Below are 240,194 nucleotides of genomic sequence, written 5' to 3'. Positions count from 1 at the left end.
TCATTTTGAGGAGTAAGGTGCTTTTCTAATATATGTATTTCCCCACCTCACCCCACTTCTCTCTGCCTGTATGTACAGTGCCAAATTATAGTTAGAGCACTATTTCCAGTTTGGTTCAATTTTTGGCTTACATATAGGATTTATATACATACACTTAGATGTGAAGCATGATTTCAGATCTCAAATCAAGAATTGGTGTCCTTTTGAATTAAAGGTTATCAGTTAACAACTGACTATTAATTGCTTTTCCTTACACAACTATTTTACTTCTTAGTTCTTTAAGGAATTTTTGATTGTGAGAATCTAAACAGTTATAATTTATTTTAATCTTTTACCCAAGGATCTCTTAGAAGTGGAAATTTACTGGAATAGAAAATTAGGTGATCACTATTGACTTTACTGGCTTACTTATAAATTCTGTTACCTCCATAAATATCACTAGAGAAATAAGTACAAACTTTAGCATAAGAGGCATTTTTATCAGGAAGATAAAATAACTATGTTCAAATGAGACTTGTCAACTAGATTTTGAGGTACTAATGTGCATAGCACAGAGCTTATAACCAATAGTCATGCAAGTTTGAATATAAAGGACCTAAGAGAACACCTAGTTCAATTTTCTGTTAATTGCAGAATCTAAACTAGAACCCAGGTCTCCTTGGCTTTATCCAGTGCCCAGTGCCCTCTATTGTACCCAGTTGTTGGCAGTCCTATACTACCAAATGCTACTAATGTTATTATCTTGAAGATCTGTGCCTTAGGATGCTTGTGTATTCTGAAAACTTACCAAAACCAACTTAAAGATGTCAAATAAGTGGTGGGAGAGTTTCTGCTGAAGTGTAAAATGCTTACCTACTTATAAAATTTTTAACTGAAAATGTAACTATAAATTTAAGAAAACTGACTCTTTAAAAAATGTATTTCTCACAGCTCCAGATCCTACAAATCCAAAATCAAGGAGTGAGCATTTTTAATTTCTTCTAGTGCCTCTTTCCTTGGTTTGTAGATCTCTGCCTTCTCCAAGATCCATTTTATGCCTTTATGTGATTTTCCTGTGTGTCTCTGTCCTGATCTCTTGTAAGGACAATAGTCAGAATATATTAAGGCCCATCCAGATCTCATTTTAACTCCTTAAAGGCCAAGTTTCCAGTGTATTCAGATTTTGAGACACTGGGGATGAGACTTCAACATATGGATTGGGATGGGAAGGACACAAAACTGAATCAATACCCTGTTTAATAGAATATATTCAGGTCATCAGATACTGATTATGCCAACAGTTGAGCTAATGCTGGGAAAAACACAGAGTTAAGGACATGGTGACTTACCTTTTAAGAATGTGTAATGTAGTGGAAATATTGATAGCTTGAATTCCTGCTTTTTGGTAAGAAGCTACAAAGTGACTCATGAAGGCTCTGTCTTCCAGCAAGCATACATCTGGCTGAAATGATCCTACAGCTAGTATGGATATAGAAATATATACCCTGTAATAATTTTTATACTTTTTGCTCTTAGAAATAAGTCATTCCAAGACAGGCAGGTGGTGTACACCTGTAATCCCAGCTACTCACGATCTCTTCTGAGGCAGGAGCGCTGCAAGTTTGACACCAGCCTCAGCAACATAGTGAAGCCATAAGCAACTGTCTCAAAAAAATAAAAATAATGTAGCTCAGTGGTAAAGCACTCCTGGGTTTAATCCCCATTACAAAAAAAAACAAAAAAACAAAAACAAACCCAGAGCAGTGATTATTTCTAAGACAAATGCCATTACTTGAACAGTTAAAGAAATGGATCAAGGTAATTGGGCACAAACAAACTATGCCCTTTTTTGTGATGTGTTGAGATATTGGGGATTGGGCCCTCAAATACTCCCTGTGAACTACATCCCCAGAGCTTTTTTTATTTTGAGATAAGGTCTCAATAAAATTGCCCAGGCTGGCCTTGAACTTGTAATCTTCCTACCTCCGCTTCCCAAATAGCTGAGATTATAGGAATGCAGTACCACACCCACCTGTGCCCAATTTTTAATGCCCCAAATTTGTTACTGTATTCTTTATGAGTTTATTCAAATAATTTATGCTAAAGTGAGAAGATTCTAATAACAGCTTTGTGGAACTACTGCTTTCTTTCAGCTATTGGGTTTTAATGTAGAATTCCTAACTCTGCTAGATAGTAAAATTAACTAAAAAAGTTAATGATTCTAATGTTTCATAAAGATGCATTTCTTCTGTCTGTATGTTTGTTCAAAGAATATAGACAAGATAACAGGAAAAACTCAGTAGTTCTGTTGGAATAAATTGTCCTGTCCTCTATTAGATTGTGTAAGCACCTGTATCTTTGTTCTGTGCCTAAGGTTATGTAGTTTACGCTGAGTTCTTTTTTTTTTTTTTTTAATCTTTTTTTTTTAGTTGTAGGTGGACACAACATCTATCTATTTCTTTCTTTCTCTCCCTCCCTCCCCTTCCCTTCCCTTCCCTCCCTCCGTCCCTTCCTTCCTTCCTTCCTTCCTTCCTTCCTTCCTTCCTTCCTTCCTTCCTTCCTTCCTTCCTTCGGATTGAACCCAGTGCCTCACACATGCAAGGCAAGCACTCAATCACTGAGCTACAACCACAGCCCTACTGCTGAGTTCTTGATTGTGCGTAATACAAATGTCAAATTCTAACCTGTTAAGACATTGTGTTTAACCAAAAGAAAATTGGTATTAACTATACAAATGTTACAGTATACTTCAGGACAAAAGGCATTTTAGAAATAAAGGGATAATGGAAAACTAGTAATGTAAATGAACAATATCTGGTTAAAATGACATGTAAGAATCTCACAACTGTGATTGAACAAAGGAACTCATACACAATAATATGTAATGTATACTTTTATTTACATCAAATTCAGAAAAAGGATAGTAGTTACCTTTGAGTAGGACAATTGAGAAGGGGAGTTCTGTTGTCTGATTACTGGGTTATTAATCTTTGTACCAGTTACTCAAGAGTTTTTACTTTCTGATAAATTGAGTTTGTACACTTAGGATTTATGTATTTACATTTATGCTTTAACAGGATTTTGTGTGTGTGTGTGTGTGTGTGTGTGTGGTGCTAGGGATTGAACCACCCAGGGCCTTTTGCATGTGAAGCAAGTACTCTACCACTTGAGCTATATCCCCAGCCCTGTACTTTAATAGGATCTTAAGAAATGATTTGGAATCGATCAAGGGACTATAAACTTATCCCCATGCCTCTTAGAGAAAAGTAAGACCCTCTTAAAAAGAACCCAAACTACCCTGGCCTGAATTTCACTGTGAAACTCCTGGATGTGTGTGTAAGGGTAGCGTTTCTCTGACCATGGCAAACCTATAGGAAAAACATTTCACTGGCAAAAAACACCAGCCCAAGATTCATTCTTTTCTAGGGGCCTCAAAATAACAAACTCTATACTTTTTTTTAGTATTTTGTTTTAGTTGTAGTTGGACACAATACCTTCATTTTATTTTTTTAATGTGGTAACTGAGGATCGAACCCAGCGCACCGCACATGCTAGGTGAGCGTTCTGCCACTGAGCCACAACCCCAGCCCCTCAGACTCTAATTTTATCTTACCCTTTTCTTGTGTTAATTGATTCCACCTATATAATAAGAGAAATTTCCCAATATCATCTATTTGGTATCTTGAAGTACAATTTCTATAGCAAAGACAAGATAAATGTAATGTTTTGATTTTTTTTTCCTTTGTTAACTAATTATTTTGATTTCTATCATCCCCCACTTTTGAGGGGTGGACATCAGAGATTGAATCCAAGGGCACTTAACCACTAAGCACATCTTCAGCCTTTTTTTTTATTTTTTATTTTTTGCATTCTCCTTTTTTTTAAAGCATGTGTTGCTATGGAAAATTTTAGACATTTATAAAAGGAAAGACTAGTGTAATGAAGTTTTATTTCCATCATCCATATTCATTGGTTTACATTCTTTACCCCAATCACCTCTCACCTGGGAGAAGCAGGATATTTTTTGTAAGAAATAAAGCATCCAGCCAGGTACCACCATGGCTGGGTATAGTGGTGCTTGCCTGTAATCCCAGCATCTCTGGAAGCTGAAGGAGAAGGATTACAAATTCAAGACCAGCCTCAGCAACTTAGCAAGACATTGTCTCAAAAAAAGGACTGGGGTTGTGGCTCACTGGTAAAATCCCTGTTTTCAATCCTTAGCACCAAAAAAAAAAAAGAAAAGAAGAAATAAGACACCCATGCAGAGAACTACATGCAGCAAGTTATCTATACCTAAGGGTTTGCCATTTTCTTTCAGTTTTTAGAGCACCTGATGGCAGAAGCCCCAAATTCTTTACCATGGGGGTCCCCATCCTCTACTCCTGAAGCAAAACCACTGAGCCCAGATGTGTGCCACCGCCCCCAGCTGAAAATAAAATTTTTCAGCTGTTAACATAATTCTCATAAGTTGCTCAAGGACTCACTAAATTGCTAAGACTGGCCTAGAACTTATGACCTTCCTTCCTCAACCTCCAGAGTGGCCGACACCACAGGTGTGCGACACCACACCTGGCAAAAGATGGTCACATTTTGAGGTACTAAGAACAACCAGTAGGGTAACGAATAGATGATAGGGAATTTTAGCAAAATTGGCTCAGGTGCAATTATAGAGTTCTTTGTTGTGGCTTAATCTGAGTCTAAAGGCCTCAGAACCAGGGAAGCCAATGATGTAACTCAGAGGCCAAAGGCCTGCCAGAGAACCTGGGAAAGGAGATGCAAGTCCCAGTGTCCAAAGGCCCAAGAACTTGGGGTTTTGATGTCCAAGGGCATGAATAAAAGGTTGTCCTAGTTGTATGAGAAAGCCAATTTGCTTACCTCTGCCTTTTTGTTCTACCCAAGTGCCCACCCATACTGAAGGTGGGTCTTCACCTTTCAGCCCACAGACACACATCAATTTCTGAGAACACCTCAGACACACCCAGAAATAATGCTTTGTCAGCTGTTTCGGTTTCCTTTAATTGAGTCAGGTTGACAGCTAAAACTAATCATTAAAGACTTCATCATTTAAAGTCTGAGAGGACACAATTCATCCCATGCTATACCTTTTCCCCTTAGGAGTCCAAAACCCTTCTAAGAGAATTTTGAAGACCTTTAGAGCCAAACTCAGAAAAGCTGTTTGTCTCTTCATCTTACTGATTGGGGTCTGTGCTCTTTGTGTAGAGGAGGGGAAAATCAGAGAATTGAGACTCCAGAAATTTGTAAACAAAATTCATAAACTGTTACCATAATTCTCATTCAAAAACTAGTGAGCATGAGTTAGGAGTTTTACGTAATTCGGTACCAAAGGAACTAGTAGAAATGATAAAGCTGGGATAGAAAACTTAAAGATCTAGTGTTGCTGAAAGCTTGGTCTTTGTCCCGATGTCAATCCAATAATGAGGACCCAGTTTTGAGAAAAAGGAAAAAGGGTCCGGGTGTGGTGACGCACACCTATAATCCCAGTGGCTTGGGAGGCTGAAGCAGGAGGATTCTGAGTTTAAAACCAGCCTCAGCAATTTAACAAGCTGCTAAGCAACTCAATGAGACCCTATCTCTAAATACAAAGAAGGGTTGGGGATATGGCTCAGTGGTTATGCGCCCCTGAGTTCAATCCCTGGTAGTACCAAAAGAAAAGAAAGTTTTATTGCTTTGCTAGCAAAGGAGAAATACTGGAGACTCCTGTCCCAGAGACTATAATTCTGCCTATCGGCAGTAACAGGGGGCTTTTAAAGAATGATTCAAAGGCTGTATTCCACGTGTTCTTTGTTGTAATTCACTTGTTAATTTACAGAGAGTCATTTCTGAGATCTTCTGATCTCTCCAGAGTCTGGATTACTTGGTTCCTATGGTGGGTGTATACTCAAAGACCTATAAATATGCCTAGGATGGAGAAGAAAGGTAATTCTGTTTCCCCCGAGATAAGGGCATAGGAGGGAGAGAAGAAGAGAAAGAAATATATCCACTTAAAAAATAAGTTGCAGTGACAGAGCAGCAAGGTCTATATTCAAAGACTAAAGTAGACCACTGTTAGACCATTTTGCATGTAATCAATGGGGAAAGGAACTCAGAAAGATTTCTAACTTAGGTATAAAACCTGTGAGTCTGCAGCCAATTAAACCATGATATTTGGGGTTCTCTTCACTACTGAACATTTTTTAAAATGACACCCTTAATAGTTTGCTTACATTAGAGGACCTCTAACATTAGAGGACCATAAGTCACATTTCAGTTTTAGATACTTTGAATGAATAAATAAAATCCCCACTGAGGCTCACTAATACATATTTAGCCCTTCATCTTGAGTCTCCTTGAACAACTTTGCTAGCACTAGACTTTAAAGAAATGGTTCCAGGGGCTGGCGACAAAGTTCAGGGATAGAGTGCATCCCCAGCATATGCAAGGCTCTGGGTTCTATTCCCAGCACTGCAAACAAAACAAAAAACTGAAAATGATTTCCAGCATAAGGAATTCCCCCAAGCCCTCTCCCAGGAAAACTGATGAAAATTATAAAAACAACTGTCCAAAGTCTCTGGAAATAGTCCTAGGGTCAAACAGCATACAAAGAACCATTTATTCAGGAACATCTACAAAACTTTGGTAAGACAGACAAGGGTCTGTGTGTTTAACCAAGATAGCTCCCATCTGGGCCCCCAGGCAGACTGCTGCAGCCAAGAACATCCCCAAACACCATGAGGATTTTCTCCCGAGAAAGCACAACAACAGCTTTTCTCATCCTGCCTCCAACCATCTGTTATCTTACGCTAAATCCCAAGAGTGGTCAAGAGGAGGTAGGGGTTTCCTTCTTAAGCCTGGACCCCACTCGTGGAATGGAGGCTGTTCTTGGGCCTGGTTATCCAGAATATTGGGCCTCTGGTCTCTTGGCTTGTGAGGTGGTGGTTCAGTACCAACCAAAGCAAGCCCAGAGGACCCCAGCTAACAAGGACTGTTCTTGACCAAAGTAGCTAAGCTCCTCTAAACTGTTCTTGTGTTATGGGACCCATAATGGGCCTTGTCCTCAAAAGCTCTGTCTTAGCAAGATCCTAAATTAATTTAGAATATTCCCCACCCTTGATATGTGATTGTTCTCAATCACCCCCACCACACACTGTTGATATTTGATCACCTTGTTCTGCCCTCAGAAAGAATTTCTCCTACCTTTAATGTTTTCTCCACCTATCTACCACTCCCCAAACTGCTCCTTGCCTAAAAATCCCTACTTTTTCCTTTTGTATTTACAGTTGAGCCTCATCCTGCCTATTTCAATAGATTTGACACCTACTGGAATAGTCCTGAATAAAGTCTTTCTTGTTTTAGCAAGTTCAGAATAACTTTTTTCTTTTACAGCCCAGCCCCCAACCAAGAGCCCAGCTCCTAAAGCAGGAATATCACTCAGAAGTTTACTACTGTCCCCACTTCAGCTTCAGTGCCCAGTCTCAGAGACTGTGCCTCAGGTCTAATCTCAGCTCCTAATCTCTTTCAGAAGGAACTAATTTCATTGGCAACGAAGAGGGAGGTAGTTCAAGTCTAAAGGAACTCTCAAGGACAGTGGACATAAGATGGAAGGCAATATGGAAGAGAATTGTGATAGGCTAAACTGGAGATGATGCCTGATTTGTGGGAAGGAAAAGGGAATGAAATAGCGGGAAGGATCACACCTAGGGTCAGAACAAAAATCAAACACAGATCTCAAAAATAGTGCATCAGAAGATGCCAGAACTGGGCTGAAGGAATTGTAGAGCAATTTATGCTGTAGGGCACTGTTGAAAACAATAGAGCAAGCAGCTGAAAATAGTGTGGTTTAACAGCTGGGTGTGGTCAGGGAAGACCCGAAGTGAGCCCTATCAGAGTGACTAAGGGCATACCCAAAGCTGTGCCTCCAGAAGGAGCAACACTAGAGGCTGAACGTGTTGCAGGAATGGACTTCACTTCACCAATAATCCAGTCATTTATTAAATGAATAAACTTGCAAATAATAATAAGCCTGCAAAAAGGATACCAGAACCCAGAGTCACTGCGATGTATTTTCTAAAATGTCCAGTTTTCAACCAAAAATTCCAAGCTATATAGAGAAACATGACTGCATAACAGAACAGAAAAAAAAGAAAGAAAGAAAGAAAGAAAACCAGCAGCAAAAAGACAACAGAAATTACCTGTCAGATAGGCCATGAGATAGGAATCTAGGGATAAGGAGAATGAAAGACACTGAGTCTCAGAAGAGAAGTGCCCAGGAACCATTGGAATGCAAAACAAGCCACTCAAGAGCAACCCAGCCCTCACCCTTGGTGTCTATCCATGCCTGCAAAAAGTAACATGATATAAAGGAAATGCACAAATGCTAGAAAAACTGGAGTGGAACCCGATAACCCTGTCCTGACTCCACCTCTAATCCATCCCCTATCTTAGCCTCTATCCCTCTATAAATATTTATACCCCAGACCAAGGGATTGCTCCTCCCACCACCTCCCCTCTACCCTTGCTCCCTAGCCTGCATCCTCCTTTGAATGTGTCTGTTTTTGTCAGCTTTGGTGACCAAAAGACTTGACAAGAACAATTAGTGGAGGAAAAGTTTATTTGGGGGCTGATAGTTTCAGAGGTCTTGGTCCATGGATGGCCAGCTCCATTCCTCAGGGCTTGAGGCGGGGCAGAACACCATGGTGGAAGAGCATGGTGGAGGAAAGCATCTCAGGACAAGAAGCAGAGAGACTAAACTCAGCTCACAAAATAGAAACCCCAAAGGCACACCCACAATGACCCACCTCCTCCAGTCACAACCTACCTGCCTACAGTCTAGATTTAGTTACTCCCTGACAGGGGATTAATGCACTGATTAGGTTACGACTCTCATAACCCAATAATTTTACATCTAAACCTTCTTCCATTGTCTCAACATGTGAGCTTTTTAGATACTTTGTATCTAAACTGTGATCGTGTCTCTACTTTCCTATATAAATCTGTCTCTGACTGACATGTTAAAATTCTTTTCTCTCACATAAGTCAAGGACCCCACTTGTCCTGACTCAAGGTCCTTTTCTCCTTGAAATGAGAATAGATAATGATCAGACAATGAGTAATAGACCCCAAATAAGTTCTTACTCCTAGGTAAAGACAGCAACTTGAGGATAACTAGACACATAAATAGACCCCAACAAGGCCATTTTCAAATGTAAAGAACAGGAGTGGGCACATTCTAGCCAACTCCTTCACCTCTCAATGGAGCTGGAAAATGGAAGGTGGGGATGAACCCAAATGTATAGGAAGAATTAGAGCAAAGGCTAAAGGACAGAGCCAGTGACTTTGGTATTTTTCCAATACCTATTTAACTCAGAGTTTGACCAATGGCTTTGGTACTTTTTCAAAGTCTGTGTAACAGATTTTGATTAATGCTCATACTCCCCAAAACCATGTAAGCCCCTAATCTAGCATATCAAAATGGATTTTCCTGCTATGAGGTCCCTTCCTGCATTGCAGGAATTCTATCTCTTCTCTTCTCACTTAAATAAATCCTACTCCATTCACTCTTCCCTTCCACAATTGTCCTTGGATTTTATTCTCCAAATTTGAGAGATAGGAACCCAGAAGGAAATTGGCAAAGCAGGGAATTAAGTCTCTTCTCAAATCTCCGGTTTCATCCTCACACCTCTTCTGATGACAACCACATGTCAGGTTTATCAGAAAGGAAAAAAAAAATTTAAATAGCCTGTGAACATGTTCACAGAACTAAAGGAAGTCATGATGAAAGAAGTAATTGAAGAGGCAATGACGATGTTGCAGCAAATAGAGAATATCAATAACAAAAGTTACAAAAATGAGCTAAATGGAAAAGTAGAGTTGAAACACAACTGAAAAAATTCAATAGAGGGGTTCAACAGATTTGAACTGATGGAAGAATGATAGAGATTAGACAAGTTGAAGAACAGAGAGAAAAAAGAATGAAGAAATATGAATAGAACCTTACAAATGTGGAAAGCACATTAGCAAAAATTTTGAAAGTCAAAGACACGAAGTAAATTTTTTTATATTTTATTTATTTATTTTTGATCTTAAGAAGTAAATTTTTTTTTATTTTATTTTAAGAGAGAGAGAATTTTTTTAATATTTATTTTTTAGTTTTCAGCAGACACAACATCTTTATTTGTATGTGGTGCTGAGGATCGAACCCGGGCTGCACGTATGCCAGGCGAGCGCACTACCACTTGAGCCACATCCCCAGCCCCTTAAGAAGTAAGTTTTTAAGTAGCAAGAAAAAAATGACTTGTTACTTACAAAGAATTCCAATAAAATTAACAACTGACTTGGCAAAAACTATGACGGCCAGAAGGCAGTGGGATAAAATACTCTTAAGTATCAAAAGGAGGGCTGGAGATTTGTCTCAGAGGTAGATCTTTTGCTTAGCATGTGCAAGGTCCTGGGTTTTATCCCAGGTACCAAAAAAGAAAAAAAGAAAAGCCAAAGGAAATATTAACCAAGAATCCTACATATAGCAAAACTATTGTTCAAAATGAAGATGATATGGAGACTCACCCAGAAAATGAAATAATTTGATCTTGACAGACCTACCTTAGAAGAAACACTGAAGGAAACTCTTGAAGTTAAATGCGTGTGACCTCTTAGGAATACTAGGCAGCATTTCATCACTACCTTGGAGGCCATTATAAATCATAAAATCACCACCAACAAGCACAAAAATACAAAAGCACAGCACTTAGTAGGCCCCAAGAAGGACATTCATTTACAGTACGAGAGCTGAAACAAGAAGGCAGAGTGTTACCATGTTCAAGCTCATCTGGGCACATATATGTTGGGCAACTCAAATATTTTTGCCACTGGGTACATGTCATGAAGAATGTTGATTTGTGCATTAAAACTTTTTGTAAGTAGGAAAATTTACAAGTAAGGAATTGTGAATAATTAACGTTGGGGCTGGGGATGTGGCTCAAGTGATAGCGTGCTCACCTAGCATGCATGAGGCACTGGGTTCGATTCTCAGCACCACATAAAAATAAAATAAAGATGTTGTTTCCACCTAAAACTAAAAAATAAATATTTTTTAAAATAATAATAATTAATGTTGATTGTCAATATTAAATGTAAATGGATTAAATCACCCAATCAAAAGAAATGGCTTGCTAAGTAACCTGTACCTTGATTTAGACTAAAAAAAAAAAAAAAGTAGAATAAAAAATTTTAAAGGCAGAGCGACCTCCCTACCCCAGTTTCTAAGGGAAGCAGAAGTCTTCTCTGAGCTCTTGTCATAAAATAGGTAGTCATATATCTGGAGTAAGCATCTTTACTCTTCTGAAAACCTGAAGAAAGGAAACCTAGGGCTTACCCTTCTGATTTGAATTTATTTGCGTGCAGAATCAGAAAAACATGTATTGGCCAAACCTGAATTTGCAGTAACACTGAGGTTAGGAGGAAGAGATAAGGCTAGGCAGATAGGGAAATGGGCCCCTGGGCAACTTCCTAGGCAGTAGAGCACAAATAGTAGCTTCAGGTTTTTGCTAAGAAACTTACAAAATGGTTATTTATTTATTTGTTTGTTTATTTATTTATTTTTAGTTTTTGACTTTTTATTATTCAAAGAAGCTTCTGACTCTGCTTCCCTGTATTCAATCCCCAGTACTAGGGCAAAGAGAAAAATATGGCATCTAACAGTGATGATTTTTAAAATGTTAATAAGGATTACATGAACTAAACATTGCCATATTCCTAGGAATAAAAAGTGGTATAATTTTTCTGGAAAGCAACTTGGCAATATATGTCAAAAGCCGAAAATGTTTATCAGTACATTGAAATTAATGATAGAAAACTGGAAACAACTTTAAATGTCCTACAACTACTTCATCAGGCAATAAGAAGCTGAAAAATAAATTACATGTTTATAAAGGAAAACTTAAAAGAAGCCTTTAAAAAAAAGTTGCAAAAGAATATTTCTTGTCATGAAGAAATGTTTACCAGGATGTATATAGCTAAATGAAAAAAACTGATAAAGTCAATATGCATAGTATTATGTTTAAATTTTTGGTGGTGTGTTGTATATATAGAGAGAAAATATTAAACATAGCAGAATTATTGGTTAGTGCGTGAATATTCATCTCCATCTCTAACTGCAGACCCATATTATGTTCTCCCTTGTTGGCAGAATGTACTGCAGTATGCTCTGAAAAACTGACTCTTCAATTGTGTCTTCAATTTAAGGGGTAAATTTGATTCATCCAGTCCAGATATGGTGACCCATTTCCTCCTACTAGTGATTGGTTTAGGAATAGACAAATGATATATAGGAAAGTCTGGGAAAAGAAGGAACAATCTCTCTTCAGATGAATATTAAATATTGGGATGAAGTCTAGAATGGCAGCAGCTGTGTTGAATCTTGAAGGCAGAGAAGGGAGGTGGAGTCCCGGAATCCATACTCCCTTATCCCCTGCACTGGGGACTGAACCCAGAGCTTCACACATTCTAGGCAAGTACTCTACCACTAAATTATGTCCCCAGTCCTTTTTTAATTTTTGTTTTGGGACAAAACAGGTTAAACAAGCAAGTACATAATTTTCAGGGCACACACATTGCCTTTAATTTGTCTCTTTTCCTCACATTAGCTTCAGAGACTCACCCAGAGAACTGATTTGTCCAGGCTGGCCTCGAACTTGCCATTCTCCTGCCTCAGCCTCCTCAGTTGCCACTGAGGTATACACCACCCAGCTAAGACCTGAATTCTTTTTTTTTTGGGGGCGGGGAGTAGGAGGGGCATTACTGGGAAGCTGTAAAATAAATTATGTGTTTATAAAGGAAAACTTTATAAAAGAGGCACTTTACGAATGAGCTACGTCTCCAGCCCTTTTTAATTTTTGTTTTAATACAGGGCCTCATTAAATTGCTTAGGGCCTTGCTAAGTTGCTGAGGCTGGTCTTGAACTTGCAATCTTCCTACCTCAGTCTCCCAAGCCCCTGGGACCACTGTGCCCGGCTCATACCTGGCTTCTTGATGACTTCAGTGAAGTGCTGAATTAACCAATTTTGGAGTGACCCCTTTCTCACTCTTTTTAATGTGAGATAACAAAATGTCTCATTGTTTGAACTGTTCTGAGTTGAATTTTCCATTTCTGACAGTGAAAAGCATCCTAAATGATTCAGATATCTTTCTTTTTCTTTTCTTTTTTTTCTTCTTCTTCTTTTTTTTTTTTGGTACCAGGGATTGAACTCAGGAACATTTAACTATTGAGCCACATTCCCAGCCCTTTTTAGTTTTCATTTTGAGACAGGGTCTCATTAAATTCCTTGAGGGTTTGCTAAATTGCTGAGGCTGGCCTCAAACTTATAAATCCTCCTGCCACAACCTTCCAAGCCACTAGGATTGCAGGTATACGCCATCGCCTGTGGCTGATTCAGACATTTTTCAAGATGTTAACAGTGATTATCTCAAAATTATGAGATCATGGATTTTTGGGTGGGTGCTTTTCCACATTTTCCAGTTTTTTTCCATGTATAACTTTTTTAAGAGTTCACAAGAATTACCAAGTTCTTAAATGGAGCAATTGCGGCAATGAAATGCATAGGAGGGAGGAGTTAATAACCATAGAACCCGAAGCCTAGAAAACCCTGAATGTTCTGGGAAGAACAAATGCTTCATATTCTCTTTTACAATTTTTCAATTTGTATTTATAAGTAGCTCTGTTTTTAGGAGTCTGTCTCCTAGCCACTTAGCCTGGACTCCTTCTGGATGTTAATGCCTGACTAGATCTGTCAAAGGGTAGATCCTGGAGGCTGAGGGTGGAGCTCAATGGTAGAGTGCTTGCCTAACATATAGGAGGCCCTGGGTCTGAGCCCCAGCAACACACAAAAAGAAAAAAAAGAAAAAGAAAAAGAAAAAAAAGGGATCCTGGTAGCAGAAACTATCTTCATGGCCTAGAATCAGGGAACCCAAGGGGATCTAAGTAGATTCCATGGCTAGGAACAGGTCCATCCAATTGGTTTGGTCTTCACTTTAGTATCAAACTTTTCTGCTGTACAGGTTAAACAAGCGAGTACATAATTCTCAGGGCACACACATTGTCTTTAATTTGTCTCTTTTTGGGACTGGGGATGTGGCTCAAGTGGTAGCATGCTCTTCTGGCATGGGTGCGGCCCGGGTTCGATCCTCAGTGCCACATACAAAGATGTTGTGTCTACCTAAAATTAAAATGTAAATAAAATATTTTTAAAAATAAAAAAATAATAATTTGTTTCTTTTCCTCACATTAGCTTCAGAGACTCACCCAATGTGAATGGCACCAGCCAGCCCATTATTTTATCTAATGATTCTTACTATTAGATGGAAAAATCAAGACATTCAGCACCCATTTTACCCATTGCTAGGGTTATTCCACCTTCACTCCTGCATGAACTAGTGGTTTCAAAATCTCTAATTCGAAACAGAATATCGTAAATGCTTTTAGCCAAAAGTCACTAGTACCCAGTAACAGTGGCGTAAGCAATGAAGACATTTTTATTCAAATAAAGTCTGAGGTACCAAGGCAAGACATGATGCAGTGCCACGGTATTAAGAACTAACCTGGGCCAGTGTGGTGGCGCACTTCCCTGTAATCCCAGTGGCTTGGGAGGCCAAGACAGGAAGATTGTGAGTTCAAAGCCAGCCTTAGCAAAAGCAAGGCATTAAACAACTCAGTGAGACCCTGTCTCAAAAACAAAATACAAAATAGGGCTGGGGATGTGGCTCAGTGATTGAGTGCCCCTGGGTTCAATCCCTAGTACTAAAAAAAAAGAAGAAGAAATAAAGAAAGAAAAAAGAAAAAGAACTAACTCTTTTAGTAAACTCATGAGCACCACATATAAATAAGTTAAATAAAATCTACAACTAAAAAAAAGAACTAACCTCCTTCCATTGAGCCATTTCCACATCCTTAGCTTTTGGCTTATCCCCTCCTGACTGCAACAGGCTGCCCAATTCCTGACATACATGCACAATCAAGGCAAGAAAGAGGAAGAGGGAACATGGACAGTTATGTCTGCTCATGTCCACAGGAAAGCATAAGATACTCCTTATGAATCTGTTAGTCAGCTTTCTGTGACTGTAACAAATGCTTGAGATAAATCAACATAAAAAGAGGAAGGGCTTATTTTGACTCACAGTTGTGGAGGGTTCAGTCGGTGACTGAGTGACCCTGTTCCTTTCTGGGCCTGTGGTGAAGCAGCACATCGTGGAGGGGAGCCCGTGGTAGAGCAAAGCTGCTCATGTCATGGTGGCCAGGAAGTGAAAAGAAACGGCAAGGGGTTGGATAGACACGATCCCCATCCAGGGCATGCTCCCCACTTATGTAAGACCTCCCACTAAGCCCCACCTCTTGTTTGGGGAGACTTCTAGGTCCAACTGGTAGCAAATGTATTGACTGGAATTATGTGGTCACCCATCTGCAAAAGAGACCAGAAGACAAGAAGTTTTCCATCCTCTGTATTGGACATATAAAAGAGAGAAGGTGATTTGGAAAGGGTAGTAGGTCGGTCAGCTAAAAGGAACTGCCATAAGGAGTTACAGTCTGCAAAACGGACTGGAGTCCTTGCCTTGAAGTTGCTGAGCTCTGAAACCATCTACTCCCACACTCAGTCTGGACACAGGACCCAAACTGCATCTTACCGTTTAGATTAACATGACTTTGTGCTATTTCTTTGTCTTCATTAACATTACTTTTTTCAAAATTTAGACAGTCCACAGAGGGTGGAGGAGGTAATCAGGAATCATAAAGGGCTAGCCTCACACCCAGAGCCTGAGGTCTGAAAAGTCTTCACACTGAAACGTTGCTCTTCCTAAAGTCATCTTGGGGGCTGGGGATATAGCTCAGTGCTGAATGGGTCATGTGAAGCCCTAGTTCAATTCCCAGCACACACAAAAAAAAATCACAAAAAACTAAAGTCATCCTTCCCATAGAGACAAATAAGCCCCCCCGCCCCCTCACTCACCCAGCAAAGAGCACAAATTTAAATTAAATCGTGTGCTCCCAGCATGGAGGGGCTTTGCAGGCAGCTATCCCTTATCACCCTGCTGATGTCTTCATTCTCAGCACCATTTTTCCCCTTTAGAGAAGTTTTTCTTGACTCTTCTTTAGTCTACTTTGATAAGCATACAAGTCTCACATTTCCCCTATAAGAGTTAGTAGAAGGTTCAAGAGAACATAAACATCATGGCAAAAAAACAAAACAAAGCAATGGCAACATTCAAGAATAGATGTATTTTTAAGTGCATGTTTTGATACAATTAATATGCATTCATAATTATAATTTTCTAAAAAGTACACATTTTTAAATCTTCCTGATGTGATGTTAAAATGAGCCCTAGGCTGACAGGCTTGTCTTAAGTCCCAAAGTGTAGAAGGTGCAGCATTTTCCAAACCAACCCTGTCACCCTTGGTTCACATAGCCAGAGGGGTGGACAAGTCAGCAAATGTTTCTTGAGAGAAAAGACAAAATGGCATATGATGCCAGTTCTCTTCTTTAACCCCGAAGTCCCCAGTGTGCTTTTATAAATGTTTTCTTATGCAACTGACTCAAAGTTGTATCATCTAAACCCTTCTGGAAGCTTTTTCTGGCAAACGCTGAATATTAGGAAGAAAGAGTTTTTCACTGGAGTTTTGCAAAGGGAATTTTCCTCAACACAAGGAAAAGTGATAGCACGAGGTTTGCATGCAGCTGGGCTGGATGGGGTTGGATTTTGTTTTTCTTGGTCACCAACCTCAAAATCCTTGTCCTTTAGAGAATCATCAAGATGAGGGATTGAAAAGACATTTTAATATCCACTTGAAACATCCACAGATGTATTTGCATTACAAACATTGCAAGGAAGCACAAGGTTGGCATTTGAGCCTATATATTTCAGATTAAATGTCTTCCCAGCTTCAATTCTATATTCCAAATAAAACAAGCTCAATTAGCCTTTTTTGAAGTTAATGTTAGCCTAGTCCCAAAGTAGGGCAATAGTTTCTAAATTTAGCCCAGTGAATATTTCTTGGGCCACCCACAAATTTAGTATGGGACTGAAGAAATGTTTATACATTTGGCATTGGCATTCAGATATTCACAAAAGCAGGCAAATAAATCTGGGTGTTATCTCCTTGCCCCCCTCATTCCCTTGATGGTCTGCATTCAGTCCCTCAAAAACCCACTACAGACTCTAAACTTACTGATTCTTTATCCTCTTTCCCTTCTTTCCTTCCTGTGTTCAGGTTCTCATTTCCTACCTCCTCCGAGAATATGAGAGACTCACTTTCTCCATTATCTAGCATCCAGCTTCTAGCTGGCAACCAAATGCTCTCATTAAGAGGTGGGGCTGTAAGAAGGGATTAGGCCCTGTGGGGGCTCCTTCCTCAAAAGGCGTCCTTCTGTCACATGAGGATACAGCAAGAAGGCTCGCACCAGATGCCAGCACTTTGATCTTAGACTTTGTAGTCTCCAGAAGTGTGAGAAAATAAATTTCTGCTCCTAGGTGTTTCCCAGTCTTGAGTCTTCTGTTACAGCAACAAAAAACGGACTGTCAGTCATTTGCTGTCCATTCCTGCCTGCTCCCCGCCTCCTCTGCCTGAGCCTACCAGCCTTTCAAACAAGCTCAATCTCTTCCATCTTAAAGAGGTACCCCCAATGCTCCTTTGCCCACTTCTCATCTTCCCCTCTACAAACAAACTTTCAAAGAGAGTTGTCTTATTTCTTCACCTACATTCATTAAAGTACCCCCTTTGGGTTGCTGTTTTTTACATTGGGATTATTGAACCCAGGGGTGTTTAACCACTGACCCACATCTCCAGCCCCTTTTATATTTTATTTTGAGACAGGGTCTTGCTAAGTTGCTTAGGACCTTGCTAAATTGCTGAGGCTGGCCTCAAACTTGTGATCCTCCTGCCTCAGCCCCTGGAACCACTGGGATTACAGGTAGTGCACCAGTGGGATTACAGGCAGTGCACAACCAGCTAGTCCCTACTCATAGCAACTCAAAATAAAACAAAAACCTACAGTCCCTAAAAACAGAACACGCTTACTTTGTATTTTCAGTAGAAATCGTAGCCCAGATGGCATCAAACATGGAATCCCAGCAACACCCTTTGGCTGATCAATGTGTGCTGAGCACCGCCTGGGCCTGGTAGCTTGTTTTGAATGCTTTCTTCTCCTGCCTTCTCCACATGCCCATCCGACTCACATATTGCATTTGGATTTCTGTATTTCATTTCAGAAAAAATAAGTTCTTAAAATAAAACCAAAATATTTTATATGCTGTTTCCCAATCTGAGAATCAGATCTGCGCCCTTTCACCCACTTGGTTGAGAATCACTGAACTAAACAGTAAAACTGCAGAGAAATAATATTCCTTCCTTCTCGTAAGTGGACCATGGATCCAGCCAGTCTTTCTGCATCAGCAGCAGTGACATCGCCAGGAAGTATAGACAATTAGAATGCAAACACCGCCTTGCAATTAGAGCCTCCCAATGCCAGCTGACCTTTTTTCTCTCAGTGGAAATGTCACTGTCATGTTTCTCTTTTATTTGTGACTAAGAATGAATGTCGTCACCCACAATCTCTTTCTCCTCTGATTACCAGTCACTATATAAATAACACAATTGCAGGTAATTAAATTTCTGAAGACTGCAGGCCTATTTAAAGGGAGGCAATCCTTAGTTTAAGGAAGAGTACAGATAGTACCTAGGGAGTTCATGTACTGGGGGGAGGGTACCCAAGTATCTTTAGATTTTAAATAATTTCAAGATAATTCCTGGTTCTAGACTCAGGAAATCATTGGCCATTAATTCATTTAGCACACTTTAAAGTAGCTAAAGTACTGTGTAACTTCCTGTGGTCGCAAGGTCAAATAAGACAAGGCTCCTGAGCTCTAATTAGTGGAAGAAAGATAACTAATCAGACATGTTTTAGCATTATAGTTTATACACATGTGTGTGTGCAATCTATATAAAATATAATAGATATAATGGGCTTACAAAACACCAGAGCTCAATGGAAGGGGAAGGAGCCAGAGAAGAGTCTGGACAAGGTCTTGCGATCCCCCTGCTTCAGCCTCCTGAGTCTCTGGGATTACAAGCATGCACCACTGTGTCTAATTTGGACAGGGTTTTGGACAATGTATTAGAAGATTCTAGGTGATACTGTAATGGATGATTGTAAAACCCTCAGTTTACTACCAGTGAAAGTTCATTTCTGTTGGGTTAGGCTGCCATCCTCCACGTTTTTCTCTGTACCATCTAACATACGTGCCTCCAAAGTCTCCTCAGTAGAGAAGAGAGCAGTGGGTTTTTTATTTTATTTTTATTTTTGTGGTGCTAGGGATTGAATCCAAGGTCTTTGTGCATGCCAGGCAAGTACTCTACCACTGAGCTACATTCCTCACCCCTTTTAATGTTTATTTTGAGCTGGGCATGGTGGTGCATGCCTGTAATCCCAGCAATTTGGGAGGTGGAGGCAGGAGGATCAGAAGTTCGAGGCCAGCTTTGGCAAGTTAGTGAGAGCATCTCACTTATAGGACTGGGGATGTAGCTCAGGGGTGAAATGTCCCTGGCTTCAATCTCCAGTTTCATTTTACTCTTTTTTTTTTTTTTTTTAATTTTTTATTGTGGGTTGTTCAAAACATTACAAATTTCTTGACATATCATATTCCACACTTTGATTCTAGTGGGTTATGAACTCCCACCTTCACCCCATACACAGATTGCAGATTCTCATCAGTTACACATCCATTGATTTACAAATTGCCATACTAGTGTCTGTTGTGCTCCGCTGCCTTTCCCATCCTCCACCATCCCCCCTCCCCACCTCTCCCCTCCCCTCCCCTCCTCTCTCTCTACCCCCTCCACTGTATAACCCTGAGGGTCTCCTTCCATTACCGTGCAATTTACCTTCTCTCTCCCTTTCCCTCCCACCTCTCATCCCTGTTAAATGTTAATCTTCTTCTCCTGTTCTTCGTCCCTACTCTGTTCTTAGTTACTTTCCTTATATCAAAGAAGACATTTGGCATTTGTTTTTTAGGGATTGGCTAGCTTCACTTAGCATAATCTGCTCTAATGCCATCCATTTCCCTGTAAATTCTATGATTTTGTCATTTTTTAATGCAGAGTAATACTCCATTGTGTATAAATGCCACATTTTTTTTATCCATTCGTCTATTGAAGGGCATCTAGGTTGGTTCCACAGTCTTGCTATTGTGAACTGTGCTGCTATGAACATCGATGTAGCAGTGTCCCTGTAGCATGCTCTTTTTAGGTCTTTAGGGAATAGACCAAGAAGGGGAATAGCTGGGTCAAATGGTGGCTCCATTCCCAGCTTTCCAAGAAATCTCCATACTGCTTTCCAAATTGGCTGCACCAATCTGCAGTCCCACCAGCAATGTACAAGTGTACCCTTTTCCCCACATCCTCGCCAGCACTTGTTGTTGTTTGACTTCCTAATGGCTGCCAATCTTACTGGAGTGAGATGGTATCTTAGGGTGGTTTTGATTTGCATTTCTCTGACAGCTAGAGATGTTGAGCATTTTTTCATGTACTTGTTGATTGACTGTATGTCCTCCTCTGTGAAGTGTCTGTTCAGGTCCTTGGCCCATTTGTTGATTGGGTTGTTTGTTCTCTTATTGTCTAATTTTTTGAGTTCTTTGTATACTCTGGATATTAGGGCTCTATCTGAAGTGTGAGGAGTAAAGATTTGTTCCCAGGATGTAGGCTCCCTATTTACCTCTCTTATTGTTTCTTTTGCTGAGAAAAAACTTCTTAGTTTGAGTAAGTCCCATTTGTTGATTCTAGTTATTAACTTTTGTGCTATGGGTGTCCTATTGAGGAATTTGGAGCCCGACCCCACCGACTGTAGATCGTAGCCAACTTTTTCTTCTATCAGACGGCGCGTCTCTGATTTGATATCAAGTTCCTTGATCCATTTTGAATTCACTTTTGTGCATGGCGAGAGAAAGGGATTCAGTTTCATTTTGTTGCATATGGATTTCCAGTTTTCCCAGCACCATTTGTTGAAGATGCTATCCTTCCTCCATTGCATGCTTTTAGCCCCTTTATCAAATATAAGATAGTTGTAGTTTTGTGGATTGGTTTCTGTGTCCTCTATTCTGTACCATTGGTCCACACGCCTGTTTTGGTACCAGTACCATGCTGTTTTTGTTACTATTGCTCTGTAGTATAGTTTGAAGTCTGGTATCGCTATACCGCCTGATTCACACTTCTTGCTTAGCATTGTTTTTGCTATTCTGGGTCTTTTATTTTTCCATATGAATTTCATGATTGCTTTCTCTATTTCTACAAGAAATGCCATTGGGATTTTGATTGGCATTGCATTAAACCTATAGAGAACTTTTGGTAATATCGCCATTTTGATGATGTTAGTTCTGCCTATCCATGAACAGGGTATATTTTTCCATCTTCTAAGATCTTCTTCTATTTCTCTCTTTAGGGTTCTGTAGTTTTCATTGTATAAGTCTTTCACCTCTTTTGTTAGGTTGATTCCCAAGTATTTTATTTTTTTTGAAGATATTTTGAATGGAGTGGTTGTCCTCATTTCCATTTCAGAGGATTTGTCGCTGATATACAGGAATGCCTTTGATTTATGCGTGTTGATTTTAAATCCTGCCACTTTGCTGAATTCATTTATTAGCTCTAATAGTTTCTTTGTAGAGCCTTTTGGGTCTGCTAGATATAGAATCATATCATCTGCAAATAGTGATAATTTAATTTCTTCTTTTCCTATTTTTATGCCTTTAATTTCTTTCGTCTGTCTAATTGCTCTGGCCAGTGTTTCGAGAACTATGTTGAAGAGAAGTGGAGAGAGAGGGCATCCCTGTCTTGTTCCAGATTTTAGAGGGAATGCCTTCAGTTTTTCTCCATTCAGAATAATGCTAGCCTGAGGCTTAGCATAGATTGCTTTTACAATATTGAGGTATGTTCCTGTTATCCCTAGTTTTTCTAGAGTTTTGAACATAAAGGGATGCTGTACTTTGTCAAATGCTTTTTCCGCATCTATCGAGATGATCATATGGTTCTTATTTTTAAGTCTATTGATGTGGTGAATAACATTTATTGATTTCCGTATATTGAACCAGCCTTGCATCCCAGGGATGAATCCTACTTGATCATGGTGTACAATTTTTTTTATATGTTTTTGTATCCGATTCGCCAGAATTTTATTGAGGATTTTTGCATCTAGGTTCATTAGAGATATTGGTCTGTAGTTTTCTTTCTTTGAAGTGTCTTTGTCTGGTTTAGGTATCAGGGTGATGTTGGCCTCATAGAATGAATTTGGAAGTTCTCCCTCCTTTTCTATTTCCTGAAGTAGCTTGAAAAGTATTGGTATTAGTTCTTCTTTAAAGGTTTTGTAAAATTCTGCTGTATACCCATCGGGACCTGGGCTTTTCTTTTTTTTTTTTTTTTTTTTTTAAAATATTTATTTACTTTTCGGTGGACACAACATCTTTGTTTGTATGTGGTGCTGAGGATCGAACCCGGGCTGCACGCATGCCAGGCGAGCGCGCTACCACTTGAGCCACATCCCCAGCCCCTGGGCTTTTCTTAGTTGGTAGTCTTTTGATGGTTTCTTCTATCTCCTCAATTGATATTGGTCTGTTTAGGTTTTCTATATCCTCCTGACTCAATCTGGGCAGATCATATGACTTAAGAAATTTATCTATGCCTTCACTATCTTCTAATTTATTGGAGTATAAGGATTCAAAATAGTTTTTGATTATCTTCTGTATTTCTGAAGTGTCTGTTGTGATATTGCCTTTTTCATCCCGTATGCTAGTAATTTGAGTTCTCTCTCTTCTTCTCTTCACTAGCATCGCTAAGGGTCTGTCGATTTTGTTTATTTTTTCAAAGAACCAACTTTTAGTTTTGTCAATTTTTTCAATTGTTTCTTTTGTTTCGATTTCATTAATTTCAGCTCTGATTTTAATTATTTCTTGCCTTCTACTTCTTTTGCTGTTGTTTTGCTCTTCTTTTTCAAGGATTTTGAGATGAAGTATGAGATCATTTATTTGTTGGTTTTTTCTTTTTTTAAGGAATGAACTCCAAGCAATGAATTTTCCTCTTAGAACTGCTTTCAATGTGTCCCATAGATTCCGATATGTTGTGTCTGTGTTTTCATTTATCTCTAAGAATTTTTTAATTTCCTCCTTGATGTCTTCTATAACCCATTGATCATTCAGTAACCTATTGTTCATTCTCCAATTGATGTATGCTTTTTCCTTCCTTCTTTTATCGTTGATTTTCAGTTTCATTCCATTATGATCAGATAAGATGCATGGTAATATCTCTACTCCTTTATATTGTCTAAGAGTTGCCCTGTGACATAATATATGATCTATTTTTGAGAAGGATCCATGTGCTGCTGAGAAAAAAGTGTAACTGCTTGATGTTGGGTGGTATACTCTATATATGTCAATTAGGTCTAGGTTATTAATAGTGTTATTGAGTTCTATAGTTTCCTTATTCAACTTTTGTTTGGAAGATCTGTCCAGTGGCGAGAGAGGTGTGTTGAAGTCTCCCATGATTATGGTGTGGTGGTCTATTAGACTCTTGAACTTGAGAAGAGTTTGTTTGACGAACATAGCTGCACCATTGTTTGGGGCATAAATATTTATGATTGTTATGTCTTGTTGGTGTATGGTTCCCTTAAGCAGTATGTAGTGTCCCTCTTTATCTCTTTTGATTAACTTTGGCTTGAAATCTATTTTATTTGATATGAGTATGGACACGCCTGCTTGTTTCCGAAGTCCATATGAGTGATATGATTTTTCCCAACCTTTCACCTTCAGCCTATGTATGTCTTTTCCTATCAAATGCGTCTCCTGTAGGCAGCATATTGTTGGGTCTTGTTTTGTGATCCATTCTACTAGCCTGTGTCTTTTAATTGGTGAGTTTAAGCCATTAACATTTAGGGTTATTATTGAGATATGGGTTGTTCTTCCAGCCATATTTGTTTATTTCTGTTACTAAACATTGTTTGTTTTCCTCTTTGATTGTTTCCCCCCCCCCTTTACTGTCCTACCTCCCACTGTTGGTTTTCATTGTTATTTTCCATTTCCTCTTCCTGTAATACTTTGGCTAGGATGTTTTGAAGAGATGGTTTTCTAGCTGCGAATTCTTTAAACTTTTGTTTATCGTGGAAGGTTTTAATTTCATTCTCCATCCTGAAGCTTAATTTCGCTGGATACACAATTCTTGGTTGGAACCCATTATCTTTCAGTGTTTGAAATATGTTATTCCAGGATCTTCTAGCTTTCAGAGTCTGTGTTGAAAGATCAGCTGTTATCCTGATTGGCTTGCCCCTAAATGTAATCTGTTTCCTTTCTCTTGTAGCTTTTAAAATTCTCTCCTTATTCTGTATGTTGGGCATCTTCATTATAATGTGTCTAGGTGTGGATCTCTTATGATTTTGCACATTCGGCGTCCTGTAGGCTTCTAGGATTTGGGATTCTGTCTCATTCTTCAAGTCTGGGAAGTTTTCTTGTATTATTTCATTGAATAGACTGCTCATTCCTTTGGTTTGGAGCTCTGTACCTTCCTGTATCCCAATGACTCTTAAGTTTGGTCTCTTAATGTTATCCCATATTTCTTGGATGTTCTGCTCATGGTTTCTTAACAGTCTTGCTGAGCTGTCTATGTTCTTTTCCAGTTGAAATACTTTGTCTTCATTGTCTGATGTTCTATCTTCTAAGTGTTCTACTCTGTTGGTAGTATTCTCCATTGAGTTTTTAAGTTGGTTTATTGCTTCCTGCATTTCTAGGATTTCTGATTGCTTGTTTTTTATAACCTCTATCTCCCTGTATAGTTGATCCTTTGCTTCCTGGATTTGTTTGCGTAATTCGTTGTCGAAGTGATCTTTCATTGTCTGATTTTGCTGTTTAATGTCTTCCTTGATACTCCAGATCATCTGAAGCATGTATATCCTGAATTCTTTATCTGACATTCCATCTGCTGCAGCTGTTACCTCTTCTAAAGTTGCGTTGACCTGCATTGCTTGTGGTCCTTTCTTTCCTTGTCTTTTCATACTGCTTGCGTATCTTTCCTGCAGGTGCGGGCGGCGGCTCTGCTCTCTCCTTATTCCAATTGGGGTGTCGTGGCTACCACGCCGGCAGGTCACTGGGCCTGTTCTGGGAGCTGGTGGCGGCTCTGTTCTGCCCCTACTCCAATTGGGGTGACGTGTCTGTCGTACCAGCAGGCCACTGGGCCTGTCCTGCTGGTCGGTCGCAGATCTGCCCACCTTTCGGGCACGAGTGGAGGCTCTGCTTTGCCCCTACTCCAATTGGGGTGTCGTGACTACCCCGCCTGCAGGATGCTGGGTCTGTTCCTGGCAAGGGAGGCGACTCTGCTCTGTGACTACTCCAATTAGGGTGGTGTTTGTACCCCGCCGGCAGGCTCCTGGGCCTGATCCGCCGGTCTGTTGTAGGTCTGCCTACCTTGAAGGCGCGGGCGGCGGATCTGCCCTGCCCCTCCTACCACGCCTGCGGACCCCTGGGCCTGATCTGCAGGTTGATCACTGGTCTGCTCACCCTGCGGGCACGGGTGGCGGTTCCGCTCCACCCCCACTCCAATTGGGGTCACGTGACCACCACACCGGCAGGGCCTGATCCGGGCGTGGGATAAGGATCTGCTCTGCCCCTACTCGAGTTGGGGTGACGTGTGTACCACACTGGCAGGCCACTGGGCCTGACCCGCCAGGCTGTCACAGGTCTGTTTACCTTGCAAGCGCGAAGGGCGGCTCTGCCCTGCCCCTCCTACCACGCCCATGTACTACTGGGTCGTGGGTCTGCCCACCTGGCGGGTGTGGGTGGCGGCTCCGCTCCGCCCCCTCTCCAATTGGGGTCACGCGGTCACCACGCTGGCGAGCCGCTGGGCCTGCTCCGGGGGCTGGCGGCGGCCCGGCTCCTTCCCTCTGGCTCGAGTACAAATTGAGGAGACTCGGGTGACTGAGCCTCACCCCCCTTACCAGGAGACCAACTGCTTATGTCACCGCTGGTATTGATGAAGATCTGTCCTCCACCGCTTTCTGCTGACATCAGATCTCTGCCATGTTGGTATCCTATGCGAATGGCAGCATTTCGTTCCCCTTGCCAGGCAACCCAAGCAATGGGTGAGTCCTGACCTGCCCTCAGCAGGACCCGGACCGAGACGCAGTTTCCGCGGGCTCCTAGCCCCGGTCCAGGGAAGTTCCGGGAGCCGGAACTCGGCCGCTCCGTGCTCGGTGTAAGCTCCTATAAGTGTAGGCTCCAAGAAGCAGCCCCCGCGGGCTCTCATTTTACTCTTTATTTTGAGACAGGGTCTCACTAAGTTGCCAAGACTGGCCTTGAATTTTTTTATCCTCTTGCCTCAGCTTCCAAAGTAGCTGAGGTCACAGACACGGACCACTGTGTCCAGCAGTAGTGGTTCCTTTCTCCACTTTTTAAATACCTTGTCTGAGAAGTAGCACATGTCACTTTTGCTCAAGGTTCACCAACCCCAGCCTAACTTCTAGAGAGGCTGGGGAGGAGGGAAACAAGCAAATGTCTGATGAGCACCCCTCTACAGACAATAAGTTGGAATTCACCTCAAAACGGTTGGGGAGGGTGACCCAATATGCCAAGGAAGAGAAATAAGAGCTTGGGAGTCTTGGACAGCAGCAATGAAGAGATGGTGGGTAGGAGGCGAGGCAGCGGTTGGACCTCAGGGAACTGGGGTGGTGAGGACACCTAGAGCAATGCCACACCAAGAAATGAGGACTTCACCTTCTGGAACCACTACCAAGCATTGACAGAGATAGTTTTTTGTTGTGGCCCATTCTGTCCCCATTCTGACACAAGGCCCCTGTAGACCTTCAACAAGACTCATTTTGAGGTGTCCTTGATCTCTAGACACTGGCTGCCCCCACCCTCTTTATTTCTTTAAACTATATTGATTACATAGGCCACAGCCATTAGAGGACATGGAAGGCTGCTGGTGTGACCAGAATTGCAGTCTCTGGCCTGACAGTAGCCCTTTCTCAGGGCCAGACAGCCATGCACCTGGCCTGGAAGCTTACCTGGGCTTCTGAGGTCACAGCTGGTCCTCAGTGACAGGAAGGGAGAGGAGTCCTTGCAGGCATGGTGTCTGTCTGAATGTCCAGATGGCCAGCAAAGCTGAAACAGAGGGAGGTGTGTTACTGGTCTGGAACTGTACCCTCTTCACAAATGACCTTGGTACGCAAGGACCAGCTCAGATCCAGCAGCCAAGCAAGCCACTCTCACTGCAGCAGAAGGTGGATTGTTCCAGAGCAAACTCCAGCTGTCCTCCTCTATATTTTCAGAGCCTGGGGCAAGAGTAAACTAAGCATACCTTGTATTGAAAACTGCTCCTCTACAAATACAAGATTGAAAAATATGTGAAAACTCTGACTTTTGCATGACTAAAAGTTGGCAGGCTATTAAAGAAGATGGAATTTAATTATCATTGCACATGTCTGGGTGTTCTTTTGAGAAGAAGTTTGGATGGGTAAAAACATAAATTATTAACTATTACATGTGTGTTCCATAAAATTAGTTTTTCCTGTGTTCCTTACAGCAAAATTGTGTTGATGCAACTAAGGATTCTCACATGATTTGTGTTCTGTTGGCAGTAATCATCTAAAAACAGAGACTGGCGAACTTTTCCAATAAAGCTCCAGGTAGGAAGAGTTTTACATTTTCTGAGCCATGTGCTTTCTGTTAAACCCATTTGCCTCTGCCACCAGGACTTGAAAACATCCACAGACAAGATGTAAACAAATGAGCAGCATCAGAACTGTAGCCCATACCTGTAATCCCAGTTATTCAGGAGGCTGAAGCAGGAGGATGACAAGTTGTAAATCAGCCTAGGCAACTTAGTGAGACCCTGTCTCAAGGTAAAAAATAAATAAAGGTTGGGGAATGTAACTCAATGGTAAAGAACCCCTGAGGTCAATCCCCAACATCACCAAAACAGAAAGAAAATAAAAGAAAAAGAAAAGCAAAGGTGACTGACTAGATTTGGCTTTCAGGATTAAAAATAAAATGTGATGTACAAAATTTGCATATATTTTATAATATTGTAAATTAAAAATGATGATTGTTACCAAATATTCCTCAGCCTGTTCTAGAACATGAGTTGCAAATACTATGTAAAGATGTGAGTACCTCTAGAGCCACCAATTAGAATACAAAGAAAAAAACCAACAACAACAGCCATTCAACGGCTACCAGGAACCAATATTTTATCATGCCAGAATCTGTTTCATCTGTTCTGTGTCAGAGGAGGGTTGAATAATTTAATTAAACCTATCTTTTCTTTTTTATGTATTTTTACTTTTCCACTCCCCGCCCCCCCCACCCCCGCCACACACACTTTGAAGCATCTCTTTCTCTCTTTCTAATGTTGGCAGTGATTCAGTGAGACACTTCCCAGGCATTTGGAAGCCATCACTTTTTGCACTTTTAATTTTGAGAATGCAGGGCAAGAGACATGGAGCAGCATCTCCTGGGCCAGGGGGGCGTTGTGATATGGGTGGATGTTTACAGTGATGGAAGATGATAAGAACAGGACCTTGAGCGACAGGGTACACATGTGATTTTTTTTTTAATAGTTTTTACTCCCACTGTGTTGCAACTTATTTATTTTAGTTGTAGTTGGACCTAATACCTTTATTTTATTTATTTATTTTTATGTGGTGCTGAGGATCGAACCCAGGGCCTCGCACGTGCCAGGTGAGTGCTCTACCTCTGAGCCCCAGCCCCAGCCCTGAGTATATGATTTTTGATAAATTAATTTTTTATGTTTATGCCAAGTCTTTATTTTTTCTTTACGTTTTTTCCTATTAAAATGTGTTATTTTATATGTAAATACATTTATTTTTAAAAACTTTATTTTTTATTTATTTATTTTTTAAAGATAAAGTGAGAGAGAGAATTTTTTTTTAATATTTATTTTTTTAGTTTTTGGCGGACACAACATCTTTGTTTGTATGTGGTGCTGAGGACCGAACCCGGGCCGCACGCATGCCAGGCGAGCGCGCTACCGCTTGAGCCACATCCCCAGCCCCTATTTTTTATTTATTTTTTAAATGTGGTGCTAAGTATTGAACTCTGTGCCTCACATGTGCTAGGCAAGCGCTCTACCACTGAGCCACAACTTATAAAAATAAATAAAACAATTTATTTTTAAAAAATATGTTTGTAATAGGCCACTCAAAAAAGCAGAGTTCAGGGTTGGGTTCCTGCTGTCACCACTTAAGAACATTCTGGGTTAGAGACATATCCTAGAGCAAGCTCTTTGAGAACCTCCCGCCTAGGGCTAGGCACAAACAGGGTCTTCCATTTTTTCTTTCTTTTTTTTTTTTGTTTAGTGCTGGGGCTTGAACCCAGTGCTTCATACATGCTAGGCAAGCACTCTACCACTAAGCTCTAGTTTCTTCTCTATGTATCCATGACAAATAAGACACCTCCCTCCCCTAAAATTTCTTCGTATGGGGGCTGGGGTTGAGGCTCAGCAGTAAAAGCACCCAGCACTCACCTAGCATGTGTGAGGCCCTGGGTTCGATCCTCAGCACCACATATAAATAAATGAAATAAAGTTAATAAAAATAATTTTAAAAATTCTTCATGTGCAGTTATTTCAGAGAAAAGCTCTTTTCTTTTTGTCTTGTTTTCCCTCCTGGGTTCCTATTTCACTCACTGAAGACTGAAGGCCTCCTCCTTAATGGCATTTCCTGGGCAGAGCAGCTGAAAGGGTCTTTCCTTTTTCTGGGGCTCCATGGGCATTTGTTTGAGTCAGACAGGAATGATTCTGAGAAACTAGATTAACTTGGAAGGCATCGTCGTTCCTGTATGTTTGCTGAGGTTATAAATGCGCCTAATTTCAATGAGCCGTGAATCTCCTCGCCCAGTACCTTTCCTTTCACATGCGCTGGAGAGATCATGGGAGCTATCCCGGGGTGACATTAGGTGCAGAATTGATCTCCAGAAAGCCATTTAAAGTATATTCTGGAATAATCATGTGCTCAAACAGGGAAGATGCACTGTATTGAAATTAATAATGTACAATGTAATGGGTAGCCATTTAAGGATTTGTACTTGAATTATCCCCCCCCCCCAAAAAAAAAAAAACTTTTTTAGTGTATTTTTGGAGCTTACATATCGGGGCCTGGGGGAAAAGATCCACTTGATTCCACCCTGATCAGACTATCCCAGAGTGTTGTGTTCACTTTGGGGTACCCAGAATGATGTTTACATCATTTGGGTCTCTTAGCCAAGTCCTAGAATACCACATGGAGAAGGGGCTAAATATTTCCAACTCAAGTAAGTTATTCTTTGTAAAAATGCACCTTAGTTAAACTGGGATGGGAACGATTCTAAAGAGCCAGCAAGCTCACAGTTACTGTGAGATCTGCTGATTTGCTGCTCAGCACCCCTTTACCTGTCAGATAAAACATTACCCCAAATTTCCATCAGGAACTGCTTCTCCCCAGCTCAGTCTGAGGGTTTGAAGGAGGCTGCACCCATATGGGTTGAGCCCTGGTGGCTGTGGGTGAACTATTGGTCCTATTATGTAGTACGGTGGTATGCTTAGTTTAGCTGTGGGCCCTTGTCCCAGGGAGAGGTAGGCTCAAAGCTTTTGTGTCACTCTTTCTCTGTCCACTGGATTTGAAGCTGAGAGGATGTAAGAACCACTGCTCAGGCCATTTTATGGTCTGGAGAGGAGAACCTGGGAATGGAGTAAGCAGAGCTGGCAGGGAAGACTGGATTCTAGTGGCTTTGAGTCTCTGGTCAAGTCCAATCTGTCACTGAAACATTTGAATTGTGGGGGCCAATAAATCCCAGGTTTTCTTTCAATACTTCATTTCATGTTTTATATCACTTAAACCAAAATTCCCCTGAGCAGTGCCCAGAAGAGCGATGATGGAGAGGGATCCAGGAAAGAGGAACTTTGACAGCACCTGGCAAGAGTAGGCCTGTTTGGACAGGTGCAGGTGGCTTGATTTAAATAGCACATGACAACCTATGTTTGATGTGAGGATCTAAGCTTTGTAGCTTGTCATCCCAATATTGTGGCCAATATTAGCAAATTGTATTTATGAAGTAGCTACCATGATGCAAAAGAATAATTTGATTTTAAAATTACCTGTGGGTACTTAGGGTTTATTCTACAAACCTGCCAGAGAAAATCAAAGCATAAGAAGTCTTTTGAACTGGCTAATACGTGCTTCCTTTTCCATTACCCACTTTGGCACAGATTCAAAGTTTCTCACTCATATCCATTGTAAAACAAGTGTGTGAGCAAGTTGGTACAACGTGGGGCTGATCTGAGTCCTAGAGACAGTTCTGTGGGAGACAGTCACCTGGGGATATATCATCTGGGAAGCACCAAGCCTTTGAATGAACAGGAAATGAGACATGTAGGGCGATGACTAATCTCAAGCTTTTTTGCTCCAACCATGCACAGCTGAGATGCCAGCAACCCAGGACTGACAGTAACTGACTCCAATCCTTCCTTCCCTTAGTACACAGAACACTAGGTGCCCGGGAATTGGCTAGATACAGGGATAGCTAGTATATACGGCATACTCCATACCCTTGTGAAACTTACAGTCTAATGCAAAAACACACAAGAGGACCATTCAGAACAGGTAGTAAGTGCTAAATGTGACTGATGGCTCCTAGCAAAGAGAAAAAGAGGGAAGTGGGTAGAGAGTTTAGCAGGGAGCAGATCACAAAGGGTCTAGTGCGGCATGTCAGAGATGATGAAACTCAGGAGGTGGGTAAAAGGAGTCTTAGAAGGGATGTAGGATTAGGGGCTTAGCTCAATGGTATGGCACTTGCCTAGCCATGTGTCAGGTTCAATTCCCAGCACAGGATAAAATAAAGGTTGTGGGGAGCAGGGAATGCTTAGCAAAGATGTAACGGAGAGTTTATTTATCTGTTGGTTGACCCCCATCTCTATGAGAGCCCTCCCTGCCAGTTACATTGTAGGAGTGATGACTCCTCATTAATCACTCTGTGTCACTCATGTTTCTCTAATCTGCACTTGATCAAAGCTGGCCACTCAAGACCCTCTCCCAGGTCTACTCCTGGTGAAGGATAAACATATTAAGATGGTTAAAAAAGGCGCACACCTGTAATCCCAGCAACTCAGGAGGCTGAGGCAGGAGGATCAAAAGTTTGAGGCAAGTCACAGCAATTTAGTGAGACCCTGACTCAAAATAAAGAGTAAAAAGGGCTGGTAGAGCACCCTGGGTTCAATCCCCACTACCCGCCCCCCCAAAAAGGGCCCAAAAGACCAGTCTTGATCCTGTTTTTTAATGAACGATCTCCTACCAATCCCCTTTGGTCTGTACTGCTATAAATAAAGCAAGCTCAGGTTTTTTCTCTTTGCTAGGAGTCAGACCCATCAAGTCTGCTCCACATGTTACTGCCCCTGCTTTAAAAAAAAAAAAAAAAATGACTAGATTCTTCCAGGTATGTGGGCCTGCAATAGGAAATCTTATAGGCTACTGGTGATCATCTTTCAGCCAGGTGCAGGGGTGAAGCAGAGGAAAAAGAGGAAACCCAGGAGCTTACAGACAGATAAGAAAAAAGCAGATATAGCAGATACAATGGAAAAGTGATAGAACACAGCCCAAGTGGTGTCCCAATTCCAGACTGCAATCTGTCCTTGAGTCCTTTATTTATTTCCTTAGGTTTCATGAAAACCTCTAAAAGAATTATTCCTGGGGCTGGGGATGTGGCTCAAGTGGTAGCGCGCTCGCCTGGCATGCGTGCGGCCCGGGTTCGATCCTCAGTACCACATACAAACAAAGATGTTGTGCCCGCCGAAAACTAAAAAATAAATATTAAAAAAAAAAATCTCTCTCACTATCTCTCTCTCTCTGTCTCTCACTCTCTCTTAAAAAAAAAACAAAAAACGAATTATTCCTTTTGCTTAAGTTAGTTGAAATGGGTTCCCATTCTTGCAATTGAAAGATTATTAGCAGATTCATATATTAGACAAATCACTTAAAGTAATTCCGGCTTAAGAAGGATGATTGGAATACATGTTTTCCTGTCTCTCTTTCTAGTTCTTATGCAATAACAGAATATATAAAAATAAGATGCAGTTACATATCAAACAAGTGAAAATTGCAAAGTACTAGCCACATAAAAACTTGTACATGAATTTTCACAGCAGAATTATTTACTAGTACCAAAAAGTTGAAGCAACCCAAGTGTTCACCAACAAATGAAATAGATAAACAAAATGTGGCCTGTTCATACAATGGAATACGTAGAGAAGTTGGCCTTGCCCAAAGAGAAAGATCTAGTCTTTGTTGTTGACTTTTGGGAGTTAATTTCTGCACTCTTGGAACATTCTGCCCGACAAGGGAGTCTGTTTGCCTTGGGGACTTGGGTCAAACCTTAAATCATATTGTTAAGACTGAAAATTAAAACCACAATGAGATGCCCCTGCACACCCATCAGCATTGCTAAAATTAAAATGACTGACACAACCAAATGTTGACAAGGATGTGGAATGGCTGAAACTCTCATGCTTCAGTCACAAAAGTAGTAGAAATAACTTTGGAAGACTGGCAGTGCTCCTAAAGTTAGCCATATGTAAATCTCATGATCCTGGCTATTTACCCAACAATACCAAAAACCAAAAAGCCCAAAATATGTACAAGAATATTCATGGAAGCTATATTTGGGGTTAAAAGTTGACAATAGTCCACACATCCATCCACAACAGAATAGGTAGGGAAATTATTGCATATTCATGCAACAGAGTATTATGGATCAAAGAAGAAAATAAACTTCAACTCGTAAAAACATGGATAACTCTACTGGACATAATGCTGAGTTTAAAAAGTCACAAACAAGAAAGTAAATAGTGTATAATTTCTTTTATGAGAAATTCAAAAGCAGGCAAAACTAATCTAAAGCAATATAGGTCAGAACCTTGATTACTATTAGGGGACTGACTGGTAAAATATATGAGGTAGCTTTCTGGGAGCATGAAATGTTATGTATCTTGGCCCAGGCGGTGGGTATATGGTATGTATATATGTAAAAATTCATAGTTGCTATATACCAAGCATTGTGGCCCAAGCCTGTAATCCCAGCAACTCAGGAGGCTGAGGCAGGAGAATCAATAGTTCCAAGACCACCCTCAGCAACTTAGAGAGTCCTTGTATCAAAATAAAAAATTTAAAAAGGTTGGGGGTATAGCTCAGTGGTAAAACACCCCTGGGCTCAATCCCCAGTACTGGAAAAAAAATTATCTTCTCCAAGATGGGTCAAAGAAATTCTAATTTTCCCTGCCTTCAGTTAGACATAAAAGCTTTCTCTAACCTGCCTTCAATAGTAAGTCACAAGACCTTCCGCATTCCAGAGGGTCCCTGCACCATACCCGGAAGGAAGGAAGGCTGAAAAACTAAGCCGACAGGTTTTGCTGGGTTTCCCCACCCGTCTTTTAATAACCATGCCTGGGCAATGAAGTCTTCGTAAAAAACCAGAAGGACTGCATTCTAAGAGCTTCTAGACAGCTGACCATGTGGCGCTCACAGGAAGGAGAACAAGACCTACCACATCCTCGACTCCATGGGGACCCTTCCAGACCTCACCATATGCATCTCTTCATCTGGCTAGTTATTTATATCCCTTAAAATATCCTGTAAAATGAACTGCTAAATATAAGAATGGCATCTTGCTGAGTTTCTGTGAGCTTCTCTAGCTAATTTAATCAAACCTAGGAGCAGGTTATGGGAACCCCAAATTACAGTCAGTTGGGCAGAAGTTCCAGAGCCCAGACTTCCAGCTGCGTCTGAAGTGAAGTCCAGGTAGATAGTGTCAGAACTCTGAGGAGACTGGGTCCCAGCTGAATTGGGTTGGGGGACACCCAGCTAGTATCTGCAGCAGGACTGCTTGGTTGCTTGCTGGTGGGGAGAAAGCCCCAACACCTTTTGGGGTCACTTAAGTGCTCTGTGTGGTGAGTGTATAACGGGAGAAACCAAGTTTTCATTTGTGTTTTCTACTTAGTAAGTTATACCTCAATTTTTTAAAAAGTTATGAAAAAAAGTTTCAGAAGAAAGCAACACTGGATGGGGGCTGGGGTTGCTCAGAGATAGAGCGCTCGCCTAAGTTCATTCTGAACTTGGGTTTGATCCTCAGCACCACATTAAAAAAATAAATAAACAAATTGTGTCCATCTACAACTAAAAAAAAATTAAAAGAAAGTAACACTGGATGTCCAAACTACTGATTCCAAATGGACGAGACACTTGGCGCACGCCTGTAAACCCAGCAGCTCAGGAGGTGGAGGCAAGAGGATTGCGAGTTCAAAACCAGCCTCAGCAATTTATCAAGGCACTAAGCAACTATACCCGGCATCACTAGAAAAAAAAAAAAGTCACTAGTTTTGATTTTTTTTTTCCCTAAGTGAATATTTTAAATGAAACTTATTGCTTACCAAATAAGATGAGAATCATGATTCAAGAGGCTCCTGAGAAGATACTGGGGCCACAGCAAGTGATCACTGCCCCAGATTTGCTGTAGCAGCTATGAGGGAGGCCATAAGCCCCTCTGCTCCCTGCTTGCACCTCTCATGTCCTGCTTTACACAACCCTGAGACCCAGAACCACTGCAGACAATCTCCACTGATTCCAGAGAAAGCAGGAGAAATATGTCCAAACTACTGATTCCAAATGGACAAGACACTTATGTAGAAATAAGAACAATGGTAAATCACACAACTGAAGAAAACCAGTTCAGAGATGGAATCGCAGAACTCAACAAATAATTGAACAATCTCTTGACAACTTAGAAGTTATCACAACTATAGAAGTAAAATAAATAAATAAAGCTTTTTTTTTTTTTAAGCAGAATTCTTAGACACTGTAAGAATCATGATTGCTGATACAAAAGAATCTGTCAGATCTGAGGATATGGCTCAGTGGTAGAGTGCTTGCCTAGCATGCCCGAGGCCCTGGGGTCCATCCTCAGCAAAACACACACACATAGGAAAGAAAGGAAGAAAGGAGGAGGGAAAAGAAAGCAAGAAAAGAAAAACAAATCTTTTTACAGATGAATTGAAGAGCAGGATGGGTATAGATGAAGCTCAAATTTGTAAACAGGAAGTTCACTAAATTGAGTCAGGGCGGTTTCCCACATTCAGTAAATAAAGGCAAGAAAATGAAGTAAAAATATATATAGTAAGAGTCATGGAGGCTAGAGACAAATTGTTTTTTAAAGTTGCTTATCACAAGTCCCAGAAGGAATAAATAGAAAGATTTGAGAGAATAAAAATAACACGATGATTTTTTTAAATGTCTCTGTTCAAAGTCTCTAGTCTACATATTGAAAGGACCCAATGGGTGCTGAGCAAGAATAATGAAATACTGCAACCTCATGAAATTTCTGGATTCCTGTGATACACACACACAAAAAAAATCCCAGAAGCGGCAGGATGGAGAGACACATCTCTGGGAAAGGATTGATAACCAAATTAGCTTGCGATTCTCATCTGCAACAGTAATTTTTTTACTTTTATTTTTTTGGTACCAGGGATTGAAACAGGGGCATTTAACTACTGAGCCATATCTCCAGTCCTTTTTTATATTTTATTTACAGACAGGGTCTCGCTGAGTTACTTAGTGCCCTACTAGGTTGTTGAGACTAGACTTGCTAGGTTGTTGAGCTCACAATCCTGCTGCCTCAGCCTCCAAAGTTGCTGGGATTACAGGCCTGTGCCACCATGCCGGGCTTGCAACAGTAATTCTAGAAGACAAAGTTCTGGGAAAAATATTTTGAACCCTGGACCCCAGAATTCTGGACTCCATTAAATATCACTTCAATATTTTGAATCCAGAATTCTATACTTGGTTCATATACAGTTTAATTACGAGGGCAAAATCAACAGGTGCAAAGATTCAGAAAGTTTACCATCCAGGAACATTTTCTGTGAGAGAAACTCAAAGATGCTCCAAACTCAAAGATGAAGGAGGAAGTGGAAAGGAAAGAGGAAGACATATGCCTCAAAATTAGTGGTGCGCAAAGGACCCAGTAGAACCTGTAGCAAGTCCACTGCAAGATAACAGAATAAAGCATTTATGTTCTGAAGCTTTGGCAAGGTCAGGGATAGGACTCTTCACTGTCTGCTGGCCTTCATCAGTGAAGATCTAGAATGATCAGCTTTCTCAGCTGCTGGGCTTCCTCAGCAATTGTGCTGGTCATTGCTGATTCACTTCTGCAGCCTGGCTGGTTTCTCTTCAGGGCACTGGGTAGCTGTGAGGCTCCTTAGCAGATCCTGGGTCCGGAAGTGGGCTGTCAGTGGCTTCCTTGCAGGGTGTGGAGCAAACAGACCAACAGCTGAGGCTTCCTCGAGTGAGGCTGGTGATTCTGTATGTGTGTATGTGTTGGGGGGGGACTGGGTGATAGAGCCCATTTTCACTTGGTGTGACCTCCCCATCACCAGAGGTCAGGTAAACCCTACACTAGCTGCTCCCTAAATTTATCTATTGGGGTCTGAAATGTGCTCTCACAAATGTTCCCCAGGTGCTGCTGTGGAGGCTTGGAGTGTCGGAGCCCTGTACAGTGTGCCTGCCAGTGTTCCCTGAGGAGGAGGGCACCATTGTCAGAACAGGGAGCTGAGGGTGCCTGCCTGCTGTTCTGAGCTGTCCCTTCCCACTGGGATTTATTTTGCTCTTCTGAGAATGCTGGTGTTTTGGGTGGGTGCTAAGGTTTGTCACTTTGAAACTCATGTTGGACTTTAACTCCCCTTGTGAGGTGTTAGGAAGTTGGAAATTTAATCTAACTGGTGTTTCCAGGTGGGACCTTGGGGAGGTGGTTAGAATTAGAATCGAGTGGAGCCGCCATGATTTTTTTTTTTTTTTTATAATTTTAATATTTATTTTTTAGTATTTGGCGGACACAACATCTTTGTTTGTATGTGGTGCTGAGGATCGAACCCGGGCCGCACGCATGCCAGGCGAGCGCGCTACCGCTTGAGCCACATCCCCAGCCCCCGCCATGATTGAATAAGGGTGGCTTTGTAAGAAGAGAGAGGGAGACTACCACATACACACACACACACACACACACACATACACACACACGTGATGTGATGCCCATGCTACTTCAGGACTCTGCCAGCAAGAAGGCCTTCACCAGATGCAGGGCCTCGACCCTGATCAGAACCATGAGCCTAAATACATGTCTTTTCTTAATAATTTACTCACTCTATGGAATTGTGTTAAAAGGGACTAAGACAGTGGGCTACAAGTCAAATCAATTGATTGTAACACAGCCACACACTGCAGCCAAAGTCCACAAACTAATCACAGGGAAGTTGTTTTGTTTGGGTGTGTTTGTGGCGAGGGAGAGGCATGTTGGAGAAAATAGAGTAATCCTGCTCTTCCTCTGATGGCAACTGTGTCTGAGCGTTATTGAGGTCCCAGGAATGAGAAGTCTACCTTTATTACACAGAGGTGGCAGCAGGGGTATTTCTCCAGGGGGAAAGGTCCCTGTTGTCAACCTTTACAAATCTGATTTTATTCTGGGAGGGGTGGCGTGACTCCTTTCAAGGTGACCCTCTTGCTTTCCTCAGATGTTTTCTTCTAGGGATAAATGTATGTGGGGTGGGGCGGGCCGTTACAGAGGGACTGTTTCTTTCATGTTTCAAAAACATAAGGTTTTAGCCAATGTAATTCAAAAGCTTCAAACATGTGAACCATTCCTGTTAGCACCAACTTCAAGCAAGGAGTGGAACATCAGAAATACCAAGCTCATTGCAGTGGGATAGTCTCGCCACTCCCAACACCCATGTATAAACTATGCATGATTTACAAGCCTGCCACCCGCCTGCTGTTGGGGTAAACACTGGTCAGTGCCTAGGAAAGCTTGTGGTTCCTGGCGGAACTTGCTACCTCCCTTGTCTCCAATCTTTAGGGGAGGATCAAAGCAGGGTGACCTTGGTTGTAAAGTAAAAGAATGTACTCATAAACATCTGGATAAATCACCTGTGTAGTGGGCACACAACTTATCCTACATATTACCCCTGCTTGTGGATGTAGTGCAGCCCTGTATTGTATCCTGGCCGGCCAAAGCTGCGAAGGGCAGGAGTAATAAAATGTCCACACCCTCTCCATTGAGCCCTCCAAGCTCTTTCACTGGGATCAGAACACAGTGCACTGGGGCCTTTGCAGCCCTGGGGTTGAACAGCTTCTCAAACCAGTCTCTGGAAAAGGCAGGGCATCGTTTCTAGTCAGGAGTGGGTAACAAAGCAATGGACTTCTCCAAAAGGGACCCAGGGTATTTGGTACACAGACTCCCTACCTCCTTCTCCTTTGGCCTTATTGGAATGCACCAGGAAAACTCCAAATTTTATGTTGGATGCAGACGCTGTAGGGGAAGCTATGGAGAGAGTGGACCAGTGTTCAGAAGGAAGTTCTTCTGTTTGCCTGCCTGCTCCTTCCCATGCTGCTGGCTCCCACAGCCTAACTCAGGGTTCTTCTGGAATTCCATCCACTTTTATCTTAGGAATTGTGGGGTCCTGTGAATCTGATCCCATATGGATTTGTCAGGATCCAGAATTGATTTGGAAAGTTCTATATATTAGTGCCTGCTGATCAAACGATAATAAAAAATTAGTATGTAGATTTCTTTTTCTTTTTTTTTACTATTTTAACCTTTTTTTTTTTGTATTGAGGATTGAACCAAGGGGTGCTCAACTACTGAGCCACTCCCCAGCCCTTTTTTGTATTTTATTTAGAGACAGGGTCTCACTGAGTTGCTTAGCACCTTGCTATTTTTGAGGCTGGCTTTGAACTCAAGATTCTCCTGTCTCAGCCTCCCAAGCTGCTGGGATTACAGGCAAGCTCCACTGCATCGGCCCCAGCCCTTTTTAAATATTTTATTTAGAGACAGGGTCTCACTGAGTTGCTAAGTGCCTTGCTAAATTGTTGAGCCTGGCTTTGAATTTGCAATCCTCTTGCCACAGCTTCCTGAGCCGCTGGGATTACAGGTGTGCAACACCAGACCCAGCTATTTTAACCATTTTTAAATATACATTTCTATATCAGGTACATTCACATTGTAGTGTGACCATTCCTACTAACCATCCACAGAGCATTTTTCACCTTGCAGAACTAAAACTCTACACCCATTAGAGCAGAGTTCCTCCTGCCCTTGACTCCCTGGCAACCAGCATTCTACTTTCTGTCTTTATGGATTTCACTACTCTAAATATCTCATATTTATAGGATCATACAGTATTTCCCTTTTGTGATTGTACTCCTTAATTTAGCAAAATTTCTTCAAGGTGCCTCCATGTTGTAGCATGAGTCAGAATTTCCTTCCCTCTTAAGGCTGAATAATATCCCATTGTAGGTAAAAACCACATTTGCTTATCTGTTCATCTATCAATGGACCTAGGTTTACTTCTATATTTTGCCTATTGTGGATGACACTGTTATGAACATAGATGTACCAGTATCTGTTGTGAAAGAATGCTTTGATGGCATAGCAAGATGCATTAAACTAACCTGCAATATTTCTGAACCTTCGAGGACAGAGTTTGAAATAAACTGCCAATTCTACAACTCTCAAAAGCTTCCTTCCTGGGCCTCCAAGAGATCTGGAAGGGGTCTCTTTGGGAGATTCTCTTGACAACAAGTACCTGTTCTAGATCTTTAAGATTGCTTCAGATATTCAGTAATTTCAATATTTTAGGTGGGATTTAAGTATTTTATCTAACCATATGAAGGTTGTCTGATGAGTAAATTAGTATAAGAAAGCTTTTTTAAAAATGAAGTTTGAAAATTGGGGCTGGGGATGTGGCTCAAGCGGTAGCGCGCTCGCCTGGCATGCATGCGGCCAGGGTTCGATACTCAGCACCACATACAAAGATGTTGTGTCCGCTGAAAACTAAAAAAAAAAAATAAATAAATATTAAAATTCTCTCTCTCTCTCTCTCTCTCTCTCTCTCTCTCTCTCTCCACCCCCCCCCTTTAAAAAAAATGAAGTTGAAAATTATTTTTTTGGTACTAGGGATTGAACCCAGGGCCACTTAACAACTGAGCCACATTCCTAGCTCTCTTTTTTTTTATATTTTGAGACAGGGTTTCACTATATTGCTTAGGGCCTTACTAAGTTGCTACGGCTGGCCTTGAACTTCTGATCTTCCTGACTCAGCCTCCCAAGTCACTAGGATTATAGGCGTGCACCACCACACCTGGCAAAAATGATTTTTTAATGGTGTGAAAGTTAATAGTTTTTCTTGTGAGGCCAGGAAGCTGATATTTGTGTGGCTGAAGAAAGGACTGATTTTAGTAAACAATGTGTAGATAGGAGCAAAATAAAATGTTTGAATTAATAAACAGTTTACTTTGCATTTTCTTCAACAATTCTTACATGGTGCTTCTGAATTAAAATTTAAGCCGGGCATGGTGGTGCACACCTATAATCCCAGTGGTTGGGAGGTTGAGGCAGGAGGATGGATTGCAAGTTCAAAGCCAGCCTCAGCAAGTTAACAAGGCCGAAGCAAGGATGTAGCTGAGTGGTTAAGTTCAATCCCTGATACCAAACAAAAAAATTTTAAATATTATAATAAAATATGTACATTACATTAATATATACAAATAACAAATTGGAAGTGTGCATATGTATATATTTTAAGTTACACTATTTGTTTTTTAACCCTAACTCCCCCCACTATAGATTATTTTTGTGAAGGACATGAGACAAGCTAATTCAATGTATTCTTCAAAGATTTCTGGTCATTAATGGCATGTTTCCTTTTTAAAAACACTGTTGCATTTTAAAAAAAATTTTTTTTGTGTGTGTGTGTCCGAAAATAAAACAAAACTCTATTTCCTCACACTCGACACAGAATAATTGTGTGTCCAGATGCGTGCAAGCCACATCTACTTTTAATAGTTCACATACTATTAAAAGAAGAATTTTAGACCAATTAAGTTTAATTGAGCAAAGAACCAAGAATTGGGCAGCCCTCAGAACCAGAAGCGACTGAGAGCTCCAGGGCAGCCAGGGCTGGGTAACATTTATAGGAAGGAAAAGGGAAGTGAGGCGCAGGGACAGCTGGATTGGTTCCAGGTTGGTGGTTGCCTGTGTGATCGTGGCTTGAATGGTTGGCCACCTGCAAATGACTGACACTCAGCTGTGATCAGCTGAGACTCAATTATGTGTCTCAAAAGCAAATTCCTCAATGAGGTTTTCAGTTATTTACATCTAAATTAGGCTGCAGTATCCTATGTAGTAGGACTGGCTGGTTCAGAGGCTTCTAAAACCCAAACCTTGTTCTCCAGCAGACCCCAGTTGGGTGTCCTATTATTGAATTCAATTGTGACACTAGCTACTGGAGACAGACTGCCCACTAGCCTGTGTCCCCCAACTCAGATGACAATTTCAAGCCCCAAGCTGTGACCTGTACTTCTGCCTGGCAGCTACAAATTGGGTTTCCCATGTTCCCATTATGGGGTCATTGACTTGGTAGGTAGGATGGTTTACAGAACCCAGAAAACACTAATGTTTATTATAAAAGATATTGTGAAGAATACAGATGAATGGTCAGATGAAGAGACGCACAGGGGAAGGTATGGTCGGGAAGCAGAGCTTCCCTGTCCTCTCTGGGCATACCACCTCCCCAGCCCCTCCAACTAGTTTAGCCATCTACCCTACATTTACCAAATTTCTCTCTCTCTCTCTCTCTCTCTCTTTTTTTTTTTCTGTACCAGGGATTGAAACCAGAGATGCTTAATCACTGAGCCACATCCTCAGTCCTTATAATTTTTTTTTTTTTTAATTTGGGGCCGGGGTCTAGTTAAATTGCTGACACTGGCTTGAACTTCCAATCCTGCTGCCTCAGCCTCCCAAGGTGCGGGGATTATAGGTGTGGGCCACTACACCCAGTCTACCAAATGTCCTTGTTCAAGATTTTTTGTGAAGTTTAGAGCCCGGTACACTCTATAATCCTGGGGAGCCTGAGGCAGAAGGTTTGCAAGTTCCGGCCAGCCTGTGCAACTTTTATTTAAAAAAATAAAAAGGGCCAAGAGTGTAGCTCAGTGGCAAAGTACCCCTGGGTTCAATCCCCAGTACCAAGGGAAAAAAAAATGTTTTATGGAGCTTAACCTTCAGCCCCTCATTCCTGAAGGTTGGAGGGGAGGGCTGAACATTCAAACTCTTTAATCACTTGGTCTTTCTGGTGATGAGCCCCATCTTTGAGCTTTCTAGAGACCCCAAGTAAGTCATTTGTCACCTGCTCAATGGGTTTTTACACTATTAAAAGAATCAGATAAGGGTACACAGAGGACAGGAGCAAGACTGTATTTTCCTTTCTCCTTCCTTTCCCTTCCCTCCCTTCCTTCCTTCCCTGGGGACTGAACCCAGGGTGTTAAACCACTGATCCATATCTCCAACTCTTTTATATGTATGATTTTTATAAAAATTTTTATACACACACACACACACATATATGTATATATATATAAAATTTACTTTTAAGTTTTAGGTGGACACAATATCTTTATTTTATATTTATGTGGTGCTGAGGATTGAACCCAGTGCCTCCTGCATGCTAGAGGAGCACTCTACCACTAACCACAACCCAAGCCCCCTTTATTTTATATTTTGAGACAGCGTCTCGTTAGATTGCTTATGTTGCTGACGCTGCCCTCATACTTGCGACCCTCCTCTGGAATCACTGGGATTTTTTTTTTTTCATTTTATTTATTCATTTTCAATTTTTTTTAAGTTTTCACTGAATCTTTATTTATAAGTGGTGCTGAGAACTGAACCCAGTGTCTTACATATGCTGGGCAAGTGCTCTACCACTGCACTATGACCCCAGCCCCACTGGGATTGTTTTATAGGATGTTATTAAAGTAGACTTTATAGGTTGCTTCAGTGACTACTCTATGCACATTTCTGTCCCGCATCATTTGGAATTTGCTTCTTATCATCTGGAAGAGTTCCTAATATTATTTTCAGAACAGGACAAATGCTTACCCTGTCTCAGTGGCTTTGATTTCAGTGACCTTGTCTTCTCTGGCTCTAGTTCTTGGCATTTCTTCTGAGCACATCATCTCAGGAGGCTGAGCTGAATTCTCAAGCAGGGTTATCTTAACTCCATAGCCTTGAAAACTGGTCCACTTTTAAACTCCTCATTTTCATAAGATAAAGAACTAGTCTGGCTTTCTCACTGCCCCCCCCCCCCACACACACCTTGGCGAGAGATTTTACTCCTTTAAATTTAAGAGGTCCTATTTTTCATGGGACTCCCCCAACTGTTTCAATCTTATTAGCATAAACTCAGGTGTTATAAAAAGGAGTCATTATGAATAACAGAAGATACTCCCACACTAAGGAAACTCCCAGGATGTTAAGAGTTCTGAGATAGGAAGCTGGGACAAACAACAAATACTGTATGCACACAGTGTATCTTTCCCCATTTCAGCAGGATCAGGAAGGAAGGAGAAAGAACTTTCAGAACTGAAGATGCCATCTTGAAACCCAAACTTGTAATTCTATAATGAAGCATTAAAATCCAGATGTTGTGGAGGAAAGAACTCGCTACAGATTCTCTTTTAAAAGATGGTGTATTGGCCACTCTCTCCCAAAAAGAGAACAATTTTTCTCAGCAATAATCTCACTGCTCCAAGTTTACACTCCTTCAATATTGCTTTAATGTTTCTGACAAATACTTATAAGGAGATAATCTTTCATCTTGTGATTCAATGAACTTACCATTGGGTAAGAAGTACCCAATGGCAATGGTAAAGTGCCCTTGGGGTCAATCTCCAGCAACAACAACAAACAAACAGACAGAAAGCTCAGTGATGCTTTTGTCCTACTTTTCAAAAAAAATTTGTTTAAAAGCCAAAAAAGCCCATAAAAATAATTCAATCTAATATAGAATATAGAATATGTTTTGTGCTAAAGTGTAATTTAAAAAGTTAAAAACATGACTCATGCAAATACAAAATTAAAACCTGAGATTCTGTTCAACTAATTAATTAATGAGGAACTCAGTAAGATAGTGACTTCAAAGAAGAACTAGTAAGATATTAAGGTTCAAAGGAAAATCTGAAGTCGAGAATGATGAAATGGATGTGCTGGTAGATTCCAAACTGGTTAACCAGCTGATATGATATGTAGGACAAAAGAAGGAGGCACTCATATTTCTTCTGGAAAACATTCATCTTCATTGTTATAGATAAGAACTTTTTGTTTTATCATCAGTTTTCTACAAGTTAACTTCTACCCTTACAGAGTAGAAACAGAATTATTAGCAGCAAGCTGGAGAAGGTGCGAGCATTTCTGAATGGCTACTAGACAGTAACCGATGCAACACCCGGAAAGGACACTCAGTAATTTCTCTTGCCCATTCTCAAGTTTTGGAGAATTTTTCCTGACATCACTAATTTTAAAAAAGTAGGGGTTGGGGGTGTGGCTCAGTGGTAGAGCACTTGCCTGGCACATGTGAGGCACTGGGTTTGATCCTCAGCACTACATAAAAGCAAATAAATAAAATAAAGGTATTGTGTCCATCTACAACTAAAAAATATTTTGAAAATATATATACCTGCATAAATATTTGAATTTATTTTACAGAGGAGTATGTGGGAGATGGAGATATAGGTTGGTTAAGAAATGTCTCAAATAAATGGCAAATTTGTTGCAATATTTCATAATTTCAAAGTTCATGGTGAGCTGAGTTTAGCAAAAAAAAAAAAAAAAAAAAAAATGGCCTAAATAATTGCAAAACTCACACTGTCTATCTACTACTTTCCAAAGCAGGGCCCTATCTTTGTTGAACAAAAATAATTTGCAAGAAAGTCTGCTACAAAAGAGTCTAGAAGTTTATTTTTAACAATTTCTTTTTAAGGCTGCACAAGTTCAGCCCTTATATGGCTGTGTTCTCCTGTGGTTAAGATTTAAGGCAAGCTCATGGTAGAGAAAGCAAGTGTGGATATGGGTTGAAGTCGTGGGTGCTCTGGCACTTGGATGGCCCCATGGGCATTACAAGCTCAAAGCCTTCACTCCGGATTATCTTTCTTTTCCTGCAGCCTGCTCTACCCCAGCTGCATCTCTTTTTGATCTCAGTGGCTTCCACCACTATCCACCCCAGTTGTCCAAACCATAAATCTAAATGACATCTGTAATTTCTCTTTCCTTCTCTTTTCTGGACATTCTACTTAAATGTCTCTTTTCCGGACATAAAATCCAGTGGACTCCATTTTCTCTACTTCTTCACTCACTTGCCAATGCAGGACTCCAAAGCATGTCAACATGTCTTTTTTTTTTTTCTTTTTACCAGAGCTTTTCTTGAATTGCCTTAATTCCTGCAGCAGCTCTGGAGGGGACTGCCCCCAGGCCTCCAACCCCACAGTGCAGGCACAGAAAACCTTCTTGATAGAGTGACTCCCTGTTGTTACAGTTTCTCAGCAGCCTCCTTTACTTGGCTTATGTGGATTTGTTTACGGCTGCCGTTTAATGTCTCTTTCCAGATATCCGCTCCCCACACTAAGGAGACCCCCACTCCGTTTCTTTTTCTTTTTCTGGTACCACGGATTGAACCCAGAGGCACTTAATCATTGAGCCACATTCCTAGCCCTTTTTATATTTTGAGACAGCGTCTTGCTAAACTGTTGAGGCTGGCGTTGAACTTTTGATCCTCCTGCCTCAGCCTCCGGAGTCGCTGGGATCACAGGCGTACGCCACCATCCCCGGCACCACGACCCCATTTCTAGAACACACTGTCTGTCCCTGTCCCTTCACAGCACAGGTTTCTCGCCGCCAAGACGCCTTCCTCACGTCCATCTCATCCAGGCGGCTTATTTCCTTCCTCCCTAACGCCCCAGGCTGGACGTCCTCGGAGCAGCGGGAACTCCTGCCTGTCCTCGGGCCATCACAGCTGGGCTCTTTAGGTCCTGTCACCTGGTCACGTCTCTATCTCTGGGTGCCTGGGCCCCGCGGCTTCCCGCCCTCTCGCCTCTCCCTTGGAGCCGCAGCAACCTCATCCCAGCCCTTCCACGTCCTGGAAGAGTCCTTTCCCGGTGCCCCCCCCCCCCCTCGCCCCTCTCCTTTGGCCTCCCGGGGCGGGGGGCGCCTCCCTTTGTCCCTGTCGTGCACGCACCGCGGACGTTTCCTCCCTAGCACAGTCTGGGGCTCCCCTTTAAATGTCTGTCCCCCTTTCCCAAAGTAAAGGCCAGAGGGCCGGACCCTGTCCTGTGCCCCCGGGACCCAGGAGGTGCGCGACTGAAAACTCCGGCCAGCGTCCTCGGGCTCCCAGGCTCCACGGCCTCCCGGGGACCCCGAGGCGCCCTCCTCTTCCCCGCGCGGCGCCGGAAGCCACTGGGCCGGCCCCCTCCCCGCGGCACCCGCCGCCTTATCTCGGCGCTTCCAGGGCCGCAGGGGGAGTCGCGGGCGCGCCAGGAGGGACGCGGCGGCATGGGCCGGGGGCCCTGGGGCGCGGGTCGCCCGCCTGCCTGCTTGGTGCAGCTGCTGCTGCTGCTCTGCATGGCCCGCGGCACTACTGGAGCGCCGAGCGCCCCCGGTGAGTGTGGGCGGGCTCACGTGCGGCGCTGGGGCCCCCCAGCTGGGCGCTGGAGGACGCGTCCGCGTCTGGACGCTTCCCCGCCCCTGCGCCGGCCAGCGTGCCGCCGGGGCGTGGAGCGCAGGTGGAGCTTGCTCCAGCGTTTTGGAATCACGAAGGCGGAGCTGGAAGAGACACGAGGGGCGTCCCACGCCAGCTCTAGGCCGCCGGGGGAAGCGGTTTTGGAGGCGGCCTTACCGGCGCCCTAGGGAACCCGCCGCTGCCCCGGGGCGTGTGGCGAGGTGGGGGCTGGGCGCGATCGGGGAGCCGCACCCGGAGTAGGAGGGCCTGGGAGGGAGTTCCGCTGCACTGTGGGGCTTCCGGCCCTGCGGTGGCTTTTGCATGACAAATTCTTGACACCAAGCACTTGACTTTTTACTCTTTAATTTTTTCACCTTCCTGAAGAACTGGATGCTAAATTTGGTGAGGAAGTTTACTGGAAGACCGATCATTCATTCCTTGACTACAAGGTCCTTGAATAGCTTCTCCGCCCCAGATAGGAGTGTGCAGGGCTGGCCGCCTTTGAGCTCATAATCTGGAGGAGGCAGACAAGCAGGCAATTGGTGTTGTAGGTGTTGTTTTTCCTCCTCTGCAAAACACAACACCGAGCGTGGAGGGAGTTACTGTACCAGAGAGGATTCAGACAAGTAGGGGAGGAACTTAATGGAAGGCAGAAGGAGTGCTCTGAGAAGGGGTGGGTGGTCAGAAGATAGGAGAATCACGTCTAGTGGGGAGGGGAGCGGGGTGTGGACATCACGAATGCCCCATGAGCTGGGCCATTGAGGATTGGTAATATTGGATTTGGGAAAACGAGAAAAAGGCTAACTCTTAGCAGAGAGGGCAAACAGCTCTCTGCACATGTGTGAGTGAATTCCAGATGAGGGACAAGGGTAGGAAGCACACACAGAGGCACCCAGGATGGGGCCCGTGGTTCCCTTGGTCAGTAGCAGATAGATGGGAATGGGAATGGAAACAGACTGGATCTCACCAGGAGGCCAAGTACCTTGATTGGCAGACCTCTGCATTTGGAGTAGCTGTTCCTGGGTAGTGGGAAGCCACTGGGAGCCATTGTGGGTTTTTGTACAGGAAGTGATATGAAAAGTGTGTATAAGGACCACCCCCCCCCACACACATACACCTTTCCTTAATAACTACCAAACACTAAACTTGAAATGATGGGAATTTCCATGTAAGGAGACTTTGTGGCTCAGATTCCTGTCCCCTGAGTTCTCTTTGGGACATTTGCCTTCATTGGTGGGTGTTTGTCTTGATGGCTCAACTTTCTGGAGTGACTGTTTTTGTAATATCGGACCCTCTGGTGATCTTTCTTCCTTCCTTTCCGGACTTGGTCTCCCAAAGCAGTGCCCATGAAAGCTTGTAGAGACTTGGAACTCATTTCAGGATCTTCCTGTGAAGTCTCTAGCCTAGGAAATTGTCCGGCTTCCTGTTGAATTGCTAGGCTAAGATGGCTGGGTAGAGCCAGTAGGTACCCAAGGTCACCTGTAACTTTTTCTGTATGTGTGTGCTGGGGTTTGAACCTAGGCCATGCTAGACATGTGCTCTACCCCTGAGCTACACCCCAGTCCACCTGCAACTTCGTAAAGGCTGTGGGGTGAATTCCAGGAAATGGAAAGCAGGACTGCCTGATGGAGGCTCCTCTCTTTATGAAGCAAGCCTCCCTTCCTTTTGCAGTCTTGGAGAATCTGGTTTTATGTGTGACTGGTTTTTCGATAGTGGACAATATGGGGGAGAAAGCCTGGGGGCTTAGAGCTCACTGAGGCAGTTGTTAGGGTTTCTGGCCTGGCAGTTCTGAGGATGGAATCCATAGTAATGACAGCAAGAGCACTGGATGTGGGTGAGAAAGAGGGAGTGGCACTGGAAGAAGATGACACTAAGGTTTTGGGACTGGGTGACTTGGGTCTGTGGTTCTGTGGGAGGAGAAAAAAGACTGGGAAGAGAGATGATTGTTTTGAACATCCTAAATTTGGGGTGCTAATATGGATTTTGGACAGATGAAATCAATAGGGAGTCACAACTGGCCACTAGGTAGGTGCAAGTGGCATGCATAAGCTTGAAGGTCATTTGAAGCCTTGAGGTTGACCAGATTAAGAAGACCCTGGACAGGTTCTTGGGGAAGACCAAGTTTAGATGTGGATGTAAGGAGAGGAGAAGGAGCGGCAGCCAAGGTGGGTCAGGGTAGGTAAGGAGGACAGGACTCGCAGAGTATGGAGGAAACCAGAGCCGGGGAAGCCAGGGGCTGCAGACTCAGGAAGGGCTTTGGATTTGAGAGTCTGGCCAGCAGCAACCCAGAGCTAGCAGAGCAGAGCGGGTGAGAACCAGATGCAGAGGCACTAGAGTGAGGGCAGAGACTGCGGCTACAGGGCACTCTTCAAAAAAGGAAAAGGAAAAGGAGGGCACCATTTGATTGGGCTGGCCAGGTCAGGGTGGAGTAAAGCCAACTTAAGCATATTTTACACAGAGGAATTATTCAGTAGAGAGGGAGAGAAGTTGAAAATGCAGAAATCAATGAGATATTTAATGAAGACCAAGGAAAGCTTTACTCTAAGCAGGAGAGGTTTCTCTCTGGAAGAGGAAGGAAGGAGGAGGAGAATGGAAGAGAACTGCTGTTTCCTTCTCCTGAAACCATCTCCTCAGTGCTGTTCATATTTCAAAACCAGCCCAGTTGTCCTGGCTTCCGGGAGGCCCACCAGAGTTACCCACTTCTCTCTGCTACAGCAGAGATCCCATGCCGAGGCCTTGGGACCTTGATTAGGCTAAGAGCCTTGGGGGTCGGGCTTGTGGCTTGAGCTGGGAACGTGACTGGAAATAAAGATCACTCCAAGGAGTTCTCGTTCTCATGCAAAGAAAGCCTCTTCATGTAAAAGCTATTGATTCAGCGCTTGCTGTAGAAGGGAGTCAGCCAGGACACTTGCGTTTGGCAAAGTCTCAAAACCAGGCAAGGGGGCGGGAGAGTTTAAGAGACTTGAGGGAGGGCAGCAGGTGTGTCCAGCCTGCGGCGGCTGGAGGCTGCTGACTGGCAGCAGATATCCTGTGTGACTGTGAGGGGGACTTATTTGGCTTTCTCTGGTTGGTCCTAAGTTAGAAATGGGGGCAAAGATTACGGAAGCTGGCTATTATTGAGTAAGTCCATTTCAGGCGATTGCAACAGAGGTTGAGGTTTGAGTTCCTGGATGGATGGCTGCTGTGGGGGCCTGAGTTCTATTTTTATGTATGTCTGGCCATGGTCCATTTGTCTGTTCAGTCCCTCACATGAGCTGAATTACATTTAATTGGTATGGAGGATGTTTGGGGGATGGGGCTAGGCTGTGAGGAAAGTTCAAGAAACATAGTTGGGAAAGCAGTAGGGTGTTGGTGGTTGGGTGGGGATCCAGGCCCCAGAGGAATCCAGAGGTTAGGAATGGGTGAGGAGGGGTGGAACCAGTCTGTCCTGTTTCTTAACCTTTCTCTGGCATTGCTCTGAGTCTGGGAGTGGCTCTGGGACTTGTTGGGTCAGGCCTGGCTGGGGAAGGCCAGAGAGGACAGGCAGAGGCCTTGAGGAGCACGGGGGAGCAAAGGTAGACAGGGTCAGGGAAGTTGTCCTCTCTGTCTGAGGTGCCCCCTGTCCTCACTAATCATTCGTTCACTGGCTTGGTCTTCGCTCCTTCTCCGTGAATTACAGCAGCATATTTACTCCTCAGAGTGGAGGTGAGGGCACAGGAGGACAAATGGAGAGAGTGAATGGTTTTGGAGTGATTCAAAGTTGCTTTAAATAAGGGAGCAAGATCAGAATTGATGAAGCTCCCTACTGTGGCCCATGTTCCACCTCCAGGGACCTGGCCCTGGGCACATCTTCATCTTCTTTTTCAAATCTAAAACTGAGCTCCTTAGTGTCTGTGTGTCGGCAGCTCAAGGTAGCAGAGTCCTCTGTTGGACTCAGCCCTGCAGAGGGGAAAGGGAAATGAGAAGCAGGGATTTTTTTTTTTTTTTTTTTTTTTTAAGTGCACAGGGCTGGGGCTGTGCTCAGGGGTAGAGCTTGCCTAGCAGGTGTGAGGCACCGGGTTCAATCCTTAGCACTGCATAAAAATAAATAAATAAAATAATGAAGAAAAAAGAAAAAAGGTGCACAGCTGGCTTAAGAATGTCAGGAGTGAAGCAGCGTGGGAGAAGTGAGTGACCACAGGTCATGAACCTTGGGGTAGGGCCTGAAGTAATGGTTACATGTCTAGTAAGTTAACTCAAGACTCAGAGTTGAGATTGGGGCACTCTGGTGGGTTAATTTCTGGTCTGGAGGCCAGGTGTGGGGCCCACTGCTGGTTGATCTTGGTGACAAATGGAAGCTGCAGGTTCTGAAAACCACTGTACTCCAGGAAAGGTTCAGGGTTCTAGCAGGATGGTGTCAGTCCTGGGCCTGGTCAGGTGGGGGCATATGTGATTGTTGAATTGCTCTGTGGTGACATTGCTTGAGGGAGTAGCGCTGCCCTCCCTCTTGGCAGGGGGTGTTTAAAGCAGAGGCTACATTTTGTTTCTGTTTCTGTTTCTTTCTTTCTTTCTTTTTCCTGTCAAGGATGTTGGAGAGGAGAGACTATAAGTGTTCTCAGGTTCCTTCCATCTCTGGAATCTAGTGCACTTTCTTAAGAGCGATGCAATGTTATGCAATGTCATAGAAGACTTGGGAATGGCCTTTCTTCTTGAGTTTTGGGCCCCTTTGGCTTTCCCCTGAGGTTATTAGATGGTCCTACCTGTGTCCACAAGTTTGAGAGACAGAATCTCAGGCAGGTGGTGCAGTGGGTTGGTTTGGTCTCGCTGTGAATGACTGGGGGTTAGATGAGGACAGATATAAGTTCAGGCACTCCCATTGTGCTTTTACACACCCTTCTTCCCTTGAGTGTGAGCAGCATCTCTTCATCTTACTGTTAAAGTCCATCAGCTGATATCTCAGAAGTGCAGTTAAATGCTTGCTTGCATATTGAGGCAAAGAGGGAGGCGACAGCCCCAGCCCATCCTGAGATACAGGTTTTCTTAATTGCTGTGCAGAGGAGGGACAGGTGAGCAGGCTGAGAGGATGACAAAGCTGACCTTTAAATTGTGAGCCAGGTATTACCCAGGAGGCTGGGAGGATGTGGGGAAAGCAGGGAGTGATTATGTAAATTAGAATATTATGATTTCTATAATGAATGCTAGGGAATAGGTAGGCCTTTGTCCAAGCAAAGATATTGCATTGGATTTCTATGTCAAGAGTATCCATTGTGCTTCCATTAGCATAATTGGGAGCTGAGTAGCTAATATGGGAGTTAATACCTTCACTAACAGGGTTGTTGAGTTGAGTGGTGGTGTAACTATGCATAACATATTCTAATTGCCTTGTGTGTATTAACTTATTTACTCTTTAATTCTCACAAAAACTGTATGAAGTAGGTTTGGTATTTTTTGCATTTCACAGACTTAAAGGAAACTGAAGCATGGAGATTGTCAAGGTTACATGTCTAGTAAGTGGCAAGATGATAACTCCCATTTTCCTTGCCACTTTGCCACATACCAAGCTCTGCATCTTTTTTTTTAATTGGTAATGGATATTTATTTTAATTTATTTATATGTGGTGCTGAGAATCGAACCCAGTGCTTCACACTTGCTAGGCAAGTACCCTTCCACTGAGCCACATCCCCAGCTCCCAAGTCCTGCATCTTGTATGACTGTTTCTAGCAAAAATAACAGTCTATGGAAACAGGCATATGATTCATATAATTTGCATAGTGCTTTAGAAGTTTTTTCAGTGTTTCTATTTCTCATTTAATCTTTTTTTTTTTGTGTGTGTGTATGTGTGTGTGTGGTGCTGGGGATTGAACCCAGGGCCTTGTCCATGCGAGGCAAGAACCCTACCACCTGAGCTATATCCCCGGCCTTATTTCTCATTTAATTTTGACAACACCATTTCCTCCTTGAGGATTAAAGCTGGAGGGCTGACAGTTACCTAAGATCACATAACTGGGGAGCAAGAGAGACAACTCTAGTCTTGGTGAGACCTCTAAACCCCTCTCAGCCTTTCATCATTGGATGTGAATTGGGCTTGGCTGGCTTGGTCTCTGCAGAGCGGAGAGTGGGAGGGAACCTGGGGTGGTAGCGTAGCAGGAGGATAAGGTGATAGTTACAGAAAGTACTTGTCAGGCTTTTCTTCCTTTGAGATTTTGGAATCTCTTAACTTTCCTGTTTCTCTGCCAGGAATTCTAGGTGTCCCTGGGGGACCCCACCCTTCAGTTATGTGGCGGCTACCTCTCTGCTCTCAGGTACTGAGTCTGCTGATGACAGAGCTGACGTCATCTTTTTATTTTTTGCAGTCCTGGGGATTGACCCAGGGTCTTACACGTGCCTGGCAAGTCTTCTACCACTGAACTACACCCCACAGTCCTTTCTATTTTATTTCCAGATAGGGTCTTACTAAGTTGCCCAGGCTGGCCTTGAACTTGTGATCATCTTGCCTCAACCTCCCAATTGGGATCACAGGCATGTGCCACCACACTCAGCTAAAGTTGTGTTTGGCGTGGATGCAGTTACCCCTGACATAGCCCTCCTGCAGGCTGTAGCAGAGGCCTGGTGACCTTTCTGTTGGCCTGGAGAATCCCCTTCCCATGGCTTGTTCTCCCTGTCACATTGTTCCCGTAGCTATGCAGAGTGTCAGTCTAGACTGGTGGAAGACTTCTCTCATTATTGCCTCCCCCTAGCCTTCCAGAATTCTGGCTGATATCCTTGAGGTTGAGCTAGACTTACAGTGCTACTCATGGTGTGGTCCACCTGGGAGCTTCTTGGAAGGGCAGAGTCTCAGGCCCTACCTACACCCACCAAATCAGAGTCTCTGTGAATTATGTTTTTTTTTTTTTAATAATATGTTTTAGTTGTTGATGAACCTTTATTTTATTCATTTATTTATATGTGGTGCTGAGGGTCGAACCCAGGGCCTCACACGTGCTAGGCGAGTGCTCTACCGCTGAGCCACAACCCCAGTCCCCGAATTCTGTATTTTTAACAAGCCTCTCTTTTCAGGGTGACTGGCCATCTTGGTTTGTACTCAGACGAGGGGTTTCTAGGACACAGGACTTAGTATTAAAATGGGATGAATTGGTCACTCTTATCTCTTGGTGATTCTTAACTGAGCTTGAAGGTGTTGAACAAGGAATTCTGATGTGTGGTCAGAAGCAGTCGCCACAGTCTGTCCTTGGGTGGGAGTTGTGCTGCCTTCTTCTTTATTCAGTATAAAGTTTCTTTCTTCAGGAGACCATTTGGTCCCTCAAATCACCAGAATTCAGAGGACTATTCTACAAGGCCTTGCAAACTAGGGTCCTCCTGGCTGGATAATTAGCTTCACCTCCATCCCTACCCCAGCACTTTCTGTTCTACAGGTGGTCTGAGAAGCCTTCAGTTGTCTCGTCCTTTGTGCTGCTGTGGGGAACAAACATTTATTGAGCTTCATTGTGCGCTGTCAAATGGATACACGAAACTGTGTTTATCCATTCACATATTTTGTATCCTGGTTGAGGCAACTGTTTCATGGTTGTATACATTGTCAAACTCATTGAACTGTACACTTAAGCCAGGGTCCCTTTTCTTGTAGGTGTATAATGTACCAATAAAGTTATTTTAAAATGTAACTTTCTGTATTTTTTTATCATTGTGGTAAAACAGACATACCATGGTACCATTTACCATCTCAGAGGGTACAACCGAGCGGCATCAAGTACATTCACTTTGTCATGCAGCTGCCACCACCATCCATCCCTAGAACTTTTTCATCATACCAAACTGAAACTCCACACCCAAGATTTGAGGTTTTTAATAGGATTGCATTCTATCTACCCATTAAATTGGAGTGAATATTCATCATTGTGTGGTGGAGCACAACTGAAGATTTTGACTTGACCCAGTATATTATTAGTCTGTTTCAGTTGCTATTATGAAATACCTGAAGTGAGATACTTAGTAAAGAAGGGAAAGAAAGAAGGAAAGAAAAAAGAAGAAAAGAAGGAAGAAGTTTTATTTAATCTACAGTTTTAGAGGCCAGAAGGCTAAGAATGGGTGGCCCCTTTGGGTTTCCTCCAGTGAGGGCCTGATGGGAGCTGGCATCATGGTGTAAGCACCACTTGAGGGAGAGATCACTTGGCAAGACAGGAAACCACAGGGTGGAGTCGGCCTGACTTGCTCTTTTTAACTCCCATCTCTTGTGGAAAGTAAATGGGGTATCATGAGAACTAATTAATCCCTTGGGAGGGTGATGTTCCAAATGACCCAATTATTTCCCCCGATGCCCAACCTGTCAGAGGTTCCATGGCCTCTCACATTGCCACACTAGGGACCAGGCTTCCAACACAGGAACCCCTGGAGGACAACCTTAGACAGTATCCAAACCGTAGCACCCAAGAACCATTATTTAAAAAGAATTTCCAAAATTTTGGTTGTATTATGTGATTACAAATTGGTAGTGTCTATGAGTTTTATGTATTTTATTTCCCCTTCTTTCTTTTTGATTTTTTTTCCATGTCATCAGATGGGTAATGTGCTAATATGTCAAGGTTTCTCCCCTTATTTTAAAGTATAAAGACAAGGGGCTGGTGATATAGAGTGCTTGTCTTGCATGCCCAAGGCCCTAGGTTTGATCCCTGCCCACCAAAAAAAAAAAAAAAAGTCAAAGCTAAAGTATAAAGACACATTAATAGTTATTTTTTTTTAGTTTTTTGGCGGACACAACATCTTTGTATGTGGTGCTGAGGATTGAACCTGGGCTGCACGCATGCCAGGCGAGCGCACTACCGCTTGAGCCACATCCCCAGCCCATAAAGACACATTAAACTAGAATTTTCTGGAGTATATAAGTTTTATAGCAAGTATTAAACATTTCATTTTTGGATATCTTCTCTATCCTGAAAGTGATTTGAGAGAATGTTTTGTAGTTTTCCAAGTAGTTTCGTTTAGAGGATACTGGAATTATGTTTTGTAGCTTTATTATTTACTATTCTGTGGCGGGAAGATAATACCTTTAATTTTTTTTTTTACTTTTTGCATTTTTTTTCCTGGTCTGAGATATATTTTGTAAATATTCCATGGTTAATTTGGTATTAGTAATGATTAATTTGTTATTAGTTAGTAATGATTAATTTGTTTTATTTTTATGTTATCATTCATTAAAAAAAAAAAGAAGAAGAAGAAAAATAGGACGCAGAATATTTAGAAATCTCCTAGTGTCTGTTGGTTTGTGCCTGGAGCAGCCTGAGGGCTGGCCTGTATTGCCTGGTTAATAATGGGGCCAAGACACAGATAAAATTCCATGCTGGACTCTTCCTTAACTGGGCCACTTCTGAAATTACAGAGACACTGAGCTGAAACAGTATCCCCCATGGCCTCAGGTAGAAATTCTTGTTTGATCTTAGGCCATATATCACCATCTGGTAAATCTGGATGTTTTAGGAGTTTTAGCCTCAAACATTTCTGCTGTTTATCTAAGTAACTGGGGTGTGGTGATCCTGTGAGTAAATGGCTGTTATCTCCCTGACATCTTAAACACATTCCTTTTTTTTTTTTTTTGCCCCTAAAAGGAAAATGGATAGAGTAACAGGCAGCTGTGTTCCTCTCCCCTCGGTTTACTTTTTGAGTTGTAGCAAGTTGGATTTCAGATCCCTTTAGCCAGCCAGTCAATAAAAATACAGTGAGTGTCTATGCTGGGCCATAATAAGGTTTGGACAAAGGTCATAATTGCTGTCTTTGAGTGGCTCGTATAAAACCAAACTGGGAAGACAGAGCTGGGATCAGATATGACAAGAAATTAACGTGATTGATTTGGGAATGTGCAGGTGTTAGGTCAGCACAGAGGAGGAGACACTCCCTTTTTCTTACAAATGGAGGAATGGGGGAGACTGAGACAGAATGAGATCCCCAGGCTGGGTCTTGAAATTGGAGTAGGTGCCAGCTAGGTGTACAGGGAGGCAGGCATTCTAGGTGAAGGATTGTCAGGACCGTGGCATGGAAATCGGACAGTAGATGGTCTATTAGGAAAGATTGGCCTCTTCTGCCCAGAGAGTACCACATGTTTGGGATTTGTGAACCATGGAAGCAGGAAATGTCTGTCAGGAGTTAGGTGATTGACACATGGAGGAATCTGCCCGGTATTGGTGGGCAATAAGTCGCCCTTGAAGGTCTTTAAAGATGAGATTAGATCTATCCTGTTTATTTTGGAATTCAATCCTTGGTTCCCGCCAGGTGCAGTGGCTCATGCCTATATTCCTAGAGATTTGGGAGACTGAGGCAGGAGGACTGAAAGTTTGAAACCAACCTAAGCAATATAGGGAGAGTCTAAGCAACTTATGGAGACCCTGTCTCAAAATAATAATAATAATAATAATAATAATAATAATAATAATAATAATAATAATAATAATAAAGGACTGGGATGTAGTTCAGTAGTAAAGCTCCGCTGTGTTGAATCCCCAGTACCAGAGGGGGAGAGAGAGGGAGAAAATTTGGCATCTTAAAATATATTAACTAAATGTATCCCACCTTGAGCTTTCCTTTTTTTGAAATGTACAAATTATGATTCAGGTGTTGATGTCTGTGCCACTTGCCACGAACATGCTACTTGCCAGCAAAGAGAAGGGAAGAAGATCTGCATTTGTAACTATGGCTTTGTGGGCAATGGGATGACTACCTGTGTTGGTAAGTTCTGACTGGTGGGTTAGATTGAATCATTGAATCAAGAAATAGGATTCTCTAGTGTAAAAGAGTTGATGTCCTTGGGGGGAAAACATTTTGTTCACATGTTTTTATGATGTGAGATTTTATCTATTATAATAGATCTTTGTTTTAGTGTTTGATCTGTCCTTTTTCTGATGTTTTCCAGGAAGTATCCCTCCTGTTAGAGGTCATTGAACTTGACTCTGGAAACTTGACTCTTGACTCTCTGACCCAACCGAAATTTGAAATCTGTTTTAAGTTTTGAGTTAATTTAACAACTCAAGTGAATATTGCATTTCTAGATTTCTGTATTTTTAAAAAAATATATAAATATTTATGGTAATACCATGGGGGAAAAACAAACCATAATTTCCTATTGTGCTTTTTTGGTTAATTAGCAAAATAGTTAACTTGGTTTTGGTCTTATGTCTATCAAAATCCATCCTCTGAAATTTTTGTAGATGTGACCCTTTGGGGGACTTGGATGACTTGAATACAAAGTCTTTCAGATTGGAAGCATCTGAGATTATTTTTTTGCCTTGTGGCTTCCATAAGAAGCCACAACAGATGGACGATATCCAGATTTAAGTCCAATTCAGAGAGAGTTTCACAACAGTATTGTAATAGTAAATGTGACAATAATCACCTAGTTTCCTCTCTGCAACCTTGTCACATGCAGTAAAAATATTGATAATTTTGCCATGCAATTGTAGATAGACAATGTATTCAGCCTTGTGATATGTTTGTGTGTGTGTGTGTGTGTGTGTGTATGTATGTGTGTTTCATTTTTAAAGAAAAATAACAATCAGTCCTGCATTGAAAAAGTCATATTTCAAAAGCTGTGGTGCTATGCTGCTGGTCTCAGCTATTGGGAAGGCTGAAAGGAGCTGTCAGTTACCCATCATCACCCTCCTGCACCCTGAAGTTGCATCTTCTTTGACCCTTGCTTTTTAGGGTTCTACCCATGCAAGGTGTGGCTGCTTGGCAGTCTGGGGCTCCTGAGGGAATTTATCCTACTAACCTTCTTCACTCTGCAGACCCCTTGCTAGCAGAGACATGCAAAAATCAGAAATTTTTGTACCTGGAGTTGAGGAGCATGGATGAGCTTTCCTGCCCCCTTCTCTAGATGAATTCTCTCTCTTAAGGAGGCTGTACTCTCAATGTCCCTTTACTTTTAAACAATAGACACTTTTCTTAATGGAAGGAGGGGGCCTCATTAATGTATGTGGTACCTGTTCCCTAACACTGAATGCTGCACATCACAGTACTTGGTCAGCAGTTACAGGTGAGGTTATACATGTGTCAAAAGCACTATACCATGGTATTTAGCCAAGGGACTTCAGAATTCTGGAATCCTTTACCAACCCAGTGTCACCAAAACAGTGACATAGGACAAGAATCTCCTGTTTTATGAACAGCTGGACTTTTATCTGAAAGCACTGTGTACCTTTTTGATCCTTGGGCCAAACATCTCTAGTTTTACTAGCACTAGTTTTACCTGTGAATTGTGTTCCAGATTTCATTAAATTTTAAAATGGTAACACAAGAAGAAGTTAAAGAACCCAGATCTCTTGGAGGGCATTTTTGAGTTAGCAAGAATTGAATGCAAGTTGTGAGAGATTATGAAACAGATTCAAGAGAACCCATAGTGAAATCAAACACTAAAGAACAAAAAGCCAAACTACTAGTTTATGTTCAAGTTGATGAGCTCCCCCCTCCAAACAAACAAACAAATGAAAACCTAGCTGGACAGAACAGCTCTAAAAGGAACACAAGAAATTGGTTCCAGGAGTTCGCTTTGAAGATAGAGGCTGGAGCAGAGTTGACAAACTATGGCCCACGAGCCACATCTGACCTGCTGCTTGTTTTTGTAAATAGAATTTTATTGGAACACAGCATTGCTTATTAGTTTATCTATTTTTTATATCTGCTTCGGAGCTCTACAAGCATGGGTGAGTAGATGTAATAGAGATTGCGATAAAGTTTGCTGACCCCTGGGCGAGAAGACAGAGGTGGGATGGAGATTTACTTTCATTTTATTCTTTCAATTTTTAAATTGTTTAATGAAAAACTCACAGGGCAGGCATCTGTGACCTCACAGGCATCCACATTCCAGCCCCTCCTCACTGACGTTACTCACAGTCCCTATTAGCATGAGCTGTTCCTGACACAATCTTAGCCCTGTTCCGGGATGAGGTTTCAGTGCTGATACCATTGTGTTTCCTGGCAGCTCAGATGTTAAAAAATTTCCATTTCAATCATTGGATATAATATTTTTCTCCTGTGGCTTTCATGAAAAACCAAGAGAATGGCTGAGCTGAAAAAAATGGGATTCTGCTGGGTTTGTTTCCCCAAGCTGATGACATAACGACACCAACAGCGATAATCTTGTTGTTATTATGCTGAGAGTTGAACCTAGCATGCTAAGCACATGTGCATGCTAAGCACATGCTCTACCCCTTACTACATCTTCAGCCCTTGATTTGATTTGATTTTTTAAGTGTGAAAAAGTTTCAAAAGAGTCCCCTTCTCCCAATCTTCTTATAAGATGGATGCCCAGTTGGGCTTTGGGGTTTCTCTGCTGGTTTTTGGATACACCTGCTGCACAACCAAGAGAGTCCTGGGTCCTCTAATCTGGGAAGCATATGAAAGGAGAAGAGGTGTGAAACTAGATCAGTGAGCTTTGTCACGGCACAGCTACCCCCCGCCCCCACCCTGGGTTTGTAGAGAGACAGTCTGGGCTACTGAACGCTGTGTGGACGGTGGCCTTTCTGTGTGTTGTTTCCATGTATCAACAGATAAAAACGAGTGCCAGTTTGGAGCCATGGTGGTCTGTGGGAAACACACGTCTTGCCACAACACCCTGGGAGGCTTCTACTGCATTTGTCTGGAAGGATATCGAGCCACCAACAACAATGAGACCTTCATTCCCAATGATGGCACCTTCTGCACAGGTACTCAGGGGGCTGCGCTGTTGGCCACCTGGTGAGGCAGAACAGCATGTGGGCTGTGGAGGGGCGGGCGGAGGACCATCCCAGACTCAGTGTGACTTAAGGGAGGGAGTGTCCTTTATGAGTAATGATGGACTAAGTGTTAGTGATTATGAGGGAATCAATGTTAATTTTGTGAGGTGGGTTAATGGTGTGGGGGTAGATAGGATAATAATATTCTTATTTTGGGAGATGCATGCTGAAGTGTCCAGCGATGTTATTATGAAGTATCTAGTGTTATGATGCCTGTAAGATACTTTAAGTTGCAGAATCTGGAAAATCTCTTGAATTTTTGGTGGTGACAGGTGGTCTGTGGGAGTTATTGTAATATTATTTTTCTGGTTCTGTGTGTTGGAACACTTTTATTATGAACCCTGAGGCGGGACTCTCTGAGAGCTGTGCCAGCTGCAAATTCTTATAACTACAAATGGGGTGTCCTTGGGGTGGCTCTGGCACTCACCGGCTCTGAGCATACCACCCGTTAAGGACATGGGGATGGACTGAGCTGTGAGTTCACAGTGGGTCAGAACATTGTCCCTGTGATGTAGGCTGGCCTGCTGTAGGAACAAGCTGAGAGAGAGAGGTGTGCAACTTTTGGAATCACAATAGCTTTGTTGGTCAAATTTCTGGTCATCTGTTGGTTGCATGTAAAGGTGAAAAAAAAAAAGCAAAACTCCAAAAAGTTCAGTGGCTCTTCTATTATCTGAGCTCTATTCACAGCATGTTATAATAATATAGCTCTTTAGCTTTCTTTTTAAATTTTTATTAAAACAAAGAAAAACCACCTATATTCCAATTCATGAATAAAAATATTTGTGCCTGGTCCTGGGATATAGTAAAATACCAGAAAGACACAGATCCTAAGTTAAGGAACATATAGTTCATGAGGGGAGGTAGATATTAAATAAGGAAGCGCTGATAAATAAATTTGCATTGTACTTGACGAGTATTAATTTATTTTCATCATTTTGCTGTCTTTTTATTTCATATGTGGCATGTACCATGCATTATTTTCAGCTCACTGATGAATAAACTGTGAAGAAAGAATATTACTGTCATTCAGGCATCAGGAAGTGACAGGGAACACAGCTGGTGCAGAGGACATCTTGATTTTTCACTTGCCCCAGTGTCCACATTAAGCTGCTTCACCCTGACCCTCTGTGAACACGCCCCATGATGGGGACACATCGCTCAGGGACTGCCAGCCTCTTGTCACGCAGCCCTTAGGTTGGGCAGAACTCTTCCAGTTTCTTGCAACATGAATTCAACCTTCTCATGGTTCGGGAGGCTGGGAAGTCCAAAATCAAGACAAATTTTGTGTCTGATGAGGATCTCCTTCCTAGATGAGAATATTTTCGTTGTGTTCCCTGGCTCTCTGACTTTCTAAGAAAATCTTTGAACGGCCTTAAGAAGGAGAGGCAGAAAAGTACTCCTGGTCCTGAGATGGATCGCATAGACTTTGTGACTGCTGAAAAGCTCTGAGTTACTTCAAGGTTTTCAGGGAAAAGAAAGAGGGAGGAGGGAACATGCTTTGTTTCCCTCCTGCCAGCTTCTGATGCTCTGCTCCATTCTCCCTCTTGACCTGCACCAAGGCAAAACCCTCAGAGGATATGGCTGATTTATGAATGAATGCATTCTGAGTAAACGTATTATAATATCCTCTTGGTTTCAGATAGGAAATTACCAGCTACATGGTTGCAGAAGTCCAGTGTTGACAGATTAAATTAGGCATGTTAACAAGAAAAGATAGTGATTAATGGAAACCTTATAAGATGACAATCTAGGATTCAGTTCACTCATCACATGTTTCTCATGCAGTTCTTCCCTGACCAGGCTGGGCTAGTGAGAGGTGACAGGCAGACAGCTAATTTTACCCTCATAGGTGTTAGTCACCGGAAAGCAAAGGTGATGACTGGGATCCAGGGGGGACACTTATCTTGGCAACGAGGAAGGGAAATGTTCTGGAGGATGTGACACCTGAAATTGTGTTTTCAAGGCTATGGGAGTTTGCTGGGAAGACCTTTTATAACTGTTTATTTATTAGTATTGTTCCAAGGGATTTAGTCAACTTTTGAAAGTTAGGAAGAAGGAAGAGGAAGAAGAGGAGGGAGAAGAGGACTTGGGGGAAGGGGAGAGAGAAGGAAAGACAGAGGAGCAGGAAGAAGAAAATATTTTTTTGCAAAGGTCCAATAGGTGTCAGCCAAAAGAAGGAATCCTGATCCAGGATCTGCTGCTATTTGTTCTACTTTTTGCAATTATTTAGTGATCTTCCCCTTTAGGAAAATTGGGATATACTTCACATTCCACAAAATTCACCCTTTTTTAAAAAAATATTTATTTTTTTAGTTGTAGTTGGACATAATACCTTTATTTGTTTTTATGTGGTGCTGAGGATCGAACCTAGGGCCTCACGCTTGCTAGACAAGCGCTCTACCACTGAGCCACAACACCAGCCCAAATTCACCCTTTTGAAGTATACAATTCGGTGGTTTTGAGTTATGCTACTATCACTACTATTTCATTTTAGGTGTTTTCATCATCCCAAAATGAAACCCTGCATCCGTTGGCAGTCATTCCCATGGCATTTCTGGTTGAGGCCTCTGATTAGCCCACTGATGGGTGACTTTTCTTGTTGGTACTGAGTTTCTTTCAAAATCACATTTGCCAGGGAAACATTAGTGGAGCTCAGCAAATTTGGGGGTATTAGCCATTATCTGGTGTTTGCCTGGTTCCTAGATTCCGAAGAATCCTGCTGCCAGATGTTTGCTGTGATTCATAGAGTGACAGTCAAGCTTAAGAGCTGGTTGTGGGTAGCCCTCTTGGGAGGCCACCAAAAATAGACAAGGAATGAGTTGCAGGGGTTCTAGTAGGGAGATAATTCCAGCCAGTTCTGGAGAACCGGAAGATGTTCTGGCTCCAGAACTGAATGCCTCCTGGGAATCACGGAAGCTTTGTCATGAGGCACAGGAAGAAGCTCTGTGGCAATTCTGTGTGAGGGTGGTGTGCTGGGGTGGGCTAGAGAAATGAGACTGACGTAGGGGCGAGGCCTACGGCAGTCATCTCCCTACCAATAGGACTCTAAGGAGGCCAGGCTCTACAGCAAAACCTGCAAACTACAAACTAGCTTCTATGTGCCATTGAATTCTCCAGATCCTGCCGATGCGTCCCAACCTGATGGCAGCAGCAACCTTCTTCTCTTTTTTCTTTTTTGGTACCGAGGATTGAACTCAGGGGCGTTGGATCACTGAGCCACATCCCCAGCCCTATTTTGTATTTTATTTAGAGACAGGGTCTCCCTGAGTTGCTTAGTGCCTTGATTTTGCTAAGGCTGGCTTTGAACTCATGATCCTCTTGCTTTAGCCTCCCGAGCTGCTGGGATTACAGGAGCAACCTTCTTTTTCATAAGTTCATCTCTTGCAGCATTAGGGCCTGATGCTGTTGCTGCTGTGAAATGTAGCAGCACTAAGCCCTGGCTAAGAAAGGGGGTAAAGGCAGGAAAATAATTTAGGGAACACATGTTTGCCACTCATCAGTTCCCAGAACCTCCTGCTCAAAGCCTGGATCCTGTAGGTTTGCCTGTGTGAGGTCATTCCTAGACATTAGTCCTATCCCCTTGGAGATGAGGCTAGAGATCCCAGGGCAGGAGGCTTGTCCCCGACGTGAGCCATCACTTCAAGCTTTTCAGCTCTTGCTATTGTGGGTTCTGGAGCAGCCTGATGTGGCCTCAGACACAAACATGCGGGCCCGCTGAGACTCTGCTTGCTCTCTTTGGGGAATTGCCCAGTTAACTTGTAGCTGTCTTGAGGTTTCCCCCAGTGATTTCTCCAAATGGAACTTCCCTGCCACTCCTTTGTTTTAGCTGGATCTTCTCCACCCCCTCCCCTCTTCTTCCCCTCCCCCTTCCCCCTATCTTTTTCCTCTTCCTCTTCTTTTCTTGCTACTAGAGGTTGAGCTCAGAGTTGCTTTGCCATTGAGCCATATCCCCAGCCCTTTTTATTTGTTGAAGTAGGGTATCACTAAATTGCTTAGGGCCTTGCTAAGTTGTCGAGCCTTGCAATCCTCCTGCCTCAGCCTCCCAAGTCTCTGGGATTACAGGAGTGCACTTTTACACCTGGCTTTTTGGATTTTATTCTTAAAGAGTTGTGTTCTATTACTCTGGAAGAAGGAGGAAGCAAGGAAATATAAATCCAAGGGCAAGTACATTCCCTGGAGTGTGTTGCTTTCTCCTGTCCAGAGCTGTGTGGCTCCTTGACGTCTCCCTAGAGTCTTGCTGACTCTGCTTTAGACATGGGGCCATGATACTTCTCCAGCTCCCAGGAAGGAGAGAGAGGGCAAAGATTCTGGATCAAAGGAGATTGAAGCAAAATTCCATCCCCCGAAGTACCCGAGGTCCAGACCAAGACACCACTGCTCCTCTTTGGCGTGAGCAGGAAATGCCTGAGCGCCCCCTCCAGGTTAATGTCCCCCACATCTTACTCTTGCCTTCTGTTACTTGCTCAAGCTCCGGGATATCAATTTTCTGGGTTCCTTTCCAAGTCCCTCTTGAATATGGTGAAATATGTACACAGGGTTCTTTCCTAAGACTCCATTGGTGTAAGGACTCAGATTTATCCTCAAACTATCTACAAAACCGGTTTTCCTAAACAAATGATGAATATGGAGAAAACTGAAGAAATTGTTCAGCTTTTTCATGACCCCTGCATCTCTAAGCAGCCCCTTGCCTTACTTGACCTTATTTATTCTGATGTTTCACCGGCTGGAGTATTTTCTCAAAATTATTTTCAGAAAAGAAATGTCAGTGGTATAATTCTCGAGATCATTCATGTTCTAAAATGTCATTTCTTTTCTTAAATAGAGCATGATGTTTCATTCCCCTTTCCTTAGAACTATAAATACTACTCCACTGCCATGTAGCATTTAGTGTTTTAGACAAGAAGTCCCAGGTCAGAAGGGGTCTCCTCTTCATAGGTTACCATTCCTTTTTCTCAGAAGGTATATTTTTTCTCTTATTCTGTGGGGTTTGGAATGGCTCTAATTTTTTATTTATTTTTGCAATGATGGGGATTGTACCTGGGGCCTCACATGTGCCAGGCAAGTGTTCTACCACTGGGCTACACCACAGCCCCTTCATTTTAAGTAACAGCTTCATTGAGATATAATTTGCATGCCCTAAAATATACCCATTTAAAGTGAAAGTGAACAATTCAGTGGTGGTTAATATATTCACAGAATTACACAACCATTACCACCTATTTTAGATTTTTGTCTCCCCCAAAAGAAACCCCATGCCCATTGTCTCTCTGCTTCCCACTTCCCGCTGACCTAGACAACCACAGCTTCACTTTCTGTCTCTGTAGATTTGCATGTTCTGGAGACTTTCTGTGAACTGGATCAGGCAATATGTGGCCTGTGTGTTAGAGTGAGGTGTTGAAGTGGTTCATATATTTCTATCAAAGACTACCTTCCCTAGATGCCACACCTTTGTCTTTTCTAGCTCATGGTGGGGAAAAGAGGAGGGTAGGAGTCCTGCACTTAGGGTGTAGAAAAATTAGGGGTGGTCCCAAGGGATCCCAATCCTGGAGGTAGGGGTGAGAGCCCCAAAGGGAGGCAGCAGGTGTGGTCAGCCCGTAGCCTGCTGGCCACGTTCAAGATTTATTTTTCAGCCAGTGCCTTATGTCATCCTCAGGAGAATGACATGCCTGTTGCCTTAAAAGTCTATTTGGATTTGAAGCATAAGCTGAAGTTTTGTTTTTGTTTTTTCCCCTTTGAGACTAGTTTTTGTATATTCACTCCCTTCTCTTTGGTAATTCCTCTTAAGTGGATATTGAATATTTTGGATCCGTCTCCATAACGTTTGGCATTTGTTCTGTTATTTCTGTCTCACAATTTTTTTTTTCTATCTAATTTTGGAGAATTCCTCAAGTTGGGATTTGCAATATTTTTTTTCATCGGCAAGTAACCTATATTCAATGCTTCCACCGAGTTTTTATTTTTAGCATTCATATTTTGCTTAGTTTCTAAGATTAATTGTCTTCTCAGAGGTCCCCTTTTAAAATTGATGTGTTATTCTCTTAATCTCACTTATTTGGACTTTGCTGACTCTTATGTCAAGGGGTCTTGGTTATGTATTGCTGCACAGCCCACCGGCACCTGTGCTGTCCCATTCCACAGACTGGCAGGGTGCTTCTGCTTCATCTGCTGTGGTACATTTAGCCAGTGGCTGGGCTGAGCTGCAGGTAATAGCAGGGATAGCAGGCCTTGCCCACATGTCTAGGGCCTCCATGCTGACTAGAGGCCAGGGGACTTCGGTTATCTTTCGCATGGCCTCTATCTTCACATGGTGTCTCATTTTGGGGGCCCTTTTGAGTGGCCTTTCTCCCAAGCACAATAGCTTGGTCTTCCTTACAGAATGGCCACCAAATTCCAAGCGAAGGAAAGGGGAGGCTGCCATGCTTCTTCTTTGTTTTATTTATTTTTATGTAGTGCTAAGGATGGAACCTAGTGCCTCACACATGCCAGGCAAGCGCTCTACCACCGAGCTACAGCCCCAGCCCCCACTGCCACGCTTCTTATGAGCTGGGTCCAACAGTCTACTGTTACTTCTGCTCTGTTCTGCTGGGCAAAGCAAGTCTCGAGACCAACCTAAGAGGAGGGGGAACTGATTCCACTGTTTGTTTTTTTTTAAATTGAATCAGATTCTTGAGATATAGCATTCAAGGGGAGGAATTGTTGGTAGCTGTCTTTGGAGACCATTTTCCACAGATTTTCCCAAAGTTTGCTCCAGTGAAGGAACAGATAGGTTCATCAGAATAGGTAGCTTGAGTGAGCTCCTTCAGCAACTGAGTGAACTGCTGGCTCCCAAACAGGGATCAGTGTGACTGACAGGTGTGCACTGGACCAAGACCAAAGAGAGAGAGACTAGAGTGAATTTTTACAAGATTATATTAAACAAATTTATAAGGATTCTGAAGTAGTTTTCTTCTCTGTTTTGGGGTGCTAATCTGTCCTCTCTTTATTTAAAAAAATTTTTTTTAGTTGTAGTTGGACACAATACCTTTATTTTATTTATTCATTTTTGTGTGGTGCTGAGGATCAAACCTAGAGCCCCGCATGTGCTAGGTGAGCACTCTACTGCTGAGCCATGACCCCAGCCCCAATCTGTCCTTTTAAAATTTTTATTTATTTATTTATTTTTTAATTTATTTTTTATTTTTTATTTTTTAGTTTTTGGCGGATACAACATCTTTGTTTGTATGTGGTGCTGAGGATCGAACCCGGATTGCACGCATGCCAAGCGAGCGCGCTACCGCTTGAGCCACATCCCCAGCCCCTGTCCTTTTTTTATGAAATTATGGTGTTAGTAATTTTTTGGGGGGGATAAAAAAAGATCTTGCCTGGCAGAATAGAATATTGGCCATTTTATATCAGTCCTTCTGAAGTTACAGGTCTTTGAAATCCCAGAGCCTAGGTGCAACCAGACTTTCTTTATTCATGATGCTCCCTGTCCACTGCCCACCACTCACTCCTGTGGTTCTTGTAGGTGTCCTAGGAAGATTATCATTTCAATCAGGGAGCTTTTTTCTTCCTTCCTTTCTTTTCTTCTTCTTCATTCTCTGTCTTTTTTGGTACTGGGGGTTAAACCCAGGGGCACTTTAGCATTGAGATAAATCCCCAGGCCTTTATTATTATTATTATTATTATTATTATTATTATTATTATTGTTATTATTATACTTTGAGACAGTATTTCACTAAGTTGCTAAGGCTGGCCTCAAACTTGCAATCCTCCTGCCTCAGCCTCCACACTTGCTGGGATTACAGGTGTGTGCCACCACACCTAGTGGAATTCTTTAAGTTTTTAAGCTGTTCTGGGGGAAAAAACTCTGCTTACTCTACAGAGGTTTCTTCTCCAGCCTCTTAAATGCTATACAGTGTTTACCCTTGTATCTGCTGTCTTTGGCAATTGTTTTAGTCAGCTTTTCCACTGCTGAAAGATCTGACAAGAACAATTTTAGTAGAAGAAGTGTTTATTTGGGGGCTCACAGTTTCAGAGGTCTCAGTCCATAGAAGTCTGGCTCCATTCCTCAGGGCTTGAGGTGAGGCTGAACATCACGGTGGAAGAGTGTGGCAGAGGGAAGCAGCTCACATCATGATCAGGAAGCAGAGAGAGACTCTACTCACTGGATGCAAATATATACCCCACAGCCACACCCCCAATGAACCACTTCCTCTGGTTACCCCACCTACCTTCAGTTACCACTCAACTAATCCAATCGGGTGATTAATTCATTGAATGGATTAAGGGTCTTATAACCCAATCATTTCTTTTCTGAACCTCCTTGCATTGCCCCGCACATGAGCTTTTGGGGGACACCTCACATCCAATCCAAAATAGCAATCTTCAGTCAAATGGAGAAGACTCCAAGGAGCATATCTTGTTCTTCTTGAAGCTTATTTTAAGGCCTCTACTCTGGGGAAAATTAGTGAGCCCCTTCTTAATTACCCACTTCTACCTGCCACATCATCCTGTACTCAGGAACTGAGACGCTGTTTGTCAGTTGCTAGCATTTTTCACTCTTGTGCAAATTGTTTTAGATTTGGAGCTCCATGTTAGTATAAGGTTAGGACTATCTTTATTTATAGCAATTGAATGTGTTCTTTTTATTGGGTGTTAGGGAACTGGGGATGGTCATTGGTTTCTATTAATTTCCAGAACACACTTACAAGTAATTATTGAGCACTTCATGTTTTCAGTGCTTTATTATGTGAAGACTATATGAGAAGAACCCTTAAAGAGTAATAGAAAATTCATGATACAATTGCAAACACATGTCCATTTGTAAGGACAGATGGAAAAAGTGAGAAAACAGCTGTTACAGTGTCCCCCCCCCAACCCTCTTTTTTTTCTTTCTGTTTTTCTTTTTCCTGTATCTGGGGTGGGTCTGAAGACATAAATGAGTGTGAAGTTTCCGGCGTGTGCCGGCCTGGAGGACAGTGTGTCAACACTCCAGGGAGCTTCAAATGCTACTGTAAGGATGGATACTTGCCGAAGAATGGACCTGAGCCTTTCCACCCGGCCAGAGATGCCACGGTATGCACAGGTGGGTATTGCCAATGAATGCAGGCCCTTGAGGTGAGATCTGTGGTGTGACTCGCACATGCTGATGTTCCTAGGTCTGTGTTGAGGCTGTGGGTGGAGATAATCTGTTCCTTTGTACTTTTGTACAACCTATGAATTAAAGCAGATAGTGATCTGATCACCATAGAAGGGGCTGTGTTAAAAAAAGTTAAAACTAGCAAACAAGGTATTTTAGTAGTTAACAGATATTTGACATCAGTTGTGATGTTAGAGAGGAGTTTAGCCAATCTGGTAAAGACCTAGCATCTCAAAAGTGATGTTGAAAATTACAAAGGTACATATATTTTAAGGTATTTTGCAATTCAGTTTTTACTTCATGGGATTAGGTGTTCAATTTTTTTTTTTAAGTTGTAGATGGACACAATGCCTTTATTTATTTTTATGTGGTGCTGAGGATCAAACCCAGTGCCCACATGTGCTAGGTAAGCGCTCTACTGCTGAGCCACAACCCTGGCCCCAGACTAGGAGTTTTTTAAGTTAGTATAAATTAATGAGGACTGATCTCTAGATTATTTCATCTTTGTGCATGTATAGATGCTATTACCTAGGGAAGGACAGAAGATTGAATTAAGATGATCATTAGAAACATTAGAAACATGGCCAGAACTCATATGGAAAAAGCTGAGCACAGTGGCACAGGCCCCTGATCCCAGCGACTCAGGAGGCCGAGGCAGGAAGATCGAAAGTTCAAAGCAACCTAGCGAGGACCTAAGCAACTTGGTGAGACCCTGTCTCAAAATAAAAATAAAAATGACTGGGGATGTGGCTCAGTGGTTAAGTAGCCCTGTGTTTAATCCCTAGTACCAAAAAAAAAGTCAAATCAGTGTATCTAAAATAGGCATTGGGGTATGTGTGTGAGGAATGGGGTAAATGTGGAGCGAGATTGTGAATTTTAAAACTTTACATTCACATGGTAATGAATTTGTTTTCAGAAATAGACTGTGGCACCCCTCCTGATGTCCCACATGGCTACATCATAGGAAATTATACCTCTAGGCTGGGCAGCCAGGTCCGTTATGGTTGCAAAGAAGGATTTTTCAGTGTTCCGGAACATACAGTTTCAAACTGCACAGCCCTGGGCACGTGGGAGTCCCCAAAATTATATTGCCAAGGTGAGTTTTCAAAAAGTCCAGGATTTCAGTTATACCATTTTGAGATTGTTTCATATTTCTCTCTCAGTTCTACTTTGGGCTTGTAAATAAAGTAAGTCCAGTATGTCCCTGTTTGTTACTAGTAAGTTTTCAGTTGGTTCTCTTGGTACTTTAGGAATAGTGTCTTGTCAAGTGCAGATGATAATTCTATCTTCTAGCTTTCTGTATTTGTGAAAGTTATGTTTCTTTTCTCTCTCTCTCTCTTTTTTTTTGAGATATGTTTTTCTCTTGATGGGTCACTTGGCTAATGTTTTTAGGACGAAAACTTAAATAGTAGTGTTGACTTTGTTCTCTTCTTGTTCCTGACTTCCATGGAAATTGTTGGGGCGTTTCACCATTTGTTTTGTGATCTTGGCTTTTTGATGCTGTGTGTATCTACTTAGAACCTTGAGCCCATTACTGTTTTCAGCTCGTTTAATCCTTACAGAATCCCTGTGAGAAGATACTTTTATCACAATTTATAGATGAAAAGAGTCCTCTGAAAATGAATAATGTAATGGAGAGGCTAAGTGATTTGTTTAAAGCTGGATAACTAGTGGTAGAGACGAAATTTGTACCCAGAGATCCTAGTGTCACAGGTTGGGTTTTCAATCACTCTGTTACACTGAGTCTGTTTTTATGATGGTGGCTTTGTTGTTGTTATTTTGCTTTCTCTTTCTGTCACTAGCTACTACTATTTTAGTAGTTTGGGGCTGTATATAATCTCAGGGAAACTTTCATTCATTCTCATTTTAGTTAGAAATGAGTTACTTTGGGCTGGGGTGGTCGTCCAATGGTAGAGCTCTTGCCTAGCATGTGTGAGGCCCTGGGTTTGATTCTCAGCTCCACACATATTAATAAATAAATAAAGTTCCATTGGCAACTAAAATATATTTTTAAAAAATGAGTTACTGAAGGTGATTATATATTTATTTTCTTCTATTAAACAGTATTGTGAGGGTTGGGGTTGTGGCTCAGTGCTTGCCTAGCATGTGTGAGGCACTGGGTTTGATTCTCAGCTTTGCATATAAATAAATAAAATAAAGGCCTAAAAAACAAAAACCCAGTAATATGGTGGGTTTTAGTAGTCACCTTCCTGGTAATGATAGTACTAATTGCTATTATAAATTATCCTTGGTTTTAGGTGTGTTATTCCTTTAATCTGGGTTTTATTTGCTAAGTTGTACTTAGATTCTTCCACTCGTATTCACAAGCGTGATTGGTCTGTTTTCTTTTCCTCTGCCATTTTTGTTGTATTTGGTATCAGTGGTACTGAGAATTAAAAAAAAAAACAAACATGAAACTGTTTCTTTCTTTCTCTGTTCTCTGGAACTCTAAAATGGAATTTTTAAAGATTTGGGAAATTTCACTTGGGAAACAATCTGGACATCCCGTTTCAGAAGAGGTAGCTCTTGGAGTAGTTTCAAAACTTCCTATACTTGGCCGGGCACGGTGTCACAAGCCTGTAATCCCAGTGGCTCAGAAGGCTGTATCAGGAGGTTTGCAATTTCAAAGCGAGCTTCAGCAACTTATCAAGGCCCTAAGTGGCTTAGCAAGACCTTGTCTGAAAAAATAAATAAATAAATAAATAAAATACTGGGGATATAGCTTAGTGGTTAAGTGCCCCTGGGTTCAATCCTGGTTGATCATTAGTTATCAGGGAAGTACAAATCAAAACCACAATAAACAAACAAACAAAAACCAAAGCAAAACAAAACCTTAAACTTCCTATACTTACTGGTACGTTTAATTTTCTTAATTTTTTTCCTTTGGGATCATTGTTGGTAATTTATATAGGAAATCATCTATTTCCTCCGAATTTCAGATATATTTATAGAGAGAAGTGTAAGCACTCATAGTTCTAATATTCTGTAATTGTATCTGTTTGTAATTACTTATAGTAGTAAAATATTGGAAATAATTCCAAGTGCCTATTGATTGGAGATTGGTTAAATAAATGATAGTATATCCATAATATGGAATATAGCCAATAAAAGTTATGTTATAAAATATTATTAACACACAAATATTAATAGTTTGAGTTATACTCTATTAATACTATGATTTTGATTTTGAAAAAATTTCTATATACAGATATACTTAGAAAAAGATTTAGAGAACTATTCATCATATTGGTAATGGTGATATTTTCTTTTCTTTTTTTAACATTTATTTTTTAGTTGTAGTTGGACTCAATATCTTTGTTTATTTATTTTCATGTGGTGCTGAGGATCAAACCCAGGTGCTGCAGTCTGGCTGGGCACAATCAGGAGCCACTTGTCAAAAGAAACTAACTTTATTTTTAGAACCACACCCACCAAACAAAACAGCCTCTCAGGAAAAACCCTCAGAGCCCAACTGCCACCACCGGCTTCCCACAAGCCTCTCTCTCCAACACAAGCCTTTCTCCACCTCCCACAATCCTCCTGCTCTTGAGGCCAAGTGGCTGGGTCACGTGGGCGGAGCCAAAAAAGTCGCCCAATGAGCAGCTCCGTGGTCTGAAAGGGCAGGGAAACAGCCCAATGAGCATCACCGCAGAGGAGCCAATCAGCTAGATGTTGCTGGGGCCGCTGTGAGCCAATCATCAGCCGGCAGCTGGAAGTTTGCTGGCAGCTGGAAGTTTGCTGGGGCCCCTTCGGCTGTGGCTCTCAACACCCAGGGCCTCACATGTGCTAGGCGAGTGCTCTACCACTGAGCCACAACCCCAGCCCAAGGGTGATATTTTCACTGGGAGATTCTAGATAATTTTTAAAATTTTTTTTATGTAATTTCTGTATTGAAGGAATTTTTATATACTAGACAAAGTAATAAAACAGTTTCCCTTTTGGAGAAAAGGAAAAAAAAAACAATTTTCACTGAATTCATTGCATAGCTAAGAAATAGTCATGTGCATGGCAAGTTAGTCCTCTGGATATTCTGAGTTGCCATTCAGGTTCTTAAACATATTCTATAGTTAATTATCATCCTCAAGGTTAAGGAATTTTAAAGGTACATTTTAATTTTGAGCTTTCAATGATTCAGATCAAATGAAGACCTTAGATTAAATGTGCTATAACAACAAAGGGGACAATGAACAGGGTAAAGAGAATCTACAGAATGGGAAAAATATTTGCAAACTATTCATTTGACAAGGGGTTAATATTTAGAATATATAAGGAACAAAAAAAATTGAATTAAAAATGGTCAAATGATCTGAACAGACCTTTCTCAAAGGATAATATACAGGTAGTCAATAAATATATGAAATAATGCCTAACGTCATTAGTTATCAGGGAAGTACAAATCAAAACCACAGCGATGTCTCATTTTACCCCAGTTAGACTAGCTATTATCAGAAAGACAAAAACAAAACAAAAAAATTTGAATGAGTATGAGGAAGATGGGGAACTTTTGATGGGACTAAAATTAGTGTAGTCATTATGAAAAACAGTAAGGAGGTTCCTCAAAAACTAAAAATGGTACTGTCATATTATCTAGTTTTCCTACTAATGGGTACATATGCAAAGAAAATGAAGTCAGCACACAAAAGAGATACCTGCATACCTCTGTTTATTGCAGCACCATCCACAATAGCCAAGATATGGAATCAATCCAGGTGTCCATCAACAGATGAATGGGTAAAGAAAATGTAATATATATACACAATGGAGTATTATTCTGTGATGAAAAAGAATGAAATCCTGTCATTTGTAGTAACATGGAACCAACTGGAAGACATTATATTGAGTGAAATAAGCCAGACACAGAAAGACAAATACTGTATGATCTCACTTGTATGTGGAATCTAAAAAAAGTTGATGTCATAGGACTGGAAATTAAAATAGTGGTCACTAGAGCTTGGAAGGATAGGAGGGAAAGGAAATGGAGGTAAGATAACAGGTACCAAAGTTTAGTTAGGTAGGAAAAATAAGTTCTTTATGCACAAGAGGATGACTGTAGTTGACAACAATTGTTTATATATTTTATAATGAACTAGAAAAGAAGAACTTCCATCACAAAGAGGGGATAAATGCTTAAGATGGAAATACTAGTTACTCTGATGTGGCCTTTACACATTGTATACATGTATCAGTTTTATCACACTGCAATTCATATATATGTACAATTATTATGAGTCAATTAAAATAAATAAAATAGACTATAATACACATCAAAGAGCCCTCTAATAACTTATATAGGAAAATCCTTGTAAAATAACTTATTACTTTGAAAATCAGTAGTCATTTGGATGGAGAATGCAGAGTTAATTTAGAGGCGAGTGCTTGCTCCATTCCCCCAGGAATGGATATTTTAAAATCATGCTTCTGTTTCCCTCCTCTATTACCTGTTCCCTTGCGTGCTGACACCCTCCTCCTCCTCCTCCCCCGTCACCACATGGCCTGGGCTTCTCACTGCCTCTTGTCTGCTCCTCTTGGAGCACACACACACACCCCTTCTAATTTACGCTTCAGCCTTCTTTGGGGCTCCAGAATCTGGGCCATGTGCCAGTTGACACTGTATTTTTAGCTCAGTGTTATGAAGCCACAGGAATTGGGAATTTCACAAAACACACTTACAAACTGTGAACTCGGTTGCTGCTGAGGAGCAGCAGGCTTGTGAAAGGGACAGCTGTGACACAGAGCACAGCTTTTGTGTCTGATGACGGGCTTTCCCATCAGAGAAGGCACAGTTGGTGGACCATGATGTTTGCCTTCTCCCAGATCATTGTGTCCCTGAAGGCTCTGCCGCCTTGGGTAGGGGTGCCTGGAACATGGGGCCCCATCCTACCAGGCCTCAGAGATGCAGCTGGAAGAGAATCTTGGAAACTTCCAGTGGGGCCACAGGGGCCCCACTTCCTGTTTGGGTAGGAATGTATTGAAATGCCAGTCAGACATTTCCATTAACTCTCTGGGAAAGGTGGAATTTCTAGCTTTCATTTCCTATTTTCCTATTGTTATTATTTTCTAAAAAATTTTCAGAAAATATGCTAGTTGACAGTGGCAGTTTAAAAGAACTTATATTTTTGAATTTCAACCAAGCCAGGAGCAAGGGGAGGGAATCACTTTAACTGTTATTGTTACAGAGCTGATGCCTTCTGAGAAATTGAGGCAGAGCGAAGACCTCCCCCCCCCACTTCACACCTCCATTCTTGTGATCAAGTCAGAAATATTTCATACATGTTGCTCAGAATAACAGGAATGAGTTTACTGAAGGGATAGTCACTAGGAAAGGGGACACTCTCAAGGGAGAGAGTAGGTCCTCTCAGAAAAGAGAGGGACAATATGCCTGTCCTTTATTCCATTTTTATTGGGGATCCCAGAGAAGTTTCCAGAGAGTCCTGCCCAGGTCCATCTCTTGACTGACAGTAAGATGCATCAGATTTTCAAGTACCCACTGCCATGGCAACTCTGGGTCACTTTGGCCCCTGCTGACAGGTTCTAATTGAATTCTTAACCATATGTTCTTACAGATTTTATGGTTAGGAGGAACTATCCTTATCTCCTAGAGTTTCAGGATCTGGTCACAAAAGTCTCCCCCTTCAGGGTAACTTGGGTTCCTCTTATCAACATTATTTCGGGCCTGCATTTCTCTTGCAGATAGGTAGTTTGCTGAGGAATGTGACATATCCTGTCTACTTAGGCTGGGCAGGGCTGCAGGTAAATTGCTTCTTAGAAAAGAAAGTATGCACAGTGGGCCCATTTTGTAGGATTATTTTCTTAGCCTCGTGTTCCCACCGTCCTCATCTGTCTCTCTTATCATTATTATCAACAACAAATCCAGAGTTCAGATCTAATGCTCTCTATGGTAGAAACTGGGCTAAGAAAGTGTAGAGTCTGTCAGAAAGTCAAGGGTCACATGTTTCCTCTCATATGCAGAAGCTAGAGTAAAATAAGGGGAAAAATGGGGTGTGGGGTCCGGAGAGCGGATCCCAGAAATAGAAAGAGATTGGTGGAGTAGAGGAAAGGGACCGAAGGGGAGGGAGGAGGGAAAGGAAAAGGAGGAATCGCAGAAGGGTATTGACCAAATTAAGCTATGTACACAGATGGATATTCCACAGTGAATTTCACCTTTATGCACATCTATAAAGCACCAATTAAAAAACAATAAATACACAGAAGGAAGATCAGTAGAGTAGGGGGAGGGAAGAGAGGGAGGTAAAGAAAGTAGCACTGGGGACTGAAGTGGAGCAGATTATATTCTATGCATGTAAGATGACGTCCACATGAACTCTACCTTTGGGTATAACTATAATGTGCTGATAAAAACATTAAAAAAAGAAAACCTAGAGTCTGAGAGGGGACAAAGACAGGTATAGCATTATCTATTAGATGGGGTGGGATCCCAGTATTCTGTGGGAAGATGTGTGAATGACCAAGAGAGGTCAGGTGGGGAAGTGGGTGGTTACGTGGAACAGGCATCTGTGCTCTTTCTGTTGAGCATGGAGGAGTTTGCCCACACAGAAGAGTCTAGTGAGGACTGGTTGTGGTGTTGGTGGGCCAACTGCAGGGCTCTGGGAGCATCTGTCTTTATATATGCTCGCTTTCCTTACAGTGCCTGACGATCCTTTTGGGCTGGTAATTTTTATTGTCAGTGTTCTGATACTAAACAGTCCCTTTAAGAATCCATTTATGATGGGGCCTGGTGGTATGCACCTGTAAGCCCAGCAACTTGGGTGACTGAAGCAGGAAGATGGCAATTTTGAGGCTAGCCTGGGCAACTTAGCAAGGCCCTATCTTAAAAAAAAAAATCCACTTCTCAGCTCGCACTCCAGCCTGCTCTTCACATAGCAGCAAGAATGAACGTCTTGAAATGTACTTAAAACTCCACTGAAGTATTAAAATGGCCATGTATTGAGAGCTAAGCCCAAACTGCTAAATGTCGCCTTGTAAGACGAGAAAGGTTTGGCCCTTTGGCTTCTGTCTAGGTCAAATCCCCCGTTATTCTCCCCCAGCCAACATGTCAAACTTGTCAACTGCAGGGGCTTTGCACATGCTTGTCTCTCTTTTTGAAATACTCATCTCCCTGCTTTAAATTTTTAAAAAATCTTGATAAAAATATATATACTATAAAGTTTACCATTTCAACACTTGTTAAGTGCACAACTCCGTGGCATTAATTTCATATACAATGAACACAAACACCATCCATCTCCAGAACTCCTTCATCATCCCAAACAGAAACCCTGTACTCAGGGGTGGGGGCTGTGGCTCAGTGGTAGACTGCTTGCCTAGCACATGTGAGGCTCAGGGTTCGATCTTCAGCACCACATAAAAACAAACAAATGTATTAAAAAAAAGAAAAGAAATGCTGTACCCAGTAAACAGTAATAGCTTTCCATTTCCCTGTCCCTGCAGCCTCTTGTAACCTCTCTTCTGTTTTCTGAATCTAAGAATTTGCCTATTCTAGGTACTTCATATTGTGTGGTACAATATTTGTCTTTTAATGTCTTCTTTCACTTAGCATAATATTTCTAAGGTTCAGCCATGTTGCAGTGTGTAGCAGAACTTTATCTCTTCAAATCTGAATAATATTCCGTTGTCTTTATACACACATCTTGTTTATCCGTTCATCGGTTGATGGAGCCTTCCTATAAGCCAGCACCATCTTGTCTTTCAAGTTTCAGCTTAAATGTCACCTCTGACATTATTGTGTCTTCATACCAATATGTTCCTATATTATTTATGATTCTCATGGCTTTTGTCAGTCTCCCCTGCTAGACTATAAATCTGGGAGCTCAGCAACCAGGTGGGATTCTTCCACAGGGTCTCTCTAGCACCTGGCCAGTGTGTGGCCTATGGAGCCCTGGATCCCCTCAAAAGGTGCCACAGACCATGGCAGGCATTGTGGGATTGGCCAGGCCTTGTGGAGACCGTGGCCTCCTGTTTCGTTTTATCCTCAAGCTCCATGTCCTTTCCTGATTCTGTGTCTTCTTCCTTTGTCTTCTGGACCTTCCTGCTTGCTTCTCTCACTTGGCATGGCATCTCTGCTTTGATCAAGCAGGAGCAGAGAGGCCTCGGCGCTGACTCCTGGCTTCCCCTGCTTGTGCATGTGGCCCCCAGAGACCCAGCACTGTGGCTGATTACAGAGGCAGAGCTTCTCCCTTCAGTTGGTCAACAAGGATGGGACAGGATTGTTAATGTCCACTGATAGCAGAGTCTGGTTCTGTAGAGGTGGCCAGCATCTGAAGATGAATGAGGTTAATAGGTTGGATTTATTTCCCATTTCACAGAGGAGTTTACCTTAGGCCACTAGCTGTGTACCAAGATGAGAACCCAAAGCACTTTTCCCAAGTGCAGATTCTGTGTGAGCCCTGGAGATGGAAGGCCATGATGAAGAAGCTGGAGGCCCTAGAAAGAGAGATACTGGGACAAGGATTCCTTTACGTGCAGCATAGTCTAGGACTCACCCTGAAGGGTGTTGATGGTACTCAATCAACTCTTCATCTTTCTTAGTCGAACCAGATCTCATCTTTGCAAAGTTCAGAAGGGTCTGAAAAAATTTGCACATAAATTGGAAAATGCATTCAGGTAAAGGGGTGGCAGGTAAGTGTCATTGCACACTGCCTCTGAATCTCTGAATTTTTAGTAATGAAGTAGGAAGGATTTTTTTTTTTTTTTTTTTTTTTTTTTTTTGAGATGGGGACACTCTATCTCCCAGGCTGATCCCAAACTCCTGGGCTCAAACCATCTTCCTGCCTCAGCCTCCCTAGAGGCTGGGACTATGGTGTGTGTCACTATTCCTGGCCCTGGAAAGGATTCTGAGACCACATCTGAACTTAGCATAGAAGAATGCTGTGGTTGATTCATGGTGTCCACCGTGGGTGACAGAGGATGGAGTGGCAGCAAGCCCATCTTGTGTTTAACACCTTTGTTTCAGGTGATGGGAGGTTTTGTTCATTTGAAATCACGTCTTCTGGTACCTCGTTATATACTGATCTTTTAAAGCACTTTAATAAATTATATTGACTTGGTGCTTTAAAAATCAATTTTAAACCATATCGACTTATTCACAGTATAGTTTATAAAACTGTATTGACTTACTTGCTGCATGCGACAAATCTCTTGGGTGACCCTTTTGCTAAGCAGATGTCATCAACATGTGTCTCTGTGTTTGGATTCACTGGATGGGGCACAGTGACTGAGGACATTGGTTGTAAGACCACCAGAATGGGAAACAAGAGCGTTAGAGTCAGGAAAACCTGTATGAGTTTTGGCTGAGCCACTTGCTAGTTGTGTAACTGCCTCTAAAACTCTCTCAACTTCTTTCCTTCTGGAAGGAATAAAATGTGTTTCATCCTTTGGTTCTTATGAAGCTTTAATGAGAGAATAAGTGTAAAGCCCTGGGCACTGGGCCCAACTCAGAGTAGCTGCTGGATCAGTGTTGCTATGATAAACAAGTGGGGAGTGGCAGGTGTGTTTTTAATAAAAATTTAAGATCTGTTCAAAAGGTCCTGTCATTAAGTGGGAGGGTCTGAAATTCTTCAGCTTTCACTTTACCTTATACATTTAAGTTCAGATATTCCATGTACAACTAGAACATTAAAATGAATGGTTCCAATGTTCTTGTTTGAAAAAAGAAACATTCATATGCAGCTCAAAGCTCAAAAGATCACCTCAACAGATTCTTGTAGGGAACACGCTGGTAACCCCTCGCCCTTCCTCATGTTTTCGCCTTTACCCACCTCCTCTGCAGGTTCTGAAATGTTCAGGTTCTAGCTGTTTCCTCACTAGACATTATTTATTGACAGTGTTGTGATGTGAAAGGGAAATTTTCCTCCAAATGAGCTCTCTCTACGAGTCCGATTTGAAGACAATGCATTGTTAGTCAAGGATAAAACTTAAGTAAGATTTTGGTTTATAAAATACATCAAAAATAATTTTTTTTTTATCCTTCTACTGCCTTGAGTACAAGTGGACTTTTTGGTCCTAATGAGCTCATTAGCTGAGAGCAGCTAATAAGCTGCTGTAGACAATGAACTTCATAGCATACTATAACCCCTTTTTCCTTTGGTGGTTACAAAATTCAACTTGCCACATATTGAGAAGTTACAGTCCAACCTCCAACATTAATTTTATATATGAAATATACAAACTTATACACATATATGTACTTTATATGACATATACAAATTTAGTCCCAAATTACTCTGGAATGAGGGTCTAATTATGTGTAGCTAAATTCAGAACGTGCTTTAAGATATATGACACTTTTTTACAGTTTTCAGCCCAATTCTTTTTTTTTAAATTATAGCATTATAGTTATTCATACTAGTTGGGTTCTTTTGACAAAATCATACATGCATGGAATTTGATTTCAACCCCTGCTCCCCCTGCTTTCCCTTCTCTCCTTCCTCCTCTTATTTTCTTCCCTGTATTCTACTGATTTTCCTTTCACTGGTTTACTTATTTATTTATTTAAAAAATTTTTTTAGTTATAGATGGACACGATACCTTTATTTATTTATTTATTTTTATGTGATGCTGAGAATTGAACCCAGTGCCTCACACATGGTAGGCAAGTGCTCTACCACTGAGCCACAACCCCAGCCCCACTTATTTATTTATTTATTTTAAAATTTAAAAAAAATATTTATTTTTTAGTTGTAGGTGGACACAATACGCTTATTTTATGTGATGCTGAGAATCGAACCCAGGGCCTCACACGCGCTAGGCAAGTGCTCTACCACTGAGCCACAACCCCAGTCCCCCCACTTATTTTTTTTTGATTGGTACTTTCTACATGTACTAAAGGTAAAATTCCCTGGAGCATATTTATATATGCATATAATGTGATTTTGTTAAATTCATTCCATCTTTCCACATTTCCTTCCATTTCCTGCTCCTTCTCCCTCCCTCTTGATCTCCTTCTTCTACTCCACTGATCTTCCCCATTTATGGTATCCGACCCCACCTCTTTCTTTCCCTTATTTTGCTCTGGCTTCCACATATGAGAGAAAACATTTGACCCTTGGTTATCAGAGTCTGCCAGCCCAATTTTTGGGTCATCTTACAGGGAACATCACAAGATGAGTGTCTTCAGTCACTCACATGACTGCCGGTGGCATTTTAATAATATGGGATACAGGCACAGCCCATTTAGTGAGGATGCTTTCACAAACGAAGCAATGAGGAAAGTACAGGTATGGTACTGGATTATCTGATTTGGAGTCTGAGTGAGTGTTGATTCTGGTGTTAATCTGACTCGACCACTTGGCCCTTTACAAACATCTACATTCTGCTGGTTTCCTGATGACAGGTAGACTTTGGATTTGATTCTGAGGCATGATAGACACTTATTCCTATTGTTGGGTAAAGATGAAAACTTGACTTTCATGTGATTTTGTTCAGTTTTTGCTCTTGTTTCTGTTCTTCTGAAGAACTTTACATCTTGTGATTTTTTTATTTTTCTGGGAAGATTTGAGGATGGATCGACATCAAGAAGTGGAATAGCTTTATTATTCATTCCCCTGGCAGTTGGCCAAATGTCTGCCCCAATTTATAGGCGTTATTGGTCAGTTTTCTTTCTTAGCTTGCTATTTATTGATCTCTAAACAGTCTTAGATGAAGCCTCCTATTGCTGCGTTATTTCTGTCATCAGTCAATGTTATTGTGCTGATGTTCATAATAAACAGCAGCCAGTGTAGTGACATTTGTGACACAGTCAGTTGTTGATTAGATGCCATAAATTGCCTAAACCTTTCATCTATCGGAGTAGATGAAATGAAAATATTCCAGAAGGATTATTTTCTTGGGTAGCGTATTAAAGCTAGCAGAGTGGATACTCTCTTTATCTTCAAGATAGGAGATAAACATTATGTGATACATTTGGTCCTCGAAACTTTGACAACCCATTTTCCCCCCAGGGAGACCTATTTTGAAGTTGACTCTTTGAATAAAATCATAGATAATGGGAGAGTAAGGAAAAATTCCCAGCCATGCTTATAATTAGTTGACTGTATTCCTGATGCAGATTCAAACCCTGTTACTTAATAATATAATTAGCCAGAGAAACATGTAGCTTTAATGAACACCTCTATGCATATGCCATGCAAATTTGTGCTGCTTATTTTTTCTTTGCTTTGCATATAAACTGTTTTATTTATAATTTCATTTCCTTGTAACATGGGGGAGTTTCACGTAGAATTATATTTTTTATTAACTACTGTGGCCTCTGTTGGATTGACTTATGTTTCCTAATAGGAATCAGCTACTTTCCAATTGGTCTGTGTAGAAGTGGTAGTGGCTACCATCTCTTTTAAGCACAGTGGGAGTGTCTGTGTTAGAGCCATGTTCCAGGCCGGACCCTCATATCATGGTTTTAAATCTCAGTGCCAGAAAGATTTTATGGGATCATACAACTACAGGGGGAGTCTGATTCCAGAAGCTCTCCTGCTCTGGGAAAGTTTTCAGAGACAACAGTGGGTAGGGGGAGTTGTCATGGAACCCTTCTAGACTAGATCTAATGTTCCTGCCTGCTACCTTTGCTCTACAGGTGTTAGCTAACCTAAAGTTCAGCCCTACTTGGGGCATACAACGGACCCTTTCATTGTGAGGCTGCCCAGATTGAATGGACCTGGATTTCAGGGTCCCACAAACCACAGTTTGAATATTAACTCTTTTACTAGTGTTATGACTTTTGAATGTGTCATAAGCTCCGTAGGGCCTCTGTCTTCATATCTGTAAACTACTTGAGGAAAAAAAACCCTATTTCCCAAATTTTCTCTGGGAAATAAAACAAGATAGTATATATCTAGCAGGCTTCTTTGAGTGTAATAAGATTTCAGTAAGTGCTATTGTTTTTAAAATCACTGAGGCTTGAGCAGGTTTCCTACAATTCCCTGGTACAAGGCTGATGCTAAGTTTTTGTGGGTCTCCTTCTCAGCTACTTGGTGTTGGTAGGTGTGAGTTACCTCTGCTGGATAACAGACACAGAAGTAATGTCTGTCTTGTTATTTATACTTGTAATTTAGTGATATCTGTTTCCTTTCCTAAGGGGCTATTATCATATCAAAGTCGCACTTATTGCAACTTGAATAATGATAAAGTCGTAGCAAGCTATCAACAAATAACTGTGCACTGAGTTTTTACTATGTAAAACGTTGTTTTAAGTAGGCATTCTGGGGTACAAGAATTATAAGCAAAGTTTCTGTGTTTTAGGAACTGTCCATATATTTGGGAAGACATAATATTCATAAAACACTAAATCCTCAAGGTAGGAAATAAAGGCCAAATGAAGAGCATAGATAATCTTTGTGTAAATAAATAAAATGATATTTACTTATTGTATCTTCAAGTACAGATGGTACTTATTTTTTTCCACATTTTTTTTGTTGGTGCAGCATCATTATAATGATGGGATTTGTTATTACATATCCATACATGCACACAACATAACAGTATAATTTGGCCAGTATCACTCCTCAACATAGATAATACACTTATTCTTGATTCCACCCCCTCCCTGACCTTCACATCCAGTTCACCAGTTCTGCTTCTGGAATACATCTCAAATCGATTATTTTCTTTCCATCTCCATCACCATCTTGGAAGTCTATGTGCATCATCATCTCTGTTTGACTATTGCTATGGACCCTGACTGATCTCTCTCTTTCTTTTCTTTTATCTTGTTTCATTTTGTCATTCAATACTAGGGATTGAACCCAGGACCTCACACATGTTAGGAAAGTGCTGTACCACTGAGCTACATCCCAATATCTCTCTCCTTTTACTCCTGTTCTTTCTTCATACTTTCTATACCTGCTAGTCCAAGTGTTCTTTCAAGAACCTAAGTCAGATCATTTCGTTCCTTTGCTCAAAACTCTCCCAGAGAATTCTGTTGATTTTAAAATAAGATCCAGCCAGGCTTTTCCCCCCAAACTGACAGGGCTGTTTGGCTCAGCTTTTCTCTCCACCTTCATCTCATGCTCCTCTCTCTCTTACTAGGCTCCAGTCACTTTGCCCTTTTCGGAACAGAGCAAGAGCTGTCTCTGTCTCTGTCTCTCTTTCTCTCTCAGGGTCTTTGGATTGGATACTTCATTGGATTGACATGTTCTCTGGTCCTAAACATGACTGGATCATTCTCGACCTTCAGATCTTAACTCAGATGCTACCTCTTCAAAGAGATCAAAGCATTTCCAGTCACTCTATTTGAAAAGTCTTTCCTATCCTCTCACTTTATCTTCCTATGTAACTTTTACCACAATCTGAAATTATCTTCCTGATTTACTCTTTTGTCTCTTGACTCTTTCCCTAAGTTCCATGAGGGCAGTGATCTTGTCCATTTTGTTCACTGGGATAGTGACTGGCACGTACTAGTTTCTTGATAAGTACGTGAGTAAGGGAACAAATTAGCATGGACCACAAAAGGTTAGAGGACTTTAAGCCATGACTCTGTTAGTCATGGAGGACGTTAGGCATTGAGAAGGGTTTTGCCAGGTCTACGGGAGAAGGAGTGCATGGGGAAGAGAAAGAGAGTGAGCCCAGGTGGAGGGAAATGAACTGAGGTGGGAGGGCAGATACCGTAGGGTTTCAGAGATGGAGCAGCTCTTGATTCCACTATTGGGCACCCATAACTGCTTATGTGACTTTGGGTGTCATTGGACCATTTGAGCCATCTTCACCTGTAAAAGTTAAGGGGAAAACAGTCCTTACTATGAAGGGTTATACGTGAATAGTAATGATATATACTTGGGGTTCTTTGGAATACACATAATGATAATTGGTAGTCATTCCTACTAGTATTTAATTCAGATTGGAAGTTTGTAGAAATGTGGATGCCAAGACTTTAACTCAGTTCTACTGAATCAGAAGAGTTCTGAGTAGGGGTAGGGTAGAATTTCAATTCAAGTACTTATCCTAAGTTCCCTAGGTGTACAGCTGTTGTTTAGAACTGTGTGTTTAATCCAGGGTGGGCTGGGATTCTCTCTAAACATCTCTTGCTATGGGACTGTCCAACTTGACTAACTCTGTGATGGGAATTCAGAGTCACAAGTTCAGGGCCCCACAGGGCCATCTCCTTTAGCTTCTCAGCTTAGTTCCTGGAGATCAAGTCAATGATTTTTTACTAATCTGATGATTTTTAAAAGAAAAATATTTTTGCTACTATATAAAAAAATTCTTGTAGTCACAACTAAAGTCATTGTACCTTCCATTATTTTTGGACACGTCCAAGATGGAAGCCAGGCTGATTGGCTTTCACACTCTCATTCTTTTAGGCTCTATCGTTCTTCCCTAATGCAACTACCTGTTGCTGGGATACCTCCACAGTCTCTCCACTGAGCTCTTTAGGATTCCAGCTTCAGGCTACACACACCTACATAAACCTATACTATGGCATTCTTCATAATGTCCACTCTGCTTCCTGCGGTAACTGAACCCTGGCTTAAACTAGAAGATGTTTTGGATGTCAACAATGACTGGGCAGTCTCATAAATTATTAACCACCTGCCTGCTTGGCTTATGTACACACAAATAAACTCATGTCTTGGAATGTTTGGGGCCAGTAGTAAATATGTACAAAGTTTGATGTGGGAAAACATCAAGAAAGCAGGGGGTCCTGTGTCTGGTAAATATGTGTGAAAAGAGAACAAACCCTGCGAGCAAACACGGGATGAGAGAGTAGACAGAACTGGAGATTTATGAAATGACTGCCACATCCTGGTCCCGTAACTGCTCGTGACTTCAGTTTCTATCAACTGGAAACTAGCCTCCTTTTCTTTTAATCTCAGCCAAAAGACTGGTCAAGTGAGTTGGGCTGTTGTATTGAGGGTTATTATTTTTTTCTCTTTTCTTTTTTTTTTGGGATAACGACAGTGCCAACAGATGAGACCTTGATCTGGGAAAATCCCTTTAGGGAAATAACTGAGGTTCTGGAACAGACCAACCAAGCATCCGTAATGAGACAGAGGAGAGCAATTCCACTAAAATCACTAACTCTGAATCAAGGCTTCAGAGAAGCCACCTGTTCCTAAGGCCAAGCATGGTTGATGGAGAGGCAGGGACATATTTTATCACTTTCTCTATTTGGAATGCTTCTGTTTTAAAAGCCTGGAAGTCAGGAGTGCTTTGTTTTCTTGGCTCTTTCTATAAATTGAGGAGAAAACAAAAAATCAGAATGAACGCCATAAGTTTTTTCCCCTTCTGTTTTCAGGCCTAACGGAGACTATTGGTTACATTTGGAACCATTACTACCTTTTACATTATATTTATATTCTTTCTTGAGTAGCATTGTATCCACTAGCTCCCTACAATTGCACAACATGAGAAAATTAGCATGCTTTTCTCCTTCCCTACATCTCATTGCTCAGGTTTTATTGAGATAGTTTGGAAGTTTATTTCCAAGTTGTTATTTTTTACATTGCTTGGCCTTTAGTTCTAAAATACTTTACTAATAGTTACATCAAGCTCTATGATTGCAATTTAAATGATTCTGGAAACTTATTTGTACATCTTGCTGATTTCATAGTTCATTAGTATTTCTTCTAAGACGTGTCTGCCTTCACCCCTTTCTTAGGTTATTTTTTAAAAAATATTTTTTTAGTTGTAATTGGTCACAATACCTTTATTTTATTTTTTTTATGTGGTGCTGAGTTGAACCCAGTGTCTCGCATGTGCTAGGTGAGCGCTTTACTGCTGAGCCACAACCCTAGCCCCTCTTAGGTTATTTGTTCCAATTCATTTTCTTGTTGGACTAGAGGATTTTTTTTTGTTGTTGTTGTTACCAAAAATTGAAACCAGCAGTGCTTAACCACTGAGCCATATCCCCAGTCCTATTTGGTATTTTATTTAGAGATAGGGTCTTGCTAAGTTGCTTAGGCCTCATTAAGTTGCTTTGAACTTGGGATCCTCATGCCTTGGCCTCCCTAGGCACTGGGATTACAGGCATGTGCCACCAAGCCTGACTGGACTATAGTTATTTTTGACATTTTAAAAAAGAATGACACACATTTGGATTTTTAAAAATTCTAAAATGTCAGAAAATGATTTTATTATGCTCTTGTGTAAAGTATAGTTTGGTTGGGTCTAAAATGGTAGTATCATAATCTTTCTTCTTCAGATAGTTCTCTGTAAATAGTCCCTTGACTATTAGTAGATAGAGGTGTAGAAAAGAAATTTTATGTCAATTTTATAATTCTATCTCCCTCTTTGCTAATTTTTTTTTCTCTGAAAGGTTCATATGAATTGAATGTTTAGAAGATAAATGCTTTCTCCATTACTTTGCCTTAAAAAGTTCAGAGATTTCTTACATATTTCATTTAATATTCAGTTGGCAAGAGTTGCTACAATTGCATTATCATCTACTCAGAAGTTAATGACCTAAAGATACATAGTAAAAGGTTCTAGACAATTTAATATTTAAAGAACCCTATGATGTATTATTTCATAGACTGAGGAATTCTTTATAAGTAAATAATCTTATAATTTGACCATTCTCTAGGTGTGCATGTTTTGAAAATTTCAGACATACCTATTTGCTGTATTTCTTGACAACTGTATTTTATAAACCTACAATTATTTGATAGTTAGGATTTTCTTTTCCCAGGTGTGTGACCTTTATGATTATTAAATGTGTATTTCCAAAATGCTGATTTAGGATTAGAAGTTGGGGCTCATCACTAGTGACGTTTTGTTTCCCTTTGCAGAGATCGACTGTGGCAGCCCTCCGGAAGTGCGGAATGCCATCTTGGTGGAGAATCACAGGTCCAGCCTGGGTGGTGTAGCTCATTATGTCTGTCAAGAGGGCTTTGAGAGCCCTGGAGGAAAGATCACTTCTGTTTGCACATCGAAAGGCACTTGGAGAGAAAGTACTTTCACCTGTACAGGTAGAGATTCCATTCTGCTGGACTCCTGTTATCTGGGAACAGAACAGCCAGGGGGAACAGGGAATGTAAAATGTGAGGCCTGATTACAGCCTCACTCCCTACTGTGCCTGGTTCTGCCATTTACCCCGGTGGCTGCCTGGCTTTACATTTGTCAGCCAAATCCTGAAGATTTACAAGTTGGATTGGGAAGATAAATTGGATAGAAGATTTTATGCATCTCTTTTGAAATACCTTAAATCACTATGATTCCTGTCTCCTTGGCTTTGTGGGCTAAGAAATTTTACACCATGAGCCATTTTCTCAGAGGGACATACTCCCAACTTAGCATATGTTGGCATGGTAGCTTTTCAGAGAAGAGATGACATGATGGGAAACAGGCTTAAAATTTTTTTCTTTTATTAATTGTGGTAAAGATACAAAATTACCATCTTAACTATATTTAAGTGTATAATTCAGTAGTGTCATGCATATTCACATTATTGAACACTAATTGCCAGCATTTTAAATTTATCTTTCAAAACTGAAACTTTATGCTCATTACAGTTCCCCAGGCCTCCCTTGGCACCCTGCCATCCCACTATCTGTCTCTTATGGATTTGATTACTTTGGGTGTCTTATGGCATTTTCTATTTGAGACTGGCTTATTTCACTTAACATGATATTTTCAAGGTACATCTATGTTGTATAGCCATGTTGAGAGCCACAGCCAAAGGGGCCCCAGCAAACTTCCAGCTGCCAGCAAACTTCCAGCTGCTGGCTGATGATTGGCTCACAGCAGCCCCAGCAACATCTAGCTGATTGGCTCCTCGGCCCCAGCAACATCTAGCTGATTGGCTCCTCTGCAGTGATGCTCATTGGACTGTTTCCCTGCCCTTTCAGACCACGGAGCTGCTCATTGGGGGACTTTTTTGGCTCCGCCCACGTGACCCAGCCAATCGGCCTCAAGAGCAGGAGGATTGTGGGAGGTGGGGAGAAGCTTGTGTGGGAGAGAGAGGCTTGGGGAAAGCTGGTGGTGGCAGTTGAGGCTCTGAGGGTTTTTCCTGAGAGACTATTTTGTTTGTCGTGTGTGGTTCTAAAAATAAAGTTAGTTTCTTTTGACAAGTGGCTCCTGATTGTGCCCAGCCAGACTGCGGCATAGCCACACATCAGAATTTCTTTCCTTTTAAAGGCAGAATAATATTCCATTGTATGTATGTATATACATTTTATTTATTCATCTGTCAATGGACGCTTGGGTTGCTTCTGCTTTTTGGCTATTGTGAACAATGCTGCTATGAACATGGGTGTACAAATATATCTTTTAGATCTTGCTTTTAGTTATTTTGGATACATGTCCAAAAGTGGAATTGCTGGTAAAAAGGAGTTTTGAGATTTCTTTTCAAATTCCAGCATTGGCATCTATTAGGTGTGTGTCACTAGGCAAGGCATTCTGTATCACAGGGTGGCCAGTACGTCACCAGGGAGTTCTTGCTTGCTTGGAGGGATAAGCCTCCTAAGAAATTAAAGTCTAAAATAAATTAGTGAAGAACAAAAGACAAAATCAGAAAGATAGTTTCAAAAAGTTGGAGCCCCTGATAGGTCCAGTCCACACAGGAGCTGGAGCTAGGCAATTAGCTTTTTAAGGAGGTAAACAAACAGCAGGGATAATGTTATAGGGGCGGAGTCTTGCTTTGTGACATCTTTCAGTCAGCAGGTTGATTGGCATTTTGTAGGTCATACCCATCTCAGAGGGGCTGTGTGGCTACAGCAGGTCACCCCATCTCTGGTGCTGTGTGGGACCTTTGGCAGAGCTTGAATAGGGCTACAATGTGTCTGGGCAGTCTTACACAGAGGAAATGTCCACTGGAAGTTCCCAGACACCAGATTCTCCTATTCATTAGGCTTCGATGTGCGATAGTCCACACACAACCCACGATGGCTCTCAACAATTAAGAGCCCCAGTTTCCTCATCTATAAAAGGGACAACATTAAAAAAGTGTGCCCATCCTTTTTCAAAGAGTGCTAAGAGGGAATCCAATGAGATAATCTATGGGGGCATTTTGAAAAGTTCAAAGCACCATGCACATGCCAGTCTTTTTCTGAATTATGAGCTTTGTGTGAAGATCTTCTCATGAATCAGAAGTGTGTACCCCTACATTCTTCAATTTACCCTCAGTCCCCAAGAGACAAAGTGGGTAAAGGCAGTCATTCTTACCATTTGTGATGGTTGGTCAGGGAGTGTGACAAAAAGTTGTCACATAGTCTTCAGTGGCTCTTGGAATATATTTCTGCATTGCAACTTGGTTAGTTCCGAAGACAGGTCTCTAAGGAGTGAAATCTCAAGATGGCTTTGGTTTGGGTCTCTGGATTGATTAGCAGCAGAATTGTGATAGAGAGTCTTGCCAAAAATTTCCATGGGAAAGTCTAGTCAGAGCAAGTAAAACTTGTAGACTTCTGGTGATTATTTATCCATAGAGTGATTGTTCCTAATTTCGGGGATAGGAATTTGATGCAATCATCCATTCACTCAATAGACATCTTTAGTATGCGTTATGTATGTGGTTCTTTAGGAGGTACTACCCTCTAGGAATTTACGGGGCAATAGGGGAAACAGACCCCCCACCAAAAAAAAAAAAAATGCATGCACACATGTACAGGTAATATTTTGCAAAGAAATTCAAGACCTCTGGAGTCCTTGGGTAGAGCATCCTTGGAATAGCTGCAAAGTGCAGCTTTGCTTCTTGGGACCTGTGTGAAATTTCTACGTTCAATTCTGCCTTGAAATTTCTATGTTCAGTCATCTCCATCATCAATGCAAAACGATACAGGCCATACACTGAAATCTTAGAAACAAAAAGGATAAGAATCCTAAGACAGAGCTCAACCTTTGAGACAGGTCTCATTGACTCACCAGAGAAGCAAGGGCAAACGTGTAATGAACATCAGGTTATTCCAGGGTCTCAGTCTAACTCTTTGAGAAAATGGAGAAGAACTGGTGCTGGACTAGACTGATGGTCATGCCAACCTTTCGTTGAATCTCTAGCAGCATCTCTGAGCGTTATTTGGAGGAAACAAGGCAGCTGCCTCCTGACAGTATTCCTAGCACCCAGAGTGTCTCATGGAGTCTCTGGATAAGAGAGCTGGGTATAGCTTTTGGACCATCAGCCATTTGCTTCATGGCCCCAGCTTCTCTGCCTCTGCCATTCAGAACTCAGTGAGGCCCAAGAATGAGTCACTACATGAAAAAACAGTGGATCTGCATGGGGCATAGTAAGCTATTAATTAGCTCATCCTTGCGGAGCACTTTGAAGAACAAACATGTTATGTAACTGCTAATTATAATTACCATCCTCAGCCTGCCTGCCACCTTTCACAAAGCCGGTGGCTCCAGCTGCAGCTGTTTCTGTGGGCCCGTGCTAGCTCTGATCTAAGGGGAAAGAAAGGCCTTCTCCCTGTGAGCTGAGAGCTTCCTGTGACGAGGCCTCTGTGCCTTCAGACTGGATTGGCAGCTAAATTCAATTTCCACAGATAAAGGGAATGATTTACATGCTGATTAATTCATGGTGCAGTGTAGATGATCTCTGGGTGGGTAGGTAGGAGAGGTTTCTAGAAATGTAGTGAGATGCTGATTACCGTGGCTCTTGCCTAGCGGCCCCTTCTTTCTTCTTTCCCCTGCCTTTCACCCATGTCTTTACCCTGCTTCCCGCCCATCCCGCCTCCCTCTGTGCATTTTGTGTTTGCCTTCCTCAGTGTTCACTTTTGGCTCCCCACTCCCACCTTCCCATACTTGTCTCTCTCCTATACTTGAGTGTCGAGTTCTAAACTGAGTGGAATAATTTATCTTCATTTTATATGGATTTTTAAAAATCACCTGAAAAAGATTTTTGGAGCCCTTGTTCCTTAGGATTAGCCGCCCAGATCCGTAATGTGTTTTTAATGGAGTGTGAACTCTAACTAGGTGGTGGGACTTTTTTCTCGGCCAGTTTGGACTGGAAACTCCAGACAGCTGGGAATTAGGCAGCCACGTTAGTGTCTGGAAAATCCCCAGCTTGATGTCAGTGAGTCGGTTTACCTCAGGATCAAAGAGGCTGATTCATTCTTGATAAGGCTGTCCCTGACTTCCATTCTGCATAGGTCATTTGGTTTTTTTGTTTAGAGCCTGAGTTAATAATTACAAGGTTGACGCTACTCACTCCATGCTCTCAAGAGAGTGATGTCTCCCCTGGAACACAGACTGTTCCTCTGCCAGGATCCCCTCTGTGGCCCCTAACCTGCTCTGGGTGCTTCTGCCAAGGCTGACAGACCTTTGTTGGCCTTTGTTCTTTCTGTTTGGTTGTTGACCCTCCTCTCTAGCCCAGGGAACGCTCACCTGCAACCTTGCACATTTCAGATGGAAAAGAAAGGTCAGCTGGAATAAATGGGGATGTGCCTATAAGTAGCCACATGGCTGATTGTGTCTGACTATGTGAAGAGTGTTTGGACCATCAAACATTATTGGCATTGCTGACTGAGCACCAGCTCACATGCCTGGGGCTCTCCTGGGGGCCTTAATGCTTGATTTTGTTTCATCCTCAGACAAACCCTGTGAAGTATTCGTTTGGTTTCACAGATGAGTAATCTGAGACTCATAAAGGGTCAGGCAGTTTTCACAGGGTTATTCAATAACCAGCAAATGGTCAAGGATTTGAACTCAGGTCTATAAACCCTGAAAGCCCGCTCTCTTTCTCTTTCCTATACTTGGGTCTCCCAAGCTTGAATTATTTTCATACCATCCTGATCATGTTTTCCATAGTAAGACCATCATTTACTTGATAGGTTTGACTTTTAAATACATTTGTGTGTGTGTATTTTTTTTTTCTTTTTGAGATGGGGTCTGGCTGTGTTGCCCAGACTGGTCTTGAGCTCACTTGGATAATGTCTCCTCCTACTTTAGCCTCCCGAGTAGCTGGGATTGCAGTTACGTACCATCACATCCAGCAAAAGAACTTATATTTTAAACTTAAATGTGTAGGTAAAGGGTACTTTCTGGTGTTTGTGATGTCATGTGTTTGATGAATGAGGTATATTTTCTCTAGTATTCATGAAAATCAATACATAGTGAACATATAAAAATTTATTCATGTGCCACCAAAAATCATTCTAGAGTGTGTGTAATGCATTTCTGGAAAACCCTACTGTAAGCCATGCTACGTCTACTCTTTTTATCTAACTTTAAATTAAGACTCAAAGAAAAGACACGATAAGACATGTATGGCCAAACAGGCATTTATTCGAGGTAATCACCTTGGAAAATTGTACCCTGATTTCAGTGTTGTTGCCATTATCAAAATGCATTGGATTCTCTGTGTGGGGATGGCCTTTGGAAGTGGTCTGTGAGTCATATTAGAAGATCACCATATTACCTTTACAATCAGGTACTGTTTCAACTAGAGATGGCACTGAACTTGACCATCTTTTTGAGTCATGTGAATTCTGAATGACCAATTAGTATTTCCAAAAATAAAGAAAAAAGAATATAGAATGGAATCCCTGACTTTCCAGGGGGACTTCTGAAAGAGTGGTCGATGCCCACCATCTCTGTGTCCTCCTCTCCTCTTCTCAGTTTACTGAAGGGACACAAGGGCATCCAGGAAACCCACTTCTCTCTTCAAGGTTCCTAATGACCACCTAACTGCCAAATCCATGTTCTAGTTTCAGTCCTTGTTCCTCTTAACCTTTCCAGAACTTTTGTATTGTTGATTATCCACCCATCCATTCATCTATTCATTCACCCAACCAGAAGACATATATTTTTTGATTGTCTATGTCTAAGGAAGGTGCTAGGGTCAGGGGATGGAGAGCTAAGCATGGTCTTGTCATTATAAAGCCTCGCTCAGGAGCGATAGACATTTAAAAAAATGAACTACATTATAATTTAGTTACAAATGTGATAAGTACCACACACAGAGCAATATTAGACTCTAACAGAATATCAAAATACTTATTTTATGTAGGTGCATTGTATGTTTATACACCCCCTCCCCAAACACAAGAGTAAAGAAAAACCAAAGTGCATATTTGTTCACCCTTTGAGGCTTCATTTCCCCCAATTCCATGAGGGTTCCATTGGAGGCTGTAAGGGCCTTCATTTTTCAAGCCATTGAGACCTGAATGTCTTCCAGGTGGACAGGCCTGCTCTACCTGCCTCTACCCAAGGTCAAACCTCAGATCTGGTCATGACACTGTGGGCACGCCAGCAGGGGAGAAAGCCATAGGTAAAGGGACAGAGAGGTAGAGCTTGCCTCCAAGACTGTGACAACCTGTCTCAGGTTGGGATGAGGAGGTTGTGGGGTGGGAAGGGAGATACCCTCAAGGGAGAGACACTCCTTCATCCTCTCTCTCCTCCACTTCCTGGACACCGCTTTTGCATGGCCAGCCCCTTCATCTCTTCTGCATTGCCCTTTCTCCCCTGGCTCCCTTGGGTCTTGGTGTTTGTTTGCTACTCTCCTCTCTGGATTGCCTCGATGTCCCACCTGCACCTCTGCCTTCAGCTACCACCTGCAGACCCCCAGCTCTTGAGACTGAACAGTCAGCAGCTACCTCAGATTTAGCACGTCCTCACCAGGGCCCCTTCCTCTCTTTCTCACAGGCCCAGTCTGCCCCCTCTTCTATTTCTTAGGAGAGCAGTAAAAGGAGGTCCATTCAGATGCTCGAGCTTAAGACTGGCCGGCAGCCTAGCCTCCCCGCTCTTCCTTCTTTCTCACCTCCTATTGATTCTCATTCAGAATTGCCTCTTGTTTTTGTAATAAGTGCCCTCCTTCCATCTCTTGACCTCTTGGCCGAGCAGCTTCAAAGTCAAGGCTCTTAGCTGTGATGTCTGAGACATCTAATTAAGAATCTTGACTCGCCTGCTTCCTAGCTTTAGGACCTTTGGCCGGTTACTTAACATCCCTAAACCTCAGGTCTATAAAATGGCACAACAATGTCTAGCTCATGGGGTTGCTTCGAAAATTGAAATACTTTGCATAGTATCTGGTTCATAGTAATACTCGATGTATATTCTCTGTTCCGGTTTTTAACTATTGCTTCTTTTGACTGCTGAGAATGTGAGATCAAGTCTATCAAGAGCTATCTGTGATGTATGGGAATCACTGAGTAAATAGCATTATATTCCTTCTCTGTGACCTCCAGTTCTTCTGTGCTCTAGTGCTTCCTTCAAAATGCACTCGAGTCATCTAAGAAACATATGTTCCTGTCATTCTCCTGCTTTTAGCTCTCTATTGCTCAGAGAAGTGAGTCTGCACTTAACTTGGCAAGCAACGTCTTCCCAGAGTGATCCTGTGCTCCCTGGGCAGCCTCTCTTCCCATCTTTCCTCCTCCTCAGTTATGTGACCTCCCTTTCTCACTCTGAATATGCCATGCCCTTTTGCTGTGCCAGGCTTCAGACTTGCTATTTCATCTTCTCATTAGGGTCATGAGTTCCAGGAGGCTCGTCTCCCAGGTCCTCCACTGAGAGTTGATTTCCTTTTTCTCTACGCCTGTGTTACTTGTGTGCAGCTTTGTAATAATACTTCTGAGTTGCAACTTACCTACTTTTGTGTTTTCTTCCTCCATGAGGCACTGTGATCCTCAAGGGAAGGACTGGTGTTTAGGTCATTGTTCACAGTCCAGTGGTTGGCATGGTAGGATGCTGCACATTTGGTGGCCATTTTGTTAGTGGTGAATAGTGAATGAAGAGCCCTAGAGGCAGTTCCAAAGGAGACTTCCAGAAATGTTTTTATTAGTACTATAGGAATAAGGGCAAATCTCCTCAAGTGTTCTCCTTTAAAGGGGGAACATTAATATAGAGGTTTAGTATCTGACATGTTTGTAAAGAGGTGTTTCCAACTGATTTATAGATGCATGAAGAGAAACTCCATTCAATTTTGTTAAACTGCTCCTTAGGATGAAGTATCTGACATCTCTACGATCATATCTGGGTCCCGTCTGTGCAGAGTGTGGCACAGGTGGAGGCAGATGGCGTCTTTGAGATGTCATCTTCAGTTGTCATAATGGATGAACAAAAAGGAAGGACAAGGAAGAAAACTCCTTCCTTGTCTCTGTGTGGGTGACCAAGGGACCCAAAGTGAGAAGGAAATTTGCTTTACTGGCAACTCAGAGAGAAGGTGAGGGGTGAGATACTTTCTTTTCCTTCTAGATCAGGTGGTGATTAGCATTAGAGGGTTTTGAGGAAGCACAGTTAAAGTTTAGGGCTCTGGGGTTTTGAAGGGCAGCAGAGAGGAAGGAGCCAGGAACATTTAGGGCTTGTTCAGGCTGACAAAAGACTGGTGCCAACATGATCTTTATGTTACCCACAGAGGTGAACTGATAAGGTCATTGTATCCTTATGTTACCCATCTCCATAACTGGAATATTTCTTTGATTTTACATAATCTGTGTTTTGGGGAGAAACACTTATGTAGAGACCCAGGAATTCTTTAGACAGCTATTAGTCAGCTTTCTGTCACTGTGACAAAACACCTGAGAAAATCAACTTAAAGAAAGGTTTATTTAGGTTCATAGTTTTAGAGGCTTCAATCCATGATCATGTGACTTTGCTGTTTGTGGGGAACCTGTGGTAAGGCTGTACATCATGGAGGGGAGCATGGTGAAGCAAACCTGCTCACCTCATGGTGGCCAGTAAGTCGGAGGGGAGAGAGTGGGAGGCGGATAAATGAGAGGTTGGGGTGGGCAGAGAAAGGAAGGTGGTCTGGGAACAAAATAAATTCTTTAAGGCCACATCCTGCTTCCTCTAACTAGGCCCCATGTTCTGAAGTTTCCACCACCTCCCAATAGTGCCACCAGCTGGGGACCAAGCCAAGATACATGAGTCTTTGGGAGATGTTCCAGAACCCAACTCTAACAACCATACGTGATCCTTTGGTATCTCTGTAGGAGTTTGCCTGTTATCATTTCTCTCAGACTCCATTTATTCTCATTAACCCATGAACAGATAATGTGGAGCATAGAATCCAGGTAGTGCTGGGATGGAATTATTCAGTAGAGATATAAAATAGTTAACGGGCAGAGAGATCACTAGACTCGGGCAATCCACACTGGGCACTGGTTCTGAGCATGGGAAAAATGAATTGACCCTATACATGCCAGAGGTTCAGGCTTTCTTTGGAGACTGAGAAGAAATTTACTAGAAGGAAGGAATAAGAGCCGAGTGAAGGGTTAATTTTTTTGGAATGAAGAATTACCTTTCTCACTCTTCAAGATTGGGATCTTGCCTTAGTTTCCTGGAAAACAAAGCCAGAGGTAGAGGGCTGATATTTATTATGTAATTGGAAATACAGCCCAAGGGACCAGGAGTGTAGACTGAGAAGATAAGAAAGGGTAAGAAGGAGAGCCAACGGTAAGGTTGCCTTATGGTTCTGCCTAAGAACAGTTGAGTCCTTAGGGTTCTCTCTGTATAAGAAAGATGACATCATGTACAGTAGTGATAGTTTTGCTTATCTTCAGGAACTTTGATTTTAAAGAAATGAAAATTTGGATGTCCCTTAACCCCTATCCGAACTACTTCCTAGGTCATTGGTTGACCCGGTCCACTGGAAACTGTTCCTTCAGAGAACCAGTTCCCTAATATGTTTCCCCACATTGCCAGATTTGTTAGATGGAAAATTTTCAGAGTACTTAAGAGAAGCAGAACCCAAAGAAATCATGGCTTCTTAATAGACCAGGATTACTTGGCTCCAGTTGAAGGAGTCCTAGGAGTAACCAGAACCTTGTGTAGAATTCATTTTAGTTCACCCCAAGGTGCTCCTAAGGATCGGTGGTGACTGTCATTGCCCCCTGTGAATGGTTCCACCACTCAGTTGGGATGAGCAAGTGGAAGTGGATCTGACCTGTGCAGGTGTAGGGGAGACTCCGGTCAGGACAGCTCTGGGCCTTGTTCCATCCTACCTGAGTGGAACGACAGTGGCATCCAGTGGCCCGTGGGACTAATCGCAGGTTGGAACTCTTCTCCATCCTCAAGCAGGAATCTTCTCCTGGGCCAGACTCATTCCTGATGAAGAGAAGTTGGGTGACCGGTCTGGGGTGGCTTAGATCGCTGATACGGGATCAGAGTCAGAGCCTGAATGGTGATGGGCAGACATACTAGCTGGACGGATAAACTATCTACAACTAGGATTTTCCTGAAATCTGTTGATGCGTTTTTTGAGTTGACTCTCTTTTTCTATTCTAGAAAAACCCACAGAGATTAATGAAGTGTCAGTGTTTAATAACACTTGTGTGAGGTGGCAAACAAGCTCAGGAAGAGTAAATTCCAAGATCGTGTACGTGGTAAGTTAAATGATCATTTTCCTGCTACGGCAGGAACAGTAACCCAGGGAAATATGACTCAGAAGGACTTGGTTCTGTAAGAACATCTCAGTCTAATTGCTTTCCAATCCCATTGCCATTTTTAAAAGGTGACTGGAATTTTTAAGATATCTCGATTGTTTTGTTATTTTGTACTTTAGGTTTGATCTGTTTGTCATTCAACAGGATGTAAACATGGGGGCTGCTTTTATAGTTGGTGTCATCCTTATTGCTGTTTCCAAGCACTCGGGTTCTCTCTCCAGAGCAAGCCTGGAAACATCTGCTGAGTTGGTGACAGAATGCAGCCAGCGGCCCTGGGGTTTGTGACTTCCTCCCTTTACCAGTGATTATTTGCAGGCAGCGTGGCACTCCCTAGACAGATTCCTCATTTATGTTGCTTCTTAGGGTTTATTGATTACTGGACTGATCGGACCTCATCATCAGAGACCTGATGGCCGAGGTTGACCATTTGTCCTCCCTGCTTGAGTCTTAGTTGATCAGACCAGCGTCCTAGTGGGGTCTCTTGTCTTTTCCTCTCTCTCAAAGATACACATAAAAGGGCAACGGCTGGACCCTGTGGGATCAGTTCATGAGGAGATAGTCAACTTGACTACAGACAGCAGGACCCCAGAAACGTGCCTTGACCTGTACCAAGGCACCAACTACACCGTGAGCATTTCCACAGCCCCTCCCAGGCGCTCTGTGCCTGCCATCCTTGGTTTCCAGACAGCTGGTAGGTGGAGGCGAAGTCTCATTTCCTCTAGAAAAATGCTAAGTGTAGGGTGCTGGGAATGTGCTTTAGCATGTACTGGGCAGGAGAGTTTCTGTTGGTTTTCTGAGATGTGTGTGTGTGTTTGTGTGTGTGTGTGTGTGTGTGTGTGTATAGTTACTTCAGGGGTCAGAGCTAGAACAGGTCTAGTAGGAAGATTCCTATTCAGTTTCTACAGAGTTGAAAAGTGAAGGCAGCCATAAGATATCACTGTTAGCAGAAGAGAGGAGTAGACCAAAGGGAGCTTTCAGAAGTGAGTATAAACTTCACTGCACATACTTGTCACATGGATTTTTTTAAAAACAGCACTGTGACAATTACAGTAAGCTTTTTTTTTTTTTTAAAGAATTCTTAATATTAAGACAGGTTTATAACATACCTTGAGAAACCATTGGTATCATTTATTATTTTGGGGAAGTTAACTAGCTGTTTGATGTCCCACTTAAGAAAATCTACCTCGGAATAAGAAGCTATGCTCCATTTGTGTACAATATGTCAAAATGCATTCTACTGTAAAATCAATCAATCAATCAATCCCTACAAACTCATTAAAAAAAAACTACCTCAACCCTCAGATATTGCTAGGTACTGGGAGGTGACATTGAAAGTCTGTCAACCTAAATAATGTAACAGCAACTATGAAATCACATAAGCTAGACCTCTCAATATCTATAGAGAAATAAAATAAAATAATTTCTTTTTAAGTAAATAATAGGAAAGATATCATAAAATTAATATGTATCTAGAGAAACTAAAAAATTAATGAACTGCAATGAATTTACAGGGATGTCTTTAAAAGGTCATCACAGGACTTGAAACTTACCTGTCACTGTGAGTCAGAGTAAGAGTTGGCTGTTCAGTCAGCTTGTTTACAGATATCTGATTACCTCTTCAAGTGACTTTCGCTGGGGAAAACATGGTTTTTGGGGTCAGATAGACCTGATTTTGCATCTTAACTCTGCAACCATTGAAGAACAAGCACAATTATAGCTGAGTTATTTAATGTCTTTGGACTGCTTTCCTCTGTCTGAAATTTTAAATGGAATTGGATTAAATGTGTAAGTTCATCTAGTGAGAATTAGCATTTATACTGGGGCGTCCCAGCTGGGAGAAAGGTATGTCTCTATCGTCATTCAACATTTCCCATCTTTCTCTGTTTATGTCTGTTCTATAAATTTGTCGTTCTCTGCCCTTCAGTCCTGCACATTCCATTGTTTGATTCCCTTTGGTTAAAGTTGGACACATTTGCTCATAAAAGTTTCACCTCGTTAAGAAAATGTTTCTTTGACAGCTTTGTCAGTTTTTCCCAAGATTTTTGGTCAGTTTATGTTTCCTAGATTTTCTTGAGTCCATTTCCATAATTTTAATTTTCTTTCAAAATGTCCATTCAGGCTGGGCGCGGTGGCGCCATGCCTGTAATCCCAGTGCCTCCAGAGGCCGAGGCAGGAGGATCGTGAATTCCAAGCCAGTCTTAGCACCTTAGCGAGGTTGTAATCAATTTAGTGAGACCATAAGCAATGTAGTGAGACCCTGTCTCAAAATAAAAATATAAAAAGTTCTGGGGCTGGGGCTGGGATTGTAGCTCAGTGGTAGAGCGCTTGCCTTGCAAGTATGAGGGTTTGATCCTCAGCACCCCATGAAAATAAAAAAATAAAGGTAAGATGTCCATCTACAACTAAAATATTAAAAACAAAAAGACTGGGGATGTGACTTAGTTACCAGTTACCACCCCCCCACACACACACAAAAAAAATGTTCATTTGGTAGAGATTTTTAAATATATTGGCAGAATGGCATATGGAATATTTGTTTACAACTCCTTTGGGGCTATAGGTTATATAATTCCAGGTTACACTGATTCTTAATTTTTTTCTCTCTCTTTAAAAGTTGATTTTCTTGGGTTGTCTTGTTACACTTTTCTTTTCTGGAAGAAAATTGTCTTTTCCTTTTCAAATTTGTTAATTTCTCTTACCTTGATTATTTTCATCTCCGTGCTTCCCTTAAGTTGATTATATTGTTCTATTTCTAAATTCTTGAGTTGAATACATAATTCAATTTACCCCCATTCTTTCCTATTTGATGATAAAAGTCCTTAATATTTTTTTCTCCTTTCTGGATTTGAGCTTTTGCAGAATCCCTGAGGCATTGATTCATATTCTGTTTATCCTTATTTTCAAAGCTTGATGTAATTGTTATTCTGATTTTCCTTTTGGTTGAAGAATTATTTATGAGAATGTTAATATATATTCTCTTTACCCTTACTTTCAAAGCATTATATAATTGCTATTTTGATTTTTCTCCTTTGATTGAAGAATTAATTATAATTATGTCATACAAGTGGTAGTTTTTTCCCTTTTTAATTTTTACACTTCATTGTTAATTTCTAGTTTTATTACATTTTGATATGCTTTGGGGGATTGATTGACATTTTCTTGGGCCTCACTATTTGGCCAAGTTTTGTCATTTCAGTAGTTGCTGGTTGATAAAGTGGAGGGTGGAGTAAGATCCAGTTTTATGTCAACCTTATTAATAAGGTTATTCAGGACTTCTGTTTTTGTTTTTTTCTTACACGGCCATTTTTCTCAGTTTCTCTTAGAGATTCTAATTGATTTGTTGCACAATATTGATGTTATGATATTTGTGTTTGTGACCTACCTTAATTACAGATTCTTTCACTAGTAGCAAATGGCTCATGGATCACATTGATATAGCTGAACTCTAGGAGTTAGCACATGCTGGGAATCTTTCCAGAAAAGCTTTTGTTTGAGTCGATCAGTTAATTCGCATTATTGTTACTTGTGACCTGATTTCCTTTTCTTCTATCATCTTATTTTTCTTTTCTTTTTTTTAATTATTATTTTCTTTTTTAAGGCTACCTTTTTATGTGTTGTTTTCTTTTTTGCTACACAAATTTCTTTTTCAATGAGTCAGGTAGTACAAATTTTTGCTTCTACTTTACAATTGACCACACTTTTAAGAACACCCTAATTGGGTGCATATTTCTGATTACTAATGTTAAGACTGAAAAAATTATTAACTTCTCCCTGAAGGAGACAGGGAAGTCAGCCTCTCTGTTTGCTTTTATTCCTTCCCCTCTCCCTTTTGTTGTAATTATTTTTTTGGTCTATTATGGCATTTTATTTTCAGCTTCTTAGTCTATATTGACTTATAGCAATACTTACAGCAGTTATCTAAGCTTAGGTATGTGGGGTTTTTTTTAATATTTATTTTTTAGTTGTAGTGGGACACAATATCTTCATTTATTTATTTTTATATGGTGAATGAACCCAGGGCCTTGCCTGTGCTAGGAGAGCGCTCTACCTCTGAGCCACAATCCCAGCCCCTAGGTATGTATTTTAATAGTTTCAGTGCTTACTGCCAATCTTTTAATGCCACTTTTTTTTTTGTATTTTTCCTCTATTTTTATATATCTATCTGAACGGTGATTTTTGTCTTTTCCTCACTGAGGGAATAGGATACTTTCAGAGCCCATAATTATCTGAGAATGTTGTTTTTGTTGTTGTTGCCTTTGCATGTGAATAAGGCCTGATTGAAGATAAAATTCTCCAGACATAAACCTTTGTTTTCAGAATTCTGAAAGCAGTTCACATTGGCTTTGGGAATTTAAAGCTTTGAAAAGGAAGCTTTTTATTTTTCCTGGTGCTAAGGATGAAACCCAGGGCCTTGTACATGCTAAGCGTGAGCTCTGCTACTGAGCTACATTCCCAGTCTCTCTGTCTTTTTTTTTAATCCTATGTAAGCAATCTGATCTTCAGTTTGGATATCATAATTAGCAGTACATTAGCAGTAAAATTCAAGACATTAATTGTTTATGCATGCACCTGGTAAGTGTTTATTGACTACTTATTTTGTGTCTGACATCGTTGTAGGCACTGGGAGTTCCATAGGGAAGAGACAGGAATCTCTTTCCTCATGAAATGTTAGTCTATGGGGAACATAAATGTTCATATATATATATTTTTTTTTACTGAGTTTTCCTACTACCCTGTAAGATTTTTTAATCTTAATTTTGGCTTATCCATATACTAGGAACATTTTCTTTCATTTAATTTCTGATTATCGTTTGTTTTTTTAAGTTTTGTTTTCGGCTCTTCCAGCTAACTATGTGGAATTTCTGTCTGTCCACATTGGTTTCCCATTTCCTCCTTTGTAACGTCTGTTGTTTTTCCTCTGCCTTCCGGGAATATGCAGCAAGCTTGTTTTCTCTATACATTTGTATACTCAGTGCATTTATGGATTGGCAGGTCTCATCATTGCCATTTCTAATGCACTTTGAATTCTGTTGTCGCACTTTCATTTCTTCTTTTTTTTTCCTTGGTCTCATCTTGTTCCCTTTTTATTTCTGCCTCTTTCAACTAGTTTTTCCTCTGCTGTCATATTCTTTTTCTGTGTCATCCTTTTCTCTTGTTGAAATCCATTTTTAAATGTTTTAACGGAAAGTACAAAATGGTTGCTGCCTAATTTTATCATCACTTTCCTTATTTTTTTCCCCAGAAGTATGTTCACTCTTTGCCCCCCTAAACATGATTTTCCCTCCTTCCCTGTCCTCAGTAGAATCATTTCATAGTACTCCCCACCTTTAAAAAAATTTTTTTTTTGCAGGGGGAGTGGCTTCTAGATTACTCCTCTGGGGAAGATGAAAGTTCTGTCTAGGTCTGATATTTCCCTCATAATAAGATGGATGGCATTCCTTTTGATCTCACCTTTTCCTGGATAATATTAATGTGCTTATCTCGGATCTCCTCCTGAAGAATTCACTGTTGGTTGGGTGAGCCAGCCTCCTTTGGGGAGCAGCAGCATGAAAGCCCACAGCCAGAGCTTTAATCTGAGCAACTTGCTATCTTAATTGGTAAACTGTTGGCCTTGGGCCAGCTCCGCATTGCCTGGCTTCATTATGGTGCTATAATCACTGAGGCAGGAAGAAGGCCCATCTCTTTTGTCAACCCTGGCTTTCTGTCAGTGGAACCTGCAGGTCCCCAGGGCTCTGCTTGGAATTTCTTCCTTGTTACTGATCTCCAGTGTGCTAAGGAATTATTACTAGCAATAATAATAGTAGTCTATGTACTTTTTTTGCCCTGACTGCCTATCTGAATTGTCTAGTAAACTTAAAATATATATATATATATATATATATATATATATATATATATATATATATATATATATATTTGTCCAATTGCTACCCTTACATATGAGGACTGGCCTTTCTTCCCAACTTGAATGCAAATTTTGACCCATTTTTACTTATTCTCAGTCATTTCTGTTAGGAGTGGGTGTGGGAAGTGGAAACCTTTCTTCATGCTTCCATCTTCCCCTGAATTCAGACTGTAATGGCTGTATAATGTGAGCATCATCCTGAGTGGGAGCTCTGCAGACAGAACTGCTTACGTACTGTTTGTGCACAGACTTTATGTGGTATTTTTTTTACGTACGAACATATATTTCTTTCATATATACATCTGGTATCCTTCAAAATCATATGCATACATGTGGCTATTTTTTCTCTGTTGTCCTTATGAAATCTTTAAAAGAAAAGTTGTGAAGGTAAGGGAGCGCATATATGATAGGTCTTCAAATTCTTTCTCATAACCAAATTTATATATTTTTCAGTAATAGGAATATTTTCTCTCAGCTGATTGCCTGTTGCTGAGTATGTTGGTGATATTGAAAATATTGTGGACAGTCCCTATTTTGACTAGGATAACTTATTGTTATCATTGATACCTCTTTAGGTGGCAGAGATTCCCCATGTGAAAAATACATATTAAAGGTAGCTATAAAATAGTTTCTGCCTAATAGACATTTCAACTTTTTCTTGGGGGCTGGCAATGAAGTTCGGGTGAGAGTATGTGTGAGGCCCTGGGTTTGATCCCCAGAACCACAAAACAAAAATTAAAAAAAATAAAAACCAAACATATTTTTCTCATTGACAGAAAATATAGAGACTTGTGTACTAGGAAATTTGCTTTTCTTAAAAATTACCATGTTACTCCTGGACTCTCTGTGAGTTCTTTAGTTTGTTATAAGAAACCTGTATTTTTTTTTCTACATTAATAAATTAATACATTGGAGGAATGGATTCAACTGCCAGAGGGGTGGAATGACTTTTTCTGAACAATGGTTGAACAAGTCTGCCTTCTGATTATTTTATGGCCTTTGGGGAACACAGCTGAGTAGCTCTTGATATACCGACTTCTCTGAGAACAAGTACTTCCTGTCAGGTTATCTACTCTGGTCATTTCCTAGGTTGAAAAGCACCTGCCCTGAGACTTTGAATCCAGGGTCTTTGATTTTTATTTACCGTTTTCCTCATTCTCAGACTTTCTGGCTACTTACTTGTCTGCTTATCTTCATGACATTTTACTCTGGAGTATCCAAGTGATCCGATTAACTTTCTAAAAAGGGCACAGCTTTATTAATTTACAGTGATATTTAAATATTTCATTTGATTCTCTCAACAGCCTATGATATAAGAAAGCAAGCTGGATTATTGGATTTCACCAATGAGAAACAGGTTCAGAAGGGTTCAGGGACTTGGATTTTCATACAACTAGGAAGTTGTAGAGCCAGGACTTGAAGCTAAGCATGCTGATGCCAGAGTGAATGGCCTTCCTGGTTTTATACGCCCTCCCAGCTCTCTGAAGGTGTTGGAGTCTCACCTGTCCTTAGCCATGATATGTTTTGCTAAAATGATGCAACCTTTCCCTGTGTTCTCTCTTGTCTTTTAGAAGATGATCTCTTGGAAGATGATGGAATTTTCAATATTTCAATATTTAATGAAACTTGTTTGAAATTGAACAGGCATTCTAGGAAAGTTGGATCAGAAAGAATGTACCAAGTAAGAAGATCTCTTATGCTATCTGTCAAAGAATGGTCTTAGAAATGTGGGTGACCTCCAAGTGATGATCCATACTATTGGAATAAAATTTTAGACAGTTTGTGCTTTTTCTTTTTAGAGATGGATATGAGATGGATGGGAGGGACTGAATTGAAAGAAAGACACTGTATTTAGTGACTTATTATTTCCCCTGCCTGAATATTTCACACTCTTATTTTATTGCATTTAAAAATTACAGGTTATTTTACTGTCAAATTCATATTTGGACAAGGATATTTAAGGAACTCGTTGCATGATTATTGGACCTCATTTAACTTGATTTTTTTAAACAACATAAGTCAAATTATAAGTTGATTCAGACAGGAATTAAGCTTTACTTTTCTATCATTTTTAGTGACTAGCAAATCATCTGGCAGAGAGTAGTAAGTATTAAGTTAAAGTTAAGTATTTATTCTATAATGATTACTCCAAGAATATCATCTATTAGGATCTGGAAGTTCCAATTCAAACAAAAATGTAAATAAACAGGCAACTACATCATGGTATAATGAGGACTTTGATAAAAAAATAAAGAATGAAATGGGAGATTTGTGTGTGTGTGTGTGTGTGTGTGTATGCACACGTGTGTCTCTAGGAAAAATTTTTTAGCAAGAAGCAAAGACTATGCTGAGTCATAAAAAAATGAACAGGAATTAGACAGTTACAAGAACTGGGGTGAGGGTGAAGAGGGTGCTGTGGTGAGTCGAGTAGCATATTGGGTAATAGAGAAAGCAAAGGGCGTTAAGAAGAAATGAGACAAAAGTCTAAGCAGTGGCCCCATGTGAGAAGCCCTGTATGCTGTGCTTCTGTATTTGAATTTTATTTTTATGTCTATGCAAAGAATTTTAAAATGGCAAGTGAAACATTCAAATTTCCACATTAGAAAGAACCCTGAACCTAGAAACATATTCTAGCACCCAAATAACTTAATATATGATGAAAGTGATTTTTTTCTTTTCAAATCAGTTGAGAAAGCAAAGTTTATTAAATGAATGGACTGGGACCATTAACCAACTACTTGGTTAAGAAAATAAATGACTTTTATCAAAGTGACTGAAGAGTAAAAATTTTTAAAAAAATATTTTGTTTTAGTTGTAGTTGGACACAATATCTTTATTTTTATGTGGTGCTGAAGAACGAACCCAGTGCCTCACATGTGCTAGTTGAGCGCTCTATCGCTGAGCCACAAACCCAGCCCTTGAAAAGTAAAATTTTTTCAAGATTGTTTTTAATGTGTTAGACAAAGATTAACTTATGTAATATGTGAAACAGTCTAAGTCCAAAGGAAAAAAGTAAACATTCAAAAGCAATTTGCACAAGACAATATACTTATTGTCCAAACACACATAAACACATGTTATATGTCACCAGTAATGGTCCAGAAGGGTTCTGTGAGATCTTGGGGGAGCAGCTCTGAGGATGACCTAGTCTAGGGGTTGGCCATGGATATGGGTGACTGAAGTGGAGTGGAGGAAGTTCATAGCATCAAGTTCAAGGAACTCTGAGGCCACATTTTGATGGCTTATCTATGAGGACACTTAAGTTATTTAGGAGAATTCAAGGAGTTGGGGGAGAGAGGAATCCTTATGAACCAAGGGTCAAGGTCTTAGATGACCTGGAAGACTGATGGGTAAGAGAGTGATTGACAGGGATGGGGAGGGGTGAAGGGTAGGATAGCCAGGAATATTGGCATCAATGCCAACACTAAACCCATGGTCTCCACCAGATAAAATGCACTGGTTGATCCGGGGCCAATCATCTGACTTCTGGGATCTTCCCCTGTAACTCTCTGTATCTGTTGCTTGAGTGGTGGTGGGTCGAGTGTGATTGGTTAGCAGTATGTGTGGTGACTCTGTGGATGAAAAGCTTTTCACTAGAGCTCTAATGGGAAGGAGCAGCTGAAGTCCCATTGTACAGTTACTGCAAAATCTGAGGTAGTCCTGAAAAAGTTTAAGTACTGTGGACTGTGAAGCTCATCTATGGATTCCTTACAGTGAAAAGAAAGCAAAAGACTTTTGCCCAGTAGCTCCAGTGCAGTCCTTTTCACTTGAGTGGGCATCAAGGGATTTTATTATTCTGCAATGTATTTATTCATCCAAGATTTGTCTGTCTGTCATGCAATTTAGTCGTAGTCTTATACCTTGTTGAGAGAGAAATTCAATGGGTAAGGTAAGATAACTCTAGTAAGTACATTCCCAGTTTAGCTCACTGTAGTATTAAAAATAATTCTCAATAGGTAAAGATAAATGAAACTTTCATGTTTTGTCTCCATTTTGCTTATAGTCTAGACATCTGCAAGCCAACAGAAAATTTAATGCAGCGCTTTCTTTTATTCTCATGGCAGTTTAAAGTTCTGGGTCAAAGATGGTATCTGGATAACTTTTATCATGCAACATCTTTTAACCTCACAACGAAGGAACGAGTTCTGGAAGTGTGTTTGGATTTGTACCCGGCAACCCAGTATACAGTGAATATCACCCTCCTGAGCTCTCCTGAGCAGCACTCAGTACAGATAATGATAACAACTGCACCAACAGGTAGGTGGAGATGACTTCCTGTTTTTGTACCTCAGGACAAGGTAAATATGTAAATTGATCTGTACAGTGTTGGGGAGCTTGGAGGTGGGGGTCAGGAGACTTGTGTTCTAGTTCTAACAAGCTACCAGCTTTGGCTGGGGTTCAGGATACCTTAACCCTACCACTTAGCCCTTTCCCCACAGGGTTCTGGCTTATAGAGGAACAGACTACTTTATCCAGGGATCCCTGGTAGTCCTCGATTGAGAATTCTGTAAAGCCTTTTATGACTCACCCTAACTTTAAGATGATCCTCACCTCAGGGGTGTATAACTAGAACCAACCTCCAGGAGATAAAAATGTGAGCTTACTGTGCCTGGCACCAGCAGAACCAAGAGGCTCCCTTATTGGGCCATAAGTGAGCACATTTACTCAACATAGATAGAGAGCCTGAAGGTCAGACACCTTGGAAACTTCTTTTGTGGCCCTTTGAGGAAGCTGCTTGGAGGCCGGCTGTGTTAACTGCACAGCTCCCCCTAGTGGGACAAAGAATCTCTACCATTTCTCCTGTTCTTGAATCTTGGGGTATAACAAATAAATTTCCAGGTAGCCACAAGAGCCTGTCCCTTTGAAGGAAAACAGCAGTATAGTGCAGGGCCAGCTCTGATCCTGAATCCTTCTCTCATATTTGCCACAGCTCTGGATGGCTTTCGGGTGGACAGTTTGGTCTTTGCACTCAGAAGACTCTGAAAGGCATGAGACACGAATGTTCTCCATGGGGGTCTCATGTGTTAGTAAGCAGAGTTGTCTGAGTAGCTTATTAAGATACTGGTTCCCAGGATCCATTACAGAAGTTCTGATTCAGCAGGTCTGGGGTGGGCACCCCCAATTTTCATTTCTAGCAAGCTTCCAGACCTTGCTGAGACTGCTAGCCCACATTTTGAGCAACATTGAACTAACCACATAGATCTTAGCTCCTTCTGGGCAATTTAAAGGCCTTCATGGGCAGGAACATGATGAAAAAAAAGAAAAAAAAGGCAGGGGGAAAAGTGGTAGTTAAATAATTCTACCTGCTCATGTATAAGAGGCCTGCATGTTATAACTGTGTTGCCTGATTGATGAAGTTTTCCTGATAGTCAGATATGTACCTCATCAGTTCCTGCATTCCAGCTGCAGAGACCGAGAGTCCCCAATTCTTCCCAGGGTGTTCCACTCTCCCGTGGCATCTCTTGTCCTTACATTCCACATACTGGTCAGAATATCCACATTTTTACAGGGAGAAACTGAGTCTTAACCCTCCTTTCACTGAGGTTACACAGGATGAACAGACAGACAGATGAGAAGTAAAGCATCCGCTTCATTGATCTGGGAGAGTTCTCAAGAACTACCCCAATACAGATTTCAGGTAAAAGCTACATTGGAGAAGGAGGAGGTTTAAGTACATGGGCAATTGAATCTGCAAGGGAGCCTTGGCTAGGTTTCCCACCCAGCCTTAGGCTGAACAACAGAGAGAGGGACAGTGGGCAGACTGTTATTTCCTGGAGACTGGAGATACATGCAGTGCCCCTTGTACTTGGGCAAAGGCAAGTTCTAGAGAGCAAGAGTCTGTGTCTTGTTTGGGCAGTGATTTGTGATATATGGACTCTACCCACTGATAGCCTCTTATCAGTCAGCTTACATATTTACTGTTCCTTCCTTGAGGTTTAATGAGTAGGGAATTTTCCTTTCCTTTATGGAAATGAGAAGACAGGTTAAGTAAGCGACCTTGAGCACACTGGAGCAAGGTAATTGACCTCTGTGATGTGGAGGTTGGACAGGAAGGATCCATTTTAGTCCCAGGAGTCTATGTTAGGAAAGCAATTCAAATTATTTTTAGGTTCCTTCAATTCATTTCTTTCAACATCCAGACTTCTTGATTGATCTGTTTACTGTATTTATTTCATTTATCAAATGTTGTATTCTTATTGTAACATACTATTTATTCATGTACTAAAACATCAATCTTTTATTATTTATATGTCAAACACTGTTTTACAGTTTCTTTTAATTTTGATAAACAATACTTTTGATATAAATCATTTAGATTTCTTTCTTTTTTTAAAATATTTATTCTTAAGTTTTAGATGGACACAATATCCTTATTTTACATTTATATGGTGCTGAGGATCGAACCCAGTGTCTTATGCATGCTAGGAAAGCACTCCACCACTAAGTCACAACCCCAGCCCCAATCATTTAGTTTTCTATGTAATCAAATCTACTAATCTTTTCCTTTGTGATTTATTACATTAATATTAAATGTGTAATTTTTAAAAATAAAAGAATAATTAAATCCCATCTACTTATAAGAAAAACTTTAAGTGACTCGTATGAGTATATAACATAAAAGATAATAGGTTATAAGTCTAAGCTAAAGAAAAAAAGGTAAAAAATGGCAGGAACATAAAAGAAGTAAGAACAAGGTTAAGAATAATTTATATCCTTATAACCCATTTGCTTGTTCATTGGTGGTTCACATATTTGGATGTAAGCTTTCTACCGGTCTGGTCAGAAAGAGAGCTGCTACCTTGTCCATAATGTTATAACATGGCAGTGTTTTTCACAAGTATATATATTTTTCCTAACACGAAGATCAGATAGGCGTTTCTGATTTCAGGGGGTCTCATAAATAGGACGATGCATGAACAGCATTTTGTGAGGGGTTTATATGTCTGATTTCTATGTTGCCTGCCCACATAGCTCATTATATTATGGGAAAGCACAGTTCAGCATGGGTGTTCAAGGAAAGATGCGCTGGGAATGCCTGCCCCCTACAGATCCGGCTTGACCCAGGACCAGGTCCAGGGCTTTTAGACTACTGGAGGGTATGATTGGAAGCCATTTCTTTCAATCAGTGTTCCCTAAATATTGTTTCTCTTAATTGAGATTTGAAGTTGAGTCATTCTGTTCCCTCTCACAATCCCCAGGGAGCATTATTCTGTGTGGCACAAGAATACAAGAACTTGAGCTTGAGTAGAAGGCTACCTGCTTGTGTTGGAAGGTTGAGCCCAGGGCATTATCTTCCAGTGAATGGATGATTGAGCCCCCCAAATTCGTCTCCATATAATAATGTAGTCACATAATTTTAGCTTGAAAAATTTCATAGTGGTTCTAACCAGATACCAAATTTGTCTAAAGAAGAGTTTTTAAAAAATAACAAACTCCCAGTCTCTGACAGTGTTCTATCTTCTTGTTCTTTCTAAGATAAACTGCTCCCAAAATGTACATCGAGGATAACCAAAATGATAACTGCTATTTATAGAGCAGAAATAAAAATAGTAACTTTGCTTTCAGAATAGTGGATTTATAGCCATTCTTTCTGATAATATTTAGATTGCAAAGCCAACTCTCTATTTAGACTATTTCTAATTAGGGATTTTAGAACCTTATCATTTATATATAAAACCATGTTTGTTTTTTAGCTCCTTTTAGCAAAGGTTTGCATGCAATTAGATATTTCTAAAATAATTTTCATAAATTAAAAAAAAATGAAAAGAGAGAACATAATACTTTTCCAAGGGAATAAAGCCCTAGAAATCCCACACTCTTTTCATTTTTTTTGATTGACACATATTTGTACAAATTTATGAACTACAATTTGATGTTTTGATCCATGTAATAATTGAGTAATGATTGATCCACCTGGGGTAATTAATATATCTATCACCTTAAAATTTTATTATGTCTTTAGGTTGAGTACATTTAGAATTCTCTTTTCTAGCTATTTTGAGGTATTTAATGCATTTTAATTATATTCATCCTGCTGTGCTGGAGAACACCAGAACTTATTTCTTCTAACTATAATAAAATATGGATTATTTCATGAATTTTCATGTCACTCTTATACAGCAGCTGTGCTAATATTCTCTATTATTCCAACTGTAGCATATGTGCTGCCAAAGTAAGCACAACCATAATTTTTTTTTGAGGGGGGAGTACCAGGGATTTAATCCAGGAGTGCTTTTCTATGATCTACATCCCCAGCCCTTTTTATTTTTATTTTGAGTCAGGGTCTCATTAAGTCCTAGGGTCTTGCTAAGTTGCGGAGGCTATCCTTGAACTTGCTACCCTCCTGCCTCAGTCTCCCAAATTGCTGAGATCATAGGTGTCTGCCACCACTCCTGGCATAATCATAACTCTTTTTTTTTTCTTTCCAGTACTGGGGTTTGAACCCAGAGCCTCATGTATACCAGGCAAACCTTTACCACAATGTCCCTGGCCCCACAATCATAACTCTTAAAGTGGATTTATGATACAGGGTTTCTAATAAATGTGCAGTTTAAGATCGATGTTGACCTGAAAAATCTTTCCTGGTGACTGATTTCTGTGCTCATTATCCAGGTTCAAACAATAGATAATAAAGACCATCAATAATTTAACATTGTTTTTGATATTTTTCCATAAATTGAAAGATGGTATACCAGTAATCTGTGATGAAAGAGTCACATCTGCAGTCTACTTGTTTCTCTTAGGACCCATTAGCTTGAGAAAAATCGTACCTGCAATTGGTCAAGACAGAAATTGGCATTTTAAAAATATTATCTTTACTCATAAAGATGAATAAGTTATTTAGAATTGGAGCCCTCCACTAAATGGTCCTAACTGCTGTGAAGGCAACAAGTTCATCTCATTCTTAATCATCTGTATAAACACGAGGCTCCAAGACTGAACATGCATCTCAGTGTTTTTTCCCTCACAAACTCACGCTGAAACTTAATTCCCAACTTAAGTCCCATCTTAATGGTGTTTGGTGGTGGGACCTTTGAGAATAATTAGGAATACAAGAGATCATAAGGGTGGGGAGCCCATGATTAGATTAGTGGCTTTATAAGAGGAGGAAGAGAGACCCAGTTAGCATGCTTGCTGTATCTCATTTTGTGATGCCATTGATCTCCATACCATGACCACAGGAAGGCCCTCACCAGATGCTCAGCAGATGCAGTGCCATGCTTCAGAACCCCGAGTCGAGTAAACCCTCTTTTCCTTAGGAATTATCTAGCTTATGTTAGTCAGCTATAGCAACAGAAAACAGACAAATTCAATAGCCATTAATGCAATGCAGAGGAACCGTAACTATAAGATATTCTTTTAAAATTTCACTTGTAACTTTTAAATTTTATTGTAATTTCAAAAAATTTCCATTTTCACTTGCATGAACTCTATCCCTCTTACTCTTGTTCTCTCTCCCTTAAATATATCCCATTTGGTTGTGGTGCATTGTTCCTTATGTGGTGTTGAAAATTCTCTTCAGTAATATTTTTTAAAAAGTATTTTTTTAGTTGTCAATGGACCTTTATTTTATTTATTTATATGTGGTGCTGAGAATCGAACCCAGTGCCTCATACATGCTAGGCAAGTGCTTTACCACTGAGCCACAACCCCAGGTCCTCTTTAGTAATAAATAAATAAATAAATATATTATATATTTGTATTTTTGCACTAATATTCATAAATAATGTTGGTCTAAAATTTTCTCTTTTTTTGGTGCTATCTTTATCAGATTTAAAGATCAATATTTTCCTTGCTTCTTAATAATAATTTGAAAGGCTTTCTTTATTGGTTATGCCCTGGGACAATTCATGTTTCATTTGGTCTATCCAAATTAATGAATGGTTTGGTAGAATTCATCAAATTTTATGCAGTAATCTGGGCATGGGGCACCTTTTATGGAAACTGGTCTTTTTTTTTTTTGTAGTTGTAGATGGACAGAATGCCTTTATTTTATTTGTTCATTTTTATGTGGTGCTAAGGATCAAACCCAGTACCTCACACATTCAAGGCAAGTGCTCTGCCACTGAGCTATAGCCCCAGCCCTGTTTAAACTTTTTGAATGGGGTCCATTTTGGTAAATTGGATTTTCCTAAGAATTACCTGTTTCATCTAAATTTTAAAACTTATTTGCATAGTGGCCTACAAAGTGGTTCTGTTTAACTGTTTGGATTTTCTTCTTTCTTGAAGATTATCTTTCCTTGTATTTTTATTTTCTTTCTTTTTTTTCTGGATTAAATTAGCTAGTGGTCTATTTTGTTAATACAGTTGTCCCTTAGTATCCATAGGGGATTTGTTCCAGCACTCCACTGATACCAAGATCTGAAGATGCTGAAGTCTTTTATGGAAAATGTGTAGATTTGCATATAACCTACCCACAGCCTCCTGTATATTTTAAGTCTTCTCTAGCTTAACAATATAACACCTAACATAATGCAAGTTCTGTGAAAATAGTTTTGTACTATATTGTTTAGGGAACAAAGACAAGAACAAAAGTCTGAATATGTTCAGTACTGACCTAATTTTCCCCCCCAAATAGTTTTGATCCCAGGTTGGTTGAATCCATGGATTTGGAGTCCATGGTTACAAAGGCCTGACTGTCCAAGAGTTAGGTTAGTTAATTGGATCTCCTCTCTTTTTCTCTCTGCTCTTTCAACATTAGGAATTAGCAAACTACGGCCTGTAGGCCAAATCAGGTCTTTTGCCTTTTTCCATAAAAGCAGTTTTATTGGAACAAAGGCACAGTTGAGTAGTTGTGACAGACTGGTCTGGCCTTGAAAGCCAAATATATTTAATTATCTGGTCTACTATAGGAAAAAAAATCTTGATTCTTGTTTTATGTCATTAATTTCTACTTTCATAATTATTATATTCTTTTTTTTTTCTTTTTAAAGTACCAGGGATTGAAGTCAGGGGGGTTTAACCACTGAGCCACATACCCTGCCCCCCCCCCCCCCCCCGGGGTGGGGGGCACCTTTTTTATATTTTATATAGAGACAGGGTCTCTCTGAATTGCTTAGGGACTCACTAAGTTGCTGAAGTTGGCTTTGAACTCACCATTCTCCTGTCTCAGCCTCTTGAGCCACTGGGATTACAGGTGTATGCCATTTTATCTGACTACAATTATTATATTCTTTCTTAAACTGCTGTTTTTGTTTGCTTTATAAAGGTGATTGCAGTATATCTTCATTGTGAATTGTGGCTTTTAGCATTAAAATGGGTCCTTTGTTTTATTTAATGATTTCAGGTTAAATTGTGCTTTGTCTTGCATCAGGATTACAACTCAGTTGCAGGATTGCAACTTTCTTATGGTTTCTGTTTGTCTTGATAAATTGTTGCCATTGCTTTCATCCTTAGCCTTTCTGAATCTCTTCATTCTAGGTATCCCTCTTATCTATAGCTTAATGTTGTATCTTCCATTGTAAGACAAATTGAAAATCTTTTAAACCTTTAAATTAGTAAATTAAACCCATTTTTAGTTACTACTGATAGACTGATATGTTTGGCCTCAACTCTGTTCTATTACTTTATATTATAATTACTGTGTGTATTATGTTACAGTTCTTATATTTCTTTTTCTGTGGCTTCTTTGTTGTTTTGTATTTGTGCCATTTTAAAATGCCCTGTCTGTTTTTTAAAATAAACTTCGGGACACTGAAATAGGCCAGGAGAGATTATTGGATAAAAAGTATTATACTATTTATTTATCTCCCAGCCTACAAAAAAAAAAAAAAAAAAAAAAAGACAAAAAAATGAACAAAACAGAACAAAACACCTATCTCTTGTTATATCATTTAACTTTAAAAAAAAATTAATTAATTTATTTTAATTAGATATATATGACAGAATGCATTTTGATTCATTGTACACAACGTTTCATTTCTCTGGTTGTACACGGTGTAGCATCACACTCTATGTGCAGTCATACATATACCTAGAGTAATGATGTCCACCTCATTCCAGCATCTTTCCTGTCCCCACACCCCCTTTAACTTTTTAAACATCTGGATTGCCAGTTTTTTTTTTTTTTTGGTGTGTGTGTGTGTGTGTGTGTGTGTCCGGGGAAGGTTGGAGAGTGGTACTAGAGATTGAGCTTGGGGGTGCTCTATCACTGAGCCACACCCTCAGCCCCTTAAATTTTTTTTTTTTTTTTGGATATAGGGTCTCACTAAATTGTCCAGGCTGGCCTCAAACTGTGCTTCTCTTGCCTTAGCCTCCTCAAGTTGATGGGATTATAGGCAAGTGATGCCCAGCTGATTTGCCAGGTTTTTTTTTTTTTTTTAATATTTCTTTTTAGTTGTAGATGGACCCAATATATTTATTTATTTATTTATTTTATGGGTGCTGAGGATCAAACCCAGTGCCTTATGCGTGCAAGGCAAGTGCTCTACCACTGAGCTACAATCCCAGCTCATGATTTGCTGGTTTTAATGGCATATTTAACTCTCATTTGTTGCTCTTATGACATTCAATTAGTTTATTCTACTTCCATTTTCTGCTGTCCCTTCTCTGTTTTCCAGTTGCATCAATATCAGAACATATACCATTTATATATTATTCCTCCACCCTGCCCTATCTTTATTTTAGTCTAAGAGTCATAGTTCATTGTATCTAATGTTTACCATCATTCCTTTTACTGAAATTCCTCAGTTATTTCTTGGATGAAGATCATCTAGAAACTTCTCAGGAGTATTGCCTGAGTTCTCTCATGTTTAGACAGTTCTCTGTTGCCTTAATGTTGCTGAAAGCTCAGTTCTTGCCCCAGTGCCAATCCAATGATGAGGACATGGTTTCCAGAGAAAAGAAAAAGAAGATTTATTGCTTTGCTAGCAAAGGAGAAACACAGGGTGCTCCTGTCCCAAAGGCTGTGATTCTGCCCATCAGCAAGAATGGGGTGGTAGGGGGGTGTTTAAACAGGTGATTCAGAAAAAATGAGATTAGGGAGGAGAGATCAGGGAAAATCAGGAAAAGGTTAGAGAAAAGAAGACCAGGGAGGAGAAGATCAGGAAGAGGAAGGTTGGGAAAAAGAAAAGAAAAAAAAATAAAAAGTGAAGTTTCAAAGCCACAAGGGATATAGTCAAAGCATCAAGGGAACCCAGGCTTGAGGCTAGAAAGATAGTGTAGCTGGATGTAAAAATCCTAGTTCCCATGTACTTGGTTTGAGTTTTTTTTTTAAATGTTCAGATTTTCCTTCTTGCTTTTTATGTAGCTTTTGAGAAATCAGACGAAGGTTGATTTTTTTTTTTGTCTTTGGATTTTTGTTTATTTATTTCTTTGAGTGGAGCTCCTGAGGATTTTTAACCTAGTTTTACTTAGAAAGGTTTTAGGGATGATTATTCCGGATCTGCTTTCTTAGGTATCTGGTGTCCCCTTTTATAATTTACTTTTCGGTCTTATTTTTGTAAAGTTATCTTGAATTATATTTTAAATATTAATTCTGTTTCAATGTTTCTTATTCTTCAGAGACTTTAATTATACATATGTTGGATCTTTGTGTATAGTTCATTTCAATCACTTTATTATTTTTTTTAGTTGTTTTAATTTCATGTTTTTTTAATTGTTTTTTTCTGTATTTCTTAAATGTCCTTTATTCAGTTTCCTTGTAATCTTTTTTTTAAGGCATCAAAAAATTTAGTTTTTATTTCTGACCTGAGTTCTCTTTTCCTTTCATTTCTTTCCTGAATTTAGTCATTTCTGTTCCATTTCCTTTTGCTTTGTGTCCATTTCTTCTTAGTTTTTAATTTTCTGACTAAAGGTATTTCTTTCATACCCTCAGATGCTTATTGGCAGATGTTTATTTTGTTATAGATTGTCCCCCCTAGTTCTGTGGGTTTTAAAAAGTGTAGAGCTTTTCACAAGCTGAGAGGTTTTGAGTCTGATTTTGGGTCTGTAAAGGAAGACTGCTTTTGTCTATTGCCTCTGGGCAGAATTGGTGGTTTAGGTGACTAACAGGATTTCTGGGTTAAGACTGCCCTCTTCTGTCATCGAGGAAAGTACAGCTTCTTTTTTTTTTTTTTTTTTTTTTTTTTAAAGAGAGAGAGAATTTTTTTAATGTTTATTTTTTAGTTTTTAGCAGACACAACATCTTTGTTTGTATGTGGTGCTGAGGATCGAACCTGGGCTGCACGCATGCCAGGCGAGCGCGCTACCACTTGAGCCACATCCCAGCCCCAAGGAAAGTACAGCTTCTTTAAAGGGTTTGTTGTTTTGTTTTGGGGTAAGGTTGGGGGTGCATTGTGTATTCATGTAGCTTTGGGTTCTCTTTTTACCTTATAGGGTCTTGCAGTGACCTTTGCTTCTTTCTCCATCGCCACTTGGTCTCCAGAGACACATAGTCCTTTCTTCTTGCCCTTTTTTCTACAAAAGCAATGACTTTCTCAAAATGCTACCTGATGACCATTGACTTTTTTCCATTTCTCTGTACTCAGAGTATAGGGTAGGACTCTCTTCTAGATTAAATGCACTTTAAGGGCCGAAATTGTCTTATTCAAGTACCTTTATTCCATTGGGTTAATACAATATCAGTTGCTTAGCTTCCCTCTTTTTAAATTTTTTTGTAGTTGTAGATGGACAGCATGTCTTTATTTTATTTGTTTATTTATATGTGGTGCTGAGGATCGAACCCAGTATCTCACACATGCGGGGCATGTGTGCTCTACTACTGAGCTACAATCCCTGCCTTTTGCTTTCCTCTTACTGCTCATTGTTTGCATTTAAACAGTGAGGAATGCTGTGACTGCCACTGTCCTAGACACTGGGAACACAAAGATTAGTTCAATGGAGACGATAGACAAGGGTCAGTAATACAATGCATAGGCCAAGTGTGATGATGCATACCCACAGTCCCAAGTGACTTGGGAGGTTGAGGCAGGAGGATCCCAATTTGAGGCCAGCCTCAGCAAATTGGCAAGGCCCTGAGTAACTTAGTGAGACCCTGTCTCAAAAAAAAAAAAAAAAAAAATTAAGAACCAGGGATGTAGCTCAGTGGTAAAGTACCCCTGGGTTCAGTTCAGTACAAAAATAATAATGATAATAACAATAATACAATGCATAAAGTGGTATTTGCAGGATACTTCAGGGGCAGAGAGGAAGTAATGACTGAATTTGTTCAGAGTTACTCTCCCACAAAATGAAGCAGAAACAAAGTGCCAAATAATTTGATTAACCAGGAGCCCAATTTTCTCTGAGACTTTCTTGCAGGTTTGTTTTTTCAACTTTAGGGTTAGCCCAGTGGGTGGGGGAGGTAGAGAAAGAGTGGCCACTGCAAGTGAGCCAGTGAAGGATGAGAGACAAGGGCATTTAAAGGGTTTTTATAGCAAAAGATCCGAAAGCAGGAGGAAAAGACTCAGAATCCTGGGTCCACGATACCTGTGGTTCAGACTGTAAAGCCCCTTGAATGGAGGAAGGTGACCTGGAGTGAGAATGTCATTCCCCAATCAAGAAGCGGAGGGACATCTCTGAGGAAGCACCACAGACCCACCACTACTGTCAAGTTACGTGTTAAATGCAGTCATTATATGTTGAACCATTCTTCATCTTGCTTTTTTTTAAAAAAATTTAATTTTTGGCTTTACAATATTCTAAGGACATACTTTCATACCAATTCATGTAATGTCATGTAGTTCTTTTTGAGGGAAGCATAGTATTCCATTGTATGAAGGTACACTAATTTATTAACTTCACTGTGGAAGGATATTTGCGCTTTTTTCCCCTTAAAGTTTTTTGTTAACAACGAAGCTGTTAATATGGATGAATATATTATGTTTCGTTGATTCTCAGGTGCTCATCTTTTCACATTTTGATAGGAAATCTTACAATTGTTGTAGAGTCAGGTGACTTTCATGAATATAATTGTCATCGCCCATGTATGTACTGTACTGGTCATAGCTACCTAATGCGCCATAATATCTATTTAGTTATGGAGTTTTGTGGTTCTGTTTATTACTTGTGTTCAATTGCCCATTACAACTTTTTTGTTGTTTGGTAGGAGGGATTAAACCCAGGGGCGCTTAACCACTGAGCCACATCCCCAGCCCTCTTTATATTTCATTTAGAGGCAGGGTCTTGTTAAGTTGCTTAGGGCCTCATGAAGCTACTGAGGCTGGCTTTGAACTTGCAATCTTCCTGCCTCAGCCTCCCAAGCTGCTGGGTTTACAGGTGTGCTCCACTGTGCCTGGTACAACTTTTTTCAGAAAAGATTATACTATGATTTGACATTGAGACAGAAAGTTATCATGTCTGTAGAAAACAATAGCAAGGTGTAAGATCAAGTGTCAGCACCAGAATAGCTACGGTGGCTTTTGGAAGAAGATCTGGGAATCCAAACCTGGGGCCTCTGTCTTGCTAGGCAGATGCTCTACCATTGAGCTACTTCCAAAGCCTAGTAGGGTACCTTTTAAAGAAACACTGCCTCATCAAGACTGTGAAAGGCACACAGGATGCTGTGTGGAAAAATATAGACACTAGTAACTCAATTAAAAAGTGATTGGTTGGGGCGTGGTGGTGCACGCCTGTAATCCTAGAGGCTTGGGGGGCTGAGGCAGGAGAATTGTGAGTTCAAAGCCAGCCTCAGCAACTTATTGAGGCCCTAAGCAACTCAGTGAGACCCTATCTCTAAATAAAATATAAAAAAAGTCTGGGGAGGTGATTCAATTGTTAAGTGCCCCTGGGTTCAATTCCTGGTACTAAGGAAAAAAAAGTGTTTGAGAAGTGTTAGATACAGAATATGAAGACATTTTCAGAATGTCTCAATCAACTTTTATTACATTTTTGTTTTAGGATACGTGATAAAAATTTAGTGTCCACATGGGTCTAAAAAACTCTTTCAACCAATATAAAATAATTCTATGAGATAAAAAATTATTGTGTGACATAGTCTCTGTGGCAGAATTTTTTCTTTCTTAATAATTCATAAGATATTGGTGTTATCATATAAGATTTAATGAAATATGCTGTACCTTTGCATCCTTGGGGAGTGTATTTCTATAAAATTAAGCCTTGGGAGTGAAACTGCCAAGAGAAGGATTCTCATAAATTCCTTTCTGCAAAGATTACATCAGCCTACACACACCCCAATGGTGTATAAAGGCCAGTTCCCTTTACCAACCTTTACAAACACCGATATGGTCATTTTTAATGTTTGAGAGTCTAATAAAAACACATTTCATTTTGTTTTAATATATAACTCTTTGACTATTTAAAGGCCTATCTGTTATAGTTCTCCTATGAATCACTTATTCTACTTCATGCCCATTGTTTTAAGATTTTGTCACTGGTATTTTTTCTTCATCATAGATTCTCTAGCTATCAGGACAATTGACTTTTCAATATGTTAACTCCCCCACCTTGTCCCATGGTTTGTTATTTGTCTTTCAAAATTGGTTATATATATTATATATGTATATATATATATATATATATATATATATATATACACACACACACATATATGCATATATGTACATACACACATTTCTTTTTGCTGTAGAGAAAATTTAAGACTTTTTTTTTAAACAGTGGAAATTCAGTAAGAATTCTGAGATATGTAGCCTTTTTTTTTGAGAAAGAGAGAGAGAGAGAGAGAGAGAATTTTAATATTTGTTTTTTAGTTTTCGGCGGACACAACATCTTTGTTTGTATGTGGTGCTGAGGATAGAGCCCGGGCCGCACGAATGCCAGACGAGTGTGCTACCGCTTGAGCCACATCCCCAGCCTCTTTAAGACTTTATTTAGTGAAATTTTAAAACATAGGTTTTTTTCTTATTATTTTTTCCTTCCCAAGATTATTGAACTATTCTTCCTGCCCTTTTGTAGTATATTCTTATACTTAAAAGTTGGATCCAGGCCAATGTTATTAGCTCTCAAGTCCTTTTCTCAATTGACTTCTGTTATCTAAGTAATTATTTCATTATAGATAAATAAGAATTTTTTTTTAAATTTCAAAATAAATGTCTGAGTTGACTTTCATAATTTCACAAGGGATATTCATTTTATATAAGTCTTTAACGTCTTTTATTGTTTGAGGCTTTCTTTTTTTTTTTTCCCAATACATTTGCTAGGAATAACCATGTTCAAATGTTTTTAATCTACTTGTGCAACACTATTTAGTTTCTTACAGAAATTGTTCATACATAATGATCATCACATTTTCTGAATTAAGGCCATGTTTAGGTGCTAGGGGAGCTCACCTTTTACCGTACAGAAGGTTGAGAAAACATCGTAGATGTAAATGCAGACAAGACCTTACAGTGGAGATGTAGTAATCATTATGGGTGATGGAAAAGGAGTCCAATTCATAGTCCAAAAACTTTAAATGTATTCTTAAGGGTCGATTTTAATGAATATTTTACCCACAATAACTGCCTATTTTGTTATAATAAAGTATATATATATATATATGTATATATATATATATATATATATATATATATAAAACTTTCTTTAACTAAACAGTAACTATGGGAATTATTTTCTTTACATAGTTGCGCACACATACAAACATGTATATTTAAAATATATCTTTCTTTTGCCACCTAATCCTAACTTTTTGTTTGGCTTTTAAATTAAATATAAATTGATCAAACTTATCTTCCTTAGTCATGGGAACTGAAAGCAGGAGTACAGTGGTTGTGAGGAGAAGCCTCTAGGAAAATTAGACTGTAAGTAAAAGTATGAGCATGTTCTCCTCTTGTACAGAAGTTTGCAAAAGGTTCCCAGGGGAAGGGGGTGTTTGTTTTTGTTTTGTCATTTTTCTTGTCATTGGGTTGGATTTTGGTCCTCTGCCTTTCCTTCCAGTTCTCCTCCTTTTATGAATAAGAAAACAGGCAAAACCCCTAATCTATGTGTGAGTTTTCTCCTCAGACACCTTTCATCCTATGTAGCTGCTCTGCACTAGAGCTGCCCAGATCGTCATGGTGAGCAATTTCAAGACATATTAGTGAAAGGTAGAAATCACTTCAGAAATCAATTTCTCTGGTCCTTTTTCTTATTAATATCATTTGGTTTCCCATTGCTCTTTGGAGTTGTTTATTAAAATATGAGGTTTTTGACAACCTCCTCATTAGAATTTCTTGAATGGGTACGAGTTTGTAAAGAAGTAGCCACACTATCCATTCCATATATGAGAAAGAGGAGAACAGCTAATAAAACTTTATTGTAAAATCTGCAAAAAACACCCCAAAAGTTTGATCCAGCTGGAATCCTTTTAGCTATGTTCCAACTTATTTCCCCACTGAAGTGTCATTCTTATATATTCCCACAAAGAGTTAGATCTATTTTTGGATTCTACTCCATTGATCTATTATTTCCTTTGCTTGTATAACACAATGTTTAATCACTCTAGCATTCCCCATGGGGGGGGGGTGGTATCACTGGGGGTAGGGGGCAGAATCACCCACAAAGAGGCAAAAATTGCTTCTTGAGGGGTAAAGGAAATTTGTTTTGTGTGCGTGAAGTCTAGGTTAATGTGCAGTGCCTAGGGGACATACAGCATGTCTGTGGTATTACAGTTTTACAGGGGATGAGAAGAGCAATCAGGAAAAAACAAAACAAAACATTCTCAGAAGGTCCCCTGTAGGGGCCAAAACAAAAGAGAGTAGAGCAACACTGCGCAGGTTTAATAGTAGGTACATATGGGTGTCTGGTTACCTTCCCTCTCAATAGTTTTCTTTCTAGTTTTTTTCCTCTTGATTTTTTTCATTAATCTTCTCAAAGAAACTTAGCAGTCTTGTTTTGCTGTTTGTTGAGTGTGTCACACTGGTTTCTGCTTTAGGGACTTTGCCCTGCGGTTCTCTCTCCCTGACCTCTCCTCTTCCTCCTCCTCCTCCTCCTGGAGGGAGGGAGACCATGGTGACTCACTCACTCCTATCTGTCACCTCCACAGAGGGCCTTCCCCAGCCATCCTGTGTCTCCTGCTCCCTGCATCTCTTCACAGCCTTTACCAGTGCACAAAATTCCACATATGATATTAATACATGTATAAAACTTTTGACTTAGTTTTTGCCTCCTTTGCTAGAATGAATCCTATCAAGGCAGGGACTTTCTTTTCTCATCACTTAGATATTCAGCCCCTAGAGCACGTCTGGCACACAGTAAGAACTTCTAAAATATTCAGTGAATGAATGAATCCCCAGAAGGCCCACTGTCATTGCCTGTGGAAATATTTTACATTTGATGAATTGATAGAGAGTTGATATTTTTTCGTTTTTAAGTCTTTCCATTCAAGGACATGGCATTTCTCTCTGTATTATTTTCTTTTATGTCCTTTAGAAACATTAAAAAAAAAAAAAAGTAAAACCTTCATGTTTGTTTTTGACATTGCTAGTTCTATTTATTTCTAACTATTTGAAGTTTATGGCGACTTCTCTTGAATGGAGATCTTTTAATTCTTCTGTTGTATTTTGTTATGTATATTAGTTTCCTGTTGCTGGTTTGACAAATTAGTGCAAACTTAGTGGATTAAAACAACACATATTGACTGTCTTATAGTTTTGGAGGTCAGAAGTCTGGAGTCAGTCTCTGGATACTGGGATGGTGTTCACAGGCCTGTGTTCCTTTTAGGGCTCCAGGGGAGAAGCCTTTTCCTTTGTGCTTCCGGTTTCCAGGGTCTGCCTGCATTCCTGACTTGTAGCCCTGACTTCCATCTTTAAATTTCAGCAGGTGAACCTCTTCTTTGTCCTAACCTTCCTGTGAGGATCCCTGAAATTACCTTGAGCCTATCTGGCTAATCCAAGGTAACCTCCATATCTTAATCATCTCTACCAATCCTTCTGCCACATAAAGGAACAAATTTATAGGTTCCAGGGACTGGGGATTCATCATTCAGAATTCCATACTTGTTTTTGTAGGTATGTAGAAAATGATTTGGTTTTGTATATTTCTTTGAGTGGGGTGTACTTGCCAAACTCCTGTTATTTTGTATTTGTTTTTCAATTATTTTCAAACGATTCCATGTTTGGTTTCCAGTGATTCTCTTAGACTTACTGGCAGTGACATCATTTGTCCCTTTGTTTTTGGTATTTGTGGCTCAGTTTTCTTGCTACTTTTTCTACATTGCCTGGAATCTCCTGACTAATGCTAGATAACATCTGAGACCAGGCATCCTTGAATTGTTTTTTCTCATTTTCTTTCTTTCTTTTTCTTTTTTTTTAATGGAATAAGGCTAAACAAGAGAAAGTTCTGTCCTTTAAGGTCCAGGTTTATTCTTTGGTAATTAAACCTTATATCAAATGTGCATACTAGGGATGATTTCTTTATCACATATTCTAACTTACATTGTTCTTAACTGTATAAGAAATTGCTTCATTATTTTACCACTGAGTATGGAAATTTCTAATAAACATTATTAAATTAAGGAGTTTTTATCAAATCAAGTCCAAGTTAATTGAGATTTTAAATCAGGAATGTATTAACCCTTATGATTATAAAAGTAACCATATGGTTTCTTTTAGCTTATTAATAGCTTTTCCAATAATGTTCCTTTTGTATTCTGGGAATAAGTCTTCCTTGGTCATGGAACATTGTTCTTTGAAAGGACTGCTGACTTCCCTTTGCTCATATTTTGTTTTGGATTTTTGTGTGTATATTGACAAGTGAGTCTGGCATAGTGAGTTCAGTGATTGTGCTATTCTGTACCTCTTGGGCATTGTGAATGATCTAGTCATATTGAATGAATTGGGAAACTTTCCACTTCTTGTATTATCTGAAACTGTTTAAATAATATTGATAATAATAGTATTAATAATATTAAACATTATGTGTTTGAATGTTTCCAAAACACGGGGGCTCATGGACCACCACTCATTTCTACAACCATCTTTTATACCCAGCAGTGGTTTCATTGCCCTGGATCGTCTATACTTCCTCACCTGCTCTGCCCTGGAACACTTTAAATATAGTTGTGACCTGGGCAATAGGTTTTCTCTGTGCAGAACTGCTCAATGCACAGATAGGGAGTCACATCTACCAACTTAGCTTCATTAATAGAAACCTGTCAGGCCAGAGAGGTATACAGTATAGCCTTGCCTCCCATGGAACTTACTTTTAAGTGGTTTGGATATTGTATTTATTAAGCATTAATCATCTCAGTGTTCCTATGAAACTTCCTAGCAGGTCTGCTATATTATTTCTAGTTTAGGGGCAGAGATCATTGTTAACAGAAGTAACCTCTGATATCAGTTTGGAATAGGTAGTCTTTGTTTAAAAAAACTTGAGAAAGTCGATAAATGTAATTCATCACTTCAATAGACTTAAAGATAAGAACCACATGATCATCTCAAAAGATGCAGAAAAAGCATTTGACAAAATATAACACTCCTTCATGTTCAAAACACTAGAAAAAATAGGGATAACAGGAACATATCTCAAAATTGTAAAAGCTATTTATGCTAAGCCCCAGGTCAGCATCATTCTAAATGGAGAAAAATTGAAAGCATTCCCTCTAAGAACTGGAACAAGATAGGGATGCCCTCTTTCATCATTTCTATTGAAACACTAGCCAGAGCAATTAGACAGATGAAAGAAATTAAAGGGATACAGATAGGAAAAGAAGAACTCAAATTAGCACTATTTGCCAATGATATGATTCTATACCTAGAAGACCCAAAAAATTCCACCAGAAAACTTCTAGAACTAATAAATGAATTCAGCAAAGTAGCAGGATACAAAACCAACACCAATAAATCAAAGGAATTTCTATATATCAGTGACAAATCCTCTGAAAGGGAAATGAGGAAAACTAACCTATCTACAATAGCCCAAACAAAATAAAATACTTGGGAATCAACCTAACACAAGAGGTGAAAGACCTCTACAATGAAAACTACAGAAAGCTAAAGAAAGAAGTAAAGAAGGCTTTAGAAGATGGAAAGATCTCCCTTGTTCTTGGATAGGCAGAATTAATATTATCAAAATGACCTTACTACCAAAGCATTATACAGATTTAATGCAATTTAAATCAAAATCCCAATGACATCCCTCACAGAAATAGAAAAAGCAGTCAAGAAATTCATCTGGAAAAATAAGAGACCCAGAATAACTAAAGCAATCCTTAGCAGGAAGAGTGAAGCAAGTAGCATTACTATACCAGACCTTAAACTGTACTACAGAGCTATAGTAACAAAAACAGCCTGGTATTGTCACCAAAATAGACTGGTAGACCAATAGTACAGAATAGAGGACACAGAGACTAACCCAAATAACTACAGTTATCTTATATTACATAAAGGTGCCAAAAACATATACTGGAGAAAAGATAGCCTCTTCAACAAATGGTGCTGGGAAAACTGGAAACCCTTATGCAGCAAAATGAAATTAAACCCCTATCTCTCACCATGCACAAAGCTCAACTCAAAGTGGATCAAGGACCTAGGAATTAAACCATAGACCCTGTGTTTAATAGAAAATAAAAGTAGGCTCAAATCTCCATCATATTGGAGTAGGCCCCAACTTCTTTAATAAGACTCCTATAGCACAAGAATTAAAATCAAGAATTAATAAATGGGATGGATTCAAACTAAAAAGCTTCTTCTCAGCAAAAGAAACAATCAGTGAATAGAGAGCCTACAGCTTGGGAGAAAATTTTTACCCCTCATGCATCAGATAGGGCACTAATCTCTAGGGTATATAAAGAACTCAAAAAGCGAAGCACCAAAACAAACAAACAAACAAACAAAAAACCCCAAAACAAAACAAAACAACACAAAAAAAACAACAAATAACCCAATCAATAAATGGGCCAAGGACATGAACAGACACTTCTCAGAAGAGGACATATAATCAATCAACAAATATATGAAAAAATGTTCAACATCTCTAGCAATTAGAGAAATTCAAATACAAACTACTCTAAGATTTTATCTCACTCCAGTCAGAATGGCAGCTATTAAGAATACAAACAACAATAAATGTTGGCGAGGATATGGGGGAAAAGGCACACTCTTACAGTGCTGGTGGGATTGCAAAATGGTGCCAGCAGTATGGTGATTCCTTGGAAAACTGGGAATGGAACCACCTTTTGACCCAGCTATCCCACTCCTCCATGTATACCCGAAGGACTTAAAAACAGCGTACTGCAGGGACACAGCCACATCAATGTTTATAGCAGCACAGTTCACAATAGCTAAACTGTGGAGCCAACCTAGATGTTCTTCAGTGGATGAATGGATAAAGAAAATGTGGCATATATACACAATGGAATATTACTCAGCAATAAAAGAGAATAAAACCATGGCTTTTGCAGATAAATGGATGGAGTTGGAGAATGTAATGCTAAGTGCAGTTAGCCAATCCCAAAAAACCAAATGCTGAATGTTTTCTCTGATATATAAGGAGGCTGATTCATAGTGGGATTGGGGGTGGAGCATGGGAATATTAGATGAATTCTAGATAGGGCAAAGGGGTGGGAGGGGAATGAAGGAGGCATGGGGGTAGAAAAGACAGTGGAATGAGATGGACATCATTATCCTAAGTACATGTATGAAGACACAAATGGTGTGAATATACTGTATACAACCAGAGATATGAAAAATTGTGCTCTATATGTATAATATGAATTGTAATGCAATCTGCTGTCATATATAACAAATTAGAATTTTTAAAAATGGCAAAAAGCAAACAAAACAACAATAACAAAAAAAATTTGAAGAGTGTGCCGCTACAATAAACTGTACCAAATTTGGACTAAGCTGTATGTTGATTGCCATGAAACTGAGCAGAAGCCAGGAAGTCCTTCTATGATCATAAGAGAGGTGGAAGCCTAAATCAAGAGAACTGCCCTTTCATCATGAAAAGCCCAACTGCCCCAAATACTGTGTTTTCAATTCCTCAAGGAGCAATTCTCTGCTTAGATGTACCTCTCATCTCAAGATTTCAAACTGATGCTTATTTGAATAAATAAAGATGTCCAAAACCCAGGACAGTAAGTTGTAATTTAAACTTAGTAAACCAAGGGAATTTGCAGTGAATAGAGCTATTTTCTCTAATTGGTTATCTTCAGATCTTAACTCTTTTATCAGGACTGATTTACCTAAATATAAAAGTAGTGTCTCTTGAATATTTCTACCACTAATTTATAAATTAAAATACTGTTGAATCCATCCTATGCAAATGTTTATTCTTGGAAAATGCTTCAATTAAAAAGTTAGTATTTTTTTTTTGTATAGGGTGTAAACTGATTTCTCTCACCTTTCCACTTGCAGAAAAACAGATCATCAGTAATATTTCAGTATTTAATGAAACCTGTTTGAGATGGAGAAGTTTGAAGACAGATGATGCAGAAGAGATGTATTTAGTAAGTTACTGAATGTTACTTGTTTATAGATGCTTGTCCTGTAAACCTAAAAACTACTTCTATAGCTTCCATCATCAATAGAAGTAGTTGCATCAAGAAGCAAGAAAACAGCACTTCTCCCGAAAGGCAGAAACCCTTGCAGGATGGTTCGAAAAATAATGTGCTTCTCTGTCCATACATCCTGGTGTAGATGCTCAGGCAGTGACTGTCCTTGAAAAGCATCCAGTTGTGTCTATTCAAACCAGTGTGTCTGAGCAGAATCTAGATGCATTGCCTGGAGACTCAGAGGGAACCTTTGAAGCTAGACATGGTAGTGAGTAAGAACCTGAGAAACCATGGGATAAGCTGCTACTAGAAGAAATTAGGAAGAAAAAGGTCCTTTGGCCTACGTGCTTGGATACCACTGGAAAGTGTAGGGTCACCATAAAGGGGTGAGCAGAGGAGAAAATTTTCTCTTGAGTTTTACCTGCTAGGTGTATCTTAAGTCAGGTTCTGCTTAGTTCAGATTCTTAATTTGATTTCCAGGAAAATGTTTTTGGCCTTGCTCTTGTTTTACCAACAGGCTTCCGTGTTAGGCATGCACACTAGATATGTGAGGCCAAGAAACAGCAAGTTGCCAGCACTGAGGCTTCAGTCTTGTGCATTTTTATTTAAATACTGATGTATAATCCTCATATTGTAAGCACAATATATACAGTATTGCAGCTTTACTGTTTGCTTACTATTACATTTTATGTTTTGAAGAAGCACAGTTGGGAGGGTGGGAGAGGAAGGAAGCTCATGCCAGATATCAGGTATCAAGGCACCCAGAGCCTTTCAATCCAGCAGTTTACCCGGTGAACTTTTTTTATGTTTTAGTTTCACATTTGGGGCCAGAGATGGTATCAGAAGGAATTTTCTCAGGAAATGATCTTTAATACCACTACCAGCAGCCAAGCTCCTGAGATGTGCCTGGACCTGTATCCGGGTACCAACTACAATGTCAGCCTCTGGGCTTTGTCTTCAGAACTTCCTGTGGTCATCTCCCTGACAACCCAGATAGCAGGTAAATCTTGAATAACAGCATTTGGATTAACCAAGTCACCATAGAGTTGTTGATAGGCCTAGGTAAAGAGGAACACTGTAGTGTACAATGAATCAAAATGCATTCTGCTGTCATATATACTTAATTAAAATAAATAAATAAACAAATTTAAAAAAAGGAGGAACACTGTTGCTTTCTCTCATTATACAGTGAACAGAGAGAGGGGGGGGAGAGGGAGGAAGAAGGACATGGACTTGGAGAGAGATGTTAAGCAGCTTGAAACTGTTGACCACATGTTTTATTTCCTAAAAATCTATTTCAAACAAAATGTTAGTGTGATTTAAATCCAGGTAGTGTATTCATGAGTATTGGTTAAATTATATGGGGAATGTTTAAAATATGTCCTACTAAAGATTTCCTGTTACTCTTTCTTAGTAACATATTCAGTTGGAATTCTGCTGCAAGCACCTTAAGAGTAGGTTACTATCAGGGGAGAGTGATCAGCAGTGTCACCATAGACACCTAGTAAATTAACTTTCTTTTCATTTTCTCTACTGTCTTTAAATCTGTGAATCCTGCTTCCCTGCTGCCAAAGCGGTTACTAAGATTATTAGCCCGTTTCTCCCTCCCTCCATTTCTTTCTTTCTTCCTTTCTTTCCTTCTTTGTACTACGGGGGATTGAACATAGGGTCTCACACATGCCTGGCAAGCTCTCTATCACTGAGCTGCATCCCAAGACTATTAAAAAAAAAGTCACTAAGTTGCCTTGTCTGGCTTTGAACTTGGGATCCTCCTACCTCAGCCTCCTGAGTACCAGGCTAAGTATTAGCTTCTTGCTTCTTGTCTCACTGAGAAATTAGAAGTCATCAGGTGAGGACTTTCCAGTTCAAATCTCCCATTCCTACCTGTCACCCATATATTTTGCCTTCCCTCCTGTCTCTGGTCCTATCTAAAGCTCCCATTCCCTCCGCTAGGTGTTGGATCCCATCCGTTCTTGTCTAGTCGTCCCTTCCCCCAGTATAGAAGTATTCCCAGCACAGCCAACTATCTCCTTTATTAAAGAAAATAATGGAACAAGTCCACACACTCCCACAGAGCCCATGTTCCCCTCCAACTGTTCTGCCTTCTCAACCTCCCTTTGTATTAAAATTCCCTAAAGGAATATCTGGTTTATGGGCTCTGCATCCTTATCTCCTGTTCTCCTTTCACTCACCCCACTTGGGAGGCATCTGACTTACTGCTTTACAGAAAGGGTCTCCATTCAGCCTCCATCTTGCCAGCTCCAGTGGGTAATTTTGTTCTCTGATTTTCTCTATGGTATTTGATGCTTCTTCTCAAGACATCTTTCCCCTTGCTTTTGGGTTCTTCTGTTTAACTGGCGATACCTTCTCATCTACTTTGATAAGCTCATCTGCTTTTATTGATCCCTCTTTGGCTTCCTCCTCTTCCCTTTTCTTCACTATCTACTCTTCTTAGGTGATCACCACCAATCTCAGAGCTGTAATGACTCCATGCTGATGATCTCCAAATATGTATTTCTAGTCTCAACCTCTTCTGGGCCCCAAACTCATATATCCCCCCATCTTCTACACATACCCTGTTGAACACCTAACAGGTAAATCAAACAAGTTTTTGATTTCTCGCCTTTTCCCTTACCCCTAAATCTGTTTTCCACCTAGACTTCTCTACCTGGGTTATTGACATTCATCCAGTTGACTGGTAAGACCAAAAAAAAAAAAAAAAAAAAAAAAAAAGGAGAACTAATTGACTGTATTCCACTCCCAAATTTCTAATCTATTGGAAAGCCTATTGGTTTGCTGTTCAAAATGTATTCTGCATGAAGCCATGTATCTTCTCCTTTGCCTTTGCCACTAGCATCCTGATCCAGCAACAACCAGCTGCAGTTGTTTCCTGTTTTCCTCTTTCACTCTTGCCTGTTCCACTCCACCCCGACACAGTCTTCATCTTCACCGTACCTTTAAAAAGATTGCTCATCAGCCACAGCGTGCTTTTAAATATAAGTACTAGACTATGTCAGCGCCGCTGCAAACCTTCCAGTGAGTTTTCATTAAAGGTAGAATAGAAGCCAAGTTCCTTAGCATGGAGCATGTGAACTGGCCCCTGCCTACCTCATTGAATTCCTCTCCCCTGCTTTCCTCCTCTCTCATCAAGCATCAGCTCTCTCCCTGGCCTTCTTGATAGTCCCTGAATAGGTCACACTTATTTTGCATCCAGGCTCTTGAATGTTTTCATTTGCTATGTCAGCGCTTCCTGGGACACAATCATGCAGGTATCTTAGTCAAACACCATCACTCTTGCCTTTGTCCATTTTGTGTTGCTAAACCTGGACATCACAGACTGGATCATTTGTAAAAGAATACAGCATTAGTTAGCTTGTGGGTTTGAGTGCTGCTAAGTCCAAGAGCCCAGGGCCAGCATCTGCTCAGATCTGGTGAGGGCCTTTCTGCTGGGTCTGGACATGAAAGAGCAGCAAGGCAGAGCAGAGTGACCCGGTGGGAGCTTGCTGTTATTTGAAGCCACTCCCTCCAGAGCCCATCAGTCCTAGAATGATTAATCTGTTCGTCAGGGCAGAGCTCTCTTGACCCACTCACCTCAAAGATCCTGCCTCTCAAATACCATTCACATATGATTTTGGGAGTAGGTTTCTAAGACATGAAAACTGGGGGACACATTCAAACCATGGAGAGAAGCCTCTTCAAAAGTATCCTCCTCAACGTCCACTCTATTATTCTCCATTCATTTACCCTGCCTACATTTTTTTCAAAGAACTTGTTTTCTGAGAAAAATTTGGTTTGCTTATTTTCTTTCTCTCCTACTAAAATAGCACTCTTCAAGGCAAAGGTTTTGTCTGTGTTTTTTTTTTTTTAATTGAATGAACAGCTTATAAGGACAGTACTGATAGACCACAACAAATACTTTTTTGAACAGTGGCCTCATGATTTTGTGGGTGGGTGGTATTGGTGTTGGGGACCTTCCTGGTCAGTCAATAAATATTTTACACCAAAAAAGAATTCATTACAGTTTGGGCTGGAGGGACAAGTAGTATTCCATCTGGCTATTCCTTCCCAAGGTGACTTATTAAAATGAATAGCTATTTAGTCTCCTACTCTTTTGTTCTTGTCATATTTGGGTAGACTACTTTTCTGATTTGAATTAATATTTCATACTTTTTGAGTAAGAGGTAGGGGCTTCCTCTTGATGAGACACATTTCTACCTTGTTTTGTAGACTAAACATAGCTCTAGTCACTCAAGCTCCCAGTGTCTGCATTCAAGGCCACCAGGGGACGCTGTTGAGCTGCTCAAGTTCATTGAGACCAGGAGGCTGCTCAAGGTCTTTGAGATTGTGACTGTTTCCTAACTTGGAGAATTCGCCATTTTTAAAAAAGCATAAAAATTCAAGTTGTTAAGACTTTATTAAAGAGTTTAAAAGAACCCTCTTTCATTTTATAAAAGGGGCAAGAAAGATCCTCATGTGTTGATGTAAAGAGATACTCCTCCTCCTCACCTAACATGCATGTGGCTTTATTTCAGTAAAATCATGAACTTTTGAATCTTACCAGAAATGTTAGTTAAGGATTTGGGTTTGGAAATGCACCGGCTGATTTCCCAGAAGAAAAGCGAGTGGAATTTCCCTTCTGTGTATCTTCCATTAAACTCAGTCTTACAGATGGGAACAGGATGAAAGCAAATGCTTTAAATATATTGCTGACCTCAGAGGAGAGTGAAAGTTGTAGGAATGTTGAGGGACAGAGGCAAGTGTTTCAGTGAACTGGGAAGAGGGTGCTGGAGAGGGGGTGGGGAGGTGGCGGTTCTGTCCCAGTGTTCCTGGCTGGTTGCTAATGTGCTGGCTTGGGTGGCCATGGAACTGAGTTCTTCAGAGTATTCCCAGCATTCATATCCCTTTAGGGCAGGGTAGAGAACAAACTTTCATCCTTGATATAAACCCCAAAGAGTATGAAGAGCTTTCATGAATTGATTATACTATTTTCTGGCATAGTCTAAAAGCTTGTAGGCAAACTTTTCTTTTCATAAGGAAAGAAGGTAACTGGAGAGGAGAAAGGGAGGGTGGTGTTGGGGCAGGGGTGGGGAGGGAGGAAGAAAACAATGTGATGTGTGTGTAAATGTGTACTACACAAACGTCGTGGTCACTTGAGGTCAAATGAGTATGTGGAATGGAGAATGCTGGAGGTAAAAAGGGAAGAAGAGACGGAAAGGAAATTATCCCATCTCTATGCTCAGTACCGGGGCTGGCAGCTTGCGTGGGGCCTTTCTCATCTCTAATTGCATTCATAACAAGAAGAGAAGGGAGAGTGCTTTTCAGATGGTTAGGAAAACACAGGTATGTCTCAAGCATCATCGGACTGTCACTTTGTCAGCCAGGGTTGCCTTGCTTCTCCCTGCCTCCTCTCTTTCTGCTGGGTGTCCCTGGGGAGAACGGTGCAGGACTGGTTCTCTTGATTTCTTCTGCTGTAGGCTTTCCTTTCATGGTTGGCTACTCACAAGTCATCTAAAGACATCCTTAGGGCCTTGGTGAGATCCCTGTGCCCTGTAGCTGGTTCCAGGACCTCACAGGCATTCCTGGGGGGGCTGAAGCTGCATCAGGGGTCCATAGAGGTTGGCCTTCACCCCAGTTGTTTCCTTTCCAAGCCTTTTGTGGTTAAAGGCTCTTTGGTATCTGGAGACCTAACACTGGGTCAGGCCAGGAGTGGCTCATAATCCCCTCCAAACTTCTATGATCCACGCATTTCTCCCATTTCTAGAAATTTCCTGACTACTTTCTAATCCCAGGTCCCCAGGTAAATGGCTGTGTGTGGATTGTATCCTCTCACTAAAGCCATCTGAACCCCAGTCAGTCATCACTGAGATGGGTGATCCACCATAGAGGGAAATGGACTGGCTGGGTCATTTCCTTATATTAACTTTAGCTTTTAAAAAATATGTATAAAAAGCTTCCTTAGATCAGAAACCTAAAAACTGGAGTTTGTGTTGGGGGTAGGAGCCAGGGAGGGTCATGCTGAGATTTAACAACCTAACTCAGCAAATATTTATTGATGACCATGAAGTCAACTTTCATGATTTCATTGACTGGGAAGACCTGTCTGACCTTGATATAGCTGATGACTCATGGTGGAAGGTCCCATTTCTTTTGTTCTATCAATTTCAATTTTTCTTCCTTTGGGTTGTATGATATATCTGGAGAGGTGCTTGAGGTTTAGGGAAAAACTATCTTGGTGACTTCAATTTTCTTCCTGCTTTTTATTATAGAAAATTCAGAAAAGTAGATGATACCAGTTTCTCAGACAGCAGAATTATATTTCAATTCAGCTCCTGTACTTACATGCAATTGATGGTATAAACTTGGGATCTTTGCTTAATTTTGGTAGATAAAATTTTCTTTTTTGTTCATTTTTAATAATTTGCCAATATTAATAATGTTCATCTTATTTTTACTGCCTTAAGTTTATTTACTCCTTAATTTTCTTCCTTTTTGGGATTATTTTTAATAGTTTGCCTATATTAACAAAATTAATCTTTTATTATACATAGTACAAATTGTTCTCCAATATTTTCTTATGCTTCTTAATAGTTTTGCTTTTTGCATTTAAAATGTAGGCCCATTTGGAATTCATTTGGATGTGTTACATGAGCCTAAACTTACTTGCTAATATTTTCCCCAACTTTGATAAGCAAGTTCCCTATTACCTTTCACAATACTGGCCATGTCATACAGTATTTTCTCCATTTCTTTGGTCTCTTTCTGGGCTGCCTAGTACCTTCCATTGCTTTGCCTCTCTGCTGTTTACCTTACTATTTCAATTATTGTAATTTTATAACATATTTAATATTTTCTCCTTATTCTTCAAAGTTTTCTTATATGGTGACCTTGGATTTTCTTTTGTCATTTGCTGTTATGGAGAATTGAAATCGTTGACGCATAGAAATGGTATGCCTTCTGGTTGTCATATGCTCAGGGTAAAAGAACTACATTTTCTAGCCTAGTCATGACCCATTTCTTGCCTGAGGTCTTGCCTGAGTCAAGTCACAAGGTTCCGGGAAAGGACTGCAGATTTGCCCGGGGACAGCAGCTTGGGAGACAAGGAACAGCACCTTGGGAAACAGAAGAAGAAGTCAAGGTCATTTCACTTCAGATTGTGGCTGAGAACCAGTTTACTGAGGTTTAAGCTTCTACATTCAAGAGAAAAATATATAAACCGGGCAAGGCTTCAGGAAGCAGGGCAGAAAGAAGCCTAGAGATCCCAAGTTGATTGAATCAACCAGGTGACAATGGCACCTTTAAAAGTATGAGAACCACATGGGACTGGAAAAGGGCAGTGTGGCTTGGAGCAAGCAGGGGATGTCCTGAGCGGCCTGGACCTGCCTTCTCCCCACTGAGCGAGCATTTTTGTTCTGTTACTGAGGATAGCAAAAAACTAAGTGGGTTTCAGAGGGTTAGTCAAAAGATTAGAGAAACTAGAAATATTTATTTTGGAGAAGAACAACCGAATAATCTAAAAGAGCCTAAGGGTTCTCACACAGAAGAATGACAGTTCATCTCTGTCTTTGTCACAACAAAGCATCAAAAATGACACAATGGCGGAAAGGCCTGAGGGCAGTAATTCTCAGATTGGAGGGGTGCATTGTCCTGGTCAGGCGTCCTTCTTCCCTGGGGCACTGTTGCAGGAACCTAGCCAGGTTTTCCTCAGGTGTGTCATGGAATCTCTTCTGGGCACCTCTTCAAAGTAACATAGACCTTCAACAAGGGTGTTATGTGAGGCCTTGCCCTTAAGCTGGGGCTGTTCCAGGTGATGCTCCAGGGTCCCTGGCAGTCCTGCAGGTTTATGAAAAACAGGATCTGTGGATCTGTGTCACCAATCTGGGTGACTTTGGAAGAAATTCTAGATTTAACCCTGTTTCATAGAAACTATAGGGTTCTCTCACTTACACCTGGCTGTTCCCTGGCCACCCTCCGCCCTCCTCTTTTCTTTTATCTGGTGTCCCCGGCAGCCATGCCCACTCCTACTTAAGAGATGACTCCAAATCTCTCCCATAGAATTTGCTTCTAGGCCTGGAGCTGGGTTTCCAGACGCTTCTGGAACATTCCACATGCACTCCATCTAGGCAGGTCCATAAGTGAGCTGCTCCCATCTTCCCTCCAGACCTGGCGAAGGGCATCGTTACCTGCTAGGTGACAAAACCCAAATCCAGGTTTCTCCCCTTGCTCCTCTCCTAGTACATTGTGTTCCTCCTCTCCCCAAGGAGCCCTTCTGTCTGTCCCCTCTCTGCTCTCAGTGCCATTGCTTGCCTCAGACCTCAAGCATTCCTCATCTAGATTAGGGGATGACCCATCTTCTGTTCTTTTTCTAGTCATCCTCCAAATAGCTCTTTAAATCATATTTCTGACATATGAATCTGTCAAAAATCTTTAAGTGACTTATTATTTCCAGGTCCTCAGATCTGACCTACACCTACCCTCTCTAACCTTATCATCTGCCTCTTTGCCGCCAGAACTCATCCTGTCAGTCATGAGCTCCATGTAGTTCAATCACTGCCCACCCCTACCCCACGCCTCTGCATGAATGTATTTCTGTATTTGATGGGCTCATCCTCCTGTCCTTGGTCAGGTGGGTGTTTCTCTGCACTGCAGAGCACCCTGCATCTAACTTTATCGTAGCTCTAAGTGCTCCTGTTTGCAAAACTGTCCCCACTATTAGGCTCTGAGCTCCTAGAGAGCAGAAAGTCTGTCTTCCCTGGCTGTCTCCCCTAGCCTAGCATGGAGCCTATTGCATCAGGTAGCCGAAAAGTGTCTGTTGATGTAGGAATAACACATGCCATAGGGCTTCAAAAACTGAGAAGGTTCAGATAGGCCTAAGTTTATTATAATTTAGGATCTGACGGTTTCGACCCCCAAACTATTTTCTAATCCAGTAAATAGAGTCTTGAGTGTCTATTTGGCTTCCTAATCTTAAATTTCACTGTAGCAGGGTTCAGGGTTTGGGGGAGGGCAGCAGCAGGGAGACATTCATGTGTGTATTTTTCTTTTTCTCTTTCCCACCATGTCCCCCTTTCTCCCTTCTACTGAGTTGATGCAGGGGTAGAATCTAAAGAAGTTGATGGCTTAGTATAGGGTCTAATTCTTAGTGTAGGGCTCTTCTTCCTGCTGTCCTCACTGTGTCTGCCACCAGAGGGTCCGGGGATGTTCCTGGGATTCATAGCATTCTTTTCACACAGATGCTTAAGAATCACTTCCATCTGGCCCAGTGCCAGGGTTCCCTCAAGCGCACAGCTGTGCGATCTGCCCTTCAGCAGACCATCAGGATGCTGGGTGCATTCTATAATTAGTTAGGGCTTTGGGGGTTGCAAGGGATGGAAATCCAATTCAAACCAGTTTGAGTATGTGGAATTCGTTAAATCAAAACTAGGAAGAACACAAGTGGATCTTGCTTAGAGCACAACGAGATCCAGCCACAAGTGGTCCTCCAGAGCCCTGTGGCTCTCTCTGTCAGCCCATCTGCCTGCTTTCTGCTGAGCTCTTTCTGGGATAGGCATCATATTTCTAGCTCATAGCTATAATTCAAGAGGAAAAATAAGGCCCTATAATCTCTTAAATGAATTGCTCCCTGACCAGTCCTGTCATTGGGGCATGGCATCCATGACTATCAAAGTCTAGTCCAGAGGGGGTTTGGGACACTGTGACAGCCCCTTAAGAACCATATGGAGGGAGAGGGCTGTTCTCCATAGAAAAAGGGACACTGAACACACAATCAACAGAGTATATAAGATTTGAAAAGATAACATATATAGACTTGGAGAATCTCAGACATAAGTGTCCCATCTTCTGGGAGTTTTGCAATTGCAGGTTTATAGCTTTCCTCAGTCTCTTCCAGGCTTGGTTTCTTTCAGCCCCCTGTTCATTCTGCAGAATCCTCTCCAGCCCTGATTTAGGGATCCTGCCTCTCCTTCTGGCTTATGTTTCCACTGGGGGACCCCTTACTATATTAAATACCTCATTTACAGTGGCCTGAATGACATTTCCCTTGTGCCAGAGCTGGGAAAGAGCTGAATTATAGCTTTCCTTTCTGGGGTCATTCCCAAGTGATTTTTTCCACTCACCTCTTCCCTTTGAACTTGTGCTAATTAAGAGATCCTTGGGGTTTCCTATCCCTAGGCCTCTCAACCTCTGTTCCTTATAGTCTCCGGCTAGAGAAGGCACAGGGGCTTCTTATTTGTCAAGAATTTGTTTTATTTATGTGGTGCTGAGGATCAAACCCAGAGCCTCACATGTGCTAGGCAAGCGCTCTACCACTGAGCCACAACCCCAGTCCCCATGTGTCAGGAATTTGTGGTTCTAGGTTTCTATTCCTGGGCCATTATTGAATCTCAGGCAAAGTGAACAAAAGCATTGTCCTCACATGGCAATGTGACAAAATTGACTTTGGAGTCAAATTAACCTGGGTTCTATGCAGCGCTGTATTCAGTGCTGTGTCTCAAGCACTGAGTTTCGTTTTTTTCTTATTGATCAAATAAAGGTGATGGTCACTTGGGCTGCTGTGAGGACTTGAAAGAGCAGGGGCAAAATGCCTAGCACAGTATCAGCACCCAGTAGTTGTAACTCCAGTGAATTTTGAAAATGGCCAGCATACACCGAGGGCTTCTGTGTTACAGGCTCTGTTCTATTCTCTGTGTGTGTGCTGAATAGTGAACTATAATTGTTAATTATCATTAATAGACTCATGAGTTTCCTCAACATGCTTATGAGTTGGGGGTCATTTCTACTCCCATTTTATAGATGAGGCAGTTGGAGGCATGTGTTAGAACCAGCATACTAACTCAGAGCCCCTGGTCTTACCCACAACACGACAGTGTTTATTTCTGCATCTTACCTGGAGTCCAGCCCCTCTGATGTGAGCCACACTGGACAGACCTGTGACTCCACACTGATTGTAGCAAATGGATTATTCCCCTGGAGTTAACATGTTTCTAAAGTCTTTGCAGATTCAGTGTATAAAAGTAATAAGTGGATTTATTAGTTCGCTCAAAGGTGAGGAAACCCTGCTAGATCCATTTGGTGGAACCAAACATTCAAGTCACCCCAAGGTGAATGAGAAAGGTGTAGAGTAGAGAATGAGTTCAAATCCTAGCTGTGCTACACTGTGTGTGCTGTTGGACAAAAATTTCGCTTCTCCATGAATCTGTAACCTTAATTATAAGATGAGATTTTGGAAAGTAAGAATCATACTTGTTCTACCTGCAAGTTTAGGAAAATTGAGAAACATACACAAGAGTAAGGTAAGGATCCAGTTATCACTTTGGTTGCTGCTGAAACTGGCTTGGGCCCAGGGCTAAAAGAAAGCTTCCTGAACTTCCTCTCACATCTGAACCTTGCAACCCAGCTGTGGGGAAGCTGAATCTGTAGGCCATGTGCAGACCTGGCTTCAGACCTGTCTGGACTCAGGGTTTGCCTGGTGCACTAGTTATGGGAACAGGAGGTGGGGACATCTGCCCTGTGTTCAGGCTGCCCCCATCCCACAAAAGAAAAAGAAGAAGAAAAAATGTGGGGCATGTGGCCACAACAGGCAAACTCTAGCTCTCCCACAAATCAAATATACAGAAGGGCAGCTGGGAGCTCTTTTCCAATTAGTTGAGAGGAAAGAAGTTTGTAGTGCACAGGCAAAGGTAGGAATACCAAGAGAGGGAGAAGATGACTGCTTCCATAAATACCATCCACTTGATAGCAATGGAGAGATTAAATGAGGTGAGGCATATACAGGACATATCTAGTATATGGTTAATGCCTAGTATATCGTCACCATGGCACACGCAGGCAGACTGGCAGCTGATGCATTGGTGCTGTGAATGTAACTCCTAGTGAGATGTTGGAACATTGGTATCAGCGAGCCATAATATTTCTCTCCCAGGGAAAAACCTATTTGGGAAATCTGGTTGAAGGGGAGGACAAAATAAGAACAGATAGCTCTGTTATTTTAAAGGATCTAGAAGTCTGATATGTTGGTTTTTCCCACTGTATTAGTCCATTTTCTATTGCTATAACAAAATACCCAGGACTAGGTACTTTGTATAAAAAAAGAGGTTTATTTAGTTCACAGTTCTAGAGAATGAAAGTCCAAGATGAAACTGCCCCATCAGTTTTTCCTGTGTTAAGGTCCTCATGGCAGACAGCATCCATAATATGGTGCTTGTGGAAGAGGCCACATGGTGAGGCAGGAGGCAGAGATGGGATGGGTCCAGTCTTCGTCTTAGGATAACCCACTCTCTTGGGAACTGACTTCATGAGATCAGTGTCAATCCCTTCCCTCCACAGTGACCTAATTACCTTCACTAGACCCCACCTCTTAGAGGTTCTACTACATCTCATGTCAGCACACTGGGGACCAGGCTTTCAACACATGAATCTGTTGGGGACACACTGAAACCATATCCAAATCATAGCACCCACCGAACAAGGATCTGCTCACTAAGCAAATGGTAATGCCCATAGTGTCCATCCTGTCAGCGATGGAGCGTGCTCATCACTCTTAAAAAAAATTGCATATATATATATATATATATATATATATATATATATATATATATACATTTTAACCCTTTTTAAGTATACAGTTTACCAGAACTAAATATATCCACAGTGTTGTGCAACCATCACTACTGTTTCCGAAACTTTTCATCACCCCAGACAGAACCTCTGGTCACTGAGCAAGAAGTTCCCACTTGCAAACTCTCATTGATTAATGTCTTTATGAAATTTGTCTATTCTAGAAATTGTTCTATTCTAGGAATTTCATAAAAGTGGAGACATGTACTATTGTCCTTTTGCCTCTGGTCATTTCCCTGAGCATCATGTTTTCAAGCTTTATCCATGTCATAGGATGCATCAGAATAAGCTGATCACTTTTTAAATTAAAACTTTAACGGCTTCCATGAGGACCACTTTGTGCTTTTTCCTTGTTCTGATCGTATCTCTTTCCTTCTTTTCAACATTTTTAGAGCCTCCACTTCCAGAAGTAGAGTTTTTCATGGTGCATGGAGGGCCTCTGCCGCGCCTCAGACTGAGGAAAGTCAAAGATAAAAATGGACCTATCAGGTCAGTAGTTGTCTTTTGTCTTTGGGGGTTGTTCAGGGAATCCCATAGAGTGTTCCGGAAGCCCTGGTTTGGGTGAGAAGACTCTGTCAGTAGACTGGAGTCATTGGGGCCATGCAATGTTTTGCTTCCCTGGGCACAGACTGGCATTTAGTCTGAAAGAGCCCTCCAGATAGGCTGACCCTTGAACTCATGATCCTCCTGCCTCAGCCTCCTGAGTCACCGGGATTACAGGTATATGGTATCACCCCAGCAAGAGAGAGATTTTAAGTGACCAGGCTCAAACACTTGGGCAGCTTAGCTCCACATATTAAGCTTTGGCTGGCCATATCAGGCACTGCCCTTTGTACTCACATCCTGTAGTGCATCCTTTAGTGACAGTGGGTCAGGAGCATCCTTTCATTTGCCAGAGACAGAACATGTTTGTCTTTATGTAAGACTGTGTCGTGAAAAGGTCATTTGGGTAATTTTTTTTTTTATCTATTTTTGAATTGAGTTATGGGTAAATACTGTGTAGTTAATGACTACTGCTAAATTCCAGATGTAATTAGGATGGCATTAATTGACTTCTGTTGGAAGACTACATTGTGTTCAATTTTGCATTTTATTTGCAAAGGTCAAGTTAGGATAGAGAGGAAGATTAGGTTGGCCTGGAGAGAGGAGCAGCTTGCCCACAGTACCAGGTCGAGATGACAATGTGTGCGGCTTGACCCATGTAACTTCATGTCTCTCTTGACTCTTCAGTCTAGTGACCCCTCAGTGCCAGCAAGGTAAAAATAAATATGAGATACTGTAAATTTATGAAAAAGAAAGTCTGGAGATATTATCTGTGGGTCCATTTATAATGAAACTTAGAGCTTTCCTGCTTCTATATTAATTTAAGTTCAGGGTCTTTCCAGGATGGACATTGCATAAATGTTGCTGTTTTTTGATTCCTGACAAGTTACTGGAAGGCACTGTAATTCTGTTGCTGCAAGGAAGGCAGAACTTATGACATCACTGGCTGAGTGAATTTGCAAGAGTTAATGTGACTTCAGCCAAATAATTACGTAAAGCAAAAAGAAAAGCCAAATGACCATTTACCCTTGTGGCTCTGGGTTGGGCAGGGCTTCCAAAACAGGAAGTGGAGGTCTGTGAGTCATTCAGGGGAGGGTGGTGGTGAGACACAGGGGAGAAGTTCTTCCATAAGGGTTGGGTTTCAGGCCACCACAACTGCTTCCCTGATGTCATCAGGGCCCATTACTATCAGGCCAGTGGGCTGATTTCCTCAACCTGACCACCTGCTTTGAGCTGGGGCTAGCACTTTTGCAAGGCCTGAGTCTTCTTGGTGCATTGTTTGGGAGCAGTGGGACTTGGGGTACATAGTGGAGCAAGGACCCTGGTACCAAATCCCCCTTGTTGAATTTGCTGATCTTAGGCCAAAGATTCGTTCTGTAGCTAGGCTCCCTTAGTTCTACTGTCTTCACTTTTGCCAGGTTATAGGAATCACCTGACTGGGCTGGTTTATTAGCAATAGGAATTCCCAGCTCTTCTGGAGGTTTCGATTTAGTAGGTCTGGGATGAAGTCTGAGTATTTGTATAATCCTCAAGCTGAGTGGGGAGCTGCTTCCTGTCCTGTGAATGATGCCTTTAGTAGGCAATGTACAAAACCAAATGGGTGCAGGTGAGACTTGAACTTGTACATGACCACCACCACCTGCACGGAAAGATGCGAGGGATGTGAAGATGTGCGTATGGACAGCGTGGTGCAGCCTCGTTTCCTTTCTCACTTGCAGCCATGATTCATAGGGATGATTTCAGATCTCCGGGAAATTTGTTATTAGAGGGGTTGCCTGTAGGAGTGGATGCTCAGCAAATGTTTACTGGTGGTGGAGATGACTACTACTTACTGCCCTGCAGGTTTTATTTTGTTTCTTTTGTAGAAAGCCCTTTGTTGAAAGTGAGCCCAGACTTTGTGGAAATCAGAGCCGTGAGGACACCTAAAATATTTTTGAACCTGATGGGTGGCTGGAGACTTTCCAAATACAACACCTGCTGCTAGGGAGGGCTCCCTCTTCTTTTCTTTTCTTTTTAAAGTATTTATTTATTTATTTAGTTGTAGTTGGACATAATACCTTTATTTATTTATATGTAGTGCTGAGGATCGAACCCTGGGCCCCGCACGTGCTAGGCGAGCGCTCTACCACTGAGCCACAATCCCAGCCTGGCTCCCTCTTCTTAATTTAGTGATCCATGAACTTTTAGGAAGCGGGAGATGTCACTAGGAATATGGAGAGGGAAATGCAGATTTGGTGGTAAAATAGAATTATGTGGCTTAAACGAGTTTTGGAAATTACACTAATTACATTTGGTGATGATACAGTCTCTTCCTCTTTACTGAAAGTTCAGCTCATGAAACATTAATGGGGGCTGATCATAGCCAAAGAAATGTGCAAGGATTTACAAGGATACAAGAGTAAGGTGTTCAAATCCCTGCTCTTGCGTCTGATCAAGGAAGCAGATGTTCAAACATGTACCGCACCAGAGGCGGGAGAGAAGCACAGAGTAGATGGAAATGGAAAGGATTGTGTGACTCACCCGTGGTGCATTTTTATGTTCTATTTCCTTCCTGGTAGGTTTTCTATGTGGTGGGATAAATAATAACAAAATACATGACACAATGATCCCTGACTGTTAGCGTGTCTCTGTGTGCACACTTAGGGAACAGTTTTAGAATGCAAAAATGTCATTTTTACCTTTCTTCCCATTTTGAGACCTTATGAGCCTAGATTAACTCATGGTGACTTTGCACTCCTGGCTTCTTGTTTATTTCACATGAACTTTGGTATCAGCCTGTGAACTGTAGGGAATATAAATCACATGAGTTCTGTTTTAAGTTGCCACATGATTGTCTGGAGCCTTTGCTCAGACTTAGGACATTAACTGTTTTGGGCAGTTGGCCTCCATGTGATTGCTAAACCCTTTCTACTGCTGTTCTTTACTTGCCCATGTGAAAAATCACTGATTAGATCAACTTTATGGCAGACACGGCAGGGCAGTTGTACATGCCAAAGACTTCTCCCAGCTAAAGAAGATGTCCTTGGCTGGAGCTTGGAGAGGTTATCAGCCAGTGTTATCTGGCATTCGCACTCAAGGTCAATTTGGTGCTCCACAACTGTTTGAGCCCTCAGATAGTAAATCCCATGTGGGCCAGAGCTTTTTCTTTTCTGGCATTGTGTCCCCAGTGCCTTGAAAAGTACTTCATCTTATAGTAGGATTTCAATGTATATGAATGAATGAATGCATGAGTCCTCCAGGCAAGGGTCCAATAGGTGAGTTTTATAAAATGCACATCTGATCAAGGCACTCCAGTGTAATGAGTCCCTGCCAATTTCTCTGCTTTCTTTTTCCTTCCAGTACTTATCAGGTGGTGGTGCTTCCTCTGGCTCTCCAAAACACATTTTCTTGTGATTCCGAAGGTGCTACCTTGTTCTTTAACAATACCTCTGATGCTAATGGATATGTGGCTGCAGAACTGCTGGCCAGAGATGTTGCAGATGATACCATGGATATTTCTATTGGAGACAGGCTATACTATGGCAAATATTATAATGCACCCTTGAAAATAGGGAACGATTACTGCATTATATTACGAATCACAAGTGAATGGAATAAGGTATAGTTCTTTAAAAAATCTCTTGTTAACTCTAAATGTTCTTCTTCATATGAAGTTTACTTGGTTGAATACGTGTCTTCCCAGTATTTGAGATGTATAGTCCATGTAATGACCACTGAAATGCACCAGGAGGATTACATTGCATTCGAGACCTTGATGGATGTACAATTGGGTTGATCTGGCTTGGTTATTCCTAAGCTTCATGAATAACTGCATTCTATTGCCTTGCTGACATCTGAGAAGTCGGGAGGACCATCTAGATCTCTCTGTCAACTTCCCCATACCGCTCCTGTGTTGCTACCTCCACTCATCCTGCAAAGAAGGAGGGAGGGGCAGTTAAGCACAGCCCTGCCCCACTTTATCCTTACCCTTGTTTCCTTGGCTATAGAGTGGGCCCCACTCTCCCGTCCCCTGTCCTCAGGAAGGCTCTGCTCTTCCAGCAGTGTTTCTGTCACGAGACAGAGAAGTAAATATTCATTAGATAATTAGTAAATGTAAGGGGCTGGACTAGCAGAATAGCAAGAACTATTCAGTATCAGTCAGGGACAGAGGATCTGGAAGGACCTAGAGACCCTAAGCTTGGTGTAAATGCACATGGGTTAGTAGTGGAAACTAAACAAAGTTATATTAATGCTAGTGAAACATCTCTTGACTGGTAAATTTGAGGCCAAAATATGTAGCCATCTCAAGTGTAAGGTTTAATACATATTTAAAACAGAGACACTTTATTAAATTCTAGATAGAATACAAGTCTAATGTGCAATGGACAAGATATTAAACCAATGGTTACTTTTAAGACTATGTCCAACTAGCAAAGAAATCTGGGGGTACCTTGATCCATTTTGAGTTACTTTTTGCGTATGGTATTAGATAAGGATCCAACCGATTATTATTATTATTTTTTGCTATGGATATCCAGTTTTCCCACACGACTTATTAAAAAGGCTGTCTTTTTACCAGTGAATGTTCTTGACACTCTTGTCAAAAAACATTTGGCAGAGGGCTGAGATTGTGGCTCAGACGTAGAATGCTTGCCTAGCATGTATGAGGCACTGGGTTCAATCCTCAGCACCACATAAAGTAAAATAAAGACATTGCGTTCACTTATAACTAAAAAAAAATCATTTGGCATATATGTAAATATTCATTTCTGAGCTCTGTATTCTGATCCATACATCTGTCTTTATGCTAGTATCACAGTGTTTTTTTGTTTGTTTGTTTGTTTGCTTTGGGTTTTTTTGGTACTGGAGATTTAACCCAAGAACACACTGAGTCACATCCCCAGCCCTTTTTGTTTTATATTTTGAGACAAGGTCTTGCTAAGTTACTTAGGGCCTCACTAAGTTGCTGAGGCTGGCTTTGAACTTGCACTCCTCCTGCCTCAGTCTCCCAGGCCCCTGGGATTACAGGCATATGCCACCACATGGAGCAATATCACACTGTCCTGATTACTGTAGCTTTACAGTGCATTTTGAAATCTCCCATTTTGTTTTTTCTTCTATGGATTTGTTTTAAAAAGTAGCATCACTATACTTTTAGTCACTGAGGCAGAAAACTAGGAGTAATTCTTCTTTCTCCTTCTTACCTCTTGTCCAGTCTCTCATGACATCACATCAGTCTATCACCTCTGTCACCTGAACGCTGCTTGAAATCGTGCAGTCTTCTCCTTTTCCACCAGCATTGTTCAGCCGTTGTCTTCTCTGTACATCTCTTTTCTAACTCACATTTCCTGCCTCTTATTTCTACTCATCTCTGTGCCCCACACTGCTGTCAAGACGAGTGCTAAAATGCACATCTGATCAAGGCTCTCAATGTAAAGAGCTCTCCTCTTCCACCCATTTCTTTGCTTGAACATTTTTTACTTCCCTAGTAACTAGCTTGCTATTTGCAGTTCCTTTGCTTCTCCAGTGTCTTGAAATACATCCTTCTCTACTTATTCTTGTCCTTCCTTCCTAACTTTGTACTTAGCCTCAAGGTGAAATTTAATCACATTCAAAACCTTACAACTGTTTTCAGCTTTTCCAAGAAAATTTTCAGTTTAAATATATTTTTAAAATATTCTAATAAAATGAAAACAAGAATGCCAGCCGTTGACACTTGAATCTCCTAAAGAGGTTGGAGGACTCCTTCTCTAACTCCTGCTGTTCACCTTCCTCTGGGGTCTATCATGTTAGAGTTTTATCATACTCAGTAATCCCAGCAGTCCTGATTGACAAATATGCACTAATAATGATGAAGAGAAGGGAAGGCATTCCATTCCAGTGGTTTGTAGGTTTCTTCTACCATGGATGAGTTTCCATGTGTGTTCCTGTGGCTTTCTTCCTTGTTCTTGAATACATTTTGGGTAACTGATGTTGCCATGTGTCATTCAGACAGGCGAGGAATTATTATGTATCAGGACTTGTCATAACCTTGCTTATAACATGCATCACTAGTTCTGCTGAACTTGGCTGTGACCTCAGAATCCTCAACATAGTTCTTCAAGGCAGTTAAAACCAGGAGCTTTGAGCTGGTGGCGAAATGAAGCTCTTGTCATTCTCGTGTTTACAGTAGCATGTCCTTCCTGAGATCTTTTGGAAACCTATTGAAGTGATCTTCTGGATTACTTCTGTGCCTGCTACCCATATTAGTCCCCTGAACAATGGTGATATATGGCTGAATCATAAAGTAGAAAAGCTAGACGGGACTCTAGAGATCTTCCAGTTCAAATTGAGATATAAAAAAGCTGAGGGTCCAAAGGTTTCAGCCTCCCAGCTCTGTTGTTTAAACAGACACTATGTGCCACCTAGTTAAATGTGCTACTTTGTTTTTTGCTTACAGATGAGAAGATACTCCTGTGCAGTTTGGGCTCAGGTGAAAGGTAAAACCATTTTCTGCCTATGAACGCTGTCCTGATTTTTTCCCTATTCAATTTGTAGCATCAAGTTTATGTTAAGATCTCTTTTTAAATTGTCACAGATGACAGAAACCCAGCTCCTACTATCTTAAGCAAAAAACCACAATTGAAAAGAATGCTGTGTGTGTGGGGCAGTTTATAGCATTGTAAAAAGAGCTCTAAGCCCAGGCCTCCAGGGACACCATGAGTGGGGCTCCTCCTTTCTTTCTGCCTCTTGTCCCTGATCTCCATGTCAGTGGTCTTAGTTTTCCCCACTGTAGGAGAGATGGGTCCCTGCTGCCCCAGCTGAACAACTTCAGTGAGAACGGAAAGGTTTTTAATTCAGGGAGGGTGTCTATCTGTTGGATAAGTCACTGTTGATAGAAGATAGGGAGCTATGATTGGCTTTTCTTGTGTTTTGTGTTTACTCCTGTGGCTTCTTGGGGGCAGAGCAATGTGATCCGTAGCTCTGTTTGGGTTGTACTAAGACAGGGATGAAATTCCCACCTAGAAAAGGGGCACAAGGGGCTGGGGTTGTGGCTCAGTGGCAGAGCGCTCGCCTAACATGTGTGAGGCCCTGGGTTTGATCCTCAGCACCACATAAAAATAAATAAATAAAGTAAAGGCATTGTGTCCAACTACAACTAAAAAATAAATATTTAGGGAATAAAAGGGGGCACAAGAAAAAACATGTTTACAGACCAAAACAATAGCTACAGCTGTCTCTTAACTACTACTGTTTGTGTGGCATGTGCACATATACATTTACACTCACATACCACATAATGACATTTTGGTCAAAATGGTCCACATATACAATGGTGGTCCCATAAGCTTTTATCACCTGAGATAGCATAACCATCTTAGTCTGTGCAAACGTATTCTAGGATGCTTGTATAATAGCGGTATCACCTAGTGGTGCATTTCTCATAATGTATCTCTGTCAATATGCCATGCATCATTGTAATATTAAGAAAAATGTCCTCTATTAACAGAATGGAACTATCCCACCTACCATAAAAAAACAATGGAACCCTAGGGGAATACAACTCAAAGGCTGGTTATGCATCCAGTTCCAAGACCAGGAATCTTGGAGATGATATTTTCTTTTTGATCAGATCCAGATGTGCTTCTCATGATCCACTTAATCATCTGTGATTAAATGGAAAGTTTAACCATTCTCAAATAGCAGTGTATAACACGATAGGGAAAACTGGGTAACCACAATACATACTCTCACTTAGAAAGGAGGAAACGATAAAGCAATATGTAGTGGTTGGGGGCCATGACAGTGGCCCACCTCCTGCTGGACAGGTAAAGCAGGCATCTCCTGCCATGGTAGCAGAATGGGACACTTGGTCAGTTTGGCTACCTTAGGGTCTGCTTGATGGGAGAGTGCCCCTTGTCCATTTCCTCCCGAACCTTCCTAAGGGATGCAGTGGGAAGGGTCTCTGCTAGGCTGGGTGCTGTACAGCTTTAGCCTTCTGCACATTGGCAGAGTTACCGGGGAAGGGAGGCAGATTGCCTCAGGGACTGAGCAATTGCAGGTTTCCTGTTTGCCAGGCTCGGGACTTCCCAGGCAGTACATCTCTTTAAAACCACCAGGCAGCGGGCCAGTGGATTTGATTCCCAGGAATTCCATTAGTTTGTAGTTAAAACCAGAAATCTTGACAAGTTTATGACCTTGGAATCTGGACCTTTTCCTCATGGTTTATGAGTCCTCACAACAGGCTAAAGAATTCTGCCCTCAGCCCACAGTATCAGTTTAACCCCTTGTGGCCTGTCCCCTGCCTCAGAGCAGCATAATCCTTTTGCTTTCAGGAGGATTTGAAAAGATGGCACTTTTCAGTGGTGTCTGTTATCCTGTAGGTCGAGTGTATTTTTCAGGAAATGTTTAGGAGGGGCCCAGGGAATTAGGCTTCCTTCATTGGTCTGCTCCCCCACTCCCCAATCTTATTTTCCTTAAAAAAAAAATCTCTGCTCAAACTTCAACAAAAATGAAGGTGTTGGCTCGTGAGCTGGGCAAGGTGAATCCAAGACTGCTGGGCAAGCAGTCTTGGATTGCTGGCTGCTGGCAGTGTGGGACACTATATTAAGATGACTGTTTTTCTGTTTGTATGAAGATGGGCCAACCTCCCTTTCCTGCAGGTATTTAATGCAGGACACAGGAAGCAGTCACACATTCCAACTTTTGGAAAAACTGCTGTCAGTCCATTCCCTGAAATTCTAGGGATGGGAATAAAATTAGTGTGGCTTTTTAGAAATAAGAGTCAGGTGGGGGCATGCAGGCTGAGAAAGAGGGAAATTCTGAGCTCTTCTGAAGGAAGATGAGAAGGAGGCTCTGCCAGCCATCTACAGGATGAAGGCTTGGGCTGTGCGTGAAGGCCATGCGCACAGTGTGTGGATTGAGAGAATGAGGAGTGGTCACAGAAACAATAGCTTCCAGAATCCACTCAGCAACTGTTTGATATGATTGGAAAACATTCAAACTGGGTAGAAGAAATAACCAGAGAGCTGCTGTAGGCATTCGGCTGTGGGTTAGCTAATGGGAAGGATTTCACTGTGAGAATATCCAAGTGGCTTTTGGCAATGCCCTTTTCTCCTCAACTTAAGAACTAATATTGAAAGAGAATTTGATCCTTTGAATTCAAACCACTGGAAAGCTCTAGAAGGTAATAGAAAACCCACTGTTATGTTGAACTTCTAAAGGCAATTCTAGTATGTATTTATCTATGTATAAAATTCACATGTGTGTGTACTGTTCTCTGGAAGTGTTTTTCAAAAAATTTTGGAGACTTTCATAAAGTAGTTTGGAGAGAAGTGGGATCCAAATTAGTGCCGAAAATGTTCCAATTCACCTGTGTCAACCCTTAGCCCCATTCTGGCCTTTTACCCAGTGACAGGTTATATAATTTACTTTTTATATATTGCCACTAAAAGAACTTTGAGATGATTACCAGGGAGTAGTTCATCCAATAGCAAATACAGAGACCTGGGCTTCCTTGCTTGAGTCAGCCAAGGGTCTTTGAAATGATATTTAACTTGGCTAGTCCTCAGTTGCCTCTGTCTGGGCCTTTGAAATCCCTTCTAGCCACAAAGGCTTTGGTTTCTTGAGTCATGGAGATGATAATAAGGTGTAATCAGGGAGCATTCTCCATCACAGGCATGAAGTCCTCTGAGTCATTAGTGACCACTCCTCATTCTCCCAATCCACACGCTGCGTGCATGGCCTTCTCACACAGCCCAAGCCTCCATCCTGTAGATGGCTGCCAAAGCCTCCTTGCTCATCTTCCATCAGAAGAGCTCAGAATTTCCCTCTTCCTCCAGCCTGCATGCCCCCACCTGACTCATATTTCTAAACAGCAGCACTAGTTTTATTGTTTCCTCTGATAATTATTCTCTGGCCCTCCATTAATTTTTAGCCTGGCTTCTGAGACCTCTCAGTCTGATATCAGCGTTTTCTCTAATTGCTTCTCTCATTCTCCATCCAGACTGACCTTCTGCTGTTTTCTGGATATGGCTCAAGAGTTCTCTCCTTAATGTCTTTGCTTGCATGGTGCCTTGATGAATTCCACCTGGATTGCCCTATACCCTGTCTGTGACTCTTCTTATTACAGTCCCACTTCTCTTCAAGCTTAAAACCAAAAGGCATCTCCTTCCTGAAGCTTTTTGAGTTTCCTCAACAGGAGAAGATCTCCCTCTCTCCTTCTCTTTAGCCATTCTGGTATACCTTAGAGCAACTGGTGAGCTCTTCTTTTCTTAATAATTTCAAACCCTTCAGGGAGAGCATTTGAAGAGCTGGGACACTGTGGCACGGGTTTGGTTCTCAGAACGTACTGAATTAGAGTCAGTGGTTACTGGGGATCCTGCAGTTTTATGGGAAGTGAAGCATAGTAAGTGCAATACTTATTAAACAAGCCAGAGAAGATTCGCATCAAGATATAAGAGTCTATGTGTACACATGTAGAGTTGGCTCACTGGACCTGCAGGTTCCACATCATGGATTCAAACCACTGCAGATAAAAAAATATTTGGGGAACAAAATTACATCTGTAACTGAACATGTAGAGACTTTTCCCCTTGTCATTATTCTATACAAACTATACATTATAAGAACTATTTGCACAGCATGTACATTTAGGTATTATAAATAATCTAGAGATGATTTAAAGTATATGGGAGGTTGTGCATGGATCACATGCAATTACTGCACCATTTTAGATAAGGGACTTGAGCATCTGTGGATTTTGGTATTCTCAAGGGGTCCTGGAACCAATCCCCTGCAGATACTGAGAGACAACTGTATATACTGTTTATGTAGACACACACACACACACACACACACACACAGAGAGAGAGAGAGAGAGAGAGAGAGAGAGAGAGAGAGAGAGAGAGAGACTAATTTTAAGCCTTCACAGTTGTGGCAGTCAGAATTTTAAGGTAGCTCCCTAGAATTCTTGGACCCTGCTGTATACCCACCTTCTCTCAGTTATTCATTTACATTCTTCTACATGTTGCTGATGAGGTATTTTGAAGAAGTAATTAAAGTCCCCAGTAGGGAGATTATCCCAATGGGGCCGACTGGTCACATGAGCCCTTTAAATCTGAGTGCAGAGGTCAGAGACAGGGGAAGTTAGAGATTCAGAGGGTAAGATGGATTTGACACAGAGACATTGTCCTGCTATCTTTGAAGTCAGAGAGGGTCATGTGGCAAGGAATGCAAGTGGCCTGTAAAAGCTGAGAGTGCCTCACCACCCACCCCAGCTGACAGCCAATGAGAAAATGGGGACCTCAGTCCTCCAAATGCAAGGAACTGAACTTAGCTGATGTCCTGAATGAATTTGGAAGCTGACACTTCCCCAGAACCTCCAGAAAGGAAATGAAACCCCCTGATACCTTGATTTCAGCCTTCCAAAAGTCCCACCTCGGAACAGAGAAGCAGTTACAGTGTGCCTGAACTTTCAAACCACAGGATTGTGAGCTAATAAATGAGTTATTGCTCCCTAAATGTCTGGTAATTTAAGCTGCAATAAAAAATGAATGCAGACAGCAGTATTGCTGACTTACTAAGCACTGCTTACTTATGTCTAAATTGGTTTTCTCCTTTGATCTCCTTTGCTGTGTCCCGCGGTACAGGAAATTGAAGGGAAAAGACCCTAAAATACAAAGAAAAATTGAACACACTAATGGTGCTAATTATTTGTCCTAGTTGGTCAACAGAATTGCTGCTTTTGATAAATGTCCAGGCCTGTGTAAATTTGTGGGAAAAAAGAAATGTCCTCACCCACTGGAAGTCCTCAAGTTATCACAAATTCTGAGAGTAGGATTAAGTCCTTTCTTTTTTTTTTTAATTTTTAAATTTCTTTTTTATTAAGTCCTTTCTAACTTACTCTTCAGTACCTGTGATGTTTCCACCAGTGGAAGAACTAAAATAAGCCGAAATGGTGAAGTATAGTTCTAATGGATTTGCTTTCTCCAAGAAGGAGTAATCAATCTGGGACATATTGCATGAGTCACTCACTTGGGTTTCTAAAATAATATTCTACAGGTGATTCAAAAGAAAAATGAGCCTGATTCCATGGCATGAGACCATGGAAGGGAGGGTCACCCCAGTGTGGCAAAGCTATGAAAAAACAATTCAAATTGGCCTGTTGCAAATTTTTTTTTAGTAAGGAATTCGTGGAGTGAGTCCCTAAAGAAGCCTGTGTGACTACACAAACAAGTGTTCTTGCAGATTTTTAGAGTGCTAAGCAATGGAGACAAAAACGACATACAACCAAGAACTGTCCCACCAGCAAGAATCATACTGGGAGCCAAAATCTAAATCATGTTATGCAAAATATATAAAGGTCATTTTTTTCTATATTTATATCTAGAGTAAGGAATAGTTGTTTTTATGACTTAGGATAAATCCTGCTGAGGGATGGTCAAGAGGAACCTGACTTTCATCCTGTTGGTTTGTGGGAGGATATTTGAAAGCAAGGGAAGATCTAACTGCTGTACATAGATTAAAGTCTCCTAATGTAGATGATGCACATTCTAGCAGGCTCATGCAACTTTCAAATGGGATGAATAAACCATTGCAGTGATCTTGGAGAAATCTGGAAGAAGAGGAGAGATGTAACAAGATTAGAGATAAGCAAAGAACAAGAATCTCTGTACAAAGAAGGAGCCACCAAAAATATAGATGATGATAACTTGAAGTCAAGGCTGGGTCAGGTCTTCAAGGGAGAGCTGACTTTCTGGGAGAGGCAACAGCAGTCTCCTCCGCAAGGCAGCATGCGAGTTCCGAGAGATGAGGCTGGGTCATTCTCCTTCTTGCATGGAGTTCCTCACTGATCAGGGGAATATGGCAGGCATATGTATTTTGACTTCAGCAAACACTTAACAACCCCATTGGGGATGGTGTGGGGACATGGGGTCATATATAGGTATAGGGACAAACTGAATGACTGCAGATTTGGCCATCGATTCCTTAATAGTTAATAGTTATCAAATCCAGGAATATGCATGACTTGGATCTCGAAATCATCGTCAGTTCAATATTTTCATCAATCAAAAGTTAGAAATATATGGAATAAAAAGTATAAAGGAAAAAAATAGGAGGTTTGGGATGTAGCTTAATGGTAGAGCACTTGCCTAGGGTGCATAATGCCCAGCACCACAAAAAAATAAAATCAAAATTTAAAAACGTGTGAAAGCTATGACAAAAACTGGGTAGATTGAATGAAACATGTAGAGCAGGAAAGTACCAGCTCCCCCATTGCACACCCTCCATATCCAATGCTATATTTTCTCTTAAAACAACAAATCAAGCCCAGTTCAGTGATGCATGCCTGTAATTCCAGTGATTTGGGAGAATGAGCAGGAGGATCACAAGTTTGAGGCCAGCCTGAATAACTTTGTGAGATGCTATCTCAGAAAAATGGTATCTCAGTTTTTTTCTTTACCTTTTCATTACTTGCAAGAGAGCATTTAACCAAAGGTTTATTGATGTTGTGATCATGTTTTATGTATGATTTACTTTTTCATATAATTTGCTTATTTTACTATTGGAGTATTTGTGTTTTCCTTTTTAGTTTGTAATTCTCTTTATGTATTAACCTCTTGACTATAATCCCAGATATTTTGCCCAGTTTGCCATTTATCTTTTAATTTTGCTTATGGTAAGTTTTGGTAAATGAAGTGTATACCTTTTAATGTGGTTAAATCTCTCCTTCTCTTTAAGGCTCATGCATTAATAGGTATACTTTGAAAATTCTTACACAGTTTAATATTATATAAATATTTGCCAACATTTTCTAACTCAGATTTCAATTCAAGTTTTTAATCCTTTTGGATCTTATTTTGGTATAAGGTATAAATTCTAATGATCAAAATTTCTTTATTCTAAATGGTTAATGAACATTCTCCACACTAATTATGAATAATTTATCATTACTCATTGATTTGCAATAGTAACAAAACAATAGTTACAACAATAATTAATAATATAACTTTGGTTTTTGCTTTCTCTGTGCTAGGCACTATTCTAACATGTATTACCTCATTTATTTCTCTGGTGGATATTTTGTTGTCATTTCTATGTCATTATAACGTTCTTCAGTATGGAAACTGAGACACAAAATGGCTGAATAACTTGCCCAAAGTCACACTGTGAGGTATGATGTTCAGAAAAAATTTGGACAATCTGACTTCAGTATTCCATCTTTGCAATGATTTGATATAGTTGACTTTGTTTCTAGGTGTTCTTTTTTTGTTCCAGTGTATTCATTTCTATGCTGGTTGTATTAGTCAGCTTTTTGTTGCTATGACAAAATACTGGAAGAAATGAACTTCAAGGAGGAAAGACTTATTTTGCCTGACAGTTTCAGTGGTTTCAGTCCATGACTAAATACCTCCTTTATTTCTGGGCCTATGGTGAGGCAGAACATCATAGCAGGGAGGTTATGATGGAGTATAGCCGCACACCTCATGGTGGCCAGAAAGGGGGGATATACATACATACATACATACACACACACACACATACATATATCTCATACATACATATGTGTATGATATATATATGTGTGTGTATATATATATACATACATATATGTATATGTGTGTGTGTGTGTGTGTGTGTATATATATATATATATATATATATATATATATAGAGAGAGAGAGAGAGAGAGAGAGAGAGAGAGAGAGAGAGAGAGAAGGAGGGGCCATAGATAAGATATACCCTTCAAAGGCACATCCCCAGTGACCTACTTCCTCCAGCTGGGACCTACCTCCTAATAGCCCATTCAGTTATGAACTAATTCATTGATGAGGTCAGTACTCTCATGATCCGATCACTTTCTAAAAGTCCCACCTCTGAACATTGCTGCTCTGGGCACCAACCCTTAACACATCAATCATCAGGGGATATTCTGGATCTAAACCCTAACAATGTTTTTTTTTGGTAGGGGGACTGAATCCAGTGGTCTTAACCACTGAGCTACATCACCAGCCCTTTGTATTTTTTTAGAAACAGGTTCTCTCTGGTTGCTTAGGGCCTTGCTAAGTTGCTGAGGCTGATTTTGAACTCATCATCTTCCTGCATCAGGCCCTTGAGCAGCTGGGATTACAGGAGTGTGCTGCTACACCCAGCCCTAACCCCACTGCATATTGCACTTGGACTCTTTTTTTTTTTTTTTGGTAGTGGGGATTGAACCCAGGGATGCTATTCCACTGAACTACATCCTCAATTCTTTTTATTTTGAGACAGGATGTTGCCAGGTTGCTTAGGGCTTCACTAAGTTGCTGAGGCTGGCCTCAAGTTTGTAATCCTCCTGTCTCAGCCTTCTCAGTTGCTGGGATTATAGGCATATACCATGGCGCCTGTCTGTACTGCCTTCATATCTGGTAATTCCAGTCATTTTCCTAATTTCTAATTTAATCACTGTTCTTCCTTCCTTTTTACAATCTAGCTTCTAAAAGTGGCAAGGTCTTTTTCTTCTGAATACTAAAAGCAACCAGACAGTGTAGTCCATGTTTTTCTAGAAAGTCTCTGACAATACTTTTGGAGGCAGTAGGTTTTGTAAGACTCTTTAGCAAGAGGTGAGTTCTATGCTTGCTCTTGCTGGTGCAGGTACCTTACAGAGTTTATAGTAGAATCAAACTGCTCTTAACCCAGCTGTAGAGATAAGAATTGTGTTTAACCACTCCCTGCCTTATCTATAAAAAGGGACTAATAATAGTATCCAGTGTAAAATGAGGTTAGAAGGCTGTCTACATGATTTAACATTTGTGAGAAGCTTAGAACAGTGTCTGGCACATAGTAGGTACTAAATAAATGTTTGAAAATTCAACCAGAGTTTTCACTGTGGTCTGGGACATGAAGCTCTGATTCAGTCACTTGGCCCAAATATGCAACTCAAATGTGGGTGTTTTAGAGTTTGAAACCAGTAATCTCCTTGGAGTTGGCATGTAATGTTCCCCAAATAGAATGAATGTCTTTCAAAATGCTTTTATATCAATTTTTCTTATTTTATCCACACAGCAACTTTCTGAGCAGAGTGGAGTGGTATTATCCTTGTTGAGGTATAGGGAAAATGACATGTTAAATATCTTCTATTTAACACAAGATATTTTTCTGCTCTCTTTGACCACTGGAGCTAACATTTTTGGTCCAAAAATTCAGATGATGTCAGAATGACTTCTTCCTCCATACAAAGGATAACTGTGCATAAAAATTTATCCAGTGTAATTCTCCTGAGAGAGGTCTGATACAAAGTGTAGAATTTATATGCTCACTAGATCAGCCTTTTTCTCCCTTGTCACTTTAATATAGTCTATTTTACACTTGATTTTCAGAAATGCCTTGAAATTGTGGTTTCCCAAAGCCCTACGTCTGCAGGACCATTTCAGGGGCCACAAAGCCATGGTGGGGCATTCTTGGGATTCTTCCTTAAAGGGGGCCCGACTCTGGATTGTGCCCCTCCTGGGAGGGCTGTGATGTGCTGCGGGCTCAGTGTGTGGTTTTATCCCACAGATTCGTCACTCACACTGCAGCAGATGGTGGGTGTTGGACTGGGCTCCATAGCTTTTGTGATCCTTCTTGCATTCCTCTCCTTCTCAGCAGTGTGGTATGTGGGACTGTCGTTTTTGAGAAATGAGTGGAATGGAGGGGAGGGTGAGGTGGGAGTCATGCAGAACAGCTGGGGATGAGGAGGGTCAGAGGGGATGTGGGTGGAGGTTGTCCCGGGCTCAGCAGAGCAGTCATTGGGTGAAAGGTATGACCTACCCTGTAGCTCACAGAGTGGGGTGGCCGGCCTGCCTTGAAGCTGCTTTCCCCCACCTCCCCTGAGGGTGTGTGTGTGTGTGTGTGTGTGTGTGTGGTGCATGCAGAGATGCACAGTGGGAAAACCAAAGGGTGTTCATTATTTGTCTCTTCTCTTTTTTTCCTCCATATCTAGATTGCAGATGGGTGCTCCATGGAATCGATGCCCTGCTGCTGGGGCAGATGTTCTAACTGCTTCTCAGGTGTCTGCATGAAGGCCCTGTGTGGCTTCCACCCAGACGGGTGTGTGGACCTGCACCTTTCTCCATTCCTGGATTCACTATGGTGGCTATCTCTGTGGAATCCCCCAAAGGGAGAAAACTCAGGAACTGTTGACGTCTCTCCTGCTTCAGGACCAGTTCTGTGTCTTATGAACTTGAGACCCCTGATGTCCAATGCCATATTGATCACAGGCTACAGCTCATGAGAGTCTGGTCTGAGTGATGCCTGTGAGTCAGCTTCTATAGACACTGGATGCAAGAGAGTCTCTGTACTCTCCTTTACAGCATCGCTTAATTAATTCAGAACAGATATATGTATATATATTTTTACAATATGTAATGAAATAGGGCTTACATTTGGGCTAGAATTTGACTTTACAAAGGAGGTCATTGAGAGGGATGGAGAATATTGACATGGGCATATGTTTCAAGCATTGAAGAATCAGTCCTTTTTCCAATTAATTGATATATACTAACTACAAAATATACAGCCTCTCAAATCCAGGAAGTTCCCTGCAATATCTGACAGTTAGCATTTCTTTGATACAATTCCAGTTTGTCCTGTATGTGCTCAAAAGTAATATCTACATGCCAGTGAAAATATTCTGTAATTTAGGTTATTTTCCCCTAGTTAATTTTTTTTTTAATTACAGAGCATTTCATAAACATGCCTCCCTTTAGAGTCTGGATCTGGTGGTAGTGTAGTAAGAACAGGTTGATGCACTATCAAGCCCTTGGCCAGCAGAGTCCAGGAATGGAGGGGACAGCAGGTAATGTGCCTTATCTACAGCCTCAGTAGCCATGACAGTTACTGTGTCGTGGACCACGAAACATTACATATTAGCAGTCCTAGACTTATTGGGAGGGTGCTGAATTTACAGATGGAGCATAGTAAATTTGATTTTTAAAGTTTTAATCAATATTCTTTAGCTTTCTTCATTGAGTTATCAGGTAACTCAACTCCAAGGCTCAGTAAGAAATGAGTGAAGAAGAAATAGAGGCTTGTGGATTCTCCCTCCCTTGCTATTCCTGGAGAATGAACAGCATGGATGACAGTTACATTGCACAATCACAGGGTGGACCATACAGAATTGTGTCTCTGGAATTGTGCTCCATTTTGGTCCTGAGGAAAAGGGACAGTCTTTCTAATATAGAGGCTGGGGTGTCCTCTGCAGAATTGGTGGGTAAATCTGAGTGGTTTGGTGTTATGGTTTGGGTATGGTTGGTCCCCACCAAAATTCATGTTGAAATGTGATTGCCATTTGTGGTGGTGTTGGAAGGGATGAGATCTTTAAGAGCTGATTAGATCGTTAAGAGGGATTAATGACTTGCTTTCAGGATTGAGTTTTCACTCTTGTGAGACTGGATTAGTTACTATGAGAGTAGATTGTTATAAAGTGAGGCCACACCTCGTATTTTGTCTCTTCCTGCATACTCCCACTTACCCTTCCATGGGTACCACCATGCTTTAATGCAGCAGGAGGCCCTCACCTGAAACCAAGCAGATGCCGGGACCATGCTCTTGGATTTGTCAGTCTCCAGAATCATGATCCAACATAAACCTTTCTATTCTTTATAAATCACCCAGTCTCAGGTATATGGTGATAGTAAGAGAAAACAGACTAAGACACCTGGGCTTGTGAGCAGATGAGGAGACAATAGGAATAGGCAGAAATTGTCCATAAAAGCTGCTCCATAGTATGGCAGAAGAGGGAAAAGTGTTCCACTCAATTGTGAAAAGACAGAGAGTTGGAGATAATATTCTGATACTTGGATATTCAATGTCAGCTGCTAGCCCCTGGCCCCTGGCCCCTGCCAGTATTAGGCAGTATTAGGAAAAATTCATCTGTGTCCTGTGAGGTACTGCCCCAGACTCCAACGTAAGATCAATGTTTAAAACCCTGTCCCCTTCATCTAAGGTGAATTATAGAGTAGAACTCCCAAATAGCTTTCTACTTTTGATTTTTAGTGCAACCATTCAAACTTGCACTATTTTTGCTGCTTCCAATCTCAATTTGTAATCATTACAAGTTACTGTGGTTAGTGTAGGGCAGGGCCTTGATGAGAAAGGGTTTTTCTCAGAGGCCATCTCTATCAAAAGACAGAATCTGAGCCCGTACTCTCTTCCTTGCTTTGTTTATTACCAGGTCTGTAAATTTGTCTGGTAGCTTTACAATAATACTTTTGTTGTTTTTTTACATGGGTTCTTAAAGGGGAGAGTGCAGGGTCCTTTGAGCAGGTAGCACCCTGTGGACTGAGGCATTGAACCTGGCTTGAGAGTCAGCTAGGTCCTGAGGTGTCCACAACTGTCCACAACAGTGGGAAGGGGAACACATGAGCCCATGAGTGTGGGGAGCCACCCGTTGCCCCAGGCTGAGCTTGCTCCCCCTGCCTGGAATGATGGGGGTACTGGTCTAGCACGCATGCAAAAGCTGTGCAGGGCAAGTGGCCTCGGAGCCTCCTTCAAGCCCTACGTGAGCGTTACCTAATGGGGATGGGCAGCCCCTTGAAACCTGATTCCCTTGCCTTGTTTGGGTGGAATTTTCTGGAATGTCTTTTCCCCAATAAATTGAAGGTTTCTGGTGTGCTTGCTGTCTTGCTTCTTCCAGCGCTGGAGCTGACCCTTGGGGTCACCGAGCCGAGCCATCCTGCCTTAGAAACATATTCGTGTGCTGCGTGGTTTCTTCACCGTTTTCTTAGTTATTGATACAGCCAGCTCTTTGAACCCAGTTCATATCGCCAGTCTGGCCAGCTGGTGATACATGAGCTCCCTTCTAGATCAGGACTCAAAACTATAGGGTTGCCCAGGCATGGGGATGTGCCCGGGCTGATTTCTTTTGTGTCCATAGTTTCTGTTTCTATCAACGGTACAAAAGGCACTTCCTCATGGTCTTTCATTCCATCCTCACAATGGTTCTGTGTGGTAGGAAGGTTGGGGTTGTTGGTCCCCGTTTAAGAATGGGGAAATAGGTTCAGACAGATCCATGACTTGAGTTGTAGGCCAGGTCTAGTTTTCTTTCTTGGCATTTGCGGGCCCTTGAATTAGCTACTGAACTAATATTTATACAGACTTTTTGGATCTGAGGGTTGTCAGACCTTTAAATTTCCAAACAATATGCACCTTGGTGTTGAGGCTTTCTGCTCCTGATAGCGTAAATGGGCATCAATTTATATATTTAAACTATTTCCTTTATATATAGCATATGTGTCTTTTATAACTATCTTTTCACTGTAAGTTACCTTCACCCATCACTTCTAGAAGGCACAACGAACAACCAAGCAGGTTAACAGTTTTTTCTGTGATCTAAGACCCAGGATTGCAGCTGAGGGCTTGAGACCAGAACAGCAATAATGATTTCAAAGTTCCACATTACTATGGAATAAAGTTACTTATTTGTTTATTTTTGAAACAGGGTCTTGCTGTGCTGCCCAGGCTGGTCTTTAACTTGTGAGCTCAAGTTGTCCTCCTGCCTCAATTTCCAGAGTAACTGGGGCTAGAGCCATGTGCCACCATATCTAGCTCTAAAGTTAATATTTAAAATTGATTTTAAAGGAAGTAAAAAGAAATTCTCAGTGTTCCTTTATTATTGCTAATCTTACATTCTGATTTTCTAAGAAATTTTTTTCTGTCCTATTCAAAGAGAAAATCTCTGGTCAAATCAGGTTTTCAGGACCTCTCATCTATCACACTCTCCTGGGTTAAAGCCGAGGCCTGCTTCTGGAGGGAAGGATGTGACCTTTTTGTTCTCAACTGTATGGGCTGATGCCACAGTGAAGCAAATCGATGACCAAAGCAGGGTGTGTTTTTGTTGCAATTAATGAATCACTTTGGTGGTGGTGGTGTGTCTCTTTATCTGTACCTCTGGGCATGACTTGGTGTTACCAGGATGGAGTTAAACTGTGTGTGGTTGTCTAACATTCTGCCTTTGCTGGTCAACATTTTCTGGACACATTTTCACATCCATCATGATGGCATTACAAATTGGTACCATGGTTTATTTAATCACACTCTATTGTACATTTAGTTTTTCCAGTTGTTTACTGTCCTTATACAAGTCTGTTTACATGTGTGTAATTATCACTTAGGCTGAATTCCTAGAGGTCAAATTGTTGGGATGGAAACTTTGTATATGTTATGTTGGGTTGCTCACTGCTGGAGAGATTGTTGCCCATTCACGCTATCAGGAGCAGAAAGCCTCAACACCAAGGTGCATTGTTCTTCTTGATTAATTTGTTAGGTAAAAATGATGTTTTAATTTTGGGGGGCATTTTTTCTGAAAATTTTGCATATTGATTTGCCATTTAAAATTCTTTGTGAAAGTGCCTTCTTTCTTAGTACTGTACTTGGCCTGGTTATCTTTTAAGATTTGAAAAAATTCAATATCATTGTGATTTTAATTCTCATCTGTCATATTTTGTAAACAATTGTTCTAGTTTTATTTCTGGAGAGTTTAACCCTTTCCCCCCCCTAAATAACCTTGTTATGTTATGAATTGTTACAAAAAAACTTTTAAAATTTGTATAGTTAATTTTTTTTCCTTATATATTTTGCTTTTGGTGCTATGGTTAGAAGGACATTTCAGTCTCAAAGTAACAAATATAATCTAGCATTTTTTTTAAACACATAAATCTTAAGTCTATCTGAAATTTATTTTAGTATAGGTGTGGGGTTTCTGGGGTTGGGGCTGGGGTGTCTTTTTGTTGTTGTTGCTAAGTGGTTTAGCCAGCTGTCCTTTTAATATGCATTGACCATTTCGCCTCCCGTGTCTTGAAACCATATACAAATATCTATTTTTGAGTTTCCTTGTTTGTTTTACTGACCTACTTCTGTGCCAATACTACCTGCTATAACTTTAAAATATTTTTTTATATATTAAGTAAAAGTAAGTTACTATTTTTCTAATAATTATCAGTATTTTAAGCTTGTATTACATATTTATTCATGTATACTTATTGCTATATAAGTTAAAGAATTTAGTCAAGTTTCCTAAGTCTTATTTTTTGGGGGAGGATGTGTTAAATACCCAGAACATGATATGTGTCTCCATGTAAAGTTTTCCTTTGTGTTCCTGCCTGTATTTCAGTTTTCAATGCACAAAGTCATTCATGCATATGTTTTGTTGGATATGTCTAGATTTATATTTTATATATATATAAAACATATATTTATATAAAATATAAATAAGTAATATAATTTATATATAAATATATTTTTATATCTGAAGGATATATAAATATATATTTATATATTTTTATTATTTATTTATTTATTATTATGTCTAGTTTCTATTTTGTTTTCCCTCAGCCCCTGCTCCTGGAGAGTGCATGCCACAGCCTCTTCCTGCTGCTATGAGTTGGGTCTTCTGCTTGGGCAGTCTGCTTTCTTTGGGAAAAGTCACATCAAGATGACTTCTCCATCCAAGTGGAGGATTGCCTGGCCATTATGGGTAGCTCTAGCTGCCGACTGCCACCCATTGGACCCATTGTCCAGTTGGTGGGTAGGTCACATGCTTCTTGTTTTGCCCTGCCGCTGGGATGACAGCCTCAGCCTCTTGACTCTTGGGTTTCTTATTCTTGGAACCAGATACAGGCCACTTGTCCTCTGAAACCTTAGAGGACACAAGCTTAATTCTCTGAGTGGAGGTCCTGATGTTCCCCTTTCTGGGTGTGTGCTGGGGAAGACCCTCTCGCCTCTACCATTAGCATAAGATGCAAATGCTCAGCACACCAACAGCTTTCTCTGAAAAAACTTCTTTTCCCCTTTTCCATTTAAACCACTTTATATGCCTGAGAAGTATTATGCTGAGGGTCAGAAGACAACCTCGAAATCCTCATTTTAGAATATGGTGGTTCTTGCAACTGATTATTTTTCTTTTCTTAGTTTTTTTTTTTTTTTTTTTTTGTCAAACCAATGCAAACAAGTCCAACTGGAGATCAAAGGATATGAAAATACACTTCAGAGAATAAGAAATGTACTTGATTCCTAATCCTAAAAAATGATGCTCAGCTTTACTTTAAAGAGAAATGCAAGTTATACAATGTGTCAAATGCATTATACTGTCATGTACAACTGATTAGAACAAATTTTTAAAATATAAAAAAGGAAAATGCAAATTAGTGAGATATTTTCTCAATTATCAAATTTGGAGAAACCTAGGTTTGATAACACATACCTTTTTGAGATGGTGGGGAAACAGGTATTCAAACATTGGAAGCACAAAGTGGTAAAGCTCTATGAAAGGAAATATTTATATAATTTCAGAAGTTTTGGTCCTTTACTCTAGAAGTCTCCCTTCTGCGATTTATCCTTTGGACTCACCTTCATATGTTCAAAATGACACCTGTACAAGGAAAATGCAAATTAGTAAAAACTTTGTACAGGTGTCATTTTGAACATATGAAGTTGAGTCCAAAGAATTATGATAACTTGGAAACACCTGAAATGCTCTCAGGAAGAAATACAAAGTGGAATACTATGCAGTTGTAGAATGAAAAGGAATGAGGAAGAACTATGAATTGATACAGAGATGATCTTTAAGATACATTGTTTTGATGAGAAAATCAAGATGCATAACAGTAATGATATGCATCTTTTGTGTAAAAAAAGAGGATGAATGGAAGTATTTATTCAATTTTACATAAATACATATTTATTCAATTTTGTATAAACACTAGAATAATAATGAAAAATTAATGCAAATGGTTATAAGTAGGATAAGGGAAAATAGGACAGAGGTATGGTGAGAGTAAGGCTCTTCAGGGTCTATCCTTTATTTAAACATGTAAGTATGTTGCTATTCAAAAACAAAATTTCATTAGGTAAAATTATCATCTTTAATATTCTATAATACATAGGATGAACTGAAATTTGATGGGTACTGCTTTATTCCTTCTTAGTCTGAACCCATGGCACAAGATTTGGATAAGATTAGTTTAGTTCTTCATTCCAGAATCAGTGGAATGATCAGAGCTGCCTTTAGGATTTCTGGAAACCCTGTGAGGAGATAGAGGTAGGTGTTTTGCATTCTTATGATCAACTTTAGAGACTAGTTTCTGCTTCCTAGGATTCAGGTCAGCTGCGGGATCAATCTCTTCTTGTGTGGTTCTCATTCTACCTGCACAGTCCCATCTGTAGAATGAAGCTCCTTTTCTTGTTTCTTCTCAAAATCTCACTAAGGACTCTTTGCATTTAAATTATGTGAATGGGAAACATTTTCATTTCCAGCTGATACCATAGCACACACATTGTCACAGACTTAGTAGCATAGAATCACACAATTTATTACGGTTCTGGAAGTCGAAAGTTTCACTGGGCTAAAGTGGAGGTGCTGGCAGGACTCCACTCCTCCTGGAAGCTCTGGGGTGGATGCATTTCTTTGCCTTTTCCAGCTTCTAGAGGCTGAGGGCTTTCCTTGGCTGAGGACCTTTCCTCCATCTCCAAAGTCAATGGCCTGGCATCTTTATGTCTCTCACTCTGACACTCCTACCCCCTTTTCACTCCTAAGGATCCTGGAAAACCCTGGATGATCTCCTCGTCTCAGGTTCTCACATGTACAACATTCCTGTTGCCAAAAAAGATAAAATATTCACCAATTCCAAAGGATTAGAATGAGGACATTTTGGGGGGACCTTTATTCTGCCTACTACAGAGTATTATATGTCAAGAATAAAAACAATTTTAAGGTGAATGTTAGCTGTCCTCATCCCTCAAGGTTTTCTTTCTCTTCTGTTATGGTTTAGCTGTGAGGTGTCCCCCAAAAGCTCATATGTGAGACAATGTGAGAGTGTTTAGAGGGGAAGTGATTGGGTTACGGGAGCCTTAACCTAATCAGTGAATTAATCCCCTGATAGGGATTACCTGAGTGGTAACTGTAGACTGGTAGGGTGTGGCTGGAGGAGGTGGGTCCTGGGGGGCGTGCCTTTGGGGTATATATTTTGTATCTGGGGAGTGGCGCGCTCTCTGCTTCCTGGTGTGATGTCTTGAGCCACTTTCCTCCACCATACTCTTCTGCCATGATGTTCAGCCTCACCTTGAGCCCTGAGGAATGAAGCTGGCTGTCTATGGACTGAGACCTCTTAAACCATGAGCCCCGGAATCAACTTTTCCTCCTTTAAAATTCTTGTCATGTCTTTTGGTCTCAGCAGTGAAAAAGCTCATCCAAACAACCTTCTTTCTGCCTTCCATCTTCATTCTTCTTTATTGTACCTCTAAATTCCTGGGATGCAGAAAGATTTAGCTAGAAATCCTAAGCATCCACCTTTATCCAAGTAATTTATCAAACCATTTTTTCAACAAAAATAGTTTCCTTCTTAAGAATAACTTGGTTTCTGGGTTTTAATTTAAACCCTCTGGAACTTCTAGGAATTTCCCAAAGTTGCTATTTATTGAGTGTATTGTTTTCTTGATGCCTAGTGAGATTCAGATTTCTTAAAGTATTTTTATGCATTTTGGTAATGAGATTTTTAGGGAAAAACTAGAAAGTCGGTGAAATATTTGTTAGAAAATTAAGAGAAAAAGAACATTTGCTTATAACAATGCATTAAATTTCTCTTGTTGTGTAATAAATTACTAAAATTAGTGGCTTAAGATGACATACGTTTATTATCTCCTAGTTTTGTGAGTAAGGAATTCAGTCCTGGTTAGGTTGTGGCCCCCGCTCAGGGGATCACAATTTGCAATCAGGATATTGCCTGGGCTTCATCTTCTTCTGGATGGTTAATTATGGAAGACTTCCCTTCCATGAGTATTCAGGTTTGTTATGGTTTGAACCTGAATGATCCCTAAAAACTCATGGGTTAGGCCGCAACAATGTTCACAGGTGAAAAATGGGACTATAAGGACTCTGACCTCATGGGTGTATTGATCCATTTGATGGACTAATAATTTGAATGAATTACTGGGTAGTAGTTTTAGGCAGGTGGGGCAGAGGTGGAGGAAGTAAGTCACTGGGGGCACATCCTGGAAGGCTTTATTTTCTTTCGAGCTCCTTCCTCTTTTTCTCTCTCCCCTACCTGGCTGCCATGAACCGAGTAGCTTTCCTCTGCTGGGCCCTTCCACCATGATGTTTCTGCTGTGGAGCAAGCCAACCATGAGCCTGTGAGCCTATAAACAAGGCTTTCCTGCTCTAAGTTGTTCTTGTCAGGTATTTTGGCTACAGTGATGAAAAGCTAACAGAAGGTTGTTGGCAGAATTCTTTTCCTTGTGCTTGTACAGCTGGGGCTCCCAACATTTTGCTGGCTATAAACTGGAGGCTGTTCTCACGTCCTTGATGCCACCACAGTTCCCAGAATCCATCTGCAGGTGGGCTTCCTTAATACCACTGCCTTACTCATCAGGTACTCAAGAAGAATCGCTGACTGTAGGGAGGGCCTGGTCCCCTTCTAAAAGGTTTCATCTGAGTAAATCAGGCCCAACTGGATCCAGGATAATTTCCCGTTGATCTCACTAAAAATCAGTTAATTTATCACCTTAATCACATTTGCACAAACTCTTCATCTTTGCCATTTTCTATTGATTAGAAGCAAATCACATTCAAGAGAAAGTGATTACACACAGGCTGTGGACACCAGGGGGCCAGGAATTGTGAAGGTCATCTTAGAATTCTGCTTACGGGTTGCTGAAGAGAAAATTAATTATAAACTTTAAATGCTACTATGATATTTCTTGGGTACTTTGGGCAGATTTGCTTGACTTTATAGCAAAAGCCTGGGACATAATTATGTTGTTTTTTCTTCCTAAGGAGAAATGCCAAAGCTGAAAGGAGAGAATGGCCAATGGCCATTACCTTCTGGGTCTCTAAAGTGACTTTTTCATCTTTGACCAGATACATTCATGTGAATGTCACAGTGGTTCAGGGAAGGAAAAGGACACCCAATTCTTTGGGTCCATGTTTGTGTGTCCTATCCCCTACTCTTTAAGTTAGCAGGATTCAGGATCTTTGAGTTTGGCCTGCCTGTCTCTGCTGAACTGAGGAGAGCTTAGCATGTAGACCTGAAGTGTTGTCTCTGCCATTGTCCTTGGGAGTGGCCATCTGGAGTGTTGGTGGACTTGGCAAGTAGGGCCAGATTCAAAGCTTTCAGAGGGTTAGTGAGAACCCAGGCACCAGTGCTGGAGAGCACAAAGGCCCTCCTTAGCTCCCAGCACCCTTCCTAGCCAAGGTCTTCCCAGTAGTTGTGTACAGGGAAGATAGACTGGGACTGTGGGTGGGGAAGGTAAGCACCAATAGCTTTTGGCTATGGTGACTTCCTCTGTCCAAGAGCACTCTGCCTTCCTGTGAAGAGCAGGCCTAAAGAATTGAAAGGGGGCTCAGTTCCAAGGACCAGAGGGAACGTGAGTTGTCTTGGGATGATCACCTGGCTTGAAATGTCACAAACACCAGAATTGGTGAGCCACAGAGAGCTCCAGTGCCCTGATGATTTGCACCAGCCTTTCTACCATGCTGCTTTCTACCTAAAAGAAATGGCAGTACCCACAAAAGGACTGTCATTATGGAATCTAGGAAGGAGAAGCCAGAGGACAGTGTCTGGACAGTGCTATTCCTGCATTTGACAAGGAAGATGGTGCCCAGGTCCTGGCTAGAGAATGTAAATGCCCATGATGCATGTAGCTTTATAAAGGAGAGGGTATATAAGGTGTCAGATTCAAAGATTCCAACCTAAGTCCCTGCTACTTGCTTCCAAGGACACAAAGAAGCTTTCTGAATCTAACTTGGCTTCCTGCAATCTACACTCTTGCACATTCTTACTGGATTTCTTGTGGAAAATGAACACAGAGTTATGTGGCCTGAATGTCCATCTGAGTTTCGTACACCTAAAATAATTCCCTGGATTAAACAGACTGGCAGAACCTCAAAGCCCCCAAAGGACCAGACTGCATCCTGACCTCTAGAAACCCGTCTTATGTATCTTTCTGTAATCCATCTCTAGCACCAGTCACATTCTTTCACTTTCTCTCATCTCTGCAGCCAATCCACTGGTTTCCTCTCCTCCAACCCACAGGTTGCTCCCACCCTATCTCAGACCCCTGTAGTCTTCTATAAAGATGCCACTCAGAGAGGGTTGGAGCTGAATGCAAAGCTGGACCCCATACTGGAGATCTGGCTGCAAGAGCATGTGACTATCAATGAGACCAAGGCTTGTCAGTGGGTCAGATAAAAGAAACATAAATCTCCATCTGGAGGGAAAGAGGCAGTCTGCCTTTGGTGGGAGTGACACATACTGCAGAAAGCCTTGGGCCATTGATCATGAGCTTTGGAGGGCTGCTGATGTGTGTTGGAGGGCTGACTGTTTGCCTTGGAGGGCTAACTGTGTTTATTCTACACTTGGCTTGCGACGATGGTCTGCATTGATCACACTGCATACTTAGCTTTCTAAGGCTGACCAGACAGGTCAGGGTCCTCAATCCCTGTCTGCAACTGGGTTGCCAACCTACCTACCTCAGTTAACTTTCTCAGGTCATTGCCCTTAATTCCTGGGGCAAGTCATCACCAGTTTTCTGAAAAGATATGGTTGGCATTCCTTCTAATCTGCTGCTGCATGTTAGTCTGAATTTGGGGAAACTCTGATAAATATTTTTATATTGTTTTACCACATTTACTACATAGACATCTGCTTTGCATGATTTCTTGCTTGGTCAACCACTGTGCTGCTTTCTGGCAAAATGGAACAAAAATAAATACCTTGAACTGAACAATAGGAAAGAGAACTTATTTTGAATAGGTACTTTCCAAGTGAAATGAGAACCTGAGACTGAGCCTAAAGGAGATAATGCTTAGCTAAACTAAACTTTTAAATGTTTTCCAGTTGAAAAGCACCAAAATTCTCTGATCTCAGTGAATTCTCAATCTAGTCCAGAGGAGATTCCTCAGGAACCCCATTATGAGGTGGTGAAGGTCACTATAGTCAAACAATTGTTTTTTTATAAGATACCTACTGAATACTTATAGTGAAAGGAAATTTGCTTTTAAAAAATATTTATTTTTTAGTTATAGTTGGACACAATGTCTTTATTTTTTTAAATTTTTATATGGTGCTGAGGATCGAACCCAGGGCATCGCAAGTGCTAGGCGAGTACTCTACCACTGAGCCACAATCCCAACCCCGGAAATTTGCTTTTTAATCATCCAGAACACAAAGAGGTGGGATTTGATGTGCAGTAAAAGAAATCATAATTTATTTTGAATTCTATTGTATTTTGGTAATGCTCTAAGCTCCGTATTTATGCCATGTACTCTGAGACCAAAGTGTATAGATTTAAAATTTTTTTTCCCCAGGAATAAGCTTATTGAATAATCATAGGTTTTTCATCTTTTCTTTTTTGTTCAAATGACTTAGAATTAATCATTGGGAGCAAACTAAATGGGAAAGTTTACCACACAGAAGAATTACATGTCAGTCCCTTTTTTTCTTTTCAAACTGCTAGGAAACTGAATGTGCTTGTCCTGATAGCTTGTGGTTGCTGAGTCTATACCTGAGCTTCCTAGTAGAGTCCACCTTGTCACTTGGAGAAGTACTTTGCTGCCAGTCTTCCTTTATACTGCCAGGAATATTTTCTTTTTAAATTGATTTTTTTAAAAAAATTCTTGTGGTGCTATGGATGGAACCCAGGGCCACATGCAAACTAGGCAAGTGCTCTACCACTGAGCTACACTCCCAGCCTTATCCTGCCAAGTGTAAAACCTTGGTGGCAACTTCAAATTCAGGGGGAAAGTGGGTTATTAGAGAAGTGTGAAAATAAATGTCTAACCACTTTGGAAAAACTGGTTTGCAATAAATACAATTGACGAACAGCGAGTAAGCTCCATAAAATTCTTGCACATCAATAAGTAAAACTGTACTATCTTCCTGCTGGAGAAAAAGTGATCATATAATTCACAGCAATCTATTGATATTTTCCTTGGAAGCTGTATTTTTCCTAGTTTTATTGAGGTAGGATTGACAAATAGAACTAGTATATATTTAGGGTATTCAATGAGCTGATTTGAGACATATATTCATGAAGAAATGATTACTAAATCAAGCTAACATATACATCACCCATCACCTCACAGAGGTTATGAAAAATAGTTACCTCTTTTTTTTTAAATGTGTGGTGAGAATACTGAAGATCTAATCTCATAGTAAACTTCAAGAAAACACTGCATTATGACTAATATCTCTAGTTACCATATGGTACACAGAGCTCTAGAATGTATTCATTTTATAACTGGAAGTTTCTGATCTTTGATCAACATCTTCCTATTTCTCCCACTCCCTGACCCCTGGCAACCACCTTTCCTCCCTGTTTCTCTGAGTTCAGCTCTTTTAGAATCTACATACAAGTGAGATAATGCATAATGCAGTGCATCCCACTCTGTGTCTAGCTTATTTTACTTAGCATAATGTCCTCCAGGTTAATCAATGTTGGAAGGCAGGGTTTCCTTCCTTTTTTTTAAGGTTTTAATATTTCAGCGCATGTGTGTATGTGTGTGTGCACCTGTGTGAGTATCTGACGTCACCCATTTGTCTGTTGATGGGCACTAGGGTCATTTCCATGTCTTGCCTGTTATGAATAGTGCTGCGATGAACATGGGAGCGCAGATGTCTCTTTGACATACTGATTTCCTTTCCTTTGAACATGTACCAAGAAGTAGGGCTGCTGGTTTGTGCTTAGTTCTATTTTAAATTTTTTTAGGGAACTTCCATAATGTTTTCCATAATGAATTCACTAAATTTACATTCTAACCAACAGCGAAAAAGGCTTCTCTTTTTTCTGTCAATGTCAATCTTTGCCAATGCTTCTTTTGGGGGTTTTGGATAATAGCCATCCTGACAGGTGTGAGGAGACATCTCATCATGATTCTGATTTGCATTTCCCTGATGATTAGTGATGTCAAATACTATTTCATTTACCAACTGGTAATTTGTATGTCTTTTATGAAAAAAAAATAAAAATCTATTGATCTTTTTCCAATTTAAAAAAAAAATCAAGTTTTTTTTCTTATGTATAATATTTTGGATATTAACCCAGTGGAATATATGGTTTGCATATATTTTCTTCCACTCTGTAGGTGGCCTTTCATTTTGTTTGTTATACAGAAACTTTTTAGTTTGTTGTAGTCCTATTTGTTCATTTTTGCTTCTGTTCCATGTGTTTTGGGCATCATAGCTGTGTTTTAATATTTCTTCCACCCGCGAAAGTGAAGCAACAAACTGAGTGTCGTGCTGCTTTCCTGTAATCCCAGCGTCTGGGGAGGTTGAGTCAGTAGGATCACAAGTTCAAAGCCAACCTCACAACTTAGCAAAGCCCTAAGCAACTCTGTGAGACCCTTTCTCTAAGTAAAAAATATAAAAAAGGCTGGGGATGTGGCTCAGTGGTTAAGCACCCCTGGGTTCAATCCCTGGTACCAAAAAAAAAAAAGACGCAACAAATGAAAAACATGAGGACACTAGAGTAGAAAGCCCTGTAGAAATCAGATGGCTGACCAAAGTTTTTACTATTTATGTCCTTTTTTACATATGTATGTCCTTTTAATAGGAGTGGTGGCACATGCATATAATCCCAGCCACTGAGAAGCCACTTGCAGGAAGAACTCAAGTTCCAGAGCAGCCTGGGCAATTTAACAAGATCTGTCTTAAAAAAAAAAAAAAAGCTGGTGATGTGGCTTAGAGGTACAGCACTTGCCCAGCATTTCTTAGGCCCTGAGTTCAATCCCTGGTACTGCAAACAAAGCAATAACCAACAGATATGATTTTCATCCTGTTAACACTCATGTATCTTCAAGACTTCTATTAATATATAGATATGTATATTTTATTGCCTGATATTCCTGTTCTTTACTTGATGGTTTCCAATTAACCACACCTCTATGAGCCCTGTTTCTTAAACCCTAAGGATGATTAGATGCATGTCCTACAGACACATACATACTCTATTGGAAACTTCCCAGTACAATTCCCAAAGAATGAGACTAGAAGTGTAAAATTTAGTCCTTTCTGTTTTAATTTCACATTTATTATTAGCAAACTGGACTCTTGAATGACTGAAGTTGGGGCATTTTTTCCTTTAATTCTAACCCTGAATTTCCCGTGATTGAGGAATCCGTCCCTCCTTTATTTCACAACCCCCATCAATGTCCTACTCAGCTCCTCTGGTGAGGGAGTTGTTATGTATGCAGTGGTTCAGAGTAACAAGCATAACAGAGAATAACATAGTAGAGAATAACAAGAATAACAGAGAATAGGCACAGAGGCCAGCAAAGCCAACACAGGTGGGGTCTGAATTGAACTTAAGGATTAGTAGGGTTTTGTGTTAGGCAAAGAACAGGAGGGAAATTCCAAGAATTGCCTCTGTGCTGAGCCCACATGCACTAGAACATAAACAAAGAAATGTGGGGGAGAACCAGCTGCAATATCTGTCACTCCGCTGCTGGCCAGGGTTGTTTTGACTGATCTGGCTGGCTAGGTGGGTGTCCCCCTCCTCCCTCACAGCTCCATGTGCGTCCCCTTCCAAAGCTTTGCAATCAGAGGATGACCTTCCCCATAGAGGAGGAGTGTTCTTAGGTCAAAGATATAGGAGTAGCTGCGCTCTCCTGCTGGAACCTCCAAATAAGCTCTCAAGAATGTGAACAAAGGCATTGAAACTGCAAGAAAAATCATTTTAACTATTGAAGTAGAGGGACCGGAGAGGGAATATCTAATAAGGGAGATGTGGTGGAAGTAAAAATAAACAATTTGATGGTGCACTGGGTTGACTGAGTGTTGGAATAGTGCAAGGAAATAGGTAAAAGAAGGGGAAGATTTGCTTATTAAGTCTTTCAAAGTAACATTTAAAAAGAGAACATCTAGACCAGTTGTGACTCTAATGTAACAAGGATTTAGAGGCCACTTTGCTCTGAATCAGTTACTCTGGATTTTAGGAACAACAGGTTTGATTGAAAAACATCTTGTGATGATTCAAAACTAGCCCCACCCATCCCCAACTGTAACAGCAACTTTTTTACAGCTACCAACAATGTCCTGTCCTACCTGACGGATCCTGAGATAATGAGCAACCACATCACGGTGTGACCAGGACTGCTTGACTGCACATGCTTCTGGTCCCCCAGGTCTTCATAATCTGGGAGCTCATGCCAGTACCCTCAAAGACAGGACTGGAAACACTGGTCCCCTTGTCTTCCTGGTATAGCTATACTGATTAAAATTCCTTTCCTGCTTTTCACCATTATTTTTTCCATTTGTTTTTTTGGGGTGAAATGCCAGACCTGATTTGCTGGAATCCTGAGAGTTGGGCCTAGGACTCTGGCCTAGGACTCTAGTAACATAATGAGATTTAGTCTCCCCCAAATATTAAATATTCATCTAAATTATATTTGTTACTTTAAGTAGTTATTATGAAAGACTAAACACTTATTCCAGTGGTACTATTTTGTATTGAAAATAAAAATCTTGCCAAATGTGGTGGGCATGCCTGTAATCCCAGTGGCTTGGAATGTTGAGGCAGGTGGATTGAGAGTTCAAAGCCAGCCACAGCAATTTAGTGAGACCATAAGCAATTTAGCAAGAACTTGTCTTTAAACAAAAGGTTAAAAAGGCTGGGGATGTGGCTCAGTGGTGAGGCACCCTTGGGTTTAATTCCTGGTACCAAAAAAAAAAAAAAAAAAAATCTTCAGAAGTCCCCTTTGGTAATTGCCTTTAGAATATGTTTATGAACTATGAAAGAGCATCAGTCTTATCAACTAAGTTTTCTCTGTCTCTATTTCTATATATGAAAACATATGTATATCTAAAATATATATGTTATTAAAACTTAGCCAGTTATACATTTCTTTTATAAACTGGAGTATGTGGCAAATAGCTTTTGCCTAAAAAAAAAAAGAAAAAAAAAAACTGAAAAGAATGCTATTTGGGGACTCAGAATACAAAAGATGGAAGAGAGAAAGAGAAAGAAGGGAAAAAAAAGAGAGCTGTTGAGGCTCTGATAGGATTCTAACATTTTGAGCAGCCCTAGCATAGGAGCCAATGTTGAGTCTCCATAGGAGACTGTTGGCAAAGAGCCCATATTCCATGTAGATCTGCGTTCTGGGGATGTTTTGTCATTGTGGCCAGAAAAGTTGTTTTGTAAGATTTTCTGGTCCACTGTGGTGTCTGGCTGTTGTCCTCTGATGCAGTCACTCATAATCAGAACCTCTCCCTAAATTGTCCACAAAGACCCAACCATAGTGTGGAGGGAAGGGTGAATTTCCTAATACCATCAAATCCCAAGACAGACAAATTAGTAGCAGAATCTAAAGTGGACTGGACTTCACCATATAGCATATTCTGGCTTTGTTTCACAAAAACAGTGCCCGGGCCAGGCATAGTGGTCCACGCCTGTAATCCCAGTGACTCGGGAGGCTGAGGCAGAATTGCAAGTTCAAGGCTAGCCTCGGAAATTTAGTGAGACCATGTCTCAAAATATATATATATATATATATATATATATTTTTTTTTTTTTTTTAAATAAGGATTGAGGATGTAGCTCAGTGCAAGAGCACCCCTGGCTTCAATCCCCAGTACCAAAAAACACCACCACTATCACCTAGGGCCCTTTTGCAAAGGAAGGAAAATCCTTTCCTATGATCAGAAAATAGGCAACCATGCTTCTCTATACACTGATTGAACTCTGGGGTACAGACAGAACATGTCCCCTCCATGACCATATTCAAGGGGCCTATGATTTGTGCAGTATCTATGTGTTAATTGGCAAGAATCCTTCTTTCTTTGCTCTAGAATAGTTTAAACAGGATCTCTAGTTTTCAAATTGTGTCAGCCCAGGATTGCTTAATGCTCCTTGTGATGGTGAAGTAAGCTTTGCCTCCAGACACCATCCCAATCTGATAAAAGATGATGGAGAAGACATGGTGTGTTTGTTAAGGCAATATCTCTTGCAACACCATATGGAGTCAGTGGCTTCCAAGGGGGAGTGTTTTTTATTTTTCCGGAGTTTTCCCATGCCCATCATGCCTATTGATGGGACCCTTTGGAATTATTCCATGTAGGAATTGTATCATATCACCATGCTTATGCACTAAAGATTTGAGTTAGATCATGGGACTCTTGGTTGGTTTCAAATGACACTATATACAGTTGACTTAATCAGAAAGTGTAGTATAATGTTGGGAGCTTTGTTAGCTATAGAACAAAGTCACTTTCTTAATTTTCAGTTCTTTCTTTCCTTTTGAAAAGGGGATCTTGCTATGTTGCTCAGGCTAGTCAAACTCCTGGGCTCAAGCAATTCTGATTTAGCCTCCCAAGTAGTTGGGATTACAGGTGGGTGCCACCATACCCAGATATTTTCAGTACTTTATGTTCATTTCTTTTCTGTTGGCACAGTGTTTGGAGTTAACATGAATTTCTATCATTTTTTTAATAAGCCTTCACATATTTTTCTTTTCTGTTGGCACAGTGTTTGGTGTTAACATGAATTTCTATCATTTTTTTAATAAGCCTTCACATATTTTTCCATAGTCCATGAGCAAATAATTTAAACAATCACTTGGGAAATGTAAGAACTTAAAATATTTTTAAAATATCCCTATCAGATACTCTATAGTTTATTAAAATAAACCATAAAGTCACAATAATTAAATTGGTACTGCTAATGAAACAAATTAAAGTCCAGAAACATATCCAGAGCAAACTCTGGTGTCAATGTTTTTATGGAGGCCTAAATTTTGGCCCCAGTCAGGTGTGGTGGCATATGCTTTTAATCCCAGCAACTCAGAAAGCTGAGGCAGAAGGATCACAAGTTTGAGGCCAGCCTCGGCAATTTGGCAAGGCCCTAAGCAACTTAGAGAGAGCCTGTCTCAAAATAAAAAATAAAAAGGGTTGGGGATGTGGTTCAAGGGTAAAGCATTTCAGAGTTCAATACCGAGTACCAAAAATATAAAATAAAATAATAAATTTTGGTTCCACTGTGGGCATGGGGAGGCTACATAGGAGGAGACTTAGATTAAGCAGAAGACCCTAAATTGTGTTTAAGTTATTGCAAATTACTAACAACCCTCAACCCTAGTTCTTGGCAGAAACTAATATCCATTCTTTCTGGATGAAAGCATCTTCAATTTAGGTATTTAGAATACCCACTGATTATTATGAACTAATTTTCAAAGATCATCAAATATTCAAGGAAAAAAGTTACTATGACTGAGATATAGCTGAATCTACAATTATGTGGAGTCTCCAGGGATTTCACATATTGAATTATTAGACACAGGATATAAAAGAACTATGCATGGAACATTTATAGAACACTTATTTTACATAACATAAACCAGAGATCATTTACTATGACTGGGATGTTTAAAAATAACTAAATTGAAATATCTCCCAGATATACTTCTTGCTGAGAGCCATAGCTAAGTAGGTACGACACATGGCAATTTCCTTGTCAGCCTACCCCATGTTGCTTAGAGGAAGGACTCTCCATTGTGGACCCAGGTCATTTGCAGTGACTTTGCATGAAAGGTGACCTTGCTCAAGGACCAGGGCGGTTCCAGGTTTAAGGTGATTCCTGCTGGGAATAGGGCGTATCCTGCTGCCTCAGGCGCCTTGAGTTCCCGTTGAGTTCTCACGGGATTCAGAGAGTATTTGGGATTCAGAGCCTGGTGGAGAGTGTGGATTTTGCCCAGAACGTGCTTGTAGAGTGCCGGTGTGAGTTCGGGAATAAAAAATTGCTGTTTGAATCTACAAGGCTGTGAGTGGCTCGTGATTTTGTGCCCAGCCAGACTGCGGCACTTCTAAGTGAAAAATATTAATTAATAACATGTAGTATGCTAATTTTGTATAAGAAAGAGAATAGGAACACATATATGTGATATGCTAATTTTTTTGTAAGAAAAAGAGAATAAGAACATATATATGTGTTTACCTTCATATAGAAACACTGAAAGAATACATAAGAAGCTTACAGAAATGATTCACCTCTAGAAAGTAGATGATGGAGTAGGAATAGAACTCAATGTGTACCTTTTAATATCAATTTGATTTTTGAATTATGTGGCTTTAATTTTTAAAAACTAAAATAAAAACAGAGTCAAATAGAATTTTTAGAGATGGAACACATACTTTTTTTTAAAAAGTGGATGAACTAAAAAGGATATTAGGTACAAATGAAGAGAGAATTAGCCAACCAGGAAGACAGAGCTAAAGAAGTTTCTCAGAATGAAGCACAGACAGAAAAGGTTTTGAAAAATATAAAAGAGAGATTCAGATGTGGAGGATAGAATGTATGAAAGTGTGAAATGCATATAATAAGAATATTAAAAAGAGGGAGAATAGATTAAGAACATATTTATGAAGATATATTTGAAAGATATTTTAGATTTAGGTGTTCATTTGTTTTTACATAATACAAACAATTGATTTTCTTTTTCATTGTATACAAATGTAGTACAACTTTTCATTTCTCTGGTTGTACATGATGTAGAGTTGCACCATTTATACAATCATATATGCACCTACGGTTATGACGTTCATCTCATTCTACCATCTTACCTAGCTCCATGCCCCCTCCCTTATGGATCAGCATCCACTTACCAGAGAGAACATTTGGCCTTTGGGTTTTTTTTTGGATTGGCTTACTTTGCTTAGCATGATATTCTCCAACTCCATACATTTACCTGTAAATGCCATAATTTTATTCTCTTTTAATGCTGAGTAATATTCCATTGTGTATATATGCCAGTTTCTTTATCCAATCATCTATTGAAGGGTATCTAGTTTGGTTCCACAGTTTAGCTATTGTGAATTCAGCTGCTATGAACATTGATGTGGCTGCATCTACTATAGTATGCTGATTTTAAGCCCTCTGGGTATAGACCAAGGAGTGGGATAGCTGGGTCGAATAGTAGTTCTAGTCCCAGTTTTCTAAGGAATCTCGATACTGCTTTCCAGAGTGGTTATACCAATTTGCAGTGCCACCAGCAATGTACGAGTGTGCCTTTTCCCCTAAGATTTAGGTGTTAATAAAGTCCTGTGTACACCTCTACTGTAGTGGCACCCCTTTTTCCACAGAAAAGTCTTAACTGGGTTTCTCCAGAAATCTTCACCATGGCTGATTTTAGGACTGTCAGCAAAACAAAAAACCCAATAGTTTGTACCATGTTTACTCAGTGTATTCTCAGGTTATTTTTTTTTTTTCTTATTGGAGAAAGATAAGAGAGAGAGGGAGGAGTCCTATTTTGAAGGAGAGAGTTTCCAAGATTAAGGAACAGAATCAAGAATTAAGATTCTGAACAGTACAGCTCTAAGTGAAAGCATGTGTATTTTATTAATGCCAAAGCTTTCTACTGTTTTCTTACATAACAGATAATGACAGGACATTTCTCTGGGTCTCTTAGACAATTTAAATCAAATATAACTACATAATGATTCTGACCTATTGAATGCTTACGTGTGCTAGGCCTGGAGTTAAGTACTTTATAAACAACCCATGTGGTAGGTATTTATTTCTCTTCCTCCTTCCTCCCCCCCCCCCCACCACCTTCCTACTTCTCCTTCTCTATTTTAAAGTTGACAGAACGGAGGTTTAGAGAGGTTAAGTCATCATCCAAGTTTACTTCCCAAGGCTTAGGAGGGTTGGGATTCTAACCCAGGGCTTCATGCTCTAAATCCTGAGCTTGGAAATTCTTAGTGTATCCAAATCTGCATCAATGCAGAAAGTGATCTTAATATTAGAGGTGTCTCTGGGTGATAAACCTAACTTCCTGTTCTAAGGTTAAGAGATCACAAAAGAGACTGACCCCTGGGAGTAAAAAGGAAACACTAGATCATGTTTCATTTTGCTCCTCAAATGTCAGCAGTGACACCCTTGTGTTCTACTTTCCAAATTTCAGTATGATTCATTTTTTTTTCCTGGTCAACATATTTCAGTCTTGCCAACTTTGATTTTAGGGTGGGTGTGAATAGGTATTTGTTGTAGGTGTTTCTATATCAAAATAGTTTGTAGGAGAGTTAATTTTTAAATGTCTTTTAGTCATTGGTTTAAGCAGTATTCTAGCCACTAAGAGAGCTGAGGAATAAAGGAGTTTCCTAGGGGAAAACTACTGAATGAATGAGTCCTTTCTTCCTTAGAGTAATTAAATTCTCACATTCAACTCAATATTGGAAATAGCTTCACTTTCATTTCTTGTGATATTCACCCTCCCCCCGTTCCCCCTCTCCCCAGTGCCCTCTAGCAGGCCAGAAAATACCCTAATTCAAAGTATTAATGCATTTTTATTAAAGCACATCCTGAGTAAACCGGCTTGCAGAGAACATGCTGTCACATGAAGACATCTGGGTTTCCTGTCCCTACTATTTCTTTACACTAGAACTTGTCAAGGTTCACATGTCCTGGTTTCAGAAAATATCATCAACAGATTTAAAAGCCCCAGAACAGTGGTTTTCAGCTTTTGCTACACAACAGAATCACCTGGGAAACTTAAAAATACCAAATGCTTGTGTCTCATGTGCGAAGATCCTGGTTTAATTGGTTTGGAGTGTCAGCCAGGTATTGTGATTAAAAAAATAAAAATAACTGGGTGATTCTAATGTGAGCATGGTTCAGAAACCACTTCCCCGGCCCCAGAGTGCAAGTTTAACCACTTTACTGTTTTGGACAAAACAAAAGGAAATAGGTACATGCTAGGCAAAACTTTCTTTACTGCCTTGGTTTTTGGGGATCAATATTCCTGGGATGCCTCGGAATGCAGTGATAGTATCTTCCACCGGCCTCTTCTCCCCGTGTCTGCTTCTAAATCATGTTTGCCAGAGAAAGAAGTAACGTCCATTGTTTGTATCTGTGGGGAGGGTGTCATTGATTTTATTGTTTTAAAATCCAGCACCTAGTGTTGAATTGAGACAATGAAAAACCTCAACAGCAAAACACATTATATAGAGCCTGTGACTAAGTAACACCATTTTATGATAGTCACATAATTTTGGTAGCATTGGGAAGAGAACATGCAGGCATATAAATCTTTGGGAGCATGGTGATCTTCCGTTGTCAGTCTCTTTCCATTGGCTCCTATATCTTGGACCACGAAGGTACAAATCTTCCCTGGGATTTACAACATTTTCCTTTTTCTGCTTCCCAATCACAATTCACCATACCACCTTCTTCCATTCTGTCACTGCCAAACTCTTCAAGAGAACAATTTGTATGTCTTGTCATTCCCAGTCATCCTCAGATCTAGCTGCCACACCTGTATCTCCCTGGAAACTCTTCTTTCAAAGGTGACCAATGATCTACTACTACCTACTGACCAAATCAAATAGGTTCTTTTTCATCATTTTCCTTGACCTTTACTTATTAAACACCATTTAAAACTCTATGGAGCAAAAATAATACAAACAATATGCCCTTCACGTGAGAATACACGCATTAGATCAAAGAAACATACTTGAGTCCAAAAATAAGCTTGGGTCCATGTAGGTCATTAATAGTGATAAAAGTAGACATTAAGTTGGAAAAGAATCACCTCATTACTTGTGCTGGCATTGTGAAGACACTTCACATACAAAAAGTAGATCTCAGATGAATCAAAGATTCAAATATAGTAACATTAAAAGATTTAGAAGAGGATAGGCATAAACTTGGGAAAGGGGAAAATTCTTAAGCTAATCAGCAAACTCAGAATTTGTAAGGGAAATGCAGATACAGTTGTCTACATTAACTTTTTTGTGTATAATGAAAAATGGCAAAATGAAAATGATGACAAACTAGAAAGATGTTAGTAACACATATATAGACATTAAATGTCCTTAACATATAAAGAGTACAAATTGGTAGAGAAAAGCCAAGAAACTCGATTAAAAAATGGGCAATGGACATGTTAGACAATTTATAGAAAAGGAAATACAATTGGCCAATAAACATGGAAAACAGTAATATGAATTAAAACATTAATGAAATACCACGTTTTTTTTCTTGGTACTGGGGATTGAATCCAGGGGAGCACCTCTGAGCTACATCCCCCAGTCCTTTTTATTTTAATTTTTTATTTTTGAAACAGGGTCTTGCTAAGTTACCCAGGCTGGCTTTGAACTTGCCATCTTCCTGCCTCAGCCTCCCAAGTCACTGGGATTACAGGCAGGCACCACCATGCCTGCTGAAATACCATCTTTCATTTAATGGATTGGCAAAATGTCAAAGAGCTCTGATGATGTGGTGGGAATATGAATAATGTTCTAGTCTTTGGGAATGTAATCTCCACTGTATCTGTTAAAACTAAAATTGTACTTATCTTTGGCCTCAAAATTTCTGTCTTGGTAATCAACCATCAATAAAATGATAGCATCACTATGTAAGTGTGTATGCACAAGGATTTTGCTGTACCTGTGATTGACTTCAAGGTCAGAGGGGAAGGGCAGAGGCCTGTCACTTAAGTTGGGGCTGGACCCAGGGACAAATCTCATAGACAACGACCCTTTTCTGAATTGGTCCTCAGTTTGTCCTTTATCACTCAGCTCCTCTTTGCCTTGCTTCTCTTTCTCTTATTGCATGTTTGATTTGTTGGTAGGAATACTTTATTATACTTTTATTATACTGTCAGCATTTTCCTGCAGTTTTTAAATTTATATATATTGGTGTCATATTATTTGATACGTAAAAGATAACAGTTATTATATATCAATTACAAATTATGTGCCTTTTTCAAGTTGAATTCTTTTCCTTGAATTCAACTTTATCTACAATTCCACTCTATTTAATTTGCATTTGCCTCATATTTCTGTGTCCATCTTTTTACTATTCTGTAAGCTCTATTTAGGATTTCTTCTATGATTATTTTCAAGCATTTTTCAGGCTACATCCTCAATTTGTCAGCAATGAGACTTCACTAAGGGAATTTGCTTTCTTTGTTTAATAAGAGGAGTTTAGACAACTTGCTCCCCAGCTAGAGAGAGGACTTTAGACACTATGATTCTGGGTGGATCCTGTATGTTCCATGGTCCCTCTTTGTACTCCAAGGATGTTTCTTATTAACCCATGGATGGAAGGAGGGCAGGAAATTAGGCTATTTAGTCACATGCTCTCTTATTCCAGGGAGAACCATCTCTATTGCTATTGTCTGGGTCTCCCCCCACCAGTAACTGGTCTAGTAGACTTGTAGCTCTGCTAAGGAGCCAGGAAAAGACAGGCGTGAAGAGCATGACCTCTGGGTTTCTCCATCAAGGAGAGGTTTGCTCCTCGACATCATCACTTACTAGTTGCCTTGGATAATTTACCTTGGATAATTTACTTAACATACTTAGCTTCCTCATCTGAAAAAAAAAAGATGTCAATTGTATCATTCCAAGGATGGTTTTGAGGATTAAATTACATAATCCATATTTCTACTTTCTCCCTTTCATTAAAGAGTCTGAAAAGGTGAACCCTCAAGTTCCTCACCTCCTTTGCTGTCTGTGCAGATGGAAGATACAGTTCTAGACCATTAGCCTGAAGTGAGGCCCATGAAGGGAGCTTCTGGTATAACCTTCACTTTGCTGTAAATGGTATAATTGCCATGGTGACCTCGCCTTTCCCTCTCTTCCTGTCTTGAAATCTGATGTGTCATGGGAGCAGAGGTGTCTCTGAAGAAGGGTTGGAGGGACTCCTGGAGAGAAGAGAGAACTCCACTCGGGACCAATGGGGTTCTTGGCATACATGGAGGAAAAGAATTTCAGCATGTGCCAGTCAGAGGCATAGACAGAGATTTATTTGGGAAAGCAGAGGCACATTCAAGAGAGAGTGGGCCATCTACAAAGGCAGAAACAGAAACTGTTAGTGTTGAGGTGTTAATACTTACAGAGGGACAGTTGCTAGTGGCTGTACTAGAGGAGGAGTCAGGGAGAAGTTATGCAATTTCATGCCAGTTTCACCCTGTGCTTTAGCAGTGTCCTCGTGTTACTTTTTGCAGCCAAGGGCATGGGCCAAGGCCGTGGGCAGAAAGCACAGGTCGACGGCATGGGCCAAGGGTCCAGGCTGGTTTTCCAGGAGCTGTAACTGTTCATGGGTGCTTTCTCCCTTTCCATGGTTCATGGGCATTGTCTCTATTTCAATGGTTATGGGTGCTTCCTTTGAGATTCAGTGTATCTCAGTGTATCTCCCTTCCCTGTATCCCAAATTCCTGTCTCAGATGTGTGATAGCCATCTTGAGCTTCAGGATCATTTCATCAAGTTTTTTTTTTTTTTTAAAAAAAAAACTAAGTCAGTGAAGCCAAAATTCTTCATAACAGCTCTGAGGAGTGATGAAATTTCTTATAAAATGACCTTTCTCTAGAACTGTGGGGGAAATTAGGCAAATACTGGACAAACTCCTGAGACTGTTTCATTTGTTCATTTATGAACAAGGTTTGGTTGAATCTTCCCTCTATACTATATATGTGGATTAAAAAAAAATGATCTCATTGTCAAAAGTTGAAGAGTACACAGATAAGGAGAGGGAGATCAATCTGGATTATGGTTTCTGTTTTCCACCAAAGAGAACAACAGCTGTCAAGTCTGGGTGTAAACACCTGCCTCTGTGGATGCTACTATAGCAATTTCCCAGCACTAATTGTTCACATTTTCTAGGCTCAAGTGTCAACACTACCCTCTGAGAATAACTTCCTATCTCAAATTGCCTTGTGTAGGGACTTCTTTTCCAGTAAGCCTGGCCACCCTACTGGGAGCATGTGGCTGCAGAAACCATGCTTGAACCCAGTCATGTCACCAAAGGGACCTGAGATAGGCCACGGATACAAGGACCATGTGAATAACAGGCACCGGTGAGCCCAGACTTTGAGGTCAGCAGAGATGAGGGATAGAAGATTTTTATGAGCAGCGTGGCATTTGACTTCCCAATCTTAGAATTACTACTGAAGTTCCACAAAGTTTAAGCAAAAGGGAAACTGGCTTTTGTGGCAGAAGTAAAAATTGCCTGGAAGGTTTTCTCTGATGACAGAATAGTAGGAGTCCTTCTGTGGTGGGCAGTTGGCAAGGTCCAGTGGCTGGTCAAAGGGATTAGTAAAGTTGCTTATAAGCCAAGTTCATGAGTCAACCTCACAGGAGCCTGGTGTACCGAGGAAGGCTCAGTTGCATACTTCCCTTCTTTGTCACTGTAACTGAGACCTCCCTTCAGAGGTTTTCTGAGGAAACAAAACCAGAACTCACTGAGGTAGAGAGGAACAGATTGAACTCTTAAGCTTAGAATGTTGAGGTCTGAAGTTGCTCTGGGGCTAGATAGCTCTGATCCCAGGCAGGATAATTTATTGAGCTGTTTGTTTTCTTTGTGCATTATCCAGCATTCCAAGCAGGTGGCTAGGTCTTTGCTGCAAGGTCCAAAGAAGTAGTAGTGGAGACCACCTCCCTTCCTGACATTGCCCCTCTCAATCCTGAGGGATTTGAGGATACTGTGTTAGGGAAGGGACTTATGGAGTGGCTTTGGAAGGGTAGAGTTCTCTTATTACAGAGAGCTGAGATTGTTTCTGGAGGGAAGGAATGGACATCCATATTTTTTCCACATTTTTATTGGTGCTTTATAGTTGTCCATAATGGCAGAATTTATTATTGTATATGAACAAGGTTTGGAAACTCATTATCCATATGTAGAAGAATGAGACTAGATTCTTATCTATCACCCTGCACAAAAAAGTCAACTCAAAAGGATCATACATGCACACAATATAAATATAATTTGGACAACATCATTCCCCAGTATTTCCCCTTTCCCTCCTCTCCTTCCCCACTCCACCTCTGGGTGCCTTTCCTTTACTAATCTCCCTTCAATTTTCATAAGATCCTCCCTTTCTTTTCCTTTTTCCTCTCTATCTTCTACGTATAAGAGAAAATATATGACTCTTGACCTTAACCTTCTGAGTTTGGCTTATTTTGCTTAACATATTCTCAAATTCCCTAAATGACATAATCTCTTCTTTATGGCTGAATAAAACTTCATTGTGTGTATATGCCACATTTTCCTCGTCCATTCATCCATTGATGGATACCTAGGCTGGGTTCCATAAGTTTGATTATTGTGAATTGTGCTGCTATAAATATGGGTATACATGTATTGCTATAGTATGCTGACTTTAATAAATACCAAGGAAGGGGATAGCTGGGTCATATGGTGGTTCTGTTCCTAGTCTTTTGAGGAACCTCCATACTGATTTACATAGTGGCTGTATTAATTTACAATCCCACAAACAGTATAAAATTGTTCCTTTTTATCCACATCCTCTCCAGCATTTATTATTATTTGTATTCTTCATGGTTGCCATTCTTATTGAGTAATGAAATCTCAGTGCACTTTTGAATGGCACTTCCCTAAGTGCTAATGATGTTTAACATTTTTTATATATGTGTTAGCCATTTGTATTTCTCCTGTTTAGTTCATTTGCCAATTTATTGATCGGGTTATTTTGTTTTTTGGTGTTAAATTTTTTGAGTTCTTTCTACATTCTGGATATTAATCCTCCGTCAGAAGATTGGCTAGCAAAGATTTTCTACCATTCTGTAGGCCCTCTCTTCACATTCTTAATTATTTCCTTTGCTGTTCAAGAGCTTTTTGATTTCATGCCATCGCATTTATTAATTCTTGGCATTGTTTCCTGAGCTTTAGGGATCCTATTGAGAAAATTGTTTCTGTGCCTGTATGTTGGAGTGTTCACCTTATGTTTTCTTCTAGGAGTTGAATAGTTTCTGGTCTAATTACAAAGTCTTTAATCCTTTTGAGTTGGCTTTTTGTGCAGGATGATAGATAAGAATCTAGTCTCATTCTTCTACATATGGATAACCAGTTTCCCTAGCATCACTTATTAAATAGTCTGTATTTTCTCCATTGTGTGTTTTTGGCATTTTATCAAGGATCCTATGACTATTCTGTGGGTTTGTCTTTGTGATTTCTATTCTGTAATGTTGGTCTATGTGTCTGTTTTTATACTACTACAATGTAGTTTTTGTTACTATAGCTCTGTAGTATAATTTGAAGTCATTTATTGTGATGCCCCTAGCATTACTTTTTTTGGAGGGGGTACAGGGATTGAACTCAGAGGTACTCAACCACTGAGCCATATCCCCAGCCCTATTTTGTATTTTATTTAGAGACAGGGTCTCACTGAATTGCTTTGCACCTCACTTTTGCTGAGGCTGGCTTTGAATTCATGATCCTCCTGCCTCAGCCTCCTGAGCTGCTGGGATTACAGGTATGTGCCACCACAACCAGCTAAGCATTACTTTTTTGGCTAGAATTACTTTGGCTGTTCTGTAATTTTCCTATACTCCAAAAGTGATTCAGCCAAGGAAGAAATCAGAAAAATTTTCCCATTCACAATAACCTCAAAAAATTAAATACTTGGGAATTAATCTAACTAAGGAGGTAAAAGAGCTTTACAATGAAAATTATAGAACACTGAAGAAAGAAATTGAAGAAGACCTTAGAAGATGGAAAGATATCCCATGTTCTTGGATAGGCAGAATTAGTATTGTCAAAATGACCATACTACCAAAAGTAATATATAGATTCAATGCAATCCCCATCAAAATGCAAATGACATTCACAGAATTAGAGAAAAACAATTTTTTAAATTCATTCAGAAAAGAGCCAGAATAGCCAAAGCAATACTAACCAAGAAAAGCAAAACAGGAGGCATCACAATACCTGATCTGAAATTATACTACATAGCTGGAATAATAAAACAGCATGGCACTGGCATCAAAATAGACATGAAGACCAATGGAGCAGAATAGAAGACAGAGATGAGACCACATATATAGAGCATCTGATATTTGACAAAGGTACCAAAAATATATCTCGGGAGACTGAGGCAGGAGGATCGAGAATTCAAAAGCCTTTTAAACAAATGATACTGGGAAACTGGATAGCTATATATAGAAAAAGGAAATTAGACTCCTCTCTTACATCCTTTACAAAACTCAAATCAAAATGGATCAAAGACTTAGGAATTAGACCAGAAATTTTACAACTACTAGAAGAAAACATGGGATCAACACTCTATCATATAGGTGCTCACACCAACATCCTTAATGAGACCCCCAAAGTGCAAGAAATAAAACCAAGAATCAATAAGTGGGGTGCCATCAAGCTATAAAAAGATTTTGCACAGCCAAGAAAATGATTGAGCATTAGGAGAGAGTCTACAGAATGGGAGAAAATTGTAGCCAATTACTTCTCCCATCAGGGATTAATATCTATTATATACAAAAAACTTAAAAACCTAACACCAAAAGCAAAACAAAGAACAAACAAATAACCCAATCAATAAATGGGCAAAATAACTAAACAGAAACTTTCCAAAAGAAGAAACATAAATAGACAACAAATATATGAAAAAGTGTTCAATATCTCTAGCAATCAGGGAAATGCAAATCAAAACTACACTAAGATTTCATCTCACTTCTGTCAGAAGGGCAATGATTAAGAATATGAACAATAATAAATGCTAGTGAGGTTGTGGAGGAAAAGATATTTGTACATTGTTGGTACAACTGTGGACTAGTATAACCACTCTGGAAAGCAATATGGAAATTCCTCAAAAAACTAAGGATGAACCATCATATGACCCATCTATCTCACTCCTGGGTATTTTCTCAAAAGATAAAATCAGCATACTACAGCAATATGGTCACCTCAATGTTTAGCACAATTCACAATAGCTAAATTATGGAACTAGCTCGGATGCCTGTGCTTAGATAAATGGATTAAGAAATTGTAAAGTGTGCGCCTGCACACACACACACACACACACACACACAAAATGGAGTTCTACTCACCATAAAAAAGAATGAAATTATGGCATTTGCCAGTAAACACATGGAAATGAAGAACATCATGTTAAGTAAAATAAGTCAAGCTCAAAGGTCATATATTTTCTCTTGTATGAAGAAGCTAGAGAAAACTAAAAGGGAGAGGGAATAATAGGATAATATAAAGAACCAATCAAACATAAATTAATAGACAAGTGAAAGGAAGCCAAATCGAATAGGGGAAGAAGAATGGGAGAGGGGAGGGTGAATGGGAGGGAAAAGTGGGAGGAAAATGGGGAAATCATGAGTTTAAATTAATATGGATGCATGTTATGAATTTGTCAGGATGGACACAACTACTACGTGTAATTAAAAAGCTCCAATTGAAAGAAAGTAAAAAGAAAGAAAGATTGATTGCTTTGGCTATTCTGGGTTTTTTATTCTTGCAGATGAAATTTAGAACTGTTTTTTTTTCTAGTTCTGTCAAGCATGTTATTGGCATTTTGATGGGGATTACATTAAATATGTTTATCATTTTTGGTAGGATAGCCATTTTAACAATATTAATTCTGCCTATCCATGAACATGGGAGTCTTTCCAGCTTGTGTTTTCTTCAATGTTTTATAGTTTTCATTGTAGAGGTCTTTCACCTCCTTGGGTAGACTTATTCCTAGATATTTTATTTTATGATTATTGTGAATGGAAATATTTTCTTTTCTTTCTTTTTTTTAGAGAGAGAGAGAGAGAGAGAGAATCTTTAATCTTTGGTGGACACAACATCTCCATTTTTATGTGGTGCTGAGGATCAAACCCAGCACCCAGCACATGCCAGGCGAGCGCCCCACTGCTTGAGCCACATCCCCAGCCCATTGGAAATATTTTCTGATTTTTTTTCTCCACAGATTATTGGTGCATAGGAAAGCTATTGATTTTTGTATGTTGATTTTGTAATCTGCTACTTTGTTAAACTTATTAGCTCTAGCAGTCTTCTGGTGGAGTTTTCTGGATCTTCTAAGTATAGAATCATAACAGCTGGTAATTTGGCTTCTTTTTTTTTCCTGTTTTTATTCTTTTTATTTCATTATCTTCCCTAATTTCTCTGGCTAGGTTTTCTAGTACTACATTGAATAGTAGTGGTAAGAGTGGACATGCTTATCTTGTTCTAAATTTTAAAGGATTCTTTAATTTTTTTCCCATTCACTATGATGTTGTCTTTGTGTTTGATATATATAGTCTTTATAATGTTCAGGTAAGTTTCTTCTTTCCCTAGTTTCTTCAGTGTTTTTGTCATGAATGGGTGCTGAAATGTTGAAGCCTTTCTCTGCATGTGTTGAGATTACTGATTTTTCCCCTTAATTCTTTCTATTCATGTGGTGAATGACATTTGATGCACATATGTCAAAACATTGTTGCAATCCTGTGATAAAACCAACTTGATCACGATGTAAAATCTTTTGTTGAATATGATTTGCTAATATTTCACTAAGGATTTTTGCATGTAAATTATTCAGGGATAATGGTCTGTAGTTTACATTACTTGATGTTTCCTTATGTGGTTTTGGTCTAAGCATGATATTGGCTTCATAGAATGAATTTTGTAAGTGTTCCATCCCTATTTCATGTAATATTTTAAGGAGTTATTTATTTAGTTTATTAGTTATTTAGTTATTCTTTAAAGGTCTGGTAGACTTCAGCTGAGAATCCATCTGGTCCTGGACTTTTCTTAGTTGGAAGGCTTTGTATTATTGTTTCTATCTCATTACTAGTTATCTGTCTGCTTAGGTTTTCTGTGGCCTCCTCATTCAATTTTGACAGGTTGTATATATCTAGAAATGTATCGATTTCTATTAGGTTTTCCAATTTATTGGAGTATAAATTTTCAAAATAGTCTAATGATCCTCTGGGATGTCTGTGGTAATTTCTCCTTTTTCATTTAATTTTTATTAATTTGGGTCTTCTCTCTCTTTCTCTCTCTCTCTCTCTCTCTCTCTCTCTCTCTCTCTCTCTCTCTCTCAGTTAGTTTGGCTTATCTATCTTGTTTATCTTTTCAAAGAACCAACTCTTCATTTAATTGATCCTTTGTATTTTTTTATTCTCTATTTAATTGATTTTGGCTCTGATCTTATTTATTCACTTCTACTGGTTTTGAAATTGATTGGTACTTGTTTATCAAGGACCTTGAGATGCAGCATTAGGTTGTTTACTTGGGATGTTTCTGATTTTTTTATATAGGCAGTCGAAGTCATGCATTCCTCTTAGAACCACATTGATAGTGTCCCAGAGGTTGTATCACTATTCTCATTTGATTCTAAGAATTTTACAATATCTTCTATCACCCTTTGATCATTCAAAAATGTGTTGTTTAATCTCCTTTTGTTTAGATAGTTTCTGTAGGGTCTTTAGAAAATTGATTTCTAATTTCATTCCATTGTGATCAGATAAGATGCAAAGAATTATATGGGTTTTTTAAATACTCACTAAGACTTGCTTTGTGGGTCAAAATATGGTCTATTTTGGAGAGGGTTCCATGAAAAGCTCAGAAGAATATATTTGGCTATTATTGGATAAAATAATCTATAGATGTCTGTTAAGCTAGTAAAAAACTTCTAAAACCTAAAATATATTCTAAATCAAATGGACTTATGTCTGAATGACCTATCTATTGATGAGAATTGTGTTGAAATAACCCACTATCATTGTACTGGAGTCCAACTGAGGCTTTAGTTCAAGTAGTGTGTATTTTATGTAATTAGGTGCACCAACATTTAAGGCATAGAGATCTACTATTGTTATCTCTTCTTGTTGGATTGTTCCCTTTACCAGGATGAAGTCACCTTCTTTCTCTTGGGTTTAATTTTGGCTTCAAGTATACTTTGTTCTATATGAGAGTAACTATTCCTGCTTGTTTTGGAGCTCCATTTTCATGGTATATAAATTTATGTCCTTTCATTTTCAGCCTATGGATTTCTTTGTCTGTAATTTGAGTATCTTGTAAACAACATATAGCGAGGTCTTGTTTTTAAATCCATTCTGAGATCATTTACATTCAATGTTAGTATAGAGAGATGATTATTAATTCCTGCCATTTTGATTTATTTTTTATCTTTAATTTGGTCCTGTTTCTCATTTGCTTAATTACTTTTCAAATGTTATCTGCCCATTTGTGAGATCTGGAAATTGACTGTGATTTCTTCTATATCGAGTATTTCTTTAAGTATTTTCTGTAGGTCAGCTTAGTAGCTATGAATTCTTTTAATTTCTGCTTATCTTGGATGGTTTTTATTTCTTATGTGATTCTGAAGGATTACTTACCTGGATATAGCAATCTTGGTTGACTTTTTTTTTTTTTTTTCAGGGCTATTCCAAGCCCTCTTGGAGTTTATGCTGAGAAATCAAAAATAATTCTATTTGGCTTATCTCTAAATTGACTTGACACTTTTCTCTCAAGGCTTTTAAAATTCTATCCTTATTCCATATATAAATCATTTTAATTATAATGTGTCATGGAGAGGTTCTTTTTTTGATCTTGTCTATCTGGGGTTCTGAATGATTCCTGTATCTGGATGTCCATCTCATTCTCAATGTTTGGGAATTTTTCTGTTATGATTTCCCTGAAGAGATTATCCATGCCATTGGCTTGCATCTCATAACACTCTTCAATTCCAATAACTCTTAAATTTTGTCTTTTATTGTTGTTCCAGCATATTTTTGCATATTTGGTCATGGCTACTTATTTTCTTTTATTTTAATGTAGTCTGTTCAAGTCTGATCACTTTGTATTCCAGCTCTGAGATTCTGTTTTCAGCACAGCCTATTCTATCAGAGACAGTCAACTGCATTTTTTTAACTTATTGCATCATTATTTATAATTGTTTTTTTTATATATTTCTGTTTCCTTATTGAATTTCTCATTCATTTCCTATACTGACTTGTTTAATTCATTCAGTAGTTTTTCTGTGTTCTCTTGCAATTCATTGATCATTTTTGTAATTATAATTTTGAATTCTTTATCTGGTATTTAATCCACTTCAATATCTTTGGAGTCAGCTGCAAGTGAAATATGAACTTTAGGAAGTGTCATGTTACCTTGTGTTTTTTTTTTTTTTTCATGTTTCCTGTATTCTTGTGTTGGGTTTTATGCATGTGATGGGATGGATTTCTCTTCCACTCTTATGCATAGACCTTTTTAGGGCATATCCTTCTTTCGCCAAAACGTCCTAGAATGTTCTAGATTGAGACTCCTTGTAAGTATTGTATCCACAGTATTTATGTTAATCCTCTTTCTTTTTGCTGTAGGAGTGTATATCCCTTTGAGTGGACCTGGGGGCCCCACATTGCTGTTTCTACTAGGGGCCCAAATGTTAGTTTGGGGGTTTTGTCTCTTCTATTCTTGGTATTAAAGTATTGCTAATGCTTGAGTGTGTTTAATTCTCCTGGCTCCATACACAAATTAATCAGCACAGGAAGAAAACACACAGACAGACAGACAGACAGGCAGACACACACACACACACACACACACACGAAAAAAAAATGAAAGAAATTGTCTCCACTGAGGTGTTCTAAACTGTAGACACTGCCTATGCCCAGCTGTCCTTCTTTCTATTTCTTCTTGGGTTATGAACCAAGAAAGAGAAAGAGAGAGAGCATGATCAAGGGCTGGGGATCGTTATCTACTTCCTCTTTTTGTGTGCTCACTGAACTGGCAGCTGGAGTGGCCTAAAACTGAGGCTGGTTGAAAAACCTTTCAACTTCTTTTCTCACCAGAATAAGGTAGGATGGAATGGAAAGTACCATTTATTGAAGTTTTGTCCAGACAGACCAGATGGATACACTCCAAGGGTGGGGCTACTGCAAAGTTCTAAGATAATTTCAGAAGCTGTGGCTTAGCTCCAGTCAGGCCTTAGGGACTTTGTTGGTTTGTGTCGGTTCTGGAGAGATTAGATCAACATACCCCTAGGGCCAGGCAGACACCAATTTCAGAAGCCCCCAGAGATTTTACTTGTGGGACAGAGGAGCCAACCCTCCATGGGTCTCACACACTCTGTTACCCACAAATACAGCCTTCCCAGGTTTAGTCCCTGAGTGTGCTCCTGACCACCTGTTCAGTTTCCTCACCCTCCTCAGCTTGTCAGATGGACCATCATATTCAAAGGGAAAGTAAAATGCAATCCCCTGTATATTTCTGACTCGAATCCCTCTATAACCTTCTCTGTGCCTGTTTCATTCATGTTTTGCTAGGAGTACCCTAGGCCACACAGTAGGTGCAATATTTGCTATGATCTCCCAGGTTCCCACAGCAGCAAGATGGCCTCCTCAAGTTGGCTCCTTCTTCAGTTCTCTTCCTTCCAATTGAGAAACACAGAGCACTCTTCAAATGGTAGTTTGTTGTGCAGGCTCTGGATAAGTTAGGTCCAGGCTGCTTTTCTGATCTACAGGTTTTTCATATTTGTCCACTGTGTTTCTCTCTCTGTTTGTGGCATCCCTCTCCTCTGTGGTGAACTAAGCCACAGTCACTGCCAAAACCAGTGCATTGAATTCAAAGTACTCTTTCTTGTACTTTGTTCAAGGCACCCAAGTTTCTGAGTATTTAAGAGACTCTGACCGAAATTCTCTAAAATTCAGTGAATTTCACTGAATTTCAGAGAAATTCAGTGAATTCCCTCTTTATCTACCTTGCTAAGAAGCAGTACTCCCACTGCTTGAATCCTGAACCATGGAGCAACTGGAAATGTGGCCTTCTTCTAATCCTCCATCTTGAATCTTCCATCCACAGTTTTTGTAAATAATTGACTTTGTGGTCCATCCTCCTCAGAATCTCAGAAAGATGACAGGGACTCCTTGGGCAATAACTGTGTGTTGAGACAAAAAAGTTCTCCCTTGACTCCAGAAACTGAGGCTCTCAGTGCTGACAGATGTTTCCTTAGGGAAACCAGAACACTCAACTTCAAGAATTTAGGCCTGTAGGCATCTTGGTGGAAATCATGTAGTTAACCATGGAAACCATGCTGACTCATAAGTCATACCTAGATGGATATTTTTTTTTCTATATGACCTATGAGCTGAGAATGATGACCTTTTCTTTGGTGCAAAGTATTGAACCTAGGGCTTCACACATGCTAGGCAAGTGCTTTACCTCCAAGCTACATCCCAGCCCTACATTTTAAAAATGTTTAACAAAAACGTATAATAATATTTTATAACATATGTGATTATCTGAAACTCAAATTTCAGTATCCATCAACAAAGTCTTCTTGGAACACAGTCAAGTTCATTCATTTACCTTTTGTTGATGGCTGCTTTCAAGCAACAATGGCAGAGTTGAGTAGCAGGGACAGAGAGACTCCTGGCCTGCAAAGACAAAAATATTTACTCTCAGTTCTTTACAGATAGTACAAACAAGTGCACTGACTCTTGTAACTATGGCAATTATATTAGGAGAGAGATAAGGCCCTGGCTTTGCAAAAACCACTTGGCCACATACATTTCTTTCTTCTTCTGAGGATTGTGACTAGTTCTGAGAATTAACACCATTCTTCTCTGCCATCCCCAACTCTTCCCCTGTATAATCACAACATAATCATATCATAGCTGAGGTGGCAATGCCAAAGAAGATAGGAGGGGAGAGTTTCAATGGGATTGGGTAGGATTATAAATACTGAAGTCATGGCACAGGCCTGGACAGGCCTCAGACTGAGAAGCATGGGCAGAATGGATGAAGGTTCCAGGTGGTGCTGCATGCCTCACATCCCTATGGTCTCTTTCCCCAAATATTTCTGAGTGCTCTGTGCTTTGGCCTATGACATCCAGTCACCAGTGCCACAGCTGATAATTTAACTTTTGCAAGAGGAGATGTGACAATGTCCTCTCTGTTCCTGCTTGGCCCTTACTTTTTTGTAATCTCACTGGAAATGGAGCCAACTCTCCTGGAGAGGCCAAGCAAATCTCAGGATATACCTCCTACAGGGACAGGGGAATTTATGATTCACAAACCTCCAGATTTATTTATTTTTTAAAACAGAAATATTGTTTGTATTTCCCGTGCGTTAGGCTCTGTGCACTTTGATCACTTCCTCCATCTACCCAGTTGGCTCCCCTCTCTAAGCCTGTTCCATCTGATGGATGGCACCCTGTCAGAAGGGCTGGGATCAGAATTTGGGAGTCAGGAATCTTGTTTTCTGGCTCTTGTTTTAATCCTGCTTTTCTGCTCATTAATGTCCCTTTTACACAGTGAGAGATTCTCAGAAGAGGTTTTGTCTATCCCTCGGACAGCTGTGAGAAAGTCTCTGAGGGAAGTGTCAACAAGAGCCAGTCTGGCTCTGCACCAATTGCTTCTCTAAAACCACTTATGGAAAGTCATTTTGATGTGAGAACAGACTGTTATAGGGAAGAGGCTGATGTTGTCCTGGAGCCCCAGCCTGCACCGTCCACCTGCCATTTTCTTCTCCCTCCACAGTCTCTATCAGGAGTTTCCCCACTTTCAGATATGTTTGACAGACTGTATTCTCGGTGGTCTCTGCAGTTTCTCATGGTTGGTGCAGGTCCACCTTTGAAGATCTCTGTACTGGATCTTGCTCTGCTTTCTGAGGGTACAATATGTGGTTATCCTCTTTCCCACCTCTTAGTAGCTCCTCTATGGAAAACTTCCTCTCAGCAGGAAAATGTGCTCTTTTCTTTCACATACAAAAACAAGCGTAGGAAAAAAACAAAACAGCCTTCCTTCATGCACTTCTTTAAATACGACTTACTCTCTCTACTTTCATTTATAGTCAAAGCTCATGAAAGTGTTGATTACTGCAGGGTCTCCACCCCCTCACTTCCCTAGTCCACCTGCAATCTACAGCAATTGGGTTTCTAACTGAAGCAGCTCACTGCAAGAACTACTCTGATGAAGCTTGCTTCTTGTTTGTTCTCATGTTTTCCTTTGGCCTCTGGGATATTGCACAATCCTGGATTTTTCTCTATCTCTCTGGCCAATTTTTTTTAGTCTCCTTTATCAATACTTCCTCTATTCAGACTCTTGTGTTGAAATTCCTCAGAGCTCTGTCTCATCCTATACTCATTCCTCAAGAAACAGCAAATAATTCCTTGGTTATAAATACTACCAGAGAGCTGCTTCTTTTTAATTTTTTAATAACTTTATTTTTTTATTTATTTATTTATGATGTGGTGCTGAGGATCAAGCCCAGTGTCTCACATGTGCTAGGCAAGCGTTCTACCACTGAGCCACAATCCCAGCCCATAGAGAGCTTATTCTTTACAACAAAATGTCTCCCTCATAATTTTGGAGTTGTTGACTCTGGTGCATCAGGCCTGGTTGGGTCAGGAAAGGTTCCTGGAAAAGAGAAATTGGGCTTTCAAGTCATAGGAACCACTAAGGCAGTTCAGGGATCTTTCCTGGAATGAGAAAAATCACTTACTGGGGACCATCTGACAGAGAGGTTCTGCTCTGGGATTCTTGATTGATTAGCCCGGGGCCTCACAAACCAGAACCTCAGATGGGCTCATTTTGGCTCTTGAAAGTCATTATTGGTATATTTCCACTTACATGAAATATCCAGAATAGGCAAATCTCTGTAGGCAGAAGGTCTATTAGTGGTTACCAGGATCTAGCTGGGAAGGGAAATGGGGAGTGAAGCTTAGGAGGTATGCAGTTTCTTTTGGGGTTGCTGAAAATGTTCTGTAACTAGATAATGGTGTGGTTACCCAACATTGTAAAGGTACTACATGTCGATAATGGTGAAAAAAAGCATCTGGTATTTGTCTCAGAAGAGGAACTAACTCTGAACCAAACCTCCTAAATAGAACTTCAGGGTGTTCAAGGTCAGCTAGGATTAGTAGATAAGAAGCTTCAACCTGAGAATGATGAAAATCTCTTTCCCCAAGCACAGTGCACAGAATGTGCTATTTTGCAAGACAACTAGAGGATCTCTAAACTACGAGAATGAGCAACACGCAGCAGGTGTGTGGTGTGATGGTACAAAAGCAAGTTTAAAGTTGTATTCCGAACCTTTTTTCCTTTCAAATCATTATTTCTATGACAAGGTCAGATTGATGTTTTGGTGGTGCTTTCTGGTGGCCTGGGGAAGGAATATGATTTGAAATATTTTAAGAGACTGGGGAAGGAATATGATTTGAAATATTTAAAGTCTTGAGCTGGCAGGGCTCTGTCTGTCACCTTTTGGAGAAGCCTAGAATGGCCCTTGGCAAGTGACGTGAGTGAAACCTGCCCTGGGCTGGTGCTTTACAGAGGTCATCTCTTTGTATCTCTCAGAACAACCCTAGGAGGGGACACCTTCAGGCCAGGGTGTGAACCAGGTACTTGCCCCTCCACTGTGTGCTAGACCTGATGAAGCTGTGAGCCCATGTGAGTCCTTGAATCAGGGAGGGACTCGCAGGTAAGGGGGCTGCTGGTGTCCCTGTGGTTCTATGGCTGCTGAGCCAGCATTCATGATTACATTTCTCTGACTGGGCCTCCAATCTGGTGTGACACTCATCTTATCTGGAACCTTGACGTGTCTCTGTCCTGCTGATAACAAAATGTGAGAAAACTACACCGCCAAGGGAAACTTCTAGAGTTTGCTTGCTTGTCAATTTCCCCCTCACTTCACTTCCTGACTTGTAAACAGGCGTAATAGAAAGCAGGTGACTAGGGTGTACGATAATCAGAGAACTCTGCTGGGCTCAGCATATCCTGTTATTGTTGTTATTGAGTCCTCCTTTGTCCAATTTTCCCTCCTTTTCCTGGGACTGTGGTTGCATGCGGGATGATTGGATTTGTGGGGGTAAAAATTTAAACTTTTCACTGAGGGAGTGAGCAAGGTGTAATTGGGAGAACATGATCCTTGGAACCAGCAGTGGATTCAAATTTTACTTCTAACACCAAACTTCAGTTTCCCATCTTTACCAACTTTATTTTTATCTTTACAAAAACAAAAATAAAGAACTCAGTCATTTTTGAGGCCTACTGTTAGACCAAGACGCAAGAAAAGACCACTGACTCCAATTAAAATCAAATTAAAGCAAGCTTATTATTTCGACCGGCCGGGCTGCCTCTCCCACCCCAAACCGTGGGAACAAGACAGCACCCCAGCTTTCCTGCAGCCCAGCTTTATAGCCCAGAAAGTTACACAAAGGGCGGTTACAGATAACAGAACTCTGACGAGCATCACACGAATGGTAGTTTACATTGTTTTGCTGGCCCCAACATCAGAATTTATGAGGATCATTAGAGCCTCAGAGAGGGTCGTTGTCTGGCCAGGGAAGGCCAATATTTATGAGGTGTCACTAAAGTTTCAGAGAGGGCTGCTATCTGGTCAGAGAGCCAGGCATGGGTGAGTTCAAGGCAGGGCAGGCATTCCAAGCAGGTTCAGAATTTGCAGTAATTTATAGTAAAGCCGAAATTATCTTTTCATGGCTTTGTGGCGAGATGGCTCCCAATTTTAAGAAAAGATCAGGTTGGGTCTACCACTACATGCAACAATGGGAAAAGACTCCACATTTTATGGTGCTCTGGGTGAATAGAATGGGATTCACGTGGTCATTTACTGGAAATATGGGGTTCAATTGGAAAGGGGGAGGCAGGCATCTGCTTCTCACTGAACAAAGCAGGAGGATTTTATGACTCTGCTTTCCTTTCCTCTTTTCCAAAGCTGCCTCCTGGCCTACCATCCTCAGCCTGGGCATTCATTGGCAGATTTTGCCCCTTTCCTGGGATTATATAGGTTTTGCCCCAGTGTTTCCCTATCTCCTGCACCAAGGCTGATGGTACCAGTCGCCTGTATTATGTAGATGGTACCCAGACTTGGAAAAAGCGATAAAGTACCTAGTTTGTTCCCAGTGTAATTAATATCCTGAATTTGGTCCTTTCTCCTTTGGGGTGAACTTTTCCTTGAAGTGCCCTGACCTCTCCATATTTTCCTCCTCACATACATCCATTCTTAACCCTCAGCTTCTAGAAAGTATGTAAGTCAGGCCATCTTTCTCCAGGGATAGCCTCAGTCCTGCAGTGTTGGGATATTGTAGCCCCAGAAATGCCCAGAAGCAGATAGCCAGGGAGCGAGTCCATAGATGATTCCTTGCTTTCACTTATGAATTGGAATAAAGTTGACTTGTTACCTGGATTACTATTTCTCCCTTTCTTTTATTCTATAGAAGAAATAACACACAGAATAATGATACCAGGTAGCCTATATTAAGTGTAGGATGTATTTTTAATACTTTCCTAATATATGTAATAACTATATTAACAACAACTACATTATGAGAAACAATTACTATCTCATTCTTACAAATAAAGAATCAGACATTGAAAGGTAAACTAGTTCATCCAAGGTCATATAACTAGTTAGTGGTAAGCCATTCAAACTCAGGGAATTTAATTCCACATCCTGGGCTTTTAACATTGTACTAAAGCAGAATAGAGTATATGAAAAGACTTTTGGTGTGAAGGGTGAAGGTCCCAATTTTGTGTTTGGACTCAGATGTGAATAGTTACTGGGATGCAATCAGGATCTTTTGAATGATATTACATTTCTATAATCAGAGTTTATTGGTCAGAATATATATTGGTGTAACCATCTTTGGAAAATATGATTTGCTCAAACCTTTTTGAAGATGTTATAAAAATAGCTTTATATAAAATACTAGGCTTTACCATACTAATAAAAAAGAAAGTAAATTTTATCCACAAAAATTTTTCCTCATTTTGTGTTCTGTTTATATCCTCAGAAACTCACTTATCTCTTATGCCTGTGATTCCAGCTACTCTGGAGGCTGAGGCAGGGGAATTGCAAGTTCAAGGCCAGCATGGGCAATGTAGTTGGATCCTGTTCAAAATAAAATTGTAAAAAGGACTGAGAATGTAGCACAGTGCTTGTCTACCATGTACAAGGAATTCCAGTATCTCAAAAATAAAAAATTTCTAGGATTGGGGTAGCCCCAAAAGCTATAGTCCTTATATGTTGAGAAATAAGAAAGACTACATAAATATCTTTTGCTTTCAAACTTACATCTTCTCCTAGATAAAGGATGTATTCCAATCCCTTACCTGGGACTAAAAATCCAGAGAAGGAGGGCTGGGGTTGTGGCTCAGTGGTAGATGCTCGCCTAGCATGCATGTGGCACTGGGTTTGATCCTCAGCACCACATAATTGTAAAATAAAGATATTGTGTCCACCTAAAACTAAAAAATAAATATTTTTTAAAAATACTGAGAAGGAGAAAATTAGTTTTAATCCTAAGATTCAGAAAGAGAAGCCAAACTCTTTTGGGTATCCCCCTCTTTGGGCAGGGTAGCAGTGATGAATGAGCATGACATTATAGTTATCCCCAGACTGTCTCAGAGTCTATTGGACTGAGCCAGGGCTCCCTGCATGTAACTGACAGCATCTCTCACTATTACTGCCAGGAAGCCTGCCAGGAAGCCTGCCAAAAGCATTCCTGGTGGCATTCCTGAGCCACCTATAAACTCTTCTTACAGCACACACTCTGTTGTGACATGACAGGAGCAAAGGGGGGTGCTCCAAGTTTCCTTCTCCCCACTGAGGGAGACAAAAAACTCCCTGCTTACTGGAGAAACAGATTACCTACCTGGCATGAAATTTGAAACATGAAACTTACGCTACTGTTAGAAAAAAAAAATCAGTTCTAACCACAAAGATAATGAAAGTACATTTGAAAGCATAATACAGTGTGGTTGAAAGAACAGAACAGTAATATTAGTCAATGTTATTGTGCACTTAGTACAGTGTATTTTATTTAATTTTCATAATGAGCCCTTTAAACTGGGTGGTGTTATTTTCTCTCTCTCTCTCTCTCTCTTTTTTTTTTTTTGGACAGGGAAACTGAGGCTTTGAAGTTTAAAATAACTTGTCCATAGTTGCACAGCTGGCCAGAGGTGAAGCTGGAATTCAAATCCTGTCTAACTCTAGATTCACTTTCTTAAACACCATGCAGTTGCTTCTCGGCCCTCTAAGGCTACTGTTTGCTCCTCTGAAGCCTGGTTGAGTGGTATCACCCACTGGCTAGCCATGCAAACTAGGGTCATCGTGGACGAGGCTTCTTAATCTCCCTCATGTTCCCTGTTTAGCATGTTGATGGCGACTCTGCCACATGCCAGGTAGCATGGATATAATGGAAGGAAGAGTAAAGATTCCTGCCCACGTTAAGCTAATCAGGGTCTTCTCTGGGGTTTTGGAACCAGAGAGAGTCCATATCCATTTTCTCTTGGTACAGAAACAAGGAGAGGAAAGTCCAGGGATCCTCAGGCAGCCGTGTTTACTGTTATGTGGAAAATTCAGAGAGAAGTAAGAAAGAACTCAAAGAATCAGAAGTGAGAGATGAAGAGAGGAGATGGCAGCATCTGAAATTCTGTTTCCAGCTGTTCCTAGGTTAACTGGGCCCTGCTCTCAATGTGTTTGTTAGGGAGAAAGTGGACATTATCAAAAGACTAAGAAAAGTTGGGTTTAGGCTTCCGGCAACCAAACCATTCTTGAGCCATACAAACCAAAATAAAAAGGCATTCATACTCTCACCACAAGAGAATCATCATGGTGCATGTTCTTAGCAGTACCACTGAGGACACTGCGCGATCACAGAGTCTCTCAAGGGCCTCCATAGCCATGCCTCTATCCACCTGGCTATTTTTTAAATATTTATTTATTATTATTATTTTTAGTTTTCGGCGGACACAACATCTTTCTTTGTACGTGGTGCTGAGGATCGAACCTGGGCCGCACGCATGCCAGGCAAGCGCTCTACCGCTTGAGCCACATCCCCAGCACTCCACCTGACTATTAATTCATCCAAACACTCACTTTTGATCCATGTTGGATCAATCAGAAACCTTCTTAAAATTTTACGTTTGGGCTATAGACAGAACCTCGATGGGAACCATTTCATCAAAGAAATAGAGCAAGAAATCCTCAAATCCATCTCTTGAGAAGGATCTTGGCATTGTTCTTGTTCCTTATCCAACCATATCTTTAAAGAACAATTCTTCCTTCAGTTTCATAATTTTTCTAATAAATTCATCCTCTTTTTTTTATTAAGTTAGGCTGGGTCAACTTTAGTTTCTTGTAAACAAAAGAGCTAACTCTTAAATTCTTTCAGAATCTGCAGATAGAATATATAATATCATAATATAGTATATGATGAAAATAGAATCATACTCTATAAGCTATTTTGTAATATATATGAACATTTCTCAATAACAAATATTATTTTCTTAATTAATTTTAATAATATAATGTGTAATATTGTTTATGTAGCCTGCTTCTTAATTTTGATCATTTGGGGAGTCTTCTCTATTAAAAAATTTTCTAGTCCCTTCCTAGAATAAGTTCTTGAAGTCACATTATTGAACAAATTAAATGCAATTTTAAAGACTTTTAATTTATATTGTCTAGTTTCTTCAGGAAATTTGTCCTAATTTACATTTTCATCCTTGGTGAAGGGAAATAGTTTCCTTACATGATTGACAACATTGTAATTATTTGTATCTTTGTATCTGGCAAACAAACTGATACCCCTTTCTTTTAATTTGCACTTGTTCAATAACTGCTAAAATTAAATCTTTTTTTTCAGCCTAAGCTCATGGCCACTTGTATAACTTCAGTTATAAAATTCATGTTTTTGTGTATTTTTATGTTGGAATTTTATTTTTCAATTTTTATTTTTAAATTTGTATATTTTCAAGATACAGCTGGTGTCCGAAAAAATATTTGTGCTATAAATATTTTCATAATTTTTTATTTACTCTGTTATTGTTCTTATTGTTGCTTTACAGAAAATGCTTACTTTTATATAACCTTTATTCTTACTGATATCTGTGGTTTCTAATTTTATGTTATGCTTCTATAGGTGTTTCACATGCACAGATCGTATGAATATTTACATATTCTACTATGATTTTTTTTTACATTTAAATCTTTATTTTATCTGAATGCATTTTGGTGTAAAGTATCAATTTTGTCCTCCATTTGGTTGGTCAGCTTATGGTTTTTCCCAAATGGTTAACCACATCATTTTTAGAACAATCCCTCCTTCCTTCATTGGCCTAAGCTACACTATACTATGGTCTGCTTCAGGAATTTCCATCTCCTATGCAGTCTCCCTCCCAATTTGCTACTAATGACACCAACTTCAACTCTCCTTTTGCATTCCTTCCTAGAGAAAATGCATTCCATGAAGCATTAGTGACCAGTGTTATTTGACTAAGTATTTGGTAGGAGAGTCAGAGGAATTCTGTACCAAAGTCCAAATACCTCACATATGAAAGTACATGGACTCAACAGCCCCTAGTCTCACTTGGTCTGAGTTGTCTACTTAAGGTCCTCACCGGCTCTATGCTTGCCCACACGAGTCTGAGTCCCAGTAGGACTTTCAAATACTTGTTTCATAATCAAAGGTCAGTTCTCCAGTTCTCTGCCCCCACTCAAGCTTCATACGCCCTCTTGCCCAAAGGCCTTGGTGGTCAAGAAATATAGATCTGTGAAGGCAAGAGGGGCAGTCTCATGTTGCCCTCACTTGCATTCTTGAGAGATTACTGTCTCTGGAGTCATGCTCTCCCACCATGGCCATGACAACTGGACCTTCTGACTTCCAGCAGGCCTTTAGGCTCACAGCAGCCCACTTATTGGTAGCTCCACATGTGTCTGCACAGACAGGATATGACTGTTGCATTTGAAAGCTTGATGTTATGACCACTCTAGACCAGATTTGAGGCAGGCATTGCCCTATCTCCAAATGAACAGTGAACCTCCCTCTTTCCTGAGCTACCATCATTTCAAGTATCACTCTTCGCAAAATTTTTCCAAGTTACTATGTTTCCTCCTAAAATTTCGGTGAGCTAAGTAGTGACGATCTTTAATTTACAGGAGGAATAAAATCACAAGTTATACAACTAAAATTTAGAAATGGTGCAACTAGATGAGAAGTTTAACTCACGAGCCTGGTGCTAGCCAGTTTAATTTTTCCCCCCCATGAAACGTGTATCATTCTCCCTTGACCTGCTCCACTCCCCCATTTTCTTCTCCTACAATAAAGTCCTTCGTTCACTATTTTTCCAGGTCAAACTCTGGGCTCTCTGCCCTCTAGTTTCCACCTTCTCCAAGCTTATTTTTCAATTAGTCTTTCTTACAGTCTAAGAGTGGGGCTGGAGTTGAACTTGAAAAGAGACAAGGTCACAGCCACTTGAAAGGAAGGGGCAAGTGCCCTGAGCTTTGCAGAGTAACCTGAACTTTTTGCATTTTTAAGTAGAGAAAGAGGTCAAACAGCCCTGCCAAACCTGAAGAGTTGGCCAATGGCCTTGTTCTAAGAGCCTTAGGGCTGCTGGGTGCAGAAGGGAGCTTTGGGGGAATGGGGTTAGTAAGGAGCTTGGTAGAGTGAAAATAGTGAATTTTCATATTCACTAGCACTCAACAGTTTACAGCATTTGTTAATGATTTCTGAATATTTGCATCTGTAACTATCCTTTTAAAATTCACAGTGAATGTAGTTATTTGTGTTGCCTTATTTTTAAAAAATTAGGTTTATGAGAGATTCTGCTTTCTAATTGGTTTTCGTTTTCCCAAAGAAATCGCTCCTAGATGGATTTCTCTGTTCTGGCCAGTTTTGTTTCCTAATTAATTAGTTTCTACCTTTGTTTTTATGATTTTGATCTTGATTTGGATTTAATTAGGGCGAATTTTGTTTAAATTCCTATCACTAAATGTTAACACATCATTAGTCTTTATTTAGTAATAAAACACTATTAAATGGCAGCATTCCATTGGTATTGACAGGTTGTATCTGCTAAATAATTTGCAATAGTTATTTCCATTTTTTTTTTAAGATGGAGGGAGAAGTGTTTTCTGATCTTGAATTGGTAGATGTTAGGAGTCAAGATGGAATTTCTGTGACACTTGTTAATAATGGCTAAGGATGGGAAGGCAGAAATGCATAAGTCATCCTCATCTAGTCACCCTATAATTTGCCCTACAGGTTTCTGCAGATCTGTATATGAGAAACTTTAATCAAATGGGACTCAAAGTTATCATTTATTCATAGCTGAGCCAATTTATAATCATGGTTAGTGAGACACTCTGGGGAAGCTAGACCAGGGCCTAGAATTTGAGGTCATGTCTAAACAGAGGCTCTGCTCTAAATCTTGGGACCAAATAGTCATACATCATACAGTAAGAGCTGGCTGGGCTCTAAGAGATTGTCTGATTATCACCAGGTGGCATCATGAGTCCCCAGCACACAGAGCTGCAAAAGAAAGGCCAAGTGAGCAGGGCAGCTATCAGACCATCTGGCTTGAGAGAAGAGTGTGAGGCAGGTGCAGGGTAGGCAGGGAAGCCTGTCGCATGGGGAGGGCGGAGCCAATAAGAGTTCCCCTTCCTTAATAGGACAGGTTTTATCTTTTATGATTAGTGTCTGCTTATGCTTTGTGGTCTGAAAATATGATCTGAGAAAGTTCTATGTTTCAGAACTTATTAAAGTTTTTGTTGTTTTGGGGGTGTTTTGCTGTGACTATCATAAAAGAAATGATATTTACATATATTTAACACATTTATTAATTCAAGATTATATGGAATATTTAAAAGTTTTACAAAGTTTTTGGTTTTTTTTTCAAAAAAATCTTATTTCAATTATATTTTTCCTTTCTTCCTTCCTTCTTCCTTTCCCTTCTGCTCCTTTCCCCCCCCTCAATTCTGTCTCTTTTTTCCATATAAACTATATTTTCTCCCCATCCAATTTGGAGAGCACATGTCTTCTTTCCAATTCCACTAAGTTACATTTCCTTAAAAAATGGAATATGTCAATAATCAATTTTAACAAAATTAACATTAATTATTTCCCATGTAATATAACAGTCTTCTCGCCTACATTTTGATCTTTAAAAATATAATAAGAGGACCCAGACCCAGATAATTGTCATTATATCTTTACATAGTACAAATGTAAATATATATAATTATTATATGTATTATTTTATAATTTTTCATACTTATGCCAGGTTTTTTTTTTTTTTGTTTTTGTTTTGTATTTTTGGTACTGGGATTGAATACCCAGGAGCACTTTCTACTGAGTTACATCCTCAGTCCTTTTTATTTTTTGAGACAGAGTCTTGCCAAATTGCTAAGGTTTTTTTCTAAATTACTGAGTCTGGCTTCACACTTGCAATCCTTCTGCCTCAGCCTTCTCTAGTTGCTGGGATTACAGACACGTGCCACTATGCTGGCTCTTATATCAGTTTTATTAGTTCCTTCTTCAAATAATAGAGAAGTTCTAGGAGTTACAAGAAGATTAACTAATTTTAGCTCCAGCCAAGAGGGATATGTGACTTACATCTTTTAAAATTTATTGAAACTTTTATTGTCCAGAATATGGTCTGATTTAGTAAATGTGTTATTTGCACTTGAAAGGATGTGGGTCTACTGTGGTGAGAGGGCATGTTCTATGACTTTTAATTAGGACAAATTGGTTGCTAGTATTCAAGTCTTCTATATTTTCTCTAACTATAATTGTAGATTTGTCTATTTCTCATTCTAGTCTGATCAGTTTTTGCTTCACATGTTTAGAATTTTTATGTCCTCTTTGTAAATTAACCCCTTTATCGTTATAAAATAATGATGGAATTGTTATTATGATAATATTTTTTGTTCTGAAATCTACTTTACTTCATATTAATATAGCCATTCCAGCTTCCTTTGGTTAGTTCTAGACTGGTACATTTTTTCCTGCTTTTTTACTTTAAACCTATTTGTGTCTTTATATTTAAACCATATATATTTGGGTCTTACTTTTTTCTTTTACCAATCTGGCAATCTATTACTTTAAATTGGAATGTTTAGGCCATTTACATTTAACGTAACCAAGGATATAGATGGGTTTACACATACCATCTTGCTATTTGTTTTCCATGAGCCCCATCTGTTCTTCAGTCTCTTTTCCTGCCTCCTGTTGGAATAATTGAGTTGTTGTTGTTGAGTTTTTGTTTTTTTTTCCCCCCCCCGAACTGGGGATTGAAATCAGGGACACTCAGCCACTGAGCCACATCTCCAGCCCTATTTTGTATTTTATTTAGAGATGGGTTCTCACTGAGTTGCTTAACGTTTCACCATTGCTGAGGCTGGCTTTGAACTTTCAATCCTCCTGTTTCAGCCCCTCAAGCTGTTGGAATTACAGGCATGCACCACTGTGCCCAGCTAACTGAGCATTTTTAAAATACTTTTTCCTTCTTTATGAGTATATAATCTAAACCTTTTTAATTTGTGCTCCCAGTAGTTGATTTTGAATTTATAGCTTTAATGTATTGATGTAATATTATATGACTTCATGTATAGTATAAGAACCTTGCAATAGTAATCTTGTATTTCTCTTCTCCTGAACTTTGCCCATTGGTTGTTGTCTTATAGTTTACTTCTATATTTATTATAAGCCATAGCATATTATTGTTATTTTTTGACTTAAAAAATAAATTACTCTTAAAAGATATTTAAAAATAAGGAACAAAGTGTCTCATTTTGATATTATTGCCCATATTATTGTGATGAAGTAGAAAAATACCTTTTTTAAAATTGAAGAGGAATTCACAATACTTTCTTAATGCACACATTGCAGACTTAGTAGTCTTACTAATATCTATGGAGGAACAGTAGTACTTTATTTTGGTTTATAGAATTATTGAATTATAGAATTATTTTGGTTTATGGAATTATTGAATTATAATTTACATAAAAATTCACTAATTTGCCATAAGATCACGAATTAGAAATACAATATACATGTCAATAATTCTTAATAAATGTGTACAGTGCTATTATTACCATAATCCAATTTTAGAACTTTCTCATTTCCAAAATTTCTTTGCAGCCTGTTGGACCTTCTAAGAAAATGCCTGTCCTAGTTCACATTCCCCCCATCAGTCCACAAGGGCCCTGTTTCTTTTGTCATGTTTTATTTTTGGCTATTCTTGTTATTATGAAACAAACAGAAGAGAAGTACCTGATGCACAGCGAGCACTCGCTCCTCCAACTCGTGTTATATGCAGGGTGCGTGAGATGAGAGCAGGGGGAAGAGGCTCTATCTGAACCTCAAGCAGATGGTAATACTGCTTTGGGGTTTTTGGAAAGATGAGAACACTGCAGTCTCCTTTCCTTGTGGTGCTTCCGTGGGCCTGAATGGAAGTGAAGAAAGAAACAGGACACTGGCTGATTCAGGACATTAAAAAAAAAAAAAAAGCAGTATGAAATGACATCATGCATTTTCTTTCTTGGCTTTTTTTTTTTTTTTTTTTTTTAAATTCCTGGATGGCTTTCCTACTAAATTTGCAAAAGCAATTTTGTGATTTATTTGATTATATGAGTGAGTCTGAAAAAGAGAAAACATGCAATGCTGGTAACCACAGCACCTTCCTGCTCTCTGGTTGTACCAACCCATGGCATACATCTCAGGAGAACTGAGGTAGCATGAAGTGGTCTGAAGAACTCTGTGATAGCAGCTGGATTTGGTTTGAGGGATGGCTTCTTCAGGCACCTTAAGAAGTTACTCTAGCCAGGCTCAGTGGCGCATGTCTGTAATCCTAATGGTTTAGGAGGCTGAGGCAGAATGATTATAAATTCAATGGCAGCCTCAACATCTTAGTGAAGCCCTAAGCAACTCAGCGAGATCCTGTCTCAAAATAAATAAAGGGCTGAGGCTGTGGTTCAGAGGTTAAGTGTCCTGGGTTCAATCCCTGGTTACTCCCTCCCCCCAAAAGAAGTTACTCTATGTCATTGCTACTAAAGTTAGCTAGGACAAAATATTAGATGAACAGATGTTAGAAGAACAAATATAACACAGCAAAGGGAGGCAGTTAAAATTGGTTCATTAAAGGAAAACAGTAAAACAAACAAATGTTATGCCAAAATTCATTTAAGTTTTCTCTTTTGGACTCTAGAGCAAAGCAGGTTGGACAAGGCAGGTTGGTTTCCTTACCAGGTTGAAAGAACAAGTATTTGCGATGCAAAAACAGAGTGACAATGTCCTAGAATGTATGTGAGTTGCTTTTCAAAAAATTCACATCCCTTCTTAGCTGTTGGTTATTGCCTACAGTTGTTGGGGATGTCCTTCCTGGGGACAGTCCAGGGCAGCCTTGTTGAAATCCCTGTCTCCCTCTCACATACTCTGCCAGTACGGCAGAGGGGCAGTTGGACAATATGCTCTGTAACCCAGTGCAAATGACAACACACGACATGAAAAAAGATTATTTAGAATTCTGCTTGTCTGTTTTCTCCATGAAAGAAACTGGGCTTAGAGGTGGCTTCATCTTTTCCAATGACTGTGTGTGTGTGTGTGTGTGTCTGTATTTTAGACAGGTCTCACTATATTGCTGGCTTTGAAAGTGATCTTCCTGCCTTGGTCTTCCAAGTAGGTAGGAATATAGGCACATACCATCACCTATACCCAGCTTCAACAATTATATTTTAAAGACAAATCAATTCCCATTTATCTTGGTAAATTTGTATAGGCATTTAAAAGTTTATATCTCTTTAGTAATTTTAAGTCCATTGGATGTAGTAATTTGCAGAAATGTTTGTATGTGAGGAGAAAAGAGAGATCCAGGTGCTATGATTTGAATCAGTAAATCCCAGATACTCAGGAAATTTCAACCTAGGCCACACAGTCAGACCTCACCTTAATTTAAACAAAATAAAATGAAATAAAGCCAGTTTTAAAGTTCTAAGATAATTTAAAACTGTGTTTTATTGGCTTGCTGTCTTGAATATTAATTGCTTTTGCATTTCCAAGTGATCATTCAGGGGATTCATATTATTCCTGGTAGCTAATGGCATCTGGTTTGATTTCTATTTCTTCCATCAATATTCTTCCAGATAATATAAAGTTGAGAGCCTACAGGTGCCATGGAGTGCACATGTGTCAGGAGGAGTAGAAAAGTGTTGCAGTGAGTGAATTGTCTGGAAAGCTCATTACCTGATTAGACAGCTGTTTTTATTATTTATGCTCTCAGTTGAATGTTCATTAAAGGCAAAACATAAGAAGTCCTGGTATTGAAATATATGCTACAAAGTAATGGAAAAGGACTCATAATAATTCTCTTCAAGATAATCATTATTCTATGTTGCATTTATTCAAAGTTCTCATATAGGATAATAAGGAGTTCTAGTACTTCAAAATTCAATATTTTTAAAAAAATAGTATATAAATGCCATTATATTTATCTACTTTTCTCCATTTTTAGGAATGAAGAGTATCTATATTGAGGTAGTTTCATGTGCAGAAGATGTTTCCAGTTTCCAGTTAGCAGCCTGGAACTTTCTTTCTTTTTTTCCCCTGATATTTATTTATTTATTTTTAGTTGTGGTTGGACACAATACCTTTGTTTTATTTATTTATTTTTTTATGTAGTGCTAAGGATCAAACCCAGGGCCTTGCACGCACTAGGCGAGTGCTCTATTGCTGAGCCACAACCCCAGCCCCTGGAACTTTCTTTCTGATCTTGCTATTCAAAAATTTAACTCAAAAATTAAAACAGTAAACCAATTTTTAATATTCCAAAAGTTTACAAATTCCAGCTGGATGTGGTGGTACATCCCTTGTAATCCCAGGGCTTGGGAGGCTAAAGCAAGAGGATTGTGAGTTCAAAGCTAGCCTCATCAATGACAAGGCGCTAGGCAACTCAGTGAGACCCTGTCTCTAAATAAAATACAAAATAGAGCTAGGGATGTGGCTCAGTGTCAAGTGCCCCTGAGTTCAATCCCCAGTACCAAAAAAAGAAAAAAGAAAAGAAAGAAAAGAATAAGAAAAAAGTTTACAAATTCCAAATAGTTATGAAAATAGATATTGTCTATTTTTGATGGAATAATCGGCTGTTGATTTAGTTCCTCATTTTAGTATATGCTTGATTCCCAAACCAAACTCAACATGACATTTATAGTTTTGGTTTAAAGTTATAAATTTGTATATAATTAATTTAAAGAAAAATTAGGGCATGTCACTTTTTTTAAACTTTATTTTATTATTTATTTTATGTGGTGCTAAAGATCGAACCCAGTGCCTCACACGCTCTAGGCAAACGCTGAACCACTGAACCACAACCTCAGCCCATGTCATTTGTTAAATAAGAAAACATAGAGTTTTGCCTTAAAATAATTAAGAGAATTTTTCACAGTATTTAAAATGAATTTATATCATACTTGTTTATAAGATGTGGACCTAACATAAAGCTATTTTAAAATTAAAATTGTTGGGCTGGGGATGTGGCTCAAGCGGTAGCGCGATCGCCTGGCATGCATGCACCCGGGTTCGATCCTCAGCACCACATACAAAGATGGTGTGTCTACTGAAAACTAAAAAATAAATATTAAAAAAAAAGATTCTCTCTCTCTCTCTCTCTCTCTCTCTCTCTCTCTCTTTCTCTCCCCCCTCCCTCCTCTCTCTTTAAAAAAAAATTAGAATTGTTTTTCTATTATACACCATGCAAAAAAGATGACTTTTTATTCCTAAGAAATGAGAAAAATATGAGTAATGCATTAAATAAATTTTATAACTAAGAACATATGTATGTAAAGCTATATATATGTATATGACTACATATATGGGTCTAAAAAAGATACTTTCTACTGAAAGTCACTTTTGAATATACAGTCTGTTTGAAAAAGAGAAATAGAAGAGAAAGGGATAGAAAAATTCTTAGTTCATGTCACAAAACTACTGTCCCACACAGATCTGCTCTTGATGAGTCTTTGGGGTCCCATTCAGAAAATGTGCCTCTTCTCTAGGCATCCTCCTTCCCTTCCTCAAGAGCATACATGTCTCGAGCTGCCCACCTTGTTTTCTCCCCAGGACTAACTCCCATCCGAGAAGCTGAATTGGGGAGAGACTGAACCCTTTCAAGGGTCAAGAGAATGGCCCCCGTATCGGGTGGAATTCTTTCTTTTCCACGCTGGCTGCTTCTGTTCCACCAACTTCAGGAGGTTGAACCACATGGGCAAGCAGGCAGAATGTTCCAGAGTCAGGCAAGCGTAACTATGCCTTGCACATCTAGAGACCAAACAGTAGTCTGATCTACAGGCCAGGCTGTCAGTGTCGGCGTGGAAACTGTCAACATCTCTCACCATGCTCTCTTAACTCCCAGATTAACTTTATTTCCCCAGCCTCTGGGTCCTACACTTTGGGGGTTGACCTCTTGCTTCCATTTGCCTAGATTAGGTAGCTGCAGGTGGCTACTCTATCCCTTAACCCACATTTCTTTTTTAAAATTTTATTTCTAATTGACAAATAAAAAAATATATGTATATTTATAGGATACAATAATATATATAAATATATATATATATTTGTAGGAAACAATGTGATTTTTGATATATGTATACATTAAAGAATGATCAAATCAGCTAATTAACATATCTGCTTCTCATATACTTATCATTTCTTTGTGATGAGAACATTTAAAATCCACTTTTTAAAGTTTGAAATATGTATCACTATTGTCACCAAGCTGTGCAGTAGATCACTAGAACTTATTCCTCCTGACACTTTGTACCCCCTTCCCTTTCCCTGTCAACCTCAAACCCCAATCCCACTGTTCTAACAGCCTCTCTAACCCACAGATCTGTCAGGTGTTTGGTGCGAAAGAGGAAACAGGTGCCATTTGGATCTAGATTCTGCAGGATAGAGAACATCCATTTCTCTCTCTCTCTCTCTCTCTCTCTCTCTCTCTCTCTCTCTCTCTCTCTTTTAAACTGGGGTTGAACTCGGGTGGGCTTTACCACTGAGCTATATTTCCAGTCCATTTTAATTTTTTTATTTTGAGACAGGGTCTTGCTAAGTGGCTTAGGACCTTGCTAAATTGCCAAGGCTGGCCTCGAACTTGTGATTCTCTTGCCTCAGTCTCCCAAGTTGCTGGTATTACAGGTGTGCAACACTGTACCCAGTCTTCTCTGATTTCTTGAGAGAGCCTTCTCATGCCACTATTACCAAGCATGCCTCGACTTTTGCATGGCAGGTCATAAGATTTCTCTATGGGTACAGTGACCCTTAAGATGTTAATTTTTCAATAAGAAATATGAAAAGGTTACTCAAGCTCCTAAGGTCTTAGAAACATGCTTCTTTCAAAACTGAGCAGTGCTCTTTACAACCTTGCTAGAAGGTTCATCTCTTCTAATCACAACCTCACTGCATGTATCGTGTTTGTCTGTTGGTGACAAATCATGAATGTGTCAGTTTTACAGGTGTTAAGGGAATAGTAAAGGGGAAATAGGTAGGCTAGTCTATATATATATATACATATATATATATGTGTGTGTGTGTGTGTGTGTGTGTATGTGTGTGTATGTGTGTGTGTTTTTAAAGATGGGTCTCTATGTTGCCATGTTGCCAGGCTGGCCTCAAATCACTGGGCTCAAATGATCCTTCTGCTCAGCTTCCTGAAGAGCTGGGATTACAGGTGTTTGTCACTGTGCTTGGTTTATACTTAATATCTTATAGACATTTCAATTGTAAAACAGGCCACATATCTGGTATACAAAAAATAGTGACAGTTATAAAATCTAAAGCCATGAACATAGTTAAAGAGTTTTGAAGGTGTTGAAGTTTCAAAATCTTTTAATAACATAATCATTTAAGTTATGCCCCTGCCTCTCAAAAAAAAGAGACAATATTGAAAGTAGGACACTCAAAGGTGTCACAGTGATGTGTTTTTGAAAACAATATTTTTCACACCAAGACTCCTTTCAGGAGCGCTGTTATGTGGTTGGAAGGTGTCCCTTAAGGGTGCCTGAGCTGGAAACTTGTTTTGCAGTGTGGTAAAGTGGGAGAAGGTGATACTTTTTGGAGGTGGGGCCTAGTAATTAGGATAATGAGGGCACAACCCTCAGAATGGATTAATGCTGGTCTCTTAAAGTGAATTAGTTCTTACTAGAGCAGGTTGTCATAAAAGTAGGCCACCCAATATATATGGCATCTTCTGTGCACTGCCATTTCACTTCCTGTGACACAGCCAAAGAGGACCTTACCAGAGGCTCAAATAGACGAGGCTGCCCAATTTTGGATTTTCAGACTCCAAAATTGTGAGCTAAATAAATCTTGTTTTCTTTATCAAGTACCCAGCCTCTAGTATTTTGTTATAGCCACAGAAAATAGACGATAGGTGATAGCTACCTTATAAACACTAGAAATTAACAATAAAAATTAAATTACCCCAAAAACACAGAGGAAACATTAATACAAATATAAAATTAATTGTATATGATTTGAAAGCCTGTTTTAAAATGCTTCCAAATTCCAAATTGATCCATTATACAGATGTTCAGTTTAAGCTTAACATTAAAAAGTATACGAAATACTCTGCCTATTTGTCAATTCATGTCAACATTAATTTATAATGTAGCATTTACCACAACAGTACCAAGAGGTTAAAGGAACCAACTTCCTATCAAAATTGAGGCAAGTGGTTTGAGAGCTAGTGAAACAATTTATTGCAGAACTTATTTACCAGAAAGAAACTGTTTTCTCATTCTACCATACCCACACTCCCTCATAGTCCTAAGGAAAATATGACAAATCCACCTTCTTCTAATTAAAGAGTATTTAACACATTTAGCAATTAAGAGTATTTCTTTCTTTCTTTTCTTGTCATCCTCCCATCATAGCTTTTGAAAGGTGTAGTTGACGAATCAAAATTATGTATATTTATGGTGTACAACTTTTGATATGTGTATACTTACGTTTTGATACATGTACAGTGTAAATAAAATAATAAAATAAATCTAACTAAAATATCCATCACTTTAAATATTTCTATTTTTTTGTGATGAGAATGGGCAAAGTTTACTCTCACAGAAGTTTTCAAGTACTCAATATATTATTATTAGCTATTGTCTACATGCTGTAAAATGAACCTCAGAACTTAGTCAACTTGTCTAGCTGAAACTTTGTGCCTTTTGGCCAACATTCCCTTTCTTGTCCTCTACTTTGTTTTAGCAGAATAAATCAGTTTCACCAAACTAAGATTCAAGCTTTTTCTAAGTTCAACTTGATTTTCTAGAACTACAAGATACATGTTGCCATTCAACGACAACTGTCCATCTTCCCAAGTTTGAAATATGAAATACACAGAGGACACGGTTTCTAAAATGTATTCGATTATTTTAAGTCTACGAAGAAAGTGCCCATCAGGAATTACATTCAAGAGGGCAAGTTTAGGAATGTATGTTACTTAGATATTGCTATTTAGAAGACTATAAAATCAACCTCTTAAAGAAAATCCATCTTTTTGTCAGTTTATCTTTAGTAATTTGAATCTATCTTTAGTAACTTGAATGCCTTTACTGTTCAGTATAATGAAGCAAAACTTTTGATGTACATTTCTTTCTGCTTCTTACGAACTTCTTTTCAGTCTATATTTGAGGCAGGTAAAATTTATAATAGGTTTCCATATTTCAAGAGAAGAAGACACTTGAAATCATCTATGAAAGGTACCAAGACTCTGCATTGTCCTCATCCTTCCTCTGTGCTAGAACCGTCCTGAGTTTATTCTACTTATATAGGGACAGCTATGTTAGCAGTGGGATAGTTCCCTGAGCACTTTCAAAGTGCTCCCTTGACACGTGGATGAAACTAAGTCCTGGAAACTCCTTCCATGTTGGAAGTAGACAAGGATAAATACTTACAGCCAATGTAGCCTCTGACATTGGAGGTAGGGCTTTAGGGAGGAGGTATGTGTTCCTTGATAGCACATATTTTTCTTCTCTGCACCTTTATTTTTTTCTTCCTTCCTTCCTTCTTTTTTTTTTTTTTTTGTACCAGGAATTGAACCCAGGGCCTAATACATCCTGGGCAAGTGCTCTACCTCTGACCTATATCCTCAGCCCTTCTCTGTGCTTTTAAGGGCAGTGAAAGATAAGATTGACAACGTGGATGAACCCAGAGGACATGGCGCTAAGTGAAAGAAGCCAGACACAGAAAGACAAATGCTGAATTATCTCACTTACACGTAGAATCTTAAAAAGTCAGCATCAAAAACAGAGTAGAATGGTGCTTTCCAGGGGTGGTGATGGAAGGTGTAAATAAGGAGATGTTGGTCAAAGAGTATACGCTTTTGGTTATAAGATGAATAAATTCTGGATCTCTCAGGTACAGCATGGTGATGATAACTAATAATTCAAATTTGCTAGGTAGATCTTAAGTATTCTTATTGCATACCCCAAATGGTAAGTGTGTGAAGTGATGGATGTTAACTAGCTTGATTGTGGTAATCACTTTATAATATATGCACATATCAAAACATGTTGAATATATATATAATTTTTGTCAGTTATACCTCAATAAAGTTGGGTGGAAAAAATACTAAGATCAATTCATGTTAGAGCAAGCAAAGTTGCTATAATAGCCCCCAACTGAACGCTGTATTTGAAAGAGAAAAAATAAGCTGAGGGTGGGGTTCAGTGGTAGAGGATTGGTCTACTTGTGCTAAGGTCCTGGGTTTGATCCCCAGAATTGGGAAAAAAAAAACATTGCTGAAGGAGAAACAACATCCAGGTATCCTGGCATAGCAGGCACTGCTCAAATCCATTCAGTTTTTGACTGTGTGCCAGAGTATTTATTAGTAGCATTTAAAATAAATGGAGCCAGGTGAGGTGGCACACACCTGTAATTCCATGGCTCCGGAGGCTGAGACAGGAGGATTTGGAGTTCAAAATCAACCTTGGCAAAAAGCAAGGCATTAAGCACTCAGTGAGACCCTGTCTCTAAATAAAATACAAAATAGGACTGGGGATGTGGCTCAGTGGTCAAGTGCCTCTGAGTTCAATATCTGGTACCCCAAGATAGATAGATAGATAGATAGATAGATAGATATAATGAGTGAGATCCTTTCTGATAACCATGATACATATACAGTGTAAAATAATTAAATAAATCTAACTAAAATATCCTTCGCTTCAAATATTTCTATTTTTTGTGATGAGATAGGAATGAGAGAGGAATTTTCTGTGAGCTAGACAATTTTTGCCATTCATATCATAATGGAAATGAACTTTGTTTTGGTTTCTATTTTGGTTAAAAATGTATTTTAAAACTCCTCTGATCCATCAATGCAACATCTTGTACCCAAAAGCTTAATTGTGTAAGCCAAATCTTCTTAATTTCAACACCAGCAGCTGATATGTGTCATTATCTGATAACCCTAAATTTGTTACATTTATTGATGCGTTACTGATTTCAGATCACCACTCGTAAAATGCATTTGTCCTTGTAAATCTTGATAGTAGTCATTATAAATTTGTTACCAGGATTTTGTTACTGGAGCTACCTTCTGATGATTGGCTTGTGATGGCGGCCACTCAGTGCCCTGCTGTCCTTGGTCTTTGGGACAAATGATATTTTGCATGGCAAATAGTCGGCTTCTCTTGTAATTTTTTCAGTTACTCGTTAGAAGTAGTTATATTTAGTCTTCCCAGTGAAATATATGATTTCAAGCACAAAACGTAGCATGACAGAAGCACAGTGGTGACAGCTTGAGGTAGGTGGCTCTCTTCTGGGTCACAGTCCCCAAGTGCCTTGAGCCCTCCTGACTGGCACATGTTCTCCTACTCATCCTGCTCCCACCTGGCTCAGCAGGTGAAGCCACATCATTTCTGGCTTCTGCTGGGTCACCAACTAACCCTGGGGGACCCTCCAGATGGAGAATTCTTCACCTGAAGCACATAGCATCCGGCACAGAGCCTGTTGTCCCTGACAAGCCTGAGTCCAGACCAAATTATTTTTTAAAATCAAAATACATACTGTCTAAAAGAGATCTAACCAAACACCTCTATAAGAAATTAAAAACAACAGAAGGGAGAACAAAAACAAAAAGTTCCATTGTAAATGGAAATTAAACAGGGAAGGCAATATTACACTTACAGAGCCACAATTTTAATGGGAGATTTAACACACCACTATCAGTTCATAGCAAAATAAACTATAAAAAGGAAGATTCTTTTATTTGATATTTAGTGAGCATGTACTATGGACAGGAATGTTCCAGACACTAGAGGTACACTTATATAGAGAACAAGTACTTACATACAGGTGCATTTATATACAGAATAGATTAAAAGGCATCAAACAAAGAAATACAAAAGGTGATGAATTTTTAAGAGTAATAATTAGCACAGGATTAGTACATATGGAGTGCCAAGGGTATGGAAGGACTAAATAACTTAGTCTTGGAGTCTAAGAAAGTTTACTTAGAGTAGATTTTAAACTGACACCTAAAGGCTGAGGTTGAGGAGGAGATAACTAGATAAAGATAGGGTAGAAGAGGGGCGAGAATGTGTAAAAGCCTGGAGAGGAAAGATAAGATAGTGTGAATTCAAGAAATGAAAAATTTTCCATCGGCCTAAAGTGTCGAGTAAAAAGTTGTGGGGTGAGAGATGAGGATAGATGAGTGGAGAGAGGGTCATAAAAGGACTTGTGAATGTTGTTATAATCTTCCTAAGTGCAATAGGGAGCCCTGTAAAAGTTTCAAAAATAAGGAGAAACATAAGTTTTAAAGGGATAGCTCTTTTAAAGGGATAGCTCTTCCAATTACATAGAGAATGGAGGAGACCTTGAAAGTACCATGGAAATCTGTCAGGAGGCTAAGACAGAAGTCCAGGAGAGAAAAAATTGTGACTTGTAGGCAATGACAGTGGTGAAGGAGAGAAGTAAATACACTTGGGCATTATCTATAAGGTAGAATGGATAAGACTTGGTAATGAATTGTGTGGGTGAACGTGGCGGATGGTATTTCCACAGATGGTCATAATGTTTTCCATCTATATCAAGAGATGGAGGCTTTTTCCACCTCCCACCTCTGCATGGGCCCCAAGACTACTCTGAATAATAGAATATGGAAGAAGTCACACTGTGCCAATTCCAGTTGTAGTACCCAGCTGGCCTGGAGTCTTCCACTTTCCCTCTTAGAACCCTGCCTCTATTTAAGAAATGTGACTACCCTGAGAAGGCTAAGCCATGTGGAGAGACCCTGGAAAATGCCAAGCCATGTGAAGGTAAAGAGATCAAGGAGAACAGAGTGTCAGACATGTGACTGAAAAAGACATCTTGAAAGTGGATCCTCTGACCTCAGATGCATAGCTGATGCCACACAGATCAGAGACAAGCTGCCTAGCCGGATCCTTCATGAGTTCTTGACCCACAAAACCAGGAGCAAAATAGGTGGTGGCTTATATACATTTTGGAATAATTTGTGAGGTAGTGATAAGCAGAACAGTGACGGGGAGAGAGACATGTAAGAGTACCGCCATGTTAGCTTTCTGTTACTATAATAAAGAGAAAATGTTTGTTTTATCTTCCAGTGTGGGTGGTTCCTATCCATGATCAATTGGCCCATTGTTCTTAGGCCATTTAAAATGTAAGGCTGAAAATGATATGCTTATCAGGATGCCGACAGATGTGGTAGAGCAAAACCCCTCACCTCATGGCTGGGGAAGTGAAAGAGAAAGAGGAAGAGACAAGGGTTCCATAACCATCCTTGAGGGCATTCCCCAAAGACCTAAAGACCTCCCACCAGGCCCCACCCAAGCCTTTAACACATGGGCCTTTGGGGCACATTTAAGATTAAAATGACAGAAGTCAGGGTTATGGTTTCTATGGCAGTGCCTTTTTCTGAAATAGAAGATGGTTGAGAAGATGAGAAGTTCAGCTGAGTTTAATTCATCCATGAAAAACCTTTGTGTAGTTTCTAGTAGGTATCTAGGTGGATGGTCTAGTAGGCAGAGTGAAACCAGATCAAGATGGAATCGCAAGAGAAGCAACATTTAGGGGACCTTTTCCCTAAAGGAAGAACTTGTTAAGAAGGCCATGAAGGAGAAGCCAGACCCCACAAGAGTGCAAAGATTCAGAAACCAAGGGCAGAAAAGAATCTCAAGAAAGAGAAGAGAGTGAAGAACGTTCCGGGCTGCTGAGAGATCCAGTCTTTCATGGTCCTCTGTGTACCCCCTGGATTAGCAACTGCAAGGGAAACTTTAGGGAGGGATGGGAGGGAGAAGGCAAAGTCTAGACTGACAAGAACTTGGAAGGAGGAGAGAACACAGACAAGGGAGTGTGGGCAATATTCAACATGAGTCTGACTATAGCAAAGCAGGAAAAATGTGGCTATATCTTAATCCTCCTTAAGATAGACCAAGGGTGATTGAGTGTTGCTTTTTCTTAGGATGAGGAAGACAAACATTTTTTTCTTAAGAAAAAAAAATTACCACGATAGTCTTTTCTGTTACAGATGTTCAACTGTCTTCTGGCTTCTTCCATTGCTGTAGGAGGTACTAGTGTTCCCAAGTCTGGGCCTTCCATGGTGGCAGTCATTTTACTTCTTCCTCAGTCTCCCATACAGGATCTCCACCTTTCTCTAATGGCAGTTTCCTCTTCTCTACTGATTTTACATTTAAAAAAAAAAGGTATTGCCAACATCTGAATATATGGTGGTTTCTTCTACAATTCTCTTTGCTGTTGTTGGTTTATACCTCCTAAAAAAAAACATTTGGTTTTACTATTATTTTAGTGGGTTTTTTTTTTTTGCTTTTTTTTTAATTTAAGGAAGAGAGGTACCTATATGTGTGCCATCTGCCTTGTTTAGTTGGATTCTCTTGTCCAAGAAATATTCATAGCACCACTTATTTGACCAGAAAGAAAATGATCATATACTTCCCAGAGCAAAAGTCTTATAGGCCAAATTATCTGACAACGATGGGAAAGGAGAGGTGAAAATAGGGGCGAGAGATATGCTGGGTTTTGCCACTTGGGCTTAACAGGCCCAGCTGTGGGTTGAAATAAGGTGCTGTGGTTTGGGTCTGAACCAGGGTTTCCTTTTCCTTATAGTCATTTGGTACTGGCAGCTGTGAAATGGCAACTATCAAATGTGAGGGACAGTTGGTGGCAACAAGAAAGCAAGCCTAAGCCAGGCGCCTTTCCTCCATAGCCCTTCACCTTCCTGAACTGGAGTGCCTAGTGAAAATACTCAAAACAGCATTGTTTATAGTAGCCAAAGAGGACACTATCCAAATATCCATCAATGGGTGATATAAAAAAAGGCTGATCACCACACAATGGGATACTACTAGAAAACTGAAAAGATATTTGGTTTTGTAGCATGGCATGGGGAGACGGTGGAGGTTCAGGAAGGGGGCATGGGTGAGAAAGGTGAGCACACAATGGGAAAGCTCGGTGGTGCATTTATCTCTACCATTCCCCTGTCCCTGATGAAAATAAACCAAATAGGTACAGATGATCCTGGGCACATGCAAATATCCTCAACATCATTACTCATTAAAGAAATGCAAATCAAATTCCAGAGACCACTTCATTCCCACTAGGATTTTGATAATAAATGTGACAGATAAGAACAAGTGTTAGACTGTAAAGAAATTATGACTTTCAGGGAGCAGTGTAGCACACCTATACTCCCTGCAGCTTGGGAGGCTGAGGTAAGAAGACTGCAAGTTCAGGCCAGCTAAGCAATTTGATGGGACCCTGTCTTAAAATAAAAAAGGACTTGGGTATATGACTCAATGGTAAAGTACTTCTGGATTCAATCCCCAGTAACAACCTCCCCCCCCAAAAAAAAAGGAAAAAAAAAACCTCATCTGTTGCTGTTAGGAATGGTGCAGCCACTTTAGAACATACTTTTTCAGTTTCTCAAAATGTTTAATATATAATTACCATATAGCCCAGTTCCCCTGCAAAAAGTACACATCCTAATTCCCAGATCCCATGAATATTTTTTCTTACATGGAAAAGGGGATATCACAGATATGATTAATTTAAGATTTTTGAGACAAGGAGATTATTCTAGATCACTGTAATCCCATGGATCCTTATAAACAAACTGAGGTGGAAGCAGAGATAAGGCAACAGAAGCCAAGGCTGGGAATGATGTGGCCATGAACTAAGGAATGTTGGCAGATGGACAAGACAAGGAATGTACTCTCCCATGAAGTCTCATGAAAGGACAGAGTTCTGCTAATGCCTTGATTTTAATCTGTAAGACCCATTTTGACTTTTGATCTCCAAAACCAAGATAATTTTGCATTATTTTCAGCCATTAAGTTTGTGATAATTTGTTGTAGCAGCAACAGGAAACTCATACCCACAATTCCATTCCAAGGTGACTACACAGGAAAAATAAAACCACATATCTATACAAAAAAAATGCATATGAAAATACTCTTAGCAGCCTTATTCACAACAGTCAAAGAAGACACAGTCCAATTGTTCATCAGTTGGTGATATTAAAAAAAAAAAAGCTTTATAGACTTACAATGGGACACTACTTGACAATAGAAACATAAAGTAGAACTGGTGGTTGCCAGGGGCTGGGAGAAAGGGAGATGGGAAGTTATTTAATTGATAATGTCTCCATTTTATAAGTTAAAGATAGTCCTGGTAATGGATGGCAATAAAGATTGCCCAACATTGTGAATGTATTTAATATTGTGTGGATTTCACTTCAATTGAAAAATAAAATGAAGTCCTGATATATGCTACAACCTGGACAAACCTCAAAAATATGCTCATGAAAGAAACTAGACCCAAAAAGCACACATGCTATAAGATGGCATTTGTATGAAATGCCCAGAGAATGCAAATCTTAGATTGGTGGTTACTTAGGGCTGGAGGGAAAGAGAATGGGAGACTGTATGAGCACCAGGTTTCATTTTGGGGTGTTGCATGTGTTTTTAAATTAGGTTATGATCACTGCACAACTCTGTAAATATATTAAAATCATGAATCTTGAATTTTATGGTATATACATTAAACTCAACAAGCTGTTAACCACAGTTTTTTTTTTTTTAAGTGTAAGGGTTGTATTCTTCTGATCCTTAAGGATGTGCACATTTCCACTCGTAATTTTCTGAGTGATCTAAAGGACATCATCTTGACCTTTGTCTCATAGCAACCTCATAGAGTTCTCTCAGCACAAACTCCAGCCAGTCTGGCATTCTTAGATCCTTGGAGAGAGGAGAGAAGTGGTTCATTTATGCTTGTTGAAGAGGTAGAGTTTCAAAGAACACTGACCTAAGAACATAAAGGAGAAAAATAAAAGCATAAATAGAATTTGGGGTAGAGGGAGATGCTTGTTGTTGTTTAGGCAAGAGATGATAGCAATATCTACCTTTTATTTACAGTAAAGAGTTAAAAGTCTAACTTTGGGAACAAGTCTTGTAAAAAAAATATTTTGAAGCAAATAACAGTAAGTAGAGTTCACCTTTGGGCAAAATTTTTAAAAAGTCAAGAAAACCGGGATGATATTTTTGTGTGTACTCATGCGCATGTATGACTTACACTGGTCAAAAAGAAAGTAAACAATGTCTAACTTTGAACCCAAAACAATATGTATTTGATCAAAGTCTCTCTTTGATGTGCAATGAATATCTTCCAGAGAGGGATAGAAATTGGGGAATTTGCTAGAAGTCTCAAGAGATGGGAGGTTATTGTTTTACAGCCTTCACACTTCAAAGGTGACCTGAGGTTTGAAAATCATAAATCTTAAGTTTGAGATGTGAGAACAATTGTTTGTAGAGGAAGTAAACTCTCTGACATTTCCTAACACTTAGTTTGAATCAAGTGGTACTGTCTTAAAATGGTTTGCTTGAGGAATTCATTTCCTTTTATATTATTCTAGAAGAGATTTAACTCAAGTCAGCTATGGACACCAAAGGCTTGATGGGAAACAATTGGCCCTTCTTTCATTGGTTTTTCTATGCTTTTCTGGGGGGGGGGGGGCATTAGAGAGGAAGAGCTGTGCTTGAGATGGGTTGTGCACCGGTAAGTGGTGAATGAATTCTTGTGAGCCCTGATGGCCAGCGGACAGGAAGCACAGGCAGTCCCCTTGCCAAGCCTTTGTAGCTGTGACAGCCCGTGGCCAAATGCTGGGTAGTAGCAAAGGCCATTGCTTTTCTCTCAGACTGTCTCACTGCTGCAATGAGGTTTTTCTCCCTGACATAGAGCTACACTGAAGTTAACCTGGCCCCCTTTACTGTATACCCATCTGTCACAAGCCCTCCGTGGGCTGTGTGTGGACTGTGTTGCACACAGTATCCTCGTGAAGGGATAAGTCTGGCATTGGGAACTCCCTGGGGCACCCCCACAGCGACTGACCACCTGATGCAGGTGAACTTCCCCGTCAAGCTCTGCCAAAGATCCCGCATAGCACCTGAGATGGGCGTGACCTGCCAAGATGTCGATCCCTGCTGACTGCAAGACATCAGGAAGCAAGACTCCCCACCCTTGAAACCTTATCCCTGCTTTTGATGTATCCCCTTAAATAAACCACTGTAGCCATCTTCCTTTTGTCTAGTTCCAGAACCCATGTGGACTAGATCAGGGGCTCTGCTTTTGTAAATATATTTCTGACTATCTGTGTTTTGTTATTCACTAATTAGTTTAGACTTTGTTTTAGGGTAGCTTACATCCTCCTGGGCAGGAAGAAGAACCCCCGCAATGAGATACTGGCTGTGGCCCCTGTTATTCATGCTCAACAGGCCTGCCCATGTGAAGGTCTGGAATTAGCCACCAGGAGTGGGCTCCATATTCTGAGCCAGAGAAAAGCTCACAGTGGGAGGATGACTTCTGCAACAAGTATCTGACTTGGAGAGGGCTGCTGCTGGGAACTGGCTGGCCTCGTCCTGTAGGAGTAGATGGCTAACATGCTGTCTTCCTCTTGGGCCCTCCTTGCTCTGGCTGAAGGCATCCACTCTTCACAAATTCTTGGGGTTCTAACTCGTGACCCTAGGAAGTCCTAGGTGACAACGTGGGGCAATGTGGCATGGAGTATGGGATCAGAGGGGATGCTGAAGAAGGATGTGGAGGGAATGAGGAGTCACAAAGAACCTATGGGGGATGGAGGTGTCACAGCACAGCCTATCTTTCCCTTTTCTTGTGGGGCAATCCCTCCAATATGCCCAGCACCACCAAGGACACAATTACTCTTTGGATGGTGAGGGACCCTTTCTTGGTAGGTGTGCTCTTGGTTCACAACCCCATTTTAAAGGTATTAATACAGATTTCTTGAATATTTTCACCCAAACTTTCCTTGCTGGGCTTTACTTCCAGTTTGCAGGGGCTCCAGTTCTCTAGCCTGATTCCAAACGGTGACTTACAGGTGCTCCCTGAGGCAGAGAGGGAGTATGTGCACCCAGCCCCTCCTAGTCCATCTGTCTAGTCTACCTACCCTCAGTCTCCTCGTAACCAACCAACTCAACCTCTACCTCCCTGTTCTGTCATGAGAAAGTGAGTTATTCTCCCTGAATCTGGCCTCCTATTTCTCTTAGGATTAAATCCTAACTATATGAATAGCCAAGATATTTAAATAATTAATATTAATATCTAACATTTATTGAACCCTGTCTGTTGAGTACTGCTTTAGGCACTCTATAAGGAGCGATTCATTTCACCCTAACAACACGGACACACCATATTTCACTGATTCTAAAACATAAGCTACTTTTCACATTTTAAACATCTCTAAACCTGATACATCTTAGGAATACGGCAGTTGGTTCAAAGGACAGCCTTTTTTTTCCTCAGCAGTACATAAATAATGCTGTATTTTACATTGACAGAGCCTCAGATTAGATGAAATATGGTACTGGAAATAATCCAAATAGCTCAATGTGTTACCTTTGGGAATCCCAGTTTGGGAACCACTAAATTAAGAGAATCTCTGATGTCTTGTTGTGGGCTTCTTTATGTTTTAAGATAACATCAACAGGAATAAACATTCACCCTAGTACTCTGTCCCCACCCTATTCTTCCCGTGGAGAACACTGGGCTTTTCCTCTGGAGAGGGACAAACTCTCTGGCAACCCTCACTTTGCTATCAATAGCTACTGGGGGACTGGCAGTTAACTTCACAGATTGTGTAGCAGAAAGAGGGGGGGGGGCAATCCTGGAGAAAGATTTGTTTACCCATTTCATGAGCCCTTCTGTCAATCTTTGAAAGGCTCTATTCCACAAAATCTTGTCAGTAATTGTAAATTAAATCCTTTCTAATATAATAGAGATGCAAATTAAAGATTTGGTTTCCTCAGAAAAATCCTTTTAGCTGTGGGCCTTCATTGTTGAAATGTAAGTTTGCACCTACCTGGGGCTGGGATTTATAGATATTGGCTGTGTTCTTCCACAATTCCTGCAATGGGGATAGCGGGTAGAATGAGGTTTTCAGGGCTCCAGGTATATAGCTAGCAAAAATGGAAAGAAAGCCAAGAATGCAGGAGAATTGTCACAGGCCCCAGCCTCAGACAACAGGGACCTCATGTAGCTCAGACTGGGGCCAAGTCTTGGTAGAGGAAGATGATGAATCTGACATTGCCCCTCACGTGATACAGTGATCCTTGACTGGTGTTGGGCACCCCTTCAGGTTACTGAGCTCTGTGGTGGTTCCTTCAAGTTGCTGGTCTAGGGTGGCAGCTGAGTGTGAGCCTTACTTCTCCCTTCACAGAGTGGCCTAGTAGCCCAGGAAAATGAAGCTGATGAGTTCTTTGTAAAATATATCCCCGAGTTCTTTCTAGTACGTAGTTCAAGGTCATGGCATTCATTCTCTTGGCCAAAGAGCTGTGACCTCATGACAAGGAGCTGACTATTCTTCCCCCAGCCTGACCCGCAGCTTGTGACAGTGACCATCTTATGCTGGTTGAGGCCACCTACTATGCAGCTTAATGCTCAGGAACCTAAGGAGTCTTGGAGCAGTGTCTTGCTCAATCAGTAGAAGTACTGTCCTCCTTTCATCTTACCTGCTAAGTGTGAAATGAGGATGGGGTCCACATGACCCACCTGGAGGCCTGATGCACATTTGCCCCAGAATTTCTCTAGGAGGATTGGGGGGTTTTAGTGGGGTGGGTAGTTACTGTCTTTTGCTTTGAACCAGATTTCTGGGCTCAGAGTCAGGCTGTAGTCCTAGCTAGCTGTATAATCTTGGGCAAATTGCTTAATCTCTGTGCCTATTTCCTTATCTGTAAAGGTGTGATGATAATAATGCCCACCTTTATAGATTTACTCAAAATTACTAGAATAAGTAGAATATATAAAACTACAAAAATAAATTTAATAATGTCCTCAGTTGCAGTTACATCATGGCCACCAGAGGGTGCTGTTAACCTTAGGGGTAGATGGTACCATTGGCAGCGGGCCAGTATCTTGGGACTGAGGGACCCAGCACTGAAAAGGTCTCTTCTCTTCCCCTCAATGGAGCAAGGAGTAATTTGTAATTGGTAGAGAATAATTGCCCAAATCCCTGGAAAAGAGCAATATGAAGCCCAGCCACAGAAAGACCCAGCAAGCCAGAGCTGTCATGTCAAGCATGGACAGAAGCTTGGCACAAGGACACCTGCCTGGCCTTGACTTTAGAGGCAATAGCATGCATTTGTCTCAGGCTGTGCTCTTAGCAGCCAGCCAGAGAATGGGAGTTAGCAGGAAGAACCTGGGGCTTCAGTGTGAGAAGAGAGAACCATGATTCGAATCCTGCTTGGGGGAGCTTGGAAAGCCAAGATGAGCCTAAACATCAAGCTCATGGGGTTGAGCCAAGAATTGGAAGTGGATGCCAGCAGTCTGGAGGCGAGATCAGAGGCAGTATGGGAGCAATTAGGTTTAGGAGGGATGTCTGAAAAAACGTAGGAAGTAGCATTTTATAAGAAGACAGTACCCAAGGACCTGTATAGAAAGAGAGCTCTTAAGGCCACCAAGTTGGTCTCCCCTGCTCTCCTTCCTCCACATGTGTGACCATTGTGAATATCTGCAGCGTAGTGGGCCCACACCAATTATCTCTCTCTGGGGAAAGTAGCTCCATAGGCTGAGGAGGCCTGAATACTGTGCCTGTCCTCTTCCATGTCATCCTCTGTACCATTTGCAGGAGGCTGTCTGATTCTCTGAGATATTTCTGGGACTTTGACAGCCGGTGGCTCGCATGTCAGTGGATTGCATTAATGTATGTCTCCTCTTTCTGCACTTCATGCTTCTTTCTCCATGGCTTTCACCTACAAAAAGAGGGGAGGACAACCCTCTTTCTGAAATGTTCAGCATCCCGACTAGACATTGAGGGCTTCAGTCAGCATGGTAATGGTAACTTATCCAGAAAGCAATAGAGGTTTTGCTCTGTCTTATTTTCCTCTCCCATCCCTACTCCCAAAAGGTAATGAGGTTTTTAGACTTCTTTGGCCTGTGCTTTGAGTTTGTTTTTGTGTGGTAGGGCCCAAAGTGGAGGATGCAGTAGAAAATTTCCCCCAGAACTTGGAAACATAAGCCCATCATAGGGAGCTGGGTCCTTGAGGAGAGAGATTTTCAAGCATGTCTGGGAAATATATTTGGCACTCTGTGTGGAGAAAATGGCCTCAGGCAGCTGCTCTATGGCCTGTAATTCTCTCTCCCCCCTCCCCCTCCCTCCTCCTCCTTTCCTCCTTCCTCCTCCCTCCCTCCCTTCCGCCCTTCCTTCCTTCTTTCCTTCTTTTCTCTTTCTCTCTTTCTCTCTTTCTGTTTTTTTCTATCTCTTTCTCCCCCACCTCTCTCTGAGAGTCACCCTGAGCCTCTGGGGTGACAACATGTGAGAGACAAGAGGATTGACCTCTTGGACTATTGTAGCTCCTGCCTGGCCTGCTTGTGCCCTGAGGTCTCAGGACTTCTGCAGAATCCTTGTGCGTGTACAAGTATGTGTAAGACGATGTTGAAATGACAAGACATCTGAATCATAAACAAGACTGACTATTCCCCCCACCAAGTGCCCAAAGTGATCTTTTTGGAGAAATAAACAAATGGGGCCTGTCTCACCTCTAAGTACAGTGCAGTAAAACTCGCATCATTTGCACTGGTTTCTCAAAATCCCCTACATACAGGAGGGAACTTTGAAGTCTGACTTGCAAGGCTCTAGAAGTTTCCCACTGCCCCCAAAGGCTCCCCTACCACTTTACCTGTGTCTGACATTTTTTTGTCATTAGCAAGATTCCTGTACTTGAGGTATTTCCTTAGCAAGAGGAAACTTTAACACCCATTACTTGACTGGTACCGCAGCCTGCTCCTGGGCCAGGAGCAGCCCTAATCGGGCAACTTTGATCTGTGTGGTTTCTACTCTGTGTTTGGTAAAATGGCTCCTCCAGGGGCCAGTTCTCCCAAATTCTAGTTACTCCTTGGCTCAGGCGCACACACCCCTTCCGGGGGCCTCTGTCTCCCCTGCTGCCCCAGGGTCTTCTGGTTTGATGGAAGCTGCTTCTGACCTTTGTTGATCCACAGCAGCAAAAGAGGGTGCAAACACAGGGGATCAAAGTGTCCCTCAACTGCCCCTCACCCCCCATTTAGGAGGGTTGGGGAACTCTCAGATTTTCTCTGATAGGATACCCTTTTCCAGGAAGTGGAATTGTGAGTTTCCTACTGGAAATTTCCTTCCATCAGTCTTCTCTCAATCCACAGCTGCAGACTAAAAACCTCTGCCTCCATCCCGACTCTTGCCCTTCTCTCGTCCATGGGTACAGTGGGCCAGTTCTGTCTTCGTAAGGCATCTCAAGCCACACTGGACATATTTTACTTTTGTAAACAGTAAAAGCAAACCCATGTTTATAAGAGAGTGCACGGGGCGGGGCAGTTTGTCAGCAGTTTTCCTGTGAAGGAAGGCTGAAGAACAGAGGAAGCGGAGGTTAAAGGTTTGACTGGGTGGGAATAAGAGTTCAGGTCTCAGATTTTTGAAGAGGGTGACAAAAACTGAGTTTAAAAAAGCACTGTGTTTTCGGCTCATACTCTGCCAGAAGAAAAAAGCTTCTGATGAGAATTGGTATGTGTAGTCTGAGTGCATAAGCACAATCCAGTTTTAGATCAAAGGTTTGGTGCAGTTAGAGCGGCGGTTATACAGGCCCATGAGCTGCAGGCCGGAGTCTGCCAGGTGGTACTCATCTCAGCTGGCCTGGGGGTTTTCTGGGGGCAGAGTGGCTCAGGTAGTGCCAACTGAGGCTGCCCTGGGTCAGGAAAGTGATGGATGTTCTTTGATCTGTAGCTCAGTGGTTGGTCTTTTTCAGGGTGGGGACTCTTTAGTCAAGGCCCAGGAGAAGGCCTTTCCAGAGTAAAAAGTGGGGGTGGTGGGGGGCAGGGGAGACACAGGGTGAAGACAAGAGTTCACTGTCTCTACCAGATCATGAGCCCCAGGAGCTGGTTAGAGGCTAGCTCTCTTGAGGAGTTTGCCAAAAGGATTTTCTTTCTGATCTGAAAACTCAGACAGATGCCTCTGTGTGTGTGTGTGTGTGTGTGTGTGTGTGTGTGTGTTTGTTCTGTTTTTTTTGGTAGAGCTGGGGATTGAACCCAGGGCCTCACATATGCTAGGAAAGTGCTTAACTACTCGCCTCTTATTTTTATTTCTATTTTGAGCCAGGGTCTTGCTAAGTTGCCCAGGCGGGCCTTGAACTTGGGATCCTCCTGCCTTAGCCTCCTGAGTAGCTGGAGTCCAGGTGTGCACTGCTGCATTCAGCTATGCCTTAGTGTTATAAGTGCCAGATGCCAGATTCTCATTGAAATCAACATATTCCCCACCAGCCTAGAACTGAGGGGACCAGAGAGCTGCCTCCAGTTCTCTTCCCTAGAGAGGGCTTGCTCGTGGTTAGGCCCCAAGGAAATCCTTGTATAGACCTCTGGCCTTCCTCAGGCCCTCAGTTTTATGAGAGGATGTGGAAATGGCAATAGGAGTGGGGGGCTTTGGAGTTTCGTTTTCTGCGTTCAAATTTCAGCTCTACTACTTATTGTTTGGGGGACCTTGGGCAACTCACCTAACCTTTCTAAGCCTGCTTTTTCATTTGAAAGATGAAGGAAACATATTGCCTACTTTATTATGAGCAGCAAATGAGTTAGTAAAGATACTAAAATGCCTGGTCAAACAAAGTAAATGCACAGAGTGTTTTAGCTATACTATCATCTCCACAAGGGGGTGGGTAAAGCAGAGCACCCATGTGTGTTGGGCTGGCACAACCCTGGGTCCTGAATAACAAGTAAGAGGGAAGAGTCCCATCATGACGCATCAGTGCACACAACAGCGAAGTACCTTCCCTGTACCCCCATCCCAAGTAGGACACCATCATGGTGGTAGCAATTGTGTCCCCAGGATGAGACAGTGATGAAGAAGGCGCAGCATCCTCGTAGCCCAACATTTCTCAGATTCTGCCCCTGTTTCAGCCTTCAGGACTCCCCAGATTCTCTCCCCACCAGTAACAGGGAAGCATACATTCCCAAAAGGATCATGGTAGACATCAACCTCAGGAAGTTGACAGAGGCTGCCTAGAATTAGCTTTTGCTCAAAGCCAATCACATGGTAGGAGGAAAGAGAAAAAGTGGCAATTTTCTCTCTGGCACTTGGGGCTAGGCCCCCACTACCTAAAGGGGCTTTAGGGTTCATCTTTGTGGAACAGATGGGCTGGGGTTGGGAGGGAAAAAGATACAGGCTGTACATCTGGGCTCACAGAGCTGTGACACCTCAGAAAGGAAGGAAGCATTTGTTTGGGGCTTAGCCTCCTGAACTGCCTACTGTGCAAAGAAAACAAGCAAGAAGAGAAACCCAACAGAGAAGTAGAGGAGGAAGGTCACACTTATGGTTGGTGATGCTGTTGGTTTTCTACCACCAGGGAGAATAACCAGCTGCATTTATGGTACATTGGCCTTTTGATAACCTCAGAGCAGGCCCCATCTCTTCACTTGCTCACAAATGTGGCAAGAGCCTGTCAATTCAGTTCCTAGTTAGAAGTAGAACTTGGGAGCAGGCCTCTCACCAGAGCTGTCTCCAGGAGGAGAATTCCAGCAGGCACTCTCCTGCTCAGCCCCCTCTGTCTCAGGACAGAGAGCAAGTGGTGGCTTTCCAGCTGGCACCAATGTCCCTACTCTTCCCATGCTGCGGGCATCTTTGTCCTCCTTACTTCTCCAACACCATCAGCTCTGGGCTGAGATGACTCTTCCCACACAGAGCCTGACCATGGTGGAGAGGGATGTCTTGCCACTTCCTCTTCAGAAGGCCAGCGGGCAGGCTCGCTTCCCTTCAGTGACTTTATTGCTACTCATGAAAGAGAAGCAGGATCACGACACTAGCACATCTAGTGCTAGTTTAACAGGGCTGCAAATGAGTGAGCCAGGCATTAGGAAGAGGTTAGGAGGCAGATGCAGGGGAGGTGACCATTAGAGGGTCAGGACTAAAGAAAGGAAAGGTTGCTGGTTATGTGCCAGGAAGTCAAGGGTTAGTGATGGGTACAGCAATGACACTGGCTGTCAGTGTGTCATGAGTGTCATTGTGTCTGTGCCAGGCAGCAAGCTGAGCACTTTACATGCACAGTCTTCTAGTAAGTAAAGGGCAGTCAGGACAGTTGCTCTTAAGCAAACCTCCCTATTCTAAATCCTAGCCAAAAGTTTAGGTCAAGCTCAGCCACTCTGCCCCCCTCTTCAGGCTCTCTTTAGCATCTACATGCTGCATTGGATAAGAGGAGACGAAAGCAGTTTTACAGCCCGCCCCCCCCCACCCTTCCAACAAGCAGACAATTTGCATCTCTGAGCAACTCACCTGCTTTACTTAACCTTTGTGCATTCCAGGAATGATCCTTGCTGGGCATCATATTTTAAAGGGACTTGGTTTCAAGAGCCTCAGAGCCAGGCTGGCAGTGTGAAGGAGCATGGGTGAAGAACGCTCACCTAGTCGGAGCTAGAGGGTGCTTGTCCTTCCACACATGAAACCCGATTGCCAGATCTTCTGTTCTTTTTTTTTTTTTTTTGAAGGAAATCAGAAATCCATATTAGAATATGAAATCTCAAAATCTATTAATGTTAACAATAAGCATAAAAGTCAAAACAAGCACTTTCTTTTAGGGACTTCAATTATGCACATCAAATGAAACACATCCAGCTTCCCATCTGCCACTGTGTCTTGCAACATCTCACCAAGATCAAAGTCGAATTCAGAGTCCTTGGCATACCTTTCTGATACAGGTTAAATGCTTCCAACTGAGATGGGAACACCCTTAGCATCATGTGACCACCACTCTTAGCAAACCACTAAAGCTATGACACCATCTCATTCATCTCTGGACTTAGGGCTAAGAAAAGAGAGGGAATGGGAGTATGCTACAGATATCTTATTTAATCCTCATGGCTATGTAGAGTACGCATTTTCCCTCTTTTGCAGAAGGGAAACCCTGTCTAAAGTCATCCAGAATGAGAACCCACTGGAAGGGGACTGTACTCTTTCTGTGTATCCTGCGGAACTGACTAGAGGGATATCTGAGTCCACGGCTTTCTGAGGGGAGGATGACGGCCAGCGTCTCAATAAGGGGTTCTTGTTTCTGTGCAGGAGAATCCAAGCCACCCTAAAACTTATAATCTCAGATAATTAATAAATAACAAAACCAGATACTCAGAAATATATTTCCATAATGTGAAGTCCCTGATAGATCTAGTCTATGGGTTCTGGAACTAGACAAAAGAAAAAATGGCTCTGGTGGTTTATTTAAGGGGATACCTCAAAGGCAGGGACAAGGTTTCAAGGGCAGAGTCTTGCTTCCTGATGTCTTGAAGTCAGCAAGTTGCTTGACATCTCTGCAGGTCATACCATCTTAGGTGCTGTGTGGGCTGGGCCACTGCAGAGCGGGAAAGATTCACATTTTCCCTGGGCAATTGACCAGAGGAAATGTCCTTTGGTTATTCCCAGACACCAAATGTCTCTATCCACGAGGCTTCCATGCTCAGTGACCCACATGCAATCCACGAATGGCTCGTGACACACAGCCCCTGAGGAGGTGGCACAGCCACCCTCTTCTTGTACACCTGTGCAGTACTGCAGCCCTAAAGTGCACAGCTGGCACCAGGCAGTGAGGCTGAAGGAATGGAGAGGGAGTGGAGGGACTATCTGCAGTCCCTCCACTGTGTCTCTGCTTCACACACACACACATCTATCAAACACTTGCTTTCTTCTCAGCACTGCTCTTGGGAGACTGAGAAAAGACAGGAGCAATTGAAAACCCAGTTTCTCCCTGCCAAGAGCTTTCAGTCTAATAAGGAGACCCAGGACCTCTAAAGGACATTGATTTGAGGACATCGGATCTTTAAGGTACCTTGATGCCCACTACAAAAGACTTGGCCTCCTACCAAGACAGAATTGCAGAAAGGTTCCTCAGAGAGCTGAGGGAGCCCTGTGACCAGGGTCTAGGACTTCTCCAGGAGACACCTAGAGTTGCATAGGACCCATTGACCAGAACTGTTCATTTAATCCCATTTATAACCACACACCCGGGATACTGTATAAAAAAAGAACAAAATATTGTACACACTTCAGCATGGATGAAACTCAGAAGCATTATGCTAAGTAGAAAAAGTCAGACTTGTGGAATGATTCCGTTGATATTAAATGTCCAAAATAAGTGAATCTGTAGAGACAAAGTAGATTAGTGGATGCCTGGAATAAGGTAAGGTGGGGACTGACTGTAAATGAGTATGAGGGACCTTCCTGGGGTGATGGGATTGATTTTGAAACTGGATTGTGGTGTTGGCTGCACAACTGGGTGAAATTTTTAAAGTCCATTTCATTGTGTGCTTAAAATGAATGAAATGTATGGGATCTAAACTTGTTTAAACACATGCACACATACAGTGCTTGGGGCCTGAGGAAAGCCAGAAACATAGCACCTTTTGTACAAAGCCAAAGAAGAAATTAGCCAGAGCACAGGTGGGATCTGCTTTCTAGAAGTACAATTTTATCATGAAACTTGACAGGACAGTTGAGAAGTTCGCAGCCACAGAGTTACAAAGCGATGTGAGGTGAAGAAGTGGGAAGGCATGTGGTTTGGTTCCACTCTGTGTCTACAGGTGGGACAGCAGGAAGGCAGCTGACCCAAGCTCAGACTGATATGGGGACAGCCTCTCCAGGAGTGGATCCTACCGGAACCCTTCCCTGGGCCCTTGGGTCCACTGCTGCCTTTGCTGGTGCTTTTTATAGAGGAAAGTGTTGGGATGTTACTGTTGTCAGAACAATGGCTCAGTGAGGCAGGCAGAGGTGACTTGGGGAATACAAGAGTAAAATCTGTCCTTGGAAGAGAGAGATAAGGAAGCCAAGTAACTACGGTAAGATGCCTGCTAAGTGACCTCACAGGTGTGCGAGGCTGAGCCTTCATTCAGGCTTGGGTAATAGTAGAAAGCAGCGGTCATGGAGATAATCCCTGAACAACACAACACTGCCTCCTGATTTAGTTAAGAGCGCCTGGAGAAAAGTCACCTGGTTTCATAGCCTCATTCCACCATTTTACCATTTACTCAGAAAAGCTTAATTGAGCATCGGTGTGGGGCCAGGACACACAAGTAAAGACAAGGGTCCCTGACCTAATGGGACTTGCATCCTCTGCAGAGGGGAAGACAGTCAATAAACAAATAAATAATCAAAAAAAGCAAAAAGGGGTTGGGATTGTGGCTCAGCGGTAGAGCACTCGCCTAGCACAGGCGGGACCCAGGTTCGATCCTCAGCACCACATAAAAATAAAGGCATTGGGTTGTGTCCATCAACACCTAAAAAAAAAAAAAGGAAAAAGTATTAGAGGGGGGTAGATGAATCCTATTGGGGAGGAGAGCTAAGAGGCAGCAGGAATGCAGGGGTGGGAGCAATTTCTTTAGATGATGCTCAGCCTTTGAACCCAGGGAAGGAGGTAAGAGTGAGCCATGTGGCTATCTGAGGAACAGCAGTCCAAGGAGAAATAAGCGAGGTGGAATTTTGCCCAGTGTGTTCAAGGGACAAGGAGGAAGCCAGAGTGGCTAGAGATGAGCAAGCCAGGGGAGAGTGTGTGGGGGCCAAGAGGTGCCCTTGGTTTATATTCTGAGAGAAATGGACAGCACTGAGGGACTGAAGCTTAGGGGAGACGTGCACTGGTCTGAGTTAAGAACTCCAGATTGCTCTTTCAGAAGGACTGTTGGGGGCGACAGTAGAAGCTGGGAGACTGGTTAGTAGGCCACTGAAGTAATTCAAGTAAGAGTTGATGAGACTGGGACCTGAGTGGCGGCGGGTGGTGAAGAGAAATAGTTTCTAGATGGCTAGTCTCCAATTAACTTACTAGGAAGTCACGTGACCTTGATCACGTCTCCAATCTCTCTAAACCTTAGTTTGCTTGTCTGTAAAACAGTGGTAATAGAACCTATCGGAGAGGATTACAGACAGGATGAAATGAGATAATACAAATAAAGCCCTTTGCATGAGCTCTGATAGACGGGAGCTTACTTTATTCATTCAATAAATATTTTTTGAGCATGTATTATGTGCAAAAAACCACTGAAGAGGGATTAGCAAATACATAAGCAAATAAAACAATTGCATA

General features: G+C 40.6%; 1 protein-coding gene, 1 long non-coding RNA gene and 2 other non-coding genes across 5 annotated transcripts; 2 read left to right on the top strand and 2 right to left on the bottom strand.

The window, feature by feature from the left end:
* Positions 1-47,371: 47,371 nt before the first annotated feature.
* Positions 47,372-163,737, top strand: Susd1 (sushi domain containing 1). Of its 2 annotated transcripts, XM_046451606.2 has the most exons (17): positions 47,372-47,560; positions 58,179-58,292; positions 61,109-61,264; positions 70,248-70,400; positions 71,371-71,550; positions 89,189-89,368; positions 99,555-99,652; positions 100,217-100,403; positions 107,189-107,298; positions 109,682-109,874; positions 130,853-130,944; positions 131,803-131,989; positions 143,994-144,090; positions 147,484-147,742; positions 150,563-150,602; positions 160,642-160,735; positions 161,066-163,737. In XM_046451606.2, coding segments are annotated over exons 1-17 (2,247 nt in total). In that variant the 5' UTR covers positions 47,372-47,454; the 3' UTR covers positions 161,067-163,737. The 2 variants fall into 2 exon arrangements, with proteins under 2 accessions (XP_046307562.1, XP_058437610.1); XM_058581627.1 differs by lacking the exon at positions 160,642-160,735.
* LOC124097540 (U6 spliceosomal RNA) lies at positions 113,694-113,798 on the bottom strand. Its single transcript, XR_006853275.1, has one exon. It is a non-coding gene; the product is annotated as a U6 spliceosomal RNA (small nuclear RNA).
* Positions 117,253-117,381, top strand: LOC124097549 (small nucleolar RNA SNORA36 family). Its single transcript, XR_006853283.1, has one exon. It is a non-coding gene; the product is annotated as a small nucleolar RNA SNORA36 family (small nucleolar RNA).
* Positions 163,738-198,126: 34,389 nt separating the features above from the next.
* LOC124097520 (uncharacterized) lies at positions 198,127-239,386 on the bottom strand. The gene is made up of 5 exons (XR_006853257.2): positions 237,359-239,386; positions 236,408-236,598; positions 224,103-224,369; positions 211,867-212,038; positions 198,127-198,225 (listed from the first exon to the last, which is right to left on the bottom strand). It is a non-coding gene; the product is annotated as an uncharacterized LOC124097520 (long non-coding RNA).
* Positions 239,387-240,194: the final 808 nt, after the last annotated feature.

Source organism: Marmota monax, unplaced genomic scaffold, assembly GCF_021218885.2.
Source record: "Marmota monax isolate L192 unplaced genomic scaffold, Marmota_monax_Labrador192_F-V1.1 WCK01_AAM20220418_F8-fsc00020, whole genome shotgun sequence".
In the NCBI taxonomy this organism is placed as follows: Eukaryota; Metazoa; Chordata; class Mammalia; order Rodentia; family Sciuridae; genus Marmota; species Marmota monax.
Note: the sequence above shows the minus strand (reverse complement) of the source record. Positions and strands in the feature narration are given on the sequence as shown.

Bases quoted from the DNA above. Each gene is read 5' to 3' on its own strand.
- Susd1 (XM_046451606.2), top strand. From the start codon at position 47,455: ATGGGCCGGGGGCCCTGGGGCGCGGGTCGCCCGCCTGCCTGCTTGGTG. The intron at 100,404-107,188 runs GTAGGTGGAGGC...CTTGTCTTTTAG, and splicing joins CCTTGGTTTCCAGACAGCTG to AAGATGATCTCTTGGAAGAT. The intron at 150,603-160,641 runs GTAAAACCATTT...TTTATCCCACAG, and splicing joins AGTTTGGGCTCAGGTGAAAG to ATTCGTCACTCACACTGCAG.